Source organism: Eptesicus fuscus, chromosome 10 (assembly GCF_027574615.1).
Source record: "Eptesicus fuscus isolate TK198812 chromosome 10, DD_ASM_mEF_20220401, whole genome shotgun sequence".
NCBI classification, from domain to species: domain Eukaryota; kingdom Metazoa; phylum Chordata; class Mammalia; order Chiroptera; family Vespertilionidae; genus Eptesicus; species Eptesicus fuscus.
In genome coordinates, this window is record NC_072482.1 from 59,136,850 (window position 1) to 59,398,732 (window position 261,883).

The 261,883-nt window shown below is 39.9% G+C and overlaps 1 protein-coding gene and 2 pseudogenes across 2 annotated transcripts; all 3 read right to left on the bottom strand.

Annotated features, from left to right (window-relative positions):
- Positions 1–34,171: 34,171 nt before the first annotated feature.
- Positions 34,172–232,087, bottom strand: PDSS2 (decaprenyl diphosphate synthase subunit 2). 2 transcript variants are annotated; one of them, XM_008156109.3, is made up of 8 exons: positions 231,531–232,087; positions 164,595–164,729; positions 119,047–119,245; positions 97,698–97,772; positions 77,628–77,801; positions 75,621–75,752; positions 57,006–57,038; positions 34,172–34,957 (listed from the first exon to the last, which is right to left on the bottom strand). In XM_008156109.3, exons 1-8 carry the CDS (start codon positions 231,821–231,823, stop codon positions 34,799–34,801), a joined length of 1,200 nt encoding a protein of 399 aa, XP_008154331.2. In that variant the 5' UTR covers positions 231,824–232,087; the 3' UTR covers positions 34,172–34,798. The 2 variants fall into 2 exon arrangements, with proteins under 2 accessions (XP_008154331.2, XP_054578140.1); XM_054722165.1 differs by lacking the exons at positions 34,172–34,957; positions 57,006–57,038; positions 75,621–75,752; ... (2 more) ...; positions 119,047–119,245; positions 164,595–164,729 and adding an exon at positions 179,275–180,715.
- LOC129150489 (ATP synthase subunit g, mitochondrial-like) lies at positions 68,188–68,476 on the bottom strand (annotated as a pseudogene).
- Positions 74,044–74,677, bottom strand: LOC103283812 (ubiquitin-40S ribosomal protein S27a-like; annotated as a pseudogene).
- Positions 232,088–261,883: the final 29,796 nt, after the last annotated feature.

Sequence of the window (261,883 nt, forward strand, 5' to 3'; positions counted from 1 at the left end):
ATTCCAGTCAAGGGCACATGCCCGGGTTGCACGCTCAATCCCCAGTAGGGGGCGTGCAGGAGGCAGCCCAATCAATGATTCTCATTATTGGTGTTTCTCTCTCTCTCTCTCTCTCTCTCTCTCTCTCTCTCTCTCTCTCTCTCTCTCTCTTCCTCTCCCTTCCTCTATGAAATCAATAAAAATATATTTTTTAAAAAAGAAGAAAAAGACACACATACTGCTCTAGTAATTGTCTGATTAAAATCATTTCATGCTGTGAATGAAAAGACTGTAAATGAAATAGTCTTATTTGACTTGCCTAAAATCTTTTCTGTAAAATGAAACACTTCATAGACATAAACTTGAGATCCAGTAATTCCACTTCTAGGGCTCTACCCCTAAGTAATACTCAACCAAGTCTACATCTACAGAGATGCTCTCTGCAGGATCGTTCATGATAGCAAAAAAATTGAGAGATCTTGGGAAATATGGTATACGATGTAGGCTTTAGAAAAGAAAAAAAAAGGTACTCTTTTTTTTTTTTTTTAGGATTCAGAAAAATGGCTATGATGCATTGAGTAAAAGAATATTACAGCCAGCCCGTGGCTCAGTGGTTGAGCATTGATCTATGAACCAAGAGGTCACGGTTCAATTCCAGGTCAGGGCACATGCCCGGGTTGCGGGCTCGGTCCCCAGTGTGGGGTGTGCAGTAGGCAGCCAATTGCTGATTCTCTCTCATCATTGATGTTGAGAGAATCTCTCCCTCCCTTCTTCTCTAAAATCAATAAAAATAAAAAGAAAGAAAGAAAAAGGGATATTACAGATCTATACATAGTGCAATCCCATTTTGGGGAAAAAAATGTATGTACATATATCTGGGTGTGAATAGATAAGGTATGGGAAACATCATGGTAACAGTGGACAATTCTGAGGTATAGGATGGGAGAGAGGAAAGGGACTTTTATTTTTTCAGGTTATACTTTTGTGTAGTGTTTTATTTATGTTTCCCCTCCACAGTGAGCATCTATTGCTTGTAGCCTTTCCTGCTCCCACAGACTAAAACCAGAGTGGTCACCATGGCCTACGGAGCAGAGGTCATGCCCAGCTGGTGGGAGAGCCTACATGTACTCCCCTCACCAGTCTCTCCTTTATCTACATATTCTATGGCTTTAACAGAAAAGAAAGGAAGGAAAGAAGAGACTCAACGTTAGTAATAATGTTCCAAAAGTAAACATGGCATTTGGCTACAGAACCATGGCTCCCTTTTCCAAAGCTTCTGAAATGTCAGCACAATATTTTAGAGCCATCCCTGTGAGTAATTCTGAGGATTTCCCTAGAATCATGACACATTAGGGCCTGGGAGGTAATAGATGCCAACTGCCCGATTCTACCAATAAGGAAACCGAGGCAGAAAGGAAAGGTGGCTTGCCCAAGGCACACTGGCCTCTGGAACAGTGACTTTGGGTCCTTCTTTCTATGTTATTTCTACCAAAGGCCAAACCTTACAAAACCAAAGGACCAGATTCCACCGAAGAATAAAACATACACGGTCTATGCCTCGGAGAGTTGTATTCATTTAAATGATCAGCTCCTGACTCCAGCCTTGCCTTTTAGCCCTAAGCAACTTTGACCTCTTTCTAATGAGGCCTCCTATGTGCCACGCCTGCGTCAGAGGCCCCAGCTCTGCATGCCCACGGCACCTCGTTCTTTCTCTGTCGCGGAGGCTGTTGTGGACTGAATTGCAGCCCCCCAAAGATTCGTGTGTTGAAGTTCTGTCCCCCAGGACACGGCGGAAGGTGACAGTATTTGGAGACAGGACCTTTAAAGAGGTAGTTCAGGTTACATGAAGTCGTAGGGTGGGCTTCCATCCAATACGACTGGTGTCCTTATCAGAAAAGGGAGAGACGCGAGGGGTGTGCAAGCACAGAGAAAAGGACACGTGGAGAAGGCAGTGGTCTGCCAGCCGAGGAGAGAGGCCGCAGAGAAGTCCACCCTGCTGGCACCTTGATCGTGGACTTACAGCCTCCAGATCTGTGAGGAAAGAAAGTGAAGGTGTGTGTTGTTTAAGCCTCCCGGTCTGAAGTCTTTTGTTATGGCATCGGAGTTGGCTAAGACAGAAAGAAACCCTGCTCACACAGACCTGTCATTGCCTTTTTATTTGTCTGTCTCCCCAACTAAAATGTCTCATGGAGGGCAAGACCAGTTTTGACCACTCTATCTCCAAAGACCTGAGACATAGCCGATTCTCAACAAATACTTGGTGAGAGAATGAAGGAATCATGGTTAGATACCTATGTTCCATTCCCCTTCCATTGTACAGATGAAGAAACAAAGGGTTGGGCACAAGACTGCCCCTAATCTACATGAAAGGCCCCTCCTGTGCTGGTCCCGGGCCACACCTATGCTATCATGAGGGAATATCCCAAAGACAGCTAACTCGTGGCAGAATCTGAGCCACAGGCCAGAACCCCTCTCCCCACCCCTTCCAATCTAGGGCACCATCCACCATTGCACACCAACTCTGAAATAATATCACCCAGCTATCAAGTTCTTTCCATAGTTGTCTAGGTCTGCTCAGGCCATAACAAGACACCATAGATTGGGTGGCATAAATAACAAAGTTATTTTCTCACGTTTTTGGAGGCTGGAAGTCCAAGATCAGGGTGCCAATAGTTGGGTTCTGGTGACAGCCGTGTTTCTGGTTTGCCACCTTCTTGCTGTGTCCTCACATGGTGGATAGAGAGCGTCTCTCTTCTTATAAGATCACTCATCCACCATGAGGGTCCCACCCTCAGGACCTCCCAAAGGTCCCACCTCCAAATGCCATCACATCGTGGGTGATGGCTTCAACACAGGAATTGGGCAGGACATAAACATTTAGTCTATAACAATAGTGTTATCCTTGATCACAGGTCTGAGAGAGGTGGAGCAGGTATAGCACCTCCCCACCCCAATCCAACCCATTTTTAAACTGGTGAGAAAAAGTGTCCAGAAACATTACATGGTTTGTAATTCATCCCTTCATTTAGCAAATAATTACTGCAGGGCTAACATGTGCCAGGCTCTAGATACTCCATGGCTGGCAATTGCCATGACCTACATTATATATCCAACTATGAATTCTTCCGCTGTTTTCCAGTGAAGTCTAGTTATTTCCCAGTTTAATTGTTCAAAACATCAGTAGTGCTGACCCGAATGAAGTGTAATGGTTTCCTTTCAGAAAATTCAACTCTACTCCAAAACACAAAGGCCTGCTTACACACTGCTTCCTGCTCAGGCTCAGCATTTCTACCCTCTCTGCCTTTGCTCGTGATGCTGCTACAGTCCTCTTGTCAACTCCTATTCATCCTTCAAAACCCAGTCTCCATGGAGAGCTTTTCACCATTCCCCTTCCCCACCAGAGGTCATAGCACCCTGGCCTATGTTCCCACAGTGCTCTACTTATGTCTTGATTACAGAGAGACCTTATCTCAGCCTAACTGGTATTACTTGGTTGTACTGTTTATTTGTATCTTCCCAGATGCTCTTTATTATTATTACTTTTTAAGTGATTTTTAAAATCCTCACCCAAAGATATGTTTTTCATTGATTTTATAGAGAGGAAAGGAGAGGGAGAGAGAGAGAGAGAGAGGAGAGAGAGAGAGAGAGAAACATTGATGTGAGAGAGAAACATCAATTGGTTGTTTCCTGCAACCTGGTATATGCTCTGACTGGGAATCAAATGACACTCCAACCAACTAGGCCACACCTGCCAGGGCCCAAGATGCTCTTGTACTAGATTCCACACAGCCTCCGAACACATCATCCCTTCTCGCTGTGCCTGAGACACATGCCCTGGACACTGCAGCTGACTAAACTGGGCTGTGGAAATGTGGATAGTCAATCACATCTGCATGTGGATGATGCCAGCCCTTCCGGGGTGCCTTGGTGCCAGCCCTGCTCAGTGGAGGACTCTGAAGTGGGTGCTGACAAACGCATACAACCAAATCTTTAAAAAGTATACGTGTTGGGTGGTGTTTTCCTAGGGTTTCCCTGACAAACTGTCACAAGCTGGGTGGCTTAGAACATCAGAGATTTATTGCCTCACAATTCTGGAGATCAAGGTATTGGTGGGGGTGGTTCCTTCAGGGGGCTGTGGGGGAGGATCTGCCCCAGGCTGTTTTCCTACCTTCTGGTGGCCTCGGGTGTTCATTGGCTCATAGATGGCATTCCCATCGTCTTCCTGTGACTTCCCATCGTCTTCCCTCTATGCATGTCTGTCTCTGAGTCATGTTCTTCATTTTATAAGGACACCAGTCATGTTGGATTAGGGTCCACTCTGATGACTTCATCTTAATGTTATCATCCTCAAAGAATCTATTTCCATATGATGTCACATGCACAGGGGCTGGGGTGAAGGCTTCAATATGTTTTGGGGGACACAATTCAAGTCATAATAGTTGGGGGAAGAGTAGCATGCTCCCTAGGTCTCAGCCCTAATATCCCAGGAACACTGGGTCCCAGAGTGATGTTTAACTGACAGGGTGGCTTCTTGTGCTACAGAATAGCTCCAAGGATTCTTGCAAAAACCTCTCTCGCTGCAGGAATCTGCCTTACCTTTTTATCTAATGCAGGGGTGGGGAACCTTTTGTCTGCCAAGGGCCATTTGGACATTTACAACATCACTAGAGGCCTGGTGCACGAAATTCGTGCACGGAGGGGAGGCTCCCTCAGCCCAACCTGCGCCCTCTCACAGTCTGGGAGCCCTTGGGGGATTGGGCCTAAGCCGTCAGTCGGACATCATAAGCGCTGCCACGGAGGCAGGAGAGGCTCTCGCCACCACCACTGCACTCGCCAGCCGTGAGCCCAGCTTCTGACTGAGCGGCACTCCCCCTGTGGGAGCACACTGATCACCAGGGGGAAGCTCCTGTGTTGAGTGTCTGCCCCCCTGGTGGTCAGTGCATGTCATAGCGACCAGTGGTTCTGCTGTTCAGTCCATTTGCAGATTAGCCTTTTATTATATAGGATTTGCAGCCATACAAAATTATCAACTTAAAAATTAGCCTGCTATATTTGGTCAAACATTTAATTAACTCACCCCTAGTGCTTCGGCAGGGCCAGACCAAATGATTTCTCAGGCCTTACATGGCCCGTAGGCCAGATGTTCCACCCCGATCTACAGAATGTGCCTAGTCCTGGCCAGTTGGCTCAGTTGGTTGGGGCATCATTCTGATGCACCAAGGTTGCAGGTTCGATCCCCGGTCGGGGTCAGGGCACATGTAGGAGTCAACCAGTGAGTGAGTGACTGGGTGAAACAGCAGGTTGATTTCTCTCTCTCTCTCCCTGCCTCTCTCTAAAATCAATAAAAATACAAAAATAATTCTTAAAAAAAAAAGAAAAAGTGAATAAAAAATAAAGAATGTGCCTAATGGAATTTTGCTGCTCTTTGAGCACTGGACCATTTGTACTCTGATTTCCCTCCCTCCTGCCTGTCGATATCCTGCAGATGGCAGGCGGTGCTCAATGCAGCTGCCCTTGCTAACTGCAGAGTGCAGGCCTTATGGAGTCCGACAGGCCTGGATTTGAATCCAGTCTCAGGCATGTACTAAGTTGAGACCTTAGGAAGCTGTTTAAGCTTTTAGCTTCCATTTCCTTATTCACAGCATGGGGCAACCACACCCTACACGGTGGTTATAAATGAGGCAGTTATGCATAGCACTGGTACAGTGGCTGGCATAAGATTAGTTCATTAAAGGGTAGCTGTTACTTTTTGTTGGTTATACATGAGGTGAGAAAACTGTTGAAATAACTAGCCCAGGCACATAACAGGGTTTTGAAAACCACATTTCTAGTTTAGCAGCGAAAGCACAAGGTGCAGCTGACCAGCCTGCACGCTGTCTGGAAGACACCATCGGACGCCGCTTTAAATTCAGACTCCAACCGGAAAGGAGAAAGAGACCGCCATACAATTTCGAAGCAGGTGATGGTCCCTGAACCACAATTCCAGTGCTGATCCTTCTCCCCTCACCCATAAGGAAGGAAGGACGCGTCTGCCTTCCTCCAGGGCAGGGCCACTGGCGCCCTGAACGAAATACCCAGCCCATGAGAAGGCCTAGACCTGCGTGCAATCTCAGTTCAGACATCTGTGAGGAACGAAATGGCTGTTTTTATCACTTACTTTCTATTTTCAGCCCCATTCTCACGGAGTTCTCCCCACCCCAGGGGGCTTCCAGGGGCCTCTGCCCCCAGGCACCCGCCCACGTGGGTTCACCCCGCCCACCATTCCCTGCAGGCAGCCGCTCTGTCATGCCCAACCAGGGACAGGGTCATCTCTCTGCAAGGCTGCCTAGAACAGGGATGCGTGAGGCAAATGCCTACAGGGAGCAGGCCAGGAGAGTCCGAGTGAAGCAGGAGGTGTGCCTATTAAAACACACAAGAACGCTCTTTGCTTCTACAAAGAAACGTACTAGCTCCCCTGTTTCATTCAACGTGAGCCTTCTCCAGTCTATCTTTTGTTTCCCACTAATGGGAAAAAAATGTGGGGTAAAGAGAAACATCCTCGCCCTAGCTGGTTTGGCTCCGTGGATAGAGCATCGGCCTGTGGACTGAAGGGTCTCACATTCAATTTTGGTCAAGGGCACATGCCCGGGTTGCTGGCTCAATCCCCAGTAGGGGGCGTGCAAGAGGCAGCCAATCAATGATTATCTCTTATCATTGATGTTTCTATCTGTACCTCTCCCTTCCTCTCTGAAATTGAGGGGGGAGGGAGAGAGAGAGAGAGAGAGAGAGAGAGAGAGAGAGAGAGAGAGAGAGAGAGAGAAACATCCTCTGCTGTCTGGAGCACAGCAGGGCGAGTGTCATGATGAGTGGCAACTATCAGGGGAGGGACAGCAGGGACTGGTGGGGACCTGGGCAGATGAGAATGTTCATTCCTTATGCACTGGAGGCTGTGACAGACAGAACCCACTATGGCCAAATCTGCCAGTTATTCAAGAAAAGCCCAAACCTGGATTTTGTGTGACGTGGCCTGGATTTGTAATGCTGAATGACTGGAATTTATATGGTCACAGAAAGTCAGATCTAGCCCACAGGCCTCTAGTTTGTGGTCACAGCCTCAGTTACATCTCCGGGAGCCCATCCAGCAAGCCTCCTGGTCCCACTGCCCTGGCCAGGGTCCTCCCGCTTCTGCCCACGACTTTCTTCCTAGGGCTCACACCTCCTCCCTGCAGGCGCACAAGCTCTCAGAAACAAAAGCTGGAGGGCGGTATCAGCTTTCCGGTCCCTCTCATCCCTTTCACCAAGACAGTGAACCCCGAAGGGAATATGCTTGGAGGCAGAGAAGGGAAAGGGGGAAATACCAGGAGAAAAGAATATAGATGAATACCTCAAAAATTTTATCTTGCCACACATACAAACTAAACATATTTGATCTGAAGTTACTTATAAAACCTTTTCAGAATGTCTTTATGCTGTGGATTCTAAGGAAGCACTAGGAACTTAATTTCCTATGAAGAAGGAATTTCCAATTCAGCCAATTAATCAGATTTCATTTTTTTCTCAGTAAAATATGCATAATAATATATTATTATGTAACATTTACTTTTCTTAGGATAGTACCTGTTTTCTTGATTCTTCCATGGGCAATTTCTGAATTCAATAATAAGGTTTTTGAAAAGATGTATAAGACCTTGAAGGTTTATCCACTGAGTTAGTTAGTAAACACATACTCGTTGCCACCATTGGTTCGAAGGAACCACATTATTACTGAGCCATTACTGGTTTAAAGGACTAAAGCAATACAACCCTTGTGCTCTGGGAAGATGATAAATTTGGGAGTAGAAAGTTCAGACTCAAATTACCTTTGTTTCATAATTTTCTTCTGTGATCGGGAGAGATGCTGGTTTTACGGATACGGACTTGGGTGGTCAGGAGTGGGGCAAGAATATTAGAACTATGCCAGGTGAAAATCCTTCAAATAAACAACCTTATTACCCTTCGGACCTATATACACGGCATGGAGTGAAGAGGACTAATTGACCCAGGAACCTGTGCGTGTGAGTGTGAGGGAAAGGGGCCTGAGGAACACAATTCACTTTACCTGCTTCTTCCCTCTGAAGAGTTTACATTAGACATTAGAGCCCTAACCGGTTTGGCTCACTGGATAGAGCATAGCCCTCGGACTGAAGGGTCCCAGGTTCCATTCTGGTCAAGGGCATGTACCTTGGTTACGGGTGTGAATCCCCAGTAGGGGGCGTGCAGGAAGCAGGTGATCGGTGTTTCTCATGGATGTTTCTAACTCTATCCCTCTCCCTCTCCCTTCCTCTCTGTAAAAAAAATCAATACAACTGTGTGTGTGTGTGTGTGTGTGTATTTCATATATATATGAAATTAGAGAAGATTGGGTGACTTTCCTCCAGTAACATTAGAAACATTTTTTAAAAAGGAAAGTATTAACATGAGCAGAAATAAGTGGCACATATCCAGTGGCAGGGAGACGCTCACAAGTTTGGGGACAGACATGCTGTGATTCTGTAAGACTCCTGGATTTGGTGTTTCCTGAATTCTCTTTCTGGAGATATTGATTTTTTCAAATGATATACATAATAAAATATATTACATCCAAGCTGATATCCATTGATTTAATAGCATTTAAATATTTTAAAAATTAAGACGCATACAAGGTACCGCTTCTGTAGCCGCGCAGATGCTTTCTGAGATGCTGGCTGCAATCCTAGCTCAGTAAGTAAACTCTGTGCTTGTGGAAATGGCATCTATTCAGCCTTGACATTAGGAAGTAAGTTATTTCAGTGCCAAAGGGATCTCTAGGCTGGAGTAACGAATGCGTTTCCCAAGGCCTGCATTTCCAGGGAACTTTTGCAGTGACAGAATCTGGCTCGTACCAATTGCAGAGAGAGGTGGGGGAGACCATTTGGTACCTAAATCGAGGGCTGAGCACCCATGCAGCTGGCAGGAGAAGGAAGGAGAGGCCACTTTGGAAGACGGTCTGACCAGCGTTAATGTGACAAAAGCTTTCAAAATTAACCAAATATTTATTGAACACCTATGACTGCAAAGTGTTGATTCTTTGGGGAATTAAGGAGTGGATAAGGAAGGTCCCTGTCCTCACAGAGCTTTTAGTCTACCCTAAGAGTCAATTGTGAACCCTGGAAACCATGATGTAAAGCAGAAGGCTGCACCAGTGTCAGGGTGAGTGAGGGGCCGGTGGAGATCAGGAAGGTTCCATAGAGTGAGCTGTCCTGGGAGCCTGCAGGAGGCTGAGCGGGATTCTGACCCACGGAGGCTGGTGTGGGGCAATAGGTTAATATTCTCAGTAGCAAAAAACTCTAGGCAGAAGCTAAGGCAGAAAAAATTTCAGGCCAGTATTGGAAAACTATAAATAACCCCTCTGAGCAGAAAACAGAGAGCTTTGAAGTTAGAGGGCAGGCAGGAGGAGCGGGTACGGTCAGAGCGATGGGTGGTGGGCAGATTAAGGCCTTCTTCTGGTCTGTGCCACAGATCTTCCAAAACACCCAGCTTGGTGCTTGACAATTTCATTTTTTTTTTTTTTTTAATATATTTTATTGATTTTTTACAGAGAGGAAGAGAGAGGGATAGAGAGTTAGAAACATCGATGAGAAAGAAACATCGATCAGCTGCCTCTTGCACACCCCCTACTGGGGATGTGCCCGCAACCAAGGTACATGCCCTTGACCGGAATCGAACCTGGGACCCTTGAGTCCGCAGGCCGACGCTCTATCCACTGAGCCAAACCGGTTTCGGCTTGACAATTTCATCGAAGACAAATGTGACCTGCGGCAGCCACAAGCCAAGAAGACCTTGATCCCAAATTGCCAGCTCTACTGCTCTCAGCAGTGCTGGTCTCTCAGACTGCCTACCTCCTACCTCTGACTCTGTTAGTGACTCCGCTGTCACTCAGAATGGGAAGGAAGCCAGCAAGAAGGGTGGGGACAGAAGAACATAGCCAATAAATGAGCACTGCCCCTCTACAGCCTTGCACCTTCAGGCAGCTTCCAAGGGACCCTGTGTGTTTGGGGACATACATTAGGGTCGCCTATTTATACAAGGAAGGAAAAGTTGCCCCAACACATCAAGAAATTTAACAAAGAAATAACCAAATGAAGAATTTCTGAGCCTGCTGGGTAACAAGAGGTCATCCACAAAGGCAACTGTAAATTTAAAATTTCATGGCCTTCATGCAATAGGGTTAATATTCCCTGAATTTTCCACCTTCGCATGTCTTCCATTTTTTTCCTGCTTGAATTTCAATTAGCCGCAACCTAATAAAGGCTTTTTATAGCCAACCAGAAACACTTACAGTAATAGAAGGCTTTAAAATAAAAAAAATATAGTGCTACTATGCTGTAAGCATTCACGGGATCCATGATAAGCACAGTAAAACCTCATGATAATGCAATCATCAAAAATATAATTTTAGAGCCCTGACATATGTCGCCAGTTTGGTTCAAATAAACTCATATACATATAACTAGAGGCCCGGTGCATGGATTTGTGCACTGGTGGGGTCCCTCGGCCTGGCCTGAGGGGGTCAGGCTGAAACCGGCTCTCCGACATCCCCCAAGGTGTCCCGGATTGTGAGAGTGCAGTTCTTGGGTGACGCACCCTGGAATCGGGCTCCCTCCTGTCTGGTTCCAGGTGCATCACCCGAGAACCACAGCTGCTAAGTCACCGCAGCTCCGCAGCTCCTGCGTTGAGCATCTGCCCCCTGGTGGTCAGTGCGTGTCATAGCTACTGGTCAGCCAGTTGCTTAGGCTTTTATATATATAGATTTTAGATATAATGCAGCATTGGCAACTCGCTCCCATTCCTTGTCTAGTCCCTATTTGAGAACAGGAAAGGGACAGGAATTGGGGTGGGGATTAAAGTTCTATACTAGGGGTGCGGATAGAGGTCTTGTAGTGGAGGCCAAAGCCGTGAAGAGAAAGGCATGCAAACCTGTTTTAGAAAGAGAAAAGGTGAAGGGTGAGTTTCTGATTCTTGGTATTCTCTGAGCTGAATTGTTGAATCTGGCCAACTAACTGGGATGTTTCTGGAATCACGTGATGCTATCCTGCTGCCTCTGGACTGAGAATTGTTCCCACTATCTAAATCGGAGCCAACACCCCACCACCAGGTGGCACCAAGTCACAGCTGAGTCCAGCATGAATTTAGATAGGGCAGCTGGATTCCCAGAATTCCTCAGAAGCTGGATCCACAGACCCACACTGGTCTTTTCGTTGTTAATCTTACAAAAAATTGGGACCTTACATTTCACATGACTGAATTCTTATCCAAGTACAGTAGGGTTTTACTGTATTACTTTATGAAAACCAATAGGACAAGTGCTCCTTTAGTAAAGACCAAAAGAGATTAAATTAGACACTGTGCTATTGGTTTATATAAAAAGCTAATTTAATCCCTTCAACAACCTATGACGTATAGGTTGAATAATATGAAACTACCATTTTTATAGGTCAAAAATGGTCAGCTATTGACATTTTCACATAGTTCAAGCTAATAGTTATTACTAACTATTCCTTGGGTGCTAAATTCTATATATGTCACAGCTTGAGCTCATTAATTGTATTATTCAAAATTTCAACATGTGCACCTATGTCTGCTTCATCTATCAATTTTTGAAAGATGCGGTCAAAATCTTTAAACTATAACTTGATTTATTTCTCCCTGCATTTTTTTTCAGTTGTTCCTTTGTATATTTTGAGTTCCTATTATTAGGCACATACATATTTTTGATGGCTATATCTTCTTGCTCTGTTGTTTCTTTTATCAGAATATAACACCTTTCTTTGCCCCCCGCTGCCCTTTTTTGCCTTATACTAGTATTCTATATTGTCAGATATTAAGATACTTCCCATTTTTATTTTGGTTCATATTTTTTTCATCTTTTATTTTCAACATTTCTGTGTCTTTTTTATTTAAGTTCTTCTTTTAGACAAGTTATTATTGGATCTTGCTTTTTTTTTTTTTTTTTTAAATCTTCACCCGAGGATATTTTTTTCATTGATTTTTAGAGAGAGTGGAAGGGAGAGGGAGAGACAGAGAGAAACACTGATGTGAGAGAGACACATCAATTGGTTGCCTCCCGCATGCCCCAGACCAGGGCCAGGAGCCTGCAACCGAGGTATGTGCCCTTGACCAGAATTGAACCTGGGACCCTTCAGTCTGCAGGGCGACGCTCTATCCACTGAGCCGAACCAGCTAGGGATGGATCTTGCTTTTTAACTCAACCTGAGATTCTGTTTTTTAATTGGTGAATTTAATTAATTTATATTTATTATCATTCATTATGTACTTATTTCTGCCATTTTACTCTCTATATATTTTTTTACTATACATTCTTCTTTTCCTTTTTCAGCTTTCAATTGGATTGATTTTTTTGCCCTGGTATAAATGTTAAGTATTTCAATCTGCCTGGAATCTGTTAGTTCAGAGCTCACGTTCTGTCTGTTGCACATCACCAAGATTAGATGATAATGAAACCCTAGAAAATTTTCATTTACCCCAGTGGATCTAAAACTGGAGTGTACGTGAGAATTTCTTGGAAGCTTATGTGAAATGTTTATTCCTGGACCTCACTTTCAGAGATGCTGGCGTAGTAGGTCTGGATAAATCCTGATTATAATGCAAGCCCCTAATTTGGATGCAGGTGGTTTACCAACCGCACTATGCAAATACTGTTCCCATCCAGCCCCACACTTTCCAGATGGTAAGCTTTACACTTGTTCTTTGCCCTTTCAATATGCATAGGGTGGGCTCCAATCATCTCCTTTCTGGACCTTTCTCTCCTTATACTGTCTTATATGTTAAAGAAGTCTCCAGAGCTACTTTCACAACCTATACTGTCCTGATTAGAGTTTGTAACCCATTGTTCCTTTACTACCACTCTATTTTACTTGTTTTACTTCATCCATTATAAAAACGCATTTCCTTCACGGACTGTCAACCTCTGTAACAGGTGCAATGATAGGTGCTTTCAGGCACTCAGTAGCCACTTCCCCGGGTAAGCATGGCTGTCTCCATTTCTACAAGAAAGCAAGCAGAAACTTGGGGGACTTGCCTTATACCTCACTCAGTGGAGAAATTAGGATTTGAACCCAGATTTGTCTACTCGATTTGTTATATCCCCTACTTTCAGAAAGAATGGGATCCTAAGAAGCCCACACATAATAGTGGGGAAGACACAGATCATCTCAGTCTACAGACATCTTTGTATCCAAGAGTGCTTTGCAAATAGTAACCCAATAACTGTCAGTAAAAAGAAAGCATGAATTTATCCTGTTTTTGTTTGTTTTTACTTCTTTCTCTATTGGTGACTTTCAAGTCAGGGGAGTCACAATCTGGTAAACTAAGAAGATGCTAAGAGGACTGCTTGGGAAACACAAATTGAAGACAAACTAGAAAGATCCTGAGTCACACAGTGAGCTTCCTTCTCAGAACAGCCACCATTAAAAGGTCACAAAAGTCCCATTATGTGGACATGTCCATTATAAGCTAGGGCTACTTTCATCTTGCACTCTTGAAATGCACACCTTTTACTGTCTCTAGTTGGCATTGTTAACCAGGTTATAAATAGTACCGCAGAAAGCACTTTTTGATGGGCATGTGCTCTGAATGGAAGAAGTGTTCAAACACAATGTTTAAGTTGGAAAAACTTTCATTAGAACTAGCCATGGGGGCAGGTGGTTTATTTCCTAATCATAGCCTTGCTTAAGAATCCAATCACATAGAAAACTTTCTAAAAACAGCTACTTATGCTACTATTTAGGTAAGCAAGTGATACACCCAGTCTACAAACATATCTGATAGTGCTGAGCTGTTCCCTTTGGATTAAATATCCTCTTACTGTACATATGTGGACATGCAAAGGAAGTAACAGGACTAAGGTATGAAATTGGAAAGTGTGGTTTATATTTATACCACCCCTGAAGACAAAGCTCACTGCACTAGGTCATTTTGCTGAAATCCTCGCTTAGAATTTGAAAATGTAAAAACCGTTTGAAAAAATTTAACTTTTGAGACAAAACAAAATATGCTATTCATTTTGATTGTTTGACCATAAAAATTATAGTTATTAGGGCAGTATTTTTGCTGGTGTTTTATATTGCTAGGTGGCAAACATTCAATAAATGTTACTATGCAATCTGTTTTTGTCATTACAGGGTGTAGGTATAAAGACTAGGGAAGACTTTTGTAAATGACAAATATAACATTTGTAAACATCATATTTTTATCGGCTGTAATAATTTGGTTTTCAAAAGTTTGGCTTTTGTTGTTGTTGTTATGGCTGAATAACAACTACATAACTGAATAGAAACTACAATACATAGTTTTAATGCTGAACTACTCATCCAGATGACACTAGAGGTGAGGGGGTTAGGGACAAAGTTTTCTTCCTACGCACTTGTTTTTAGGCATCTATATTTGCCTGAGTGCCTTGATACCATGGAGATAGCTTAGCAACAGTTAGCTGCCAATTAAGGTAATCTGTCGTACCAGCCATTGATCATACCAAGTTGATAGGTTGGACACTGCAAAGAAAAACATACATGTGTAGATGCTTAATCAAAAAGAGACTTACTCTTTCTTCTTGTCCATCATGTATATGTGTCTTTATAAAGAGATGAGAATGTTTTTTTTTTTTTTTTTTTTTTTTTTTTTTTTTAAATTTCTTTATTGATTAAGGTGTCACATATTTGTCCTCATCCCCCCATTCCCATCCCACCCCTCTCCCCACGCATGCCCCAATCCCCTGTTGAACTTAACCGTTGGATAGGCTTATATGCATGCATACAGGTCCTTTGGTTGAACTCTCCCCCTCCCCCCCACCCTCCCCCTCCCCTCCCCTATCCTCCCTCTGAGGCCCGATAGTCCGATCGATGCCTCCTTGCTTCTGGTTCTGTTCTTGTTCCTCAGTCTATGTTGTTCATCATTTCCTCTAGATGAACGAGATCATATGTCACTAGATATATACTAATAAGAACTGAATGTGAGACGAGTAACAATATTTATGCTGACAGGCAAATGAATCAATCTGTAGCGAGCTTCCCCCTGGACCAACAGTTCTTTTGAGACCCAATTTCGATGTCCAGTAGTTCCTTATGTGTACATGTCAGCACTGACCCCTCAGCTCTGGATGGTGGACAAATGGTGGTAACGGAGGTCTGACTCCCTCTGGTTTGGTCTCGGCCGAACCCAGGGGCACGGCGTCACCCAGACTAAGGGGAACGTGGCCTCACCCATACCCAAGGGGCGCGTGGTCTCACCTGGGCCTGGGACCCAGCCTCACCCGGATGGATCCAGGGGCGCATGGCCTCACCCGGACCCAGGATCTGGCTTCACCCGTACCCAGGGACGCTTGGCCTCTCCCAGACCCAGGGGCACATGGCCTCACCCGGGCTTAGTTGCACAAGGCCTCACCTGGATCCAGGGACACATGGTCTCTCCCGGACCCAGGGACGCTTGGCCACTCCCAGACCCAGGGCCACTTGGGCTCACCCGGGCCTAGGTGCACGAGGCCTCATCCGGATCCAGGGACGCATGGTCTCACCCGGACCCAGGGACGCTTCGCCTCTCCCAGACCCAGGGGCACGTGGCCTCACCCGGGCCTAGGTTCACGAGGCCTCACCCGGATCCAGGGACACATGGTCTCACCCAGACCCAGGAACGCTTGGCCACTCCCAGACCCAGGGCCACTTGGGTTCACCCGGGCCTAGGTGCACGAGGCCTCACCCAGATCCAGGGACACATGGTCTCACCCGGACCCCGGGACGCTTAGCCTCTCCCAGACCCAGGGGCACATGGCCTCACCTGGGCCTAGGTGCACGAGGCCTCATCCGGATCCAGGGACACATGGTCTCACCCGGACCCAGGGACGCTTGGCCTCTCCCAGACCCAGGGCCACTTGGGCTCACCCGGGCCTAGGTGCACGAGGCCTCATCCGGATCCAGGGACGCATGGTCTCACCCGGACCCAGGGACGCTTGGCCTCTCCCAGACCCAGGGCCACTTGGGCTCACCCGGGCCTAGGTGCACGAGGCCTCACCCGGATCCTGGGACACATGGTCTCACCCGGACCCAGGGATGCTTGGCCTCTCCCAGACCCAGGGCCACTTGGGCTCACCTGGGCCTAGGTGCACGAGGCCTCACCCGGATCCAGGGACACATGGTCCCACCCGGACCCAGGGACGCTTGGCCTCTCCCCGACCCAGGGCCACTTGGGCTCACCCGGGCCTAGGTGCACGAGGCCTCACCCGGATCCAGGGACACATGGTCTCACCCAGACCCAGGAACGTTTGGCCACTCCCAGACCCAGGGCCACTTGGGCTCACCCGGGCCTAGGTGCACGAGGCCTCACCCAGATCCAGGGACACATGGTCTCACCCGGACCCAAGGACGCTTAGCCTCTCCCAGACCCAGGGGCACGTGGCCTCACCCGGGCCTAGGTGCACGAGGCCTCATCCGGATCCAGGGACACATGGTCTCACCCGGACCCAGGGACGTTTGGCCTCTCCCAGACCCAGGGCCACTTGGGCTCACCCGCGCCTAGGTGCACGAGGCCTCATCCGGATCCAGGGACGCATGGTCTCACCTGGACCCAGGGACACTTGGCCTCTCCCAGACCCAGGGCCACTTGGGCTCACCCGGGCCTAGGTGCACGAGGCCTCACCCGGATCCTGGGACACATGGTCTCACCCGGACCCAGGGACGCTTGGCCTCGCCCAGACCCAGGGCCACTTGGGCTCACCCGGGCCTAGGTGCACGAGGCCTCACCCGGATCCAGGGACATATGGTCTCTCCCGGACCCAGGGATGCTTGGCCTCTCCCAGACCCAGGGCCACTTGGGCTCACCCGGGCCTAGGTGCACGAGGCCTCACCCGGATCCAGGGACATATGGTCTCACCCGGACCCAGGGATGCTTGGCCTCTCCCAGACCCAGGGCCACTTAGGCTCACCCGGGCCTAGGTGCACGAGGCCTCACCCGGATCCTGGGACACATGGTCTCACCCGGACCCAGGGATGCTTGGCCTCTCCCAGACCCAGGGCCACTTGGGCTCACCCGGGCCTAGGTGCACGAGGCCTCACCCGGATCCAGGGACACATGGTCTCACCCGGACCCAGGGACGCTTGGCCTCTCCCAGACCCAGGGCCACTTGGGCTCACCCGGGCCTAGGTGCACGAGGCCTCACCCAGATCCTGGAACACATGGTCTCACCCGGACCCAGGGACGCTTGGCCTCTCCCAGACCCAGGGCCACTTGGGCTCACCCGGGCCTAGGTGCATGAGGCCTCATCCGGATCCAGGGACGCATGGTCTCACCCGGACCCAGGGACGCTTGGCCTCTCCCAGACCCAGGGCCACTTGGGCTCACCCGGGCCTAGGTGCACGAGGCCTCACCCGGATCCAGGGACGCATGGTCTCACCCGGACCCAGGGACGCTTGGCCTCTCCCAGACCCAGGGCCACTTGGGCTCATCCGGGCCTAGGTGCACAAGGCCTCACCCGGATCCAGGGACACATGGTCTCGCCCGGACCCAGGGACGCTTGGCCTCTCCCAGACCCAGGGCCACTTGGGCTCACCCGGGCCTAGGTGCACGAGGCCTCATCCGGATCCAGGGACACATGGTCTCGCCCGGACCCAGGGACGCTTGGCCTCTCCCAGACCCAGGGCCACTTGGGCTCACCCGGGCCTAGATGCACGCGGCCTCACCCAGATCCAGGGACACCTGGTCTCGCCTGGACCCAGGGGTGTGTGGGCTCTCCCAGACTCAGGGGCGCTTGGCCTCGCCCGGGCACGGGATCCAGCGTCATCCGGGTCCAGGGGCACTTGGCCTCACCCGGACCCGGAGTCCGGCCTCACCTGGACCCAGGGGCATGTGGCCTCACCTAGACCCAGGGACTTGAGACCTCACTTATACCCAGGGGCGTGTGACCACACCCGAGCCCAGAGGCGCGCAACCCCGCCCGCACCCGGGTCTCAGCGGGGCCCCATCTTCCCGATCCCAATTCCTGCCGGTCAATCCCCCCTCAGCAATTCCCCTGGCCATCCTTCCAGAGCTCCAGTATGGCTGCTGCAGAACTCGTCGGGCGGCGGCTCGGCGAAGCTCCGGTGCACCCGGTGCATGGCGGTGGGCCAGTCTGGCGTCGCTGCGTCGGCCCTTGGGTCTGCATCGGTGGCCGGTCGCCGAGCATGTGCACCTGGCCGCTTCTGGGGCGTTGAGATTCTTGACGGACTCAGAGGTCAGCAAGCGCGGAGTCTCCCACCCCATGTCTCATAGGGGCTCGTCTGTCCGTGCTTGGCTGCCAGTGGAGCCGTCCCCTCAGCCGGAGACCGCCGGGGGAACTGCGCCGAGCACGTTCCAGGCCGCTGTTGTATCGCCTGAGCCATAGTTCTTTTGTGTCGCCTGAGCCGTAGTTCTTAAAGTGTGGTCTTTGGGTCACCGGCATCAGCATCATCCCACATACCCCTTTTATTCTAGTTGTAGAGCATCTACTCAGCCAGCCCTATGGTGGTCTTGGATGGTGTCTGCTCTGCTCTCTTGTCGTAGTCTCAAAGTTGTTGTGGTAGGCAACAATCAGGCTTCCGCCCTATGCCTCCATCTTGGTCCTCCTTTGTATAGTTAAGTCTTGATTGTTGTTGGTGTCACTGGGGGGGGCTCTCTTTGTCTATAAAGGAAGAGTTGCTGTGCAGGAGACACGTTTATGGGCTGGGTCTTGGTGCAGCAAAGCTTTGGCGCTCACTGAATATTCCCGTTGAATGTGTCCCTTATGCACGTGGTTGAAATCTGGTGTCATCTCCCACAGACCACTAGATGCCCTCGTTTCTGGGTCTCCAATGGGGTGTAGATCAGCTACTGCCTTAGGCACTCAGCAAGGATTACAGCAAAAACTGTAGTTTCTTCCTCCTGTCTGAGTGGCCCTGGAGCAGTCCGACTAGAACAGCAGATCATCTGGTCCGCTGCCAGAGGGCAGGCCACCCACATGCATAAGCCGTCGCTTGGGGCGCAGGTGTGCCTGCAAGACTTGCAGGGCGGGTCTTCAAAACGTGCGGGGCGGGTCCCAGGGCGGGGCGGGGTCTCAGGGCGCCAACAGGCCATGGTGCGGCGAGCCGCAATGCCTGTGAGTCTGGTCCTTCTGCCTTCCACGTATCTAAGTCCCCTCGTTCCGCACTCCAGCGCAGCAAACACTGATTGCTGGGCGCACCTCCGCAAAAGTCCCGCCTCTCCCCGCAGGCATCTGGGTCTCCCGGGGTTCGCCAGAAGATGGGTTTCAGGGTGATGGAGAGCTAATCTCCCTTAGGTTTGGAACAAAAGCCCCTTTCCCCCGCCACCAGCCAGACCCACGCACCTCCACACCTCATCCCCTCCGATTTCGCTGGGTGCGAGGCAACAGAACAGCCTTTAACCTCCGCCGCCATCTTTTTCAAACTTCTCAATTTGTGCTTCTTAATCCCTTCATTTCAGTCAACTCTACTGAAGTCTAGCGCCGCCGGGAGGTGCACGGAAAGGGCGCCCGGGCCTCCGTCCGGTGCGCGGTGCGTGCGTCCCGCGGAACCAGGCGCGCGAGGGCCGCGCGGCTGGGACGGGCGCTGGGCGGCCGCCGAGCTCCAGGCACCGCCATCGCCGCGTTCCGGACGTCGCCGCCGCGGCGTCCCCCCAATTTATACTTCTTAATCCCTTGAATTCAGTCAACTCTACTGAAGTCTAGCGCCGCCGGGAGGTGCACGGAGAGGGCGCCAGGCGCGCGGGGGCTGCGCGGCGGGGACGGGTGCTGGGAGGCCGCCGGGCTCCGGGCGCCGCCGCTGCGGCGGCGTCCCCAGCGTCCCGGGCCGGGAGGCCTGCGGGGGCGGCGGAGTTGCGAAAGTGAGTGAGTTTCCCAGGGTTTCGCCCGGAATGGGGTTCAGTGCAATCGGAGCCGGCGCTCAGCGCACTCCGGAGCCTTTATCTCCTTCCTGCCAGTGAACTCCGGCCAGGTCATCAGCCGCCCCCTCCTCTCCGGTTCCATCCTCCCCGCAGGCGCGTGTGCTCGTGTCTCCGCCCGTTTCTCCATACCTCAGGCTTTTACGGCTTCCCCGACTGTCCCCGTGGCCTTCTCCTTCCCCCCAGCTGTGGGCATTTCAGTCCACCAACTTTCCTGTGGTTCTGGACGATGTCCGTTCTGACCTCTAGTTGTATTTTTGAAATTGTTGTGCCCGGCTGCAGGTTAGGTGTTTAACCTATGCCGCCATCTTGGTTTCTCCCCGAGAATGTTTTTTAAAAAATCCCAAATAAACCCCAGTATTAGGTGATGTGATAAAATTTAAACCTTTCTTAAATAAGACCTAGATCTCAATGATGCATGGAAAGATACTTCTAAAGGATTTTTTTCATACTAACGGGCATTTGATTTCTGTTGACAGCTGTTAGGAGGACAAAGTCACATGAAATATAAATACCTTTGGCCTGGCAGATTTGGATGACATGATGGGTACTGCCATTTCTAGTCAATATACCATAGTATGCCTTGCATTACCTTATTGTGATAATTTATATGTAAAGCAGATAAAGTAACATAATCTGAGAGGAAGAGCATAACATTTGGAAAGCCAGGAATAAATAAAATCACCTTGATTTTCAGGACCATTGATTTTATTTTAAATACTCCAACATGGTAAAATAAAGGGTAAAGCAAATAATTAGATAGTTGAACAGAGTTAGCAAATAGACTTCGGCTTGTGTGATAGCTCTGATATATTCGTGGCTGTCAGCAGTGCTGTGTTGAGGAGGATTCTGAAGTTTTATAGAAAAAGGGCTGTGAATGATGAGCAAATGCCTGTTAGGGCTGGGAGGGAGACTAGAGGGTAAAAGACTTGTTAAGTGGGATGGGGACAGGGTATGGAAGGGAAGGACAGCTAGCCCAAAGCACCCAACTACAAACTCTAAATTTATTTCAAGTCTTACATTCTATATACAATCTATATTATGGAATTAAATGCATGTCTTACACTTAACTCCATAATATATATCCTTGGAATGGATATATTTTACTTTATTTTAAAAATCATTTGTAGTTATATTATTTTAAAAATCATTTGTAGTTATATTACCTAACTTTAACTCTGTGGGGGGGAAATTGTTAACGGTCAATGTGTATGTTCGTTCTGTGGATTCCCACAGCACCTGGCAGCTGCCAGGGGGTCTCTGGACCCCATTTAGTCTCTGAAGCCCACACCTAGAAGATTGACAGAAATAAAAATGTTTACATTTGTGCACAATTATGTAAGATTTAGAGAAGTTAAGTAACTTGCTTTTCAATAGCAGAGCTGCTATTGGAAGATCCTAAAGCCTATTTTCTTTCTTTTTTAAAAAAATATATTTTATTGATTTTTTACAGAGAGGAAGGGAGAGGAATAGAGAGAAAGATGGATGAGAGAGAAACATGGATCAGCTGTCTCCTGCACACTTCCTACTGGGGATGTGCCTGCAACTAAGGTACATGCCCTTGACCAGAATCAAACCTGGGACCCTTCAGTCCACAGGCTGACGCTCTATCCACTGAGCCAAACAGGTCAGGGCAAGCCTATTTTCTTTAAAAAGCCTGTCTACAGTGGTCTCCCCTCATCTGTAGTTTTGCATTCAGCGATTTCAATTACCTACAGTTAGAAATATAGAACGGAAAATTTCAAAAACAACAATTCATGGTTTTACTTGTGTGCCATTCTGAGTCATGTGATGAAACCTCACACTGTCCCCCTCCATCTCGCCCAGGGTGTGAATCATGCCTTTGTCCAGTGCTGGCTGTACACATTATCCTCCCCTCAGTCACTTAGTGGCCGTCTAGGTTATCAGATTAATTGTCATGATATAACAGTGTTTGTGATCCAGTAACCATTATTTTACTTAATAATGGCCCCAAAGTGTAAGAATAGTGATGCTGGTAATTCAGATATGCCAAAAAGAAGATGTAAATGTCTTACTTTAAGTGAAAAGGTATGTATGTATAGGAAAAAATATATATATATAGTGTTTGATACTATCCTCAGTTTCAAGCATCCACTGGGAGTCATGGAACGTATTTCCCATGGATAAGGGCGGGCAACTACTGTATATTACCCCAAAGACAAGTACCAGGATTCTCTGGGTTTCAGAGGTTAGTACTAAATTACTGATCTGAGAAAAGACTTTGGAGGCCACAAAAGACCATAGTAATAAGTTGGCAATTTCAGTATTGCTGTTAAAAAAAAAAGCGTGGTTTCTCTTTGGGGTGATATAAAAATTGTGGAGATAGTGGTGATGGTTACACAACAATGTGAAAGTAATTAATGTCATTGAGTTGTAAATTACTAAAATGGCATGTGTTATGCTATATATATATATAGAGATATATTTATATAGCCACAATAAATAAAAAGAAAATCACGAGCCGAAACCGGTTTGGCTCAGTGGATAGAGCGTCGGCCTGCGGACTCAAAGGTCCCGGGTTCGATTCCGGTCAAGGGCATGTACCTTGGTTGCGGGCACATCCCCAGTAGGGGGTGTGCAAGAGGCAGCTGATCGATGTTTCTAACTCTCTATCCCTCTCTCTTCCTCTCTGTAAAAAATCAATAAAATATATTAAAAAAAAAAATAAATAAAAAGAAAATCACGATTCATAGATTGGAAGATTAAGATGGCAATTATCCAAAACTTGATTTATATATTCAATGCAATCACAATCAAAATCCTAGCAGACTCTTTTGTAGAAACTGACAAACTGATTAAAAAATTTACATGGAAATTCAAAGGACCTAGAGTGGCCAAAGCAATTTTTTTTTTTTTAAGTTATAGGGGTACAGGAAGGGCCCTTGGAGCTTGGGAGTGAGGCAGGTAATGGTAATGTGCCTGGGGCAGGGGGCGGGGGTACGAGGGGGCGGGTGGAGAAGGGGGAAGGCATGGGGTATGCTTCCTGGGAGGAAGAGCTGGCCAGAGCAAATTTGAGTGGCTCCTTCCATGGAGCATGCCCAACGGTGCGTTTCCCCACCCCCTTGCCTGTGTTTTCCTTGCCTCTCTCTTTCTCCTAAGCTCCGAGGGCCCTTCTTTTGCCTCTGTAACTTGTTTCCTGGGTCCACGCAGTTCAGCTGGCTCACTTCTTCTACCACTTCTTCTACCTCTGTGACTTTCTAAACTTTTACTTGTGAAAATAAAAAATAAAACAATTTTGAAAAAGAACTAGTATAGATGGGGAAATCTGAATCAGTTTGATGGATTATATCAATGTCAATATCCTGGTTGTGATATTGTATTATAGTTTGACTAGAGGCCCGGTGCACAAATTCATGCATGGGTGGGTCCCTGGGCCTGGCTGGTGATCGGGGTCATCTCACCCAATCCTAATAGGGGATGGGAAGAGACCAGGGGAGGTTGGCTGGCCTTCGGGGAGGGGCTTCGGGAGGGCTCTAGGGCGTGTCCGGCCCTCTCATCCAGTCCCGATCAGCAGCAAGCTAACCTACCGGTCGGAGCATCTGCCCCCTGGTGGTCAGTGCACATCAGAGCAACAGGTCGAGCAGTGGACCAAACAGTTGACACTTAGCATATTATGCCTTTATTATATGGGATAAGATGTTACTATTGAGGAAAATTTTTTAAAAAATAAGATGTTACTAAGTGGGGGGACTGTAAAGGCACATGGAATCTCTCTGTATTATTTCTATTTATTTATTTATTATTTTAAAAATTAGTTATTGATTTTAGAGAGAGAGAGAAGAATAGATTTGATGTTCCACTTATTTATGCATTCATTGGTTCATTCTTGTAGATGCCCTGACCAGGAATTGAACCCACAACTTTGGTGTATAGGGATGATGCTCTAACCAACTGAGCTACCCAGTCAGGGCCCTCTCTGTATTATTTTTTACAACTAATTATGAATCTACAATGATCTCAAAATAAAAAGTTTAATGAAAGAAAAAGGATTAAGTTGGAGAACGTACACTTTCTGAATTTAAAACTTAACATAAAGCTATATCAGTCAAGACAGTGTGGTTTCCATTTGCCTGGAAAGTTTTTTTCCATCCCATCACTTTCATTCTTTGTGAGTCTTTTGTTCTGAGGTGAGTTTTTTATAGACAGCATGCGTCAAGTTTTCTTATCCATTCAGTTACTCTATGTCTTTTGATTGGAGCATTTAAGCCATTTACATTTAAGTTTGTTAATGATAGGTATTTATTTGTTGCCATTCTTATTCTTTATGTCTGTGTTCTCTTTCTCTCTATTTCTTCTTCTTACAACAGTCCCTTTAGCATTTCTTGCAGTGCTGGTTTGATGATAATAAATTCTTCTAATACAATGGGGTGAAGATAGTCTCTTCAATAAATGGTGTTGGGAAAATTGGACAGGTACATGCAACTAACATCATACACAAGAATAAACTCAAAATGGATTAAAAAAAGAAAAGACAAAATGGATAAAAGACTTAAATGTAAATCATGAAACCATAAAAATATAGAAGAAACCATAGGCAGCAAAATGTCAAACATCTCTCATAGCAATATGTTTACGGATACATCTCCTAGGGCAGAGGGAACTAAGGAGAAAATGAACAAATAGAAATATATCAAAATAAAAAGCTAATGCACAGCAAAAGAAACCATCAACAAAATGAAAAGGGAGCCCACTGCATGGGAGAACATATTTGCCAATGATACATGTTATAAGGGGTTAATTTCAAAAATATATAAGGAACTCATTCAACTCAACAAAAGGAAGACAATACAATTTAAAAATGGGCAAAGGACCTAAATAGACACTTCTCCAAAGTGGACATACAGAAGGCCAAGAGACATACGTAAAAATGCTCAAAGTCACTAATCACCTGAGAGGTGCAAATTAAAATGACGATGGTATCAACTCATACCTGCCAGAATGGCTATCATCAACAAACCAACCAACTGACCAGTGTTGTGGAGCAGTGGTCGCCAACCTTTCGGACCTCACGGACCACCAGTGGTCCGCAGGCCACTGGTTGGTGACTGCTGTTGTGGAGGATGTGGAGAGAAGGGAACCCTAGTAACTGCTGGTGGGAATGCAGACTGGTGCAGCCACTGTGGAGAACAGCATGGAGTTTCCTCAAAAAACTAAAAATGGAACTCCCATTTGACCCAGTGATCCCACTTAAAGAAATATATACTAAGAAACTAGAAACAGAATATATGCACTCCTATGTTCATAGCAGCGCAATTTACAATAGCCCAGTGCTTATCAGCAGATGAGTGGGTAAAAATGATGTGAAACATTTACACAATGGAATACTATGCTGCTGTAAAAAAAAAGAAAGAACTACTGCCATTTGCAACAGCATGGATAGACCCGGAGAGTATTATGCTAAGTGAAATAAGCCAGACAGTCAGAGAAAGATAAATATCACATGATTTCATTCATATGTGGAATCTAATGAACAAAATAAACTGATGAACAAAATAAATCCAGAGACACAGAAGCATGGAACAGACTCTGGAATTTCAGAGGGAAGGAGGGGATGGGAGTAAGGGTGGGGAGAGATTAACCAGGGAATTTATATGCATATATGCATAGCCCACGGACATAGACAATAGTGTGATGAATGCCTGGGAGGGGCGGGTGGAGGGGTCAATGGGGAAAAAAACACACCCAAAGGGGACATTTGTAATATTTTCAACAATAAAGATTAAAAAAAAAAAAGACAGTGTGGTGCTGGCATAAGGACAGTGATACAGATTGATGGAAAAGAATGGAGAGTCCATTCTCAAATCTTTATTTTTATGGTCAATTTGTTGTAGGGGCAGGAACGGCACCAGGTGCCTGACCAGTGGGATCAGACAGGACCTGGGTTCAGAAACCTCGGTACTTGAGCTCTGGCTAGGAAGGAATTCAGAGCCAAGACCCATACAGTAAGAGAACATTTATTTAGAAAATCAGAGAGGTGGAAGAAGTAATTCCTAGAAGAAATGGGCTTAGGAAACAAGTTAAAGGTGTTAACGTAAGAAACCATTGAAACCTGTAAAGAATTTTTGTGAATTTATTTGAGCCAAACTGTCGACCTATGCCGGGAAGCAGAACCTCAACGAATTGAGATAATGCTCCGAGAATGGCGGGTTACATCTGTATTTATACACTGCAATCAAAGGAAAGGGACGTAGGTGGGTTACTTGAAATCCATTGGTGATAGACTAGAGAGGCAGAGAAAGCAAAGGGGATTGGGGGGAGGGGGAAACCCCTGGGATTGGATAAAAGTAAAATGATGGACACTTACTTAGGTGGGTGCCGGAACAATTAACATAACAATGAAGGACTCTGTGGTATCACAAAGGTTGTGCCCCCAGGGGGTCCAGAAAAAGGGAAGTTACAAGTTACCCAGACGCTTCAAGGGTGTGTTATCATAGATGCAAAAAGACAGACAGGCTCAGTTAAGGTGAAGGTTGACTTTGTCAGTGAAGATACCAGCCTAGGATGTAACTACCCACCAGGACAGCTTTTAGTTCAAGTTTAATTTCAGCCCATCCTTTGTGGTTACTTTAGGTCTCTGAGTTTGCAAGACCGCCATGCAGGCCTCCCCTGAGCGTGTCAGGTCAGCACGTGGCCCCTTTCGTCCACGAAGGTAAAGGACAGGCCCTGGCAGCTTGGGAGTGAGTAGCTAATGGTCCTGTGGCTGGGCGGGGCGGGGGTGGGGGAGAGAGGGAAAGGCACAGGCGTGGGGAGCAGAGCCCCCTGGGTCCTCTTCCTAAGGGTTTTAAGGGTGGAGATTTTAGGGGAGGTCCCAGGGAAAGGTCTTCATAGACTATTCAGCAGTGTTCCAGGTGTGTCCTGTCAGGGTTGTGGTCTCCACTGACTGATTGGTTGGTGCCAGGACAGGGGGTCATTATCCAAGGCAGCTGGTTCTGAGGTCAGCCATGGGGTCACTGGTCTGGTTTTGCTGCTTTTCTGGGCCTGGAGCTGAAATACAGCTGAGGCCTAAATGTTATCTTTAGGGAGGAAAGGTCAGGGGGTCCAAACCTTATGACTAGAGATATGTTAGGGGAGGAAAGGTCACCCTGGGGGTGAGGTCCCACCCTACATTGTGTCCTTTGCTAGGCACCCGGGGCTTTCCACCCTGGTGACCTGTGCCTGGCCCAAGGTCCCTGCTCTGCTCACGTCTGTCTAAATGCCTACCACAGACTGATTTTCTACGAAGTTGCCAAGGCAATTCAAAGAGGGAAAGAATAGTTTTTCAACAAATGAGTCTGGAACAATTGGACGTTCACATATAAAATATTACTTTAGTCCAGTGGTTTTCTCTGGTGGTGATTTTGGCCTCCCAGGGAACATTTGTCTGGAGACAGGTTTGGTTATTGCAACTGAGGACTGGGGTGCTACTGGCACTGAGGAGGCTGAGCTAGGTATGCTGCTGAACATCTAAGGATGCATAAGCAGGACCCCCCAGCACAGCATGATCAAGCCCAGTGTGTCAATAGGGTTGAGGATAAGAAACGCTGATTTAAAACACCATACACAAAAAGTAACTCAAAATAGATTACAGACTTAAATGCCAGAGCTGAAACTAGCAAACTTTGAGAAAAGAACATTGGAAAAATTTTGTGACTTTGGGTTAGGCAAAGATTCCTTAGATAGAACACTAAAAGCATGATCTATGAGGAAAAAAATTGATTAAATAGGACCTCATCAAAATTAAAGACTTTTATATTTCAAAACACCATTATGAAAATGAAGTTAAACAACAGGTTGGGAGCAAATGTTTGCATACCAAACATCTTTAAAAATTTTTTTTAAACATTTATTTTTTATTGATTTTATACAGAGAGGAAGGGAGATAGAAACATTGATGAGAGCGAAACATCGATCAGCTGCCTCCTGCACACCTCCTACTGGGGATGGGCCCGAAACCAACGTACATGCCCTTGACTGGAATTGAATCTGAGACCTTTCAGTCCGCAGGCCGATGCTCTATCCACTGAGCCAAACCGGTCAGGGCTGCATACCATACATCTTATAAGATATAAAGGACTTGTGTCCAGAACACATAAAGAATGATTACGATGCAATAAGAAAAACCCAGACAGGTTAGTAAGCCAGGACAGGTGGAATAGGGAAACTGAGACAGATAGTTAAATGGTCAAGCAGTTTACAGTCATCTAGTAAATCCCCAAGTCCTATCTTCCCTAACCAAGGACACTTAAGAGTAAATGGTTTAGCCCGGCCGGTGTGGCTCAGTGGTTGAATGTCGACCTATGAACCTGGAGGTCACAGTCTGATTCCCGAGTTGCAGGCTTGATCCCCAGTAGGGGGTGTGCAGGAGGTAGCCTATCCATGATTCTCATCGATGTTTCTCTCTCTCTTTTTCTCCCTCTCCCTTCCTCTCTCTAAAATAAATAAAAACATATTTTATTTACTATAATAAAATATAATACATATTTTATTATATTTTGTTAATATAAAAAATAAACCAAAAAAAGGTTTATTTTTTATATTAAAAAAAAAAGAGTAAATGGTTTACACTTCTCCTCAACCAGAGGGTAAATAGCTTAAACCATCCTACTTAAGGAGACAGATAGCAGAAATCCAATTAGTGCCATTTGCCAACCACACCCAAGGACAGATGAAGTTAAGGGAATAAGACTCATGTTTTCTCATCAGCATAAAGCTGATGAATATTCTACTGGATCCATCTCTAATGCCCCGCCTTAAAAAAAAAAACACCCCTCAAATCAAAGGACCCAGCACACACCCTCCCTCTTGGGAGCATGTCTGTGCCTTTCCCTTCTCCCTCCTCTTCTCCCACAGGCATGCATCTCCTAAACTGTAAGGGACCTCACAAGATTTGCAACTAGGGGAGCAATGGGCAGACGGAGCTTGTCCTGGGCTAACTCCCTGGACCTGTCTCCAAGACCCCCTTCTCTCTGACTCTCCAGTGAGCTGACAGCAGCCCTGCCTTAGCTCACTTTCCTACAATGTTTCTAGAGAAGGGCTTCTACTTTAGCCCTTCCTTGTTTCACTGCCCCAGCTTTAAAGTGTACTCTCAAAATCACCTGGACATGTATTGTGAAATCCTTCCTGCACATATGACAGGCCGGCCTGAGCCAGCTCCCTGTCCAGTAACAAAACAGCCCAATTAAGAAACAGGCAAAAGATTTCAACAGACACTTTACCAAAGAGGATATATAACTGGTTAATATGCTCATGAGAAGATGCTTAACATCATTACTCATCAGGGAAATGCAATGAGATACTATCTCATTCCTATTAGAATAGCTATAATAAGGGAATACAAGGGGTTGGCAAGGATGTGAAGAAATTGGAACCCACACGTGTTGCTGGTGGAAATGTAAAATGATACAGCTACTTTGGGCAATAGTTTGGCAATTTCTAAAAAGTTAATCATAAATTTACCATATGACTAAGCAATTTCACTTCTGGGGATCTCCTCAAGAGCAATGAAAACACACACCCACACAAAGATTTGTACTTCAATATTCAATAGCAGCATTTTTCATAATAGTAGAAACAACCCAAATGCCAATCAACTGGTAAATGGATAAACAAATGTGGTGTATCCCTACAATGGAATACTACCAGTATTTAGCAATAAAAAGGAATGACATAATGATTAATAGTACAACATGGATAAACCTCAAAAACATTATGCTGATAGAAACCAGATGCAAAAGTCTAAATATTGTAAAATTCAACTGATATAAAATGTCCAGAGAAGGCAAATTTAGAGGCTGAGAGTGGATCAGTGGCTGCCTAGGAGCGAGGGTGGGAATAAGGGTTGACTCAATGGGCCCAAGGGATGTTTAAAACTGAATTGTGGTGATGCTTGCAGTTTTGTAATTTTACTAAAAACCATTGAACTTTACACTTAAACTAGGTGAATTTAATGGTATGTAAATTATACTTTGATAAAGCTGCTTTTAAAAAAGAAGGCAATTTAAGCAATTCTAATCTTCAAAAAAAAAAAAAAAGAAGGAAGAAAAAAAGGATTAAAGGAAAGAGAAGCAAGGTATAGAACTGCATAACTAGGCAGCAATTAGGAAGCTCAAAATAAATTGATCATGTTCCAGGTAAAGAAGAAAGCTTAAGTTACTGTGCAATTCATAACACACAGGCAGGGCAGGCAAGGGGACATCATTAAAAGGCCTAGAAAGGAAGAGGTAATGCAAATAGGAGAGTTCCAATGATTAAATTAAGGCAGGAAAGGCTGCAAGCGTAGCTTAGTTCTTTTGAGCATGGTGTTGTTTTCTAGTTCATTTGAGAGCTTAAAAAAGGCCCCCAATAAATCAAGACAATATCAAAACACAATAAAGCTCATATTATTACAGCATGAAAGATTTTATTAGACAAAAATTATTTTGTTCACCTTCTCCCAAGTTTTTAAAGAAGCAAAGATAACTTCTCTTCTCTTAAGATGGTGCCCCCGGGTCTTGGCCGAAAGCAGCAGGTCTGACAATGACTAGGCCCCTTTCCTGTCCTAGGAGACTGAACTTCAGTGGCAAAAAAGAAGTCATCAAACTGAAGTGTGGCTGGCTGACAGCTTACACTGAAGCGAAGGGAAAATATGTAGGGTGTGAGTCCATCCTGAGCTCATCTTGCAGGAATGGGAGCCACCAGCTGAAAGATGAATCATGCAAACGGAAGGATTTTAAGGGAATTATTCCTGTTGTAATCGGCTGCTGTGGAGAACCTGCAGGGGCGCTATCTTCCCAAGTCAAACACTTTCTCCGTAGCAGGTTGGGAAGTTGATTTATGAAGTATTTACCACAGACCCATTTACAACAGAGAAACTAACCGGGAATAAAAATTCAGATGCTTGCTTAGAATTTAAGCTGCTTAGTAATCATGGTTATGAAGACTATAGCACCATGGAAAAATGTTCATGATGTGTTACGTGAAAACAGCAGGACCCAAAGTTGAATTTATACTATAATTACAACCTGTGAAAAACGATATGCAAAGCATATTGTTTTGAGTCCTCTAGCCACTCCCCTGGTGACACCTCTTTTTCAATCCCCTTTGGAAGTCTGTTATCTCCTTAATGGAGAGGCAGGACCCATTCTGAAAGAATAAAACAGTTAATTTGAGAAGGGATCCGGACTGAAGTTCGGGAAAAGAGAAAGAGATAAATGATTAGCTTGTTAGATTGCTTTGTGTTTTTAAAGGAAGTGCAAATGATTTGATTATTACTAAAGCATGATTAACAATAATGGAAACTATTAATAATAGTGGAATGACAATCATGTCCTCACAGTTAAATGGATTAGAATACCAAGCCCATCCATCTTTGCCTTTCTGCGCTTTGGGTGCCTTCTCTAGACTGAGCCGAAGTCATTAGAGAGTCTACAGATAAATCTGTCGTCCAGAAAGGTGATCTTAACAATAGGATTTTAGTGGGAAGACAGACGAAGAGGCTGAAAAGGATCTTCTTGAGACTAAGATCTCTAGGAAGGAGATTGATAAGTGTTTTCTGAAAAGCAAGATTTTCCTTATCAGTGATGGACTTGCTGATTAGCTAGTCTTAAAAAAAAAAAAAAAGTACCCTTTAGTGGCAACTTTGTTGAGTAAACACAATTTCCCCAAAACCCACTTACCCAAAGAGATCTATGTTGTAGCAACCTGTTAGGTTTTGAAAGGTGATCATATAATCACGGGTTGTTCAGATTACTTTCTGGTCACCTGAGTTCAATGGGTTGCATACGTCTTTTACCCAAGTGTGTAGGTGTCACCCACATCCTGAGCCATAGCAATAACACAGTCGTAGATAAGATAAAGTCTCAAACATTGGGGAGTGAGACCTGGCCCAGGCAAACAAGTCACTGGCAATTATATGACTAGATAGTCACCTTATATGAGCAAGAAAACATGAAGAGGACTCAGTGTCATCATCCAGTGAAACAAAGTTTAATAAGCATAATCCTTATCTTCTTTCAAAGTAACTAATCCTGAATGGCAAATAGCTCACTATCTAATCAATATCTAATTGATAAGGCCACCCTCTATGCATCAAGACACCTGATTTGTTCAACAAGTATTCTTTGAGTATCTGCAGCGTTGCCACTGGTCTAGATGATGGAGACTGGAGAAGAAGAGTAAGGAGCTAGGAAAATTCCAAGGGCGAGTAGAATGGGGAAACAGACAGTTAAATAGCAATTTGTGTCCAATTAGTAAATCCTATCTTCCCTAAACCAAGGACACCAGAGTAAATGGTTTGCACTTCTCCCCAGCTAGAGGGTAAATGGTTTAAATCTTCCTACTCAGGGAGACAGATAACAGAAATCCAATTAAGTGGTATCTGCTAACCACACCCAAGGACAGATAGGTTAAGTATAAATCTCATTTTGGTGCATCAGCATAAAGCTGATGAATATTCTATTGATCTGTTCCTAAGACCTCCCCTAAACTCCCAGCCTTTAAAACTCCTGAAAATGAAGGTCCCAGTGCACTTTCTCCAAGAAGCATGCCCATGCCATTCCCTTTCCCTTCTCCTCGCCCCCCACTCCCCCCCAGGTGTCACCTAACTTCTAAGGGACTCCATGAGACTTGTAACCAGGGGAGCAATGGGCAGCAGCAGCTTGTCCTGGGCTAACCCCTGAACCTGGCTGCCGGCAGCGCCTTCGCTCTGGCCAGAGCCACCTTTCCACTCTGGCCTGGAGCCGCCTTTCTGCCCTCCCACGCTGCCCAAAGGCCCGGAGTGGCTGGGGTGGTGCGGAACGCCTGTGTCGTTGCCATGGCGACAATGCAAGCGTCCCGCCCCACCCGCCATCTTTGTTGGGTTAATTTGCGTACTCACTCCTGATTGACTGGTGGGTGTCGTGAAGGTACAGTCAATTAGCATATTAGTCTTTTACTAGGTATTTACTTATTGATTGATTTCAGAGAGGAAGCGAGAGGGAGAGATAAGAGACATAAATGCTGAGAGAGAATCATCAGTCAGCTGCCTCCTGCACGCCCCCTACTGGGGATTAAGCTCGAAACCTGGGAATATGCCCTGACCAGGAATCGAACAGTGACCTTCTGGTTCATAGGTCGATTGATGCTCAAACACCGCGCCACTCTTTGGGTTTCACCTTGTCCTTGAGCCTCACAGTATCTTTGTCATCTAGACAGTCAGAAATGTCAAACTTTTAGGAAATAAGACACTGCTGGAAGGGAGCTCATACATTCTGTTGTTTAACCTTATTTTACAGATGAGGAAATTGAGGATCAGAGGAAAGTGACTTGCAAACCAGCAGCTAAACCAGAATCAGAAGAGCCCTAGAATCTTGCCTTGTGTCCTTCGGCACCCGGCCATCTGCTCAATAAAACCTACAGCTCGCTTAACTTCCTGCACACCCACACAACACCAAGCACAGCTCCTCTGTGGAAGTTAATGATTAAAATCTGGTCTGCTCTAAAGCATCTAACCAGTTACTAATTAAGCAAATTTCTGTAAGAAAAGACATTTCAAACAGAAAAGTGTTCTCTTAATCTAAATCCATACGCCTTCAAATTGTAGTAGCATAAACTGTACATTATATTTCAAGGATACCTAAAAATATTTCATAATACAATGCATCAACCTCTAGCTTTAGATTTTCTCCTCATTGCAGGCCTCATGCTAGGCCCTGATAAAATGGTTTTGTAACTTTTTTGCGGGGAGGATTTAACTAAAACAACTTCCCTTAGTGTTGGAGTGAACAAGGTAATAAAATCTGTTTGCTGTGCCCCCTGTCTCCAGATAGGGCTGTAATTACACCACATAAGGAAGAAAGGTAGCTGAATCCCACTCCAGATCATTTCTGTGAACTCAGCCTCCTTGTCAACGGTGTTCTCACATTGCATGCAAACCGCAGAGATATCTCCTATGAGCCGCAGAGACAGGGTCTGGTTGCAGGACCGTGAGCTGGCTTATATTCCTTGTGAAACTGATGTCTGTGGTTCAAAAACAAAAATTGACATTCTGAGGTTTAAAAAAAGTATTGCCAATGAATTCCCCCGGGCAACACACACACACACACACACACACACACACACACACACACACACGAAACTTGTAAAAATTAAAGGTATTCTTTATGACAAAGTATTACAAATAAATGCCTTTTACTCAAAAAAGTATCGTGTTCAGCTTTTATAAAAAGTTTTGTTCTTTGAAATGTGTTTAAAAAGAAAACTGATCTTGAAGAAAGAAAAACAGGCAATTCCTACTACAACCAAGTTAACTTTTGATAACGTTTTAATCTCTTAATTCAACTATTTGGCATTTTCCCCCAACAATTTTCCCCAAATCTTACAAAAACCACGAAGTGCAAAGTATATTCACACTGTGTCTGTAAATACAGAGACATAAGCATAGTTTTTCTTAATCGCTGAACTGCCCTCTGGTCACTGGTCTTTGAAGCGACAGTCCCCCCGGGGCTGGCACCGTCAGCGTGTCCCTCGACACCCGAAGCGCCCAGCTTGCTCTGTCCTCTTTAGAAGGAAAACCACAGGCCACCGCCCTGGCGCCATCCCTGGCTCGGTCCAATCAATAAGGACTTATTTCCTGTCCATTTGCTGAGGTCACAGGAGCGAATCTCATTAATTATTTCTGCTACTGCAGCCTCAAGTGTGCTTCTGGCGTGACAAAGGAAAACGGCTTGACCTTTTTTTCTTCTAATTTTGTTTGTAGCAGTTCCAAAAAGATGGCAGTATTCATTTAGCAATGTGATAAAAGGAAGAAAAAACAATGTGTATGTTTTTAAAGTCATTAACAAATTGAGATATTTCATTATGAAAGCTCTCTGGATCACCTCATTCCTCAGTTTTTTCAGCTAACGAACAATCGTGTCTTTTTAATTTGGTGTCACGAAAATCTGGTCACAGCAAACACAATGTTTTCTAAAGCAGATCTGGCCTCGGAGGGAGGAAAGCTCTCCAGGGCCGCCAGGGCCTTGTTTCCATGGTAACGACACAGGTCAATAGCTGAAGTCACACCTTTGCCAGCTTTGATTGTTTCTCGCAACTGTTAAGAAACAAACGCACAGTGAAAGTCAGTTTTTAAGGTACCACAATTAAATTGGGGCGGGGAGGTGAAAAACAAAGAGGGGGACAACCATATAGATTCCTTGTGCCAGCTCCTTCTTTTGAGGTAAAGAGGACATCATCCCCCAATGATCTCAAGGCACCAACGTTCAGAACCTAAGGCTGCTCGGTGTCTGCCTCCAGGGGAGCACACTGGGCTCCAAGGAGCCTAATTACACCTCCCAGACTCCCACCCACTGGGATCTTGCAATGTGCCCTGCTGGGGGCGGGAGTGGCGTGGAGGACATTTGCGTTTCCAGCATTTTGCATCAGCAGCCTAGTATTCTTATGTGAGGAAGGCTTCATTAACATCCTAGTTAAACATTACATTTTCCCCACAGTATGTGGACACAGTAGTCCATATGAAAATTCAAGGAAGATGCTACATTTAAAAAAATGAACACTACATTTTAAAAACTAAAATACTTTATTTGGGAAGAATGAATTGAAAATAGCCTTTGTAAAGAATAAAGTAACTCTCACCAACAAATAGAACTGCTTTCCAATAAAATGGTTACACTTTAGGGCTGAAAAAGATTTGGTCTGTCCACCTTCCCCTTGCCCTATTTCAACTTTTCTTTCTCAGTGACAACCTCCCTAACCAGAAACCGGGGGTCCTCCCTCATCCCTCACATCCAGCCAGGCACCATGGCAGCACCGGCGATGTTTACCCTTGACGGCACTTTCTGGCCCCCAGAGATTGGGTGGGGCCAAGTGACAGGTTCTAGTCCCTGTGAATGATGCATGTCCCTTTGGGCTGCAGCCTTTACTTGTCCATGGGAGTCCCTGCAGAGCTTTCCCTCTGGCACACCCACGGCCACACTGAGAGGCTCCTCAGCCTGGATCCCAGAGGGACCCAGTGAGCCACCACAGTGCCTCTCAGACCTGAAAGGGACATGTCATACCAGCGAGAAACATGTCTTTGTTGTTTGAAGCCACAGAGATTATGAGGGTGTTGGGAGCCATCTTGACTGATAGCACCACTAAGTCCTAGCTATTCTATCTCCTGTAAAGCTCTCAACTTGATCCTCTGCTCTTTATTCCCATTGCCACTACGATAGTTCAGGCTCCCACCATCCCTCATCTCCTACAGAGTCTACCCACCACCAATTCTGCCCCCGGGGAATCCATCCGTTTCCCCCTTTCACCATGTATTTAGGGAGACTACTTGTAGCTTCATCTCTGCCATCAAGCTCCCCAAATTGCACTTGGGTGGAATGTACTCAGCTAGGATGACACCCTAAGGGACTAGGTGCCACTCTGCATATTGCAGTACAGCATTATTATACAGTGTCGTATTTTAATTCTTCATTCACCCATCTATCTCTTCATTACACCTTAAGCTAATGCCTAATCCAGGAAATATAAAAGAATAAAAGAAATAAGCTGTTTTATTCCTCTAATTATAAGACGAACAGAGGTCCAGAGAAGCTTAGGGGTTCACCAATTATAGATGGGATAGTGGCAAAGCTAAGATGAAAAGCCAGATTTTTCTTCTTATTAATTTGAGAGAGAGAGGAAGGGGGGAGGGTATGGAGGGGGAGGAGAGGAGAGGAGAGAGAGAGGAGAGAGAGAGAGAGAGAGAGAGAGAGAGAGAGAGAGAGAGAGAGAAGGAAACATCAATTTGTTGTTCCACCTATTTATGCATTCATTGGCTGATTCTTGTATGTGTTTTAACTGGGGATGGAACCCACAACCTTGACATATCAGGATGCCACTCCAACCAACTGAGGTACCTGGCCAGGGCCCAGAAGCCAGGTTTTTCTAACACCCAGTCCAACAGCACTTGATACTATGCTCCACCAGACTCTCAGCACTCCATGGACATTTCAACCCTGCATGTGAACTTGGGGACTCTTGCAGCCGAGGGTTCCCTGGTCTCTTGCCAATCACCAAATGCATGAAGACACTAAAATGGTGCTGGGTATCAGAGGCAGCCAGAATCAAACTCCATTCTAGCATAGTAATCTTAGGGAAACCATTTATTTATTTACTTTTTAAAAATATATTTTTATTGATTTCAGAGAGCAAGGGATTGGGAGAGAGAGATAGAAACATCAATGATGAGAGAGAATCATTATTTGGTTGCCTCCTGCATGTCTCACACTGGGGACTGAGCCCACAACCCTGGTATGTGTCCCGAACGGGAATCGAACCGTGGCCTCCTGGTTCATAGGTGGATGCTCAACCACTGAGCCATGCCAGCCGGGCTTAGGGAAGTCATTTAACTCCCTGAGTTCTAAATGGAGATAATATCAGTCCCACGAAGGACTGTTGGGAGGACTACATGAGCCAGCAGAGTGCTTGACAGTGCTGAAACACCACAGATCTTCACAAGGACTTTCTTCTTCTTCCTCCTCAGCGTTTAGCCACTGCCCCCTGTTTCCATCAAGTTCGTAGGAACGTAACCATGCCCATTCATTTCAGGGCCGTCTGCTGCTTTGGTGCTACAATGGCAGAGTGCAGAGTCGAGGAGCTGCCACAGAGACTGTATGGCCTGCAAATCCTCAAATATTTACACTTTGGCTTTGATAGAAAAAGTCTGCTGGCTCCTAGGTTAAAACAATGACTATCTTCTACTTAGATTCAACAATAGTTAATATTTTGCCATTTTTATTCTGTCTACGTGTGTGTGTGTGTGTGTGTGTGTGTGTGTGTGTGTGTGTTTTGGAACCATTTTAAAATAAGCTGGAGGCAGTGATAAATTAGCTCTCCAGGGGAGGACAAAGCTTTATTTGTAGCATTTGCAGAATTTTGTGGTATGAATACTCCCATCATTGAGTTTCAAGCTACCGAGGGTTGTGGGATCACAAAATTCTTGAATATTTAACAATAGGCTCTGAGCGGTAGGACCTGCCCTGGACACACCACAGAATGCAGGATGCTTAGCCTTTGTTTGGACATGTATCTCCTAAATTAAGAACACGCCCTGATATAAACCAGAATACCATTATCACAGCTAGGAAAGTTCACAACAGTTCTCTCATACTATCTAATACCTAGTCCATGTGCAAATTTCCCCATCTGACTCTAAAATGTCTTTTTTAGCTTTTTAAATTTCAACCTCATCAATCCTGGTTTATACATTTCATTTGTTGGCTATGACACTTTAATCTTTTTTCCCCTATGACATTGCTATTTTGAAAGGACTAGGCTGTGTTGTACCATGTTCTACATTCTGTATTTCTCTGATCGTTTCATTTAATTTGGTACTCTATGTAGTATTCAGTTAGGCTCAACTGAATATTCAAAGGTGGCTCATATGGTATGTAACTCTACAATGAAGGGTAATTCAGATTAGGACAAGACGGCACCCAGGAGGACATCACTGAAAGTTACTCACATCCTAAAAGAGTGAATTTCTCTCACCCGATGACGATTTTACCTCCAGTTAACAGCTGAATCTGTTCTGTCCACAGAGGTGGGCTCACAGGGCTTTGTAGACCAAGGGACCTGATAGAGTCCAGGTGTGAAACGCCCACATAACGACTCACCAATAATCTAATCCTTCAGGGAAGGTATTGTTCCTCACAGTCCATCTGTAAACACTTCTACCACCTACACAAACTATTGGCTCAAAGGAAATCCTTTAGATGTAATTCATAGACTATAAATGAGATTCATTTTATATTATAAATTTGCATAGGCAATGGGTCTATCCTGAGAAGACAGTCTTGTCCTATGTATATAAATGTGACAAAAAAACACATAAGCCATAAGCTGGGGTTCAAACTTGATTGACCATAAGATTCACCCGGGGGATTTTAAAATGCAGATGCCTAGGCCCTGTTCCTGGAGACAGGAGTCAATAAGGTCTTTAAAAAATGCTTCCTAGGCCATTCCGATGATTAGCCAGATTTGTGAGTATCTCACTAGTGAGGGCATATATTTTGAGTTACTCTTATTTTAAAACTCTATTTTAGTTGTATTGGGTTTATATTGTTTCAGCTATACTTCCAGCTGGTTGTCTTTGCAATGATCAAATTCAATTCAACAAGCATTTTTTGGGCACCTATGTAGCCTAGGTATACTGTAGGGGCTGGAGATACAGAGAGAAACCCTGCTTCCTAGGACTGCCTGTAAGAAGGGCTGTTACAGAGTTACAGGACCAGAAAGGGTTAAATAGAACACAGAGGGTCTGGACCTATGACCTTGATTCTAATAGCTACAATAGAAAACACCACAAGTAAAAAAAGATCCTTCCACTTTTGCTTTCATGTACATTTTGACTGGGCAAAGCCCAAATCAATGCAGAGACAGAACTTTCCATATTAGGATGCGGCTAGAAGAGCTAGTGTGCCCACACTGGCCCTTGTGACACACACACACACACACACACACACACACACACACTCTGAAGGTAAATTATTAGTCTGTGTTTTATTTCCTTGATATAGCACTTTAGGGTACTACTATAATTAAATCTCTAATTAATTCCACTGAGTAATTATATAATTGTGGCATCACCTGAAATAAATTAAGTCCAATCCCCTGCTAGAGGATCCAATTAAAGGTATTAATACAGACAAGAGGATGCAAAGTACTTAAAGTTAAGTGCACTATTACTTAACATTTGTTAAAAGGTGTTACTAAACACCTTTTTAGCAATAAATGTTGCTTTATGAGGCCCATTTGAGAAAATCATTGTTTGTCTCTAAAAACCATTTGGTTCGAAAGTACAAGCCTCTGCCATGGGACCTACTGTATTTTTTCTGTGTATAAGATGCTATTTTTTTCTAAAATCATTAGACTGAAAATCGAGGGGCGTCTTATACACGGAAGTCAGCAGAGGAGGGAGCCGGAAGTCAGCAGAGGAGGGAGCCAAGTGGATGCCTAGCTACCCATATCTTGTCAAACAGGCTTCCTCCAATCATGAGCCTTGTTGTTACTGACGTTAGCTGATGCCATAATTGGAGGTGGAGGTGGAGAGTGCACAGATGCAACAGGGACCTGAGTGTTCTGAGCCCATGAAGATGTCAAAAAATAAAAAGATAAATACTGGTAAGTGATTGTCTTACTCTGCAAAATTCAAACTGAATGTAATCAGCTATGCAAAAGAGCATGGAAATAGAGCTGCAGAGAGACAATCTGGACCTCCTCCCACTGAGTGTATGATCAGACAGTGGAGGAAACAGGAAGAACAACTCCTTAAGATGCCTAAAAAGAAGAAGGCCTTAAGAAGAAAACCAGCAAAAAGTTTAAAATATTGATTTCTTAATTTTAGGTTGGAAAAGTGGGGGGCTTCTTATATATGGGGACATCTTATACATGGGAAAATACGGTAAGTAGCTTTAGAGAAGTGGAGGCTGAAGTCACTTCTCTCCAATGAAACCAGAGAAAGACTTGAAGACCTAGAAGAAACCCCACGCACAATCCTATCTTACTTCATTTTGCTGAAGATACTGGGATGAGAGAGACTGCACAGGGAACTTGTGAAATAGCCTGGGTTTCATGTCTCACAGCCAGAGCTCTTCCACTCTACAGCACTGGAAAAGATTTGAAGATAATCCCAAGTTTTCTTTCACCCAACTGAACAGAATGCTTGGAGAAAACTGGGATGCTAAAACTCGTCTGGAACACAAAATAGACCTTGTTCTGAAGAAACTAGATAATAGAGAGTAAGGGAATATAAAAAAATACATTGAAGTTTTTAAAAAATTTATTGATTGATGAGAGAGAGAGAGGAGGGAGAGAGAGAGAGAGAGAGAGAGAGAGAGAGAGAGAGAGAGAAACTGTGATTTGTTGTTCCACTTACTTATGCATTCATTGGTTGATTCTCGTATGTGCCCTGACTGAGGATTGAACCTGCAACCTTAGCATATTGGGACAATGCTCTAACCAATTAAGCTGCCCCACAGGGCACATTAAAATTTTTTTTAAATGGTTGCAAATACCTGGATAAGAGTAAGAGAAAACCAATGGAAACCATGTTGAAATGGGAAGAGAGACCATATACTTCTTAATCAAGGGGTAGAAGTGGACCATGCTTCTCTAGTGGAGATTATGAAGTTGGCAAAAAGATAAGATGCAGAAATGATGAGGGACTTCAATCTTCAAATATCTGCTAAAACTCACATTCCATAGTTGACAAATTCTTGGTGTGCCTGACTGATATAATTTTATGTATAAGAAGACAGAAGAAGCACTTCTTGCTTAACTATGTCAACATACTAGTAATTGGATGTAAAGGTGATAGGAATCTGGCAAAAAAAAAAAAAAAAGAATGCCATCTTGGTATCAGAATCAGGTTAAGAAAGGACCATCAGGCATGGTTTTTAGACACCCAGACTATACATTAGAAAAGTGCATTGTGCCCTAACTGGTTTGGCTCATTGGTCTCGGGTTTGATTCTGGTCAAGGGCACATACTTTGGTTGCAGACTCCTCCCTGGCCCGAGCCCTGGTCGGGGTTTGTGCAGGAGGTAACCAATCGATGTGTTTTTCTCACATCGATGTTTCTCTCTGTCTTTCCCTCTCTCTTCCACTCGCCCTAAAATCAATGGAAAAATATCCTTGGTTGAGGATTAACAACAACAACAATAACAACAAAGAAAAGTGCATTGCAAAAGCTAGTGAAAAGATTATCATGATTCTAAGAGATCATAACTAGAAATACAAGGTGGACAAAGGTAGGTTTACAGTTATTTGTATAAAAAATAATACAATAATAATAAGTAATAATATAAGAATAAACTGTGCTTTGCATACTTACAACTGTAAACCTACTTTTGCCCCATCCCAATTAGTTGAAGGGTGACAAACTAAATTCCAACAATGGTCATAATTAATTATGAACAAAACCAAAATAAATGGCTGCAGACTAAGCTCTCTCAGGGCTCAGACTTGAAAAGGCCCAGGTGTGAGAGGAGGAGCTTCTCATCCCTCTGCAGCTGGCCTGCTGAGCACCCTCTCTGCACAAGGTAGTCCTGTGGACACAGGACGCTTAGCCCTGATTTGAAGGAGCTGACAAAGGACAGGAACAAAGTTGTAAAATCTTGTGGGAATCCACCCGTAAGTCTGTACTGTCACCAGGACACTTGTCACAGATGGTTTTAAAGTTCCATTACTCATAGAAAAATGTTCAGAAACAACCAACCTTGTTAGAATCTATCAGAAAAGACTGATAGATTCACGGGGAAAGAATAATGAGCTTTGAAATGTAAAGGCAGTGGTTTAATAAAAACAAGCTCAAATATTTGTGAAAGATGTATTATTAAGAGAAGACAAAGAAGAAATAGAGCAACTAAATAATGAGTTAAAATTGTAATGACTGTCAGGCCACGGTGGCTCAGTGGTTGAGCATTGACCTATGAACCAGTAGGTCACAATTCAATTCCTGGTCAAGGGCACATGCCTGGGTTGCGGGCTCGATCCCCAGTAGGGGGCGTGCAGGAGGTAGCCAATCAATGATTTTCATCATTGATTTATCTCTCACTCCCCTCCCTCCCTCCCTCTCTCTTGCTTCCTCTCCCTTCCTCTCCCCACCAGCAAATCTCTCACTCATTCTGTCTGATGTCCCTGTTGGGCTTTCATCTTCTGGCACTTCCCCCCTCTGTCCTCCTCCTCCTCACTCTGGAGACCTGATTTCTAGGCTGGCACACCTTCTCGGTGGCTTCCAGCCATCTCTGTCCGCTCTTGAATACTTAGCCTGAGTAAGTGTCCTTCCCAGCTAACTGAAAGAACGAGAAACTTCACAGAGGAGGGGAGATGCAAATGTCTTTCAACATAGGACAAAAGAGAAAGATGAAGACAGGTGCATTCTGGAACACAGACCAATGAATTATGAACGATGATGGCAAGATCACAGAAGAGGTATTAAAGAGATGGTTTGTGGGTTCCAGAAAAAAGGCAGTGGTGACCACAATTCCAGACAGGTCACAATGGACAAGTTAGTCATGACAAAACACTCTCATTTTCCTTTGGATATGACCACTTGGCTATTAGCTTGAGAAACAGCGGAGATCAAGTATATTCAGATTTTGGAACTTTAATCCTTGGTGGATAAGACAGAGAAATGGGGTCTGGCATTATGGATTTGAATATGTAAAACAACTATTCCTAGAAAGTGATTAGTAGTGAGCAGAAAAGTGGTTCTCCTCAGCTGGCTTTGAACATGGAGGAGGCCCCAAAATGGAAACCAGGACATCAGTCCTACACCCAAAAGAACTGAATTCTGCTACCCCAAGTTCTAGAAGAGAAATGCTGCTCACAGCCCACACAATGACAGCACCTGAGCTCTGAGCTCATGAGGATCCAGATAAGCCACGCCAGATCCCTCCCCAGACACCGTGAGATAAATGTTATTGTTTTAAACCCCTAAAAAGAAAAGTGATCTCTAGTGTTGTGCTATAGGACTCAATATTTGGTTTCTTTCCCTTATCAATTCTATGCATTGCTTGGATGAAGATGGAGAAGAAATGCATATTACATTATAATTTTCAGATGTCATACAGTCAAGCGAGAGAGCTAACACGTGGAGAGCATCAAAATGTTAATGGTTTTGACATGTTGAACAATAGACTTATACTAGCCAGATGAAATATAACAGGAATAACTGTATAATTGTGCACTTAGGTTTTAAAAATTAATTGAAGTGTAAGCTCAGTTTGGCAGTGACTCATTAAAAAATGCTGAAATCTGTGATAATCACATACCTTACATAATTTAAGACTATAATGTAGATTTCTTAAAAGAATAGTTTATTGATTTTTAGAAAGAGAGGAAGATAGAGAGAGAGAAACATCAATGAGAGAGTGCAATATCGATGGGCTGCCTCCTGCACACCCCCACTGACCACTGAGCCTGCAACCCAGGCATGTACCCTTGACCTCCAAGAATCCAACACCCAACTGAGTCACACTAGCCAGAGCTATAATGTAGATTCAACAAAAGCAAATGCAAACTTTGGCAGCATCAATGGGTGTACATCTCCAAAACACAGGCAGGAACGGTCACAGCACACTCTGATGGTCAACTCGTTTAGAAAACTGTATTCAGTTCTGGGTGCCGCTGCCACGTGTGAGAGGGGCATTCAAGATAGACTGGGACCAGTATGAGGATGAAGAAGCATTTCGCAACATGTCATCTAAGAAAATGTTTAACCTGGAGGAAAGGATTAAAGGAAATTACGAACGCTATCCTCAAATACCTAAAGCAATTAATTACATGGAAGAAGAAGCAGTCCTGTTCTACTAGTCTATGCTTCAGGGGACAGGCCAAAGCAATGAGGTGAAGTTCTGGGAAGCAGATTTCAACGACAAATAAGAAACAGCTTTCAAATGACTAGAGCTGTCTAACAACAGAATAATTATTTCTGACAAGTTGTGAACTCCTCCCTACTAATGGAAGCCCTCAGTGACTGGATGACCAAGTCAGAGAAAGTATGAATGAAACTCAGCAGGTGTGGGAGGTGGGACAATGCTGCTTCCAAAGTCCCATCCCAACTCCAAGATTTCAGATGCCAGCACTTCAGCGGAATGGCAGGATGGTGCAACAGGAAAAGCAACAACAAAACCTTCCTCTAATATGATAAAATGTGAAATGTATTGCAAACAACATAATAAAGCACTCCTTTTGACTTAGAGTAACAAATTATTTGCAAGAATCTATAGGAAAAAAATTCTACCAATCTTAACTAAATATCTTACTTTGGCAAAGACAGGAGATAGAAAAGAGAGAATTCTTAGTTATTTTCTCAATCACATGAATTCACATGCAAAATAATAAGAATTATATTAAACTGAAGCTTGAGAAGCAATCAGTGCTTCATGTTTTCCAAAGAAAAACTTAATGATTTATAAATAATCACAGCTTTATCCATATTCTGACTCCAAGCTAATTTTTAATTTTGGTATCACATGCCAATGAGAAACTTAATTATACACATTGAAATTCAAATAGCAAAACTAGGATCAGTTTGGCCAGTGTGGCTCAGTTGGTTGGAGCATCGTCTCGTACACCAAAAGGTTGCGGGTTCGATTCCTGGTAGGGCATGTGTGGGAGGCAACAAATGGATGTTTCACTCTTACATCTCTCTCTTTCTCTCCTTCACTCTCTCTTTCTCTCCCTCCCTTCTTCTCTAAAATCAATAAAAAAGATGTCCTCAGGTGAGGATTAAAAATATAAATAAATAAAAATAAAATAAAATGTTAACAAACAAACCAGGAACCATGAAACTTTTTAGTAAACTCTGTAATAGAAATTCAAAAGCGAAACAGAGCATAGGTTGTGGAGTGCAGCATGGAGCCAATCTTGCCTGTAGCTTTTTTTAGGAGTGAATCAATAAAGAGTAAGCTCTGTTATCTCATGACAAACACTATGCTGGTTATTTCATGAAAGAGAACACTGTGGGAGGACAGCATCACATCATGTGGGCATCAAGTAGTCCTGGGGCTATCTGAGGAACACATAAACTATGTAAGAGCGAACTTGGTTCCTATTATTGTACTTTAGCCTGTATCTGACTTAGACATTTACTTAGGTAAATGACTTAGACATTTCTTAAATCCTTCTCATGCCTCAATTTTCATCTGCTTTAATATTTGGATGCTGATACTTGGGAATCACTTCCCTCAAAGCTACTTCCACTACCACCACCATTCACAGGACCCTACATTCCTAACATCCTAACATGGATCCTGATACACATTTGCAGGATTAACACGTCTTCCAGACATAGGGGATTTCTACGTTATGGTGTTATAGAGGGTATATTTATAAACACAGATCCTTGTCTCCTTCAAAAAAATGATGATAAGAACTATATCTATAAAACTTTCTTAAAAGAGTGAAGAATGTTTATCAGTTTAAACGCGCCCCCGGGTCCGGGTGAGGCCATGTGTCCCTGGATCCGGGTGAGGTCTCGCGCACCTAGGTCCGGGTGAGGCCACGCGCCCCTGGGTCTGGGAGAGGCCACGCGCCCCTGGGTCCGGGTGAGGCCACGCGCCCCTGGGTCCGGGTGAGGCCACGCGCCCCTGGGTCTGGGTGAGGCCACGTGCCCCTGAATCTGGGTGAAGCCGTGCCCCTGAGTCCGGCCGAGACCAAACCAGAGGGAGTCGGACCTCCGTTACCACCATTTGTCCACCATCCAGAGCTGAGGGGTCAGTGCTGACATGTACACATAAGGAACTGGTGGACATTGAAATTGGGTCTCAAAAGAACTGTTGGTCCAGAAAGAAACTCACTACAGACTGATTCATTTGCCTGTCAGCATAACTATTATTGCTCGTCTCACATTCAGTTCTTATAAGTATATCTCTAGTGACACATGATCTTGCTCATCTAGGGGAAATGATGAACAACATAGACTGATGAACAAGAACAGAACCAGAAACAAGGAGGCATCGATCGGACTATCGGGCCTCAGAGGGAGGATAGGGGAGGTTGGGGGGAGGGGGGAGAGATCAACCAAAGGACTTGTGTGCATGCATATGAGCCTAACCAATGGTTAAGTTCAACAGGGGGTTGGGGCATCCGTGGGGAGGGGTGTGGGATGGGAATGGGGGGATGAGGACAAATATGTGACACCTTAATCAATAAAGAAATTAAAAAAAAATTTTAAAAGGAAAAAAAAAATCATAATTATCCTGGCTGGTGTGGCTCAGTGGTTGAGTGTTGACCTATGAACTAGGAGGTCATGGTTCAATTCCCAGTTAGGGCACATGCCCAGGTTGTGGGCTCAATTTCCAGTGTGGGGCGCGCAGCCGACCAATGATTCTCTTTCATCATTGATGTTTTTAACTCTCTCTCCCTCTCCCTTCCTCTCTGAAATCAATACAAATATATTTTAAGATATAATTATTGCACTGGTTCAGCAAACATAAATCCTAAGAGTCTTTTACTAGACAGTCACTATTTCTGAGACCAGGACTGTGTTAGATTATAGATTAATGCATAACACTTTTTGGGTGTTAGCAAGACAAGAACCTGCACATCCTCCCTTACTTTTTTCTGTAGTGTGTATGAAGCATCTTTTTTTTTGGTTTGTTTTTAATGTATATATTTTCTATTGATTTCAGAGAGGAAGGGAGAAGAGAGAGAGAGAGAGAGAGAGAGAGAGAGAGAGAGAGAGAGGAGGAGAGAGAGAGAGAAACATCAATGATTGAGAGAGACTCTTTGATTAGCTGCCTTCTGCACCTCCCCTCCCCAAACTGGGGATCAAGCCCGAAACCCAGGCATATGCCCTTGACTGGAATTGAACCTGGTACCCTTCAGTCCACAGGCTGACGCTCAATCCACTGAGCCCAACGGGCTATGGCTGAAGCATCTTGAGAAGCAGCATGGTGGCAACACACTGTAGAGTCAGTGGACCTGGGCAGAATCATGACTGTGAGATAGTAACTGTATGAACACTCTTAGGTAATGTGATCTGTTCTCCATGAAATGAAGGACTTCAGAGATAGAATTTGATAGGAACATCTGATCAGGTGTGTCTTGAACAGCATACACACTGAAAAACATGCGTGTGGTGGCCTGATGGCAGGCACCGTAGAGATCAGAGTGCGTACAAAGGCTTACAACCTTTCCTAACTGGTGCCCACAAATCTTGTCAGAGTGGATGGCAGATAAAGGTTGGAAGTTCCTGAGATCTAGAACAGGGAGACCTTCCACAAGGGGCACTCTTGTGCTATGCAGGAATCAATCTTCAGAGATTTATCTTGGGCTTTACTACGTCCTGGTGAATAGGTAAGACCTTTCATCAAGCCAGGAAGTCAAGCACTTGGGGGAAAGCGACAGAATCTACTCACCACAGTGTGTGTGTGTGTGTGTGTTGTGGGGGGGTGGGGGGTGAGTAGTGCTTGGGGATATGGCTTCATATGCACCAACTAAACAAATTACAGGTTTGTGATAGATCAAACATCTTGACATCACGAAATCCTCCCTGCTGTACAAAATCAGGCTGTAGGGGTAGTGGCCAAGTTTGGAAATATCAATCCAGGTCATGACAAAGACTTCTAACTTACTCAAAGCACATTCAGCATCTACAAACAAGTGCTTCTCCTTTCTCTCAAAAAATATAATTTTGGAAAACCCAAGTTTCTCCTTTGTATTTTTTTAATTTTTTTTTTTTATGATAAGGAGACAGACAATATTCCCTTCAGCTCTACTAAGAACTGTTTCAGGGGACTACACAGGCTCCTCTGTGGAGACAGAAGGCTCTCTCCCTACATAAAGGCACATAGGCGCTCCCTGTGCACAGGTGGCTCCTGATACCACTAACTAGGAGCACTAATTGAATCCAGCTATCCCACAGTGCAGAGCATTCACACACAGAACCAGCCTGGAGGGCATTTTTAGTTAGCTTTCTAGACTAAGATTCAAAAGGTTACTCCAATTGCATTTTTATTTCAAACCAGGGAGTGCAAGGCATTGAGGATATAATAATTTGATTAAAAGTGTACTTGGGGGGAAATAACAGGAGCAAAGGTGCAGTCAAATATATCTTATGAATTAAAAGTACAGAATATAGGCACAAACATTTGCCATACCGTGGGTCATTCATTCATTCATTCATTCATTCAACAGTAATTCAACAAATATTTATTGGTTATCTAGTATGTGTCAGGCACTGTGTTAGGCCCTCAGGGAACATATAATGGTGAGCAAAACCAGACGTGATTCCAGGCTTACAAATAAGACTGGTCATCAAAAATCTAAGTCTGCCGAAGCTTGCTGATAAATATTAGTTATTATATAAATATGTAATTTTTAGGGGCCAGTAATTCAAAATGGTTAATTTAAGAATGAAAGAGATTGCCCCACTAAATATTATTGTTATGAACTAAGTAATTTCACATTTTATATATAAAATTAGAAACCAAAGATCACAAAGTAGGAATATGTGATCTGAAGAAAAAGAAAAAAGACAATTGCTTAGAGGATTGAATTAAATTAGTATTAACAGTATTAGGCTAACAACTGAAAGGGTGGCACATTTTATGATGTCATCCAGAGGGTTACTGCTATCATTTAATAATTTTATTCATGATGCACTAGGGAACAGAGATTATGGTCATTAAATCTGTTGATGCCATTGAGGTGTGTGGGATTGCTAACACCTCAGAGAACAAGAATCCAATTTTAAAATAACATTAAGAAATTAGAAGAATAGATCATCAAAGCAAGATGATAGTCACTGAGGACCAATGCAAAATAATATACTAGAAGCCTTTAGGAGGAAAAACACTAGCTTGATGATGGGCAAGGAATAAATGTCCAGAGGGCAACTGTTTTGCAAAATGACTTGAAGGCTTACGATAAGGCACACCCTGGTTAAAGGCATTAATGACTGCATGTGTGATTAGAATTTATTTTGATTAAAATTTTCACATGATCCACAAAGCTTCTAAGCTTTATTGTGAACAAAAACTGATCAATGATTATTTTTCCATCATTAATAATTATATATTGGAGGAGATTTGGAATCAGAGCAGTAGTTGCAAAAACTGATTTTAGTAGATCAATTGTTCTGAAAAACAGATTAAGCAAAATCCATTCATTATTGCTGTAAGGCAAAGCACTTGTCTAAAATGTGATTGCCAAAAAAGAATAATAACTGGTTTTATCTGCTTTTTAAGGAAACAAGGAGTGGGGATTTAGACCAACACTTGCAATGCCTGCCTAGGGCTAGGTTCCCTCCTCCTCAGCTGTCCTCCTGCACCTCAGCCCCTCTGAGGCCCAGCACAAAACCTCACAGTGGAAAAACATTTACATTCTTCACTTGTGCTTCTCTGCCTATCGCCATAGAAGCAAGCAATTCTTTAGGAGCCTAAAATTAAATTCTGATTATATCAGTAAAAACACATTTTTCAATTCTCAGTAGCCCCAGTTATAATCTGAAAAATTCCAATTCAAATTAGAGTACACTTTGAAAGCAGAAATCCTTAAAAAATACAATGTACTTCTTATTTTAAACATGCTTAAATGTGGTCAACTTAATGCCCTTATTTACATTTTTATGTGTTATATTCCAGTCTTTATCAAGCATATAACATTTTACATAGTTGCATTTATATGATTAATGGCATTTGAATTTGGATAATTTTTCTTTTTCTTTTTTTTTTGTTTTTCTTTCGTCTTTTTTCTTTTGGATAATTTTCCTTGAAATTCTACAGGGTGGGGCAAATGTAGGTTTAGAGTTGTTTGCATGGAAAATAATACAATAATGAATAAATAATAATATAAGAATAAGCTGTGTTTCCTGTACTCACGACTGTAAACCTACTTTTGCCCCTGTTTTATAAACATCTGATCTAATTGGACCACAAGTCCTTTATGGAAAAAGATGGGGGAGGGGAATATCAATGCTTCTACATAATCTCCATAATTATCACTAAAACAGGAATCCTAAATGTTCAGACAACTTTACGAGGTTAGAGGAAGTGAGAGATTGCATGCATAAGTGATGCTGTATGGGATATTCTACCAAGGAGCTAATGTAAAGCCCCAGGGTAGGAGATGCAGCATCTGCCCAAGAAAGGGGTACAGGGAGGAGAAAACACAGCAACATCTGGTCTCTACATGTGCCAATGTGAAAAATTCTCAGAGCCAGTTAGCTAGGGCTTGGGATAGAACGAGCAGGCAAAAATTGCCAAAAAAAGAAAAAAAAAGAAAGAAAGAAAGAAAAAAAAGAGACTGGCTTTGTCAGTAAAGAAAGGGCAATAATATTATAGCAAATTTTATATTCAAGATTGAAAAAAAGAATTTTGGACTCAATATGCAGCAAAGTGTTTGACATGATCTATGTAGAATAAAAGAGAAAAACCAGCTAAAAGGGCTACCTTGGAAGGAGAATCAGGACATGTGAGGCAAGGCTCTTTTTTCTTCGTAAAGGGAAGTGATGACATGTGATCATGCAAATACAAATGCAAATGTCTGTGGACAGCACTGTTAGATGGTTGGAAGAGAATTTTAATGTGCACCCTATGCAAATGCGTTTTATAACAAAACAAAATGTGTAAGGCCTTCTGAGGGCGGGAGGGAGGAGGGAGCAGCCCTTCTGCACACTGCCTGAGAGGCACGGGAGGACGAGGACCGAGCCAGGAGAATGTGCCGCACTGGGATCCTGAACAAACTCTAGGAGAGAGCGCAAGTCAAAAAGCTCAGCTGGTTGAGCCTCTTCCCATGCACCAAGAGGTCACCTGTTTGATTCCCGGTCAGGGCACAAGCCCGATTGCAGGCTTGATCCCCAGTGCAGGGCATGCAGGAGGCAGTCGATGGATGTTTTTCTTTCTCCCTCTCCCTTTCTCTCTCTAAAATCAATTAAAAATTTTTTTTAAAAAAAATCTCTCTAATGAATTAACACCTGCAAGATCTTTCTTTATCAAGTGCTTAATCTTGAGCAATTCTCTAAGCTTAGAGTGAACTTATCGAGTAAGAAGACATTAGAAAGAACAACTCTCTCTTCTGTACTGAGTCATGGGGAAAATTATATGAACTGCACAGCAAAGACTGGAGATGAATATAAAGAAAGCTTCTGTAAATTTAGACTCTTTGTGTCAAAATTAGCATGAATTGTCAAGCCCATTTACGGCTCCATCCTAGGCACTCGTGAAAGACGAGCAGAGGCCGCTTCAGTGCTGACCGGCTGTGGTTCTGACCAAGTGACATGTACACATATCTGCATATTTGCAGCAATTATAAAAAGGAAATTAGGAAAAAGCCTGCATCTCTGTGATGGAGATATTTAAGCAAGCCATTCTGAATGTGTTAAAAAATTAAAATTGTAGAAAGCCAAACCATAGGTGCCATGTTTTGCCTGAAGTGGTAAAAATACCATCTGCCCAGTCTTTTAGCAGCATGCTTGTGTCACGTAGCAGTAGGCTAAACTACAGGCATACGCTCGGCTCCAGCTGGGGGAAATACACAGACGCTTGTAGATGTTTTTCTAAGCAAGAGTAGGCAACATATTCCCTTTCCTTCAGACATGTATGTTAGTTACCATAGCAAACTGCGTGCAACTGCGGTCCGAGGAGCTTCGCCAGCAGTCCCAGCACACGGCCACAGATTCCTGCAGTTCCGTAGGTGGCACTCTTCCCTCTAGCACTGAACTGAATCACAGAGCTTAACCTTGGGGCCAGAAGCCTCCACAACCAGACTGCAGACCAATCACTGTAATTAAGGTCCCCAGGACATTGTGCATATCAGCAAAACTGGTAGCACCAGCTTCTCCGTCACAATTCACTCCTGGTAATTACATTCTGTCTAATAAAACTCCTCCTGCAGTTTTAACTAGGTAAGTAAGATATTTCTTGTTTTTCCATTTTAGAAGCTACTGGGTAGAATCGCCTTACAGTTAAGCAGCTGCCTTCCCTGCCCAGCCCCCAGGGGGACGAGTTTCCGTCGTGGGTAGAGGACGCCTGTGCTTGTGTTAACCACCTTACCGAGGCGGGAGAGACTTAATGAATTAATAGTTGTCGAGGGCTTTCATATCTTAAGATGAAAGGCACTGCAGCCGTGCAAAGCATTTATATCCAGACTCTACTACAACAGGAACTCAATTAAAAAGTAATTCAATTTCTTATTTGAGTGTTTGCATACAGACCACTGTTTTGCTGAATGTGACAGACATCCTACAGATCCAGCTGAGGCTAATTTTGAATCTATGGCCTCTTCTACCCTTTCTCCTTCTGCCTTGCCATTCTGAGGCTGACTAAATCTGAGGTGGCATCTACAGCCACAGAGCACTCAGACAAAATAATTTCCTTTGGCTCTTGAAATCTTATTTTTCAGATAAAATTTGGCTTTTGAGTAAATACTCACAACTTGGCAATACAGAAATTTCCAGCAACAGACAAATTTCATGACGGTCTCCAGAAATAGCCACTGAGTTTCCAATGTAGTTTTACAGATAAACCCACCAGGGAAGCCCTAAGTCACTAGGCACGGTGCCTGCAAGTCAGCATGAGCACTGTGACCACACAAAATGAGATGAGCAGAACTGAGGTCATGATGTGTATACGGCACAAGAGAATACGCAAGCTGCACCCTGCCGACATCTCCTCCATACTTAGTAGCGATGGATATAATCTATCTTCTTGTGGTACTTGGGTTTAGGTCAGTGTAAGGATGAGAGGTCTGGATTAATTACCTAGATACAGTCATGCCCTTAACTATCGGAATACCGCCACATACTAGTATTCCAGGTGGTGGGTTTCTGTTTACTGCAGGAGATACATGGTCACTGGGCACTTGGGAAGGTAAACTTAGGGCTCCTGAACATTGGAACGGACTGTGTTGTATAGTCAATATGCTGTTAAAAAGGCTAATTTGAGTCTACAATTCTTGATTCCAGACCTCTTGCAGTGTCCTGCACTTCTAGCATAACTCTGACGCAACACTCATCCAACGCATTTATCAGGAACTCCTATGTGAAAGCCAGTGTTGGACACGGGTGACACAACCATGGACAAAGAGCCACCCCGTGCCTTGCCTGCAGGGCTCTGTAGTCTAGTAGAAGAAGGAAACAAGCACCTAAATAAAAATGAAAAATGTTAAGAAGAAAAATAAAATAGAGCAAATGGGGAGTGGCTACTTAAGATAGGGAGGTCTGAGTCCAGGAAGTGTGTGATGGAGAGGCCTGTGGCAGTCTTGTTCACGGTGGGAGTCAGTACCCACACAGTGCGGCAACATATTAAATGTCAAATACATAGCGATTGGGTGGGTGAAGTGGATAAAGGAATGAATCTGCACCGCAGAAATATACAAGATAAGAATGTCTCCTCTCAAATTTGGAATGGGCCTAAAGAATAAAACAGCACTACTCTAAATTGCTTGTTTTATACTAAAGAAACTGAGGAAAGACTGAAGAGGTCAAGTGATTGATACCGGATTTTTGTTGTTAATTTTCACCTGAGGATATTTTTTTCCATTTTTTTAACTTTATTTTTATTTCTTTTTAGAGAGAGTGGAAGGGAGGAGGAGAGAGAGAGGGAGAGAAACTTTTTTTTTTTTATATATATATTTTATTGATTTTTCACAGAGAGGAAGGGAGAGGGATAGAGAGTTAGAAACATCGATGAGAGAGAAACACCGACCAGCTGCCTCCTGCACAGCCCCCACCGGGGATGTGCCCGCAACCAAGGTACATGCCCTTGACCGGAATCGAACCTGGGACCTTTCAGTCCGCAGGCCGACGCTCTATCCACTGAGCCAAACCGGTTTCAGCAGGAGAGAAACATTGATGTGAGAGAGACACATCGATCAGTTGACTCCTGCACATGCCCTGACCAGGGCCGTGGAGGAGCCTGCAACTGAGGTATGTGCCCTTGACTGGAATGGAACCCGGGACCCTTCAGTCTGCAGGCCAACACTATCCACTGAGCCAAACCGGTTAGGGCTGATATCAGAGCTCGGTCCCGGGGTGTTTGATCTATTTTTTTCTTTTTTTCAAACTTCTTCCATTGTATGTGCTTCTGCAATAAGAAACCCTAAAGGAGTTCTTTGAGTCATAAATAAGCAGAATGATGAATAGTTACTCAATTGCTTTACTTTTGGGTTCATAAGTTAGCTGTCTTTTACTATCACAGTAAAATCCTGGCCTTTATCTCCCAACTAATTTATTACAACCTTTCTCTGCAACCTTCTCAATCTAGTTAATACCTGCAACAGGTGTCAAAAGCTTTCCTTTCTTCTCTGATTACGATAAAAAACCCTATACCAGATTTTCTCCTGAACTAACTTCATGTGCCTTCTATTTTCTCACTCATTCACTCACTCACTCACTCACTCACTCACTCACCAAGTGCCAAGCACTGTGTTAGGCACCACGTGTACAAAGACAAATAAGACACTGTCCCTGCCCTCAGAGAGCTCACAGGCCATGATCTGGCTCTTAAGTGGATCACGATAACAGTAAGTGCAGTGACTGAGACCCCCAATGTACAGAAGAACGGAGGAAAGCATCTACTCCAGCCCGGGGAACCAGGGAGGACTTGCTACAGCACATGATCCTAAATTAAGCCATACAGGAGAGCAGGAGGGGCCAGATAAAGGGGGAAGGGCATTCCGAGCAGAGGGGTCAGTATGAAGAACAGAAACTGCATGCTTTATGTAATTTGGTGCCGCTGGAGCGCAGGGTAGAAGGAGAAGAAGCCGGAGAGTCCCTCTCGGGGGTGTGATCACACAGAGCTTTATATGCCAATCTAGCAAGCTTTGAAATTGCTTTACAGACAACATGGAGCTAACGAAGGGTTTTAAGCTGGAATGCGAAATTGTCTGATTTGTGGTTCTGACATTCTGAGTACTAATGGATTTGTGGGGACAAGGGAGAGGCAGGGAGACCAGTTAGGCTTTCCAGTGGTTCAGATGAAGGGACTTACATTGAGCAATGGCTGAAAAGATCAAGAGGGGTTGGATTCAAGATAATTTAGGACATAAAATAGGCATGACTTGGTCATGGAATATAGGGTGAGGAAGTAGGAGCACTCAGGGTGACTTCTAAGTTTCTCATATGGCTGACTGGTGGGATGATAAGTGCCAACAACAGGAGAGAGAAAAGTAACAAGGACCAGAGCTATAACACTAACAGTGGACCCTAATGGACACTATGGACTTTGGGTGATAATGATGTGTCAATGTAAGTTCATTGTAACACATGTACTAGTACCGCTCTGGAGCAGAATATTGATGGTGCGGGAGGCTGTGCCTGTGTGTGGATGAGTGGGAACTCTAAACTTTTTGCTCAATTTTGCTGTGAACCTAAAGCTGCTCTAAAAAATAGTCTATTAAAAAAAAAAAAAAAGACCAGAGATGTCAGGGAAGGTGCTGAGTTCCACTTAAGATGCATTGAGCTCCTTTGCCTGTGGGAGACCCAAGAGGATATGTCCACAACCCACATGTGGGTATCTGATAAGACTCAAGCACACATCTAAGACAAAGTGACAGATATGGAAGTTCTCAGGTTAGAGGTGCTCCTATTATCTAATTTTCTTGAGAAACAGAGAAAAGGAGGGACTGCATTCCAGGCAGGGAAAGGAGTCAGAGTAAAGGCGTGGAGCCAGGGTGGAAACCTGGGCGGCCAGGAGAGCACAGGGTTCCGGTCAGCCCTGAGAGAGCGCTGTGGGTTTCAGTTGTTTCCCCTGCAAGCAGGGCCCTTACAGGTCATATTTCTCCCTCCCTGTCTTTGGAGTGCAGGTGTGCTCACACCCTGGATATTCCTGCTGCTGTATAAGCCAGATGGTTAACATGTTCCTTTAGCCAAGCAGCTATATGCATCCCACACACCTGCTAAAATGTTCCATTTGTCCCTGAAGGGAAAACAGAATGCGACCCAAGTGTGTTCCTAGACCTCACTGGTAAACTGAAATCTGAACTCCCCAAAGCAATTTTCAACCAACGATGTGTGTCAAATTATCTGCAGCACCTTCTCTCAAACCCTTCCTCCTGCCCCTGCCCCTGCCCCGCTCTTCCCACCAGGGGATTTTGATCTCGGTGAAAGAGGGGGTGATGCAATGGTAACCTAGGCATGTGTGTTTTCAAGAGCTCCAGAGGTGATGTGAGAAATACTGCCTTCAGGAGCCGGAGTCTGCCCTGTTTGGTGCTTCCTAGGTATGATCTGATGGCATAAAAGCTCTTTCCATCCACTGGCCAAAGATCTATCCTTCCAGCAATGCTTCCTGATCTTACTTACCTTGTTTATTTTTTTCTTCATAGCACTTACACCCACCTGGCATTATATTATGTATCCATTTAGTTTTTTTATTAGTTATCTGTCTCCCCCACTAGAGTGTAAATGTCTGGAAAGGAAAGACTGGATCTGATTCACTGCTGTATTCCTAACACCTACCCTGGTGTCTGAATGAAGCAGGCGCTCAATAAATAAACTTATTGTTGAATGAATCTTACATTACCTGCTAATGCCTGTTACTTAACAGGGAATGTTCCTCAGCTTTGAATGTGATTATTCTTTTCACCTTTCAAATATAAGCAAAAAACAAACAAACACCAAACTGAAATGTACACAACTGTGTGCTATAAATAAAATTTACCTACCTTAGCATAGTCTAATCTTCCTTTCTCTTGAGCCTAAAATAGAAAAGGGAAATATTAATTCATCAGTTCTTTAAAAATTTAGTATTTGTGTATATACTTCAGTAGGTAGTCTACATATAAGACATTCAAACATAGTGACAACTTGAGAGAACAGCACAATGAGCACACACGTACGCTCTATCTAGATTTGACAGTAGTAGACAAACTCTTCACCCCTTCCTGCTTTAGCACACATCTTGTAAGCATAAAACATCTCATACATAACCACATGTCCATTCTCAAAGTAAAAAAAGTAACAATAATGACATACCATCTAAGATACAACTCCATATTCTCCAATTGACCCTAGAATACTTTTCATAGCTTTGTTTATTTTACCCAAACCAGAATTAGTCAAGGTTCACACATTGCATTTGTTTTTTTAAAACTTTATTTTTATTGTTGACACTATTACAGGTAAACCTAGCGCTCCCTCCGCCCCCCACTTTGCCCATTTCCACCCAGCTCCCTTCCCTCTGTCCATCACTCTGTTGCCTGTGTCTATGGGTTATGCATATATGCTCTTTGGCTAATCTCTTCACCTTCTTTACTCCAGTCCTCCTACCCCCTTTTCCCCTCTAACTTCTGTCAGTCTGTTCTATGTATCCATACCTCTGGTCTTATTTTGTTCATCAGTTTATTTTGTTTATTAGATTCCATATACAATTGAGATCATATGGTATTTGTCTTTCTTTGACTGGCTTATTTCACTTAGCATAATAATCTCCATCCATGCTGTCACAAAAGGTAAAAGTTCCCTTTTTAAAATTATTATTATTATTTTTGTATTTTTATTGATTTCAGAGAGGAAGGGAAAGGGAGAGAGAGATAGAAACATCAATGATGAGAATCATTGATTGGCTGCCTTCTGCACGTCCCCCACTGGGGATCAAGCCCATAACTCAGGGCTTGACTGGAATTGAACCCAGGACCCTTCAGTCCGCAGGCCAATGCTCATTCCACTGAGCCAAACCAGCTAGGGTGAAAAGTTCCCTTTTTATGGTTGTGAAGTATTCCAGGTGTAAATGTACCATAGCTTTTCCTATCCACTCTACTGATGGGCACATGTGCTGCTTCCAGATCGTGGCTATTGTAAATAACACTGCTATGAACACAAGGTGCATATTCTTGTGTGCCCTTTCTGATTAGTGTTTTGGATTCTTGGAATACATTCCCAGGGGTCACTGGTCAAAAGGCAGTTTCATTTTTACTTATTTGAGAAGCTCTGTATTGTTTTCCACTGTGGCTGCACCAGTCTACATTCCCACCAACAGTGCACGAGTATTCCCTTTTCTCCACATCCTCACCAGCACTTGTTGACTTATTGATGATAGCCATTCTGGCAGCTGTGAGGTGATATCTCACTGTGGTTTTAATTTGCATCTCTCTTATGATTTATGACATTGAGCATTTTTGTTTTTTTCATATGTTTATTAGCCATCTGTATGTCCATTTTGGAGAAGTATCTATTCAGGTCCTTTGCCCATTCTTTAATGAGATTGTTTGTCTTCCTGGTGTTGAGCTGTATGAGTTCTCTGTATATTTCGGAAATTTACCCCTTATCAGATGTATCGTTGGCAAATATTTTCTCCCATCCAGTGGATTCCCTTTTCATTTTGTTGATGGTTTCTTTTGTTGTTCAGCTTTTTAGTTTAGAAGTAATCCCATTTGTTTATTTTTTTCTTTGTTTCTCTTGCTCTAGGAGATATATAAGCAAAAATATTGCTACAAGGGATATCTGGACTTTACTGCCTATGTTTTCTTCTAGGATTTTTATGGTTTTGTAATTACATTTAAGTCTTTAATCCATTTTGAGTTTATTCTTGTGTATAGTGTAAGTTGGTGGTCTAGTTTCATTTTTTTTGCATGTATCTGTCCAATTTTTCCAACACCATTTATTGGAGAAACTGTCTTTATTCTGTTGCATGCTCTTGCCTCCTTTGTCAAATATTAATTGACTATAAATATGTGGGCTGATTTTTGGGCTCTCTGTTCTGTTCCATTGATCTATATGCCTATTCTTATACTAGAGGCTCAATGCACGAAATTCATGCAAGAGTAGGCCTTTCTTCCCTTGGCTGCCTGCACCGGCTTCCCTCTGGCACCCGGGACCTGGGCTTCCCTCGAAGCCCTGGCTTTGTCCGGAAGGTTGTCTGGTTTAATTAGCATATTATACTTTTATTATTATAGGTGCCAGAATCAGGCTGTTTTAATTTCGATGGCCTTGTAATATAATTTGATATTAAATTGTGACACCTCCAACGTTGTTCTTCTTTCTCAGGATTGCTGAAGCTATTCAGGATCTTTCTTGGTTCCATATACATTTTTGGAATATTTGTTCTAGGTCTGTGAAATATGCCAGTGGTATTTTAATAGGAATTGCGTTGAATCTTTGCTTTGGGTAGCATGGACATTTTAATGATGTTAATTCTTCCAATTCATGATCACGGTATATGCTTCCATTTATTTGTATCTTCCTCTATTTCCTTTTTAAATGTCCTATAGTTTTTCTGAATACAGGCCTCTTACCTCCTTGGTTTTTTGTTGTTGCATGCATTTGGTTTTAATGTCTAGGTTAAGTCTACACTAGTCCCTCTCCATTTTTCATGACATGAAAATAAAAACTATTAACTTTTTTCATAAAAATCATTGACTTTTTGAAGAGACCAGAGCAGCTGTCTTATAAAAATGTCTTTTGGGATTTGTCATATTACTTCTACATTGTGTCGTTTAACTTGTCCCAATTTGCTTGAAAACTGGAAGCTGGGTCTGAGGAAGCTTGCTTAGGTTTAGGTTAAGCATTTTTGGCAAGAACACTTTATGCGGACTTTTATGTACTTCACATTGCATCAATTCAGGAGGCACACAGTGTCAGAGAGAAAACGAGGTTTATAAACTTGGTCCTGATTCTTCTTGCTTCTTTACAATCTTTTAAAAATTTATCCAATATGCCTGAATTTTGTTTTTCTAATTTTCATAGTGTCATAATAAGACACTGGTCATGTATTAAATGTTAACACCATCACAAACCACTTTAAGTTAAAATTGTGACTTGAACATTTTCTTTAAAAACATTTTAAAAAATTGATTTCAGAAAGAAAGGGAGAGGGAGAGATAGAAACAGCAATGATGAGAGGGATTCACTGATTGGCTGCCACTGGGGATCGAGCCCGAAACCTGGGCATGTGCCCTGACCAGGAATTGAACCATGACCTTCTGGTTCATAGGTTCATGCTCAACCACTGAGCCACACCAGCTGGGCCTTCTCCTTGTCTCTTGCTGATTAGTATGGATTGCTCAGGCACAGCACTTTTTTGTTGTTGTTAATCCTCACCTGAGGATATTTTCCCATTGATTTTTAGAGAGAGTGGAAGAGAGAGGGAAAGACAGAAATATGGATGTGAGAGAAACACATCGGTTGGTTGCCTCCTGCACAGCTCAGCCAGGGCCTGGGCCAGGGAGGAGCCTGCAACCGAGGTACATGCCCTTCACCAGGATTGAACCCAGGACCCTTTGGTCCCCAGGCTGATGCTCTACCCACTGAGCCAAACCAGGTAGGGATTAAATAATGCAGAATCGTTCCTGTTCTCAAACTCCTTCCTGCAAACATCTGTCATCTCATGACTTTTAATTTTGTTTCTGTTCTAACAGCTCCTCTTCATTCTAGGTGTTTCAACATTCTCATCTTTCAGTATTTAACACAAAAGACATGTTAAAAGTGTTGAAAATAGTATTTGTTGAAAGTTAAGAAGTTGGGGAACTTTTTTGTGTCTTGAGATTGCAGGCAAAGTGTGGAGAAACTATATAATTTACGATGACTTAGGGTGGACTTGTCCTTCTGGGAGCACTGAGCCATTTCCCAGTTTGTCTCATGAAAACGAAAATCAACAGTGTTTCTTCAGGTGGTGAGAGTGAACCTAATGCTGTTTACAAATCAGGACTTCTAGAGTAGTCCTATTATAAATTCTTATAAAACCATTTTTCTCATCACATACTTTGCTCATAAACTAATCATCTTAGAGAATTCTATTATTTGGAAGTATTGGTGCTTAATTAATCCCAAGCTATTTTCAAACTCTCATTTTATTTTGTATTCTTAGTGTGGCCACCACCCTTTCACCCAGAGATACACTTTGCTGGGGAGGATGACCGAGAAACCCCATGTCTGTAATCCACATGTGTGCAGTAACAGCCCTTAAATGTTTTGAAGGCTGAGAGATTAGAAGGCTACATAGAAATGGCAGCATGATCACCACCGCCATTACAACCTGAGCAGACTGTAACTACTGATAGGTAGCTCACCCGAATGACCTTTTTAAAATAACAAAACAAAACATTTTAATTGATTTTAGAGAGGAAAATAGAGGGAGCTAGAAACATCGATGAGAGAGAATCATTGATCGGCTGCCTCCTGCACGCCCCACACTGGGGATCGAGCCCACAACCCAGGTATGTGCCCTGACCGGGAATCGAACCGTGACCTCCTGGTTCATAGGTTGATGCTCAATCACTGAGCCACGCTGGCTGAGCCCGAATGACCTCTTATGTTATCACAACAAACATTCTAATTCTGTGAAACCATTTCATCCTGGGCTGCTTTAGCTTGCACATAAAAGTACCATTTACCATTTACTTTATAGAGCAAAATTATAAATATTTAAGTTTTTGTAGGTACTATATATATATATATTTCCAGCTGCTCTGTGGGTTAATATCTACTTATGTCATATACACTTCTGAAGTACACATTCTGATAGAAAACATTTCTTTTCACAAAAAGCTTTTAGAATAAAAATGTAGCAAATTAGAAACGGATGCAAAGGATGATTTAATCCCTTATATAGATAGTATTTCTCAGTAAGCACTGTCTATTCCATTTCTTTTTGTAAAACAGTTAATTTGGGAGAGGCTATAGTTTCTATTTCACCTGATGGGTGAAACAGAATACGGTAATTCCACTCACTAAATAATCACCCGTTGTGCAGTTATTAGGCGTAGGCACCAGCGGCACAGCCATGAACAGAACAGACGGAGACCTCTGCCTTTAGACAGGCTTCGCATCCAGTCTCCCTCAGAACCAAGGCTCCATGCGCCGGGGAGTTTCTCCCCTGCTCACTCTGCAGTCCGTGTCTGGATCAGTGCTAACATACAGTAGATGGTCAACGATACCTGGTGAATGAATGAACAGATGGATGGATGCTTTTTCTTTATAGGTGTTGGTTATGTACTATCTATTCAGGAAACTTACAAAGCAAAGTTCACTTTACTCACTCTTAGTTCTAGGAAAGCTGGGTGTTCAGGTTCAGAGTCAGTATGTAGCAAATGTGGAGCCACTGGATGTGTCTTACAAATATTTTTTTATCCAAATTGAACATTATCACATTTTCACTTCAGTACCCAGCTTCTAAGTGGACTAAGGAAGGGAACCTATAGAAAATAAAGAATTCATGAAAATCAAGTGTAGAACAGAGAGGAATGAGCTAGTAGTCTTCTCAGAGGCAGTGGTTTAGTGTAATTAAGTGCCTCAACCTGAAGGCAGTATGTTAAAATGAAGAGAGCCTAGAATGGAAGTCAGGCGCCCTCGGAAGATTTCAACATGACATCACAAAGCCACTGGTGTTAAGTAGGTCTTGTCTACAGAGGAAAGCAAGTGGCCTAAGACCTTATCTGTGACCATTCCAGGAGGCACTGTGACCTGGGAGGATGGATATGCTGGGAGACAGGAAATATGTTCATATGGTCCATAATATGTTAATACCTTGGATAATTTTAAAAATTTTATGTGGGCCTTTATTTTTTTATCTGTAAATAGGAGTTCTGGACTGGACCAGACCAGGTGTTCGCAAACGCTGGGCTCTCACAAACACTGGGCTGGCGGTAGCAGAATCACTTGGGCAGCTTGTTAAAAATACAGATCCTCTGAATCCTGGCCCTGAGATTCCGATCCATTTGAGGATCACTGGTCCAACCTACATCTAATGTCCTTTTCGACTTGGGCTTCTGGATGCACCAGTGTTTACTTATAAAAGTTAAAAGAGAACAACTTTATAAACTCCTTAAAGTCTCAAGGAAAATGGAGTGCTGTAACTTCCCTTTTTCTGACACCTGCCACTTGTGTATATTTCTAGCAGAGCAAGATTTTATTAAAATAACTTTCTCACTGGGGACCAAAATAGGCCGGTATAAAATACATGCAGACGGTATTTCAACAGCAAGCAGTGCTGAACCTCTCCCTGCCACACTGTTCATTTCCAGGAGCCCAGTAAATTCTACCATACATGGCAATTCCCCAAGGGCTTCATTACTAGGGTCTGTAAAGACGGATTCACTCATCTTTTTGCCTCCTGTAGGTGTGCTTCTTGTCAATCCAGGCCATGAGAAAAGAAAGTAATTTTTCCTAATCTTTAGTAGTTCACAGAACATGTATGGTTTGAACCTTGTTTTATCTTAAAAACATGTGAAATGGGGGTCGGGGGGGAGAATCTGAAATGGCAGCAGAGTAGGCGGAAGCTGTACTCACCTCCTCCCAGAACCAAACTGGAATTACAACTAAAATATAGAGCAACCAACCCGAATAACCAACTGAAGACTAGCTGAACAGAAGTCTTATAACCAAGGATTTACAGAAGAAGCCACATGGCAAAAGGGGCTGGCCCTGCTCCCACAGGCGGTGGTTGAGATTCCAGAGGGATATGTCAGCTGCAAAGGTTTCCCCCTGAGAAGAGTGGGGTCTCAAACCCAAAGCGGACTCCCCCACCCACAGCACCACAGCTGTGAAGAGGTGTCCACATTATATCTGTCTGCAAAAATCAGCAGGGACAGATTACAATTAATGAAATTGAAGCAGTAATAAAAACACTTCCAATAAACAGAAGTCCTGGACTGGATGGCTTCACAGGTAAATTTTACCAAACATTCAAAGAAGAACTAACACCTATTCTTCTCAAAGTATTACAAAAAATTTAAGAGGAGGGAAGGCTCCGAAGCTCATTTTACGAGGACAGCATTATCTTAATTCCAAAACCAGATAAAGACACCACAAAGAAAATTATAGGCTGATATCTCTGATGAACACACATGCTAAAATCCTCAACAAAATATTAGCAAACCAGGTTCGATTCCCGGTCAGGGCGCAGGCCCCGGGTTGCGGGCTCGATCCCCAGTGTGGGATGTGCAGGAGGCAGCTGATCAATGATTCTCTTTCATCATTGATGTTTCTATCTCTCTCTCCCTCTCCCTTCCTCTCTGAAATCAATAAAAATATGCATAAAAAAACCTCAGCAAAGTGGGAATAGAGGGAGCATACCTCAACATAATAAAAGCCATGTATGACAAACCCACAGCCAACATCATAATGAATGGGCAAAAACTAAAAGTGTTTCCCTTAAGATCAGGAACAAGAGAGGGATGTTGGCTTTCACCCCTCTCTTTTTTTGTTTTGTTAATTCTCATCCAAGAATATTTTTTCCATTGATTTTTAGAGAGATGGAAGGAGGGAGGGGGAGCGAGATATTGATATGAGAGACATTAATTGGTTGCCTCCCACATGCACCTCACTGGGGCCTGGGATTGAACCTGCAACCCAAGTATGTGCCCTTGATTGGGAATCGAACCCATGGCCCTTTTGTGCGTGGGCTGATGCTCTAACCACTGAGCAAACAGGCCAGGGCCACCTCTCTCTTTTCTAAAAAATATGTTTTATTAATTTTTTAGAGAGAGAGGAAAAGAGAGGGAGAGAGAAACATCAGTGTGCGAGAGAAATATCGATCAGCTGCCTCCTGTTCACATCCTAACCAGGGACTGAACCTGCAACCTGGGCATGTGCCCTTACTGAGAATTGAACTGGAGACCTTTTGGTTCACAGGATGACATTAAACCAACTGAGCCACACTGGCCAGGCTTGCTTTCACTACTCTTATTCAACATTGTACTGGAAGTCCTAGCCATAGCAGTCAGACAAGAAGAAATAAAAGGCAGCCAAATTGGAAAGGAAGAAGTAAAACTGTCATTATTTGAAGATGACATGATACTGTATAGAGAGAACCTAAAGATTCCACCAAGAAACTACTAGAACTGATAAATGAATTCAGTAAAGTAGCAGGATACAAAATAAACATCCAGTAATCAGTTGCATTTTTATGCACTAATAATAAAATATAAGAAGGGGAAACTAAGAAAACAACCCCATTCACAATTGCTTCCAAATAATAAAATACGTTGTAATAAATTTAACCAAGGACGTAAAAGACACATACTTGAAAAATTTTAAGACACTGAAGAAAGAAACTGAAGAAGATACAAATAAGTGGAAGCATACATCGTGTTCACGGATAAGAAGGCTTAACATTATTAAAAGGTCCATACTACCCAAAGCAATCTATAGATTCAACACCATTCCTATCAAGATACCAATGGCATATTTCACAGAACTTGAACAAATATTCAAAAAATTTATATGGAACCACAAAAGACCCCAAATAGCCTCACCTAGCCTGAAAAAGAAGAAAGGAGAAAGTTGGAGGAAGCAAACTGTTATATCAAACTGCTATCAAACTACTGTACTACAAGGCCATAATAATCAAAATAGTATGGTACTGGCATAAAAACAGATATATAGATTAATGGAATGAAATAGAGAGCCAGAAATAAACCCATGCCTCTATAGTCAGTTAATATTTGACACAGGAGGCAAGAACATATAATGGGTTAAAAACAGTCTATTCAATAAATGGTGTTGGCAAAACTGGACAGATATGTGCAAGAAAATGAAACTAGACCACCTTCTTACATTGTGCACAAGAATATACTAAAAATGGGTTAAAGACTTAAATGTTAGATTTGAAACCATAAAAATCCTGGAAGAAAATATAGGCAGTAAATCTCGGACATTTCTCATGGCAATATTTTTTCTGATATATCTCCTTGGGCAAGGGAAACAAAAATAAAATAAAATGGACTACATCAAAGTAAAAGGTTTTTGCATAGCAAAGAAAATCATCAACAAAATGAAAAGATAACCCACTGAGTGGGAGGACATATTGGTCAATAATACATCTGGTAAGAGATTAATATCCAGAATTTATAAAATGCAACACCAAAAAACCCCCTAAAAACACACACAAAAACCAAACAATCCAATTAAAAGCGGGCAAAGGACCTGAATGTACACTTCTCCAAAGAGGACATACTGAAGGCCAATAGACACATGAAAAGATGCTCACCATCACTAAGCATCAGAGACATGCAAATTCAAACCACAATGAGATATCACCTCCCATGTGTCAGAATGGCTATCATTAATAAATCAACAAACAACAAGTGCTGGTGAGGATGTGGAGAAAAGGGAACTTTTGTGCCTTGTTGGTGGGAATGCAGATTGGTGCAGTCACTGTGGAAAGTAGTATAAAGCTATCCCCCCAAAATGAAAAATGGAACTGCCATTTGACCCAGTGATTCCACTTCTGGGAATATATCCTAAGAATCCTGAAACCCCAATCAGAAAGAATATACGCACCCCTATGTTCACTGCATCCTTATTTACAATAGCCAAGATTTGGAAGCAGCCCAAGTGTCCATTGGTTGGTGAGTGGATAAAAACGATGTGGTACTTTTACACAATAGAATACTACTTGTCCGTAAAAAAAGAAGAAAATCTTACCTTTTGTGATAGCATTGACGGACCTGGAAAGTATTATGCTAAGTGAAATAAGCCAGTCAGAGAAAGACAAGTACCATATGATTTCACTTATATGTGGAATTTAATGAACACAATGAAGTAACAATCAAAATAGAAACAGACTCATAGATACAGAGAATAGACTGACAGCTGTCACTGGGGAGGGAGGTTGGGTGGAAAAAGTGATGGGATTAAGCAAAAACCAAAACCAAAACCAAAACCAAAACCCATAGACACAGACAACAGTATGGTGATTACCAGAGGGAAAGTGGGGTGGGGAGAGGTAGAAGAGGGTAAAGGGGGGGATAAATCACTTGGGGTGGTGAACACACAATACAATATACAGATGATATATTACAGAATTATACACCTGGACTTATGTAAGTTTTATTAACCAATGTCACCCCAATAAATTAAAACACACACAAGACTATATGAAATAGACAAGATTGTGTGCCAGTGCTCATGACTTTGGAGGCCTGCTCAGACAGCTATAGTGATACTGTAAAACAATATTCTATACAAAAGCAAAAAAAGTCAGCACTCTGAGAGGATGCACAGAGGGATTGATTCCAAAGGTTTATATACCAGTCTCTGCAGACCGAGCCAGATAAATTCCCTGTTGGTAAGTAATGGATGTACAATGTGGTCTTTTATTTTAAGAAGCAAATGCTTTTTTATGTCAGGTAACAAAGAAGGATCGGATGACATAAATGAACTGTTTCCAGTTTCCACCTACTGTTATCTGGACTTGAAAGCTGGATATGGGGAAACCTTTTTCTAAAAGCAGAAAACTAATATTCCACAGCAAGGAGTCGAGAAATCCTCGAGACTGATCATCCCTATTATCATGTTATTCTTCCCCCATGCTATCAGCTACAGTCTTCTTTAAAATTTATTTTAAAGATTCTCTTCTTTAGCTTTCAATGAAAACTACTTTTCTCTCAAACTTTTTAATTGAAAGAATATAATAAACACCCGTTTGCCCTCCACCTAGATTAACCAATTGGTAGTATTTTGCCATATTTGCTTTCTCTCTATATGATCATTTGCCGAGTATATGAGAGTAAATTGTAGACATCATGAAGCTTCATCCTTCAGCATTTATCTCCAAAGAACAAAATGATGTTCTATATAACCCAACATATGATCACACCTGACAAGTGTAACAATTACTATAATATTTAAGATATAATCTATATTCAAAATTTCCAAGTCAACCAACAGTGTCCTTCAGAGCTGTTTTTATCCCAATTGAAGATCAAATTAAAAATCATATATTCCTAATGGATGTCATGGCTTTTTAATATCTTCTAATCTACAACAGTCCACACACCACTACATTTTCTTTCATAATATTGACATTTTTGACAGATCTTTTTAAAATTCAAATACCATTCTGATCACTCATATTCCAAGAACTTTCAAATAATAAACCAAAAATAAACAGATGTTAAAGATTGATCTTCAAACGTTATAGCCAAGGATGCCACACTTGCCTATGATCTTGCCGACATAAAATCAGATCCACACCTCAGTGGTCACCAAACCATTCAGCAAAGCTTCCTTAATTGTGAGCTGTCAGAAACTACCAGTTTGAGCACTAGTGACTATATTTTTCCAGCTCTGAATAGCTGTAGGGATCTCAAGGAGGGGTTGGCATAGTGCCAAAATGTGGTCAATCAAGGCTTCCATAAGTCACAGTAGCGCTTACTAGTGGGGCCTCCTCTGCAAAGTTACGGACAAATTGGGCCATGGTCCTAGGGTGGAAATTCTGTGGCCCTGAACGGCCAGCTTTATGTCCAATATTGGCATTTAGTCCAGGTCAGTTGCTCTGCAGAATGTCCCTTATCTGGGATTTGTCTGATTGTTTTCTTATGATTCAAGTTTAAACATTCTGGCAAGGTAACTATACAGATGATGCTGTATACTTCTCTGTTACATCAGGAATTACACAATAGCAGTTTATCTCATTATTGGAGAAACTAAGTTTGCTTGATGTATTTAATTTGTAATCGATAGAGTGCTTTCAGTCCATGTGAATACTTGGTTTCTTGTTTGATTAAAAGATTACATTGGTGGCTGCAAAAAGAAAGACATTTTAAAGGTATTTTGCCTTGGCATAGGCAGAAATATAATTGGTTCCTTTAGAGAAAACAGGTCTTACTAGAAATAGACTCTCTGTACATTTGCATTGGTATTAAGAAGTAGAGTTTATACATAAAAAGGAGGGTTGTTAGAGGATAGAAGAATGGTTTGGGTATAGTGTGTGAGGATTAAAAAGGTCACAAATCAGAAATCTACTATATCTGCTAGTCCAGCAGTTAAAGTAGTGAGTTTTTTTTTTGGTTTAGCAGAAGAATCCGGCTCTCCAGTTACAGAGCTGGAAAGGTATTAGATTATAAATATGCATGCGATATGTTCATACACACCAGCTTTGCCTAACCATCTTTGTCTCAACTTTTTGAATAAGAATAGTAGGATATCTAGGGACAGCCTAACATTGGTAATATGCAGTTCACGTAAGGTATTTTATGGCTGGTTATGACAGTGTCAGAATGCCACAAGCCTAAGTGACATTTTGGTACTTTCAGAAATAACCAAGAAAGTATCATAATTCTTATTTCTTTAGGTGACTTGTAATGGCAGCAGAAAACTAGAAGGATCATTAAAAATAAAGCTGCTGACCTGCAATAGCCCCTGGACTCCCTGAGAGAGTTAGAGCTCTGTGATTCCCAGGAAGATTCCACCTTCTTTTATTAGGGATCAAATGATAACTGAGTAATGACTTCACCTCCCTAGGGCGAATCACCCATTCACTATCAGTATTTTTACCTGATCATTATTTTTCAGCAGCTACAAATTTAAATTTAAAATTAGGGTAGGGAGAAATCTGTAGAATTTAGTATGGAGACATTGACCAACAAATATTTTTCAGCTGTTTCAGGTCTGGTTAGTGCCCTAAATTGCCTCTTGTGAAAGGGTATGGTGTGTGTGTGTGTGTGTGTGTGTGTGTGTGTGCGTGCGCGCGTGCGCGCGCGCACAAATGGGCACGATAGAAGAGGGCTAGGTAATCTTAAGATTTTTTCAGGGAAAGAGAGAGTTGGAGAGGAGGTAACAGCGAGTGATATGAAAAATTCCAGAGATGCTCTTCCTCCTGACTTCACAATGATGTTGAATGGGCACTAAGGGTATGTCATCTCCTCCCTTCTTGTCTAGTCATTAATTCTCACTTTCCCCAAGCAGGAAATCAAGAGTAGATAGGACACACACCTGTCTGAGAAGAGCAGGGAAGTTATTTCATATGTGAAAATAAGAAATCATAGGTGACTTCTACCTTCAGGAGCAAGACTTTTCTATTTCTCAATCTCAAAACAAGTATTAAGCTTCTAATAGAGATAAATATTTTTCTTATGATGCATTTCTTGCCTAAGAGACCTATTTCTTAGATTTATTTAAGTGCTGAAAGGGACCTTAGAAATGATCTAGTTCAAATGCCATCATTTTGCAGAAAATAATAAAAAAGACGTGAAAGGATGTGATTAAGGTTTTACAGATGCTGGCAAAGCCCAACTAGAAGCCAGGTCTTCCACATCCTGGTCCTCTATGGGCCAGTTCCACTACACCAACTTGACTCTATTTAACAAAACGGCTGCCATCAAATATAGCTTACCCTGCGAAGACCACACTATACATACTTTTTGATAAATATTAACTGAATGACTACTCCAAGTAAGTCACTAAGCCAGGTACTATGAATAATTCAAAGGTGAATTCACTGTTATCCTTAAGGATGTTGCAATAAAATTCAAAACTTGGGGGAGGAGAGGACCACAAAAATGCAGAGGAGGCAAATTTCATGAAAGAATTGGAAAAAGAGCATTAGAAAGGACCAGTTTTAGAATTAATAAGAAACCTCCTTGAGATTTAGGATAGAATGTCTCTCTCAAGTGTTATGCAAATTGTGTTCCCTAACTCATTCACAGTGCCAGATCATTCTCTCATAGAGTTTTATATAAATACGAATATTATAATTTAGAAGATTAAAATAAACTTGTTAGGTATCTTCAATCTGAAGAATGCTGCCACTAACGTTTATTTGCTTCAGATGAATGCATCCTCTCTCATCAGTGACCCTGTTCATGACTCAGATGTGCAGATATAAGGAGAAGAGCCTGGAGTCAGTGCCTACACACCGATGATTTGGAAAGGATATCCCTTTGAATTTAAATCAAATTGGGGATACTGATTTGGGAATATTCCACCAGCTGTTTAGGAAATTCTGGACTCTCGTGTTGTCTACATTGACAACTTAGTGTGCTTACAAGGAAACTAAGAGTTAAATATGTTCCTTTTCTGTGAAGTTCCTTTAAAATTCATATCTATGCTACTCTTACATGTATATGTATATATGTGAATAGTTGGTAGCTTTCACTGAACATATTTAGCTGTATTTTTTCAACCAAAATGTAAATCTGTATTCTACTGTAACTCAATTAGAGCTACTAACACCATCTGTATATATATTTTCAGTTCAGCTGTCAAAAAATACACAAATATACCCTAGTGATACAATATTCAATAGTCATGTGATATCTCAATTGTATGATACTTCATTTAACATTTTTCTATATTGAAATGCATCAACTTTCATTCTTCCTTTTAGAATTAGTATTTTACTATATTTTAATACAAAAGTCTTTGCCCAATCTCTGATTTTTTTTTTCCTGGTATAGATGACTAGAAGTAAAATCACTGTAATAAAGTATATAAGATTTTAAAATAAAAGTTTTAAAATAAAACTTAATATATATATATTATTTAAAAAGTCAAATAATATAAGATTTCTAATAAAACTCCTAGCACTCTCTAGACCCTGTCTGTCCTGTGTCCCTCTCTTTAACTGTTTCTTTTGCTGTTAATCTTCAAATATTGTTCCTCCTTGATTAAATTTTAGACATTATCTATTAATCCTACCATGAAAAAAATAATCACATTTCTTTTTTTTCTTTGAGAAATCCACCTTTTATTTAAACAATTCCCAGCCAAGCTCAAAGCAATCCCACTTTGTAAGTAATTTACATGAACAATTTAGGCAGAGGTAGGGGGTACCTGAATTGTAAGGAAAATGATCTTCTCTCTCTCTCTTTTTACTTTTTTTTTTATTGTTTAAAGTATTACATAAGTCTCCATTTTCACCCATTGACCTCTCCCCAGCTGCCCCTACCTCCCACATTTCTTACATGACCAAAATACATTTTTCCCTTAGCTTCCTGGCATTGATGACATTTTTGCTTTAAATTAATATTTGTATTTTATGCTATATACATATTTTTTAGGCCATGTAGAGAACTGATTACATTTCCTTTCTTACACATTAAAATTTTTTTATTATCGCTAATTCAATTTATCCCATATGTTGAGTGTGGCTCTTTTAAAATGTGGGCCCCAAATTCTTGGAAACTCTTCCCATTTGATAGGTGAGATCTACAACCCTCCCCGTGAATTGACAGGAGACCGTGGAAATGACTGTGTGACTTGGGAGGCTGATCCTAAGGCATGGTGCAGCTGGAACACTTGCGTTTGGAGTTCCAATCAGGCAGGTAAACTGACTACTCTGCTGCTGCCGTGCTGTGAGAAAGCCAAACTAAATGGAGGGGCCATGTGTGAGCACTCCGGCTGGTCAGCAGCCTGGTTTTCGTGACAGCCCAGCCCAGGTGCCGGGGGAGAGTGGAGCCTCCAAACGATCCCAGGCCCCAGCATTACTGAGTCACTTCCAGCCACTGGGTCTTTCCAGCGGAGGCCCCAGGAATCACAGAGCAGTCACCCCCTCAGTGCACTGTCCAAATTCCTGACCCAGAGAATCAATAAAATGGTTATTTGAAGTAGCTAAATTTTGGGGCAAATTTTGTTTTTGCAGTAATAGTAACAGGAACCCTTACTTTTCTGTGCCTATGATTAATTTGTCCCTAAATTCTCTATATGGTCAAGTACATTCGGCAATCTCAGCCCCATTTTTCCCTTAGAGATAGTTCTCCTGGAGGTCTCTGTCCTCTTGTCCCAATCCAGACGGGATGCATAGCCATCAGCCTAGAACTTGCTTGGGTTGGAAACAGTGCAGCATGTTACTCTAAGGACATGGGCCCTGGAGCTAGGCTACATGGGCCTGAATCCTGGCTCCCATGTGCTACCTGTGTGACTGTGCACAAGGTAGTGAATCCCTCGGTGCCTCGGGTTTCTCATTAGAACAGTTCTTGGCACATGGTAAGTGCTCTTATTATTGGCAACACTGTTAGCTTATTATTCTTCCCTTCATATTGTCCTAGGATTTCCCACAGCCTCACACCTATGTCATGTCTCATCCCCTACTTCCTAAATTCCATGACTTTCTTTTTCTTGGTTACTCTCTTGCCTTGATAGAAATACCTCACCTGCTCCCTGAAAAAAGATGCTTGGAAGGTAAGTTTTTTGAGACCTTGCTTATCTGTTTTAAATTGTCTTTATTTAATGTCTCACTTGATAACATGACTGGCATAAAATTATAAGTTGGAAATAATTTTCTCTTTGAATACTGAAGCAAACTCCATTGTCTTAAAGCTTTCAATGTCTCCACGGTCTTTCTGACTACTATTATTACTTTTTAAAAAGTGCCCTGAGTGGGGATCAGACCCATAACCTTGGTGTACTGGGACAATGCTCTAACCAACTGATTCTTGATCCTTTGCAGATAGGATTTTCTTTTTCTTTCTATAAGTATTAGGATATCTTCTTTATCTCCATTGTGTCAAAATCTGATAATGATGTGATTTGGCACGCATCTTTTAAAATTCATTATTTAGGGCACCAGTTCAATTTGGAGACTGAGGTCCTTCAATTTTTAGAAAATTTCTTTTCTTTTAAAAAATTCATTGTTAATTTTTTGTCTGCATTTTCAATATTTTCTTTTTGGGATTCATAATAGATATAGAATTTTTTAAATTGGTCCTCTAATTTTCTTAACTTTTCTATTTTCTATTATCTTTTCATTCAAATTTCTGGGAGATTTTTCTCATTTATATGTTCTATTTAAAAAAATTCTGCTTTATATTTTTTATTTCATAATTTCTCATTCTTGGATTGTCATTTTTTAAATATATAACCTGCTCTTATTTTATGGATTTAATATCTCCTGAGTATACTGATTACAGTACTTTTGAAAATGTTGTGTTTTTTTTTACACACTTTCTCTGTTTCTTCTAAGTTCCCTCTTTTTATCAGTTTATTTTTGAATCATTCTTTTCTTTTATTAATGTTAGTTCATGTCTTTTATTAACCCATATACAATTACTTGTCTTCTGGTTTGTTGAAGTAATAGATCAGATAACATTTGCCACAATACCATCTGTCAAAGTGACTAGCCATAAAAAACTCCAGCACCACATTCATTGAAGGCCATTCCTGATGAGGGCAACTGATTTTGCCATTCTCATCCACTTTGCAGTACTTCAGGACAGCCAGCTTAACCTTCTTTCTCTTATGCTTATTCTTCTTGGGAGTGGTGTAAGCCTTCTCCCTTTTCTTAGCACCACCACAAAGTCTCAACACAAGATGAAGAGTGGACTCCTTTTGAATGTCATAGTCAGACAAAGTATGTCCATCTGCCAGTTGCTTGCCAGCAAAGATTAGTCTTTGCTGATCAGGAAGAAATCCTTCCTTATCCTGGATCTAGGCCTTTACATTTTTTTTATTGTATCCAAGTGTTCAACTTTGAGAGAGATGGTCTTCCCTGTAAGGACGTTCATGAAAATCTGCCATTGCACCTCAGATGACGGATCGGAAGGAAGAGCCTTGCCTCATTCTTTTATGGCAGAGGTTTTACTCAAATGCCCAGGGGTCCTCTAGTACCTGTGGTGCTGCACTTGGATACTTTGGGGCTTGTCAACTGGTGGGCCTCACTGTTGAAGGGCTGCAAGGACATGGCGAGTTTACTGGGGGGCCTCAATCATTCCCATCTGCAGGTCTTATTGCCTGGGCTTGACAGTTTCCCCAGAAAGGAATCCTATTGTTTCCTACCTGGTGAATAAGAGGGATTTTAAGATGGCTGATAGCATTTTGAGAGCCAATAAGGGGAGGAGGGGTAGGGGAGCAAAAATCTTATCTTTCTGAATGCAGATGTCATTTAGGAACTCTCTGCTTTAAGCATGGTGGCTACCCCCTCAGCTGTGCCTGGTTCCTTCCCTGTGTCAGCCTCAGGTTAACCCAATCAATCAGAACCATGAAGTTACATAAATTCCGTGAAGCTTTAGGTAAAAGGGCAAGAACTTTTGAACTAGGGTTTCTGGATTAAACAAAAACCAAAAAAGTTTCCTTTCATCACCCACAACTTCCCCGTCCCAAAAGTTGGGAAATTTAGCCAACTTAAGCCCCTTTACCCTTCCCACTTAACCATGCTTTCCCCCATGATAATGCCTGAGAACTTGAATATTCAGGGTCCAAGTTTGTTTTAAAATAACCCAATGAGCTGACAGACGGACCTCCTGGAATTCTGCAGCTTGTGCTAGAGTTTGCAGATGGAAAATTGCTGTCAGTTAAAGGGTAGTGCTATTACCATAGCCCAATTTTTGAAAGCCTTTAGAAAAAAAATCATCTGAGTTAATTAGTATTCACCATACACACTAGTTTTGTGTAGCAGTATTCTAAGAACTCAGATAATAACAAACATAGTATTGCAGTTTCTATCTTGTAAGTAACACTTTACCTCTTAAAATGTAGTTACAAAGTAAGACTTTTACCTGTTATATGAATAAGTTCTTATATGGCTGATCTATATGGCTGATGTCTTAGATCGTCATAAAATATGAATTATGTTCTAAAAATCAGTTAATTCTACTGGAACCTAATATAGGAATACTTTCATTTACCTCGCCAATCTGTTTAATCCACAAATCTCTTCCAAGAATCTCCTGATGTAAGACTACAGGAGCTGAGTTCAGGTTAAATGTCGTGGAGTCACTGGTCTTTTCTTTAATAAAAGGCTGGAGATCAGAATTTATCTAGAAGTAGTGAAAAGAGTTAAGTAAGTGAAATGCATATACACTAGTATGTCTTAGTCATATACAGAATGTACTAGGTAATACAGTGAAAAATAAAGTTTAAGAAATGCAGGTTTTAGGTGTACTTTAATAAGCCAGTTTATATGATTAACAATAATCTTTAAAATAATTTTTCCTTAACATATCCCTTTTTTTATTTAGCAGAAACCATAAAGGTTCTAAATTTACTTTAAGTTCAAGGTCAGGATTTACAAAAACATCTAATAAATATACTTGCTTAATAAACTAACCTAAGATTTAATAAAATATGTAAAAATTATCTGGACATACTACATTTATACTAATATTAGTGGCCCAGTGCAAAGGAAATTAATTAGAAGAAATATTTTAATATCGCTATTTGCCCTTTCTCTATAATAGAAGTGTCAACCAAATTCACGATCGACAATGACAGATCAAAACACATGCATGCAATTGGCGCCAGTGAGAGCTTTATATGTATTGCACATGCGCGAGTCAACTTAGTCTTTTATAGATATAGAATAAACTTGCTTAATTAGACCTGCTTTCTGATGTAGCTAAACTTTTTCCAGCCCAATGAAGCACCCCAACTTCTCTTTCTGGTAATTGTTAGCAACACAGCAGTAAATATCAACACTAAGCAGATTATTATTGTAGATCACGCAGGGAGAACAAAGGGTAAAATATTTAACTGCAGCAGTGCTTGACTATATTCTGTGTAGTGACAAAACCTGAAGTCACTTTCAGGGTCCACCATTTCTTACTTTTCAGTTGGGTCATGTTTCTAAACTTTCTAAATCTCCGTTTTTCTGGCTAATGAAAGAAAATAGGATTCCACCGAGTCTCCTATCTACCTACTCCAGGACTTCTGAGAGGATCAAATGAGATGAGGCATGGGAAAATGCTTCACAGACATTTGGCTAAAGTGTGAAATGTTTGCACCTGGCTATAAAGCAAGTCATGTTCCTGGGCTAAAGAAACTTCAAGGAAGCTAGTCGTGGCTAGGGACTAGCAGGGCATTGCTACGTGACGTAGCTAGGCTGTGGGCCACATTTTGCACCAGGGGATCTTGGCAGCATTGGCTGCGATTAGGTGGGCTGTCGCTCTGGGGTGGTGGCGGGGCCTGTGTCCCACTTGGGGGAAGCCGAGTGATGCTTTGTGGGCACCAGGTCCAAGGCGCCAGTGCGCATCAGGGCAGCTCCTGTGTTGAGCGTCTGCTCCCTGGTGGTCAGTGCACATCAAGGGACCAGTCGGAGGGTCGGACACTTAGCATATTAGCCTTTTATAGATACAGATATTTCCCCCTTCTCATAAGCTATTTAAGTAACACTTAAGGTATAAATATATTAAATACAATTTTACAATTATATATCCATAGAGGAAACAATACAACAGCTAATCTTAGGACATTTTATATTTTACTATGCCCATTCAAAAGAATCAATTATTAGAAGTAAAGCTTTCAATTTTATTCAGTATATTTCCAAATTTCATTAACTTTCCATAATTTTTTTTACATAAGAAACTAGAAGGGAACTGTAACAAAAATGAAAATATTCTATAAATAGCAACATTACATGTAATTTAATAATTGCAAGAGTTCTTTCAAGAACCCTTTCAGGTGGTAAGAAAAGACAAATATCACAAATATGGTTAAAGTAAGCTGCAGCTTTCTGTCAAAATTACACAGTATTCACCAATCACACTGTTTATATAACAATCTCTGTCTATGACTGATAGGTTTTAAACACACAATAAACATTTTTTGAGAAAAAGCTTACCAAATGGCCAACGGTTTCTGATGTATCATTTTAGCTCTTTAAGCACTGAGAAGGAGAAAGGGTGTGCAAATACCTTATGACTCATGGCCATGTGCTTCCCATACTGAAATGCCATATCCTGAACCTCAGCATCATGCTTTGCTAATTCCATTGCAGCTTGGCAGCTCTTTGCTAATAAGGCACCATGGGAGAGAAAAGTCTGCTCCTTCCAAGTCGATATTCCAATGTCATTTGTGATATAATCTTCCTAAAAAATGCAACAAAAACCAAGACAAAAAGGTGTTGGGAGTAACTGAATTGTTTCAGTTTTTAAATAATAAAAGTTAAGATATAAACTATTCAAAATACTCATGCTATTGCCACAAGACAGAACTAAGAGATGCTGAACCTACCTAAAGAGAGCTAAGGGGGCGAGAACTGCCTTTTTAAAAAAAATAAAGGGCCCATATTCTTTATTTTTATTTTTTAATTGATTTCAGAGAGGAAGGGAGAGGGAGAGAGGGATAGAAACAGTAATGGTGAGAGAGAATCCCTGATTGGCTGCCTCTTGCACCCCCCCCGACTGGGGATTGAGCCTGCAGCCCAGGACCCTTCAGTCCTCAGGCCAACGCTATATCCACGGTTTGGCTAGGATGAGAACTGCCCTTTTAAGGGTAAGGGGGGAGGGGGGAAATGAAAAAAAAAATGCTGAAGCAAATTTTATCTTTAGATAGGGGACTTCTGTTAAAATATACTTATAGACTAAAGCAAAATTAGATAATTGGACCTCTAACTCCCTTCTATATTCACATCAGTTCTTAAGTGCTAATATTCTAAAATACAAGAATCCTACTTCCTTTAACTTATATGAAAATGTCAAAGGCATAATGAAGGAACTACAATCTTTTGTAAACAGTTAAACAGAGAAATCAGAGAGGAGGCAACCCATCATAATGGAGTACTAGTATAATTAGATTATTCATCAAACTTTATTCCCATAAGAAGAAACAACATGATAAAGGAGGATATAACTGTAGTTTATTTAATTTCTTCATTTTTAAATTATGAAAATCATTATAGTACCTGTGAGTATACACACACTTACTGACTCTAGACCAGTGATATCCAATAAAAATATAATGTAAGCCACATGTGCAATTTAAAATTTGCTAGGAGCTACATTAGAAAAGTGAAAAAAGACGTGAAATTAATCTTAATACCATATTTTATTTTATCCCAATATATCGAAAATATTATTTCTATATATACTCAATATAAAATTATAAATGAAATAATTATATTTTTATACTGTTTCCAAAACTAGGGTGTATTTTATACTTACAGCACATCACTAGCCACATTTCAAGTGCTTAACAGGTAGAGGAGCTAGTGGCTAGCCTACTGGACTGCTCTGATCTGTGCAGTGAGCTCTCTGAGGACAAGAATGGTGAAGAAAATATATAAAACTATGTTTATTGTATGGTGTTTCTTTGAAACATTTAACTGGAATTAATGGATAAGGATTAATTAACTGAAACATTTTACTTCTGGCCACCCATACCATAATCCTCCTTTCACCATTATTTGAGGACAAAAAAAAAAATAATAATGAGTAAACTTTAAAAAGGAACCATTAACGCCCAGCCAGCGTGGTGCAGTGATTGAGCCTCAACCCATGAACCAAGAGGTCCTTGGTTTGATTCCTGGTCAGGGCACATGCCCGGGTTGTGGGCTCAATCCCCAGTAGTGGTTGTGCAAGAGGCAGCCAATCGATGGTTCTTTCTCATCATTGATGTTTCTATCTCTTTCTCCCTCTCCCTTCCTCTCTGAAATAAAATATAAATATATATATATATAAAATATTTTTATAAAAAATTTAAGCTAAGTGAAAGGAGCCAGCTACAGGAGACCACATACTGTACATTCCATTTATTTGAATTGTAGATTAGTGGTTGCCTAGGCTGGGGTGGGAACTAAAAATGGCCATGAAGGACCTTAAGGGGGCATGTTTGACAATGTCCTAAAACTGATTTATGGTGATAATTTTACAACTCAATAAAGTAACTAAAAATCATTAAATTTTATGGTTAAAATCGGTTAATTTTATGATGTCAAATATATCTCAATAAAGTTGTTCAAAAAGAAAAAAAAGGTAATGAGTATAATTTTACATATTTTGGCCTCAAGTGCTTAAATTAACATTTAAAAAATTTATGCAGCTCTTAATGAACTTTTTGTGGTTTGTATACTACCCTTCTTTAATCATACAACGAACATTTATTTAGGTTCTATTATAGGTCAGGTTCTCTGTGAAGCAATATAGATACGAAGATTTTAAATAGATTGTCCTCAAGAAACTCACAGTTCAGGAATGGCTTGTATATATCCCAATATCCTTGTCTATATGTGGATATAAATATATTGATAAGTCAATATAGTTCCATGGTAGGCAGACAGGCATGAGCAGAGCAAGGACAATGGGCCAGGTACAGAAGGTCACCAGGGCAGAAAGCCTCGGGTGCCTAGCAACAGGCAAAACTGGGAAAACAAGGACCACGCCTCCAGGGTCACCTTTTGTTTCCTAACATATCTCTGGTCATTTGGTTCACACCTAGACCCCCTGACCTTTCATATCGTGGGTCATGCAGTTTGGACCCTCCCCTGACCTTTCCTCCCCTGGCATGTCACTAGTCTTGTGGCAGACCCCCTTTGAGGAGGAACAAGGGGCTGAAGAGTGGCCTCATGCCACTCTCATGTGGGCCCTAGCACAACCACTCTCTTAAGCATGAACCCCTAGGGATAACATCTAGGTCTCAGTTGTATTTTAGCTCTAGGCCCAGAAAAGCAGCAAAACCAGGCAAGCGATGCCATGTCTGACATGAGGACCAGATGAGATGACTAATGACCTGCCCTCGTGCCAACCATGTCCTGGAAAGCTGATGAATTGTCCATTGAGTTCTTCCCCTGAAACACCCGCCTTTTGAGTAGATAAAAGCCTTTAAGAGGAAGAACCCTATGTGGCTAGTATGGAACACACATGCCTTTCATCACCATTTCCCCTAAGAACGTTTTCCTTGCCTCTCTCTTTTTCCTAAGCTCCAAGGGCCCTTCTTTTGCCTCTGTAACTTGTTTTCTGAGCCCATTTCCCCCCTATGGCTCACTTCTACCTCTGTAACTTTCTAAATAAACTTTTTTTTATAGTTTGAATCTTGGCTCTGAATTCTTTCTTAGCCAGAACTCAAACGAGGTTGCTGAACCAAGTTCCAATCTCCAGTAACATTCTGGTGCCATTTTGCTGCCAACAGTTCTATTTCAGAATTATTCTTACAGGACATCCAACGATCAAAGATTAGTTTTGTTCATTACATTTTTCATATTATGATGAAGACATTTTATTATTCATCATTTCTACATTTTCAATTATGCAATACACGGATCACTAAAAAAAACTTAGAAAATCCAGATAACAAAGAAACAATTAGTTTATAGTCTCTTGAAATCTGCTACCATAAGTTAATCAGACCATAAATCAATAATTCTGTTCTTAAGTTAATCAGAAATTTTATTCCCGGAACATGAAATTATTAATTATGAACTTGGTTAAAAATGAAACAGTCGCTCCATTCATTTTCAATTGTAAAATACCAAGAAACTGGTTTGATAACCACATCCAAATCAGTTTTTCAGACAGCAGATATATAGAATTGGTATGAAATGAATGAATGCAGTCAGGGTAAATGAGATTTAGATATATTCACAGCATCAACTTACATATGTGCACTTTTTACTGAAGACTTATTATTTATTAAAGGAAGATACATTCAGTGGATATTTATTTTTGATGGATTTTTTTTTTCCAGAAAGGTAAATGTATGCCAACATACCTATCGAATGACTATTAGATAGAAGTACATTAATTTAAAAAATATAGGTCTCTTATTCACTGTCACATGATCTTTTTGCTCAAATAACGCTGATTCAAAAACACACAGGAAAAAAAGCTGAAGCTTGCAAGACAATGTTTGCCGGAGACAGTGGCACCGGTGGTTTTGCTCACATATAAAATGCTGTTCTGCTACTGAGATGTCTGGGGGATGTGTACTTTGAGTTGCTTTTTAAACAGTAGTAATACATTTGTACATACCTATTCACATGACAACAAAGTGTGTTTATAAAAGTGGCTGCTTGGGATTAAAGGTCTGGTTCATGGTCACAGAAAAAAAGGCAAACTAGCCCTAGCTGGTTTGGCTCAGTGGATAGAGAGTCGGCCTGTGGACTGAAGAGTCCCAGGTTCGACTCTGGTCAAGGGCACATGCCTGGGTTGCGGGCTCGATCCCCAGTAGGGGGCATGCAGGAGGCAGCTGATCAATGATTCTTATCATTGATGTTTCTATCTCTCTCCCCTCTCCCTTCCTCTCTGAAATCAATCTATCTATATATATAAAAGGCTAAGTGACTGACCATCCATCCATCCGACCAACCGCCCGGCCGGTACATATGATGCTCACTGGCAATTTAAAAATAAATGTTGACTTGCGCATGCAAGATACATATAAAGCTCTTGCTGGCACCAATTGCATGCATGTTTTAATTTTATAATACTATATTATATATACTATTTAGACATGTAATTTTTTGCAGTAATGTAATTACCACACGAATCTGTCTTCTAATTAATTTTCTTTCAATGTGCACGAGTCCGTGCACTGGGCCACTAGTAAAAATATATTAAAAAAAAACACAGGAAAATGTCAAAGTCCCAATTAGAATCTGCCAAGCCAACTTCTACCTTTCACATTATCAGAAAAAAAGAGTTCAGAAAACTAAGGAACTAACTACCTGTTGAATTAAAAGTACTTTAAAGAAAGTATGCAAATATTCCTTGTTCTCATGCTTTCTACATCAGATTCATACTTTGAACCACTATATTTATAAATACAGCATAAATTTGAATTTGATAAGAGACCAGATCTCTTTAATGCCACATTAAACCATTTTTTAAAATGTTTTAAAGTTTATTTCAGAGAGAGGGAGAGAGAAAAATAGAAACATCCATGATGAGAGAGAATCATTGATCAGCTGCCTCCTGCACGGCCACTACTGGGGATTGAGCCTGTAACTGGACATGTGCCCTGGCCAGGAATAGAATTGTGACCTCCTTCTGAGATCACAGCTGAGATGACTAATGACCTGCCCCAGCGCCAACCAATCAGTGGAAACCATGTCCTGGAAAGCTGATGAATATTCCATTGAGATCCTCCCCTGAAATACCCACCTTTTGAGAGTAGATAAAAGCCTTCAAAAGGAAGAACCCTACGTGGCTAGTTCATGGGTTGATGCTCAACCACTGAGTCACACCGGCTGGACACATTAAACTATTTTAAATGTTTGATTTGAATTTCCCCTTTCAGCTATTTTGAGAAGCTAAACAAATGCCATAGAAGTTTATTAGCCTTATTAAAAAAAAAAGTAAAGTTCAAGAAATTTTTAATAAAGACCTTGTAAATTTAGGGATAAGAAGAAAGCAATGGGGAGAATAGAGTCTAATATTTCCTGGGAACTATGTAATGGTACTTTCATACTCATTATTATATTAGCTCTCAAAAAATTCAATTATCATTATTCCCATTTCATAAGTAAGGAGATTTATAGACTGTAGTTTGACCAAGATTGGACATTAGTAAGTGGCAGAGATGGGTCTCAGATATATAGCAACTGGATTCTGCTTTGCTTAACCCATAATAGAAATACATGCAAAATATCTTTTATAGTTTGAAAAGAAGATTGTATTTAGGAGTAAGTGACATGTTTCATCTATGTATCAAAAAGCATTTTAGCCTGGCTGGTGTGGCTCAGTGTTTGAGCGTCAACCCATGAACCAAAAGACTGCAGGTTCATTTCCTGATCAGGGCACATGACCGAGTTTCAGGCTCAATTTCCAGTAGGGGGAGTGCAGGAGGCAGCCAATCGATTTTTCTCACGGATGCTTCTCTCTCTCCCTCTTCTTTCCTCTCACTCTGAAATACTTTGTTTAAAAAAAGTATTTTAGCCCTAGCTGGTTTGGCTCTGTGGATAGAGCATCAGCCTGCAGACTGAAGGGTCCCAGGTTTGATTCTGGTCAAGGGCACATGCCTGGGTTTTGGGCTTGATCCTCAGTAGGGGACGTGCAGGAGGCAGCCAATCAATGATTCTCTCTCATCATTGATGTTTCTCTCTCTCTTTCCCTCTCCCTTCCTCTCTGAAATCAATAAAGATATATTTGAAAAAAAAAAAAGTATTTTAAACCTGTAAACCCAGTCTTTAATAATATCCATTAGAGAAATTCAAAAGTCTAGAGTATATAAGTAACAAGGTTACATAGCAGATATCATAAGTATTTTATTATTTTTATTTTTTTAGGAATCCTAAGGAAGGAAAAAAAGAATGAAGTGATTTGCTCTGGTTTATAAGTCAATCACATTGGAGATAGTAAAGTAGGTATCTGGAAACTTCACATCCAGGTAAATCAGGGGAAAGAAACTGATAAGATCTGATAAATCTGCATAACTAAGTTCTGTTTTTAAAAGTGTTTCTATACAATAAATAAAGCTATTAAAATTTTACTCACAAATTAAAGAGAAGGGTTTACAGGGAATTTAAAAATCAGGAATTCTTTGGTCTAGTGCCAGCCAGCCCCTTCCTGCCCTACCCACTCAGCGGTTCTTGCTGAGATGTACGGCAATAACCATGCTGGAGAGTGGTCATGATGAAGGGAAGACTGTTTTACAGCATAAATCCTTCAGCAGCGGTATCCTTGGGATGGGGGAAGCTTCTAACAGCTAGAGGGCAGCAGACAGTCTTCAGATGGGTTGCACAGTAGAAGCAGTAGGGAACACTAATTCTTTGAGATGTACAAACGGAACAGCACCAAGAAGGAACTTGGCTTGCTTTGAAATGCTGTGTATGCTGGTGCTTGACATACTGTGTAAAAGTAGATGCAGTTCAGTTGATTTTGTGTGTGTGTGCATGTGCGTGCGTGCGTGTGTGTGCGTGTGTGTGTGTGTGTGTGTGTGTATGCTTACTACATGACAGGCACTGTGGATATGTCTAGGAGTAATGTCTAATTACATCTTATAATTAGGCATTAATTAGTATTACTCCATGACCTTTAGTAGAAGTTCAGCAGCAGAGAAACAATAAAGTTAGAAAGTAGTTTGTTATATGAAAGAAGAGCTATGCTTACAGCACAGAGAAGGGAGTGAATAGTTCTACCAAGGAAAGGTTTAAGAAGGCTGGAGATGGGGTGGGTAGCTGAATAATAAACTGAAATTAGCCAGAAATATAAGGTAGGGGATGACTTTGGGGCTGCTCACATGACATGATAGCTGGCAAGTGATCCAATGGAGAGTGAAAGCATACCCCAAAAGGAAGCGTCACAATCTTTTATAAACTGATCTTGGAAATGACACACCACCATTTCTGCTGTATGCTGTTGATCACACAGACCGGCCCTGCACAATGTGGGAAGGGACCACACAAGGAATACTAGGCAGTGGGGCTCATGGAGGGCCATTTTGGATGCTGGCTACTACACATGGTGGAGTCCGTGATTAGAGCACCGAGTCATAATAGATCCGAACAGTTTAGTCTCTTAAAACATTCTGCAAGTAGTTTTATAGAAAGGTTCTTCTGATATACACAAGGACCAGCTAAGTTTGAGACTGTCTTGCCACTAAATAGAATTATTTAAAAAAATATATATTTTATTGATTTTTTACAGAGAGGAAGGGAGAGTTAGAAACATTGATGAGAGAGAAACATCAATCAGCTGCCTCCTGCACACCTCCTACTGGGGATGTGCCCGCAACCAAGGTACATGCCCTTGACCAGAATCGAACCTGGGACCCTTCAGTCCGCAGGCCGACGCTCTCTCCACTGAGCCAAACCGGTCAGGGCTAGAACTATTGTTTTACTTGTGATTTTAACAGGTAAAAAGTGGCATTTCACTTAAATATGGGAAGTAATTTCATTTACTAGCCATTTGTATTTCCTCTATTTATTCATTTGTTAAAGATTACTGAGTATCTTCTATGTACAAGGCATTGTTCTAGGTGTGCATGCCGGTGAGCAAAACTAGTGTCCTCGCACTCATAGTTCTTACAGTCTAGGTAGGGAAAATAGACAATCAGATACCCTCACAAACAGACACACACCTACAAACTGATACTTCTAATGGGGAATGAACCTGAGTGAGGCTAGGGTTTTTGTGGATGGTTTCCCTGAGGAAGGGACACTCGAGCTAAATAAGAGATCTGTCATAAAGATGGAGAAGTATGTTCTAGGCTTTAAGGATTGCACATACAATGGAGAAAGGCATATCTCAGGAATCGGAGAAGGCTATTGGGGCTGATATGCAGACAGTGAGGATGAGAATGATACAAGACAAGTCTGGAGGGACAGACTGGCATCAGACTATGGAGGGTTTTTTGGGTCACTTCCAGGATTTCGGTCTTTATTCCAAGAGGTATGGGATGCCCCTGGGGGTTGAAGTGGTAGCACAACAGCGTCAGATTAGCATTCTGAGATCCCTGGTAGTGTGAAGAAAAGACTAAAATATGGGAGGATTGTATACAGGGAGGTGAAGAAGGAAGTTATTGGAGTAGCTCAGCCAAGGGATGACAGAATCTTGACCCATGCAAAAGGGTAGGCATGGGTAAAACCAGGCTGCAGTTTATGCCCCTGACGGTGGGGGAGTGATGGCATAAACAAGGTACTGCTCTTGATTACTTCTATACATTGAAAGCATATGTCCCTGCAAAGTTCATATGTTGAAGCCCGAACTGCCAGCGTGTTTATATATTTAGAGTAAGGGAGTAATTAAGGTTAAATGAAGCGATAAGGGTGGGGTTCTGATCCAATGGGATTAGTGTCCTTATAAGAAGAAACACCAGAGAGTTGGCTCTGCGCTCTCTCCACCATGTGAGCACATAGTGAGAAGGTGGCCATCTGCAAGCTAGGAAGAGCACTCTCACCAGAAACTAAATTAACCAGAAGCTTCATCTTGGACTTCCAGCCTCCAGAACTGTGACAAATCAATTTCTGTTGTTTAAGCCACACAGACTATGGTATTTTGTTATGGCAGCCTGAGCTGGCTAATATAACTACCTTCTTATAAATCTTAGGATTCAATGAGTGATGTTGTGCAAGTATATTTATACTTTCTTTGTAACATCTTTTTGCCATGGTCTTAACAACCATCATATTAACATATTGCCTTAAAATTTGTTCTGGTTATCTATCTCTGGGTAACAAGCCACCTCAAAACTTAGTGGCATAATTACATTTTATTCTGCTCACAGATTCTGTGGGTCAGGAATTCAGAAAGGGAACAGAAAAAAATGGCTGCCTCCGTTTCGTGGTTACCTGCTCACAGATTCTGTGGGTCAGGAATTCAGAAAGGGAACAGAAAAAAATGGCTGCCTCCGTTTCGTGGAGACCTGAAAAGTTGGTGATGATTCAGAGGGCTGGAGCTGGCTCAACTGAGTTACCAGAGATCCACTTTCAATAAGATGGCTTATTCACACACACATCAATCAGGTCCACCTGGGACTGGTGATTGACGCACCTTCCCATGGCCTCCCCACTTGGCTTCTCATAGCGTGGTGGTTAAGTTCTGAGAGGAAGCAGATAGAGGGAGTGTTTAATGACAGTGAGTGCTCCAAGACACCCTTTTACAGTCCAGCCTGGGAAGTCAGGTAGTATCACTTCTACCACACTTTGTTGGTTGAGGCATGTACAATATCACACTGAGATTCAAGGGAAAGGGACACAGATCCTCACTTGATGGGAGGTGATGAGAGGAACGTTAAAAAATTAGTGATTTATTTTTAAATCACCACACTCTACTTTTGAAGAGAATACTCAGGAGACAACTTTCTCTGCTCCTTCCCAGTTATGCTCTGGCTAAGGTGGCGACACAGGAGGTGGATGGAATAAGGCAACTACAGGGGTAAGGCTGGAGAGGGGCAGTTATTAAGGATGACCCCTAGGTTTCCTATATGAGAACCTGGATGAATGATGGTACTCATTGTGAAGATAGAGAACAATGGAATGGGTTTGAAGAGAAAGAGCATATATCTGGTCTGAATATGTACTGAGTCTCAGATGCTTGTGATACCCTTGAGTGGAAATACTGAGTAAGCAGCAAAATATCTGGCTCTACATCTCAGTAATCTGGGATGGAGATATAAATTGGGATTCACTGGCATACACAGACAGTAATTGAAGGCTTGGGCTTCATTTTCTGAATGGTCTATTCTTGTTCTGGGACCAGAATGGCATTCTATTAAACAATTTACATGCTTAATAGTGATGTTTCATCTCGCTGGCAAATAAAGTCCTTTTAAGATGTTTTACTGTGATAGCAGTCAATGAGTGACCTCGAGTACCTCTAAATGGTATATAAATTCAATTTAACATTTAACAAATAAAAACATTCACCAACCAGACCCACTCTAAACTTGAGGGTCTACTTAATCAAAAGGGCCATTATATGTACTAAGCTTATTCACCAATAGTTTTTCTGCCTTCTCATATTTATATTTATCTTCACTTTACCACCTTTGCATATCTACTAGTAACTTAATACTCCTGTATTTGATTTCTAATATGTTCCCTTCACAATACATTTGCTGCTTTTCCTTTAAATAAAAACATTTTTTGGATTAAAAAATGTATACAGTATTATTTTTTAAATGTAGTGGGCACTAAATGTTTTATTTTATTATTAAGCTATATTTATGTATATATATTTATTTATGCTTGATACATTTTAAAACAAATCACATTCAATTGCCTTTAAATCTGAATAAATTCAATATTTTTATTTGCAATGAATGACTTAAGACTGTGCCAACTTTATGAAAAAAATAGTTGTTAGTAAAATTATAGGTATTTATTATCAAAGTCTTGAATATGTGAGTGATATAAGTTTGAATAGATGCCCAGCAAACAATAAACATGACATGGCATGTTTTACTTGCTTTTGAATACATGCCTTGGGTACAGTGTGAGGGACAGGTTATGAGTAAAAGTATCAGCAAAAGACCTACATTAGTACCTATTTTTGCTAACTGACAGAAATCCGAAGAGAATTTTTGCTTTTGCAGAAGAAGGCACAAAGTGTAGAGTGTTTAGTGTTTGTTTTGCAGTGAGCCATTACAGAGGTAGTGCGTACCCTGAGCAGCAAGTGTGGCATCACCAAGCTATTACCCTGGGAACTACACTCAGAATCTCAGCATCAAGTCGTCATAGCCTTGAACTGTGTCTGTGAGCATCTGAGCCTCATCTCAACTGATTTTATTTGTCCATTACCAAGATGTGTGCTCTGAAGTATCAGAAAGCCCAAGAGAGCTTGTAAGGGTGTACATTTTGTGCAAAACTGGGTGTAATTAAGCACTTCAATTATGGTAGATGCGATAAAGACACTGTGCATGAGTTGAACGTGCCTGTGTCTTCCATTTGCTCTATTTACATGCAGAGAGAAAGATTCTTGAATGCAACCAAAGTTACTACTGGTTATGGTAGCAGCAAAGGGGCTCTTTTAGTCAGTATCCAGTAATAGATAAAATAGAAAGTCTATTGCCTGAGTGAACTGATGGGTGCACAAAGTACTGTGTTATGGTAAGTTCTTTATACTTAAGGAGAAATTGGTCAGTCTTTTTTATAAGCTGAAACAGAAAGCACTGGATGATGATGATGAAAGTGTTGCAAAAGTGGAATTTACAGGTAGTTCTGGGTGGTTTGATTGTTTTTTGAAATGAGGGCAGTTTCATAGCTTAAGGTTACTGGAAAGAGTGCTTCAGCTGTTACTGAAGTTGTGGAGAAGTTCCCAGAAGAACTTAAGAAAATAATTACAGAAGACGGTTATTTGTATAAGCAAGTTTTTAACTGTGACAAAACTAAAATTTATTGGAAAAAACTGCTGAGCAAGACATTTATTTTGATAGAAGAAAATCAGGCTAAGAGACACAAGGCACTGAAGGACAAGTTTACCCTAATGCCTATTATTAATGCTACTGGTGATGCTTTCCTTAAGTCTCTACTAATGTACCATTCAGAAAATCTGAGGGCACTTACAGGTATTGATAAGAAGAAATAAATAACCTAAATAGCCCGATAGTTTTTAAAGCAATTGAATTGGTAGTAAAAAAAAAAAAAAAAAAAAGTCCCCACAAAGAAAGGTTCAGATGGCTTCACTAGTGAACTATATTAAACGTTTAAAGAAGAAATAGTACTAATTCTACACAAACTCTTCTAAAAAATTAAAAAGAGGAAAATACTTCCCAATTCATTTTGAGGCTGGCATTATCATGGTACTCACACCAAAGACATTATAAAGAATTAAAAAATGACAGGCCAATATTCCTCATGAATATAGATGCAGAAATACTAGTAAGCACATTTTTTTTAATAAACATAATTTTAGCATATCAAATCCTACAATATATATAAAAATTGCATCATGATCAAGTGAGGTTTATTTCAGAAATGCAAGGTTGGTTTAACATTTGAAAATCAACCTATTAATTCACCATATTAAGACATTAGAAAAGAATCTAAAAAAGAAAAACACTAAAAAAATAAAATGATAAGTAAATACAGAAAAAAAACTGTCAGAATCCAACATTAGTTCCTGATAAAAACTCTAAGGAAATTAGAAATATAACAGAACTTCTTTACTACTCAAGAGCCTCTACAAAAACAAAAACCTGTATCTCACTTAATGATAAAATACTGAATGTTTTCCTTCTAGAGTTAGGAACAAGGCAAGGATGTTCATTCTCACCACTTCAACATCGTACTGGAGGGTATAGTTGTTGGGTCTGAGATTTGATTTTACCCTGTCATATAAAATAATGAGTTAGCCTGTTACTGTTTTGCAGATGCCAACAGAAGACACAAATCTCCTGGGTCAGACACAAGGACTATTATTCGTGGCACAGCAAGAAGCATGTACATCAGCATATTTGTGTTGGTTACTCTTGGCCCCAAGTCCTACAGGGGCAATGAAATGGGCTCAGATGGATATATGCCTTCAGTGGATTTGTGCTATAGCTAAACAATACTGGGTTTTGGGAAACCACTGCTTTTCTAGCAAGCTAGTAAGCAAGCCTGCTCTTTGGGAGTGATAGATATGTTTATTATCTTGATTGTGATGATAGTTGCATTGGTGCACATATATATCAAACCACACCAGACTGTGCACTTTAAATATTTGCAGATTGTTGTACATCAATAAAGGTGTCAAAAAAAAAAAATGAGAAAAATCTTCCATTCCAAGCATTCTAGACCTTTCTATACCATTAATTTAACCAATATTTTTGGGCTACTACTAATGTGCTAGACACTGGTTGGGAATACAATGGTAAATAAAACCCCTCTTCCTATACAGTTTATATTCTTATAGGAGGAGACTGAAAAGAATAAATAAAACACTAAATGATGACAACTGTGATTAAGAAAGAGAATTAAGTAGGGTGGCTACTTCAGATTGCGTGGGGTGTTCTCTGGGAGGATAATACTGAAGTAGAGATAGAATATCAAGAAGGGGCCACCATGTTGAAGAGGGAGAACACCTCTGGCAATCGTTATTTTGACTGCCTGACAGTTCTCATTTCCCTTCAATCTCTTGTAAATGACTGCTGAATTAACTTGCCCAAAGGTTAATCTGATCATGTAATTCCTGTGTCTAAAAGTCTTCAATCCCTCTCTTATTTCAATTACTATATGGTGTTAGCTCTACATTCTGGCATTACAGTCTTCATGCATGTGATAGAACCTACCTTTCCATTCTTCTCACTATTTCTTTACTTTTATATTGGACTTGAAAGCTGCCTGAGAGCCAAAGGATGATAAGCATAAAGATAAAACAAATAAATGGACAAATTATTTTGTCCCACAAAAACATAATAATATTCCGCATAAGAGCATAGTTGACTGAAAATATAATCTGTGCTTGAAAAAAAAAAATAGAATGGATGTTTACAATTTTAGTGATTCTGTTAAAACCAGTTCTTTTCCAAGAGAACTGGATTTTCTTTAAAACCTCATTTTCTCAAGACTGGGGCCAACCTAACATGAGCAGAACTTCTGAAGACAGGGAAGAGGTGTGCTGTTCCCCATCTCAACACCAAAATGAGTTGAAGACACTTCCCTTGCAGAGGACCTTGATTAGATTCCTAGAAAGGAAACAGGAGTGGGTGGGAAATAAATATAAAAGAGTGTGTTGAGGTCCCCAAGACCACCCGCACTTTGATGATTTATTAGGAGGATTCACAGGACTCAGAATATAGTTAGACTCACAGCTATGGCTTATCACAGCAAAAGGATACAAAGCAGAACCAGGAAAGGAAAAAGGATGAAGTCTGGAGGAAACCAGGTGCAAGTTTCCAAGAGTCTTTCTTCTACCAGTGGAGTCACACAGGATGTGTTTAATTTCTCCCAGAATTAACACATGTGAATGAACACATGTGATAACACATATGAAATGTATTAGCTGCCAGGGAAATTCATCGGAGACTCAGTGCTCAGGATTTTTTGTTGGGGTTGGTCATGCAGGTATCCTCTGCCTAACAGGTGCCAAAATCTCAGTCTCCCAGAAGTAAAGTAGGTGTTCAGCATAAACCACACTGTCTGTAGAAACACTGATGAGAATGGTGAAAACACTCCTAAAATTTAGGTTCCCAGATGCCAGTCAAGGGTCAACCTTACAAACAGGCTTTTCTAAGGATAGTAAAATCCTTTTCTGCACAAGGATGTGCAATATGAATATGTTGCAAATTTTCATATGCAATATGAAAAAATTCTTACTTTTTGATTAAAAAATCTCACTTTCAGAATTTTTTATATACAGGATGTTCATCACAGTATTGTTTCTACTAGTTAAAAAAAAGGTAAACAAATATCCAAAAATTGTGCAATGGCTTAGTAAATTATAGTATAATAATATAAAGCAATATTAAGTAGCCATTAAAATTATATTTCTTTTAAAAAATATTTTTATTGCCGAAACCGGTTTGGCTCAGTGGATAGAGCGTCGGTCTGCGGACTGAAAGGTCCCAGATTCGATTCCGGTCAAGGGCATGTACATTGGTTGCGGGCACGTCCGCAGTGGGGGATGTGCAGGAGGCAGCTGGTCGATGTATCTCTCTCATCGATGTTTCTAACTCTCTATCCCTCTCCCTTTCTCTCTGTAAAAAATCAATAAAATATATTTTAAAAATATTTTTATTGATTTCAGAGAGGAAGGGATTGGGAGAAAGAGATAGAACCATCAATGATGGGAGAGAATCATTGACTGATTGCCTCCTGCATGCCCTACACCTGGGATTAGCCCTCAATCCAGGCATATGACCTGACCAGGAATTGAACTGTGAACTCCTGGTTCATAGGGCAACACTCAACCACTGAGCCACACTGGCCAGGCAAAATTATATTTTTGAGGAACAAAAATGATTATTCTAGGGAGTAAATCAGCATAAATTAGTACACACACACACACACACACACACACACACACGTATATCTATATAATAAAAGCCTAAGCAACCTTTACAGCGGAACCACCAGAACGACTGGTTGCTATGATGCGCACTGACCACCAGCGGGCAGACACTCAATGCAGGAGCTGACCCCTGGTGGTCAGTGCACTCCCACAGGGGGAGCGCCGCTCAGCCAGAAGCTGGGCTCATGGCTGGTGAGCGCAGTGGCAGTGGTGGCAGCCTCTTCTGTCTCCACAGCAGGGCTAAGGAGCAGCGAGCCGAGCGGTAGGGAGCAGTGAGCAGGCAGGCGTTAAGGAGCAAGGGGTCCCGGACTGCGAGAGGGTGCAGGCCGGGCTGAGAGACCCACTCCCCAGTGCACGAATTTTGTACACTGGGCCTCTAATATATATAATGACTCCAAAATGGGATAAATGCAGAATGAATCTAGAAGGAAATACATTAGAATATAATCATGACTCATTTCTGGAGGATAGTCTATATAAAATAATTTTTATTTCCCTCTTAACCTTTTTCTATGCTTTCAATTTTTATTTAATGAACATGTATTCTTTTCTAACTAGAAAATAAGTTATAATAATAAGATAATTATGTTTTAAAAGATTTTATATATAAAGGTCTGTGGATTCGAAGCAAAGATTTTTGCTAAAGTGTTAAATTCTTAGTGTGTACAGTGAGTAACATGAGTACAATGTATAAGGCAGCTTGATTCTCAGAATGGCAAACGACCATTTAAAATGCACTCTTTCTATTTAATATGCTTCCTTCTTCAATGAGCTAACATTGAAAAAACAGTAGAGAGGGGAGATTTTATAAACATTAAAGAAAGTACATTAACTAATTTTTATTGTAAGGAAGAAATGGTTCACAAACTAGCAAATCTAAAAACAAAAATGCTTCTTTTTGATAGCTAGAACAAAGGATGAATTTCCTAAATTACTTTGAATGTTTACATAATCACAATTTAGCTACAATCTGTATTACTAAAATAAGTCACATACATTTTCGAAGTTTTAAGGAGGGTTAGATAATTACACTACAAACTTCTGGAGTAGGTGATTTCAAACGTATTCAGTTCCAATTCCCCTCCATGTGCTTTAACACATCTCCCTCATTACACAGACACTGCTCCACAGAAAGCTATTTTTGTATTGCCAGATAGATTCTCCAGCGAGGCATCAAGTAGCAGCTGTATAGAAACAGACCACTATTTATCCTCTTATCCCTAGACAGATGAAGTGGCTTGCAGCTTATTTTAAATCACAAAGCAATTCTTTTGTGACTGAATTGGCCCAAGGCTAGGGAGGTTGTGCAACTCACTTCCCACATGACCTCCACTTGTGGCGGCTTCCAGGTCCTGCCAGAACAGGGAAACCTTGAAGCACTCCACGTGGGGCAGTGTGCTCTTTGTCTCTGAATTGGTTCCTGGGCCAAGTCAGAAAAACCAAATTCTGAAAAGCCATTTCAATGGCAAGTACACTTAGAGAGGGGGTGGGTGCGGGGACCAGAACTTTTCTGGTTAGGTAGAGAACGTGGTTAACTTAAATTGAACATGGGGCACAAATGGAGGCATCAAAAAACACGCTCAACAGTGGTTGAGCGTTCGTTCACCTGGGATCCAGGAGGTCTGGTTCAATTCCAAGTCAGGGCACATGCCCAGGTTGCAGGCTTGATCCCCAGTGTGGGGCAAGTGTGCAGAAGGCAGCCAATCAATGATTCTCTCTCATCATTGATGTTTCTCTTTATCCCTCTCCCTTCCTCTCTGAAATCAATAAAAAATATATTAAAAAAACCACACACACACACAAAAACAAAAACAAAAACCCACACCTACTGCCTCAGTTTAGCTATGCAATTTTTTTGCTTCCATTATATATATACTAGTAGCCCGTTTGCACGAAGATTCGTACAATAGACCTTCATTCACCTGGCTGCCTGCACCAGTTTTCTGCCGGCACCGGGGACCCAGGCCTTGGCTGTGGCCACCGCCTTCTACCTTCTTTCAGGGTCCCGGCTTGGCCCTGGGCGGTGGCCTTGGGCTCGGCTGCACCCAGCGTCCCTGCTACCCCAAGCAGGCACCCGGCTGGCGCCCAAGGCCCGGAAAGCCCCGGGTGGCTTTCCGGGCCTTGGGCTCCGCCGCACCCCAGCCGGGTCCCTGCGACCTGATCGCAGGAGCGAGCCGAACCCCCAGGTCGGCTCGCTCCTGCGATCGGAGCAGGCACCCGGCTGGCGCCCAAGGCCTGGAAAGCCCCGGGCGGCTTTCCGGGCTTTGGGCTCCGCTGCACCCCAGCATCCCTGCAACAGTTTCCTGGTGGGCGTGGTTGGTGGGCGTGGCTTGGGCGTAGCGAAGGTGCGGTCAATTTGCATATTTGTCTATTATAAGGTAAGATTTTTAAAGGCACTTTAAATAGTTTGGCTATATCCAGAAATGTAACTGCTTTAAAAAGGTCTCTAGTGCATTAAAGCAATGTGTTTGAGGAGGTGGTGGGGAAAAGAGGGCAGATGAACCAAGTATTACTATAGTTTCTTCTGAGTAAAACCTACTCACTAATCAAAGTCAGCAACTGCTGCTTGCTACGTGGTGGTTCATATATGATCAACAGTCCTTCAAAGACTTTTTTCTGCTTCATCTTTTCTTCTTCCCAGGAAGAAACAGATTATATGTGACTTGGAGTAAAAAAAACCTGGGTTCAGATCATGTCCCTGTCAAAATATGCATTAACAATTTCCAAAAAAACCCCAAAAAAAAACAATTTCCAGGCATTATACTTTCCTGCCATTTGTCACTTCTGAATTTTAGGCTTTACCTCTGTGAAGTGGGTACACCAACAAATGTCCCCTTTTCATAGGTGATTGTGTAGAAAAAAATATAAGCAAACTGTAAAGTGCTATCTAAGCATTTATTATTGTTGTTGCTATCAGGTCTTCCTGACATATAGAAAGTACTCAACAAATGTTCACAAACTTATTAATGAACTGGGCTAATTATAGTGGGCAAATGGCAATAGTGGCTAAATCATGAACCTTTAAACCAATAACACTTTCACTTCAAATTTAATGGCTATTTAACTGTAAAATATTAATATTTTACATAAAACTAAGTTGAGCACCTTGAAAATATCCCAGGGGAAAACAAAGCCTTGACTGCCAAGAGAGGTCGCTGTATTCATCATATATAGGTGAATCTCAGGTATGGCAGATAGATACTAGCAAAGCAGGTTTCATTAAGATATAGAGGCAGTAGAATGAGAGGTTAAGAGCCTGACTCAGGAGTTTAAATCTCAACTAACAAGTTGTGTGACCGTAGACAAATTACTTAATCTTTTCTAAATCTCAGTTTTCACATACATTAAAAGAGAAATGCAGTAGCATAGACTAGTACGATTTCTGTGAAGATTAAGTGTAAAAACATAGGTGAATACTTACCATAGTGATGCCTGGTTAGCTATCGATCTTCATCAGACTCTCTACAGGATGACTTTCTATGAGTGGAACTAAACCAGGAGTCCTCCATTTTCCAATCTGCTATTAACCTTTAGCCATGGTGAATCATGCTATGTTTTTGACAAACACAGCAAAAGGGGATCACTGTGGTCATATATCCTGCCAGGTCTTCACATGACACTATGCTGCTTGGGTGACCTTATATATGCTTACTGGGAACTGTAGTTCCCTGAACTGAATATTAGCAGACGTCCAAGGTATAATTCTTCACATTTCACTAACCACTCTCTGAACCATACAGACTCCCTGAGTTATACTTTTAAATTTCTTATCTAAGTTGCTCATGCTCTATGTTTCACTTCCAATAAAATTTATCTTTCTTTTTTCAAATGGAAATGTCAAAAAGCTTAAGATGTGCATACATGCATACTTTTTCTCATTTGTAGTGAGTGAAATCTTGCTAATACAGAAGCTAAAGAAGCTAGAATAGTGAAACACTATGATAGAAACTCCTTATAATAGTATATACCATGTTAAATGATGATGGTGGTCAATGAAGCAATTGCTTCACATTCAATATCCTACTGAAATGTATTAACTGCATTAAAAAGAGAGAACCTACCCCTTCTTGAGATGTCCTGCCAAATGAATCAAAAACCTTAATTCTAGATCTATAGAATTTATCAAAATAACCCAACTGTGCAACCACTGAAATTCTTATCATAGACAATTTAATAGTGCAGTAAATTCTGGATCTTGGATACAAAAGCCATTCCTCCTTCACGCCCTCAACAGTCATCTTCTTGAAATCACGCCTACTCCTCTGGGACTGGGAAGGCCCCTCCTCTGGGGCAAGGCTGGGCCCAGTCACCTCAGCACGAGCTGTCCCTTCAGTCTGCTTGTCTGTGACAGTGCTACCTGCCAGCAGCATCCTGGTGTCTACTGGGCTGCTGCAGATTGAACAGACTGTGAATCCAGCTAGAGGATAAGAGGTTGTTTTAATTGGCTAAATCTGTGATGTACTAAGCGTATGGCCATGAATTTGTAGCCAAAACACTAATCTAAAAAAAATGTCATGTGCAATTAAAACAGAAAACAAAAATGACATTTTCACTCATCAATTCTAGTTTTGCCACAAGGGTTTTTAAACTAACATTTTACAATGACTACCAAATCCTTACCTTTGCTGAAGTAGAATTTTCATGGTATACTCCTTGTACCAAGTCCCTAAGGGCACTTGCTAAAAGTTCCACAACCTAAAAAACAAGATAAAAAATAAAAGAAACAATTTTAAAAATTTATCTGCATTTTTACCTCAGAAGACCTCAGAAGGCTTTAGAAGCAAGGCAGTATTTGTGTTTGATAGAGAAAAAAACAGGGTTATGTGCAAAGATTCTGGCAAGTGGCATTGCCCACCTGGATAGTAAGAGCTGTGATCCAATTTTTTCAGTCCTAAGTTAAGCAAAAAATCTTGTAAGCACAGCATTTAACTAATATACATGAAAATCCAGTAATTGCCATTTTGAACATAAAATTAAATTTCATGTAACTAATGAAATCTAAACCCAATTTATTTTCTGTATGTTTATTTCTGTCAGGTGGATACTTTTTCAATATCCCCATTCTGGGAGCCATTACAATGCTAATATTCATACTTAATATAGAAAGAAAAGCAAATGCAAAAGAATAGTTAACCTTTCCAATGTGTTCATTTTGTTGTATTTAAAATGCACTATGGATATATTCAGTGTAGGGACTCTGGGTCAAACATACCTTATTTTCAAACCTGAAAATTTTTACAGAAACATTATATTGAAATCGTATTCATTAAAACTTATTACTTTCAAGGTTCAGGCTATTTTAAAAAACCACACACACAAACAAGCAAAATCAAAAGCTTTGAACTTGTTCCAGAATGTAACACAAGCAGAAAACAGTAAATTGTCTCTTTGGAACTACTGTACAATTTAGAGTTGTTTGCATAAACGATCTTAATTCAAAAGGATAAAATAGTGCTATCTATTATAATGATCACAGCAGCCATTTCAAACAAAAATTCCTCAAGGGAACTCTATCCCCTTCTTATGAAGTCTTACTATCTTGTATATTTAGCTTCCAATATTATGCAGTTGTGTATCTGATTCTCACTCTTTGTTTCCTAAAATTTAGCTCAGTTTTGATTGAATTAAAGGATTTTGTTTCAGCTTTTATCATTCTTGTAATTGAAGACGTTTTTAAGCCAAAGGATACAGACCCAAACATCAAGATATTTCAATTTCAGGTACCCTGGATTTAATAAACATTTTCTTTGAGGCAAATTATATTAATTTGTAGAAAGATTTGCTTTACATTTTTAACACGTGAGCACTTATCTCCAAATTTATATTTACATATATACTGTATAACACACACAAGGCTGCTGATATGGAAATTTTGCTGATTAAAGGCATGTCTTTTTCTAGCTCTGCAAATAGGTTAATTTGTAAGACCTATACAAAATCTTTTTTTTTTTTTTAAATCACATTGCCCTTTAAGTAACCAAATACTTAAGAAATATTGTAGCAATATGAGCTGCAGAGGAACTGGAAGGACAATGATCCTACAGTGTTACCAGATGTGTTGAGTTATTTAAGTGGGGAAAAGAGAAAAATGAATGGATTTTTTCCCCCCTGAAGGTATCAGATAAGCCCTATTCCCAAATCCAGGAGGATTGAGTATCACCAATAGGTTCTATGAAAGACTGTAACTAAATGCACAGCATCAGATTGGATTACAGTTTATACAAGCAACATCCCAAGATCCTCCTGATGGCTGGACACATAATACAGATCACTCACTCACTAAGAAATGTTATGGTTTTGAAACAGTTTGAGCTCTGAGACCAGCACTGGTAAAGCGAAGAGGGATTTACAAAGAGAAAGTCTGACACTAAATGTCAAAATGACGGTATGAACTTTTAACAAAGAATCTGGATCCGTATTTCTTTACTTTCCTAAAATTCCAGACCAGGCAGACCTGTACTTACAAATTCATAATCTGTAAATGACCTATACTTCCAAATGGCCATACTTACTTGGACAGAATACACCTTCATAGCCAATGACATTCATCAAGGTACAAACTTTGAACTATTGTGGGTTAACAAGTCCAGGAAGATAAGAGGTTACGAATAGCCTACGGGAATTGAATGTGTCCCAGGCAAGGGTGATGTACTCAGTGCACACATAAATCTCTTTCCATTGCCTAAAATGTTTACTTTTTAAAAAAATATATTTTTATTGATTTCAGAGAGGAAGTGAGAGGGAGATAGAAACATCAATGATGAGAGAGACTCATTGATCGGCTACCTCCTGCACAATCCCCCGGGGATCGAGCCCGCAATCTGGGCATGTGCCCTTGACTGAAACTGAACCCAGGACTCTTTAGTCTGCAGGCCAAGGCTCTATTCACTGAGCCAAATCAGCTGGGGCTGAAATGTTTACTTTTAAAGTTACTAGTATACCAAAGAGAGATGTGTTTAAGTATCATCCTCCTCTAAAATTGCAAATATTTACAGGAAGACTGCAGGGCTACCAGCTATACTACTTTAACAAAACTAATCTTTTCTTTATTATACAAGGGGCCCGGTGCACAAAATTAATGCACTGGGTGTGTGTGTGTGTGTGTGTGTGTGTGTGTGTGTGTGTGTGTCCCTCAGCCCGGCTTTAGATAAGAGCAACCATGAGAAACATTGAAGGACTTTTGTTTCTCAAGTCCAAGGGGCCAAGCAAACACTTTCTAAAGAAGATAGTCTGAAAGAGCCTGGATGTTAGCCACCCTCAGAAGCCCACCAGATTATACTGGAATGACACAGAGCAGGTGAGGAGCCAGAGGCTCTAAATTCTACTTCAAGGCCTTACTACTTATTTCGTTGTGAGATCTGGGGCAAATCAATGAATTGCTCTAAGCTCTGGTTTTCTTCAACTATAAGACAAGGAACGTTGCAGAACATAATTCCTTAAAGTCCCTTCCAGTTCTAAGGTTCTGAGCTTCTAGAAATGTATTTATAATTAGGCATGTAAATGTAAAAACTACTTTTATGGTAATCTTTTCTTTTCTCACGGACCTTTTCTTCTGTCTGAATTCTACTAATCATTTGTAAAACTTTTTGTAGCCAATCCCTCTTGGTTCCAATACCTAGAATTAAAAGGAAACAATTTCCATTTTTAAAAAACCATTCTGACTGGTAGTCCACACTATCAGCAGTAAAAAAGTCCTACTTAGGTCAATTGCGGAGATCTGGGTCTTGGCAGGCTCTAAGACTTGGGAGTAATTCACACTTATCAGATTCAGATGACATCAGGTTTGAGTAAAACTGCATCAAACAAATAATGGCACTAGTTGTCCACTTCATTTCCTTTCTAGTGAGTAAATATGTAGAGCACTTAGAAAAGCATCTGGAACATAGTAAATCTCATCGAGTGTTAACTTATTAATCTTCTATACTTCTATATTATTACTCTATATTCAATATAAATCTTGGATAGATGAAAGGCATAGTATAGAAACCAAGATTATAGTGTCTTTTACGTTGTGTGCCCAAACATTTTAGAAATAGGTTTTAATTCAACAACAGAACACACAAAGATACTATTTTAACCAAAACCAGAGATCTCTGTAATATTGATTTGTTGCATCCTGTATTAATAATTTCATATCATATGACTGTCACTATCAATGTTATACAATTACTTTAGCAGTATAGAGAGTAAACAAAAAGGAGATTATTTTCTTCATTTGTGCATTTCTGAAGGTTGTAAAAATAGTAGAATTGCTTACCTGTACATTCAAATGCAAAAATGCTTTTCTCTCCAATTTGTGTCATATGTTTAAAATTGACTCTATAGCAATGCTGCACATTATCTCCCAATCTTCTAACACCTTAGATTTCAGTGAGCCAGAAGTGGTAACCATTCACAGTGGCATTGTTATGAGCTGGCTTCTCCTGCCACCTCATTTTTTTGGCTTCCAGGAAGGTCATGCAGAAAAGTAAGGGGACAGTGTTCTTCCTTCCAACTGGTATTCTTAAGCAACTGTTGATCTTTCTCATTTCACTCCCTACCCTCTCACCAAAGAAAAGGAATAGGTAATAGTCATATGCACCTACGGTAAAACTTAGAACACATATCTGATACAACTGACCTTTGAAATAAATTTCATAAACAGTTATTTTGCAGGACAAATTTCACCAATTTCAGGGGAATATATATATAATTGCTTCATTATCTTTTGGCAAAAGGGTAACTACAATTCAATGATTTTTTTTAACCAAAAAACTAAAGTGATGTCTACCCTTACAAAAGGTGTTGTGATGATTATGCCCTGAACTATAATAAAATTCTCCTTATAAAAAATAGAAATTGAGAGAAGTAGTAAGAACACAACAATGACCAAAAAAATCCTCACTTACATTGCCATACAAAGTTGTCTGTAACATATTCTTACAGGGGGTAAAAAGCTGGTTACACAAAAGAATAGCATGATATGTATTTTTAAAACAAAAATGAGGTCAATTTATGTGTTTATATATGTAGAGAAAAAAGTATAAAAGGAAAGATAATAATATTAATAATGGCAATGTGTAAGTGGTAAGATTCTGGATGATTTAAAAAAAATATGTTTATACTGACTTTACAGAGAGAGGAAGGGAGAGGGAAAAAGAGAGAAGCATTGATTGGTTGCCTCCTGCACTCCCCCTACTGGGGACTGAGCCTGCAACCTGGGCATGTACCTTGATTGGAATTGAACCGGTGACCTTTTGGTGCATGGGGCAATCAATGCTCAACCAACTGGGCCACAACAGCCAGGGCTATTCAGGATGACTTTTAATTAAAATTTTTTTCTTCAACTTTTCTGAATTGCTTAAATTTACAACATATTACATTTCCTCCCTCTTTATTATACTGCTTTAATAATCAGGTAAAACAATAAACCTACTTCCATGGAGGGGGAGAACATGGGGAAGAATACCCTGCTTTTGGTCTCAGAGAGGCTTCATGCCGTGCTGTGTTCAAATTCATTTATGGAATATATCAATCAACAGTCCCTGGATTAGCAAAAACAGGATCCGCAAGGCTGGTAAGCATTCTGTGTAGACAAGTTATTCCTTTCCCAATAAATGGGAATGATGTCAATTAGTATTTGACAGATGGAATAAACTCACCAGAGTTGTAGATGTTTAACTAGGAAACTGGAACACTTTGGTTTGAGCAGAACACCTATCCTAAGTTAAAAGTAAAATGCAGCTAAATTTTTAGAAAAGATGTTAACTATAAACTAATGTGGCCCAATTAAAGCTAGCTAGCATAAGCTAACTGAGCTGATGTAATAAGGCAGTAGAGTTGTATTTTACTTTGCGTAAAAAAGGTTGCTACATATGCAATATGCTTGGCAGGTGTATAAAAACTGTGGAGGCTATTACAGATTTATAATCTTCTTTCAAAAACTTGCGCTGGAAAGGTTATTTTAAATGATGGTTTTTACTCCAGTGTGGAATGACAAGACAACATGTGATCCATCACTCTATTTAGGTGGCAAATGAACACATGGCCCTCAGCCTTTACTACTCTTTACAGCTGCTAGCAAAGGAAACAGTCGTGTGTGCACGCATCTGCAGTGCTGATGGCATTAATTACACGCAAATTTATTGCACTCCCCCACCACCCCCGGAACAAATAGTGCATAAAGCAGTAGCAAAGGCAAGTGCCCTTGGGGAAGAATTATTTCCCATATACATCCTGGGAGGAACAAAAGAGGAATTTAATGTAAACATGTCTTTTTCAAAGAGCTTTGGCACTTGAAGGAATATTGCTAAGGTTTTTTTTTTTTTTTTTTTAAATACACAAAACCTATATTGTCACTGAAGAAGTCTCACAGAAAAATACATTTATAGATAAAGGATGCTCAATAGCCTGCTAATGATAACCAGAGCAGTTAGCAACACTCTTTAGTTCCTCTTCATACAAATGAGGCACAAAGTATTTGAGGGATGCATTTAAAGAGGGAAAGACAACACTACCAAGGCAAGGTAGAGAGGGAATGGTTAAGGAGTAGTGCGCACCCATAAAGAGACCAATAATAACCTCTAACATTTGTAAAGCACTTTATCATTTATAAACTGGGTTTAAGCAAACTACCTCCATCCACATGGATTCAGTCCTCAGTGCGCAGCCAGAGCTACCAGGCTGGCAAGCTCAATGGAGAAGCAACCTCGAAAGAACACGGGGAGCAGGAGCAGTGGCCAAATAAGGGGTGAATCTACTCTCCCACCACCTGGGCACACACTACCCAGATGAGCCCTAATCTGCAGTGCTGATTAATATAAATGAGGGGCTTTAATACAGCCACTGATGAAGTCTATGAAAGAATGGCTTCTCCACTTCCCATCAGACAAAGACTAGATTTAATGAAGACAATGATGAAAGGTCTGTTGCAATAAACATACCACTAACTCACAGGAGTTCTGGAGGAAGCTTCTAACTTGGCTTTTCGAAGGGAGCCTTTTCAATGCTGCCAAATGTGTAAGGCCGGGCTTATTTGTGGGAGGGATGGCAATCTGTTCTAGAGAGCTGGAAGTTCTTTCTGGCTAAGGGGGAAGAGCAGAGAGGGAAATGGCACTACCAGTGGGACAGGTGCAGCAAAAACTAAGCAAATTGATAATCTTAATTTTTAATTTAGAACAGCTGATACACTGGTTTATAAACTCTAACTACCAGTAACATTTGTCAAAAAGGATTCAGGAAAATTTAGTGAACTAAAGAAAAGTATAAAATCATAAGTGATAAAACTTATAAGAAATGAGCCACAAGTTCAGAAAAACAGCTTGAATCTGAAGTGTTAAAATGTAATACTCTTAGTGTACTCACTTCATAAACATTTGCTGATAGCCTACTATGTGCCTGGTACCATAGTAATGAAAGCAGTTATAGCCTTATATAGCCCATTAATTTGTGTTTGATCACTTAGAAGATTAATACATAGGTAAGCTGCATGTCCTCCGGCCAAGTCAAATGAATTCTATGGGTCTCAGTTTGCTTGTCTAGGTAAGAGGTGCCTGCTTTATCAACAGTAAGACTCATAATCAGAAATAATTAAATGTGCAGGTGTATGCATTTTTTATTCATAATGATTGTAAGGAATAGTTAATTAGCCAAAAATGTGGATGTTAGTCCAACAATTTGTTCACCTTTTGAGCGAAGGTACATGGTTTCTGGCCTTCTGTTTGTACTGAGCAATAACAAATAATCATTTATTTACTTAAACAATGATTAGTTTCCTGAAAAGGTAGCAGATAATTTAAAATGCTTAAACCAAGATTAACTTCTCATAAAAAATAAAGGAGAAGATGATTTCTAGTAGGTTAAAAGCTGGTTGGGCTAAGTATGTAGCCTAGCATTACTACAAAAAGTGTAAATACCTGAGAAATGAATGCTTAGTCACGAAACAAAGTAATTCTGACATTATCATACAACATGTTAAGTAACTAAATGTAAATAGAGGCAGGATGAAACAGAATAATCCTGGGTACTATGGGGTTTATTCTGCTAGGTGCATATCAATCTTGTTGGTTTATATCATTGATGTACACTTTTAGCTTTGATCCAAGATTTATAAAACAATTGGCTTAGACCACATTTGGACAAAGAGTTAAAAATTTCAGGATTTTTATGGGATTCACACATATGTCTTGAAAATTCCAAGGATATAAAATGTTTAGGGTAACACAAGTCTCTTTTCAGCATGACCAGTTCCCTTTAAACTGGCCATACTAAAAGGCAGATGTTTATATTTAGAGACATCCCAAGGTTTGCTTCAAAGGCAGCTACAGAAATAAAAACGTGAATCATATGCATTAAAACTCATGCAACTTGTCTAAGATTGTAATTGTATTTCTTCCAAATACCTCCACAGCTCTCTAAAATGTGTGATTCAATGGAATTCTAAAAATAACTTGGCCCTACTGGTACTACATTCTAAAAATTCAGGTAATCTTTTTCCCTCCTACAAAAATTCAGGTAGTAGAAACTTGAGACTGGTTGAACTGTACCCTTGAATCAAATATTGGATACCCTTGGGTTAGAAATTCTCCAGTTTATAAAGATACACAATTAGCTTTTTAAACTGGTATCTCCAATGCTTACTTAGCACAATGCACACAAAAATTTTTGTTGAATTACCAATACTGTTCTAATATGTAAATTAGTTATATCAATCAGAACTATTTAAAAACAAATTTGCAGTTATCACTTCGTTTTATCACTATTTTCAGAAATTTATATTTGCATATCACCTTATAGCTATTAAAGTCTTGAACAAATGAAGCTGTATAAGTTCCTCAACACAAATCTGCCATCAGGGAGAGTTTGTTAATTTAGGGTATTGCTTTAGATTGCTGAATTATGCATCTAAATATGCAGACCTCTGGCATTTATAGAAGACTTTGGGTTCTCTATTATATCTCTGATTTTATAAACAATTTTTCTTGATTCTCTTTTATTCCTTTATATTTCATGCTGTTTTCCGGATCTGGTAATATGTTGTAAGTTTAGACCCTTTCCTACAACACTCAGAATTACAGAATATTGGAGCAAGAACATAGGGGATGAAGATAATGCTGCCTTATTTTACAGATGAGAAAAATAAGAAAATAAGTTGCCTTTGCTTAATAGTTTTTTCTCTAAAATGTTTCCAAAGCCCCTACTGATGCTTGTATTGAAATATTCCAATATCTAAAAGCTACTATTTGTTTAAAATATAAATTCCAGGATCAGTAACTGCAACATTGCTGACAAAAAGCTGTCGGCTTGTTAGTTTTCTACTTTGGTTAAGCATGAGGGTTTTGGAGCCAAATGGCCTGGATTGAGACAGCATTGCTACCATTTAGTAGCAGCGGACATTGCGAAGAAATGACTTAACCCTTTCCTGTACTTCAGAAGGGATCAAATGTATTTATACGTATAAAGCAATTACAACACTGCCTACTGTATAAGAACTCAAAAATATGTTAATATTATGTTTAAATGTTTGGTAGTAATTCTAATAAATACTAAATATTCTACTTGATGAGGTTCCTAATTTCATTTGTAAAGTGGAGTAATTAAGACATTAAACAGACTGTTTAATGAAAAAAAGATCTGAACCTGGAATTCTGAGAAGTAAAATGAGTACCCAATGTTAAATGGCTAAAAAAACCCCAAAAAAACCAGAGATAGGGATTAAGTCCACAGACTTCTACCTCAGGGATCTTTCCACTTCTCTTAGTAGCTTTATATGGCATCTCTGAGGAGTATAAAATAGGTAAGTGCCTATATAGCTCAACACATTAGAAAACGTCAGTGATCCACAAGGGTGGATCTGTAGCTGAAGCTGCTTAGTAAGGAAATAGGTAATCTGATATTCTAAAGAGGAAAACTGTCCTTTAAAAAACTAAAGACTGGACATACAGTATATATAGGTTTGGTGTTTACTGATGTCTGACTGACTGACTATGCACAGTGAAAATGGTCCCAAAGACAATTAAGCCACATGAATAATAACAATTTAATGCATTTTCCAAACGGCTTAAAATGAAACTTCTTTGGCAGAGCTATACTTTCCAACAAACTCACTTTAATGTTTTCACAGTTTACAATATCAGAAATGACCTCAGGGTCAGGCATTTGTCGGCTAATGACCTGTTGGGCTAATGGCCTTCAGCTTTGCCTTGGGCACATAAGTCCTCCAGTAGGTCATTAGCTGCCAGAAAAGGGCTCTCCCCCAGTCACTATTGCTAAATAAATAAAATTTGCTCCTGGGTTAAGGCCTCATAAGCCAACTTTAGCTTAGAGTGATTTTTTTTTTTTTTTTGGTTGAGAATTTACAACTCTGAGGATTTGAGAAAATGATGGAAATGCTAAAATCAAGATTATATCAATACAACTCAGCTATACTAGTATGTGGCTAATAATGAAAAGCTGTCACATGGATCCTTTTGGATGCCCTTAAATTTTATTTTGCTTACAGTGTTTGGTGCTCATACCACATTTACCCAATATACAAGGTTATAAATGGTGGTTAGGTTCCCAGGACAGCCCACAAAAGCTTGGTTAGTCTGTACATCAGGAATACTATATACTTGTAATTAAAAATAGAATAGAAAACCATAATTATCTACTACCTGCAGTTAAACAAAATAGAAAAACCAAACCAAACAGGAACTGTTGTAAAAATGATCTTTAAATATTGATAGTTACAGGTAAATTTGGTTTAATAAGAGGATCAGGGCAGAGAAACTGGTTCTATCTTATGCCTATTGCATTTCTAATTGTATAGTTTTCCTTTTTCTGAACACAAGAGTATAACAAGCTTTACTCTGATGTTTTAAAACTCCACATGAAGTTTCTTGGCTTATTTTTCCTCTTGAAAGGAGAAGGCAAAAGATGGATGGTGATTTTTCTGAAAAATAGGTAACAGAAGGAATGAAAAACTGGAGGAAAAGAACTGAAATCAACTGAGTTATGAACTGTAAGAGACAAAGAAAGGGCACTGTGCATAAATCTACTGGGTGAAGAAAGGATGGGTGAAGAAGATATGAATGAGGTAAGGTTGCTGAGGATGCAGAGGAAGGAATGAGCTATTTATCTGCCCCGTACTTTTGTAAACTTCTAACTCAGGAAATTCCTTGAGTAAAATCATTAGAAAGGCAAAAGAAGAGTACTGAATAACTCAAGCTAGAAAACAGAATTTTGGCTGTGGATAAATAGAATTTATGTCAGGAAAGTGAAGGAGGGGAAAATGGTTTAATTAATTTTGTTTCTGGAAAGTAGAAAAAGGAATTTAGAAAAAATTGAGGTTGCTAAATGTACTATAAAATTGCTATAATCAATATATTTCTATCTCTCATGGCCAACTATGGGGTGGGGTTCAACTCCACCAATATCTTCAGAGGACTTATTTTTGTTGAACACAGACTTTAAAAAAAAAAAAAAAGAGCTTCTATGAATGTTAGGCATATGGAAGAAATGCTTTTCTTGCTCTTCTTCCTTGTTATCTATCGTTGACACAGACACTCAAAGAAATATCCATATCCATTTATGTGATGGCATTTGACCTGCCTATGCCAAAAAGGTACTTTGTTTCATTGTTTTATGGCACCAAAAGGGCAAAGTTTAAGGTTTTAATGAGATAAATCTTAAAAGATAATATTTTGTCTTCTTATACTTCTCAAACACTAATCGCTTATCACTTTTACTTTAAAGATCAAGGAAGCAAGCTCAGAACACAGTGTCAGTTTAATATGTGGTTACATAAGCAATTGATAAGAAAAAACTGTGGGAAATTAATTTGGGGATTTTGAAATTGTAACTTTATGACAGCATTCTGACTTTCCTATTTAATTTATATGGAGATGGTTTCCTTTATTGTTACAATATGATACCCACTTAACCTCTGTACCACATTTACGTTCGTCATGAAAACCTACATTTGAGTGGGTGATATGTAGAAAAGAACATTAATCATGGCTGTCAAACTAGGATAGCTAAAATATATTAATTCAATAATTTCCACAAGTAAAATAGTGCCAACAAGACTATAAACACACAAGATCACAATAATGCCTATTTTAAATGACTATGATAGAGAAAAACTTAAATTTCATATGACATAGCATGTTTTTAAGTTTCACTTTTCAATATGAATTTGAAAATAAGATTAATATAACAGATAAGACAAACATCAAATAACCAATAGCAGGCTATTTATTAAAATATATAGATGGTATAAAATGAGATGATTTATATGTATAAATTGAGCATATTTATACAAACAAAATTCTTCCTTGTAAACAACATATTTATGCCTTTAGGAAAATAAAGTTAACATATGGAAATACATCAGCTATATATGAAGTACATCTGTGCCACTGGTTACTTTGAAATATAAATCACTAATGCTTAGTAGAATAGCCCTCAGGAGTGACATGATAATGTTCTAGGTCAGTGGTCGGCAAACTCATTAGTCAACAGAGCCAAATATCAACAGTACAACGATTGAAATTTCTTTTGAGAGCCAAATTTTTAAAACTTAAACTTCTTCTAACGCCACTTCTTCAAAACAGACTCGCCCAGACCGTGGTATTTTGTGGAAGAGCCACACTCAAGGGGCCAAAGAGCCGCATGTGGCTCGTGAGCCGCAGTTTGCCGACCACGGTTCTAGGTGTTTAGACAAGATTCAAGCTAACTCACAGTCCCTCATCTAGATGTATAATGATAGGTCCATTAAATGAAGATGACTACAAATATAAGAAAAATAACATTGTGAATTCAATTATTTAAATACTAGAGTTATCACTATATACATAAAATGAAACACTGTGTTTAAAATAAAAAGCTGACAAGTAGTAATCCACAATCATATTTGCACTGTGACTTAATCCTAAAATACAAATCTAGTCTACGAATAAACACAGGAACCAGGGAAAACCAGTAATGGTCAGCCAGATTTCTAAATTATAGTGCTTTTCCATTTCATGATTTCCCACCAATTATTCAGCATGTCTCACTGATAGTTTGACGCTCAAACAATTAAATTTTAGATTCTGGCATGCCCCATCACTTCAGCATTCAGTGATATTCTACAGGAACATAATACAGAGCAACTTATTTCAATGATCAGAGAATTTATGGCTTTAAAAAAGGCCTTCTGAGGTCTCTCAGTCCAGGGTCTTTATATAATGAAGTACTAAAATAGAAAGTTGCCCTTAGGTTCCATAATTGAAAATGAATGAAAAAGCAAGCATTAATTTTTAAACTCACTCTTGAATCCCAAATCTTGTTAATTCACACTTATGTGACTACAGTTATAACAGTAAGAAGACAATTATGAGAGGATTAATATACCAATTTCTATACTTAGAGATGTTTAAAAATCTAAGTGTTACCTAAGGCAATTATCTTGAAGACCCCTAATATCTTCAGGGAATATCCATAGGGAGAATAATTGACTTTGCTAATTTTACCCTTGGCAATTATAAAAAAGCTCTGAATTTCTTATGATTGTAGAACCCTTCATCTAATGGTCTGTCCCAGAAGTACAGAGATAAACATGTAATATAGGCATTCAGACAAAAATCCAATGGAAAATTGGTAGAAGTCATAAAAAATTAAAGTTGCTATAACTGTGCTAACTTTAATTACTAAGTTAAATATACATCCTTAAAAAAAAAAAGCAGGCTGTCACTGTGAAAGAAACAGTGACATTCTATAAATACAGAAATTTTATATTAAGTTCTGTCTGCTCACTCACTGCTGTGGTCTCTATTCACATTGCTATTGCTGAGATTATTCTTCCTTGTAAAAGAAAATTAAAACATTAAACAGAAATCTAACTTTACCAAGACATTAACCATATGTAGAGAACTTAAGAAAACTTCATACTGCTCCAAAGAAATATTTATAGCTACCTACGCCCTTCCCTTCCAAAACCCCTATTAGTGGTTAGTATTATAATCAATCAACGAAGCTTCTGGGAACTCATTTAATAAAATCAGTCCTTGTTTGAGATATAACTTCACTTTTCTTAAAAAAAATATTCTGATGGGAATACTGCCAAGTATTTAAATGAAAGGAACTGGTTTTGAATATGGGAGATTTGCTTTATCAAAGAAAAATCTTGACTTCTAAGCATTTTAGTTACTCCTTACAATATCCTCAATTTAAAATACTGATCAAATGATTTGGAAATCATCTATTATGATGAAAAGAAAGCTACTAAAAGCCTAGAGTTGTAGAAGATCAATTACAGACCTCTGTACTTCTCCTGGGACGTGGTATGCAAGGTCTTTCACAAGAAGTGAGCCAGGGAAGCCTCTTTTGACATTGACCTTACAGAGCCTTCAATGTACTTTTGGAGAAAAAGGTGCAAAAGATCCATGGTTTAGATGAACAGGAGAGTTGCACAGAATAAAAACTTCAAGTCAGCACACAACTATCAAATTTAAAAAATACCATGGCCTAAATAGGAAAAAAATTCCTCACCAGACAAAGGTTGATAAAATGTAAATCTAAAAGTGTAAACCTGTGCAGAGACCATGAAGATATAGAGCTCACTGAAGGGGAAGGAAATGCCTGGTCATTTTTATTTCAACGAGAAGCTTCAGGCTGAACTGTTACTTGCATATGTAAGTTTTTGTTTTTTGTAAATCAAGTAGTGCTACTGAAATCCAGTGCCTAATAGAGCAGATGGTGGAGGTCTTAGATTCTGGAACATTTTATAGCAATGCATCTGAATGCAAAACACCAAGAGTAGATTTCACAGGCTGTGAATCTGATTTGATTTTGATGGGAGTAGTCTCCATTTTATCTGAACTTGAACCATGCTGAAAGAAGGATGTGTGAATGATACAAGCCAGCTAAGGAAAGAGAATACATTAAATGTTATTCCCATAAAGTGAAGTGGTTAAAGCAAGTGAATACTTGTTTGTGTCACTATAGCATGACTCAGGGGTCCTCAAACATTTTAAACAGGTGGCCAGTTCACTGTCCCTCAGACCACTGGAGGGCTGGACTATAGTTTAAAAAAAACTATGAACAAATTCCTATGCACACTGCACATATCTTATTTTGAAGTAAAAAAACAAAACGGCAAAAACACCTGCATGTGGCCCGCGGGCCGTAGTTTGAGGATGCCTGGCATGACTATATTTATACTTAACTAGAGGCCCAGTGCACAAAATTCATGCACGGAGAGGGGGGGTTCCCTCAGCTCAGACTGCACCCTCTCCAATCTGGGACCCCTCGGGGGATGTCCGACTGCTGGTTTAGGCCTGATCTTGGGGATCGGACCTACAACTGGCAGTCGGACATCCCTCTCACAATCCGGGACTGCTGGCTCCTAATTGCTCACCTGCCTGCCTGCCTGGTTGCCCCGAACTGCCCCCAGCTGCTGGCCTGATGGCCTCTCAATGCTCTGCATGCTGGCCTGATCGCCCTTAATGGCCCCCCACTGCCGACCAGGTCGCCCCCAACTGTCCCCTCCCTGCCGGCCTGGTTGCTCCTAACTGCCCCTCCCACTGGCCTGGTCACCCCTTACTGCTCCCCCTGCCGGCCTGGTTGCCCCCAACTGCCCCCTCTGCCAGCCTGGTTGCCCCTAACTGCCTCCCCTGCCGGCCTGGTTGCCCCCAACTGCCCCCCCCATTGGCCTAGTCACCCCTCACTGCCCCCCTGCCAGCCTAATCACCCCCAACTGCCCCCCCTGCTGGCCTGGTCGCCCCCCAACTGCCCCCCTGCCAGCTTGGTTGCCCCTCACGGCCCCCTGGCCGGCCTAGTCACCCCATGCAGCCTGCTTGTTCAGTCATTTGGTCGTTCCTCACTAACACCCCTGCCGGCCTGGTCACCCCATGCAGCCTGCTGTTCATTCGTTTGGTTGTCCCTCACTAACCCCACTACCGGCCTGGTCACCCTACGCAGCCTGCTTGTTCAGTCATTTGGTCATCCCTCACTAACCCCCCACCGGCCTGGTCGCCCCACACAGCCTACTTGTTCAGTTGTTTGGTCGTCCCTCACTAACCCCCCTGCTGGCCTGGTCATAGGTAGCCATTTTGCAAGGGTGTGATGGTCAATTTGCATATTACCTCTTTATTATATAGGATACCACCATCTTAACCTTATATAGTATTTTGTCAGCATAGCTTAAAGTAAGTTTTGATTTCTTTAAGGCAGGGGCCAGGCTGAAGACTAATTACTAAAATGTGAACCTACTTACTCTGTTCAGTACATCTCTTCCTCTCAGGTATGTGGGCCTAATCTATGAGTGGCGTTTGTGGCTTGAGCTAGTCAAGTGCAGTTCAAGGCACCCAGAAAGTATTCCAGACATGCACTTTCTGGGACCTCCTCCTTTTCCAAGACTCAAAGTTCACCACAGGCCACAGCAGGTATGGTAAGGAGGGAAGATGGACGATGCAGTCCAGGGACAACAATTCACTCAACCTTCTGCTAACAGGTAAATTTCAGTAAAGGAGAGAATATAGTGAGACCCATTAAGGTAGACTAAACACATAGAAAATAGAGCAATTTGAGAGTGAATAAAAAGAAAAGGAATGCCAAAATGGTAGTAAACCTCTGGAGGGAGATTTGAGATGACCTATTATTCCATTTATATGATGATTAATTTCTTACTTTAATTGCCTTTTCATGTAAATATAAACTATGTATTACAGGTACTGTTCTATTTTCTCCCTAAAACCCAGCAGGTCTGTCTGGTGAAAAATATGTGCTAACCAAAAGTGTGATGGGAAGGTAGGACAGAAAGCTACTTGTCTCCCATTATCTATTTTCTCTATATCTTCCAGATTTTTGCTTGGAGAAATGGCTACTCACAATGAAGTTTACATTTCCTAGCCTCCCACAGAAATAGGTGTGGCCATATAATTAAATTCTGGCCAATAAGATGTAAGCAAAAGGATCTTGAATATCTTTCCAGAAATGTCTTTAAAGTAGTGACATTATATAATTTAGCATTCAAACTAGGACATTTTTGCCACAATAGCTTCTATTTCAAGAGTGTGGTAAATAATTAAAATTTTATACTTTTTGAAATGTATATGTATTAACTAATAATTAATTTTATTATATTGATAAACCTTTTAACTAGTTTCGTTCAAACACTATTTGCAAAAATAAAATTTCAAAAGAAGTAAACATAACATATTCATATACATAAAAACAAAATAAAAAAGAACTTGGTATTGATGATCTGAATATAAAAAATAGCCAGTAAAATAATTATTCTTGGTACACATTCACATACTTTATTCATTTCTTAGTCATATCTTTCTCTATTATTGTGTCACTGGCATTTTTCTGAAAAATGTATTTTTTTAAATGTGATATTTTAAAAGAAAACTTCCAGCAATATTATTCATAGTTGCATTTTATGATTAATTTGAAATTGATACCTTCAATTGATTCTGATTGATAGACCATAATATTTTTAATTGAGAAAATGCTCTTCAACAGGTTCTGAGTTACCTGGTAAGCTCAGAGCTAATTTGTAAATGAAGGAGATACTCAATTCTAATTTTTTTTCATATTGAAAAGTGTATTCCAGCTCAAATATTTTCAAGCTACTATCTTTTTGCTTCTTTAACAGTACATTTCTTTGACAAATATTTTTATAAGACAAAACCTGTCAAATAGTCTCTCACGGTTTGTTTAAATGTTTTGCCAAAATTAGATGCTGCAAACTCTGGGCCGTATCAATTTAATTTCATTCCTGGGTAAGGTATAATTTATTCAAAATAGAAGCCCCACCAAAAGATTTTTCCTGCAATGTAAGATACTCCAAATCACAATTCTAGAACTGGCTATTTTAATCCTGTGTCGCATTTGAGTTCTTACTATTTATTTTGTTCTGTTCCTTTCTTGCTTTTGTAGGGAAAAATCCCAATGGAAGCTTTTTCATTAATTATAGTTCTCTAATTTGGTGTTCCATTTCTTGAACTTGATAGAATATTTCCAATTTATTTTGAACAAAATGTCACCAAAATCTTAACAACTCATCTGTATATATAAAAGCCAAGCGACTGGAATGACTGAACGACCGGTCGCTATGTCATGCACTGAGATGGCCAACTGGCCCAATCGGGACCCCCATCGGCCCCCCACAATCTCCCGTAGCCCCTCTCCTCGGCCGGCCTGGCCCCCGATCAGCCCCCCAACCCTGATGGGGGCAGGGCCAGCCGACCTCTGGTGCCCCCCCACTCCCGGCCGGCCTAGTCCGATTGGCTCCACCAGGGTGGGCTGGCCGGATCCCACCCATGCACGAATTCATGCACTGGGCCTCTAGTAAAGTTCAATGCCATTGTTGGATATAAAGATTTCTAAAATCTGACTGATGATGACCAACAAAGAGAGAAGACACATGCTGCTGTGGGGAGCATATTTTTGTACTCAACATCAGTGACATCCCACGAATCTTGTAGTCCAGAGACTCTGACTATAAGGATATTTGCAAATTTGTATAACAATAGCTTTTATTTCAATTTGGAGAATGCTGACACTTGTTTGGGTGCCATTATAAATTATGGGTATTCCACAACCAGTTTCAAGTACTGCATAGGTTTCTCAATGTAGTAAGAACATGGTTTTTACCACAACACTGTGTGCACTTCAACAAAATTTGTACTTTTATTATTATAAACTAATACATTCATCTTCCATGTTGAAGTTTTAAACTGAATTTCCAATTTTACTCATAATGGCCTTACTTCTGATAGAATATACTTCCAAAAGCTTATCTTGATTTCATGAATGGATGAAAAAACCCCAAATATTTTTAGAATGAATTAAAATAATTTAATTACTTGAAGTACCTGATGACACTCAATTAAAACAAGAATTATTTAACTATTTGCAAAGTTCTTCTACCAATGAAGCTTAAAAAAAAACAAAAACGAAGCTATTGCATACCTTTACCTATGTGTATAAAAAATACCTTAGAGTTGAAAGTGAGTGAAATTAATTTAGAAGAACAGACAGTTATCAAAGTTAGGCTTCACAGAGTGGTATGCATAAACATCTTCTACAGCTGCATGTATTAAATCATCATTTTCAGAATTCTCCTTAAAGTAACCACTAATTTTGGAAGTAGATCCTGACACTTTTTCAGAAGATTTGACTCTTGTTTTCATATGTTCAGTGGTACCGCTATGGCCACCACAGTGGATAGTAAATGTCAACATTCTGTGCAAGTTACACACTCCTTACCAACTTTCTCGAGAAACAAAAATCCAGTGGTTTAAAAAAACAACATACTTTTATTTTTTAGCTTATTGCTGCCAAAGGTTTACTGCAAAAACTAAGTGTTGCCAAACAATAAAACAGTTATAGCTTTATATTATACAAGCAAGCATGCTCAATCTATTCTCTACTCACTCTATACAGCCTTGATTTCCTATACATATTTCATAGGTAGCAAACCGCTATCTTACTTTGTTTCCTATTGAGTTTTTGGACTGGTACTTGATGGCTTTGTGACTCCTGAAGACCATGCATGGGCCACAGTAAATTGGATGATACACCAAGTGCCTAGTGGGGCAGCAGTGTCAAATATTTCTACTGCCTGAGACAAAGGAGTTAAGTGTCCCTATATATTTACTATCAATAATTGCCTTGCATTCTGTCCTTGACTGGAGGTGTCTGAAAGGATTGGAAAAGAGATGAGTTATTGCTGTTACCTTTCAGATTTAATATTATACCTTAACATACTATCTGGGGGTACATGGGTTTCACATATTGAGAGAAGTTAGCTTGAAACACAGGCAGACAGGGCAGGGGTCCAGTGGGAAACAAAGGCAGGGGGAACATAGGCAGGGGCAGACATGGCCGTTTGAGCAGTCTAATCACAGAAAGCAACCAAGCAGAAATAATAAAATGTTTCTGGACTCAAAGCGGGAGGCATGGGAAAACAAGGGAGGGCCTGTATCAACAAGGTGTACTAATGCATAGAAACAGAGGAAGTTCAGCATAGGAACAGAGAAAGAACATAGAAACAGGGAAAGTTCAAGTCCATTGCTGGGCAAAAATAAGTGAGGGAATCAATCAGGTGGTGACACAGGTAGATACAGAGCAGGCTTGTACAAGGCTTCACTGGGCAGCCCATTATTGGGCCCCTCTCCCCATTCAGGGAGTCTGAATCTGCTTGGAATAAGTTTTTCACACTTTTGCTTAAATCTTCTGGTCCGAGGAGCTCATTTTTCAGTGTTGGAAGACCCTGGGAAAAAACCTCTGCTCACTGTTCTGGTTATCAATACTGTTTAGCCTACACTAGACAAAAACTGAGGCAGAGGCTGGAAGTGTAAGGCAGAGATCTATAAAATCCATGCTGGCTTATTCTAATGTAACTATAAGCAACCACTCTCTGTTAAAAATGAAAAATCCAGGACAAATGCTAAGTCAGATGGGACTCTAGGACAGCAGACTTACACTGAGACTGACCTTAGTAAAACCAGGGTGTATACTTACTTGACCTTCAAGGGAAGGAGATTTACCCTTCCTTCTCCTCCTTCCTACTAACTGGAGTGAGGACACAATGGCAACTATCTTGGGACATTAAGGAGTAGGTAAGGATGGCAGAGCAGTAAGAAGAAGCCTCGGTTCCTGACTTTGTAGAGCATGATGCCAACCCTGGACTACCTACTCATGGATGCTTCTACATGAGAACAAATAATCTACCTTGTTTTAGCCACTGTTATTTTATAGTCACATCTAGTCCTAACTGATATAGAAGAAATACCTGTACATTTTTCTAGAAAGCAGCTTGGTAATGTGTATCAAGAATACTAAGCCATAGCTGGTTTGGCTCAGTGGATAGAGCATCGGTCTGAGGACTGAAGAGTCCCAGGTTCGATTCCGGTCAAGGGCACATGCCTTGGTTGCAGGCTCAATCCGAAGCCCTGGTCGGGGCTCATGTAGGAGGCAACCAATCGATGTTTCTCTCTCTCAGTCTCTCCCACTCCCTTCCACTCTCTCTGAAAATCTACAGAAAAATATCCTTGGGTGAGGATTAACAACAAAATGAAAAACAAAAACAGAATATTAAAAATGTTTAAACCCTTTGAACCACTTCTAGCTATTTATCTTAAAGAAATAATCTGGAATGAGAAAAGTTGATGTGGAAAGATGTTTACTGAAGATCTATTTATGATAGTAAAAATTTAGAAGCAACTTAAATATCCAAAAACGAGGAATCTGATAAATATTACATCTAAATAACTGAAACCATTAAAAAGTTTATGAAAAAGTTAATAATGTGAAAATGCCTACATCATATTATGAAGCGGGGGAAAAATAGGCAGGATTAAAAAAACCCTAATACATGCACATTTTCATCTATTACTAAAAAGCCCACATATATAAAAGCATGAATAAATAAACAAAAATGACAGAGAGAAAATACACCAAAATATTAACTAACAATGATTATCTCTGTATAGTGAGATTATAGGTAATTTATATCTTCTTTAAATTGAAAAAATTTTTAAAATACATTTTTATTGATTTCAGAGAGGAAGGGAGAGGGAGAGAGAGACAGAAACATCAATGATGAGAGGGAATCATTGATTGGCTGCCTCCTGCACGCCCCCTTTTGGGGATCGAGCCAGCAACCCAGGCATGTGCCCTTGACCGGAACTGAACCTGGGACCCTTCAGTCTGTAGGCTGACACTCTATCCACTGAGCCAAACCAGCTAGGGCTAAATTGAAATTTTTAACACTATCATATAATTAACAAATAATTTTACCTATAATCAGAAAAACATAGAAATTAATTTCCTAGCATTTACCAGTTTTATCTGGTGTTGACACTGCCACCACCACCATCATTATCACAGCTTTACTGAGCATCTACCTGTGATGAGCTGGGGCAGCAGGGTGCACAGACCTCTGTGGCTTCTGCAGTCAACCAAGAGCCACCTAAAGGCCATTCAGACACAAGCAAACCCTGCCCAGTTTTACCTTGGTGTTCTGTAGCAGAGCTAGTCCATTGCAGGCATTTGCTAGAAGAAAGTCTCCACTCAAGATAGCAATTTTATTTCCAAAATGCATGTCTTTCAGTGGCCCATCAGAAGACTGCAATTCACTTAAATTTACTATTCCACGATGTACAAGGAGTGCAGTATGGATAAGTTCTGTGATCTCTGCCAAACTTCTTTGACTAAAACATAAAGGTAAGACTTGTCTGAGTGTCAAGAACACTCTGATCACTAATGCCAGACTTCAGTTTTCAACAATAAAATATTTACAGATTAGTTTTTTTTAGGTTGTTTCTTTTTAATGAAGTTTTAAATTGAGATATAAATGACATATAACATATTAGTTTCAGGTGAACAGCATAGTGATTCAACATTTATATATACTGTAAAATGATCACCCCCATAAGTCTAGTTAACATCCATCACCACACATACTTACATTTTTCTTGTAATGACAACTTTTGAAATCTACTCTCTTAGCAACTTTTAGATATATAATGCAGCATTATTAATGGAAGTCACCATGATATATAGTACATTATCTATTCCCATTTATTTATTTTATAACCGGGAGTTTGTACCCTTTGACCACCTACACCCATTTTACCTACCTCTTCTTCTGCTTTTGATAACCACAAATCTGTTCTCTGTATCTATGAGTTCAGGTTTTTTGTTTCATTAATTAATTAATTATTTAAATATATTTTTATTGATTTCAGAGAGGAAGGGAGAGGGAGAGATAGAAACATCAATGATGAGAGAGAATCATTGATTGGCTGCCTCCTGCACACCTCCTACTGGGGATTGAGACCACACCCTGATCATGTGCCCTGACTAGGAATAGAGCCGGGATCTCTTGGCTCATAGGTCGACACTCAACCACTGAGCAACACCAGCCGGGCTGTTGTTTTGATTTTAGATTCCACATATAAGTGAGAACATACAGTATTTATCTTCCTCAGTATGACTTATTTCACTTAACATTTTGAAGTTTGTTGCTTTTTTGTTTTGAAGGTTTCAAATGCACTTTATTTCTTCAATCATGCCATATTTTAATGGGTACACAGTGCTTTTACTTGACATCAATTATGAAGTGGTTTTGAAACAATTCACTATTATACCAGCTGGGATCTCTTAATTCCTTTGGGGTAACTCTGCCAACAGGGGACTGGTTCCATTGTATTCCCATCTGTATTGCTGTATATGTCCATATAGTGGCTCCACTAGCTAATACAGCATTGAGAGAAGTTAGAGAAATATGTACCTGATTTCCCTATATACCATGGAAATCAGGTACATATTTCTGGTGGCTGTGCTTTGCTGTTGTTTGCTGAATGCTCTGAACTCAGAGCCGACTTGGTTCGTTTTTGGCTGAGGGAGACACTGTAAAGCTAAAGACAGAATTGTGGCACCTACAACTGCTGATTTGGTGCGACTCTGAGTCAAGTACCCTTGCAAAAGACTTTCATGAAGTTTTTTCCACTGAGTAGTGTGGGATCTATATATAAGCAGATCTTGATACCTACCTTCTCTGTAACGTTCCCTGCTCTCTACCCCACTAGTCCCCAAGCAGTCCCCAAGATCCCACGAGTCACAGGGTTCCCAGAGAAGCTGGCCAGTGGAGGGTGACCCTTCACAGTTTTGTTTACTTTGTTCTCAGTCTAACTTTCCCATATCTTCAATTTTAGGATTTCTGAGAATGCTTACCAGTATCTAACAGAACGCCAATATAAGTGGGAATGTAATCTGTGCCAGACATTAGGCTAAGCACTTTTATGTGTTATCTTATTTAATCCTAAATACAAAAGAAGAATAAATTAATGGTTTAGGTTTAAATCTCATTACATGCTTTCCAAAATCACCAAGATGGAGATTTATAAAACTGCTGAGAAGTTAACAAAAAAATATATATTTTAAATATATTTTATTAATTTTTTACAGAGAGAAAGGGAAAGGGATAGAGAGTTAGAAACATCGATGAGAGAGAAACATCGATCAGTTGCCTCCTGCATACTCCCTACTGGGTATGTGCCCGCAACCAAGGTACATGACCTTGACCAGAATCGAACCTGGGACCCTTGAGTCCGCAGGCCAATGCTCTATCCACTGAGCCAAACCAGTTAGGGCAACAAAAATATTTTTTAAAAAGGAGCTAACATTTAAAATTATCCTTTAAAAAAAACAACTAAAAGAAAGGAATAAAATTTATTTTATTAGTACCCTACAAATGTTTTCTAGTTTGCAAACCCATTCACAATAAAAATCCATTTAACTACATTTCACAAAAATTGAACGAGATTATGGGCAAGTATAAAACTCAAGAAAGGTTAAGCAGTGGATAAATCTTTCACACAGTTCAGCTTATAAAATAACCAGGCAAGCAAGAAATTGCAGTTGTTCTGAATTACCCTAAGCATGGAAATGAATTATTGTGAGCTTTTAATAAAGACATCTGTAATCACAAAACAGCATTCATTAAATAAATAGCAATCTTTAAATGCCACATGGTCAAAAACAACAAGAACAGTGGTGGTAATGAAAGTGAAAACCCATTATTTGTACAGTATCCATCATTGCAAATAACTTTCATTTATATTATCTACTTGTGATTCTAATGACAGCAGTTCTGGAGAGGTTAAATAATTTATCGAGAACATTCTGTTTATAAAGGACAAGGCTGGAACTCAGAGTCACCATGTCATAGTGACCAATGGTAATTTAAAATATGTATTTACCTGAGAAATAGTAAATGGGGAGGGGGGCGCAAAGTTACCATGTTACCAGCACTAGTATATGCCCACCACAAATATGTCCAAGTTTTATCCTTAAGTTCCAAGCACCACAGAAGACAATTTTGCTAGGAGAAAGTACAGTGTGAGCAGACTTGACTCTTTTGTTCATAATAACTGGGCAAAGTAATCAAATTGTTTCCAAATCATTTGGTCAGAACCAAATGAAGGGATTTAGGTCAATCAGGAATATGGATAACAGTTCTAACTCTGCCTACAACACTAGACTTTGGGGAAATTCCTTAAATTCTCAGATCCATAGTTTCACCACGGAAAGGAGGGGAACTGAAGAAACAGTCCTTTCCAGTTCTAAGATTCAGGGATTTCAGGTCTAAAATGTAATATTTAGTTCTAAAATTAGAAGATTTGAGGGATTAAAAATATTACCTGGGCTGGCAGTTAATAGTTTAAAAAAAGACCAAATTATTGCTATTATTGGTCTATAGGAAATAGAAATAAAATGATTGGTTATCTTGAAATCTGTCCTGTAATTACTATCTAGTACTGTGCTCTTAACTTCTAGGATTTTGGCATCTAATAAACAACTCCAGATGACATTGTGCAAGAGTCTAATTTTGTGTGCAGCAGAGAAGCAGTATGAAAGCTGGAGTATTTTCTTCTCATTATCTTATTCCTATTTTAGCCACCAAAGCAATCTAATAAACTTGCAATGTACTAGATTTTAAAAATTATCTTACATAAAGGGCTTCATGCCATCTTATGCACGTGTATTTTATCACTCTTGGGTATTTTTATGCTAAATCTTGATTGGAAAAGAGTCACCAATGAATATCACTTATGCTAAGTAATTAGAGTAAGTAAGGAAGTAATTACCACATTGTACGTAACCCAGAGGATTAATTGATGTTTTCACAAGAATTTTCACCAAATTACTTTCTTTCAATTGTATGTTAAACAACTTCATCTGTTTTGATCCATTTTCTTCCAACATTTCTCCAAAGATTTTTAGTATTCTAAGCTTTAGAAAGAATGATGGCAGACCCTGCTAGTTACCCACTCACTCTTTCCCTCCTCACTACTAACACACCTTTTACTATATTTGGAGTGGCAATGTACTCACTTAAAAACATTCGTGTCCCCAAGATCCCCAGAGGCTAGAAGTGATCATGTAGCACAGTCTGGCCAGTGAATGTAGGTAGAAGTTCACTAGGTAAAGTTTCTGAGAAATCTACTGAGTTCCTGGTATCAGGATTCAGTTGATGTGCACCTCTGGCATTTGGGGCTTACCCCCTCCTTTCGGGAAAAGGGCCCAACTGCCTGGAGGCACAGTAGAGACCTAAGGATCCTAAAGAGGGCTCCCAATGAAGAATAGCGAGCAAGAGGAAAGGAGAAGCCTGGGCCCCTGATGACTTCTTCAAGTCAGCTTGGATGTGCCCATCTCTAGACATTTTGTTTTCTGAGTTACATAAGCATTGCATTCCTTTAAATTCTTGATAGTCAATAAATATACCACAAAAATAGTGATGACGTTTTATGTTTGTATTTCTGTACTCTGGTTTTATTCACCCAATATAATCTCTTGGAGATAGTTCCACGTATTATTTACAAATAAAGAAGTTCCACATTTTTTTACAAATAGAGAAACTTCTTGTTCTATTTAACATCCATCTCTAGAGAGGTTCATTGTGTGGATGTGTTGTGCAACTTTTGCTGCTATCGGGTGAATGATAAACTTGTATTTGTTTAGAGTATTTTTAAGAATCAGCCCATGTGTCACTTCTGTGAAGTCTCCCCACTTCCCCAGATTAACTCCTTCTGTGCTTGAAAGCCTTTGAACATAGCTCATTTATTGTACTATATTGTAATTACTTCTTTAGCCATCTATCTTCCTGCCACTTCTCTCCCTTACTACACTCTAAATTACACTATCCTACTTCTTGGCTGCCTATAATATTATTAAATGAATAACTCTTAGCTTAACATTGTGTAAAGAAGCAATTTTCAACTGATGTGCCACAGCACACGAGTGTGCCACAAGAATTTTAAAACATGCAAAACCTGACTATTTAGTCAGGGGCACTGACCTCTTTTCCCTTAGATTGTCAAATAAAAAAATGACAACAGCCAACACAATAGTAGCCATCTGCTGTGAATGATGGCTACTATTGTAGCTATTTTTTTGGTCAGATGGGCAAAAATATATTATTTTGGTGTGCCACAGAACTTTAGTAATTAGTTTATGTGTGCCATGAGATAAAAAAGGTTGAAAATCACTAGTATAAAGGCATAAGGGATTGTTGTCATTCTTAGTTTCACAAAGAAAAGAGTGAGATAAACTAAAAAGTCAGATTTATAGAATCAGAGGTAAGTGACCCCAGAAGTCAGTTAACCTCAATTAACTCCTCCCAGGGTGAGTGATAAACTACATAGGAACCAGGTCTTCGGACGAATAGTTTTAATTATTAGAAATTGTTCCCTATATTAACTTGAAATCTCTTTAAATGTCGCATGTTTTTAAGTTGGTGTTAAACTAGTAGAAGTGTCAACTGTGTTTGAATACACAGGCAAGGAAGATTAAATACAATGGAGTTGTCTTTCTCTTTCTTTTTTATTCTTTTTATTCGGCTTTTTTTCTTTTCTTCCTCCATTCCTCCTGTTTTCCTTCTTTTTAGAGGTTTAACAAATTACAAAAAAGTACAGAGAATAACATAATAAAAACATAATATTCCACTTACAAATAAATGTTTACACTTCATCATTTTAAACAGTTTTTAAAGATGCATTCTTTAAAAAAACCCTTTATAATTTGGGTATTTTAAAGCATTCAAAAGTGAAAATATAGCATAAAATACCTCTGTGGATCATAATTTTGTTTCAGCTACACCTTTCGCTGTCCTTCCAGATTATTTTGAAGCAAATGCCAGATATCATGCTATTTCATCAGCAAATACTTCAGATATCCAATCTTTTAAAATGCCTAACTGCTTTATGGCTTTCATTATCTAAATTAATTACTTTGAGCCAATGAATTACTGTATTCTGAACATTTTATACAAAATAATTTTGCAAGCATAACAACTCAATCAACAGATTAATAAAAAAATAATGTAAAACTCACAACAGCTGTCTGAGGTAAGCATTATTATCTCTCCTGCACAGAAGGGAGCTGGACTGGCCAACTAACTTGCTCAAGTTCATATAGCCAGTAAGCTGCAGAGCTGGATTCAAGCCCAGAGCTCTCCATTTTTAAAAAGCCCAGGCTCTTTGCATATCAACAGAAAACTAATAAGAATCCCAAACACAAAATGTACAAAATTCAGGGTGTCTCTAAAAGCATTAAAATGGTAGATAAGAGTCATTAAAATTTTTTAAATGATTTATTTTTTTAGAAAGAGAGAGAGAGAGAGGGAGAGAGAGAGAGAGAGAGGGAGAGAAACACCAATGTGAGAGTGAAACTTTGATCAGCTGCCTCCTGCACACCCCCTTCCAGGGATCAAGCTGCAACGTGGGCATGTGCACTGGGAATTGAACCCACAACACTTTGGTTCATGGGATGACACTCAACAACTGAATCACACGGGCCAGGGTCATAAGAGTCATTTAAAAAAATATTTTTTTTATTGATTACAGAGAGGGAGAGGGAGAGAGAGACAGAAACATCAATGATGAGAGAGAATCATTATCAGCTGCCTCCTGCAGGACCCACACTGGAGATTGAGCCTGCAACCCAGGCATGTGTCCTGACAGGGAATCGAACCATGATCTCCTGGTTCATAGGTTAATGTTCAACCACTGACTGAGCCATGCCAGCCAGCTAGGCAAGAGTAATTTTTTAAAAACAATTTTATTTGAATCTTAAAAGATTTTTTAAATTGTGAAACTGATTTTTTATGTTCACGTAGAAAGGATAAATTTGAAAATTACAAGGAAAATTCTGGAAAATAAAAGGACATTCTAGATTTTAAAACTTATTATGAAGCTCTGCAATTTTTAAAACTACTGTACTATCACAAGAACAAACTAATAGATTAGTGGAATAAAATCCAGAAAGAGATCCAAATATATAAGGAAAATAAATTATTTACAGTAAAGGTAATATTTCAAATTGTTAGGAAAAAGACAAAATATTCTTACAAAAGATGTTGGGGCAACTGGCTATCAATTAAGGACAAAAAATAAAATTAGACCCGTACCTTACTACATAGGAAAAACAAATTTTTTTTGGAATAAAGATGAAAATGTGAAAAAACAAAAGTTCAAATTTAAGTCAAAAGGTAAAAAAGAAAACAAAGCAATACAACACTAAAACCCTATTTGAAACCACAGCTCTGTGGTTCATCTTGATGAATATAAAATACCATTATTTAAAAAAAATTTAGGAAAACACTCTTATGACCTTGGGGTGAGAAAGCCTTGCAAAATAAAATAGAAAGTCAGGAAGTCATATAAAAAGAATAAATTTGAGTAGTTACAATATACAAAAATGTTTATATAAACTATAAAAAGACCAAGGCAAACATAGACTTGAAAAGTATTTGAAACACATACAATAAGCAGAAGATTATATTAAAAATGTGTGGAGCTTGTCCAAATTGGACAAGAAATTGATAAGAAAAAGATAAACAGCCCAAGAGCAAAATGGGAAAATATATGAAGAGGTAATTCTAGAAATAAGTGGCCAAAACCCACATAAAATGATGCTCAACCTCACAAATAATTTGGAAAAGTAGTATTATAATAATAATGAGATAATATTTTTAGTCCATTAGCTTTGCAAAAATGGAAAAGATCAGAAATGAGGCAAGCAGGAAGATGAAGAAACCATTAAGCCCATCACTTAGCTCCCTGCTCAAAACCCTCCAGTGGCTCCTCATCTCACTCAGGGTAAAAGCCAAAGTCTCTACAATGGACTCCAAGGTCAAGTGCAATCTGACTCAGCTCCTCTACTCCCTTACCTCTCTGACTTCATTTGCTACTCTCTTCCCTCTCAGATCACTCTTCTCTAGCTACATTAGCTTCCGTGGTAGCTAAGGAACATGCCAAGCCTGTTCTGGCCTCAGAGCCCGTGCCCTTTCCCCTATCTGGCCTCATCTTCCCTTACATACCTGCAAGGCTTAGTCCTTGCTTCCTTCAGATCCCTTCAAAGTTCACTTGATCAGTGAGCCCTTCTCTGACTACTCCATTTACAACTGCAACCCTCCCATCCTTGCCAGCACTCCCAGACCCCGCTTCCTGCTTTTCCCCCTCCATAGTACTTATTGCCATCTGACACACTAGCTGTTTTGTGTTTTATTTTTCTCTCCACAATCCCATAGAAGAAAGATCCACAAGGACAAAGAATGAGGGGGAGGGGAAGAAGTAGATAAGAGCAAAAGAGTTTTTAACATATACTTCAAAAATACCAACATTAAAAAATATCAAGGCATATGAATAAGAATAAAAAGGAAAAGAATATGCTCTTAATGCCAGGTAAAAGAATCTTTCATGGTGATAAACTTTAACTAATTATGTGTTTAAATGTTAATTTTTTATAAGTAGGCCAGACGCAGCATTCTAAGAAATTCATTCAGTTCATTACAATAATTACAGAAACATAACAATTTTCCTGTTTTGCCATTTATTCATGCTGACAACCAAAGTGAAAATGGAACTTTGAATATGGGGTTTGCCATGATCACAGCATTCAAAACTAATCTTGTTTCATTCCTGTATTTGGAAATGAGAATTCTGATTTTAAAAACAGGTGACTGAAACCAAAAATCTCAACCATTAAAAGCAACATGCCAAAGCTGTAGGCTGTAGTAATGGTGACCTCCAAATAGAGATGGAGTCACAGGTCCAGGGGCTGAAAAGAATGACCAGGCCTTACTCCCAGCTCTGACCACACCCACTAGGCAATCACCGAAAGTGCTGAGGGCTCTGCGTCTTTTTTTAGGAAAGCTGACCTGAAATTCTAAGTTCAAAGAGATCAGATACTTGACTCTATGTTAGAGTTCTGCCATGCTATGAAAACACAAGATCCGAAAGTGAAGGGAAAAAAAAAGACAAAAATCTGTAAGAAGTGCTTCAGTAAAAAACTAAAAAAAAATAATAATAAAAAAATTCTCCCATAGTTAGTACTGTAATCTGGAACTATTGGTAGTTTTGCAGAAATAGAACTTTAAAATAACTTAATACAAAGACTTACCTCTCTTGATTTATTTCCAAAAATTAAAGCTCAGTATTTTTTTGATATTTTAAAAATAAAATTGTATATATTTAAGGTATATAAAATGCAGTTTTGATGAATGCATACATAGTGAAATGATTACTATAGTCAAGATAATTAACATATCCATCTCCTCGCATAGTTACTATTGTTGTTTTTAAAGAAAGCTCAGTATTGATGTGTTCTGTAATTAGTTTCCTCCACACCTGCTGACCAATCTACAAAGAGGTGAGCTACCTTCATGGTGGTAGTCATCCTTGAGAAAGCAGAGGGTGTTGGGACTCAGCAAGAAGCCACCATAGATATTATCAGAAATTAGCCAACCAAATAAAATTTATAATTCATGTTCTTTTTACACATGAACATAAAGTTCTGCTTAGTGATCAACTAATACACCTATGAAACTAATAAAGCATTACCAAGCCAGATAACTTACTATAGTAAGAATATTTTCAGAAACATTATTTTGAATAACTAGACACAAACTTGATGATGTCAACACGTAATTATCCTGCAGGTTAACTAGATCCTGGTTATGATGAGGGAGAGGGATAACTAACTAGTAGCATCTGGTTTCTGGAAACAGTTTAAGCTGGCCTGTTTTCTGCCAGAGAAGCAAAGAGAAAGCCCAGCTGGCATTGTTATCTAGGTCTCTAAAATTACTTTTTGGTTTGGGTATCACAAAAGGGGTTAAAAATACTTGAGACTACCCAAAAAGCCTAACAAGACATCTGGGTGCTGCGGCTGTCACTGTCAGGGCAGCCCTTGGAGGGAATGCCCGTATCAATTCAGTTTATCAGATGGACAGCTGATCAACATTAAACAGACTTGCTCTGGGCAGACTGAGCTGAGCTTCCTGACATGAATTCCAATGAGAGCCCTCTGCACTCCACCACGGAGCTCTGCCATTTTTTACTGTTGCTGCTCCCTGGACATATGGGAAACCCTAGCGATGAGCACATAAAGCTGCCTCTAACTCAAGTGACGGCTCATTTCCCCCGGCTGAAGGCAGACATTAATATCCTGAGGAGATCAGACCCTCCTCTCTGACCCCCATCTACTGAAGCAAAACGACTGTCCTATTTCTTTATTTAATAAGCTTTTAATGAAGAAAACCAAAACCCCCTCTCTGACTGCGACACAGTTCTACATGAAAAGGTTATACAAATACATCCGATTCCGTGTCAAAGTTTCCCAAAATATCTGTCCCCCTCCCCACTGGAGAGCAGTCTGTCACTCGCCCTCCCATAGTGCTCATTCTTTCTGCTGCAGTACAGGAGTTCAGCTCTTCCCTCCGATAATTAGGAGCTGTCTCCACGTTATGGCAGGTGGAGAATTAAAGAAATGGCTACAAAGAGCGTGCTGGTGTTTCCATTTTCAGTACGTACCTTTTTCTTCGAAGGTTCATCATTTAGCTATGAAAACTGCTTCAGGCACAACCAGACTGGGAGAAATGACAGTCCAGTGACAACCCAGAGAGTCCACTAGAAAATGCTTCTGAGCTACATTAGGATATGAAAAAGCTAAAAATGTTTGGTGAATTGGAGTTGGCATACATACTTTGGTTTTAGGAGGGATAAAAGGAAGGATGCATGATGGCAAATGAAGAAGACAAGCAGATTTGTACCTGTGAATCTTGAAGATGGCTTAAAATGAGAGCAATCTGAAACGTTCCTGAAGCTGAGTGCTGGGCCTATGCCTACTGCCAGGCTCTGTAAGTTCTGAATTGCTTCATAAGATCTGAGTTTTCTCTCCTTGAGAAAGCAAATAGGGTTAGGAGAAAACTGAAGGCTGTATGTTAAATAGGGCACAGGAAGCACAGCAGGAGAGAAATGTAATTCTGCAAAGACCTCTCCAACTAATCCCAGGAGGCATGGATGAACTGAAAAGGGAAACTTGGCAGGCTTCATTTAGACCATGAAACATATTTAAAGCTGGGAAGGGAAGGTGAGCATAACAGGGAAAAGATGTCTCTTAAGAAAAAAAGTGCCAGGGCATAAGCTATACAGTGATATGCTTTATATGAGACTAGAGGCCCCTCAGCCCGGCCTGCGCCCTCTTGCAGCCCGGGAGCCCTCAGGGGATGTCCAAAGGGCAGGGAGCGGGCCTAAGCTGCAGTCTGGCCTTCCTCTGCAGGAGGCGACCGGGTGGGCCGATCAGGGGACAGCGCTGGCCGTCCAGCGGCCAGCCCTGTCTCCCCCCCACCAACGCCGTCCCATCCCTCTGCCTCCTGGCACGCACCTTGGCTGACCTGGTGCTGCCTGTTCGCCGGCCTCACCGACCAGTTGTTCTGCCATTCGGTCGATTTGCATATTATGCTTTTATTATATAGGACTGCTTATAGTGCTATCTAGTAAACCTACATATCTAGAAACATGAGAACAAATCCTACCATATTTACCGGCGTATAAGACGACTGGGCGTATAGAAGATTTTCCTGGGTTAAAAAGTCGTCTTATATGCCGGAAAATACGGTAAATGTTCCTCCAAGTATTTCACCAGGTCTTTTTATGTGTAAAAGTAGACTGGTTCTCCACCATGTTTAAATCATCCTAATATATAAAAAGCCAGGGGCCGTCAAGACTGAAACAACTGGATGGACAACCGAACAGCAGGCTGCCTGGGGCGACAAGGCCGGCAGGGGGGTTAGTGAGGGATGACCAAATAACTGAACAGCAGGCTGCGTGGGGCGACCAGATCAGCAGGGGGGTTAGTGAGGGACGATCAAACGACTGAACAAGCAGGCTGCATGGGGCAACCAGGCCGGCAGGGGGGTTAGTGAGGGACGACCAAACAACTGAACAGCAGGCTGCGTGGGGCGACCAGGCTGCCAGGGGGGGCAGTTGGGGACGACAAGGCCAGCGGGGGGGTGGGGAGGCGGAGTTAGGGGTGAACAGAGGGGGGCAGTTGGGGGTGACCGGGGGGGGCAGTTGGGGGTGACCAGGCCAGCAGGGGGGGTGCAGTTGGGGGTGACCAGGATGGCAGGGGGGACGATTAGGTTGGCAGGGGGGGCAGTAAGGGGTGACTAGGCTGGCGGAGGGGGGGGGCAGTTGGGGGAGACCAGGCCAGCGGGGCGGGGCAGCTAGGGGCAACCAAGCCAGCAGAGGGGGGCAGTTGGGGGCAAGCAGGCAGGCAGGGTGGGCAGTAAGGTGTGACCAGGCCGGCGGGGTTTGGTTAGGAGTGACCAGGCTGGCAGGGGGGCAGTTGGGGGAAATTAGGCTGGCAGGGGAGGCAGTGAGGGGTGACAAGGCTGGCAGGAGGGCAGTTGGGGGTGACCAGGCTGGCGGGGGGGGGGGGGAGACAGTTAGGGGCGGTCAGGCCAGCAGGCAGGTGAGCAGTTAGGAGCCAGCAATCCTGGATTGTGAGAGGGGTCCCAGATTGGAGAGGGTGCAGGCTGGGCTGAGGGGACTCCCCCCGCCCCCCGTGCACGAAATTCGTGCACGGGGCCTCTAGTAGGCTATAAAAGCCATGAGCAGGTACTCAGTGTACAGGTTAATGTATAATTAAGGTGCTATATCCAGATATTATAATTTTTAAAAAATACAGCATCTCATTTAATCTTTATCACATTTAGTTATTAACCCTGTTTTATAGGTGAGGAATTGGATTTCCACAGGGGATAATGTTAGGGAGCCTTTTCAGGAAATATTATCCAGGAGAAGGCAAGACAACAATCTGAACATTAAATGGAAGGAAGATCTAAAATCAAGTGACATTTCCAAATACCTCTTTAAACAATCAGATTCTACAAAATACATTTGTTACTATGCATGAAATTATTTCAAACTACAGATATGGTTATAAAAATTCTTAATAGCACCCCTAAAAGCTAATTTTTAAAAATATATATATTTTATTGATTTTTTACAGAGAGGAAGGGAGAGGGATAGAGAGCTAGAAACATCGACGAGAGAGAAACATCGACCAGCTGCCTCCTGCACACCCCCCACTGGGGATGTGCCCGCAACCAACGCACATGCCCCTGACCGGAATCGAACCTGGGACCTTTCAGTCCGCAGACCGACGCTCTATCCACTGAGCCAAACCGGTTTCAGCGCCTAAAAGCTAATTTTTGAGAAAAAAAGCTTTATTGAGATATAATTTACATATCATAAAATTCAGTCATTTTAAGTGTACAACTCAATGATTTTTAATATTTATAGAGTTGTGCAACTATCAGTGCAATCTAATTTTAGTACATCTCCCTAAAAAGTAAACCTTATGTTCATTTAGAGTCCTTCCTTATTTAGGCTGTCTTGATTTTCATTTTAATCTTCAAGTATTTGGAATTTCTAATAAAATTATTATAAACAGTAACAATATAAAATGGAAATGTTAACATACTTTTACTGAAAAAAATTACAATCTGTGGCAAACAGTAAAATGTCCACATAATATATATGTTCTTGAAAGCCAAATATAAATGACAGGTTAGGTGTTTGGAAGTAATGCTTGTGTTTTTTTAAAAAAAAACTGACTGTCAAGTATCTCAAAGGACAGATGCAGATCTATATATAACATTCAAAGCACTCTGAAAGGCAAATCACTCTGAAAGGCAAATATATAATTTATTTATTCACCAAAAAAATAAATCTTGTTACTTTATAATTACACCTTATACCCCAGGCAATCGTTAAGTTTAACATGTCTTTAGTGTGTTTTTTGTTTACAGGTACAGAAACAACAGAAATGTTCGAAAGGCTGGCACAGCCTTGGGAGAAAAGGAGTAATACATACATCAAAGTAATGAAAAAGTCTGTGAATCACAATTTAAATTCTATTAAAAGCTATCTCCATTCATTCTTTCAAATTGCATCATTTTATTTAATTCCAATATGGACTTAATGTGTGTTCACTGAGATGAAAATCCATGACTACTGATTTCAAGTGAAACGAGTGTGCCATCCAACTCCCTTTTTCATAGCAAAGTGGCATAGGAAGATGAAAAGGTGAGATTAAAAGTCACCTTTAAGAAAGCATCACAACTATTAAAAGGTCTACTTACAAAAACAAGTCATGTGAGTCAAATGAGAGCATACACTTACTGTAAAAAAATCAAAACAATATATAAGTACTAGAGGCCCGGTGCATGAAAATTCATGCACTAGAGGGGGGGTCCCTTAGCCCAGCCTGCCCCCTCTCACAGTCCGGGAGCCCTCAGGGGCGGGAGGCGACCCGGCGATGAGGGGAAGGCAACGTCCCATCACATCTCTGCTGCTGCCACTGCCACTGGCAAGACTTGGCCAGCCCTGGTTACCTGAGCCTCGGGTGGCCCTGGGCGGCTGGGGGACTGAGGGGACTGGGGGACTCCAGAGGCAGGCACATGGCAAGGCCGGGCTGAGGGGACTGGGTGCTGCCATCTTGTGGCTGTGGGAGCCACCATCTTTGAGGGCGTGACAGTCAATTAGCATATTCCCTCCTTATTGGCTGTGGGCGCCGCCATCTTTGCAACAGTGTGAGAGTCAATTAGCATATTTTCCTCTTTATTAGATAGGATATATAGCTAAGCCACTCAGATGGTGGACATTAACCACATGTAGCTATTAAACACTTGAACTGTTGCTGGTCTGAAACCACTATATAGCAAAGAGTTAAGAGTATGGATTCTGGAGCCAGATTGCCTAGATTCACATTCCAGCTCTGCCACTTATTAGCTGTGTGGTCTTGAACAATTTGCTCAACCACTCTCAGTGCCCAGTGTTTTCATCTGTGAAATGGAGATAAACAACAGCACATACATCATTGTTGTGGGGGTTAAATGCCTTTATATATAGTTCATAAAACATAGTTCATGGAGTATATATAACTCCACACAGTAAGTGCTCAATAAATGTTAACTATTACTGCTTTTAAATTAATTCACCTTTCTATTTAAATAAAACTTTACATCCCAACTATCTGGTTAGGACAGGTCAGAAGTGAGTCACCCACAGAGCAGCAAGACCTGAACCTGTGGAAACGGAGTTATCCATTACACTACCACAGGCATCCCTGGGCTTGGTGTAGACCAGAGTCCTGTGGGCGTCCAGATGCCTCACTTAGTGATGGGCAATCCTTTTCTGCCCCTCTAGTCCCATCCTCACCCCCTATCCCTGAGCAGCCCTTGAAGTTCTTATATGAATCTGTGAAAAATCAACTAATCTAGACAAATACATCTATGGTACAGATGAGGAAGCAGCAGATCCAAAAATGTCTACGGAATTACTTCAGAGCCCATGGGTTGTAGATACCAGTATTAGAAATGAAATCCAGGTGCCCTAACTCCTACCCAGTGCTTTTTCTTCTACAGTCAGTAAAGGTGTTTTAGGAGCTAAGAAAAACAATGTTTTTTGTATTGATACCTTACCTTATTGAAAAGATATCTGCTAAATGTTTCAAGTAATCTCAATGGTTCAACCAAGTATAATTCTAGAAAGGCGGTAAACTTAATTTCTGAATCCCTATCTCCTTACAGCACCTGATCATCCACCTTAGGTATCTTGCCTTCCCACATCAGAACCTTTGGGGATAATCATGAGTCACTTAGCTTTAGGGAAAGCTCAGTTTATCTAAACAGTGAGTTTTGTTATGAGAAAGCTCTGGTTTTAATTCCTAGCTTCACTTCCTAAGATCTGCAGAACCTTAAAAGCTACTCGAGCCCCCGCCCCCCCCCATTGTTTTGGTTTCCTCTTTACTGAAAATGGGGTAATTAACAGGTATTTCACAGAATTTTTGCAAGGAGGAAATAAATGTTATTGAGCAAGCAATGAAGATTTATGGAATACTAACTATTTGCTAGGGAGCAGACAAGGCCTTTCCCCAATTACACCAATTGCTTAGAGGGGCGGATAGATAACAAATGTCTTCTTTGCTGCTTTTTTACAAAGCAGATCTAGTTTTGTTTATTCATTCAAGAATCCTCTATTAAGTACCTGTTACTTGGCAGGTACTACTCAGGGCACTGGGAATGCAGAGTAGACAAAAACATGGTCCCAGCAACTTGGAGTGTGGAAGAGGTTTGACATTATTCTTAGATCTTCCTAAGCTAGACACCAAATTTAGGACTCTTTTTTTCAGAGCAGAAAAATAACGAGGCCGCCGGAACCGGTTTGGCTCAGTGGATAGAGCGTCGGTCTGCGGACTGAAAGGTCCCAGGTTCGATTCCGGTCAAGGGCATGTACATCCTACCGGGGATGTGCAAGAGGCAGCTGGTCGATGTTTCTCTCTCATCGATGTTTCTAGCTCTCTGTCTCTCTCCTTTCCTCTCTGTAAAAAATCAATAAAATATATTTTAAAAAAAATAACGAGGCCCTTGGATGCCCATCATGCAATCCTGCTCTTCCAGTTACAGATGTAGAAATCAAAGTTCAGAGATTTTAAGTACTTTATTCAAGGCCATACAGGTAGTTATCTATATAGATAGCTGCAAGTATGATTGTAACTGGACAATCAATGGGTCTGTGCTGCAATCACTACTTGAGCCAATTTAGCAGAGACAGGGTTGAATTATATATGAGTGTTTATTCCAATAGTTCGGCAGTATAGGAGAGCAGCAGGTCATCCACAATAATCTGCACTACAGCCCACCATAAGCCAGCTGCTTTTATTGGGTAGAGGGACAAAGATGACATGGGAAGTAGGCAAAAGGGTATGCCAACAGACAGTTTACAGGTAATGCAGGCTGGAGATATGCAAAGGCCTGTGGGTATGCAAAGGCTGGGGGTCTTCAAAGGGCTGGCAATATGCAGAGGGCTACTGGCTATGGTTTCTGCGACAAGGTTGTTCATCTTTCCATGATAATAGGCAGCTCCCAGATGGGGAGGACGGGCCACATTTCCAGGTGAGCTCTCAGGTCCTCTGCGTAACTCCCAGGTTAGACTGTGCCTTCTTTAATCATGGTTAACAGAGCATGATTAATATTTCTTACAATTATAGTTGGTCCCCAATATTCTATTTCTGCCCCATCATAATCTTCATCTCATAATCTTTTCTATATATTATGCTGCCCCAAGAAGCAGACAAAACAGTTTAGTGTAAGTTTTCTAAATGGAAGCTTCTCAAAAAATGATAAAATAAAACCAGGGACTTGTATGCATGCATATGAGTATAACCAATGGACACAGACAGTAGGGGGGTAAGGGCATGTGATGGAGGGTGGGAGTGGCCGGAGAGAGGTCAATGGGGGAAAAAGGAGACATACGTAATACTTTAAACAATGAAGAATTAAAAAAAACACACACAAAAACCAGGGAGAGAGAATAGTCATTCTTTTTTCTTTTTTTTGTATGCTGGAATGCATATCTTTCAGAAATTATAACTTATTAGAGGTCCTTCAGATAGGCATATGACATGCAGATATTTTATTACACAGAACTTTTTTTTAAAAAAGTTATCTTTATTATTGAAAGTATTACAGATATCCTTCTTTCTCCCCCCATTGACCTCCTCCATCCTATTCCTGCCTCCTCTTCCCAGGCCTTCACCACACTATTGTCTGTGTCCATGGGTTATGCATATATACACATAAATTCTTTGGTTAATCTCTTCCTACCTCCTTCCCCTCTTGAGATTTGTCAGTCTCATTATACAGAACTTTTAAAAAAATTGAACTAGTATTTGACAAGCAATCTTACAAATCAATTCACATTGATTACAAGGTACTAAAATAATCAAAGATAATCAGAGATGAATTTTGTAATTCAATTTGTGAAATCTGTCTCTTTCTACATAACAAACATAGAGATATCTGAAAATGGCCTATGTTCACCTCAGAAAATGTGTTAATTTATAAAAAATATGCTAAGTTTGCATATTTTGGTTGCAAGCCCCAAATAGTTATAAGCATAAAGATCTTATTTATTTACAGAGACCTCCAAGACCACGTTATTTTTGTATATTTTGTAAAATTGATTTTTAGAGATAGAGAAAAGGAGAGGGATAGAGAGATAGGAATATCAATGAGAAAGGAACCTCACTGATTGGCTGCCCCTGCATGCTCCCTACTGGGGACTGAGCCTGAAACCCAGTCATGTGCTCTGACTGGGAATTGAACCAGCCATCTCCTGGTTTCTGAGTCAAAGTTCAACCACGGAGTCACACCACCCAGCCGACACATTACTTTTGGTTGCACCTTCTCCTGCTCCCAGTTATCTTTCTCTTTTTCTGTATCTAACCATGACTTCCATCCCTACCTTCTGGATCCACAGTGCCCATCTCTCTTTCTCGTAATATGGCTTATTAAAATACTAGAGGCCCGATGCACGAAGATTCGTGCAAGAATAGGCCTTCCTTCCCCTGGCTGCTGGCACTGGCTTCCCTCCGGCACCCGGGACCCAGGGCTTCACTCCGGCCCTGCCACCCTCCTGTAGCTCCCTCCACCCCCCAAACCGCTCCCATAGCAGGCGTCCTGCCCCGCCCCAGCTGCTCTGCGCCTGTGCACTGTCAAAGGCCCGGAGCAGCCAGGGTGGGGTGGAATGCCTGCGTCCCGGCCCAGCCGCTGCCATCTTTGTCGCATCAATTTGCATATTTCCTCCTTATTGGCTGTGGGTGCTGCCATCTTTGTTGCGGAGTGACGGTCTATTTGCATAATCTGTATTTATTAGATAGTATGTACACATATTAAGAACATACATTTTTAACAAATAACTAATAAAATGTACTTAAAATGATGGCCAAATGTACACATGGTTCTGTCATATCCTGTACTTCATGAGCTCCTGCCGGGCACTAGGCTTTGCTGCCGCTTTTACACATAAGCAAATCAGAGTCCTGCTCTCAAGGAGCTTAAAGCCTCACAGGACAAAAAAACAAACAAACAAAACACACAAAAAACAATGCACAGAAAACAGATATCTGAAAATGCCCCCGTTCACCTCAGAAAATACTTCTACTTTGCAAAGGAATAAAACTACACATTCCAGTCAGTAAACATTTCACTCATGCTTTCAGCTGAAATACCAGGAAGCATCTTAAAAAGTCTGGATTTAAAGAATTAAAAGAAGAACTTGAAGCTCACTGAATATACTTTCAACTTATAGAAAGACACTTGTACTCCATAAGACTTTTTTTTTTTTTTTTTTTGTAAACAGGCATTAGAGAGTGTGGCTGCCTTACTTCTGACCAAACTGAACAATGTCTTTCCACATCCGATCATTTTGGCACTTTGCTACCATTACTGTCTTCCCTATGCACCAACCTAGTTAATTCTATGTTCACATTATGACTTCCTTTCACCACTCTGCATTCTTAGACATTCTTCTAATCAAGTCCAATCACTTAAAGCTATAGTAATTATTTTTAAAATATTGATAGCTCTTCTCTTTACAAATAAATGTATTTGCAAATAAGCTTTAAAAGTAAGAAGTCTGGTAAGAAATAAGATAAAGCTGAAATATCTGAGTATAAGCCACCAACTCCCTCTATTAAAAAATCTTTCTGAAGAAGAGATTAACCATAAATCATATATGCATACATGCATAGCCCATGGACACATACAATAGGGTGGGGAAGGCCTGGGCTGGGTAGGGGTTGGATGGAGGGGGGCAAAAAGAGGGAAAATTGGGGACATCTTAATACTGACAATAAAAACACACACAAACCTTTCTGATAGTTGATGATACCAAATGGTTTATAAGCCATTTTGGAAGTCAAAGATCAGCAGAAATTTAATAAGAAAAGAGTCATTTAATAAACACTCTCTAGGTATGGATTACAAATAGTCCCATCACAACAAAGAAAAATATGTTCACCTTAATATATATTTCACAACCACATGAAATAGCCCACTCCTAAGTTAAATTATGGGGGGGGAGGAGACACTTTAAAAATTACATATTTTGATTTTTTGTAACTCAGAACAGGTGAAAATCGAAACAGCTGGATTATCTAATTATCATTATCAGCAATAAAATTATTAACAGAATAACTACTATGTGTCAGATCCTAAAAATATAAAGTATAAAAGAAGTGTTTTTGCTCTCTTGATGAGTATGTGTCAAAGTGTGAGTGTTTATGTATTCTTTCCGTTGAAGTAGTTTAAGATGGTCTGTGCCCTGAGGGCTTATAGTTCAGTTGAGGATACAGTACAATGATATAAAAAGATTTAACAACTAAAGCAGACATATGTAATACTTTCAACAAGAAAGAATTAAAGAAAAAAAAAAGATTTAACAAGAAAACCATACAGCAGATATTAGGTGTAAAACGAAGCCACAATTGTAACTGCTGTTATGAACATGAGGATTTGGCGGAAATAATGAGAAGAGGAAACAGGCTGCTGTGTTTTCCTCGGGAGGAGCACTGACACCAATGAGAGCAAGTGCTGCTGGCCCCCACCGGCCCCTGTGTGGCTGCCACAGCACTGCTGAGGGGTGGGAATGGGAGAGGCTCTCCAGTCAGCTTGCTGCTGCTGGTCCCAACAGGAATCACTGCCCTGCCAGACAGTGAACAGTCGACAGCTGCCCTGGAATGGTTGAGAATGGCTGCAGCCAGCAGACAGAAACAGGATTATGGGTGGAGCACAGGTTTAGGACAAAGGCTTGGGTGTCTCCTCTCAGACAGGGCCTGAAAAGAAAAGAAAGGAGAACAATACAAGAAAGGAGGAGAAAAGTCCAGAGGCATCCTTCATCTTCTGGCCAGAGCCCCAAATGACTTGGATAAATTAAGGAGAGTAAAATGACTAAATTGCTACTATTTGCCAAAAAGTCATTTTCTTTCTTTCAAAAATACATCTTTATTGATTTCAGAGAGGAAGGGAGAGAGGAAAGAGAGATAGAAACAACAATGATGAGAGAGAATCATTGATTGGCTGCCTCCTGCACGTTCCCTGTGGGGATCAAGCCCGCAATCCAGGTACATGCCCTTGACAGGAATCGAACCTGGGACCTCCAGTCCGAAAGCTGATGCTCTATCCACTGAGCCAAACCAGCTAGGGCACCAAAGTGTCATTTTCACACAAAGACAAACAATATTAAATAACATGCTTCTTATTTACATTTTAAGTAAGGTTACCTAAACCAAAGAAATGTGGATCTTAGATACTACTGTAAAATATTCATTGCCAGTTAATTATCAGACTGTCAAGTCATTATACTACCTAATTTTACCAGCATCCTTTCATCTGGACACAAGTGCCCAGCTTGGGATCTGAAAAGGCCTACATATTAATCAGAGTGGTGCGAGGCAGTTAGCTCAGTCTGAAAAAGAGCAGGAAAATGAATAAGCTAATTTAGCCCTTTGTCTTCATTTGAATTCTAAAGAAAAGAATGCAGTGAAGACTTCTTATCAGGGGAGGTGACACAGAGAACATCCTGGCTTGCTCTTTTAGCAAACCCTCCTAAAAGATAAAAAGGTACCCACAGTTCAGCCTCCTTGGGCCTTAAGTTTAGGTAATAATTTAAATAGTTCCTCAGTGAACTGCCTACCACTGTAAAGAAATAAGACCTCCTCCATAGAAAAACCGAGCCAGAGTCGCGAGAGGAGGGATTGCTGGTGAAACCTTGGTGCCTGCACTGGGGAAAGGGAGGGATGCTGGGTTGTTCCTCTGGGAGCAGCGAAAGGCAGTGGCTGTCATTCTGAAAGCCTAACACCAGCGGTTTGACTTCTCTGTATGTCTACAAGAACATTCTAGTTATTCTAATATTATTAATGGCATACCTCGAGTTACCATATGGATATTTGTTGATATTTATCATGTTAGATTATCAGTTACAAACATTTCTTCACATAATATTTGATTTAAATCCTAAAGCACAAAGATCTAGAATAACCGACCCAGCAGTACCTGTATATGGTTTTTATAGTTTTATAATATATTAAGTAAAAAAAAAAAAATTACATTAAACCCTGCTCATTACAAAACACATTTAACATTCAAGTACATTTAACAAAAATAAGCATGTTTTTAACAGTTTGCTTCTTTCTTCTCTAAAGCACAATTTTGATGGGATCTGGAGGAAGAAAACAAGACAGTGCAGTTCTTGAGGGTTTGTAATTTGATTAGGAGAAAGACAAAAGCAGATTAACGTCAACAATGCATGGTAAATCTACCTCAGCTATTAAGAATTTGAATTTGGAGTAAGAGAGACCTGGTTTAAATCTCAGACCTGCCACTTCCTGGCTGTGTGATCTTGGCTCAATTATATAACACCTTTAAGCTTTACTGTCCTCATCTACATAAAGGATATATCACTACTGATTCTTTCAGATTGTTGTGAGCCATGAATGAGATAATTTGTGCAAAGTGTTTTCAGTATGACACCCGGCACATGGTCTGTGCTCAATACATGGTAGCTATTACTGCTACCACCACTAATGTTTGCATATACTTATGTACAGTGAGCTGTGGGAGCCTAGAAAAGGGGTAATGGGCTCAGCCTGAGGGTCTGGGAAGGTCTTCTAGAGCTGAGAGCTGAGCGGTGCCTTAAGAAATGGGTAAGGATTAGGGAGAGGAAGAAAGATAGGCATGGTGTCCCGAGCTGAGGAAACAGCAGTGCGTGCAGGGCACAGCATCTGCAGTGCAGTATTTGTAGCAGGTCTAGTGCAAAAACAGTTATAGCTCCGTTCCCTCTTTCCCTGGGATTCAACAGCGTAGCTGCTTCTCCCTCCACAAGGTTTACCATCCATTCTCCCCAAAAATACCTGCCCCATGCCTGACAGCTGAGTTGCTTGTCCTTTAAGGATAATTCAGGCCTACAAAGGAAGGTAGACCAGGCCTCTCTAGACCCCTCCCAGAACCTGCTATTTTCCTTTGTCTTAGCAACATGAGGGGTCAACTGCAGAGGCAGTGGAGCGCAGTGGTGAAGAGTTTGGGCTCTCTAGTAGCTCCCTGCATCCAGATCATGGCTCTGTCACTGTGGAACTTTGTTTCACCTCTGTATGCTTCAGTTTTTCCAGCTGTTAAATGGGGATGATGATAAATCTCTTAGGGTTGTGAGGATTCAGTGAGTTGATACATGTAAGAAAATTAGAACAGGGTCTGGCTGCTAATAAGTATTAGCAATTATAATCTAACAAAATTAAAATTTCTGTGTTTTATGGACATGACATCCTTGAGGAGGTAGAGGATGCACTTGATTAAAAACATGGTCATCTCTGGAGGGCAGAAGGCAGAATGGAAAGAGAAAATAAAAAGGCATATTATTTACTGAGTACCTACCAGGTGCCAAAAGTACTGCTTAACTATTTCGTACATTTTTTCAAATGATCCTTATAACAGCTGTGCTAGGTAAGTGGTGTTGGCTCTATTTTTACTCATGAGTACATTGGGGCTCTAAAAGGTCAGGAAATTTGCCTAGCCAAGTGGACAGAACCACAATTCAAAACCAGGGTGATGAATACAGAGCCATGCTCCCCCAACAGCTACTGCTCCTCACCATAATGTGAAAGTGGGCCTCCATTTTTCTTAGTTTAAAAGTTATGATAACAAACTTTACATTGCTAGAAAAAAACAGAGCTGCCTAATTTTTCACATGAGAGCCTAGGCTTACTTCAGGAAATATACACAATTGTTCAAGTTCAGATTTCATATGCTAGATGAGGATTCCATTTCATAAAAATCATGGAGTGTATAAAGCAAGAGTACAGCCCAGAAATTCAGAGCATATTACAATTAAACCAAGGGGAACAAAAATATTATTCTTTTAGAACTTCAATTCTGTGTTTTCAGACATAAATGGACTATGCTTACATTTGTTTTATAACACAAGACAGGCCCAGTTCTAATCTCTAATTTACATTTTTTCAAGCCTATATACTGTGTAAGATATTCCATGGATCTTTAATATCCATAAGATTCATATTTCATAGCAATCTGGCTTCTTAGATATCCTTTTATCCTACTAAAACATTAATTTTTAAAAATTTTGTTTGTTAGTTTATTTTGTTCAACCCGGGCATGTACTTGTCTTTCTCTGACTGGCTTATTTCACTTAGTATAATATTCTGCAGGTCCATCACGCTGTCACAAAAGGAAAGATTTCCTTCTTTTTTACAACCCAGTAGTATTCTATTGTGTAAATGTACCATAGCTTTTTTATTCAATCATCTGCTGATGGACACTTGGGCTGTTTCCAGATCCTGGCTATTGTAAACACTGCAATGAAAACAGGATTGCATATATTCTTTTGAATCAGTGTCTCAGGTTTCTTTGGATATATTCCAAAAGTAGAATCACTGGGTCATAAGGCAGTTACATTTTTAATATTCTGAGGAAACTCCATACTGCTTTCCACATTGACTGTACCAGTCTGCATTCCCACCAACAGTGCAAGAGGGTTCCCTTTCTCCACATCCTCACCAGCATCTGTTTGTTGATTTTACTGATGACAGCAATTCTGATAGGTGTGAAGTGACATCTCATTGTGGTTTTAATTTGCATTTCTCTGATAATTAGTGACACTGAGCATCTTTTCATATGTCTATTGGCTATCTGTATATCCTCTTTGGAGAACTGTCTATTCAGGTCCTTTGCCCATTTTTATTTTAAAATATATTTTTATTGATTTCAGAGAGAAAAGGAGAGGGAAAGAGAGAGAAACATCAATGATAAGAGAGAATAATTCATCGGTTGCTTCCTGCATGTCCCACAATGGGGATCAAGCCTACAACCCAGGCATGTGCCCTGACTGGGAATCAAACCGTGACTTCCTGGTTCATAGGTCAACACTCAACCACTGAGCCATGCTGTCCATGTATTTAGTTCCAATTGGTCTGAAACCAGAAATATAAACTACAGTCTTATGGATCTTTTTTATTTTTTTAAGATAGCTGTATTTTTTAAAAGTATATTTTTTATTGATTTCAGAGAGGAAGGGAGAGGTAGAGACAGAAACATCAATGATGAGAATCATTGATTGGCTGCCTCCTGCACACACCCCAGTGGGGATTGAGCCTGCAACCTGGGCATGTGCCCTTGATAACAATTGAACTCGGGACCCTTGAGTCTGCAGGCTGTCGCTCTATCCACTGAGCCAAACCAACTAGGATAAGTTTTATGATCTTATACATACAAAGAAGGAGTTTTTCATGTTGTCACTTCATTGCCAACAGAGATGGTCTTTTACAGTGTGGAGGAAAATACCTCTGTCTCTGTATCTCTGTCTGTCTCTTTTTCTCTCTCACATACATATACACACAGGTCTTATCATATGTTGGCCCTATACTGATAAAAGAACACCAATCCTCAGGGGAAGTTTCAAATACTCTAAGAAGCTGAAAAGGGGAGCAGGGAGAGCAGGCAATCCTCTATAGAGACATTTTATATACATACATATTATTTTTTAAACCTAAAAAATACATTTTTTCTTTAATTAGAGTTTCTCATATAACCATTTTTTATTCCAGTGCTGCAAGTCATATTTATTAGAGGCAGCATGTCAAATAGAAGTTGACATTACAGTCTCTATCAATACATATTATGCCAGACAGTAATGAGCCATCCACAAAGGGCTAGCCATCCAAAATAATCATGCCGCTTTCCAGAGAAATGTCGAAGAGGTTATGGTTTATTACACAGTGCTCATTAGATATACAGTGGCAGCATTAGCAATTTTTCCTTCATTTGCGTCTCATTTAAGGATCTGCCCCCACAAGCACAGTCAGATTAGTACACAAGGTTAAAACCATTATGTCCAGAAAAAAATTAAGTTGCATTTTATTTTACAGTAATGGTGGATCAAAGGTCCTTGGAATCTATTATTTGCAAAACCATTACCTAACACAGAATATTAACAAAAGGGAAAAGAAAAGCAATGCCCTGCCAGCATGGTTTTGACAGGAACAAAGACAGACTGAAATAAGCAAACACCACATTATTTAATTAAATACCCCTAAAAAACTACTTTAAAATAATACTAAGGTTGTGACATCAACTGACAAAAGTCAAAAAATTAAAGATGATGAAGTGTCAGCTTATACTTTGAAATGCCTGGTTTACATCAACTTATTTTTGACCAATATGATTATAAATTTACTTATTGCTATAAATACTTATTTTCGTAAAAAGAGATAATCTAGTTTCTCATCTTTATGGCAAGCCCACATTTACTGATATTTAATAAATCGAAATTTTGGATATAACTATCATAACTAGAAAGATCTGGTCAGGAAGGCAGACTTTACAGTAAGAAACAAAAATTAAATAGATACTGCTAAATAACAGCTGCTTAATGGATTCTGTCAAAGCATCAGATAACTGATTAATAGCATCTGAATTACTGACAGGGTAAACAGTTGTAGCAAAGAGATCTTTTGAAGAGATTTGTAAAGTCCTGATCGGTTGTTAATAAAATGTTAAAATTCATAGAAGATAATATTTCAAATATGCTTTCCCCATATTTTATTAGTAACAGACTGCAATTGTGAATATTCAAAGAACCCTTGCTTTCAATGAATGGACATTTATTGAGAGGCTGCCACATGTCTGAACCCTGTGGTAGCTTCTGAGAATGCATCAGAAAAAGGGAAGAAAAGCATGGCTCTGCCCTCGAGAAGCTCATGGTCAGATCAGTGAGGGATCTAGGCAGGAAACCAAACCTTTTCAGTTTTGGTAATAACTGCTATCATAGAAGTAAACACAGGGTGCCAAGGGATCCCAGAGGAAAGGGACCTAACCCAAATCTTGATGGAATAGGACAGTGGTCGGCAAACTGCGGCTCGCTAGCCACATGCGGCTCTTTGGCCCCTTGAGTGTGGCTCTTCCACAAAATATCTGTGCGATTGAAACGTACAGTGCGATTGAAACTTCGTGGCCCATGCGCAGAAGTCGGTTTTCGGCTCTCAAAAGAAATTTCAATCGTTGTACTGTTGATATTTGGCTCTGTTGACTAATGAGTTTGCTGACCACTGAAATAGGAGGATTCCCAAAGGAAGTAACACTTAAAGGGGGACCGAGAGGATAATTCTACCTAATAGAGGACGGTGGGAAGAAATACACCGAGAATGTGGAGATGTGAGGAGCCAGTGGGCTGAAGTGGAACCATTTACCTCAGATAATCAGAATATACAATTTTAAGACATATCTTTTAAAATATGTTTTTATTGATTTTAGAGAGAGAGAGGAAGGGAGAGGGAGAGATAGAAACATCAATTGGCTGCCTCCTGCATGTCCACAATCTGACTGGGAATTGAACCAGTAACCTCATGGTGCATGGGATGATGCTCAACAAACTGAGCCACACCAACCGGGCAAGGGCATATCTTTTAATATCTGATCCCAAGCTAGAAGAAAATATCCTGAAGTTGGAATGATGGACTTTATGATCAAATTCCATTTAATATTTTCTGTAATTCTGACTGAAAAACATGTCATGGTCAAATTTTGAATTTCATTGGCTATTCTACTTGATCTTTATCCTTGCAAATATGATAATTATCCTGTCTCTTTCCCCTTAAACATGATGAAAGTGTGAGATAGTTATATATCTAACATATGTGTCTACTCTCAAAACAGATGTAATAGATAAACTTTGAAAGGATTGAAAATAGATCAATTTAATTTTACCTACACAAAACCTTTTTTTTAAAAACAATGAAATGTTATTATGGCCCTGGCTGGTGTGGTTCAGTTGGCTGGGCATCATCCTGTGCACCAAAGAGTTGCTGGTTCGATTTCCCAGTCAGGGCACATGCCCAGATTGTGGGTTCATGTCCCCCATCAGGTGCATATGGGAGGCAACCAATTGAAGTTTCTCTCTCACATCAATGTTTCTCTCTTTCTCTCCCCTTCCCCCCTTCCTCTCTCTAAAATAAAAACATTTTCTAAAAATGTCATAATGTCCTAGTACAGAACTATATCCTATATAATAAAAGCCTAATATGCTAAGTGCCTGGTTGTCCATTCAACCAATCAAAGCATAATATGCTAATGATATGCTAAGGCAGCTCAACCACTAGCTATAATGTGCACTGACTACCAGGGGGCAGACGCTCCGACCAGTAGGTTAGCTTGCTGCTGGGGTCTGGCTGATCTGGACTGAGTGAGACAGGCTGGACATACCCTGGTGCCCTCCCGCGGTCCTTCCCTGGCTGGCCAACCTCCCGCATCCATCTCTGGCCCCAATCATGCACTGGGGGGGTCCCTCGGCCTGACCTGTGCCCTCTCGCAATACGGGACCACTTGGGGGATGTTGGAGAGCTGGTTTCAGCCCAATCCCACAGGCCAGGCTGAGGGACCCCACTGGTGCATGAATTCATGCACTGGGCCTCTAGTATAGCTATAATTTATGATAGAATAGATTCTTGAGTGGACTGTGGCATTATGATAGTAAAACTGCATTTCTTCCAGAGTATAACAGATTTCCTCTCTTTGTGAATATTGTGATATTTCTAAACTAGGTCCTATATATCTACACTGATTTAGTTTTTTATATGACCACCATTTCCCTTTCCTCAACAGTGTTTTAATTCAGCAGTATTTGATCTTCTATGATTTTCATTTATTAAATAAGTAACTATAGATTCCAAAGATTTAAAAAACTCTACCTACAACTATGTACATATTATGCGCATACTAGTAAAGCTTTGTGTAAATGGTTGCAGCATCATTCCTGACGTGGAATTTTGCTGGGTTCAATTTTTTTTCTTCCAGGAAAAGTGCCAGCTAAAGAACATCAGAAGTCACTAAAGGTGCAGAGCATCATGAGACAATAATCATAACACAACAAGAAGTCCTACAGTTAAACTGCAGAAAATAAAAAAGCAATGGGGCTTCATACTGGTCATTTATTGCTGTAAATTCATTTCATTACTGTAAGTAATTATAAATTTCAAGGACCAGAACAAGAATGACCATGGGGAAGAGTGTGGGTGGCCCACCTCAGAGGGGCACCCAGAGGCCCTGGCAGGGTGGCTGTTTTGTCTGGGTGTCTTTTCTTCTCACCACTCTAAGGATGGATTTACTCATCTTCTCTCACCTTTGCCTTATTCTAGAGAATTTAAGATGGCGTAGGTATTCCTAGATGGTGTTCGATTAAAGACAACAAGCACAACCAGCAGATGTGGGGAAAACATGAGACAAGAGATAAAGTATAATAAATTGAGAAAGAAAGGCACAAAACGGAAGGGGGTGGGGGGTGGGGGACACAAAGACCCATTAGCTAATAGTCTGAATTACAGACTTTAATGGAGCACCTGGAAATACAGCCCTTTTCTCTGTGTGATGAAACTACTATTTAATCCTAAAATGTAAAACTGAGTTTTAGGTTTGATGATTATGAATTTTCTGAAGTTATAAACCTTGCCTGACCTTCAAGTTTTAGGAAAGAAGGGAATTCTGTCTTGGAAACCATCAGAGCTTTAGGTTACATCTCCAAATCCTATTCCATGGGTAAAAGTAAAAGCTGCTGATATAATACTCATCATTTATAACAATAACAGAGGGGGTAGTTTTTTACTGTTTGAAAATGGCCTGCTTTAATAATGGTTGCCATTTCTATAGCAAAAATATGTAATTACTTATTGCTTGATGATACTGCTTAAATTGGTGATTCCCTGTCTGGATTCTTCACAGTAAATAAAGAATTCTTCACAGAAGTGAGTTATTTCCTCCTTTCCAAATTGTCTAAGGAAAGCCATTCATTCATCTCTGGATAAAGGTACATCTGTTAATAAAAATGTCAATTTTCTTTAGTTTGGTACTCATGAATAAGATGTGACAGTAGCAGTTATCTCCGGGTCATCAGATGCTGAGACTGTCAGTTACAAGTATCTCTCTATATATAAAAGCCTAAGCGACCAAATGCCCGAATGACCGGTTTCTATGATGTGCACTGACCACCAGGGGGCAGATGCTCAATGCAGGAGCTGCCCCTGGTGGTCAGTGCACTCCCACAGAGGGAGCCTTGTTCAGCTGACCGACGGGTGCCAGATGCAGGGCTCATGGCTGGCGAGCACCGCTGTGGCGGCACGAGCCTCTCCCGATCGGGACTGACTGGGTGCGAGCCCACAGCAGGCGCAGCAGGGCCAGGATGAGCGGGAGTGGAAGGCAGGAGCAGCAGGTGGCATTGGACTGCCGGTTTTGGCCCAATCCCTGCAGGTCACGCTGAGGACCCCACCAGTGTACGAATCCTGAAATTTGTGCACTGGGCCTCTAGTATCTAATAAAAAAATAGAAGATCAAATGATCACTATTTCACATGTAAAGTGTGTTTGGTAAACAGACTCTTTTTTACAGGAGGGTAAGAGATTAGCAAGAGGAGTCCTAGGTGGTAAAGAGGCTGGGAGGTTATCATCACAAAGCCTGCACTGGCTAATTTCCCTCCACTTTCCCCCTTTCTTTCAGAGGCATTCCACAAGAGCAGTCATCCCCTTCAACAACACATCTAACAGGAGGCCAGAAGAGGTCAGTAGAGAGCAGTTCCAGGCACCCTGTCCTACCCAGAGGGGCTGGGATCCTGCACATCTCAGGCCTCTACCCAAAAGGAAGAAGCCAAGAAAACAGAGTAAATCTTTATACTCATTTTTTAAAACTTTAAAACAATCAGAGATGGCTTTAAGGCTGTTGTAATGTTTACCTTAAAAAAGAAAAGGTTTATAGTGGAAAACAAAGAAATTCTCCAGTGTATTTATAAAATACAAGTTTTTACAACAAAAGTTCCCTGAAGAGGACAGTGAGAATAAGAATAATAATGCCTTGATATTGATATACAATCCTATTTTCTCTAATAATCCATTAAGTCTCAGAAAACATGAATTACAGGAATATAATACTTCCCATTTAAGCATACTCAATATCTGATCATTTCTATTTATGGAAAAAACACAGTATGTGATAAATAAAAACTGATTGAGTATGAAAAAGCCCCCGATCTTTTAAATTAATTATAAAACAAATAGTAAAATAGAAAAATTAAACATGTTGTTTTAAATATTTAAACACAAAAAATTTCCCCTTTCAGCTTCAGGGAAGTATAAACTCAATAGAAAGCAACACTTACTCTCACTCCCCTATCCCCAATCTCCAATATTACCAGCTCCCATTTAGAGCTGAAAAATTAGAAGGAAAAAGGCTGTAGACTTTTAAATACCAGTTCCTGTGTTTTTACTTATTTCTCTTAGGAAGTTCCCTCACTGAAGGCCCACCTATAACGTGCAGCACCTAAAAGTCAGACTTAGCTAGTCCTTCACAGAGGAGCTACTTTCCCACCAAAACGAGGCCATGGCCTGGGGCATATTAATTGAGTATAAACTTGCAGTAGTGTATCAGGCACAGAGAGAATGTAACCCCCAAAATATTATGTGGTACCTGACTTTAGGGGCTTTATGAATCTAAGAGGGGAACCCATAAAATTAGAAAATGCTAAGGAAAGACCTAATATGGGTGGATATATTCAACAGATTACAGAGAGGTACAAATAACCTTGCCTACACCTCTAATTGATCCTGAGGAAGATTAACTTGCAGCCAAAGTGCTAAAACAAAATTTGCATTAGGTACATTTGAAAATAATGAGTTGCCTGTTAAGCACTGGAGATGTATCAAAAAGAAAAACAGGTTTTGCAAAATTGAAGCCATAAATGGAATTAAACCCTAATAATTCAGTACTAGTCCATTTAAATTCCTTGACAATTCTGGTTTTCAACTTGTTTTTGTTAAATTAAAATTGCTCTAGCCTATCTACAAAGAGAGATAAAAAATAAATTCCTCCTTTTTAAAGTTCTGAATTGAATGATATAAAATTAAACACAAAAATGCATTGTAAGTGCTAAGTATCCTTCCACTGTTGCCAGAAAACAACTAACAAAGGGGAGGTAAGTAATTTCACCGCCATATTTTCTCACTCTCCTTTACTGAGAACACAGTCATTGGCATGGCATAATAAGCTGTAAAGTATAAACATTTTTACATAGCCTGCTGCAAAGGAGAGTCTGCCAGCTTTCTACTATATTGGACAGTGTTTAAGTGATTAAACTACAGCTTTGGAAGTAAGGGGTGGAAACTTGTTTTGTGTCTCAGTTTGTTGTTTCTCTTTTGCACAGTCTCTAGAAATTCATTACATCAATATTTGCAATGAATATATAAGTAATTATAATAGAGTGATAGAAGTTCCATATTACTGCAGGCTGTAAATTACCCATGGACAGCAGCAAATCTTATAGGTGCATAATTACCCAGGTATTTCCTTGAAACAGTGTCTCCAATGAGTTTGAATTCCAACTCTGCCATTTACCTACACATAAACTTAATCAAGTTATTAAATTCCTCTAAGCCTGTTTCCCAAGAAAAGTGATTTTTTTGTTCATCAATGTTGTAAGGACTAAAGGAGCTAATATATAAAGAGCACATGGAATAGTGTAACCGGACAATGAAGGGGTCTGGGCTGCCTGTCACTACTTCAGCCTATTAAGCAGAGACAGGGTTGAATCATAATATGAGCATTTATTCCAATAACACTGGCAGTATGGGAGAGCAGCAGGTCATCCATAAATCTACTCTCCCTCTCCCCATAAGCCAGCTGCTTATACTGGGTAGAAGGACAAAGATTTTGTGGGAAAGAAGGAATTACAGGCATGGGAAAGTAGGCACAGTATAACCATTACAGGTTACAAGTCATGCGGGCTTCGGGGGAGGGTGCACCTCCGGGCACCCCAGGACCAGATTACAGGCAATAGGGTTGGGAATTTTAAAGAGCAGGTGCCTCCAGGACTAGAATGTTTCAGCCACGAGGTTGTAAATCTTTCCATAATGACAGGCAGTTCTCAGGAGAGGAGGATAGACTGCATTCCAATGTTAGCTCCCATGTCCTAGGGCGTACAACTCCCAGCCAGGTTAGAATGTGCTTTCTCTAATCAGAACAGAACCATCATGGTTAAATGAGTATGATTAATATTTCTTATAAATTGTAGCTGGTCCTCAATATTCTATTTCTGCCCCTAACAGTCCCCACTGCTTTTTCTATCATCTCATATCTATGAGGTTAGTTTTACACGAAAAATCTCATCCTGCTGGACTGCATTTGCTTCTGCCTTGAAAGCAGTTTCCAGGGATAGAACACAGTGAATGCAGGATCTTAGGAGATGGTTTTCCTAATTTGTTGAATATTGTTTTCTACCAATTGAGAATTGTCAGAAAGATTAAAACAGTACATTCCTTTAAATTGATCACAACCATGGCTAGGCCATATCAACAAATAATCTATTGCTGCCCGATTCTCTAGAACTGCCTCCTTGACCTGACTCAGCTCTTGATTTATCCCCTGTATAGCCCTGGAAGTGGCATTCAGGGCTTTTACCATGCCACAAGCCAGCTGGGTCACTTCTACATTAAGGGAGCCTACCATTACCAGCATAAAAAAAATGAATAAAGTAGTATGTTCTGTAGGGCTCCACAGGTGGAGATCATCATTGCAGTTGGTGCCACGGCCGTGAGAAGGTTTCTTTTGGTTCGGACCCTGCGATGTTTCTGGAGCATAAAAATGGTCAATCGTTCTAAGGAACAAGGCCCCCTGGTGCTGTTGGCAGCGATAGACCAGTGTGAATAAACAGCTACCCCACATATCAGAAACCACCCAGCCAGAAGCTTAGGATGTCCATTATTATAAGGGAGGGTGAAATTATCAGAACAATTTATACTGAAAGACAATAGTGCACCTAGTAAAAGTCCGACATTCACCACAGGTAACCACTGCAGCAACCTTTAGAGAAAACATACTGGATCCTTTTCCCAAACAGTGGGTCCCAACATATAAGGTCCCAATATGTGACTTACTTTCCAAAATGAATGGAATAATTCTATATATTAGCAATAGGTGTCCCAACTCCTACCAGGCAGATGTAAAGGTTCACTCTACATGGGTTCCTCAATTGCCAGTTTCAGAGCAGGTGGAGTGGTAAGAAGCAAGTCTCAGGGTCCTGTCCATTTCTCCTCTGGTTGGCCCATCATCCTTGCTCTGCTCATGTCTGTCTAACTGCCTACCACATTTGCCCCTCAAGGATCTTGGCTCTGAATTCTTTCAGAGAAAAGGGATTCAGGTTCTGTCTTCTTCTGTAACTGCTTCATGCTGAGGAGGGACAAAGTATTTTCAGGGCCAAGAGATCCTTGCTCTCTGTCAGAGGGATGATGAGGCCTGGGCATGGAAGGAGGTGGCAATGGTGTCTAGAAGTGGTATTCCCTGAGTACAAGTATGGCTTGTAACCTGGTGGAGACAAATTGTGTTATAAAATTTTGTATTACTGGGGTAAAAGCTAGAGATATCCAGGTTAGAATCCAGTTCAATTCATAGGTGAAAAATAAAGCTTTGAGTCTAATATTCACGACTCTGTGTTACAGAGTCTACTGAAACACAATCCCTCCCCACCCCCTAAAATTACCCTCATTTTTATTAAGGAGTCCATTTAAGACCAATTTATTTACTGTATTAAGTCTAGTTTCAATTTGGCCTGATCGTTTACATGAACACAAGAATAGCAATTGATCATATAGTGTTGTTGTTTTTCTTTTTTAAATCTGCTTTGCTGGAATTTCATGTTTGAGCTTTATTTAGCCCCCCAGGGCAAAGAACCTGAGCCATTTAGTTGCCATCAGGTTTTTCTGCAATACTTGTAGACTTGGGTGAATTCCTCACATTCTTGAGGTTCCCAAAATGTCGTGGGGTTCTTTCCTTGCCATCTCTCAGGAAAGCAACCTTCATTCCTCACTTGGAAAGACTGCCATGAACCAAGTGACCAAACAAGGTACCAAGCTATTTCTCCAAGGCACTCGCATTGGCTTCAAAGTCAGTTTTCATTCCTTAAAGCTTTCTGGTGGCATCCAGAGTCCAGGCATGTCTCTCTCATACATGACATTCCAATCAAAGTCTTGGTTAATATAACCAAATTGGAAACTGGTCTTACTGAACTAATGCAAAGAAATGTATTGCCATGACTCACTTATTAAGAATTGCCAAATTTTGGAGGGATAAGGTAGGGAGAAAAATAGACAATTTACCAAATTGCTTTAATAGAAACAAGTTTCCTTATGTCTGAAAAACAAAAATTAAAAATCAGCAATACTGCTCGCTCCGTGGCTGCAGCCATCTTGGTTGGGTTAATTTGCATACTCTCTCCTGATTGGCTGGTGGGCGTGGCTAGTGGGTGTAGCAGAATGATGGTTAATTTGCATATTACTCTTTTATTCGATAGGATACTATATATCCATTTCAATAATTTATAGAACTTTTGCTTCCTGGGCAAAAACAGAAAAGACTTTTTTCCCTTTTAACAGACTAGAAAAGACTAAACAAATTCTGCATTAGCTTACTTTAAATTCATTTATCTAATTAAATTTATTATTCAGATTACCTATAATTTCCTTTTAAGATTTCTCTTCACAATCCTTCCATGACTTCCACAAATCTTTCTACAACTTTCACAAACCTTCTTACCCATTCAGAAATAACCAGCTTTATAACTCACTTTCTTTTTTCCTTCAAAACGCATCTCCATGCCTCATGCCTTCTATTACCAAAACTTTCCAATTGGTTAGAATTCTTAACTTTTAGAAACCTTAATTTTTAGGTGATCACTAAAAAGTAAGCAGTTAGCATTCTTTAGATTGGCAAACACATTTACACATGTGAGAGACATAATTCTAATATAAACATCCACTAACAGTTTCAGGTGTGTTTTCTAGCTTTTCTGTAATAAAAGGTCAAAAGTAGGCAAACTCAGATTTATTAATATTTCAGTATTCATTATTTCAAAATACCTAGATATTGAATAATTTCTACTATATAAAACAGCAGGACTCCAAAGTTTTAAGTTACCAAGGACTTCATTTTTTCCTTTTCTTTACAAAGTGGGAGTGGCCCCTGCCCAAGGGCACTTCTGTAGCTCAGGCCCTTCTAAGAGAAAAACTTGGGGGGGAAGGGGTTTAGGAGGTTTATTTTCCATAATTGTCTTTCTGAATAGACTGTAACAACATGAAATCTTGCATATAAGAAGAGATCTTATCCTATTTCAAAACAGAAACAAAAACAATCCCTAAAGTAAATAAATGAGTACCCCCAAAAGGAGGGACTGGGACATTAGCCTTAGAATTGTATTTTACACTAACCCAGAACAGCAAATGACCTTTGGTTCTAAGTGGTACAAAGTCCAAACAGCAGAGACAGAGGAGAGAATCTTAGTAAGAGAAAATGGTGACTCAAGATGCCAGTAATGAGAGAGGAAGGATGCCATGGTTAGGGTAACCAACCTGAGAATCTGCTCTCTTTGCCTCTGTTATCACCACCACCCAGTTACACAGTCCAAGAGCGAGAAGAAAAGTTCAAGGACATAGTGAGGAATGAGTTCCTTAGGCAGTAAGCCACCTGTAGATGCCAGTTCTCTCCTAGCATCTTAAGTGAGTGGTATTAAGGACTATTGTCTTTAGTTAAACAAAAGGCTGCCAGTGAACATGGGTGGATTAATAGCCCGATAGTGAATATGATTATAGTTCCAGAAGTTAAGTTCCAGAAACAGAGTTCTAGAAACAAAACTGCATCAATAGTGTCAGAAAGTTGCTAGATGCATGAATTGTTTTCTTACCTTATCACTTGAGATTAAAGACTACTTCTTATTAATATTTGTATTTCACTCAATTCTCAACCCTGTGCCTTGCAGACAGGAGCTGGTTAGAATGTGCTATACTGGACCACACGTTACTCAAACCTAGCTGGATATGTGCTCTGATTTGAAATCCATTATCCGTGATTTGAAATCCATTATTATCCCTGTTTTATACATGAGTAATCACACAGAGTGATTAAACAGCTTGTGTAAAGTCAAATAACTAATCAGTTACAGATATGAGACAAGAACCCAGGTCTTTGGCCTTTAACCCATATCTCTATTCACCACCCTGTTTACCACTGGGGGTGCCTTGAGTTTGGGTTCAAAGGATCAGCATTAAGTCATGAAACTATGAAGCAAACTTTGCCATTAATCATTTTAAGTAACTACAAGTCTTCTACATAGAACTAACATTGTACTAAGATGAATGTCAAGGATTAAACTGTTTAAAATGCAGAATTAGACACTGGGCTTTGTTTTGCCTTTGATTGTGGTTTCTTTCTGGTCAACATACAGGCCTTCTTTAAGAAAAATATTTTTACTTCTTCACCATTAACAAAACAATTAAGACAGCTTTTCTTTTCCTATGATGTAGTCAGGTAGGGTAATCTATAGCAAGATATTTTACATACAATAAACTCTCAACTGGGTGAATTAGTAGCCAAGCCCACCTACTTTTTGTGGTTAATTACACTTGTTTTGTGAGAGGCTGTTCTTATTTAATGTTTTTCCAACAGCTCTGGGAAGTAATGACTTCTGATGTACAGTATGTTGAACATAAAGAACCTTCCCCTTTCTTGTTCAACATATAATTGCTGCATTTGTGCATGCTGTGTAAGCTGAAAGTAACAATAAAAAGTTAATGAAGAAAATAAGTACTAGTTGTAATGAACTAGTAATATTGTTAGATTTGTATGTGGAGTCTATTTTTATTGTTGTAAGTGGAATACAATCAATAAGAATATGTAATCAAACTGCACATGCTTAAATCTCTTGAGATCTCTCTGCAAAGGAGCTAAGCTATCTTTACCTTCAAAAGCATACTCTAAATCCAATCTTCAGCATAATCGTTTTAAATAAGCACTCCCCATGTTCCAGGTTCTTGTAGTACAAAAAGATACATTTTTAAAACAGACTTTCATTGCTTTCTAAGCATGAAACATAACTTTCTTTTAATTTTGAAGTTAATTTTAATTATACAAAATAATGTGAATAGGTTCTCTTCATTTAAAAACCTGAAATATTACAAATAAAGTTCTCTTTGACTATTCCCCTATACCTACCTGTCCCCAAACCTCCCTCTTCCCCGTGTCCTCCAACCACTGTTATTATCAGGTAGATGAGATTTCTTCTACTCTTTTCTCACATTTACACATCATCATCATAAAAAAACAAACAACACCCCAAAAAACAGTTTCCTTTAATGCTATATATTTTAATGTTAATTATTTTACATTAATATAATTGAATACTAAATAAATAATATGATCAACATGTTCCTACCTAAGCCTCATATTTTAAGGTGTTTTTTTGCTTTGGTAGATCCCCGGGGGAAATGCAATTTGTTAATTGTTTGGCACTTTTAAGTGCCAGAAAAATCCTAAGGTGTGAAGGTGAGAACTGATAGTCACAGCCTATTGTTAGTATAATTAGAAGTCATCAGAAGCTAATTAGTACCACATTAAAGTGATAAATTATGAACTACAATATCTGCAGCTGAGACCAGGACCAATTCCCTAAATTTAAAGACTTATTTTAAGACCCCCAAAGTTGCTTCATTCACAGCTTTTTATATTCTCCACTTCTATTCTTAAATTAAGATTTCATATAGGTCTCCAAATTCTACCACTTTTCTATAACAGCATACCAAGCTTGACCAATTTTCCCTTAAAGGAGAAATTAATGCTAAGATCAGTAAATTTAAGTTGTTTTCTAGATTTAACTTACAGTTATGTTTATAATGCTTTTTCTGTGATTAGTTCTTAAAGTTCAACACTTATCTTAGCATATATATCATTAATTTAACCTTAATCAATTGAATAACTACAGAGTTGCAAAAGAATTAGCATAGTTACCAAGAAACTGATGGTATCAATTTTAACAAGGATGGTAAACTTAAGAGAGCTAATCTGAAGACATCATTTTGCTTCACTCGTGCTTTCTTTATTTTAAAAAAAAATCTATAATTTACCCATGTTCATAAGACATTTGATCTTGTCAAAGAGGCAAAAGATAAAAAGTTCAGATCAGCTCAGAGACTGTGAAGCCTTCATTTTGATGACAGGACTAGGCTATCTCAGTTCAGCAAAAAAATTTTTTACCAGTTTTTAAGGAGTGTAAATTAGTAAAACATGTATATGGTTAAAAAGAATTCCGAGTACTAAAGAAGACATAAAATGAACAGTTCCCTCCCACCAGCTGCCTCTCCCCAGAGGTGACCACTATAAACAGCTCTTTGTTTCTCATTTGAGACATTTTTCATGCATGTAAAATCCACTGCCCACCCCAAGGGGGTCAAACTATAATACGTTTCTGTATCTTGCTTTTTTCACATGATTCTTTGAAATCTTTCTAGATCTGCACATACAGATCTCCTTAGTGATTTTAGACAAACACTTGATATTCCTTTGCATCAAAGTAACATGTGTCCTATTGGTAGATACCCAGTTATTTCCTTTCTGGGGGGCAGGGAGGGCAAAGAGCACTCTTGTATACATTCATACATACATCAGCATACAATTTTGCTAAATCAAAGGGTAGTTAGATTGAAATAAAATATATAGCCATTACTAAATTGCTCTCTAAGTAACTATACCAATTAATGTCCCTACTAACAAAGCATTCAAATGCCTACTTCCTCACATACTCAAAAACACTGGGTCTCAAACTTTTTAATATTTGCCAATGACAGGGAGAAGCTGTGATTTTGTTTTAATTTGCTCCTTGAGATGAAGTCCAGCCTTTTTCCCCCTTCTGCTTACTTGCCATCTATACTTCTTCACCGAACAGCCTATTCCTATCTTTTGTCCATGTTGTGTTGTATTATCTTCTCCTTGATTTATAAGATCCTCAACTTACTTGTTTATTAAAATTGGTCCTTTGGTAGGTATGCCGCAAATATTTTTATAAATTTGGCAATTATCTTTTGATTTTGTGGGAATTTCATTCCATTGAAGAATTACCTTTTTTAAAAAATATGTTTGTATTGATTTCAGAGAGGAAAGGAGAGGGAGAGAGAGAGAAACATCAATGATGAGAGAGCATCATTGATCAGCTGCCTCCTGCACGCCCCACACTGGGGATCAAGCCCGCAACCCAGGCATGTTCCTGACCAGGAATCAAACCATGACTTCTTCGTTTATAGGTTGATACTCAACCACCAAGTCATGCCAGTTGGGCTGAAGAATTATCCTTGATGCAGTCAAATGTGTTAATCTTTCTCTTTATAGGATCAGTTTTGGGACCTTTTAGCAAAGTCTTCTTTGCTTTAAGATTAAATAATAATAACTAACTAACTAACTAACTAAATAAATAAAAACAACTCTTTTTTTCAGCCATGATCAAGGAGTCACTGGCTGCCATCTATGTGTTAGGAACATGATGAATGCTGAGGTGATATGGAGAAAACAGATCATCCGAACTTTAACAGCACATAGAGCATACAGTCTTCTCGTATCAGCATTAGAAATAAATACGGAAATGATCAGTCCATGGTTTTAATCTTTTGTCAGCTGACCTGCCACCTAGAAGGAACAATGTCACTGCACTTGTCTCCCAGCAGCAGCTCATTTTCCTCCTTCTGGAAATGGAGAAAAGGGCAACCCAAACTCAGAAAAGTATAAAACCTGCCAGTAAAACTTCAAGCCACAGAATGGAAGCTGCAGATAATAGAGGTACATAAATAAAATCCTATATCATAAAACCCTAATATGCAAATCGACCGAATGGCGGAACAACTGGTCACTATAATGTGCACTGACCACCAGGGGGCGGACGCTCAACAGTAAGGAGAGAGGGATCCCAGACTGCAAGAGGGATGTCTGACTGCCAGCAGGCAGACATCCCCTAAGGGGTCCTGGACTGCGAGAGGGCGCAGGCTGGGCTGAGGGACCCCCTCTCCCCAGTGCATGAATTTTGTGCACTGGGCCTCTAGTGTATTATAAGAAGGAATGGTCCCTAGCTGGTTTGGCTCAGGATGTCAGCCTATGGACTGAAGGGTCCCAGGTTTGATTCCGGTCAAGGGCACATGCCCGGGTTTCAGGCTCGATCCCCAGTAGGGGGCGTGCAGGAGGCGGCTAATCAATGATTCTCTCTCATCATTGATATTTCCACCTCTCTCTCCCTCTCCCTTCCTCTCTGCAATCAATAAAAATATATTAACACACACACACACACACACACACACACACACCTCTTAAAAAAAAAAAAAAGAAGGAATGGGTCAAAATATAAAGAAAAAAACTTGGGATTTAAAAACCATACTAATGATTCTGCAATGTTTTTTGTTTTTTTTTTTTTTAAATATATTTTATTGATTTTTTACAGAGAGGAAAGTAGAGGGATAGAAAGCTAGAAACATCGATGAGAGAGAAACATCGACCAGCCGCCTCCTGCACACCCCCCACCGGGGATGTGCCCGCAACCAAGGCACATGCCCTTGACCGGAATCGAACCCGGGACCCTTCAGTCCGCAGACCGACGCTCTATCCACCGAGCCAAACCGGTTTCGGCTGCAATGTTTTTTGTTATGTTGGGTTATTTATTATGTGTTTTTTTGTGTGTGACATTCCACTAATACTTTTCTTTCTTTAAATGTCACAATGATATTGCTTTACATAATAACGAAGTTAAAAAATTAAGACTGTCCCATGAAGAGTGCCTTACAGTCTGATTACAGCTCACACCCTTCAGTCTGTGGGCCAACGCTCTATCCACTGAGCCAAATCAGCCAGGGCTAAAGCTTACATCCTGAATTAGAGGTTGCAAAGGACATAATAAGGTAGAGCCAGTCACAGGAAGACATAGTCCAGTTACACTACTTTAAAAGGCACGTACTATACATGTGCGATTCAAATGTTTATTTTGGTCTATAACACCACAGTAACAGAAGGGCCAATCATCTCAAGATTTAAACGAATACTATGTCCAAGGCACTGGCGAGATACACAGTGGTACAAAGCTGGCAGATACAGCCCCGCTGGATACTGAGAAGGAAAAGAAAACGTGCTTGGCAAACATGTTTCAATCTCTTCTACCACAGTTAACAAGAGGTTTTGGGAAATTTCAGGCAATGAAGGTAAGGTGAAAATATGTGGTCTATTAATAACTGCTAGTTAGATGAGAAAAAAACTGAGTAAATTATTGCTAAAACAACTGAGAAAGGTGAACCATTAGTTAAAAAACTCAAAAAAAATTTTTTAAAATATATTTTTATTGATTTTCCACAGAGAGGAAGGGAGAGGGATAGAGAGCTAGAAACATCGATGAGAGAGAAACATCAACCAGCTGCCTCCTGCACACCCCCCACCGGGGATGTGCCCACAACCAATGTACATGCCCTTGACCTGGAATCGAACCTGGGACCTTTCAGTCCGCAGACCGACGCTCTATCCACTGAGCCAAACCGGTTTCGGCAAAAAAACTAAAAAATTTTTAAACATAATAATCATGTTGTATTAGAGAAGTCTATACTTTGAAATGTTATGTTTTATATAATGTAATGATATATTTTTTTGTATACAAGAGTATCCTATTATTAATAGAACAGGAAGTTATACACTTATTTTCTCAGGAGTGGCTAGAGATACTTTTACATTAAATTTAGTAGTTTTTTCGACTGATTACCTTTGTAACCAATATGTATGTATGTATGTATGTATTTATACTGCTGACACTATTACAAATTTCCCCCATTTCCACCCCCACCCAAGTCCCCTCACCCGCACCTTCTCCAACTGTCGTCTGTGTCCATGGGCTATGCATATGTGTTCTTTGGCTAATCTCTTCACCTTCTTCCATCCAGTGCCCCCCACACTCCCTCCGCCATGTAAACTCAGGATTGGTAGAATAAATGTAAACCCCACAGTCTTCTTGGCAAAAGGCTATGGTAGATGCTTATAGTGCATTTTTATAAATGTGGTTCTCTTACCTGTTTTTCAAAATGTAGTTATTACATTTTAACCTACATTCTGCCTCTCTTGGCCATATGATAAATTCACTAAATAGATCCATAAGTTATATCCATCAGTTATGTCCTTAGGCTAAAAAAAAAAAAAGGTCACCTAACTTACTTTGGTCCCTTAGGTAATTTACTCAGGTCCCACTATCTGACATCAAAGTCAAGTTTATGAGAGAAAAACACCAACAATGCAAACCCCAGTAGTTGGGAGGTGAATTTAAAAAGCTCCCAAGTCAGTACTTTCCTCAAATGTTAAATAATTCACTGTGGCATTATAGATACAAGCCTCCAGCAAAAGTTACACTTGAACAATTAAGAAAAGCAGGAGCAAAACAAATGAATTCAGGGATGGAGAAACAAATTAATGGTTTCGCATAGTACTATGCCAAATTACATTTTCACATTAACAAGTGTATAAACCACCCAAGCATCACCAATGACATGCTGGATCAAGCTTAATTACAGAAAATAGCCCAGAACCAGGATTATTCCCTAAATGTAATTATGGATTCTATATACTTGGGTATGAAATTCATTTATATTATTTGGAAAATTTTTATATTCATAATGCACCACTACTCTTCTGCAAAGTTCTTGTACAACTGCTTGTGTTACAGTGACCATCTACCAAATACATATGTTCCTGCGAAGGCTCAGAAGGTGATGTAGGTGTTTCTTAGAGACTAGGTAAGAAATTTGAAACACATGTTCACATTACAGTGCACTGTGTGCATATAGATAAGAGCAACTGCATAGTAGAAAAGGTAACATACTTTAGAGTAAAACCAGGATTTAATTCCCAACTCTATCACTTACTACTTAAAGGATTTTAGACAAGTCTTAATCTCAGTATTAGCTTCTTTCTCTGTAAAACGGGGATGATTCACTTATGCAACAAATATATACTAAACACCTATTATGTGTCAAATAGTACTTTACATTGGTTATTTTAAAATCAGAGATAACAAAACTTGGCTGGTGTTCATTAGAGGTATGTATAGTTACCCAATTGCAAGCGCAGACTATTAGTAATAAAATAGGGTCAAAATCAGCAGACTAAAACCCAAAGGAATTCCCAACAGGAGCTAGACATACATGGGATATACAAGGTGATGTGAAGTCTGTTTGTTTTCCAGGGATTATCAGGTTATTGGTATTCATTATGGATCCTTATGTGTTTTCTCCAGTTATTTCAAGTAAACTCAGTCAAGAGCTTTCTACACAATTTGTAAGGTAAAGTATTGACCTCTAATTCAAAAGTTTGGGGGAGGGATGTAGATGTATTAAAGATTTGCCAAGTTGCTTTCAATTCAGGAGTTTTTCAAAGAAATATTTATAAGAAGACCTTTTTAGTATAATAATTTAATGGCTAGTCTAATCTACAAGTGAAATAAATTATTTGAATCAGACTAGAAAATCAGAATGGAATCAAGAAAAACACACATGAGGTTTAAAAGGAAAGTATAGTTAGAGACTCAACTTTCCTCAATTGAAGTTGCACCACCCTAAAAAAGTAACATGACAACTCTTACCTACAGAATTATTGTAAGGACAAATGGGATAACTGTCGCCCTGGCTGGTTTTGCTCAGTGGTTAGAGTGTCGGCCCTTAGGCTGAAAGGTCGTGGGTTTGATTTCCAGTCAAGGGCACGTACCTTGGTTGCAGGCTCAATCTCCCCTCCACCTCCCACCCCTCCACTCTAAGAAGAATAAGTGGAAAAAATATCCTCAGATGAGGATTAAAAAAAAAAGGATAACTGTCATAAAAATGATTAGTAACCTACAAAGCACTAAAAATATAAATTATTTCAGAGTGAGTAGAAACTAAAAATGATCCCAAGGTATCTCTTTTAGTGAAGATACTTATATGCATAAATGGTAAAAGATCTGCAAAAATTATCCTGGCTGAGGAGGGGCCATTTGTAGCCACAACAGTAATAAATTTTGCTTGCTTGTTAATGATGAAGGATCACTGTACTTCATAGCTTGCAAACAACAGTCATTTCTAAATATTATAGAAGAATAAAACATTTATGGATAAGACCACTAGAAATAAAAAAAAAAATCTAAGATGTGGATTGATTTTCAAATTAAGTCAATAAGATATATCAGCCATAAGTCAAAGTTTCTAGAAATGCTACTTTTTGGGAGAAAAGTTTCCTTGTTCCCCATGTTTTTAGGGTAGTTTTAATCTCACATGCCAAAGTCCACCTGCAGATTGTTACTTCTATAGAGAGAGGCTTTTAACACAGTGACAAGCACTCCATTAAAATTAAATAAAGTTATTGCTAATATCTTACTAAAAATATGCAATATTTTTTAAAACAAAAAATTTAAAGTTTATATTATATGCAACAAATGTGACTAATACCTGCTAATAATTATTTTTTAATCCAAATGTATGAGATATAAAAATATAATTTCAGTAACAATCTCTTCACCATAAAAATAAGCAAAATAAAATAAATGATATAGCACTGAAGTAGACTACTTCTGCTAAAACGGTACTTGCATCAATACTTTACAACTACATGTCAGTTTGAGTAGGTTGAAAAAATAAAAAATCCTAGACTAAGGGACAAAGAGGTCTCTACAGAGACATAATGATACCATGATGGGGGAGGATGGGTCGTCATGAACAGAAAATTTTAAATGCTCAGAGTAGTAATGCAAGTATTTGACACATATGGATGGGTAAATTTACCAGAGTTATGCATGAAGCAGCCAAGACTATCAGATCTGTTAACAATAAAAATACATATTTTAAATGTTACAAATATTTTAATTCATCTTTGAATCAGAATGACAAAGAACTAAACAGCCATTTCTACTACCACTGTTCAGTAAAAGAAAACATAATTTAGAGAGCAATGTCAAAAGACTAATTTCTTACCATGAATAGATCCCACTGACCATGTCATAGTTCTGACATGAAGCATTCATGCTGCTGGGCCCAGCTGCTTTAGAAATAAGTAGCACCACCAAGCCTCTCAACTGGAGGTTATTCCGGCTATCTTGTACAAGTCCCCTGCAACAAATAAATAAAAGAATAAGATTAATATCCTATCTAATAAAGAGGGAATATGCTAATTGACCCTCACACCATTGCAAAAATGGTGGCGCCCACAACCAATAAGGAGGGAATATGCTAATTGACTGTCCCCACCCTCAAAGATGGCAGCACCCACAGCCAATAAGGAGGGAATATGCTAATTGACTGCCATGCCCTCGGATGCCAGCCGCCCAGGACCCCTGAGGCTCAGGTAACCAGGGCCAGCTGAGGCTTGCGGTGCCGGCAGTGGCAGCAGCAGAGATGTGATGTGGCGTCGCCTTCCCCTGATTGCTGGGTCACCTCCCGCCCTGAGGGCTCCCAGACTGTGAGAGGGGGCAGGCCGGGCTGAGGGACGCCCCCTCCAGTGCATGAATTTTCATGCACCAGGCCTTCAGTATTTTCATAAGATCAGTCAGATCATGTTAGCAAATTGCTGCAAATATGCTCATAATTCCAAAATTAGACAATGGAACGTGTTGAAAATAAGTAAGATTGGGCCTAGCCGGTGTTGCTCAGTGGTTGAGCATCGACCTATGAACCAGGAGGTCATGGTTCAATTCCTGGTCAGGGCAGATGCCTGGGTTGCAGGCTTGGTCTCCAGTAGGGGGCATACAGGAGGCAGCCAATCAATGATTCATTCTCATCACTGATGCTTCTATCTCTTTCTCCCTCTCCCTTCTGCTCTGAAATCAATAAAAATATATTTATAAAAATAAAAAGGATTGGGGAAGAAAGAGTGATTAGGAGGAAACCATGAATTCAGCAAACCACTGGAAAAACCCATGGCTGGTTTTAAAAGTGACAATCTGACACAGTGAGGCTTGATGATCTGGCTTTCTCCTCTTTCTGGGTTTTCCCACTGTCTATATCCAACCTTGCAATAGTAACCATTTGCTCTGATAACAACAGGAACCCACAGTTTTAAACTGTTTGCGGTAGTCGATAGCATCTGAAATAATGTAATATACATGTAATATATTTGAAATAATTACAAACTTTATGGCTTAGATAAAGAGATCTTATTTGTTGATGGTGGTTGACGCAAACACTTATTTCAGAAGTAAAATGGAAAAGAATGCCATGAGCAAGTATCTTGCCATTTCCTATTATTTATGAAAAGTATTATCATTCTAGACAACAATGAAGCTTTGACTTAGAATGTCTTTTTTTTGCTATGAGAATTGAACTTTTATAGTTTCTACTATAACTAAGGCTAGGAATACTTTCCTGAATACACTTTGTCGTTTGTTTTTAAATATTGCAATTGGTGGTCATACAAGAACTAAATGGCATCATTAAGAAAAAGAAAACTATGGGTAATATATTGTAATAAATTAATATTTAGAATAATGCTCATGACAATAATCAAATAGATTATAGTATAAATAAATAATACACAAATATAATTCTTGATTGTGGTAAAACATTAAATATTTTTATTATAATACTTCATTGAATTATTAAGACTTCCATGGTGAATTCTGAACAAAGAATCAATTGAAATTAATTAACTAAGCCAAAATTAATGAGTTAGTCTATTACTTAAAAAACAAACAAACATACTTTGCTCCTCATGCCTCTACACAAGGGCCCCTTCTTGCCCTTTCATTACTTTCAAAATAACAGAGATCTTCAGGCTCTTTGCAAAGTAAAAGCTGTAGCTGCTTTTCTACTTATGCCTTCTCCTCAATCTAGTAAGTGATCTTCAGCAAGTTAGAAGGATTAATCATTTTAAAAAGTAAGTTCTAGTCTGGCCAGTGTGGCTCAGTGGTTGAGCGTCTACCCATGAAACAAGAAGTCACGGTTCAATTCCCTGTTCCATTCCCGGTCAGGGCACATGCCAGGATTGTGGGCTTGATCCCCAGAAGGGGGTGTGCAGGAGGCAGCCAATCAATGATTCTCTCTCATCATTGATGTTGCTATCTCTCTCTCTCTCTCTCTCTCTCTCTCTCTCTCTCTCTCTCTCTCTTAAATGAATAAAAACATTTTTAAAAAATAAAAGTAAGTTCTAATTTCCTAGGAAAGAAAGTTAATTAAGTGATTAAGCTGTAACACAATAGAAACAATCATCAGAAATGTCCAAAGCTCTTTATTTTCCTTTTACAATTTGCTTAAATCCTATAGACCTGAACCACAGGGAGGCTAGGAGACATCCTATTTTAGAAAAAGAAAAGTGAATGGGAGCCCTTTCAAACTACAAATTTTTTTGCTTTAAACTACAAATTTTAACTTATATTACTTATCCTTACTTATTACTGAAGGTTAATCTTTATTCTTCCATTTCTGTGTAATATTAAAGAGAAGGGAAAAGAGGAAGGTGGGGCTGTGTGTGTGTGTGTGTGTGTGTGTGTGTGTGTGTGTGTGTGTGTGTGTATTTTGGGGATTAAGCCTGGTTAGGGATGAAGGATATGATGACACAGTAAGAGTTCTATATATGCCAGAACTGTTCTAAGCATTTTACTGTATATTAACTAAAACTAATTTACAACAACCCTAAGTGAAGGTACCCTGTTTATCATGATTTTACAGATGAGGAAAATGAGGGAGACAGGTGGTAGAGCCTAGATGGAGCCAGGATTTGAACCCATGCCAACTGGCTCTTGGCTCTATAGTGATTCTCCATCTGCTTCATCTCACGAACAAAACTTGTTGCTAAGTCAAATGAGAACAGTGCTACTTTAGAATCAGGTTTAAAAAATCCTGCTACCAGTATTCAATAGTTGTGTGACTCAGATAGTGACCCTTTCTATAAAATGAGGTTAATTATGTATACTTTCCATAGTCATGTATGGAAGAGACAACATGAGTAATGTATATAACACTATGGGAGAACATGGTAGGTGATTGAGTGATCACAAAATTACATTCTCTTTCCTTATTACTGTTTGCAATCTATTTTTTCTCAACTCCTATTTTTCTCTTTCTTCTACTGTTTCTCCTTCTATCTCTCAAAGCCCTCCCCACTGTACTAGCATATATAACTCCTATAAATACTGTTTCATTTTCTACCTCCCAAAACAATAAAAGTTAAGCAATTCTTCCTATCCTCATTCCAAACATCATATATCATTAAAACAGCGCCACTTTCAGATGCATTACTGAAAAGGCCAGGAAAAGAAAGCGGAGAACTGGTTAACAGAAATCAAGAGAGCAGTCAGAAAAGCATGCCTTCTAACCATTGATTTTCATGTAAGACAGTAGGTAACAAGCTGGAGAACAGATTAACAGTGTGAGTAAATTAATAATTGTTTCCCAAACACCTCTTCTTTAATTTCACTTCATTAACACCCTTAAACACACACACACACACACACACACACACACACACACACACACACACAGAAACAAAAGATTAAGAAACTGCTCCTGAGCATATCCTGCTTCCCAACCCCTACCACAAGGCTCTAAATCTACAGAGGTACGATGTTTCATGCAGTCCAGGTCACACTTCACCTGGAACACTATGATTTATTCTCAGTGCCTCTTTAAGGAGGGACAGTGACAAGCCAGAGCATATCCAGAAGATGATAAAATCATGCATGGCTGAAAAAAACAAACAATGGATGCTAGCTAGATTGGTAAAGTTGGTGTTCTTGCTAGAGGTGCCTCTCTCGGTATATGCAGAATTCAGACCGAGCCTTAAAAGATGGCCAGATTTCCCAGAGCAGAGAATGAAAGTATGTAGGAGAGAGATGGGGTTATTGGAATGGAAAGAAAGGTATCTCAGGAGAAATAAATTGGTTATGCAGTGATAAGAAGGTGGAAAAATAGGAAGCAGGTTCAGGAGCTGTAGGGCTACCCATCTGGGCAATGTGTGTGGGTGAACAAGCCCAGAAAAAGACAGTGTAAAGAGTGAAGGACCGTAAAAGGCAGGTTTAGAGTTGGGTCTTCATTCTCCGGGCAATCGGAAGGCATGGATGGTTTGTCAGCAGAGGAGTAGCGTGATGAGAGCTAACGAATAAAACAGTTACTCTGACTGTGGTGTGTTGAGTGCAGTGAAAAGGAGAGAAAAGATTAGTTAGGAGTAGCTTCTTCCAACAGTCCTGGTGAGAGATAATGAGGGCCTCAATTAGGGTAGTGGCAGCAGGGAGGGAAAAGAAAAACTGAATAATGGCAACAGAATGGAGGAGGAATAGGATAGTCTGGTCAATTGATTATATGTGGGAGACACTGGGAAGGGATCAAGAAGCAAAGGAAAGGTAAGGGCTGAATTTAAGATTCAGACAGGTATCTTGGAGGTGAAGATGCTAGCATAAGCAGAGAGTGGAAAAAAAGGAAAGTTAATGGGGAATTAATGAGTTCAGTTTTGGACATGCTACATTTGAATGCAAGAAGGGCTTCCAGATGGAGATGCCCAGCAGGCAGCTGGAAACGCTGTGGGTATAGATTTGGGAAGCATCTTCACAGAGGCGATGGCTGAAGCGGCAGGAATTGATAGATGAGTTTCTGAGGAGAGAAAAAAAAGAGAAAAGAAGGGAAGAGAATCCCTGTACTTAGGGGACTGAGGAAGGATGAGTAACCAAGATGAAGGAACATAGTATGCCCACAAGCAAATGAACAGGGTTTCCACAGACACCCAGAAAGAAGTGTGACCATACACGCACAATGGCGGCGGAGAACTGTAACAGTGCAGTGAACAGACATGAGCAGCAGTAGTCAGTTGCCCCTTCCATGGGCTTTTCTTGTTTGTTTGTGTTACTCCTCACCCAAGGATATTTTCAGAGAGAGTGGAAGAGAGGAGGAGGAGGAGAGAGAAACATCTATGCGAGAAAGACACGACGACTGGTTGCCTCCCACACTCGGTGATTAAGCCTGCAATCAAGGTACGTGCTCTTGACCAGAATAGAACCTGGGACCCTTCAGTCCTCGGGCCGATGCTCTATCTACTGAATCAAATCAGCTAGGGCCTTCCATGGGCTTTTATGGTCCGCATTATAAACTTCTAATTTGGCACTTAAAACAATGAATAATAAAAATGATAACAACAATGATATAGACAACAACTACAACATACTATAAAGCCAAGCAGGTACGTGCTATTTTACATGCATATGTCAGAAACCATACAAGGTAACTGGTAAATCTCTTTACAGATGAAGAAAATTAGCTAGAAGGCTTAGAAGAGTTACACAGTTACTAGTCACACTAGTCAACTAGTAATGGAAATGTCAAGATTTAGACATAATCTGGACTCCAAAGCCCAGACTCACTATATGTTCAGCTGTGCTATTTAATTATTTGTTCACAGGTACTCCCTCCCAAGTCTGTGAGAATCTTGAGGGCCCTCAGGCTTAGTCATCTCTGGGTGTCCTGCACCCAGCAGAGTAACTGACCCAGAATAGTCTCCAAAAAAATGCAAATAAGAGAATAAGTAGAAGTAGAGCAGCAGACTCTCCATGTTGTATATCTCACACAAACAGACCTGCTATGAACCAGTCCTACTTTCCTCACCTCTCCTGTTATCCATATGCCATAGCGGATTCTTTAAAAGGGACAGCCAGACAGGAGAAAAGCCCCAATACATTCTAAAAAGCACACTGAGATTTATTTTAATGCTACATCAAAAGGTTACTGTATGTAAGAATTATGCTAGATTAAAGGACCTATTCCTTAAGCTTTAAATAGAGAGAACACTATTTAAAACTGGAGTGTTTATGTGTTTTGTTCCTTCGTTTAGGAGAACCGACTGAATTTGCGGCTGTGAGAGAGGGCTGCCCTCATTTTGAACAGAAAATAGGGGTAGTTCTAGATGGAGTTGAGGTAGGATGGCAGAAATGGGGCATGAGAGAACACTTTTGAGATTTATGCTCAAGAGTTCTAATTTGTGCTGGTGATCCAAACCACCATCTTTTGGTAAATTCTAATAAAATATTAAGGAGACAATTTACCGCCTTCAAGGGACCATCGCCTTTGAGTCAGCTCAAAGCACCTCTAAGTGAAGTGAATGGGAAAGAATCAGCACTGGCCAGAGCCCCATGAGGGGAAGAACTCCCTTCATTGCTAACACTTGTAGAGGTATGGAGTTTTGTTTTACTATTTTATTACCCCACTTTTATATACCCAATTCCAATAAGTCAATCCAGAAAATGTAAGCATAAAAAATGGATGTCAAGTCTAACATACATGAAGTGGGCTGATTGATAAGATTCTAATAACGCATGTGACTATAATCTCCAGTTAAAAAGTTTTTAACATTTAAATTCAGATAACTGGAACCAAAGAATTGATTATAGTGTGAAATTTTTGCCAAAGAACAACAGGAATATTCTGATCTTTTTTAAAACACTGACTGCAACCTGCTGGTTTTTGAAAAATGGTATTCTAAAGTCATGTGATAAATTAAGTCAAATTAATTATGTAGGAATAGAATTATCACTACTTAAAAACAGGAAATCTGTCCATACACTAGGACAAATTTAGTATTGCAACAAAGCATTCAAGTTCTTTAATAACATGAGAAAATATTTAAAATGTTAACTGAAACAAGACAAAAGACTATAAACTGTATATATAATATGATCTCAATTATGTTTTGATATATGCATACATATATGAATATAAACAAGGCCAAGAACAAAAACTAGAAAAAATATGGCAAAAAATTAACATTTTAAATCTGATATCATTATATAGGTGTTCAACATATAAGATGTCTTTGTATTTCTCCATGTGTTTAAAATATTTTGTTTAAAAAATGAAAAGAAACAAGATATGAAGAAAATACTCTCACGTGTAACAAGTGTTACTCAATGGGTCTTTATATTAAGAGTGATTTATTTTATAAATTGTATAAAAGCACAGATTTCTTTGTAAGTCTGGAGAAAAAAATATCATATTTTAAAAATAACAGAATTTTAAGAAGGCAAATGACTTAACTACATTATACTTGAGTTTCTATTAAAGAAAAAATTCAACCCCAGAATACTATGTTGAGTGCTTCTTGAGTTCTTATATTTTACCTTTAATTCTCTAAGATTTAGACACAAGGTCAAAGTTTATAAACTTCTAGTTTGATAGAAAATTAAAATGGTATCAAAAACAGTGATATTACTCAGTTGTAATAGAAAAAAATTAACATTCAGGGAAGTTGTTTTTTAAAGCACTGTAATTTTAGGGAGACTAAAAATAGTCAGCATGTCACAGATTTTTATATAAAATTAGCAGAAGAACTGTAGGTTAATTTCCATTGACAAAATAACCCAAATTGTATTATTCCTGCCATATCTATCCTGAGACTAAACTGCCCTAGACTTGAAACAACTTTAGGGCCTGAGGTGACCAGCCTCTAGAATCAGGGAGCTGTGGCAGCACTGACATGGCTTGAGGGCCACATGTACAGCCCACCCGAATTAAATCCCTGAGGGACAGCTGGGCCAAGGAGCTGTCTCACCAAAGCCCTCCCAAAGCTGCAATTAGGTTTGATGGGCATGTGGCCGAAGACAGCAGGCGCTGGGGAAAAAGGAAGTAACAGAAGAGAAAGTAGAATGGGGGTAGGGCAGAGGGATTGTTGAGCAGGGGGAAATCAATTGTTGAGCAGGAGCTTTTCAGAAAAGGCTACCAAACACCAGTAGTTTAGTGAAATATGATTGAAATTTTAAAAAAATATAAAGTAATGCCATAATTGAGCAAATTTGTAGCAAGATGTAGGTTGGCCACCTTAGAATTAAACATACCATCAGAAAAACAAAAACAAAAAAATCCACAAAGATTTCCCTGCTCAAATGGTATCTGAAGATTTATTTTAAAATATTAACGTAGTAAAATAGGGCCATTTGAAAAATAATATTTTGGTCACACTGAAAAGTCTGTTAAAATGATCTCATATAATAATTTTTACATACAGACCCCTTTTGTTCACATTAAAAAAATTAATTTAGTGTTGAAGCAAAGGAGCAGAAAAATGGAGTGCTGGAATACAGGCATCATTATACTGCACAGACACACGAGGCTCACACCACCACTCAAGAAGGGACACTGGCTAAGAGCTAAAGAACTGTAAACTACACCTCCCACTACCACAGTCTGTCTGCGCAGGAATAAATCATCCAAAAGTGAACGAGTGCTCCCTTAATGCTCAGTGCTTTTCTCAACTGGCAGTTCTGATTTCAGTAGACAGCCACTAAGACACAAGAGAACGGCTCTCAGATTAATCTGCTATAATTTTCTATGGTTTCATTCATCTAGCATAAAGCATGTTTTTATCAAAAAGAATGTCTCAATGTAAGTAATAAGTATTTATTTAGTTCTTCATGCATCAGCCCTGTTATCTAATGAAGGTGGTTCGATTATGCAAAAATTAGAGTATTTGCATTAGAAAAAGTTGGAGAGGAAAATCTGGCTTTTACATAACACATTAACAAGAGGCTAAAGCCAAATAAATGTAAAAGATATAATAGCAGATGGGAGAAGCCAGTAAAAACAAGCAAATTGGAAACACTTTGTAGAGAAACAATAGTACTTCAAGGTCAAATTGGAGTGGGGTTTGGGGAGAAGCAAAGTTAAATACATCATGAATTTAAGGAGAAATGAGTTTTTGAAAAATGAATGGAAAAACAATTAAACCCTGAAGCTATATTATTGCAACATGATGAAATCAAGTGTAAAATTTTTAGGGAAATCTCATTTATTTTTCCAAAATCAACACTGAAATCAAGGTACAGGAGACCAAAGCATAGGAGAATTAGAAGTGACAGGTGGCAGGACACAAACTACTTATGTTCATCTTCCACAGAAAACATTTCCACCAGAGAAAAGACCCCATGATTGGCTGCCTAAGTTCAAACCTACTTGCTTTTATAATCACAAATATTGCCTCCCATACAACATTAAGACCTTATAGTTATTTAAAGTAGCCACCAACAGAAGTAGTAAAGGGAAAATATTTCTATAATAGTGGCATCTCTCAAATTATGTGTGCACAGAAAAACATTTGATTTTTTTGAAGTTTCATTTATCTAGTATTAATAGAATGGCATCAACTGAATGAAGAGAGAGACACTTGCAATAAATTACATACAGGTTATTCTAGTCAATTTAATCCTCAGAAAACAATAACACTTCTCCACTCTAACAGGTCAAAAGGGTCTGGGAAAAAAATCCCTCATTTACCAATTGCCAGCAAGCCACCTGGAGGCAAACTGTCTCATCCACCCTAGTATACCCCCAAGCTTTCACGGTGCCAGCTCATCTATCCTGACAATCATTCTGAGTGGTAGTACATATTTCCATTCATTTATTTCGGTTATTATATTTCTCTTCCTGGACTAGAATGTACGCATGTTATCCCATATTTACTTGTCCACAGTTGTTATCTCCAGTGCTTAGAATAGTGCCTGGCACATATAGGTATTAAATAAATATTTGTTGAATGAATTAACCAGGTAACCTGCCCAAAATTATATAGCCAATAAATGAGAGACCTGGGGTTTAATTCGGATGTCTGCCTCCGAAGCCTGTATTCACCCAACCTACAGAGACAACCTACAGAGAGAATGATCACATCAGCACTGAAACACAGAGCGTAGAAAGGAATGATGGCTTAGAATTGGGGCTTACAAAGTACCTTTCAGATAACAAGTGTGAAAGATTTTAAAGTTCATTTCTCCTAAGCACCTTGAAACTTCTCTTGATTATAGGTCTAGTATATTGAGAGCTGGACAAGCAGTTGGGTGCAGCCTTCTCCTAATGGGCAAGTTCAACAGCCTCACAGGCAGCAAAGAGCCGGAGGATTTGTGGTCCATTAAACACAGGGCCTTGGGAAGTCCTGAATAGCCCATTCACACGGAGGCTGAGAAAAGTCTGCAGTGCAGTGAAAGTGTCCAGGTTAAAAACCACAACTAAAAATCAACAACAAAAACCTTCAGACTGCAGGAGTAGCCAGCGTCTACAGGACAGCCAAGGAGTCGTACAGTGAAATGAGGATCTCCTAAGGCCCAGCTTGTGGCATATGGCCCTGTGCCCTTACGGTGGTCTGTGACAGCCGATCCTCTAGTCCACAAAATTATAACTTTTATGGAAGGAGGAGATCACATTTTTCATCATTCTTTACTGAAAACCTTGGGCCCTTTCCTTGAAATTGGACAGAATGTGAATTTCTCCATGTAAACAGCTGATTAAAGGGCTACTTAGTTAAAAGAAATAATTTATATACATTCTCTATTTTTATTTCTAGGAATATAGTAAAATAAGACAGAACATTTATGTTTGGAGACTTTGTTCCCATGCTAATAGCTGTATTTTGTCCTAATTCATGCTAAAATAATTCATTTTTAAAAGGTAAAAGAGAGTCAAGGAAGGCACTATAGCTATAAAGTGCTGGGAAATGTCAAAAATGTTGTGGTTGTCTGGATGGCACGGCTCAGTGGTTAAGCATCGACCTATATGCGGGCTCGATCCCCAGTAGAGAACGTGCAGGAGGCAGCCAATTGATCATTCTCTCTCATCATGGATGTTTCTATCTCTCTCTCCCTCTCCGTTCCTCTTTGAAATCAATAAAAAAGTATTTTAAAAAATGTTGTGGTTATCATTAGGCTTTGCTTCATTAGGATGCCATCCCTGCCCCCCCCCCCCCCCCCACACACACACAGTTTTCCTTCCCAAAACATTGTGGATCCTGGGCTGCAAATGGTATCCTTCATTTCACTAGAAATAAGAAAAAAGTAATGATATAAGTCATAGATTCTCCCCTCTCATCAAATAAAGCAATGGAACTGTTGGACATCTATCTACCTGTCCTTTTGACTGACATTTTGGGGGCAAGGGAATGGGCAATGAGAGTGAGAGGGCAGGGAGTAAGCTACTCCTGTTAAAACACATACCATGGGCTATGCATTTCACACGCACTCGATAACTATGAAGTAGGTACTACAGTTATTTCCATTTTACAGGTGAGAAAACTGAGGCTTAGAGATAGGTTAGTTTCTTGTCCAAGGTCAAAGGTAAGCAGGCGAGTCAGGATTCCAAAACTGCTACCTGAATTACTGTTTTTTCATTGAAGTTCTTTGGTTCCCAGATTCCAATAATGTTGAGGAAGGATATGACTCTAATATAAAAAGGTGGATAGATTTTTAGGAGTAAAACAAACAAGCCAGGTTTTGTTTCTTGTTGGTACAAGGCAGAAGAGCCTTTAAACAATCACTGGAATATCAAGCTAAAATAAAATAGCCATTATTAGTAGTTTTTAAACTCTATGCAAATAAAAAATTAATATCTACATTTATTTCAGTGTGCTGACATGTAGTGCAATGTTTACTCATATTTCTAAAGTGAAATGTTTCCACCAGTACTAAGGTCACTTTATCACAACAAACAAACAATAGTCCAAGATACTAAACACTGCTCATTAATAGACTACAGACCCAGTCTTAACCACTTTATCCTAGAAAGGTAAAAGTAATAAACCCAAATGATAACTAATATTTATTATATGCACTACTCTTAGCACTTTATGTTTCTACTCACTTAAACCTCATACAAGATTATAAGGTACCACTTTTTATCCTAATTTTACAGATAGGGAAACTAAGTAAAAAAGAAGTAATAAGTAAGAGACAGGGTCGTAAATTAGGGCCATGATTAGGATTCAAGAGCATACTACTCAAGAGCTAAAAAGTTCTCCATAATATACAAGCACTGACAATCCTTACTGTATGCTCTGGTCCCCATTCAATCTGGTCTCAAACAGTGATATAGCCCTAACCGGCTTGGCTCAGTGGATAGAGCGTCGGCCTGTGGACTCAAGGGTCCCAGGTTCGATTCCGGTCAAGGGCATGTACCTTGGTTGCGGGCACATCCCCAGTAGGGGGTGTGCAGGAGGCAGCTGATTGATGTTTCTCTCTCATCGATGTTTCTAACTCTCTCTCCCTCTCCCTTCCTCTCTGTAAAAAAATCAATAAAATATATTTAAAAAAGAGTGATATAAATACTGTGTAAGCTATTGCTTACATAAAAAAATATTTAAAATTACAATTAAAATGCACAATTATTGAAGTATGTATAAAAGGTCTAATAGTCTCATTCTTTCCAAAAAAAAAGCTAATATTCTTTATGTCTGATTTCTTCCAAAATGTCCTTTAGTTAACCATAATGAGATCCATCAATTTCCTATCAAACAGCATTAACAGAGCCATCTACATACTTTTGGAAAATTTTTTCTATCATTTTTCCAGATGATAGAAAAATATTTTCATGAGATTTTAAAGGAAAGGGCTAGTAACCTAAGATTTTTTGGTAAAGAAATCCATGAATCACAGAAACCTGGTCGACTTTATCACTTCTGAGGCTTGCTGAGTCCCATTTAACAGTATCACAATTTTAAAAGGTTGCTAAGAAGTGTACTTTGTATTAAAGCAAACTTTCATGAGAAAATGCAGCAAAAAGTCATCCTAATTTCGTGCACTGGGCCTCTAGTATAGGATAACTGAACAAAACTGGAGAATAGCTGGTACTGGAAATGACATGGGAAAGAGGGATAGCATGGGAATGGCAAGGAATGGTCTACAAACTATTTCTACCAGAAAAAATTAAACTGCGGATTCATCTATTTGGGGTGATTGTAATCCCCCGGCAAACTTTGGCAATGTCTAGAGATATTAGTTGTCACAACTTGGGACGATGATATTGGCATTTAGATAGAGGCCAGGGTGGCTGTTGAACATCCTACTATATGTATCTGATAGTCTCCCACAACAAAGAACTATCAGCCCAACATGTCAGTAGTAGCAAGGTTGAGAAACCCTAATTTAGAGACTGTACTGTGTACTTATAACACTTACCTCATAGGATTATTATGAAACCTAAATATAAACATTTAGCATGGAAAGCTATGTACACACTACCCTGACACATACTATGTGCTCAATATGCAATAGTTATTACTATTATCAGTATTACTACTGTTATCTACAGTCAATGATTTTGGCTTTAGGAAAGCTGGAACAGATGCAATCCTATTTTACTTGCCCCAGTGTAAAAATATTAATAAGTTTTAAGACATTGAAAGAAAGATTGTTTTTGAAGAATATAGCAAAAAAGTTTGAGTGTCTATGTAGACATCAGGTTTGTATAAACAAAATGTGGATGTACACTATCATTTGGGATTAAGGAAAATTAGTTCTAGATTTTTATTTACAGTAAGAACAATAGTAAAATATACACAGGATGGGACAAAGGTAGGTTTACAGTTGTCTGTATTGAAAGTAATTAATAATACAAGATTAAACTCTGTTTCACGTACTCACAACTATAAACCTACTTTTGCCCCACCCTGTATTTTTATTCTTTCTTCCCTAAGCAGGATTCCCAGGAATATCAACTGAATAATTTTTTATAGTTATTACAACAAAATATTTTTTTAGTACCCACAATTTTTAAAGTCAGAACCATTCTATTTACAGCCAAGTACTACCTTGCTATAATTTTTCTGACATTAGCTAATATGACAGCAATAACTAAACATGGTTAGACACTGTAATCTATATATATAAAAGCCTAATATGCAAAGTGTCCCCTCGGGAGTTCAACCAACTGGGAGTTTGACCGCAAGCTATGACATACACTGACCACCAGGGGGTGGCGCGGAACGAAGAAAGGCCCCGGCCAGCAGCTGGTAGCCAGGGAAGGGAGGCCCTGGCTGGCAGCCGGCAGCCGCTAGGGACCCTACCTGTGCACAAATTTTGTGCACTGGGCCTCTAGTTAAAACTGTCTTTCCTCCCCAGATACCATATTATTATATTTGTTATCTTTTCAGATTCCTTTTCATTCTTATACCAATAAGAAGTGTTTCTAAAGAAATAAAACCTTTACTTATAAAGAGATAAGGTGGCACCATTCAATAGGATAGTGTTAACAGTTTCCTCCCCAGTTCTTAAAAATGCCAAAATTCTCAAATTAAGAGTCCCTCAACTGAATTCATAAAATCTGGAGGCAAAATATCAAACTAGATATAATAAATGAATTTTACAGAAAAATGACTTTTGGAAAATTTTAAATGTATTTTTTATTCTTTTACTCAGGAAAGAAAGCTTATGACTTTAAAAGGTTGGAGAATTTAAGCAAACATTCAGTGGTTTTGGAAATGTAGTTTCCATGGCAACCAACATGGTCTTCTTTATATAGCATTATAAACAGATGGTAAAGAGTGGTCATGTTTGTTTCTTTGCCAGTATATCAATAAAACTGCTATAACACTGTATTGAGTACACTAGAACTATTTAATAAATTTATATGCTAACCACAAAATTTGGTAATTTACACAGACAAATATAATTAACTAGTATCTGGGTGGTTTTTCTTTTTTTTCTTTTTAATAAACACATGAAGGTCTTGAACAGCAAAGTCACTATACTCCACAGAGTCAACAGTCTTCCTTGGCAAGACTTTGTACAAATGTTTTCTCAGCACTTGCCATGCAGGGCATATCACCACAAATATGATTCTGACAAGGAGAATATAATGGATTAAAATAATCAAAAGGGAACCATATCTGTGTGTATGTGTGTATATATATATATTTTTTCCCCCATGGCCACTTTTTTTTTTCTTTTTTCTAGCTGAACAGCAGCTTTATTAGTGAGGCTGGAGTCCTGACAGACCGCACTGCACTGCGTGGAATGCTCCCCAGCGCTCAGGGAATGTCGGGCTGGGACAATGCTGTGAGCAAGGACAACAGGATATATGAATAAAGCTTTGGTGTATATTCAGGAAGGCAGGTAACACTGCGAGACAAACACTGCACACCACACCAGCTCTCAATGGGAAGTGGGTTTTTGGCCTAGGGGGTAACTTCTAAGTGATGGAGTGCTGGGGCTGCTCCGAGCCCAGCAGAGGGAAGAGGCGTCTAGGGCTGAGGCTCCACCTGGCCCTGCCGCTTCGCCTTCATCTGCAGGTACCGCCCTTGGCCTTCCTCAAAGCGCTTCTTCTCGTCCTCGGTCTCGGGCACGAGCTGGGGCACCGGCAGCGACCTGCCGTCCTGGCTCAGGGACACGTAGGTGAAGAAGGCACTGGCGGCCCGGTAGTACCGCTGCGTGTTGTCCACCACGGGGTCGGCGTCCACCAGGACCTCGATCTCCATGGACTTATTGCTCGTGAAGGTCATGCGCCCCGAGATGGTGATGACACAGCCTTTTCTGATCTTGTCGTGGAAGTTAATGGCGTCCACAGAAGCGGTGACGATGTTGGTCTTGCAGTGCCGCGCGGCCACGATTCCGGCCACCTCGTCCATGAGCTTCATGGTGACACCTCCGTGCATGAAGCCATGCAGCGTGCAGTCCGAAGGCCCCACCAGGTGGATCAAGCTGGACTGGCTGTAGCTGACTGTGCTCGGCTCTGGGTTAGGGCCGGGCTGGACGATGTCCCCGTTCCTCCACTTGGTCTCCATGCGCTCCAGCTTCTGGGCCTCGTAGCGCCTGCGGCCCTCCTCCTCCTGCTCCTGCCGGGAGTACACAACCGGAGGCACCTCCAGGACCTTGTACACACTCTTCAGCGACAGGGGCACGTACCACAGGGTGGCCTTATTGGTCAGCTTTTTGGTACCTGTGAGGATGTTCTCAGACATCACGTGGACCTGCACCTCCACCGAGTGCTTGGAGGTGTAGGTGATCTCCGCACTGACGTGCGCCACCTCGCCGATGCACATGGGCGACAGGAAGTCGGTGCGCTCGACCCGGGCCAGGACGGCCACACAGCGTTCCCCGTTCTGGCTGTTGCAGTGCCGGGTGCTGATGATGACCCCCGCCTCCTCGATCATCTTCAGGATGGTCCCTCCGTGCACGTTGCCGGCCACGTTGGCGTCGTCGGGCCGCATGATCCGGCAGATCTGGATGGCGGACGGGGTCTCTCCGGTGGGGCCCGACATGCTGGCGGCGGCGGGCGGCTTCATGAGAGCGCAGGTGTCTGGCAGGCCCCGCGGTGAATGAATGAGCCGGGATTGCGCCATGGAGAGGGAGGGAGGGGCCCATGGCCACCTTTTCTTAAAGAACAAAGAAGAAATTAAGAAGCACAAGAGTTTCTTTACAATAAATAATAGGTTATACGCAAATGGCCAAATTGTTGTTTAAAAGTCAGATTGCATCCCTTGTGCATAGTGGCTTTCAGAAATGCAGGTACTCTGAATTCCACTGGTTTAACTGTGGTAACTTGCTAGGTACTATTTGCTAAAAACTAAATTAAGCCAACAAACTATAAATGCAATTAGTTTGGCAGTAAAACTTGAACAGCCAATTCCTGCAGGTATGATCAACACATCTGAGGCAGGACCCTGTATCTGGAGGCAGTCAGTCAGAAGGCGCTGTCTATGAGCCTGTGACTGCAGGGGCATTGGTGATCCTTCTTAATAGGCCCACCGTAGAGGCCTTGACATATTTCCCAAGCTGGATGAGGAATGTTTACCTTAAAAAAAACCTTGAGACAGTATTTACTATTTTTAATTACATAAATGCCATTTTGATTACATTTATAAAGCCACATTTGGTAAATGTTACCTGTCCTACATTCTCCCTCTCATGCATCTATCCCTAAATTTGCTGATTTTTATCTTTTATAAATCCTTTCTATGCTTCCCATATCAAAGTAAGTTCACTGGAAGCGAGATATTTCATTGTGCAAAACAATCCATATTGGGATATATAGAAAAAGGGTATGCATATTTATGAAAGAAGTGAATTTGGATGATATAAAGTATATCATGGTTTAATTTAAAAAATTTCAGTTAAAACATTTTTAAACTGGTAGAGTGTCCTAGATTTATATTTGACTCAAAACTGGGGGAAAATTTTAAATTACAGTATGTTTCTTGGATGAGCTACAGTGAACTCCACAATCTACCAAAAACTCTTGCCATAATACAGTTTTTGGGAATTATTTAAACCGGGAGAACCTAGGAAAGAGCCTCCTGACTCATAGGGGGCTGGAGAGTCTGCTATAAAATACCAAGGGATCCCTCAGAAGCCCTTTTCAGAAGGTTTCAGTATGCCTTCTACAGTACTTGTAGTGTAGGAAAGTAACAATGAGAGGCTCTAATTTAGCTTAACTTCTAAGAGCGGTTCTCAACTCTGGTGACAAAACAGAATCATACAAAAGACTTTAAATACAACAATACCCACATCCTAGCATATGCCAACTTAGGTAGAAACACAAGAGTTGGGGTCCAGGCACAAGTATTTTAAAAATACTCCTCAGGTGTAATTCTAATGTATAGCCAGTGTTAAAAAAAAAAAAAAAAAGAAAAAAAAACCCACCAAAAAGACTGTGATTCATGTTTTCTTTATCCCTGGTGAGAAAGAAGCCTCAAATCACCATCATCTTTTCAGGATACACTATTCAGTGTTAGGTTTCCTTTTCATTACAGAGAGGCACAAGACTGAAGAAAAGGCCTTGTTTTATTTTTATACTAGGGGCCCAGTGCACAAATCTGTGCACTTTGAAAGGAACTGTAGGCCGCAAGGCTGCGGTGGGCACAGGGACGGATCTCAGCCCGTCCTACATGCCCCTGCGGCCCCTCCCATCGTGGTCCCCGGTCCCCTCTCTGCTGGCAGCCCCGCTCACACCCACTGATGGCGCAGAGCAACTGGGGCTGGCACCAGCAGCGGGTGCGAGCGGGGCCAGTGCCGTCAGCGTGTGGAGTGGCGGCTGCTGCCCCGATCGCCCCTCAGGAGCAGGGGGAGGTGGAGAAGCCCTCAGGGGTGATTGGGGCTGGGAGCCGCTGCTCGCACCCACTGACGGCGCCAAGTGATCGGGACTGGCGCTGGGTGCTGGCAGCGGGTGCGAGCGGCGGCTCCGGCACCGGCTGCGGGTGCGAGCGGGGCCAGTGCCGGCAGCAGGTGCGAGAGCCGGGTGGAACCACGGTGCCCAGGAACAAAGAATTTTCAGTAACCACCAGAGGCTTGTCTGATGACAGCGAGTGGCGCCCCGCCTGGGTCTGGGGCTCCCGCTCACCTGCTCCACCATCCCGCTAGGGCTGACACCCACCATGTTTGGTGCTCTGCTACCTGCTACCAATACCTACTATGTTCTGCATGTGTACCCCTGGTGGTCAGTGCACATCACAGCAACCGGCTGTTTGGTCTATTTGCATGTTAGGGTTTTATATAGAGAGATTTTCAAATTTTAAAAAATGATGGAATTTACTGGGGTGACATTGGTTAATAAAATTATTGTAGAGTAGTTCAACAAAATAAAAGACTGAGGTGTGAAATAGCTTTCCTAGTGAACTATTCCAGATAGTAATGTTCATCTCTTATAAAGATTATCGCTACCAGGAAGATTTGTGGATAGTGAACTTATTTTCACTCCTTTTCGTATGTACTTAGTGTTTGAACTGGTTACCAAAATAAATGCTTTCTGGGTTTCCATGCACTTAACAGGTATTCTGAAAAACTGACTTAAATGATCAGCAGTATAATTCTCACTTATTACTTCCCAGATATCATATTCTCGTTTTTAAGAATGCCCTTTAAACTGTCACCAACAGTAGTGAAAAGTTGGGCATTTAAAGAAGGAAAAGCTGCAGGATAAAAAGGACACAATCCATCCTCTTTAGCACATATGTAAAAACAATTTTTAAAAACCTGCCAATATACTGTCTCCTAAAGAGAGTAGAAATGAATGCCATAGATCACAATGTTATCTCGAGCCACATATCTATCCATAGCAAAATTATACCATGTAGAAAAATGCAAATATCTGGTAGATTGTGATAATAGTTCTTATGGCTTTCTCCTTTCAAATTATTTACATGAAGACCAAGGACTTTTTGCTTGATATTAAATAGCTAATAGAAATAAATAATTATAAACTCTCCAAATTGTCAGCAACAGAGATTAGGGAAAAGAGGGTACAATTAAATAATTTCAAAGGATAAACCATGAGAACACAAGGGCCTTAGAATTGATTTCTATATTTTTGTTTGTTTGTTTTCTTACATTTCCACAGACTACTAAAATTTCCACAAGTCATTTATTCTTTCCCTGTGAAACTTTATTTGACTATTTGTGTATCTGGTGCTATTAACTCATCATAATTTTAGATCAAATCCTCATAATATAACTTAATTGACGTTTAATTCTAAAAAATTTCAAAACACACAAAAAACAGGAAAAAAAATCACCCTAATGCATTTGGGAAGAAACAACCTATTAAAGAGACTAAGTGTGTCTGGCAGAATTCTAGAGATGACAGAAAACAAGATGAAACATTTCTTAATGTTATTTAAATAAGCACACAGGAGACAGGGAGATGTGCTAGGACAGAGACTCAACAGGAACTCTGGTCTTCCTGCACATAAAATAGGGCTTCATTAACAATAAAGGAACAGGTGTCTTGGGATCCATTTATACAGGCTATTAACTATTATGAGCTGCTGGTACCCAAATTTATTTTAGTACTAGGCAACTGATTAAAAATAAATACAAATTGAAATTTCATCTATTAGCATGTGAAAGCAATGCCTAGCTTTCCAAAGTCTAATGTAATACAAAGGTGTTTTTCTATGGACCACGGAGGATACTGGAGTTCATATACAATATTTCCTAAGTCCAAAAATAAAGACCTTCATATTAAATCTCATTTGGATGTAAAAAAAAAAATGACAAATGGCCTTTTGTCTTCACCTAACAAGACCAAACCAGTTTTGTTTCCTAAGGACTAAATTTTTACTCAACTTAAACACAATGCAACAAATATGCACATCCATCTTCTAAAGAGTGGGGGAGGAAATCACACACACCAACTTCCTGCCCTAAACCCAGTGCATTTCACCACATTTTATACTACTTATTTTAAAAAACGAGTGTATGATTAGCCTCTGATAATTTTTACTGTCTCATCTATAATTACTGAATAATAAATTAAATATTTTGCACATTTATGAAAAGTCATCTGTATATCTTACTAAAATATTTAGAATGTTAGTTGGAACTGCAGCAGGGATATTCTATTTCAAAACCCTTTTTTTACAGAATAAGAACAAAAGGTAGAGTGAGGCTAAGTAATTTGCCTAAGGAAACATAATAGCAATATTTTACCACATAAATTTTCAAAATACTATTATACTGGTTTTACATATCATCCAAAGATGTGAAAATCCAATGTGCTAATTGTTGTTTTGATGTTATTTCAAACAGCTACATTTACTTGCATCTAATTTTTAAAAAAAATCATTTGGTTTATTCACTTATGTATATTCTGATATTGGTATTATTTTCACTTATTCCAGAAGTATTAAGTTTTTTGTGACACACACTATAGAGAATAAAGATGGTATAGCACGATCCACATTCACATGTATCTATAAAAAGCCACTGCAGAAATGAAATGGTGAAAAATCTGAGAGATTGATGAGCAAGCCAAGGATAGAATCATGATTCTTAAAAATATGATGATAATTTAAATGGAAATACTTTAATAATTCCCAACGTCAGCAAAACTGACATTTCTGAAATGGATAATTCTTTGCTGTAAGGGTTTGTGCATTGCAGGCTCTTTAGTAGCATTCCTAACCTCTACACTAGATGCCAGTAGCATCCCCCAGCTGTTATAACCAAAATGTTTTAAACATTGCCAAATGTCCCTAAGAGCAAAGTCATCCCTACTTGAGAAACACTGGATAATACAAATGCATACCTTACAGTTCCTTTTCAAGCTAATGATACATACTAAGTATCACCTAGAGACAAAGCAAATCTAGAGCTTCAGTATTTTTGTTGTTGTTGTTAATCTTCATCTGAGGATATTTTAATCCCCATTGATTTTTAGAGACAGTGGAAGGGGGAAGGGAGAGGGAAAGAAACATCCACGTGAGAGACACATTCGATAAAGTGCCTCCTGCACAACCCCCAACCCAGGCCAGGATCAGGCCTGCACTCTAGGTACATGCCCTTGACCAGGAATCAAATCCAGACCCTTCGATTTGTGGACTGATGCTGTAACCACTGAGCAAAACCATCCAGGGCATAGTATTCTTTTAAAGATAGCTTCGGCTCTGAGGTATAAAGCATTAGGGTACTGAGTAGAGGAATAAAATCACAAATTCAATATCAGGGTGTGGCTTGGGCTTTGACTTAATTGGTTTTTTATACTAACTGCCCAAAAAGTCCAAAGAAATATGAATAGTTACATGTTTCCAATGAAGGAGAGGTTATCATTCATTATATTAAGGTCTCTCAAATTATAAATAGCTCCACCATCCCCCACCAAGAAATCCTTAGCACTTCGTTTCCTACTCTTCCAAAATATAATAACCTGCCATTCTGCTAAGGCACAAATTTCAATCAAGTACAATTCCAGGCTGGTGTTCAGGGGCAAGCCATTCAGTTCATGTATAACCTATCTAATGACCTACGAGCATTAAAACAATGTGGTTTTGTTCTCTGTATATTAATTTTTCAAGGAAAAAATCATCATAAAACTATTCTCAAATTTCACATTTTCCAAAGATCTCAAAAATTCTGAAGGTTTATTATACTGCAGATTTCTAAAAAATCAGATCAAGAATCAAATAACATCACTGATGTTTCTATTTCCCTCTCCCTTCCTCTCTGAAATCAATAAAAATATGTTAAAGAAAACATAAAAGAATCAAATAATTGAGGCGGTAGGCAAACGTATGGTCTTTGTAATACATGAAAGTAATGAACTGATCTCTACCTCATGCATCTTCTTCTTGCTCTCTGCTCTAGCCTTCACACCTGCTCAAGTGTAAAACTCTGAACAACTGCTTGCTAATGGTGGCACTTTGTTAAAAATCCAGGGCATAAGGCATATGAAAGTATTCTACAAGAAGACCACTAAGAGAGAAAGATGGAAAGGAACAGCCCAATTGGTGTGGCTCAGTGGTTGAGCATTGACCTATGAACCAGGAGGCCATGGTTCGTTTCATTCCTGGTCAGGGCACATGCCTGGGATGCAGGCTTGAGGCAGCCAATCAATGATTCTCTTTCAGCATTGATGTTTCTTTCTCCCTTCCTCTCTGAAATCAATAATTATACACACACACACACACATACACACACACATGTATACATACATACATACATATATGTATATATATATGTGTGTGTGTATGTGTGTGTATGTATGTGTGTATATATATGTGTGTGTGTGTGTGTGTATGTGTGTGTGTGTGTGTGTATATATGTGTGTGTATATGTGTGTGTATGTGTGTGTGTGTATAAAAATATGGAAAGGAATGTTTCAGAATCAGCAACCAAACAGGAGTTGGCTCAGGATCAGATTTTAAAAGTATTAGGCCCAATTAAGGCATGGGCCTATTAGTATTCCCTCTGCTTCTAAGAACCTACAGGCTATACATTTTTTAAAAAGTATGAACAATAAATGAATTTGAGAATCGTAATCATCAAGGACAGTGTTGCTCATTTTGGTTTTGCCTTCACTTGAAAAGTTACCAAGTGGTCTCCCTTTCTCATACTCAACAAACTTGTTTCTTCAACATTGTGAAAGAAGAGAGCGGTCTGTGTTTCATGCCTACAGGCTGAAAAGTTCTGTTAATACTGTTTTGTTTTGATTCTATGTATATAGTGATATCTTCAACATTAGAAATTTGGATATAATTTGCTAAATCTGAATTTACATACTGGGCAGTATTTCCGTTAACAAATCTAATTGGAAAGCAGCAGTTTATAGTACATGATAATTTAATTTCCAATGTTAGAGATACAGAGAAATCTGAGTTAGATAAAAGACAACTTATTTTTAGTTGCAAAAAAAAATGCAATGCCAAACTATTCTGCATTTAATGCTATAATTTACATATATTACAACATTCATGATACATGATAAATACCCAAATCCTATTTGGAAAACCTTACTTGTGAAAAAAATTAGAATTTTAACAAAATGGTGCTTCAAATTTTAAAGAATGTTTTCATTGAAAAATTAAACATACCAATTTGACAAATGATATGAATCCTATTACTAATAACTTCAGATTCCTTTGCTATTTCTTGAATAATTCTAAATATTAAAGGTAAACACCAAAAATAGTATGCTAATAAACTTCTAAATTGATAAAATAAATAAATGAGCACCTGAATATACATATTATGGACATTCCACACAGGTACAGGATTAATTTAACAAAGGATTCTTTAGTTATAACAGGCAACATGCTGCCACAAATTAAGTAGAAAGCGCTCTGAAATAATTAATGCTCTCTGACCCATTTCACTTAAAAATTTGTGTTTCAAGAAAAAATTTTAGGGTTCACATTTTCTACTTGATCCTACAAATGTCTTTTCTCCAAAGTATTATTTCACTTGGGTAACAAATCACCTAATTATCTAATTCAGAATAAAGGAAGAGACCTCACCACTGACTACAGAAATGAAAAGGACCATCAAAAAATATTATGAACAACTTTATACCAACAAATTACACAACTTAGAACAAATGGACAAATTCTTAGAAACACATTTCCAAAACTGACTCAAGAAGGAGAAAATATAAATAGGCCTATAACAAGTAAAGAAACTTTAAAAACCTTCCCACAAAGAGAATCCCAGGCCAAGATGGCTTTGTTGGCAAAATCTATCAAATATTTAAAAAACAAATATCAACCCTACACAACGTCCTTCAAAAAAAAGAGGAGAGAAACTTCCTAACTCATTCTATAGGGCTAGGACCACTCTAACAACAAAGCCATACAAAGACATCACAAGTTTTTGGTAAACTTGTGTTCAGTAAACTACAGATCAATATCCCTCATGAATACAAATACAAAATTCCTCAACAAAATATTAAAAAATGAATCCAGCAATACATAAAAAGGCTCATAACGATGACCAAGTGGAATTCATTTCAGGAATGCAAAGTTTACCATCCAAAAATCAAGTAATGCAATATATTGTATTAATAGAATACAGAACTAAAACACATAACAATTTTGACCCATAATAAAGCTGACAATATTTTTTGTAGATATTTTTAGCTGCTAGAAAAAAGTAACCATTAGAAGAGGCAATATACATATTTCTACAAAATTTATTACTTAAATCTTATTAAGTGATTTAAGGAACTCAGTGTCATCAATAAGCAATTTTAAAGTACAGAAAGAATCCCCAAAGACCTTCAACAATGAGAAATAATCTCTGAAAAATAAACCACAGCTTTGAACTACTGAGATGTGGAACCACTGAAAAGGTGGAGTGATAAAGGAGCAAGAGAGACCTTTGAGATCATTACCTCACATCCTGTGATTATAGTTAGCTCTGGATTATGCTAGAGTTGTGGTAAGTTTTGCTAAAACTTACAGAATTATCATCTTGAGGTCCAGATATTTTTAGTACAAATTACTGATAAGGTCTTGAGTCGCTGAAAGAATATTCACCAGTGATTAGAGGGATGTGTTTCAGTGAAAGCATTAGCAACTCTTCACTGGATCTTTGCACAAGATCACCTTTAAAAGTGACCTCAATTTTGATCAAAACAAGACCATGTAAAGATCTGAATACACTGCCACTGAGAATTTCATCAAAACAAAGCTTTCTGATCTGCACTTTCCATTGGGAACGTTGCACTCAATAACACCTGCAAAATTAACCAATCTCCAAAGACAGCATGGTGTGGTTTACAAGGTTGAATTTTAAGTCTGCTATCTAAGCATGGCTGGAGTGTATTTCAAAGATAAGGAAGTGCATATTTAAAAATAATGAAATTTTAATTTCTCCTTCTCCAGTCACAATGCAGGGTATTCAAGTATAAATTTTGTTCTTTCTCATTTAAGGAACATCAATTCTAGACTGACAGATAATGTATTTTATCGCTGTCTCTCAAGAGGCAGAGGCAAGATCTTTATGATGCTAAGAAAATCTGGGCACCTCTGAGTGTCCAGTTTCCAGTTCACAATCAAAGTAATCCTCCTTTTACCTCTTAAATATAGATGCAATGAATGTTTTAAGAAAATGTCAACTACCAGAAGCCACAGAAAAGCATACTGAATATGAGGTTTCCTTGTAAACATCATTAAGAAAGGTCTATTTATAAGTTAGCACAGTTATTCAATTTGGAATAAATGGATCAAATTATTTTTTACCAAAGGATTGAAATACCCAAAATTCAGGTACAATAGAAAATGCAATAGGATATTTTAGATTTTCTTTCTAATTCCCATATTAACAGGAACAAACAATCTAAGATTAAATCAAGTATGGCCAGATTCAAGGACAGTTGGAAGTGGCAAAGAAATTATCTACAGGTTTTATGTTCTCATATTCTCATTTAACTCAACTGACAGTTTCTCTTATAATCTACTAAAGAATTATTCTAGCGCTTTTCTCAAAGTAAATGTAAAATGCTTCCTGGCAAGCTGATTTAGGTTGTTTTGGAGTGAAAATACTCCTGTGGAACATAAATATGGTAACTATCTAGCTGGGTCTAAAGTGTCCTAGGGTCTATTAATACTACACATGCCAATTCCTTAAGGAATTATTTCTAAGTTAAACAGTTTGTCAGAGTCTAACAAGAAGGGAAGGGATCTGTTATCTGATGAGCTCCTAGTGTGATGCAGGCACATGCTAGAAATATGCATTACCTCATGTAACCGTCATAAGAACCCTTACAGACAGGCATTATTTTCTCCTGACTTACACAGAATGAACCAGATATTCAGATAAATTGAGTAACTTGCTTATAGTGGGACAAGGGCAAAATTATGAAAGATTCTATTCTTTTAAAAGATTTTCAGTTATAAAGGAAGTAATAACCATTAATATACCCTGCTGGTATAGACTTCCTACATTCTACTGGGCAGTGGGGAAGGTGGTCAAGGCAAGATGCTCAGGCAAAGCTTTCTTTTTTCATCCTGGCTCTTGGTTTCTCTCTCTGTTGTACACTAGTGTTTTAAAAGACCATGATTTCAATAAGAATGAGTAGAATCACAAAGCATGGTAGTATAACTATTCTAAGAATTTTAGGTAGACTGATTTTAGGGAAAATTCATGTCAATTGGATTTAGTTATGGGGGCAGGGTGTAAAGGGGGCAAAAATTATCTCCTTGATCAAAAGTATATGTCATCAATATCATATAATTCATGCTAAACCATAATCCTTCTATATTAGCAAGTGAAAAAATTTGAATTATTCAGTTCCAATCAAATGACTAATAAGTTTAAAGCAGAATTTAAGTGACTATCTTCAAATTCTAGGCCTTGCTTTTTCATGTTTTCCAGTATATACAGGCAACTGTAAAAGGGTTGCAAAACTAAACCTATGCACTTTACTTTTTTCACTTAATAAATCTAATAATCCATTTGATGAGTATATTGAGTAGTGTTGAGTAATTTCTTAGTCTATGAGGCAGAGTGAAAATAATAGGCCATTAAAAGTTTAAAGAACTAAAACTTAAGAAAATGAGTTTAACTTAAAGAAATAATTTTACCTCGTTTACTGTAGTATTTTAGATGATTAGATGATTAATATTACCTACTAGAAGCTCGATGCATGAAGATTTGTGCTAGAATGGGCCTTGCTTTCACTGGCTGCTGGCACTGCCTTTCCGCTCCGGCCCTGCCTTCCCACACTGCCCAGAGGCCCTGACCAGCTGGGGCTGTGCGGAACACCTGCGGCGTTGCCATGGCGACGACTCAAGTGTCCCGTCCTGCCCCTGTCACTCGGTGGCTGAGTATGCAAATTAACCCACCATCTTTGTTGGGTTAATTTGCATACTCACTCCTAATTGGCTGGTGAGTGTCACGAAGGTATGGTCAATTTGCATCTTTCTCTTTTATTAGTTTAGATAAGTAGGAAGCAATTCACATTTTAGGGTTTGTCCTGAATTTAGAGAGCCTGTAGTCTTAATCTGTTCTCCACTGTTCTTATATTCTCGCATGAATAACCAGGAATTCTCAAGCTGGGCCTAATCTATTTTTCCTTCAAAATACTATCAATAACTTTTATATAAAGCTGAAAGGAGAAAGAAGCAGCTCTGTATGCTTATCAGATGATAACCTAGGAGTGTTGCTTTTTATTTTAATGCTTGTCCTTCCCTTCTCCAACAAAGAAAAAGAGACATTTATAAAGTCATCCAGGGAGGACAGATATTAATAATTTCCCAAATGCTTAAGAGTAAAACTCCTCTTTTATTGAAAACTTTAACTTTTTATTTGCACATAATTTTGGGCTTACAGAAAAGCTATAGGACCAGTACAAGGAATCTCCATGTGCTCTTTACCCAGAGTCCCTAAATGCTAACAGCTTACAAATTTTTATTTTGTCAATATAAAACTCATTTTTGCTGACATGAATGCCCTTTTACCCTTAAATGATTTACTTCCTAAATAATGTATTTCCTAAAAACAAGGACAAGCTCTTACATAACTACAGTACAAATATAAATATCAGGAAATTAACAGTAATACAATATTATTATCTAATCAACAGACCTCATTTTGTCCCAATAATGTCTCTCACAACAAAAGAAAATCCCAGATCACACACTGCAGCCAGTTATCATGTCTCTTTAGTTTCCTTTAATGTAGAACAGTACTTCAGTCTTTTTTTTTTTTTTTTACTAGTAAAATTTTTGAAGAGTATAGCCTAGTTATTTTGTAGAAAGCCCTCCCTCCCCATTTTGATCTTTTCTTAATTTCCTCATGATTAGATTTCAGGTTAAGCATTTTTGGCAGGAATACCACGGTAGTGAAGTTATGTTCTTTTCAGTACATCATACCAGGAAGCCAAAACATTAACTTGTCTCAATATTGGTGATGCTGGGTTTGCAACTTTGCTAAAGTGGTGTCTGCTAGTTTTCTCCAGTTTCTATTTTCCCCTTTGTAATTAATAAGAATATTATGGGTTGATACTTGGAAACTATCAAAATATTCTATTACTGACCAAACTTGCACCCATCAATTTTAATATCTATTGGTGATTTTTTCCTAATACAGTTATTACTATGAGAGATACCAAATAGTGACTTTTTATTCCTATTATTCCTTCTACTTTATTTATTTTTTAAATATCTTTTTATTGATTTCAGAGAATAAGGGAGAAGGAGAGATAGAAACATCAATGATGAGAGAGAATCATTGATTGGCTGCTTCCTGCACACCCCACATGGGAGATGGAGCCCCAAACTGGGCATATGCCCCGACCGGGAATCGAACCATGACCTACTGGTTCCTAGGTCGACACTCAACCACTGAGCCATGATGGCTGGGCTATTCCTTCTACTTTTATAGTTGGCATTATATTTTCACACAGAAATTTACCTTCTCCCTTATCTGTTTTATTTGTATGAACTCATGCATTATTTTTGGTTCAACAAATTACAGAATTCATTATTTTCACTCCTTTATGGTCACATTGTTTGAAATTTGGTCTTTGGGAGTTCATTCAATCTGGCTCCTGTGTACTTTGGACATGTCCTCATCATTTTTTTTCAGCACTTCCTATTTTGAATAACAAAATGATGTTCCAGAGTCTCCCTGCCTCACAGGGAGCTCTGATTCTTTGCAGTGAAATATACACTTTACCACTGGGGTATCATCATTTCTAAGTCCTCTCTGAAAAAAGAGGAAGGAAATAGATATGTGCAAATATATTTATATGTCTATATCTATCTAGCTAAAAATAAGTTTCTTTGGCTACCTCCAATTCAAACTGCTGGAAATGTTAAATATGAAGGTAAGTTCACCTTTTTCTTATTTATAATTGTTCTAAGAGATAAATGAATCTAAAAAAAATGGTAACAATATTTGTAACATACATAAAGTAAAATGTGTAACAATAGTATTACAAACAATGGACCAAAGGATTGGAAGTATACAGTTGTGTATTTCTTACACTATATGCAAAGCAGTATAAACTTATTTGAAGATAGACTATGATTGATTAAATAAAAAACTACTAGCAAGATAGTAGATTTGAATTCAGCTATGCCAATAATTACTTTAAATATAAATTATCTAAAGATACCAACTAAAAGACTAAAGTTGTCAGAGCAAATATAAAAGCAAGACTCAATCAAATGCTGTCTATAAAAAATTCATCTTTGACTATATAGACAGATTAAAATTAAAGAATGGAAACATATAGACTAATCAAAAGAAAGGTAAAGTATCTATATGAATATCAAAGTAGACTTCAACTATGGATTATTATCAGTGAAAGGGGATGTTTTAAAATGTCTTTTAAATCATATAAGTCAAGTAATCAAAAAAATATAACAATCATAAATGTACTTTAAATCTTAATTTGCTTCAAATATATGAAGCAAGAATGACAGACGTGAAAGAAGAAATATTAAATCCAAAATTACAGTTAGGAATTTCAACACTCTTGTCTCAGTAATCAACAGAGGAAGTAGATAAAAAACGAGTAAGGATACTGAAGATGTGAATAACCATCAACCAACTTATCACACCATCAACCAACTCAATCTAAGGGACATTCACCTGACAACAGAACTTACATTCTTTTCAAGAGCACATGAACATTCTCCAAGATAGACCACATTCTAGGCTGTAGTCAAATCTCTGCAAATTGAAACAAGCTGAAATCATACAAAGAATGTTCTCTGACTACAAGAAAACTATAGAATTAAACTAGAGATCAGTAATAGAAAAATATCTGGAATATCACTGAATATTTTAAAATTAAAAATAAATCTCCATGTAATTTATAGGACAAGGAAGTTATCACAAGGGAAATTAGAAAATATTTTTAGTTAAATTAATATAAAAATATATAACATCAAAAATTCAGAAATGGCCCTAGTTGGTTTGGCTCAGTGGACAGAGCGTTGGCTTGCGGTCTGAAGGGTCCTGAGTTAGATTCCAGTCAAGAGCACATGCCCAGGTTGCCAGCTTTATCCCCAGTAGGGGGTGTGCTGGGGGCAGCCAATCAATGATTCTCTCTCATCATTGATGTTTCTATCTCTCTTTCACTCTCCCTTCCTCTCTGAAATCAATATAAATATATTAAAAAATTTCAGAATGTAGTTAGAAATTTATAGTGCTAAATACTTATTAGAAAAGAAGAAAGTTCTCAATCAATGCTCTCATTTTTCATGTTAAGAAATAAAAAAAAAAAAAAGAAGAGCAAAATAAACCCAAAACAACAAGCAAAGGAAATGATAAAAGTATAAACCAGGGTGGAGATTATTTTTTTCTGCCAAGGGTCATTTAGGTGTTTATAACATCATTTGCGAGCCATACAAAATTATCAACTTAAAAATTAGCCTACTATATTTGGGCAAACATTTAATTAACTTACCCCTAATGCCTTGGCAGGGCCAGACCAAATGATTTCTCCGGCCTTATAGGCCTATGGGCTGGACGTTTCCATCCCTTGCATAAATTAATGAAATAGATAATAGAAAAACAGTAAAATCAATAAAACAGAAACAAATTCCTTGAAAGCATAAATAAAATTGATAAACTTCTAGCCAAAATGACTAAAAACTAGAGAAGACACAAATTACAAATATCAGGAATGAAAGAGACCTCACATACTTCAGGAACATAAGGAAGTATTAAAAAAAATGTTATTCCCATAAATTCAACAAATTAGGTTAATTGAACAAATTCCTTTAAAAGCACAAACTATGAACTCATGAAAAAGAAACAAAAAACTGGAATAGTCTAGGCCCAAATGTTTCCCTACTAAACATTTAAGGAAAAACTAATACAGTTCTTTCAGAAAATAGAAGATGAGGGAACATTTCCCAACTCATTTTATGAGGTCAGCATTACCCTGATACTAAAATTAGACAAAGAGAACTCTGATATTAAAACCAAAGACATTACGCCCTGGCTGGTGAGCCTCAGTTGGTTGGAACGCTGTCTGGTACTCCAGGAGGTGGAGGGTTTGATTCCACTCAGAGTGCATACTCAGGTTATGGATTTGATCCCTGGTCAAGGAACGTACAGAAGGCAACCGATTGATGTTTCTCTCTCACATCAATGTTTCTCTTACTCTCCCTCTCCCTTCCTCTGACTCTAAAATAAATTAAAAAACAAAAAACAAAAACAAAAATACACACCAAACACTCCTAAGGACATTATAAGAAAATTATAAGACAAGATCCTTCATGAGATTAGATCCAATAACCCTCAAAAAATATTATCTAATCAAAACCAGCAATATGTAAAAAAGGAAACTTCCTCAGCCACATAAAGAATATCTACAAAAACCCCACAATCAACATATTTAGTAGTAAAAAAATTAAAATTTCCTCTAAAATTTGGAACAAGTATAAATGTCCACTCTCACCACCACTATTCAGTATCATACTAGATACTCTAGCAAATACTATAAGACAAGAAAAAGAGATAAGACATACAGACTGGGGGGGGGGGGGGAGGATATTTCTATTTTAAGACATGGTTATCCACGTAGAAATACCAAAGAATCTTTTATTAAAAAGCTAATAATGTAACCAATATAACAGCGATGCACTTTTCTGAGTTCCCATATACAGGAATCAAAACAATTTACAAAAGGATATTTGTATAATGAAGAATAATAGACTTAAAAATTGATATTAAGTAGACTTAAGACTTATTAATATTAAAAAGTAACTTCATGCACACTAGATACATGCAGAAAGGTTATAACTACATTGGAGATGTAGATTTTTTAAAAATTAAAATAAAAACTGACAAGCTGATCCTGTATTAAAATGTCATTTTGAACACGGTAAACACTCTTCTGTGTCCTACTAAGGCTCACAGCAGGACTAGACTTACATTTAAATCATCTACATTATTTAGCAATTATTCATTTTTGGTTAAACTCTAATATGGCCATTCATGTCATCAAACCACAGACTTGGAAGGTATCCAAGAGCTCACTCGTCCAAATCTGCTCATTTTACAAAAGAACCAACCAGGGTCAAAGGAAGTTAACAGACTTGCCCAAAATACCTCATGATCTCAAGATTAGTGCACGGTATAGTGCTAGCTGTAATATTCTAACATCAAGGCTAACTGAATCAAATTAACCACAAAAATATATTTTTCAAAGGTTTAATCAATTTTATTCTTTCATCATAAAGTGAATTTTCTGAGTTTAAAAGAGAACATGAAACTTAACTAGCAATCTCTTTTAGTAATAAAGGAAATCTTTAAAATACTTCCCTAAGATGTAAAGCAATGAAAATTTAAAAAATAAACCAGGGAAGTCCAAAGTTAGGGTTTTCCCTGCTAGCCTTCTCCCGTAATAGTAGAGGTACAGAATAGTACATCTGAATTCGAGGTAAGGAAAAGAAAATCACTAGTAGAGCAACTTAATCCACAAGCTACCATCTCCTCAAATAAATCTGATGGGTTTGTCAATTTTCTGCCAACCACTGCACTCTACTTTAGTATTCTGACCATTGTGAACTTGATCTGACTTGACCTACTTAGACCTTGACATCTGGAAACTGCGCTGTTCCTCAGCTTCTCCCCACCACCTGTGAAAAAGACCAGAAAGACTGCTTGGCTGTTCCTGAAGGTGAGATGACAGGCTTGCAAATGCACCTGTGGCCCCTGACCTGTGAGCAGAGTTCTTACTTGCATGACTGATTTCTAGAAATATCAGCAGTTTTCATGTAAATGAACTGTCTCTAGAGACCCTGGGTAGATAACATGAATGAGCTGCTCAAAAATTTTGTCAGCAAACCTTTAACTCTCGTTTTTGCTGACACCATTATTTTTGTATGAATAAGGAAAAGTCATTACAAAGATAGGAGGGAAGAAAATTTTTAAAGAAAGAAAACATTATTTGCTCTATCTGACTTCAAGATAAAGTAAGAAGGGCACTTGCCCAAGGCTAATGTGCAGTATGCCAAAGGTATAACAGAGAGCTAACCCCAGAATCCAAAGACTAACCAGGAAAGTTAAAGCAATATGGAGACATAAAGATCTGAAGCATAACAGGTACCCACAGTGATTTCGCAGGAGTCATCCCACAAAGATGGCTTTCTGCCCTACTGACCATCTCTAGAGGGGTCAGTTATGAGTCTGACAGAGAACTACATTAGAAGTTGCAATGATTTCATTTTCTCCATCTCTTGAGGTATTAAGAAACGTCCAAATTACAGTTGAGTACTAGACTAAATGTAAAAAAAATGTACAAAATTACTTGTGGTGCCACTGAGAAAGTGAATAGACAGCTAGAAGAGTGGTATACAAATGAGTAAGCTCACAAAGAATTTGGCACTCATTTCATGATATCAATCCAATTTAATCAATTTAATTCTTTTACTCTGCTTCCTTTTACCTATTTATTCCCTTAATCCACCATTATTAAAATTAGATAATCTAAATTTGTGCTTCTAATGGGGAAACTCTTACCTCTCAAAAAAATAAAATAAAAAAATCCTGGACTCAATTTCCTCATCAATAGAGTAAGACATAAGAGAAGATTTAGAATATGTCAATATATTTACTTAATACAGCATAGTTCTTCAGCCCAGCCAGGATACTCTTGAAAGTGAAAGGGGATATTTTTAAAAATTACATGAGGCAGGGATGCAGATCAACAGGGACTCTCATTGCTGATGGAAATGCAAAATGTTAACAGCCACTTCAGAGGACAGCTTGTCAGTTTCTTACAAAGTTAGACATAAATTCATCATACAACCTAACAGTCATGCTCCTGGGTATTTACCTAAGTGAACTGAAAACTTCTGTTCGTGCAAAAAACTATATAGACACTTGTCCTATCAACTACTAAGAAAGGAAAGTTGAACTTTCCATATAACTATGTATTTGTCTATTTCAGTTGTCAGTTTTCGCTCCATGTACCCTGAAGCTCTATTATTACATGTATTTACATTAAACATAGTTATACCTTCTTGATGAATTGACCCATTAGTCATTTTTAAATGTCCCTCTTTATCCCTCATAACATATTTTATTCTAGTCTACTTTGAGATTAATATAGCCAGCATAGTTTTCTTTTATTAGTGTTTGTTTTATACATTTTTCTCCCCTTTGGTCTTTATTTTTAAAATAAATTTCTTATAAAAAGCAGTTTCTTATTTTTATATAAAATCTGAAAATCTTTGCTTTTTTTAATTGGGGTTATTAAAGTTAATGTAATTATTGATGAGATTAGGTTTAAATATACCATCTTAATATTTGTTTTCTATTTGTCCCATTTATTCTTTGTTTTTTTCCTCCCCTCATTTTCTGCCATCCTCTAAATTAATTGAGTTGGTTTTTTCTTTCTTTCTTACTTTTTAAGTGTTCCATTTTATCTCCACTATTTGGCTCATTAGTTCTCTTTCTCTCTCTCTTTAAAGTGGTAGTTCTAGGATTTACAGTATACATCGTTTATTTACCACAGTCTAACTTTAAATAATACTATACTCTTTTGAGTATAAAAACTTTTCAACAATATACTTCCATTATCCCCCTTCCATCCTTTGTTCTATAGTTTTCATACTTTTTACTTCTTCATTTGTTATGGATCCCACAATATATTGCTATTATTTTTGTTTTAAATAGTTAATTATTTTTAAATTTATAAATGAGAAAAAAAAAAAGAGAACTGTTATATTTACCCACATATTTAGCATTTCCAGAGCTCTTCATTCTTTTGTGAAGCTCAAAATTTCCCTCAGGTATAATTTTCCTTCTGTTTGAAGAATCCTGCTTAATATTTCTTGTAATGGCCTGCTGGTGATGAATTCTCTAAGCTTTAACTTATCTGAAGAAGTACTTCCCCTCATTTCACAAAAGATGTTTTCAGTGGGTACAGTAAGCTAGGTTGACAGATTTTTCTCCTATCAGCATTTTAGAGATGTCATTCTGTTATCTTCTGGTTTTTATAGTTTCTAATAGAAGTCTACAATTATTATTATCTGTCCTCTATACTTAATGTGCCTATTTTTCCTATTTAAATTTAAGTTTTTTCTCTTTATTACTTTTTTCAGCAATTTGATTATGATGTATTCCAATGTGATTTCCTTTATGATTATTCTGCTTGGAGTTTGATGAATTTCTTGTATTTGGAAGTTATTCTTTCCATCAAATTTGGAAAATTTAAGACATTATTTCTTCAAATATTTTTCTTGTCCTCACATTCTGATGCTCAAATTATGTATATTTTAAACCACTTGGTATTGGTCTAAAAATTAATGAGGTCTGTGAATTTTTTCAGTCATCTTTCTAAGTTCATTCTGGATAGTAATTACTTTTTTTAAAGATCACTGATCTTTTCCTCTGCAGGATCTAACTTGTCTATCTGTAATTCAATCAAGAAAATTCACAGAATACTTTCTATTTCATCTCTTTTTTGTTCAAGTCCAATTTGATTCTTTATATCCTCCATTTCTTTAGTTGTAATGTTCGTAGTTTCCTTTAATTACTTAATGTTTGTAGTTTCCTTTAATAGCTTAAACATTTTGAGCATATTTATTACAGCTGTTCCAACATTCTTATCTGCTAGTTCCACCATTTCTACCATTCTGGGTCTGTTACTATTTTGGTTATGAGTTATATTTCCCACTTTTCAACATGTCCAGTAATTTTTATTATATGCCAAATATTGCTGATATTTTGTTCTTGAGTATTAGTTTTATTGTATTCGTTTAAAAAGGATTGGACTTTGTTCTAGCAGGCAATTTAATTACATGTGAACCAATTTGATCAACATGGGCTTATGTTTATGGGGGGTCTGGAAGAGCCTTTATTCTAAAGTAATTTTAGTTCAACTACAAAGGTACAACCCTTCGGAAGTCTCTCCTGAATAATCCATGGATTCAATGAGGTCTTTTTACTCTGGTGATCGAAACTCAAATGATTTTGCTTCTTTATGAGCTGTGGGAACTGTTAATCTCAATTACTTTTTTTCTAGTTCTGTGCAGTCTCATGGAGTTTCACCATACCCATTTGCATGACTCAAAGGAACTCCTATACAGACTCCTAGAGATCTTTCTTTATATAATTCCTTCCTTTCTGGTACATTGCCCTGTAAATTCTAGCCACCACGGCTATCCCAAACTCTGATCTGTGTCTGACACCACTCAGCAATACCACAGGGTTCTATTTGGGTTTCCTCTCCTTGTAACACCATCTGGAAATTGCCTCTTGGCAGAAAGCCAAATCAATCATAGAGTTCACCTCTTTTGTTTCCCTTCTTCTAGAATTAGTGCTGTGTTGCCCATTGTCCAAAATATGAACACAGTCGTTTCAAGTATCTTGTTCAATTTTCTAGTTGTATATAGAGGAAGGCAAATCCAGATCCTGTTATTCTCTCATGGTGAGAAGCAAAAGTCCTTTCTCATAATATTTGATTGTATGTCAAATATATATAAAATAACTGTTGAGACTGTAGATAATGCTATTTCCGACAGAGGACTGCCCTTTCCTTTGTTGGACAGAAAGAACTGAGCTGGGTTGGGTCTGGAATGTAGCTTTAGACAGACTCCATTCACCTCTATTTTCTAATGTCTCAAGCATAAAACTGTCAGGTGCTTGTTGCAGGTCCTTTCCTCTAAATTAGTGGTTCTCAAAGTATAGTCTGTAAACCTCCAGGGATGCTTGAGATTTTTTCAGGAGGGAATCCATGAAATAAGAACTATCTACATATATAAAACCCTGATATGCAAATAGACCAAACGGTGGAACAACTGAACAACTGAACAACCGGTTGCTATGATGTGCGCTGACCTCCAAGGGGCATACGCGGAACATGGCGGGCGTCGGCAGCAGGCAGCAGAGCGCGGAACATGGCGGCATTGGCCAGGGTGGGATGGTGGAGAAGGTGAGCGGGGGCATCAGACCAAGGCGGGGCGCCGGTCGCTGTAATTGGGGCGAGCCTCTGGTGGTTACTGAAAATTTTTGCTTCCACGCCAGCCCGATTTTCCCTCAGGGCTTCTCCACCTCCCCGTGCTCTCTTATAAGTTTTGAAATAAAATATTTGGAATTTATCCATTTTTTACACAGGAGCTATGGCCTGCCACTCCTCACTACATACTACTCAGAGGTATTAATCTACTACCAAATAACAATAACAATCACGTATATCATTTACTGTCTGCCAAGCAATATTCTAGGCACTTTAGATAATACTTAGAACTCATTTAATTCTCAAGGCAACATAACAGAGTCCTCACTAAAGTCACACAGCTCATAACTGGTGAAGCCAGCATTCAAATCCAGGCAGTTTGGTTTCAGGGTCCATGACTTTAACCTCTAACAAGCGACTCTCTGCCTTGTCTACCACATGTTTTCCCTCAAAAAACTCAGCCCATTTTCATGGTTGCTACAATCACCTCAAGGTTAAAGATGTCTGACTCTGTATCTCCGGGACGAACCTCTTTACCTGCTTGCGGAACTTCAGCCTGGATATTCAGCATATCTAACACCAACGCATCCTCTGCACGCCCTGGAAACGTCCCTTCCCAACAGAGCCCTTTCACTGGCACCAGTTCTCCCAGCCTTCCCACCTTGGGTCAATCAAAGCAATTATAATTTTCCCTTCCTCTAAATTCCATAAACATTTATATCTGTATCAGTAATTCCCATGCTGATTCACAACCAAGTCTATAATGGTGCACAGAAAATCAGTAATACAATGAACTGTTCTTTAAAATAAAACACCTGTCCTTAATCCTGAGATAATTCTTACATGTTATTGTTAGAATGTTTTCCCTTTCATGAAATAGTGATAATAGACAATACAGTTTTTAAAATAAATTTTTTTGGTAGATTAAAAAGTTGACAACACTATAATGATTCCCAAAGTTATTTGGTTGATTTGTTTTGAAAATTACCTGAACCCGGAAATTTAAAAATCTGCAAACTACTGGTTTATACCAGCTTTATAAATTTATCAAGATCTCCCTTTGGCTCTCCCACCTCTTCTCTCATACAGTCAAGTATATCAAGTCAGGGGTACTGCCCAAACAGGCCCAAACAAAAATAATGAAAGTTAACTTTTGTGGCTTATCGAAGAGTTATAATATGTATTGAAATTGTTTCCAAGTATTATCAGTTGGGTTTTTTCAAGATGCTTAAAAAAAGGTACTACATTCCTACTGATTTTAGACTCAGTTAACCCATACCTAATCTTATTCCCTTCTTACTCTTCAGCCCCACTTACCTATGCAGTAAGGAATTAAGTTACTATATTTTCAACAGCTTTGCACAGAAATCTTTTTGTAGTCTTAATCATGGAAAACCACCGTTACCAAACACTTTCTATATATAATACTTTATTCACAAACTCCTAAATGAACTTCCATCCATTTTTGCTTTTACCACCATGCTGGTAGCAAGTAGCATGTTTTGAATGATAGAATATGAAAGTAAGAAGAAATTGAAAATACCATCTATACCAAACCCTTCACTGTAGCTTAAAGTCACCTAGCTAGTTAGTGAATGACACAGCTGAGACCAGAAAGCTAAGCCTTCTAGAAATCTAAGGAGGGGCAGGAAGATGGCCTAATTTATAGAAGAACCACAAGTTAGAACCAAATCAGGAATCCTAGAGCTAAGCAAGTGAGTGGGGTAGGGTAAGATGGAACGGCTTCACTAATGACCAAATACAGCAGAATGCTTTCGGTTCACAATGACCAAAAGTCATGCTGACTTTTATTACATGGCTGTTTAACAATCCTAAACTTATTTCTACAAGACATCTATTGCCATTTAAGAAATCTTTATCAGGCTAGGGACCAAGAACTCCCTTGATCAGGATGCCATAGGAGTGGAAGACCTCTGAGACTGTACACCTGAATCACCTCAGGAGACCTCTAATTTTAGCTTCCCTTGCTCTTAACCTATTGGTGTCCTACTCGGCTACACCAGGGGTCACAATCTCAAATGCCTAAAGAAGCCAGGAGCCAGGCCAGAAATGTAAATTAATGAAACAAAGGGGATGAATTTAGGGGTAAAGGGGAAGACGGAGAAAATCATGACAGCCTGGAGAGCTTCTGCCATACTACAGAGCGCTGCCAACTGTTGCCACATGGCAATGCTCTGCCTTCTGAATTGCCAAAGGAAGCTGGAAATTCAGATTTTTTCAACTTACAGGCTGAGTAAAACTAATCTGAGAACCTTCAGCAGCCTCTAGGACTGCAGTCTGTGCTTTGCTCTATGCATAGCCTTCCCCAAGCTATGAAGGAAAATGACAGAAAACAATACTTGCTAGTTATAGATATTTTAGTTTGGGTCTCAGGACTCTAATTTCCCGAGAGCAGGGCAGCTGGCAATATTCAAGGAATGTAAAATAAAGAAATCAAGGAATAAACCAAAAAGGCAATTTTCTTAATATCTATTTAATATATGAAAAGTAAAAACCTGGCACTTAAGATAATCTACCAACTTTCAAAATGTTAGAAACGAACTGAGATAGGGCTGTGGTAATTGGAGAACACTGGAAGGAAATATAAGCAGCCAGAACATAATTTTTAAAACTCTTCAAGGCCACCCTACAAATCACACTAAGGGGAATATGACCCCAGTGATCCACAACAAACCTGTTCCCTGTGTCATAACAAGAAATGTCTATAGTATTATTTTGGGTCCCATTGTCCTGAATTCTACTTCATTTTTACCACTTTAGTTGTGATGACAAATATAGCTCTGCAATGGTATGTATTAAATCCCAGATTCCAAATGAAAAATTTTGTTTTGTGGTGTTTTTTTTTTTTTTTTTTTTTTTAACAGCCTGCTATTGAACTAAAAAAAAGAAAAGAAAGTGCATCTGGAAAAGGGAAAAAACATTTTTGTCAAAAAAAGCTTTCTTGTTGTTTGACTTAGACACAGGAGCCAAGAATATTGGAGGATTAAAAGTTATTTTCTCTTTCTATAAAAGGACTAGCTACTCCTCTCCAAAGGTACTCCTTTCTCTGGCCAAGGAGAGTCAGAATTCTTCTTTAAACCTAGTTAATTTATTCATAAACAACATCATTTCCTTCAAGTAAAAACAAAACAAGATACAGCAGGATCTAATTGGCATTGCATGTTTATATGCTAGGCACCCTGCTATGTATATAACATGGATCATCTCATTTAATCTTTACTATCTTCTGAAATAGATACTTTTATCTCTAAATAAAACAGATGTGGACCCTGCATTCATGAGGCTTACTTTCTAGTGAGAGTGACAGGTATTAAACAATCCCAACGAGGAACGTACAACTGCATATATATAACGTACAACTGCATATATGACCTAAGTTAGAAAGGAGATGAAGAAGGGATTACCAATGGAAAAGGAAAATCGGATCTTATAAGAGTCTTCTCTGTGGAAGTAACATGCTATTAAGATAAAAAATTAGCATATTTTAACTAAGCAAAGTTTCCAGGTGGGGGAACAGCATGAATAAAGGCCCTATGATGGAAGTAAACACAATGAGGAGAGAAAAAAGGTCAGTGGGGCCACAGCAGAGAGAACGGGAGGCATGCTGTGCAGTAAGGCTGACGAAACAGGCTATCCAGGGCCTTGTTAGTCACATTAGAAGTCTCCAACTTCAGAGCAACAGAACCTGCTAAAGTTTGGAGAAGGGGTAGAGAAGATTATTGGATGTGTGGGTATTTTTATGTATTTTTAAATCAAACAATCTATATAATAAAAGCCTAAGAGAATGTTATGGTAGAATGACCAGAACGACCGGTCGTTATGATGCGCACTGACCACCAGGAGGCAGATGCTCAACGCAAAAACTGCCCCCTGGTGGTCAGTGCGCTCCTACAGGGGGAGCGCCACGCAGCCATAAGCTGGGCTCACAGCTAGTGAGCGCAGATGCCAAGGAGGGAGCCTCTCCCAACTCTGCAGCAGCAATACTGAGAGGTGGTAGCAGGCGCAGCGGGCCAGGATGAGTGCGAGTGGCGTGGCACCCGGCCCCAATTTGGGCTCCTCCCTGGCTGCCTGCTGCTTGGCGCACTGCTACCTTCCCTGTGGGGATTGGGCCTAGGCTGGCAGTCGGACATCCCCATAGGGGTCCCATGTCTGACTGCCAGCTTAGACCCGATCCTGGTGCCTTTCTCTGTAGAAGGCAGTCAGTCTGAACAACTCAGTGACTCAGGGAAGTGCAGGCAACTCAGGGTGAGCCTGCCTCCGCGCCTGACTTACCCACTCGATGGTGTTTGCAGGACAGACCATGGTGGCCCAGCCTGTGCACATGCAGCAGCTGCTGAAGCTCAAGCAGCAGACTGCACAGCAGCAGAAGGCCATCCAGCCACAAGCCAGCAGACGGACATCCCCGAGGGGTCCTAGACTGCGAGAGGGCGCAGGCCAGGCTAAGGGACCTCCCTCCCCCAGAGTGCATGAATTTCGTGCTCCGGGCCTATAGTATAAAATAAAAAGGTATACTGTCACACTCAGAACCTGTCACTATTTACCTGATTTCCCCCACCCCTAAAAATCAATCAGTTTTAGTCTTTCTTATGTATGGTATTGAGTATATCCTGATATTAGTACACACACACAAACATAACCTTCCCTCTTTTCTTACACAAAAGATAATGCGCTAACATACTGTTCTATACCCTACGTTTTTTACTTCTCTTTTTTTTTCTTCTTTTTTTGCATCTCATAGCATTGCTTTGTTTGGCTGTACTGTGGTTTATTTAAACAGTCCCCTGTGGATGAGAAGAAAAAGGCCAGCAAATGCTATTGGATTTTGCTATTATAGTCAATCTTACAAGTAGGATTGCTTGATCACCCCTCGAGGGGTTCCAGATTGAAGAGGGTGCAGGCTGGGCTGAGGGACACCCCCCCTGCATGAATTCGTGCACCGGGCCTCTAGTTGTGAATAATGCTGCAGTGAACATGGGGGTGCAGGTATCTTTTCAGATAGTGATTTTGTTTCCTTTGTATAAATGCTCAGAAGTGGGATTGCTGAATCATATTACAGTTCTATTTCTAATTTTTTGAGTACTCTATACACTATTTTCCATAGTGGATGCACCAATTTACATTCCCACACAGCACACAAGGGTTCCCTTTTCTCCACATCCTGGTCAACACTTATTTCCTATAGGTGTGAAATAATATTTCATTGTAGTTTTTATTTCCTTTTCCCTGATGATTAGTGATGCCAAGCACCCTTTCATGTACCTGTTGGCCACTTGTATCGCTTCTTTGGGAAAATATCTATTAGATCCTCTGCCCAATTTTTAATTTGTTTTTCCCCCTATCGAGTTGTATGAGTTCTTTATATATTTTACATATTAACCTCTTATCAGATATATGATTTGCAAATATTTTCTCCCATTCAGTAAATGGTTGCCTTTTCATTTTGTTGATTTCCTTTGCTGTACAGCTTTTCAGTTTGATGTAGTCCTACTTGTTTATTTTTGCTTTGCTGCCTTTGCTTTTGATGTCAAATCCAAAAAAATCACTGCCAAGACCTATGCCAAGGAGCTTATCCTCTATATTTTCTTCTAGGAGTTTTAAGGTTTCAGGTTTTATGTGCAAATCTTTTATCCATTTAAGTTGATTTTTGTGTATGGTGTAAGATAATGGTCTAGTTTCATTCTTTTGCATGTCATTGTCCATTTTTTTACATCACTATTTATTTAAGAGACTATCCTTTACCCACTGTATATTCTTGGCTCCTTCTTATACATTAATTGACCATGTATGCATGGGTTTATTTTGAAGCTATCTATTCTGTACTAATAATGGATGTGTTTGTTTTTATGTCAATACCATATGATTTTGATACTGTCGTTTAGTAATCTAGTTTAAAATCAGAAAGTGTAATACTTCCAGCTTTGTCTTTCTTTCTCAAGATTACTTAGCTATTTGAGGTCTTGTGGTTCCATATACATTTTAAGATTTTTGTTCTATTTCTGTGAAAACTGCCACTGGAATTTTGAAAGGGTTTGTAATGAATCTTGTATTTCTCTTCTGACTTTGCTTACAGTGAGTTTTGGTCACAAATTTTTAAAACAAGGCAAATTAACCAATCTTTTTGAGTTCAGAATTTTGAATCATAATTTTAGAAAGGCTTTATAACTCTAGTTATAATTACAATATCCCATGGTTTCATGGTTTATATTTAAATCTCTGACCAATCTGGTGTTTATCCAAGTATACAATGTCCAGCATGTCCTAACATTCTCTTTCCAGATGGCTAGACAGTTATACCAATACCATTTATTAGATCCATCCTTACTCCTACTGATATGAGGTAATGCTTCTACCATATCCTAAGCTGCTGTATTTTCTATTCTATTTCAGAGTTTTCAATTCTGCTCTATCAACTCATATTAGTAACACTGTTTAATTGAAGCTTTATGGTATATTTTAATATCTAGAGGGCAATTCCTGCCCCCTATTGCTCTTCTTTTTCAAGGTTACTTGGGATTCAGTGTGCACTTTATAATTAAATTTTCTAGTATTTTAATTGGGATCACTTTAATTTGTATATTAAGTATGGGAGAATCAGCACTTTATGATGCTGAGACTTCTAGTCAAGATCATGGTATGTTTTTCAATATGTTCATATCTACTTCTCTGTTCCTTAAGAGTATAGAAAGTAGACTAAGAGGCCAGGTGGGTAAGGTTAGACTCAAGCAGATCGTTTCTGGTAACTGAGGATTTGAAAGGGATAAGTTGGAGAGAGAGAGTAGAGTGATAAGAGGGCATAGCAATAACCAAGCACCTGGATAAGCCTGCCACAGAGGCAAAGAGGAATGGCTATAAAGTCAGAAGAAAATCAAGTAAATAGTGTTTTTCAAGAAAAAAGAAACTGTCAGTAATACAATTAGAACAAAGACTAAAATAAATCCATTAGATTCAGTGATATAGAAGTCATTAGAAATCTTAGATCTATTTGGGGGGGAGGGGGAGAATTATAAGGCTGGAAACCAAGGTAGGATTGACATTCTAGTATCGCCAACTACAATTATTTTGCTCTAATTTGATCCTAAAAGACTCTTCCTGAAGGTAAAAATGCCACTAAATTCAGACTATAAATGTACAGTTATTATTCCTAAAATGGAATTTAAACAGTCCTAGAAGGGAGTTCTTGAATAATTCATGCAAAGAATGCACAGATCCAGAAAGTACTGCCAGTGGGAGGAAATATCAGGAAGCAGAGTAGGAAATAACACCTATAGAGCAAAGGGGATGGCAAACATGAAGCAGATTTTCTCCAAAGCAAACTAAGCTATAGCTTCACAGTAGGATTTGGCTTGGAGTTAGCTCCTGCTAACAACATTCTCAAGCACAGCCGGAGATCCAGATAAAATAGGTGGCTGACTAAATAGGATGCACAAGACAAGCCCTGGCTGCTCGGAAATACTTCCATCTGCATCTTGTCAAAGAAACCACTCTCTCCCTCCCTCAACCTGAACCCAAAATCCTAATTGTGGTTTCTCTTTTAAGTTAGTGCCAACAAAAGCATACAGATTTCCCTAGTTGGAAAGTAAGGCTTAGAATTATTCCTAATTCTTTCCTAACATTCGGACAGGATATCGTATAGGATCTAGCTTCAACGGGTCTGAAAATGGAGGAGTCAATCAAATGTAACAATGCCTTGAGCAGATCTAAACTGGGACTGAATTCTTCAGAACAGAAATTAGGTGAGTCTTTTAAATTCACCTAAGCTGATCTGCATGCCAAAACCAATTTCCAATGTAGGAAATATACACAGACCAATGTCTTTCTTCTATTTTAACACAAATTTAGACCAAGAAAAGAAATAAGAAGTCATACCGTTATTAGATAGGCACATTCATTGTGACAGCATTATATCAAAGCACTAGTGAGGTTTCTTCTAGTTGTAAGATTCTTGTTCATAAAGAATACTCTCAAATAAGGATTTTTATCCTCTTTGGTTGCAGGATAGGTAGATTCAAATAAAATTATTAAAGTAGAGAGAAAAAAAGGGTATCTGAAATAGAGAAGTCAATTATTACCACTTTATTATAACTATATCAAGTAGTATAAACTTCTTTAAGTTATGCTACACTGTTTGGTACCCCTCACACTTTAAATAGTGATATTCAGAAAGATTGGGGTCAACTGAGGAAATGTAATGCTAAATTATTCTGTGGAACTAGTGCCATAGGTTGTTCACTCTGCAATTGCCTTAAGCGGTAGAATTATAAGAAGGTATTGTATCAAAGAACTGCATTACTTGGCAAAATTTACTCCCTGAAAGCAATTCTCTGCACAAAGTTGTTAAAAAAAAAAAAAATAAAAAAAAAAAGGCAACAGGGGCTGACTGTTGTTTCAGTTTAATTCGCATGTCTCCTTTTTGGAACCAGTGGGAAGTAAAAGAGGACATTAAAGGATGTGGAGGATATTCTAGGGGGCAAAGTTGTATTTTTATAGAATTACTAAGCACAGGATCCCACCAACTTACAGCAGGCGGGTGGGGGCACAGGAGCCATGAAATGGGAAATAAACAGGAAAGAAGCCCGGCACAGGCATTTGAGGGTAATAAATATGAGAGCAATCTAGAAGATGAACGGTTCATGTTGTTTATGATTACAAACTGATTATTCCTCTAAGTGCAAAGGCTACCCAATAAGTCATATCCGGGTTGATTTGTTAGCACGGTACTTTCACCAGACAATAAATTAGAATGCAATTAAAGTGCATTCTGTCTGTTTATCATGGACTAAGATAGCTGACCATCATCCTCAATTATCTGGACGAACACACAGCATGACAGCACGCTGAAGAAACCTTCCAGCGAAGGGTAATAAACATCTTAGGAAGGCACTGAAATTGCTAGATTTCTTCTCTAGTCCTTTTTTAAATGTTTCCAATTTTGATAAAGTATGTAAACAGAACCAATTAATATAGTACTTGCTTCAGTACAGTAAGTCATACAGGAAGTCTGTACTCCTAAGTCCCCAAACTTCTCAGCTTGTCAGTAATTTGCTAAGGGCAGTGACTAAACCATAAAAGAAAACAGAACTGAATATTTACTGCATATCTCTGTAAAGTGGAAAAACTTAAGCATAGAGAAAATAGAAGAATCACACAGGAAAAAGATATAAACACTTTAAATTTTAAAACACATGTTGAAAAGAAAACATCTGTAGAATATAATTGAATTTCATTATATAAAGATCTCATAAGGATTAACAAAGAACTCATCATGAGAAATAAACAAATGCACAAAGAGAAACTAATAAATAAAAACATACAAATTTTTTCAAGTAAATTAAAATCAGAGTAACATTTTTTCACCTAATTAGTAAAAAAATACTTTTTTTAAAAATAAATGCAAAAAAATACTTTTTTAAAATGACAACAACCAATATTGGCAAAGACATAGTGATACTAGTACTGTCATACATACAATCTTATAATAAATTGATTAGAATGTTCCAAAAATACAGTATGGCAATTTGAATTAAACACTATAAAATGTTCAGTGTTTAGCTCAGTACTCTTACATCATGGGCTCCATCTAATAAACAAAAATATTAGTCACAGCTTGATCTATCAATAAGAATCTGAAATAATATAAAATCCAACAATAGGGTAAAAACAACATAAAATATGGTATGATAATGGGTGGAATATTATGTAGCTATTTAAAATGATGGTTATGAAGACTAAGTAGAAAAGGATAGAAAACTGTGTATGCAAGATGATCATATTAAAATAAAAATATACATATTATAGAAGATTAGCAAGGCAAATAGCAAAGTGATAATTATTTTAATCAGGTATGGTAGGCTGTCCAATTGTACCCCGTATCCCGCTGCCTCCCAAAGATGTCCAGATCTCCCTAGAACCTGTGGCTATTACTTTACTTGGCAAAAGGAACTCTGCAGATGTCAGTAAGTTCAGGATCTTGAGATGGAGAGATTACCCGGATGGGCCTAATATAATCACAAAGGCCCTTCAAAAAGGAAGTCAGAAGAATCAGGGTCAGAAAAGGAGATGTGACAACAGAAGCAGAGACTGGAGTGATGTGGCAGCCTCAGAAGCTGGAAAAGGCAAGGAATGGATTCCCCCTAGAGCTTCAAGAAGGAAGTCAGCTCTGCCAATACCTTAATTTTATCCCCATTTTAGACTTCTGACCTCAAGAAAAGCAAGATGATAAACCTGTGCTGTTTGAAGCCACTAAGTTTGAGTAATTTGTTACAATAGCAATAGGAAACTAATATAAATGGTAAGACTGCCCTTTCTAAACTTTCTGTAATGTTTGTATTAATTCTAATGATATATTCTAATATACAAATTTAGCTAAAATTTAATTTTCGAGATGAAAACATACTCGGCTGCAGTGGTTCTCAACCCTGGTTGTATATTAGTATCAAGTAATCAGCCTTAAGAAAAAGAAAGAATACGAATGCCATGCTTTCTCCCCATTCCCAGAGATTCTGGATTAATAGTGCTAGGCTCAAGCATCAGTGCTTTGTAAAGGCCCTACATGCCAATGTGCAGCCAAGGTTGAGAATCACTGCTCTAGTATGTCAGCTCCTAACTGACAAGACTCCCTAATCCAAAGCAGGAATATCTGTCAACCTAAAACTACATTTCTTTCAAGAATTCTGCAAATAAACATACTCAGCAATGGTTTGTCTTAGCTTAAATTTAGGACTGGGAGCTGTGTCCTAATTTAACTGACAGTGTCAAAGAAAGAGAAAAAATAAAATCTCTTCCTCTACTTCATCTGTATTCCTCATCTGTGGAGTTCAAAGGACTCCTCAGTACAGTACTCCAAGAAAAAGGTTCTTATTAGCTGCTACCCCAAGTCCCTGTATTTAAATTAGAATAATTCACAAGAAGAACCGCGTACGCTTCCTTCACTTTTCTGCTGACAACTGACTTTATTATAAGATTACTAAAACTATGTAAGATCTTTAGTCTTTGAATTGTTACGGGATGTTTTAGAAATGTGTAGCCTAGCCAAGAGAAGGACTCTGTCAAAGTCCTTTGGGAGAGACAAAATGGTGGCGGAATAGTCAGACGCGTCCTGAGCCTTGTCCCGGAGCAAATAGAATGAGCAGCTGAAATGAATACTATCCAACCCGAATTGGCAAAGTCCTCTGATACTCATTCTTTAAAGTCATATATTCCAGGTATCAAGCTCATACATTAAAACACACACAGACTTTAGTATGTTTGTGAGTAAATGTATAACGAAGTTTTCAAAAGTGAAATTCTCACTAGGGAAATTACTGACAAAGTCTTATGCATCTCTTGGTCAACTCATAGCATCACCTCACATTCTTTCAGCAGCAAAATCCACATATGAGAAAGACCATTATCAACCAAGTGTGTCCAAAGATTGATTTCCATAGCAACCATAACCCTGCCAGCCACATGTAGTATATAAGGCATAACAGTTAATACCACATGCACACAACGTGTTGGTATTATGCAGTCCAGACTGTGGTTGCTGTAGAAATCTAACCCCAAGTCCCTCACAACAGTGAATAAAATGAAAACAACAGAAGGGTCCTTGACTACTTAGCCATCTATTCCTTTGCTTTCAAGCAGGACAATGCCATTTTAAATACTGTGTAATAAATAGTTTTGCATTGATACCACTAAAGGAACATTTTCTACAAATATAATTTTAAATGATATCTTATCTCTGTTTAACATTAGGACCAACATCCTATTCCCTAAAAAATTCTCCCTTCCACTCTGTGCTCAGTTTGAGTTTCAAAAGCTCACCCAAAGAGAATACTGTCATCTTCTCCTGGGCTCAGTCAGAGCTAGTCCCACACACAGGTAAGCTGGAGAGGGGCCAGGTTTTGCTATTATCACTACCAGAAGTATGACAGATACAGACAAGGTTATTCTAAAACAATTCTGCAAAAGTAGAAGGAATCACTTTATGTGACGTTAGGTCTTACTATTTAGCCATCGTAATCAAGACAGTGTGGTACTGGCAGAACAGAAACATAGATCAATGGAACAAGAACCCAGAAATGGATCAATACAAATACACCAATTAAGTTTTGACAAAGGTACAAAATCAGTTCAATGGAGGAAAGAGAGTGTTTTTAACAGACTGCTGAAACATCTGGATATCCATAGGCCAAAAATAATGAACCTTGACTTAAAACTATGCTATAGCCTTAGGCAGTTGTTCAGTGTTTAGAGAGTCGGCTCACAGACCAAAGGGTACTGGGTTCAATTTCTAGGCAAGGGGACATACCTGGATTGCAGGTTTGGGCGAGTTCAGGAGGCAACCAATTGATGTCTCTCTCATATTGATGTTTCTCTCCCCCCCCCCCGCCCCCACCTCCTACTTTCTCTAAAAATCAATAAAAAAAATCCTCCAGTGAGGAATAACAAATAAAAATCAAATAACATATATTAAAGAAAGCTCTTTTCAATTAGAGATTTTTATAAATTATAATGATAGAAACCCTACTTGCTTTTTTAGTTTCCCAGGAAAAATAAAACTACCCTGCCTGATACAGCAACATTTGCTTTTTCTCTGTGATTCCTCCAGGTTCCTGAAAAGATGTCATTCATTTCTAGGCTGAAAACAAACAAAACTCGACCAGATTTGCTTTAAAACAATCCATGCAAGCCAAGGGCTGTGTGTGCCCATTCACCATGAAGCTTATAATCTCTACATCTCCATTTATATCTAACTAGTGAACTGGTGCACGAATTTGTGCACACTGAAAGGAAATTAATTAAAAGGTGGCCGGAGGGGCAGGACTGGGCAAGATGGGCCGGACATGCCCTGGAGCCAACCTCCCATCGTGGTCCCTCCCCATCATCTGTGGAGTGAGCGGGGTCCCTCAGGCAGGTGGGGTCCCTTGGCCTGGCCTGCAGGGATCGGGCCAACACCGGCTCTCCAACATCCCCGGAGTACGAGAGGGCACTCTGCAAAGTTGCTGTAGTACAGGGTGTGGAACGCAAACACAAGTGTGCAGTAAACCAGATTTGGGGCCGACAGTGCCCCAGCAACAACAAAACCCACGGCTGAAGGTGGAATCACAAGCCGCGAGGAATCGGGCTCCCTCCTCTCTCGTTTCAGGATGCGTCATCTGAGAACCGCCCCTACCAAGTCACTGCAACTCGGCAGCTCTTGTGTTGAGCATCTGCCCCCTGGTGGTCAGTGCGCACCATAGCGACCGGTCGGATAGGTGGAGGGACACTTTTATATATATAATAAATGGCAATGAGTATAGATTTAGATATTTTTTAAACAGAAAATTTATTAAAACATACTGACAAGTACACTCTACAATAAATATAGTAAGGGGAAAGACAAACAGGAAAAAAGGGTAAGACAGTACAATGCCAAGAATGATATCTTCCTTAACATAATCTTGAGAAAAACAGAATCACTTTAGTGGACCTCTGACTTAGGTATAAGTATTTCTAAGACTATAAACTTTTTGAAAGAGATGATTTTTGTCATTATATTCTTATTGCCGAGCATATACTTGACACACAGAAAGCCTTTAACAAGTACTCACAGAATTGAATTAGAGTAAAACCTTTCCTAACTAAAGGATCTTGCCCTTTTCTACTTTTGCCTTAGTCATTACTTAGATCATGTGGGAAAATAATAAAACTAAATTTTTACCTTTGGTACATATCTCTAGCCTCACAATCTATACTAATAAAAGGGTTATATGCTAATTAGACCAGACATCCTTCTGGACAAAGCCACTGTGGCGGGGGCCGAGGCAGAGGCGGTTAGGGACAATCAGGCTGGCAGGGGAGGGCAGTTAGGGACAATCAGGCCGGCAGGCAGGCGAGCGGTTAGGAGCCAGTGGTCCCAGATTGTGAGAGGGATGTCCCAGATTGGAGAAGGTGCAGGCCAGGCTAAGGGACCCCCTCTGTGCAAGAATTTCATGCATCGGGCCTCTAGTTCTGAAAATAAAACCAATTTGGTCTGTTAAAAAAAAATCATTGGAGCAAATGAAATAACCTTCCAAGAAGATTCTGAGAGAATGGTAATGTTTAGGGCTATCCTAACTAATAAAGAGGGAATATGCAAACTGACATCACACCATAACAAAGATGGCTGTGCCCACAGCGAAGGCAGGGATTCTGTAACACAAGATGGCTGCACCCACAGCAGAGGCGGGGATCCCATAACACTAGTTCCCGGAGGCCAAGTTCACGTAACGAGCCTTAACAAGCAATCAGCAGGGACCTGAGGCTGCGTGGCAGTGGGCCAGGGCAGTGGACCTGAGGCTGTGCCCCCTGTCTGGTGGGGCTTGACAGGGGACCTCAGGCCGCCCCAGCGCCAGGCTAGGGGACCTCAGGCTGCGCCCCCTGCCTGGCAGGCCTTGAAGGGGGACCTCAGGCCACACCCTCTGCCCTGGCACCAGGCTGGGAGACCTCAGGCTGCGCCCCCCGCCCTAGCGCCAGGCTGGGGGACCTCAGGCTATGTCTCCTGCCCGGTAGGGCTTGATGGGGGACTTCAGGCCATGCCTCCCACCCTGGCACTGGGCCAGGGGACCTGAGGCTGCGCCCCCCGCCCTGGCGCCAGACCGTGGGACCTGAGGCCACGCCCCCCGCCCGGCGGGGCTTGACAGGGGACCTCAGGCCGTGCCCCCTGCCCAGCGGTGCTTGACAGGGTTGGGGCCAGCCGGGTCTGGATCTAGCCCAATGGGGGTGGGGCCAGCTGGGTCTGGGTCTTGCATGATTTTGAGGCGCACATGGGTGGGTGGGGACTTGACTGTGGTTCCCGTGGTGCACCCCAGACTCTGACAGGAGAAAGATTTTTATATACATTTTACTAATTTTCTTTAATCTCTGACACTTCTATTATACAGAAGGGGCAAATAGCAATATTAAAATATTTCCTCTAATTAATTCCCTTTTAATGTGCACAAATTTCGTGCACTGGGTCACTAGTTTTTAAATATTTGTTAAAGTGAAGTTTCAGTACATAAAAATAGAAAAACTGGCCGAGACCGGTTTGGCTCAGTGGATAGAGCGTCGGCCTGCGGACTCAAGGGTACCAGGTTCGATTCCGGTCAAGGGCATGTACCTTGGTTGCGGGCACATCCCCAGTGGGGGGTGTGTAAGAGGCAGCTGATCGATGTTTCTCTCTCATCGATGTTTCTAGCTCTCTATCCCTCTCTCTTCCTCTCTGTAAAAAAATCAATAAAATATATTTAAAAACACACACACACACACACACACAAAAAAAAAATAACAGTTTAAAAAAAAAAAAATAGAAAAACTGAAAGGCTTTGAGAATCCTTTGGTGAGTCATAGGAAGAAAAGCAAATCCAGCTGCACTCTATAATCTGAAAAGTATATCTAGAATTTTGAATAAGTATTAAATCAGAAACAGCTATCTGAATGGTTAATATCTAGTACCCATTTTTAAAACCTATTCTAGGGTAACTATTTTTGAAAAAAACATTCATTAAGCTCTTTAAACCAGAAGCACATATGAATATTTTTTGTAAAATAAATGGCCTATAAGGTGTTTAACACACACACACACACACACACACACACACACACGCATGCGCGCAAGGAAATTCTAAATCCTATAGAAGAAATAAGGGGCAATTATAGAATACAGTATCAATGAAAAGCAGTTGGAAATACAATAGTAATGACCAATATGAGGAGAAGGGGATCCTAATTCGTTAGACTCTTTCACAAAGAATTAGTTCTTACAAATCTATGATCAATTTATCCTTATAACTGGGCCCAGAATTAAGATTAGTCAGTATTCCACAACCGTGAGTAATATATGGAACATTTTTAAAGGGTAAGAATTCAGTCATCCATTCTTGCCTTAAATGATTTTTATTAAAATTGTATTTAAATATGTTTGAATATAAAATTATAAACACATAACGGTTAGAGTTCTCATACAACTAAAATAAACAAAATCTGAATATAAAACTTACTCAAATTGGCATTAATTTCCTATGATAGATGATGGTACTTGACTGAAACTAAATTTCGATTCCCAAAATGAAAGTGGTTCTGGCAGTCTGGGTACGTTCTTTGGAATAAGGGAAGTCAATGGTGAAGATGCTATTCTCACTCCACTTTCCTCTACACAAACTATATAAAACTTTTATTCACATAACATACTGCTCTTAGCATGTCTTCTGACTGGTCCCAGAAGATTCTCCCTTCACTTTTGACACGAGAAATAGATCGGTAAGGGGCACGCCACAATTATTATTAATCATATTAGTTAGTGGCTCTTGTTTCCGGGACTAAGGATTCTGGTGGAAGGGACTACAAATGAAATGGATTCCCTGAACTCAGAAAGCGATGGGAGGAGCCTTGGGGAGGCTAGGTCCAGGTGGTAGCAGGTAACTGCCAGAGGCAAAGTGGCCATGGTGATTCTAACGGGCAGCAAGGTGGGTATGGTATGGGGATATTAGGTCATCTCAGACTTTGTTGTGATAGGCAGAAATCCATGTCTATATTTAATTAATCAGATTCAAGAATTCAAGTCAATAGGCATTTCACTAAGATATGTTTTGATTTAAATAACCAAAAACAAACAACTCCAGGTCTAGTGAACAGAGACCTATCTGAGAGACTATAGTAGATAGTTGTAGCCTCTCACCCAAATCTGGCACCCACAGTTCTCGAATGAAGGAGGCCAAATCCCTTGTGAAAGATTTTTTTCACAAATGGACATCTGGCCATTTACCCAGATAATTATGAGCTCATGAAAGGAAAATACCCCAGCCTCTTGAGGATTGGTCTGGAGAAGGGATATTTGGATAAATGTCTGGGAATGGGACCAGCACCTGAGAATATCTGCATTCCACATGACTTCACAACAAAACTACCACAGCTGAGAAGAGGCTCTTTTTTTTTTTTTTTTTTTTTAAATTTCTTTATTGATTAAGGTGTCACATATTTGTCCTCATCCCCCCATTCCCATCCCACCCCTCTCCCCACGCAGGCCCCAATCCCCTGTTGAACTTAACCGTTGGATAGGCTTATATGCATGCATGCAGGTCCTTTGGTTGAACTCTCCCCCTCCCCCCACCCTCCCCCTACCCTCCCCTATCCTCCCTCTGAGGCCCGATAGTCCGATTGATGCCTCCTTACTTCTGGTTCTGTTCTTGTTCCTCAGTCTATGTTGTTCATCATTTCCTCTAGATGAACAAGATCAAATGTCACTAGATATATACTAATAAGAACTGAATGTGAGACGAGCAATAATAGTTATGCTGACAGGCAAATGAATCAATCTGTGAGGCCACGTGCCCCTGGGTCTGGGAGAGGCCAAGCGTCCCTGGGTACGGGTGAAGCCAGATCCTGGGTCCGGGTGAGGCCTTGCGCCCCTGGATCCATCCGGGTGAGGCTGGGTCCCAGGCCCGGGTGAGACCACGCGCCCCTTGGGTATGGGTGAGGCCACGTGCCCCTTAGTCCAGGTGACGCCGTGCCCCTGGGTTCGGCCGAGACCAAACCAGAGGGAGTCGGACCTCCATTACCACCATTTGTCCACCATCCAGAGCTGAGGGGTCAGTGCTGACATGTACACATAAGGAACTACTGGTCATCGAAATTGGGTCTCAAAAGAACTGTTGGTCCAGGGGGAAGCTCGCTACAGAGAAGAGGCTCTTAATAAACAGATGCACAGGTTGACTGTCACTGACAAAGTGAGCCATTCTCCTTGTCTAATCAACTCAGCTCCTGGCAAAGCAGTAATGGTGGCAGGTAATGGTAGCTATGCTTGTACTCAACAGCAGGGATTCCCTTCCACCAAGGTTAACCTGATAGCTGTCACAAATAAATGATACTCGTCCCAAAAAGATAAACTCTTTCAGACAAACCATTTACCTCACAAGGGATAGACCCAGTGACCATTTTTACCCTGGAGAGGTGAGAAACTTAACCTCTTCAGAAGAAACATTTATTCTATATTTGGATATGATTTCATGTCATGCTTCTACCAACACTACCATCTGTGGACTTACCTGTGTGCTAACATGAGACTCAACAGTGTCTCTGATGAATAAAATCACTTCCCAGCAAAAATCATTCAACAGGCTGATGACTAAGATCTTATCTAATTCTTAACATGTACCCTTCCCACCTTGCAGAAGCAGCCAGGTCCACACAATGGTGAAATAGCCTATGACAAAACAGACAAGGGTCTATCTGAGAGTTACCATGTTGGGAGACTGGGCTATTGTTGTGAAATGCAGTTTATCAGCTGATCCAGCCCTCTTCCAATTAGAAACTGGATATGACACTGCTCAAAACTGTAACTAATGACCTCTCAACATTTTGTTTCCTCTGTCTAAGACTGGGAGCTGCTAAAAGTGTTTGTGCCCAAGGAAAGCATACTTCCAAGAGACATAATAATTATACCTCTAAAATAGAAGCCAAGATTGCAGAAATAATCCATACTCCTTATTTCATTGGTATATTAACTAGGATCAGGTATCACCTGATGACAAAAAACTCAAAACAACAGTTTAAGCAATAAGAAGTGTACTTCTTTCTTATGTAAAGGAAACCTGAAGATGGGGTTATCCAGAACTGTATGGAAACCCCACAATAATACTATGTTACTTCCTTCTCTCCGGTCTATCATCCATAGGTTGTAGCACTCAACTTCATGGTCAGAATGGCCTCTAGAACTCCAGACAGCACAACAGCATTCAAAGCAGCAGATTAAAAGAATGAACAAAAAATGGTAGGCCTCTTCCTTTAGGATACTTCCCAGAAATTCCACATACTTCCACTAACATCTTTTTGGCCAGAAATTAGTCAGTGTCACACTTCTTTTCCAAGATGGAAAAAGATCATGAAAGTTAAAAAAGGGAACCATCAGTCTCTACCCTGGTGTGCCAATAGTTTCCGGTGTTTCCTCTGCCTTGCTAATTACTGTGCCTATATAGGTATAATGGTAGTGGGAGATTTTACCACTTAGCCCACAGGTTGAAGAATATAAAAATTGGATCACAATAAAATTAAAAGTAGATCAAATATCATTCTCAAGTTCTAGACCTGATAATGAGTTATCTCTTTGAAGAAGTGGTATGTTTTTAGTATAAGTGATTAATTACATTATTTCAGATGGGGACATCTTTAAAAATGTCTGTACAGTAAGGAAGTGGGGAAGGAGGGCAGTAAATTCAAGGAAGGGCTGTCCTGCCCAGAATCTGTTCCCGATTCTATCTATCTCATAATATTTCATCACTTTTACTGTTTGTGGTCAATGACTCAGGCAGAACCAATCATACTACACCATTTGCCATGAAAGGAACTGATCTAAATTAGGTACAAGACAAAAGAAAGGCCAAATAGACTCTTTCTAGCAGGAATTTGAGCCTGGAGGAGCCATATAAGAATGAAAGGTGGTCCAAGCCAAAATTCCCTGACAATGGTGTTATATGGTAATGGAATTGTCTGTAAATTCCTGCTACTAATATCTGTTAGCTTCCCTAGTTCCCATTCTTCTTAAAGCCTGATTTTTTAATTCCCCCTTTAAAATTATGATCTACTGTGTCCTTCCAATAAATTTCCTATTTTTGCTTAAATAATCCAAAGTCAATTTCTGTATTTCCCACCAAATAAACCTGATATAATTCTATACCCCAACCCTAAGAGATCATCAGCACCTATGGCTTTAATTCTCATCTTCCAACCCTAGTTCTGGTGTCTACCTCCCTTAGAGCACTTGACCCATTCCTAACTGCTTTTTGGACATCTCCACATGCTACAAACACTTCAAGTTCAACAAATCTACAACATTTCCCCTTACTCTCAGGACCCAAACATGCTTCTCTTCCTCTATGCCCTCTATCAATTAACAGTATCTCATTATAGTACTCCATATATACTCAGTGTATTTTAAATGTTATCTTACCTTAGTCTCAAAATTACCAACTCCTGTCAACTCTTTGAAAGTGTACTTTGAATCCATTATTTCCACTTTATCTCCATCACCACTGCCTATCCCAAGAACATCTACTCAATGTTCAATATTCAAAAGAAGTCATCTCATTGAGACTTGCTGCTTGTATTTCAAGCTGTTTATACTCCAAGAATATAACTGATATTTTATTCAGTTTTCTATTTGCTTACCATGGAAGGAAAGTCTAGCATTAGATACTGTATTTTGGCATAAGTAGACATTTCCAACCTATCTTTTTTACCTCATCACACCCATGTCCAGTCCATACAAAATGACTACTTTCCTATAATGCACTAAGCAATTCCTTACATCTTACATTCTTTTCCTGCTGGGGCCATTTCCTTCTCATCCAACAAGGCACAACTCTTATGTCACCTCATCTCTGAAAGTCTTCAATTTTCTCTAAAGAGAGACTTTTCTCTCCCTTTCTGTCTCTACAGCATATTGTTCATGCATACTACAGCATGCATACTCAAGGTATTCTATTTATATGCCTCCCCACTAAAATGAATGTCTAATTATAATGATGTTTGATAACAGCTGGATACTTTCTACATGTCAGGTACTATCTAAACACCTTCCTTATATTTGCCCATTTAATCCTCACAAAATCCTAAGATATAGGTACTATCATTATCCTCATTTTATAAATGAGGAAACTAAGACACAGAGAGGTTAAGTAAATTGCCGGAGATCACAGAGCTTGGTAGTGGTACAACCTGGATATGAATACAAACAGTCTTATTCCAGAACTCATGCTCACTATACTGTCTTTCATGAATTCCTGAAGGGCAGCAACTATGTCTTATTCTTGTTTGTACACCCCGTGCCCAGAGCACCTCAAATATTTGTGGAATGAATTAAAATTTATAACTTTCTCTTAGTCATCCAAGAAAAAGTTCTTCATAAGCAACGTAGGTTTTCCATCAATAATTACAGAACTGAATCTAGAAAGGGTCTTTCATAAACATGGGAGGCTAAAATTAAATTTCTAATAAGAAATTCAAAGAGCTCTGAAGAATTTTACCATGCAGAAAAGAGTAGTAAGGTTTTGTAGGTAGTCAAGTTAAATGTAGTGAACTCAGTCAGGAAAAAAAAAAGTCTTTACCAAGGAATCAATACCTTCTAAGAGAGAGAGTAAAAGTCATAATCTGTCCCCAGTAAATGTATACTAAAGTAATCCCATCTATCTAAATCTGAAATAGAGATCAGTGTTTTGAAGGCAAAAGTAAAAGGACAGTATTTAAACAAAAATTTAATCCTAAGGACCAACTCTGTCAAGAGTAATCAATTAAAACAAAGCCATACTGCTCAATAAAATCAGCTGTTTAAGCAACAAATATTTAACCAATTCTATATAAAAAGTATTAGTCATCAACTTTAAAACAATTAAGTGTCCTTCATATAATTATTAAAAGCATTAAGTTCTTTTTTTTTAAATCCTCACCTGGGGATATTTTTTCCATTGATATTTAGAGAGAGTGTGGAAGGGAGGGGGAGGGGAGAGAAGAGAGAGAGAGAGAGAGAGACACATCGATTGGTTGCCTCTCTCACATGCCCTGACTGGAGCTGGGGATCTATCCTGCACCCAGGTATGTGCCCTTGACTGGGAATTGAACCAGAGACCCTTCAGTCCACAGGCCAACACTCTAACCACTGAACCACAACTGGGAAAGGCAAGCATTAAGTTCTTGACAGTAGGTAGTATATGAAGTGAATTTAGAAAAGCTAAAAGTACTTAAAACTAAATTTATACAGAAATTTAAATGATTAGAAATAAAAAAATATATATTTTTGCATAAGTACATTTAATTAGCAAGAGAGTAATGAACCACAGGGTGTAAGTTGTACTGGGAAGAAGCGGGGGTTGATGTACTGTCACTCTCTTCAGCTTCTCCCACACTACCAATTTACGTCACATAGCTAGGCTTCTACTGCATCCTACATATCACTGTCCCACCTGAACAGGCCAAAATCCCTCACCCAAAGTTCCTGAAACAAAACGTCTTTCCAAATTTTAAAAAATTTATTAAATATATATATTTTTTTATTTCAAAGAGAGGGAGACGGAGAAAGAGACAGAAACATCAGTGATGAAAGAGAATCATTGATAGGCTGCCTCCTATACACCCCCTGCTGGGGATCAAGCCTGCAACCCTGGCATGTGCCCTGACTGGGACTCAAACCGTGATCTCCTGGTTCATGGGTTGACGCTCAACCATTGACCCACACTGGCCAGGCTAAACATTTTTTATTTTAGGAAGGTGCATTTAAACCCAGTACTCTAGCAGGATATGGGGCAGTAACCTGTAATCAAATACATTAATATTTCTGCAGCAAAATGCAAGAATATTCACATTAAGTGGAATAAAGAAAGGCTATAAATAATCTTATCAGTTTGGATCAGGTTTATGAGTCTGAAAAAAACATTGTCTTCTGAGCTTTTAGGAGTTTTAAATAGTAGGAAAAGGACTATAGAGTTGTATAACCATATTGCATTCAATCTGCTCACTTCCTCCTTGAGAAGTGACAATGGCTTCCTTACTTGCCATATTCAGTTATGACACTAACTTCTACACTAGTCTAGAACTGGCAATCATTTAGTCAATCTCCTTACTTTATTGCTTAGAATAACTTCCTAGGGTCACAGTGTTCCCTATTGACAGAGATGAAATTAGAACACACAGGTTTCCTGTCTCCCAGGCTTACTTACTATTCATTCATTCATTCATTCATTTATTCATTCATTGTTTTCTTTCTCAATTCAAAGTGATTTTTTTAGCTTTCCAAAATAATAAAATAATTTCACAGAAAGTTGCAAAAATAGTATAAAAAAGTCCTATGTGTCCTTCATCCAGCTTCTACTAATATATACTGTAGTACAACATTAAAACCAAAAAATTAACATAGGTATATTCGTGTTAACTACAAAGCTTATTCCATTTTCATTATTTTATTAAACTGCATTTATTTGTATGTGAAGGTGTATACAAGTCTATGCAACTTTATACCATGTACAGATTTATATAACTGCCTTCTCAATCAAGGTACCAAACTGTAAATATCTCTCTCTTTTCCGAGTCCAGCATGGCTAGAGAGCGGTCCGGTTCCTGAGTAGGGGCTGCTGGGGATTGAGCAAATGAAAGAAAGAGACAGACACAGAGATGGAAGGAAAAAGCTGGGGCCAGGTGGGACCACTGTCCTCTGATGGAGAGACAGGGACCCAGAGCCAATACAGCGTGTTTATTTTATACAGCAAAAACCAGGAAGTTTTACTAAAGGTCAAGACAAAGAAGATTATGCACATTCTTGGGTGGGCCCAAGTCGTATTCATTCCTGGTGCTTGGCTGGATTTAGATAACAAAACCCACCCCCTGGCACCGGGGCTGAAGGTCAAGCTGACAACACTCCTGCCTCTGGCAAAGCATGTTTGAAGGACTGGCTTTGTCAATGCCACTGGATTCAGCTGACAATAATTAAAGAAATGCTCCTGTGCCTTCCCAGGTGCTCTCTACACCAAACTATTCCATCACCACAAAATACCTCTTTGTATTTACATTCCCTCCTGTTCACCCACACTGTCCCTGACTCTGGCAACTACTCATTGTTCTCCATCTCTATAGTTTTATCATTTTGAGAATGCTGTATAAATGGAATCATACAGTATACAAACTTTTGAGATTGACATTTTCTTTAATTGTGGTAAAATTAAATTTACCATCTTAACCATTTTTAAATGTACATTTTTAAGTATATTCACAATGTTGCACAGCCAATCTCCAGAACTTTTTCACCTTGTAAAAATGAAACTCTACACTTATTATACAACACTTCTCATTTCCCCTTCCTTCCAGCCCCTGGCAACCACCATTTTACTTTCTCTGAATGTGACTACTCTAAATAACTCATATAAGTAGAATGATACAGTATTTGTCTTTTCGTGACTGGCTTATTTCACATAGCATAATGTCCTCAAGATTCATACATATTGTAACACTAGAGGCCCGGTGCACGAAATTCGTGCACGGTGTGTGTGTGTGTGTGTGTGTGTGTGTGTGTGTGTGTGTCCCTCAGCCCAGCCTGCACCCTCTCCAATCTGGGACCCCTCGAGGGATATCCCACTGCCCATTTAGGGCAGTCAGACATCCCTCTCACAATCCAGGACTACTGGCTCCCAACTGCTCACCTGCCTGCCTTCCTGATTGCCCCTAACCACTTCTGCCTGCCAGCCTGATCACCCCCTAACCACTGCCCTGCCAGCCTGATTGATGTCTAACTGCTCCCCTGCCAGCCTGTTTGCCCCCAACTTCCCTCCTCTGCCGACCTGGTCACCCCTAACTGCCCTCCCCTGAAGGCTTGATTGTCCCCAACTGCCCTCCCTTGCAGGCCTGGTCCCTCCCAAATGCCCTCCCCTGGTGGCCATCTTGTGTCCACATGGGGGCAGGATCTTTGACCACATGGGGGCAGCTATCTTGATCTTGTGTGTTGGAGTGATGGTCAATCTGCATATTACTTTTTTATTAGATAGCATAGAGGCCTGGTGCATGGGTGGGGGCCAGGTGGTTTGCCCTGAAGGGTGTCCCGGATCAGGGTTCCCTTGGGGCGTGGGTTGGCTATGTGAATAATGCTGCTATGAATATGGGTGAACAAATATCTCTTCAAGACCCTGCTTTCAATTCTTTTGATGTATATCCAGAAGTGGAACGGTTGGATCATATGGTAATTCTATTTTTAATTTTTTGAGGGATGAAACTGACTTTTTTCAATCAAGAAAATTCTTTTGAGATTTATCCAAATTGTGAGAATAGTTCATTTCTTTTCATCGTTGAGTAGCATTTCATTGTATAAATTTGTTGAAAAGACTATTCTTCCTCCATTGAATTGCTTTTGCACCTTTGTCAAAAATCAATTGGGTATGTTTGTGTTGATCCATTTCTGGGTTCTCTATTCTATTCCATCAGTCTTTTTTATTCCTCTGCTAACACTACACTGTCTTGATCAAGGAAGTTCTATATAAGATTTAATATTAGGCAGAATGATTCTTCCCACTTTCTTCTTTTTTAACATTGTTTTAGCTATTCTAGCTCCATTCATTCTGCTCCTTTTACTTTATTCACTGCTTATCCTTGCTTTTTAGGGCCTCTCTATACCTTGTAGAGGTATGAAAGCCTGAGGAAGAAAGGAGAAAAAAATAAAAAATATGTAATATACTACCACCACCACCCTAAAATATTACCCATGTAATTTCTATTCATCCATCTCATGAAAGGTTCTTTACTATTCCAGGCCACGTTAGTATCTCTAAATGTAATTAATAGCTAATATAGCTCTACTACTCATTAGCCACAAGTCATTTACTTATATCTGTCAGATATTTGTAAATACAGGGTGGGGCAAAAGTAGGTTTACAGTTGTGAGTACATGAAACAGAGCTTATTCTTATATTATTATTAATTGTTGCATTATTTTCCATATGGACAACTGTAAACCTACTTTGCCTAACCCTATATATTGGGGTCCAACAAAATGTCTACTCATTAAAGGAAACTGTGTTTTATATTTCTTTGTATTCCTCCATAAGTTTCAATAAACATTTCATTAATTAATTGAGGATTATTTATCTAATTGGGGCTTACAAGAGAGATCCTAAAAAATTTAGACGAATAAGGGTAAAATATTAGGTAATTGCTACATTGTTTCAAGTGATAAAATCATTATCTTACCAAATCTCCATTTAAAATGTAATCTCACTTCTCAATTAAACTGTTAAAAGAGTATAGTTCTAGGCTCTATTCCCTTTTCTTGATGAGATGGCTTAGGTAAAGAAAGAGAAGGTAGTAAATAATGGATTATGGTGGTTTCCTTTTTTTCTCCTGCTGTTTGCCAAAAATGTCACCATTCATCTAAATTTTAGGGCTAACAGACCTGATTCATCCCAAACATACTATGCAGATTTATCCAAAAAGTAAAATGACCAGATAGGTTAGAATATTGATTTACTTAATGATAGAAACTCCAAATATAAAATGGGACTGTAAAAGAATTACCAAATCTGGTTTCCTATGCTCCTAACTATATCAACTACAAGGGGTCTTTGTGTCCTTTTGCTAATATGCTAAGAACATCTTTTTTTTTTTTTTTTTTTGAGAACATCTTCTTAATTATCAATGCTTTGCTGACAAAATCTCAACGAAGTAAGAGCATAACACTGGAAATAACATAGCTGCCTAGTCCATATTTTTAGCTACAATTTACAAAACCACAATCTGCCTAAACTATGGATCAAATAAATGCCTGCTCCTTCGCTAAAACAGATATACAGGATGGGGCAAAAGTAGGGTTACAGTTGTGAATACACAAAACACAATTTATTCCTGTATTACTACTTATTAATTACTCTATTGTTTTCCATAAGAACAACTGTAAACCTATTTTTGCCCCACCATGTATATGCACCTTCCGACAAGTTTTTTGCTCATCAGCTACCAGTGAGTGGACTTTAAATAATTTGCAACACACTGTCAAAGTAAATGTAATAAAACTACATGCAGATTAGCTTTATTTTCTTACAAAATAAAGCAATTCATAGATGTTACTCCAACAACTTCGCTGAAATTTATTTATTTTATCCCCTCCAATTCTTTCACTGTAGTATGTAACTAGGTATGCAGGGTAGGACACAATCTGGAAAGTTTCAAAGCCATCAATCTTACAGGCTTTCATCTAGTGTGTTTCTGGTGGTCTCAAAGGGATCGTCTCCAAGAACCCAAATGTAGTCTGGCAATTAACTAGATGAACTGGAACTCTCAGAATATACAAATTAATAAGGCTCTTTTTAGCTCTACTGTTTTCACTTCAATGCTTTATTACAGAGACTACAATATGCACAATGTAATATACAAGTACAACTTCCAACGCTAACACTACCTCGCATCACACACACACGCACACACACAGAAACCCACGACTTGATTAGCAAAAATTAAGAAACCTCATAGTTCTAGTGTTGTGAGAACATGGAGTAACCTGAGTTCAGACATTGCTCAAGAGAGTGTAAACTGGTACAACCACTCTAGGAAACAATTTGGTATTATCTACTATAGCTGAACATGTGCATATACTCCTGTATCTGTTCTCTTGACAAGTACACCAAGAGATATGTGCAAGAATATTCACAGCAGTACTTTCATAAGACCAAAAAAAGCAAACAACCCAAAAGCTCACTTAAAAAGAAAAGACTGTGGCATATTCACACAATAGGATTTTAGATACCAGTGAAAAACTAATGAAGTACAGTTAAACACAACATGGATGAATCTTAGAAACAATGATGCATTTAAAGAGCAAGTCATAACAGATTATATGCAATAAACTACCATGTTAATAAATTTCAAAAAGAAGAAAAATTAAACATGTTATTAGTTATGGAAACATTCATGCAATTTTAAAAAGGAAAAATAAACACAAAATCCAGTATACATAAAGTCAGGCAGATGGACAGGGGAGTAACTCATCATCAACAGGATTGGTAAAGTTATAGTTCTTAAATTGAGTAATAAACTCTTTAGTTCCATTATTAAGCTTTATAATATGTTTGTGTCTGTGTGTTGAGTGTCTATCATATAGAATCTCTGGAGAACTAACATTCCAGCTATAGGACAACTTTAGCCCACTCATAAGATGACATTCTTGGTAACTGGGAATGATGCCAAGAAATAAAATCACTCTACTATTGATATTCGGTAACTTTTGTGGCAACAAAGAAACTACAGGTGTCTCAAAAAATTAAAGCAAGGGGGTGGGCAAGGGAAGTGGGGGTAGCTATAAAAAGGCAAGTGAGGGATCCTTGTAGTGATGGAAATGTTCTGCATCTTGACTGCATCAACATCAGTATCATGCTTATGATATTGTACTGTAGTTGTGCAAGATGTTACCACTGGGAATATCTGGCTAAATGGTACATTGGATCTCTCTGTATTATTTCTTCCAACTGCAAGTGAATCTACAATTATCTCAAAGTAAAGATTAATTTAAAAAAAGAAAACATAAAAGAGATCATTTTCATCCAGGGTTTCTCCACCTTGGTACTACTGACATTGTGGGGCACATAATTCTTCATTGTTAGGGACTGGCCTGGGCACTGTTGGATGTTTAACAGCATCCCTGGCCTCCATCCATTAAATGCCAGTAGCATATCCTAGTTGTGACAAGATTTCCATACACTGCCAAAAGTTCCCCAGGGGGGCACAACTGTCCCATTAGAGAATCACTGCTCTAGTCATAAAAACAAGGAAGAGCTGTGGAAATGTTCCTCAAGATTGAAGGAGACTAAAGAGACATGGCAACTAAATGCAATATCTGATCTTACACTGGATCCTGTACTAGAGGAGGAAAGAATGCTTTTATAAAGGACATTATTAGGTCAATTAACAAAACTGGAATACCAATGATAAATTAAATAAAAGCATTGTTCAACATTAAATGTGCCTAAATTGATTACTGTGATGTAATTATGTCAATAATATTCCTATGCTTAGGAAATGCACAATGAAGTATTTAGGAGTAAAGGACCATCCTATATAATAAAAGCCTAATATGCAAATTGACCCCTCTCCCGGGAGTTCAAGGGGGGGCAGGGCTGGCCGGCCAACTGCCTACGACCCCTCCCTCTGGCTGGATCCCACCCGTGCATGAATTTGTGCACTGGGTCTCTAGTGATGTATATAATCTACCATCAAATGATTCAGAAAAAAATATATATGTGTATGTGTGTATATATATTTTATATATACACTAGAGGCCCGGTGCACGAAATTCGTGCACTGGGGAGGGTGTCCCTTAGCCCAGCTTGCACCCTCTCTAATATGGGACCCCTCGGGGGATGTTCAACTGCAGGTTTAGGCCCGATCCCTGTGGAATCGGGCCTAAACCTGCAGTTGGACATCCCTCTCACAATCTGGGACCGCTGGCTCCTAACCGCTCACCTACCTGCCTGATTGCCCCCTAACTGCTCCCTTAATGGCCTGATTGCCCCCTAACTGCTCCTCTGCAGGCCTGATTGCCCCCAAATACCCTCCCCTGCTGGCCTGATCACCCCCAAGGCTTTTATTAGTATAGATGTGATCGTAGGTGAATCTGATTAAAGGGTATACAAGTGTGCTCACTGTACTATTTTTATTCTTGCAACTTTTCAATATGTTTGAAATTATTTACAAGTAAAAAGGTGGTGTGTGCCGAAACCGGTTTGGCTCAGTGGATAGAGCATCGGCCTGCGGACTGAAGGGTCCCAGGTTCGATTCCGGTCAAGGGCATGTACCTTGGTTGTGGGCACATCCCCAGTAGGAGGTGTGCAGGAGGCAGCTGATCGATGTTTCTCTCTCATCGATGTTTCTAACTCTCTATCTCTCTCCCTTCCTCTCTGTAAAAAATCAATAAAATATATTTTAAAAAAAGGTGGTGTGTTGTTTTTTAAGTGGAAGCAAAAGTTGTGATCCTTAAAATCCTAATGGCAGCTTTCATGGAACTCCAGCATAAGTGATAAAAAAAAATCCCAAGACTGGATAATGACTACTGACTGGATAAATTCCTACTTCAAGCCTGGGGCATTCTTGGAAAGAACTGTCTACCTTCAGCCTATCTCCCCTTTCCATTCTTTCTAGAGGGGACCTCTTGAATAGTGCAGAATCGAAAACGAACCCATTCCATTTTTCAAAGACCATTTCTAGCAAGTGACTCAAACTCACATCCCTAACTCAGTTCCTCCACTAATCACTGAGTTCGTCTTCGCTCTCCATAATTAAGGGAAAACGCAAAAAGTGTACACGTATTCCTCAAAAGAAAACCACGTATCCGCTCAACTGAGCAAAGAGAGGAAGGACGCTGAAGTGAGTGGACTAGAGAAGAGACCACATCCAGTGTCTAGGAGGGCTGAGGGAAGGAAGAGGTAAAAAGAGACAAGCGGGGAGCCGGTCTTGGGGAAGCACGAACGGTGTGTCGGTCATGAACCAGGACTCGCGAGTGGGTGCGAGTGTGGCAGCGGGGAGAGAGGAGCTCACCTGGCGGTGGTAAGCAGAGGGTGCCGAGTCCCCACCAGCTTCCGCACCTGCATAGCGATGTTGCTGAGCTCGTCGCTCAGGAGGCAGCGGAGGCTCATGAAGGACGTGGGGTAGCCCACGATCTTCTCCGCCTCTGACACCACCTGATTCCAGTAGGCCGGGGACTTGGAGGACTGGCCACGCCGGGAGCCCACCGAGATGGTGCCGAGGGACGGGCACCACCACAGGCGACGCGGGGGTCCCGACGCCCGCAGCTGGCGGGGCCAGCGCAACAGCCGTGGCGGAAGGCTCATAGTTTTGCGTCTGGGAGTGTCTGGGGCGTCGGGGTGCCCGGAGGTAGCGCGGGGAAACGAACCAGGGGCAGAGGAGGAAGTTGCAGGGACTAGAAGGACTCGGCGACTCTCGGCCCTTAGCGGTGCGTGGGTTCCTGAAGCCGTAACCAGAAGCGGACTTGAACGGCAGCTTTCTGCAGCCCCGTCTAGACAGGCAATTGCCCTGGCTCAGCACTGCCCCCGGCCAGCTGGGGTAGAAACCACGGCGGGTACCTAAATGGGGGACGCCATATTTAGAGGCGGGGAATGCGGCCTGTCGTAAAGACGGAGGCGGGCTATTCTGGAGCGAAGGCTGCTCCCTACTTTACGGCAAGCCGTGAAAGCCCAGAGGGGGCGTGACTCCGGAGGGGGAAGCCTCAGCTCCTCCCACCTCCTGGTTCTGGCCTGTAGGGTCCGAGGGTGGTGGGAATGGCGGGGCCGATGCTTAGTGCGGCTCCAGTGCCTGGAGTCTAAGCCGAGCGTGATCATCGGAGCATTCCCAGCGCCCAGCACAGAGTGGGCACACGTAAATATTTGTGTCATGAACGAGGGTCTTTTTTTGCGGCCTCCAGCCCGCCCGGGAAGAAGGGCGTCGGCCACCTTCTCTGGAAAGCCGCCGGCTGGTAGCTCTCGTCGTCCGCCCTGCCGGTGGTCCTGGGCCCGCGTGGTGGCGACCTCTGCGGCTGCGGGCTCTCCGGAGCTGTGGCTCGGTGGTAGTGGGGATACCAAGTGCACGCGTGGTTCTGATCTCGTGCCCGCAGCTCCCAACCAGAAGGAAAGGGGCGGGGCCCGGCCCAAAGGGATCTTTTTCCCCGAGGAATGTCCTCTGCCTTGATCCAAGTCGCTGGCCTCGCTGAGGCTGGTGTAACGCCTGTGAGAGCTCCCCATCCAGGATTCAAAACTGGACCGCTGACTCCAGTACTTCATTATAGCTCGTGCATTATCGCATAATCCTCAAAGCCACCCCATTAGGTAGGTAGTATTCTCCACGTTTTCTATGAAGAAACAGGCACAGCCCTGTCCTGTAAATTGCCTGAGGCCACACTGAGCAGGGACGTGAACCCAAGCAATCTGGTTTCTAAATCCACGCTCTTAACTACGTTGGAGTTACCAACCATTCTTTTTTCCTTATTGCCATCAGTGTGGTTATCATTTCTATAGTGCTACCTATTCTTTATCCAGGTATGTCCAGCATCCTCTCTTGTCATCCCAAACAAGTGTTAAAACCCTTATTAATAAAAAATGATGTATTATGCAGTTTTACACTCTTAAAAATAGCTTGCAAAGCTCTCTTCAACTTTCAAAATCTTTTCAAATTCATGATTGATATATTTTAAATTAGCATCATGCATACTTACTGGACTAGACTTGGGCTCCGTTAAAAATCGGACTTAACAAGGGGCAAATTAAAGAATAATTATTCACTTTGCAAAGAGGTTTAGTTAGCCTCAGACTCCCTTTGAATGGCAAATTTCCCTCATGATTTAAAAATTTGATTTTATTGCCAAACATTCAGTTTAGGCATAACTCTTCAGGGATACATTTTAGATAAAGTGAGTTATGCTCAAAAGTATTCAACACAGTCTGTGCCCAAAAAATAAGTAAGGCAAACTACAGTTCAAAAAATAATTCATTTGAAAGAGATAAACTCCTGGCAATAAAATTCAGGTCTATTCTAGATGAAAGTAAATGTGAAGAGTGCGATACCTTACCATTCCAAAAAGTTCCAAGGCCTGAGCTGGGTTATCCAAGGTGAAAGAAGTCATGAAAAAAACAAGACAGATAAAGGCTGAATGTGATATATTATGCCCCTGAGGCTGTTTCTTCAGAATCACGGTACCTTAAGGCTAACTTTTCATGCAATTTGCTTAATACCAATTCACAACATGTACTTTAATTTCTCCACAGAAGCCAAGTGCATTATTCTCTGGTCATACTCTATTAACCAAGTTTTTTATTATTCATGGGACTCTTGGTCCCATTTATTTTAAATAATCAGCACTTTCCTTTGTACTTACAGTTAAAAGGTTGTGTTATACCTAATGATAATCAGTTTTTAAAGGTTAAAATGGTATTTGTTCTGTAATCTTCCAGATAAATATATAACTCCTTAGAGTCTCTTTGACTAAAGAGATTTCTGAATTGCTGGTGACTTTCGGAGGAGTGGGGAGAAGCAATATCTGTGATTGTGCCTTTCCTGAACTAACGCTGCCTACAGTCACTTCAAGGATGTCTGTGAATGTGTGCAGTAAGAAAGAATACAGCAGGGTTTCTCAACCTTGGCTTTATTGACATTTTGGACCCGATCATTCTTTGTTGTGGGGGGAGGGCTGTCCTGTGCATGGTAGAATGTTTAGCGACATCCTCGCCTCTTACTGCATGCGAGCAGCATCCCTGTCCAACTTAGGACAACTAGATTTGTTTCAAGACATTGCCAAAATATCCCTTGGGGGCAGACTCGCCCATGAGGATACAGGGAAATGGGAGAAGCTAAAGAAAAAAATAATTTCCACCCAGGACATTGACTTTTACAAAGCAGCAAAAGAAAAGGTCCTGGGTGTGGGCAGCCCTGCAGGTTAAAGAAACCCCCAGCCAGACACAGGGACATCTGCTTGGCACTGAGTTGTTGTGGAGACAGCAAGCTGACAACTTTCTCAGGACCCGGAAGCTGGTAAAGGACCAGTGGACTTTACTTAGTGTTCTCTCTACATTCTGCTGACCTTAGAAAGCAGTAAGGTCATACCTGGTGTCCCGTCCCCCCCCCCCCCTTTTTTTTTTTTTTGGCTGGAAACCTGAACCAGCCTTTGGAAATACAAAGTCTTAACAAGCATGGTGTATGCTTTGGGCTTTGGCATGTACATGATTAGGGGAGTGGAACTAGATAGGAACACGGCAGCTATCCTCTTCTAGCACTCTTAACACAGTCACCTATTGTTTATGCTAAGAGAGTTCTTCCAAAAGCAGATGAAAGCATCGTGGTATATCTTGAGGCCCAGTGATAAAAGGAGGCAAGTAATCAGATTAGCAAAAATCCAAAAGTTTGACCACCTACTGGGTTGGCAGACTGTAGAGAACAGGAAGAACACATATTGCCAATGAGAATGTAAAGTGGTGCACAGCACCTATGGAAAGGAATTTGATAATCCCGAGAAAAATTACATGTATATTTACCCTTGACCTAAAAATCCCCAAGTACGAAATGACTTATGCACAAGGTTATTCATCGCAGTGTTATTTGTAATAGCGAAAGGTTGGAAACAAACTAAACAACCACAAGTAGGGGCTGCTTGAATTAACTAGGGTAGAGCCATACGATGAAACACACTGTGCAACTCTGAAAAAGAATGAGGGCTGTCTCTTTAAAATGATGCAGAATAATCTCCAGAATACATGTTTTAAAAACACACACCAAGGTACAGACACTATAGTATGGTCTTTTTGTAAGGTAGGTGAACTATCCTATATAATAAAAGGATAATATGCAAATTGTCCCCTCGGCCCATCTGGGTGGGCTGGCCAGACCCTACCCATGCACAAATTCATGCACCAGGCCTCTAGTGAATATATATTTGCATATCTTTGGGATGGAAGGAAACAGGTGAAGGAGACAGGCAATGAAACAGACTATTCTGAATATACCTTGACTATATAGTTTGTGTGTGTGTGTTTTAATAATAGCTATTTGGAGTTTTTTGTTTGTTTTTAATATATTTTTATTGATTTCAGAGAAGAAAGAAGAAGGAGAGAGAGATAGAAACATCAATGATGAGAGAGAATCATTGATCTGCTGCCTCCTGGTGCCCCCTACTGGGAACTCAGCCTGCAACCCAGGCATGTGCCCCTGGCCAGAATTGAACCCGGGACCCTTTAGTCCGCAGGCCAATGCTCTATCCACTGAGCCAAACCAGTTAGGGCTTGACTATATAGTTTTGACTTTAGACTCATTTATATATTTTACATAGTCAAAGTAATTTTGAATTCAAAAGAAAGATGTAATTCCTGAAATTTGAAATTGACTGAAGCAAATGACCTAACTGTATATTAAGCTGGTGGCATAGCCACACCAAGTAAACAATGAACTGACTTTGGAAAATAGTGTTTTCATTGTATATAGTGGAATATACAAAGAGGAATATGTTCTCGGGATAAAATAGACTTACAAAGAAATCTTATACTCCATTCAGTAATCTTATTGCTAGTACTACTTTCAAACTATTCTTGTATATTACAGGAGTGATGATTTTCAGAGTATGTGGAATCCAGCTAATAGTAAAGGTAAATTGTAAATAATATGAACTTATGATTTTTCCTTTAAAAATGTTTCTAATATTCCAATAAGAAAATTATACATTTATTGAAAAAAAAAAAGAAACATACTTGCTTTGTCCCTTAAAAAGACCTAGCCAAAATAGTAATCTTGTTGCAATCTTTAGCATTCACATTGTACTTTCCATACATTATTCCTTAATAAAAGGAATGAGATTCCTTGGACAAATGGCAGCTATCAGGTCTGGGGCAAAAAGTGTGAATGATTGTCAGGAGCCAAGAGTCGGTCAAAGGATTAACTCTGACCTTCAGTAAGTTACTGAAACTAGGCCCACTTCCTCTTGCCTGAGGACAAAGCATTTCTTCTGTAGCCGCCCTTCAACCGCCACACCCTTTATCTATAGTTACGACTTTAGCCGATTATCTAGGTCAGCCCCTACCCCTCCTAGGCATCCACCCTTCTAGAAATCACATATAAAGAACGCTGTAAAAAATAAAATTTTGAGGCTTGATCAGAAACCCCTTTGTCTTGCCTCCATTCTTTGCGTCCCTTGTCTGTCTCATTCTCTTAGGTGCGCCGCCTCGGTACCCCCGTTAGAAGACCCCGCTGGCCGGGGCAAATGATGATCCTGAAATACCCTGTTATGCCGGAAATCAAGGAAGCTGTTAAAGTCTGAAGTCTAATGGGACAGGTCAAAGGGACAAAGAGATCAGCATAAAGAAGCTCCCACTGGCCTGGCTGTTGTGGCTCAGTGGTTGAGCATCAACCTATGAACCAAGGAGATCACAGTTTGATTCTCGGTCAGGGCACATGCCTAGGTTGTGGGCTCTTTCTCCAGTGTGGGGTGTGCAGGAGGCAGCCAAACAATGATTCTCTCTCATCATTAATGTTTCTATCTCTTTCCCACTCTCCCTTCCTCTCTGAAATCAATAAAAAGTTTTGTTTTTTTTTTTTTTAAAAAAAGGAAGTTCCTACTGGCTGAAAGGGGGACAATCTGAACATGAAAAAAGGGTAAGAACTACAACTGGTTGAAATTCACTGATGACATATAAATACTTCAGTTTAGTATTAGACATAACTAGAGCAAAACTCTGAATATTTGTAATATAATGAAAGAATTGAGCATTTATCCTGCCTTTCCTGTAGGAATAATATTTAGTGGTGTTTTAGCCTGGCTTACACCCTTGAAAGCTGAACCTGAGACAAGGGCTTACTTTTAGGTAGTTTATTTTGGACAGCCATTTCAGGAAACAGCAGTGAATGACAAGAGTGAAACAGGGTAAGTTAATACAAGGGTGTTCTCAAGTTAGCCATCACTGTGGGCAATAAAACCTGGAGTCTTCTGGGACTCTTTGACTTGCCATGTAGAATATACTTCAGAATTGTCAGCTTAATACAAGAGAGAAACAGTTATTTACCAGTTCCCAGCTCCCATTGGTCCAAATTTCCCACTTGGGGCCTTAGTCCCCTCACACTTCTAAGCTGTCATGTAAGTGCCAGGCAGATATCCCACTCTCATGGAGTCAGAGGAACTCAGGGGCAAAATGTGAGGTGTGTGCAGTGCATATGAGAAGAGGTGCTGTTAGGTTACACCTGCAGAAAGCAGGCTGCTTCAGCAATGACCATGTAAGAGGCAGCTGAGAGGATGTGAAATAGGAAACAAGTCTCTTCTGATGGAGTTACCAGACAGCCCAGGCTGATGAGGGGAAAGTTCTTTATAAAATAATGCCATTTAATAAAAGAGCGGAAAAAGATAAGATTAGGAAATCACCATATTGTAATTCCTTATCAAATAGTTGATTCAGGCAACAACGATCAATAGGTGAGGCTGATGGGGAACTTTGCAAGGGAGGCCTTTGGGCTGATACCATCTGCAGCCACTAACCAACCTCAGCATCACTAGGAGCGCGGTGCCCACACAGATGTGCCTCCTAATGTGCGTTATGAAGCACACAGCACCACCCATGACATGTTTTTTGCCAAAATAGCTGGATCTAAGTCTCATCAGGCCAATTTTAAAGAGACATAGGAGGGAACAGAACAAGTGAAATAGCTTTACTAGTACAAAGAAGCAAACAGACCAATTCAGCATATTATTCTACAGGCCAATGACTGGGTTTCTTCAACAAGAAAAGGGAATAAGATTGGAGTGAGTAGAAGAACTTCTCATGATTGAAAGATTTTGAGAGGCATAACAGACCAAGTGTAAAGTGTGGACCTTGTTGGTATCCTGATTCTAACAAACTTAACTGTAAAGAGTAAATTCTGAGACAAGTAAATAAATTTGAATTGTAGTTTTGATATATGAGATATTGCAAAGGAATCATTAATTTTGTGTGTAAGTCTATAAAATATTCATATTTTTAAGTACTACAGACTAAAGTATATAGCAGGCGTCCTCAAACTACGGCCCGCAGGCCACATGCGGGTGTTTTTGCCATTTTGTTTCTTTACTTCAAAATAAGATATGTGCAGTGTGCATAGGAATTTGTTCATAGTTTTTTTAAAACTATAGTCCGGCCCTCCAACGGTCTGAGGGACAGTGAACTGGCCCCCTCTTTAAAAAGTTTGAGGACCCCTGGTATATAGGAATAAAATAATACAATGTCAGGGAGTTGCTTTAAGACACCTCAGGAGGGAAAACTTAAATGAAGCGAGTGTGCTAAAATCTAGAAAGTTGTTGATTCTGGATTATGAGTATTTGGTATTTATTATACTATACTATTTTGTATATGTTTGAATATTTTCATAATAAAACATTTTAAAGAAGTAAATATCCTCATCCCCTCCCCATTTTTTTTTTTTTTTTTTAACAAATGGAAGCAAATGGCTTGCCCAAAGTCATACACCTGGAAAGTGGTGGAACTAGAATTAAAGCTCAGACTCATCTCAGTCCTTCCCCTGTATCTTATTGTCTTCAGAACTGCATGCACTTATTTTCCAACCTCAGGCATACATAATGGCTTCTGACACAGTTTAATAATTGGTCCATGCTTTGTTCTTTTTTTTGTCTTATTATGGTTGTAGGCAGCCTCCAAGATGGTACCCAATGACCCCTGCCTTCTGGGAGTCACACCCTGTGTGGTTCCACATTGTCTCAAGGTTGGTCTGTGCCGTCAATAGTGCAGACTAAAGTGTGTCACTTTCAGATATTAGTTTTATAAAAGTCACTGAAGTTTCAATTTTAGGCTCTCTCTCTCTCTCTCTCTCTCTCTCTCTCTCTCTCTCTCTCATTACTTCACCTGAGAGAAGCCATGCCATGAGCAGTCCTGTGGAGAGGCCCATGTGATGAGAACTGAGACTCATGCCAACAGCCATGTGAATGATCCACCTTGAAAGCACATCCTCCAGCTCCGTTAGAGACTGCAGCCCTGACTCTCAGCTTGACTGTAACTTCATGAAAGACTCTGAGCAAAAACCACCCAGCTAAGATGCACCCAGATTCCTGACCCTAATTTTAATCATATGAAACAATTAAAATTTTAAGTTGTTAAGTTATGGGATGATTTGTTATACTGCAATAAATAACTAATACAATTATCTATTAATCTTTGTTTAAAATAAAACGTACAGCAAACCTACCACCAACACAAGAACTAGAATATTGACAATAGCTTACTTCTGTGTGGCCTTCCTTCATCCCATTCTTCTTATTTTCTTAACCCAAAGTTATCTTTATCCCGATTCTTGTATTTATCATTGGCCATGATTTTTCAAAAACATAGTTTAATAATAATAGATGTATTTCTAAAAAGTATATCATTTCGTTTGTTATTTTTAACTTAAAAGGAGGATCCATGCTGGTTGTCATTTTCTTTACTTTTTTATTTGCTCAACATTATTTTGCTGAGATTCACCCATATTGATGTGTATAGTGGCAGCTTGTTTGTTTTGACTGCTATATCACATCCATTGGGTGACTACACCACACTTTATCCATTCTCCTGTCAATGAACATTTAGATTGCTTCTGGATTTTTTTTCCTATTGCAGCAATGTTTCCATGAACACACTTATAAATGCCTCTAAGTTCATCTCAAGAGTTTATATCTAGCACTGGGATTACTGGGTTATAAGGTATGTGAATATTCAACTTGAATGGATAATGCCAAACAGCTTTCCAATGTGGCTTTACACTTCCACCAGCCATTTACAAGAGATTTTACAAACCCTCTCAACATTTGATATTGTCAGACTCCTTAAAATTTCCAGCAAATGGGTATAAAGTGGAATTTCATTACAGTATAGATCTGCATTTCTCTCATCACTAGGAAGATTGCTAAATGTCTTTCCCATTTTGCAGATCAGTCCTCTAAGATGATGTGGGAAAGCATATATGACTAAAATCCTTCATTGTAATTTTCTTTTGGGTTTAATTTTTAGATCATCCCTTCTCATATCCTTACTCCCCATGTTCACAATACTACTTTCTTGCCATCTCCTTCTAATGTTCTCAGTGCTTGACCTAAAACAACTGTAGTTAGGGAGGAAATGGACCAAGACCGACACTCCTTTTTTCCTAGTTTCTCACCCTACAGGGCAGCAAAGTGGAATTGACTAGCAATGCTGCTGGTTAATTTCACACCAGGATTAGCTCAATTAAAAATTGGTCCTTTTCTTCTACAAAGGCTCTTTCCAGGAGACAATTTTCCTTCAGCAACTTGGAATGTGGGGAAAAAAAATCTGCTGGGAAGGTTTTTACTTGAACACAGACAGCATTATACAATGGTCAGCATGCTCTAACCAGTGATGGCGAACCTATGACACGCGTGTCAGCACTGACATGCGTAGCCATTTCTGATGACTTGCGGCCTCTGAGGTGGCCGCATGCCGAGGATGAAACATTTGCTGCTCCTGAAGATGAAACATTTGCGAAATAATGTTTTTTCCTCAAAGTGACACACTACCTGAGTTATGCTCTGTTTTTTGGCGAAGTTTGACACACCAAGCTCAAAAGGTTGCCCATCGCTGCCTTAACCGGTTTGGCTCAGTGGATAGAGTGTCAACCTGCAGACTGAAGGGTCCCAGGTTCGATTCCGGGCAAAGGCATGTATGTACCTTGGTTGCTGGCACATCCCCAATAGGGGGTGTGCAGGAGGTGGCTGATTGATGTTTCTCTCTCATCAATGTTTCTAACTCTCTATGCATTTCCCTTCCTGTCTGTAAAAAAAAAAAAATCAATAAAATATATATTTAAAAAAATAAAATGGTCAGCAATCTGGGTTATGCAGCTCTGTCCTGTGTGATCATAGGCTAGAAATTAATGTTTCTGGGTTTAAAATTACACATCTATAAAACAAAAGTAGATGATCTTTTGGGTCCAGTTAAATATCAAAATGTTTTTATTCCATGCGTGAAATTAACTAGTAGACTAACCTGGTCTTTGTGATCATTTTATTCTCTTGTCTCTTGTCTCTTATCCAAACAAACTAATTGATGTTGGTATTGACATAGGTTCAAACTTGAAGTCCACAAAGAGGATTTCAGACCAGATCCTATTATTTTTTTTATTGTTTTGTTTGCTGTTGCATCCCTACTCTTAATACGTGTCTACTGAAAAATAGATACTCCGTAAATATTTGTTTGTCAGTTGAATAATGAATGAATGAGCTAGGTATTTATTCTCCATTCTCATTTTCACTCCACTATCCCACTCAAATTCAAAGTCTTTTGAACTGTATTTTATTTATGATAGAGGTCCGGTGCATGAAAATTCATTCACTGGAGGAGGGGTCCCTAAGCCTGGCCTGCCCCCTCTCACAGTCTGGGAGCCCTCAGGGGTGGGAGGCGACCCGGCAATCAGGGGAAAGTGATGCCCCCATCACACCTCTGCTGCTGCCACTGCTGGCAGTGCAAGCCTCAGCTAGCTCTGGTTACCTGAGCCTCGGGCAGCCCTGGGTGGCTGGGGGGCTGAGGGCGGGTCTGGCCGCACCATGCACCTGCTACTCCCCCCCATCCCGGCTGGGCTGAAAGGACTGCGGGACTCCGGTGGGGCTGAGGGGACTGGGTGCCACCATCTTGTGTCTATGGGCACCGCCATCTTTGTGACGGTGTGACAGTCAATTTGCATACCTCCTCTTTATTAGCTAGGCTAAGATCAAAGCCCAAAGTAGAGAATTTTGTCCATCATTACAAGCTTACCTAGTTCTTCATTGCTATTTAAACATTTCTCACAATGACAAAAAAGTCAACACAATCATAGGAAGCCAGGGTTGAGAATCACTATGGTAGAAAAATTATAATCTAGTCTTTTTTTTGTTATTTCTAGCTGGTTCTCTCTCTCCCTTTATTCTTCCCTTCTTTCATTTATTTATTTGTTTCTTTTTTATATTAAAAAAATAAATATTTAGGTCAAACTCCATTCCCTAGGGTTCTAGAGTAATTCTGGTAGAATTCTATATAGAGAAAACTCTTCTTTTGTTGCATAGAAGGCATCTATAGTTAATATCAAGTATAAGGGAGTCAAGATATACTGTATTTCTTATATGTATAAAGATTGCTACTTGAAACTTCAAATTATAGAATGTCAGGCACCTTGTCAGTAACTGCTGCTCTATAGTAATAAATGTAACCCCTAAATTAAGTGAAAATACTTTTTTCTGTACTAAAGTGCAGTTTTCTTCTAAAATTAGAAAATGTTTCATTCAGGAATGGATGTATCTATGGTGAGCAATCAAATCAATATGGTTAGTTAATTCTAAAAAGTCACTTTTCATAAATTCACTGAAAAGAAAACCTTAGTCAAGCCATTCTTTTAATAAGTTTAAGGACCAATTCAGTTAAACTAGTCAATCTGAAGTCCCGTGTAGACTCACACTAGTTCATTTATGAAAATACCTATTAAAAGACTCCCAAATTAAAATCACCATATTAAAATGTTATTATGATGTGGCCCATAGATTAGGAGACCTTTACCAACATGTCCCCTCCCCAAATAAAGACAATGTATCTAAAATGAGAGAAAGAGATTTAATTATTAACTTTGGCAATATGGAAGCAGTGGTAGCTGCTGAAAAGAATTTGCAAAAGACCATCTGAGAACATCAGGTGGTAAGGAAAATCATGTAAGGTCATTTCCCAGAAGCAGACACACATAAGAGAGATGTCACTGTCAACTATAGTTCAGAGCTATTTCTCAAAATTATGCTGGTTTAAATCAATCAGTAGAGTTCACTGTGATGTTTCTGCTCTTTGAAATCATGTCATAAACAAACATCTGTAATAAATATGTTTGAACATTATAGGGCTCGTATGACTATGTCTGGAGAAATAATTGTGAAGTGCGTGACAAAACAAAAGAAATATTCTGATGTCAAAGAGTTGCTTTATTTTTCTAAGAATAAAAGAGACAGGATCCCCAAGGTCTAAACAAAGAACAACTCTACGAAACACTCTTTTCATGGTGATTAAGACATCAGACACAAGCCAGATGCCCTGCATTTGAATACAGCTTTACTATTAATGAACCCAGAGGGCAATATTGGGAAAATTATGTAATTTATTCTCAGCACTGTGATTTTTTTAGTTGTAATATGGGAAGGACAACAATATTTATATCAATGGGTAATTTTGAATATTAGCATGAGTTCGTAGACATAAAGTACTTCGATCAGTACCTGGCACATAGTAAACTTAAGATATGAACCCCCCTTCATTCTTCACTATTCAACCCTAGCTCTTCCTAATTTCAAATCAATAAAAAAATATAGATAGAAAGTGTGTTTGCTTCTTACATTTTTAGGAGATCAGCTGTTTTTTAAAATATATATTTTTATTGATTTCAGAGAGAAAGGAAGAGGGTGAGAGAGATAGAAACATCAATGATGAAAGAGAATCATTGATTGGCTGCCTCCTGAACGCCACCTAGTGGGGATCGAGCCCGCCACCCAGGCATGTGCCCTTGACTGGAATCAAACCCGGGACCCTTCAATCCGCAAGCCACTGAGCCAAACCAGCTAGGCAGAATAGCTGTTTTAATTCCTGGACAAATCATACAGTTTAGCCACATAATGCAAGCATATGTGTATATATATAAAAGGTAATTGAAATGCTGTGTTGCTTGTGAATATGATGGTGATGTTGTTTTAAGGATGTTGCAAGTTATATGGTTTAGGACTTATTTTATTTTAGATAGAAATCTATTCACTGGTCAAGACATCTTTAGATTTCTCTTACAGTGTTTTTTTTTTTTTTTTTTTAATGTTTTCCTTTTTATTGTAGTTTTTACAAAAGTAAAAAAAAAAAAAAAAGTAGGATAATGAACCATGATGTTCTTATTATCCAGTTTGGGCAATTATCAACATTTTGCACTCCCCTTCCCAACAATGCTAAAGTATTTTGAAGCAAATTCCACCTATCATAATACTTTGCATGTAAATATTTCAGGATTTATTTATAGGAAATAAATACTTTTTGGAAAAGTAGCCACAATACAATTGCACCTAACAAAATTACCAACATTCCTAATATTCAAATTGTTTCCAAATGTCTTTACTCAGCTGATTTGTTTAAATCAAGATCCAAACAAGGTGAAATGGGTAATTTAAATTGTAACTATTTGGTTTTATATTTTGGAAGGTGTTTCAGCTTTATACTTATTCTAAAGGGAAATGAATATTCACAGCTGTGATCTAAAATTGAATCTTCATAATAATAGAGGAGAGAAGGCTGGAGTGAGAAATGGGAGTCTCAGGGTAGGTTTGGGCTTTACTTGTAATACTGATCTAGGGGTCTATTTCATGACATTAGATTCTTTTGCTACAGTAGAAGGAAGATTCTTTTGCTACAGTAGAAAGAATTTTTCTGAAGTATGTAGGCTATAGGAAGTATATGGAGTTCAAATGGCCCTCTGTGGCCATTCCAGGACACTGAAGCAGCATGAGCTAAGTCTCTGTCTGAAGTCCCATGGGTGTAAAACTCCCTCCTGCTTCTTGTCTATCTCAGATCCTCTCTTCTCTTCCTTAAAAATATTTTCAAAGGATTTGTTTGTGACATTTAAAACTCGGTTCTCATATTTACAGCTGTGCTTCAGGGTTTTTTCTTTATTTTTTATTTTATTTTATTTTTGAATTGCACACTTCATTAAATTTATTGGGGTGACATTGGTTAATCCTATCTAATAAAAGAGTAATATGCAGATTGACCATCACTCCAACACACAATATGGATGCCCCCATGTGGTCAAAGATCCTGCCCCCATGTGGACACAAGATGGCCACCACAAGATGGCCAGCAGCAGAGGGCAGTTGGGAGGCACCCGGCCTGCAAGGGAGGGCAGTTGAGAGGGATCAGGCCCGCAAGGGAGAGCAGTTGGAGGTGATCAACCCTGCAGGGGAAAGCAGTTAGGGGTGACCAGGCCGGCAGAGGAGGAAAGTTGGGGGCAAACAGGCTGGCAGGGGAGCAGTTAGGCATCAATCAGGCTGGCAGCAGAGTGGTTAGGGGGTGATCAGGCTGGCAGGCAGAAGTGGTTAGGGGCAATCAGGAAGGGAGGCAGGCAAGCAGTTGGGAGCCAGCAGTCCTGGATTGTGAGGGGGTTCCCGGTGGGATTGGGCCTAAATGGGCAGTCGGACATCCCTCGAGGGGTCCCAGATTGGAGAGGGTTCAGGCTGGGCTGAGGGACACCCCCCTCTCCGTGCACAAATTTCATGCACCGGGCCTCTAGTATGATCATATAGGTTTCAGGTGTGGATTTCTATGTTACAATATCTGTATGTTGCACTGTGTGCCCACAACCCAAAGGTGTTTTGTTTTGTTTTTTTCCTTTTTCTACAGGACTATTTTCATGCCTCTTAAGGCTTGAATGTAATGTTTTTATTAGACTTCATTGTTCTTAATGTAGATTTAATATGACTACTACTGAAGTTCCCAAGTGTTTTTATAAGGAGATGCTTTATAGTGTTATTCATAATTTCCTTTATAGGCTACTCATAATTATCAGAATAAATGAGATTTCCCTTTTAAAGAAGGTGAGTAGGAAATGAGTAACAAAGGTAGCACTTAAGGATAAAATGTTAACTTATTTGTATGGTGTGGGGAGAATCTAAAAATAAATAAACCCACATCCTTCTATGGATTCTTGCAATATAGCCTCCTGCAACTATAAAAACTAATGAGAAATCCTCTTTATTGATTAGGATCTCAAAATAGTCAAAGTCTTTTACCTTCTTACTTCTTTTCCTTAGGTCCCATTTATTATTGTAAAATTACCATTGTTTCTGCATTTTTTTTTTTTTTTTTTTTGGTAATGCCATCTGGAGTCTGGTTTGTTAAAATCATATAGAGCATTAGTTAAGATCCTAGGCTCTGAAATCAGATAGGCTGGATTCAAATATTGGCTTCATCTTGTCTTAGCTGTATGCCTTTGGGCAAGTCACTTAACCTTCTGTGTTTTGTTCATCTTGGCTTATTCATCTGTAAAATGGGTGTAAAATACCTATATACCTACCTTAGTATATATTTTATTATAGTTAAGTCAATATTCAGTCCCATCTCTCTTGGGGTGAAATATTTTTCCTCCCTATCAATGTTGGTCTTGGTAATGGGAGGTGGGTAGAAGTAACTGACCCAGTTGCAAGCTTGGCATCATGTGTTTTCACTTGCCCTTTTGCACTCGAACCATCACCATGAGAAGAACATGTCCCAGGTAGCTATTCTTCCCAGAATAATGAGAGTCATATGGAGCAGATGGAACCCAACACACACACACACACACACACACACACACACACACACACACACACCCTGGAGCCAATCTCCCCTCCCACAGCCTGAAGCAAAGCCATGCTGCAGAGCTTAGTCTAAATCACTCAAATCACAGGCTTGCAGACTAATGAGAAGCATGCATTGCTGTAAGTTACTGGGCTTTTGGGTGGCTTGTTATAAAACACTAGAGGCTCAGTGCATGAAATTCATGCACGGGGTGTGTGTCCCTCAGCCCAGCCTGCACACTCTCCAATCTGGGACCCCTTGAGGGATGTCCGACTGCCCGTTTAGGCCCGATCCTGGATCGGGCCTAAACGGGCAGTCGGACATCCCTCTCACAATCCAGCACTGCTGGCTCCCAATTGCTCGCCTGCCTGCCTTCCTGATTGCCCCTAACCGCTTCTGCCTGCCAGCCTGATCACCCCCTAACCACTCCCCTGCCAGCCTGATTGATGCCTAACTGCTCCCCTGCCAGCCTTTTTGCCCCTAACTGCCCTCCCCTGCAGGCCTGATCACCCCTAACTGCCCTCCCCTACAGGCCTGGTCACCCTTAACTGCCCTCCCCTGCAGGCCTGGGTCTCTCCCAACTGCCCTTCCCTGCAGGCCCGGTCGCCCCCAACTTCCCTCCTTTGCCTGCCTGGTCACCCCTAACTGCCCTCCCTTGCAGGCTTGATCGCCCTCAACTGCCCTCCCTTGCAGGCCTGGTCCCTCCCAACTGCCCTCCTCTGCTGGCCTGATCGCCCACAACTGCCCTCCCTTGCAGGCCAGGTCCCTCTCAACTGCCCTCCCCTGCTGGCCATCTTGTGGTGGCCATTTGTGTCCACATGGGGGCAGCCATCTTGTGTGTTAGAGTGACAGTCAATTTGCCTATTATTCTTTTATTAGATAGGAGGATTAGATAGGATAGAGGCCTGGTGCATGGGTGGGGACCAGCTGGTTTGCCCTGAAGGGTGTCCTGGATGAGGGTGGGGGTTCCCTTGGGACATGGGGCAGCCTGGGCGAGGGGCCTATGGTGGTTTGCAGGCCAGCCATGCCCCCCAGCCACCCAAGCGGAGGCCCTGGTATCTTGGATTTATTTATCTTCTATAATTGAAACTTTGTAGCCTTAAGCGAAGGCCAAGGCAGACTAGGGCTTCGGAAAACTTGGCTTCCTCCATCGCCGGGGGCAACTCAAGCCTCCTGCTCTCTCCAGCGCTGTGGCTGCCGCCATTTTCTTTGGGATTTATTTATCTTCTATAATTGAAACTTTGTAGCCTTGAGTGGAGGCCAAGGCAGGCCAGGGCAGGCGGAAAGCTTGGCTTCCTCCATTGCCAGGGAAACCCAAGCCTCCTGCTCTCTCTGTGGCTGCAACCATCTTGGTTGGGTTAATTTGCATACTCGCTCCAGATTGGCTTGTGGGCGTGGCTTGTGGGTGTAGTGGAGGTATGGTCAATTTACATATTACTCTTTTATTAGATAGGATTATTGCAGAAATAGCTGACTAATACATAAGACTACTACAAGAAGCAAATGAGATAATTTGTGTAAATCATTTAGCCTAGTGCTAGGCATGTAGTCATTGTTCTGTTCAATTAATGTTTGCAATTGTATCACCATCATCATCATCGCTATTATTATTTCACTTTTTCTGGGTAAAAATACACAAGTTGTATATTGTGATTAACTTATAAGACAGTGTTAGACCATATCCTGTGAGCAATGCTCTGAGGTGGCTTCCACGCAGCTCCTGGTATTGACGATGGATTGTGCTTTATCTGGCACATGCTCATATATCTCTCTAACTGCTTAGGACTCATGTGCTTTCATCCCTTCCCTCTTTCAGCCTATTAGCCTTTTATTTAGTTTGAAGTGTGTGTGTGTGTGAAAAACTTGTTTCACAAGCATGCATTCAAATATTTTTGTCTTAAGTTTATGCCAGTAGTCACAGAACTCCATTTTTGCGTCATTTATTCTCCGGTGACTCTCCCAAACAATAGAAGATTAATATCTAGCTATATGGGCTATAAGAGGGGACAGATAGAGGAGGAAGTCTGTTGTGATATAAGTAAAAATTATATGAGGTAGCAGGGGAGTAGGGAAAGATGAGATGTAATGAAAAGTCACAGGTACCTTTTTATTCCGTTTGAACTTTGCTTGCTACATAAAGTTCAGTTTCCATTACAGTTAATATCCAAAGTTATACTGTTACATAAATATGCTAAAAAGAATATGTGTTTGTCAAGAAGTCTCTCACTAAAAATATGAACTCCACATCATCATGGACATAATATCAAGTCAACAAATATTTATTGGGCACCTGCTATATATCTTGTACTATTATATAATAACATATATAATATGTGCCATGTTTTATTGATTCTGACATACATTTGTTTATATTAAAATCTCTGAAATCAAGATGCAGTTTTCATTTGTTGGCATGTAATTTAATTGTCAGCTTTTGTTGCAATTGTCCATATCGCAGCGGCTTACAATGACACCTGTTTCTTGTTCACATTATGTAGGACTGTGTGTTGACTGTGGCTCCACTGGCCTTTATTGTGTTTGGTTTGACTGGACTCGGCTTAGCTCTACATACTACACATGCCATTCTAGAATCCAGGTGGAATAACTCTCCAATATCTGGGACTATTCTACCACTCTCTCATGGTTGAGAAAAGGAGCAAAAGCTGAATCTAACCTCACAAACATTTAAAGCTTCCTGGATATGGCCTTTGTCACATCTACTCGCATTCAATTGGCCAAAGCAAGTCATATGCCTAATCCTGACAATGAAGTGGGGAAGTGTACCCTACTCTCTGTGAGTCTGGGTAGGAGCAGTGGGGACAGAAATTGAGAATAATAACTATCTACCATAGCAGCGTTTTTTCTTTTTTCATGGTACATAAAACAATGGTATGTCTCACAATAGTTGGCATTTTAGAGTCAGTGTAATTCAACAATTTATATTAAGACTTAAGAAAATCTGTTCTTTAGGCATAATATTTTCATGAGTTTTTTTCCTAGTTAGGTTTTAAATGCCCAAAGCAGAGATTCACTTACTGTTTTCCTGTTTCTTTTTCCTCATTAAATCAGAACACTTGATAATGGAGTTAAAAGAGACTTGTTGCCAAAACCGGTTTGGCTCAGTGGATAGAGCGTCGGCCTGCGGACTGAAAGGTCCCAGGTTCGATTCCGGTCAAGGGCATGTACCTTGGTTGCAGGCACATCCCCAGTAGGGAGTGTGAAAGAGGCAGCTGGTCGATGTTTCTCTCTCATCAATGTTTCTAACTCTCTATCCCTCTCTCTTCCTCACTGTAATAAATCAATAAAATATATTTAAAAAAAAAAAAAAAAAGAGACTTGTTGGCATTCTTTTGTTAATCCTGACTTAAGTCATTATTGTTACCTAACTTATCCTAATTACAGTGAGTAAAAGAGAATGAACTATGAAAAGTGACCAAAGGACCAGGTTCTTGAAATCGCTTATTATTAATTCATTTGTTTATTTATTCACACAAGAGATATGTATAGAGTACCTACCATATACAAGCACTTTCTGGGTACTGGAGATTCAGCAGGAAATAAGGCAGACAAGGTTCTTGATCTGATGGAGATTGTATTTCAGTGGAAAATGACAGATAGTAAAACATAGATGAGAAAATTTCAGATGCTGATGAGTCCCATGAAGAACAGAACACATAATTATATAATGGAGAACTGAGGGAAGGGTATTTTAGATGGAACACACGATAGCAGGAGTTAGCCATGGAGAGACCTGAGGAGAAGCATTCCAAAGGGAGGAAATAGCAAGTGTGAAGACCTCAGGGTAGCAGAAGAGAAGAAAGAGTACCAATGTGGAAAGAATGTGGTGAACAAGTTGATGAGTATCAGTTAAGGTATTGGTTGGGCTGTTGTAATAAAGAGACCAAAAATATGACTTAAATACAAGATAAAGCATTATGTCTTGCTTATGTAAAAGATCAGACAAACAGTCCTGGTTTGATGGTATTGGGGACCTAGGCCCTTTTTATCTTGTTGTTTTGCCATGTTTACTCTCCGACTTCCATCCTGTGGTTTGAAATGGCTAGTACAGCTTTCACCCTTTTACCATCATACTGGTATTCCAGTCAGCAAGAATGAGGGAACGGGAAAGAGTCATATCTCTTTCATTTAAAGGACAACTTGGAGGTTGCACACATCACTCTGCTCACATCCCATTGGCCAGAATTTGCCACCTGACCATTTCTAGCTGCGAGGGAGGCTAGGAAATGTGGTCATTAGCTTGAATTCATGTAACTGGATAAACTTTGGTGGCTCTGTTTCTAAACAAAGAGGAGACAAATCATTATTAAGGGACAACTAATAGTCTTTTTACAAAGTGAGGGATAGATCAAGTTAGTATTATAGGCAGTACCCTATGTATGTAGGGCCTTGCTGGCCATGACAAGGAGTTTGGATGATATTGTAAGCATGTGTATTATTTATTTGCTGCTTTATAGATTTCCCCTGAAATGTAGATTCTTATAACTAACATTTATTACCTCATAGTTTCTGTGAGTCAGAATTTGGGAGCCACAAAGCTGGGTGGTTCTGGCTTACGGTCTCTCAGGTAACTGGAGTCGAGACATTGACTAGGGTTACAGTCATCTGAAGGCTTAACTGAAGCTGGAGGATCTGCTTACATGATGGCTCATTCACATGGCTATTGGCAAAAAGCCTCAGTTATTGGCAGGGGGCTTCAATTCCTTGCCATATATAGACCTCTCCATAGGGCTGCTTGAAAGTTGTCATGACATAGTAGTAGGCTTCCTCCAAACAAATTATATATTTATATATATATATATATCAAGAAGAAACCACAATACCTTTGATATTAAAAAATCTTGAATATCACACACCATCACTTCGGGCACATTCTATTTCTTAGATGCAAGTATATATAGAGCTCATAATCAAGTGAAGAGAAAACAGGCTTTATTTTTTCAAGGGAGAAGCAACAAAGAATTTATTGACATACTGTAAGACCATCAGAGTATGACAGGAAGTCACTGGAACATTTGAAGCAAGAGTGTGCAAGATCTGTCTTACATTTTTAAAGAATTGGTTTGGTTACTTTGTGGAGAATGGCTTGCACGAGGGCAAGAGTGGAATCAGGGAGCCTGAGGAGCTGGAAATTACTTAGTTTTGGCAATTGATAAATGGGCTTAAGATTAAGATAGGTGAGGTGGGATTACTAGTAGAGAGAAGTGGTGAGATTCAAGAAATCTTTCAGAGGTAGAGCAGACAGGACTTGATAAGATATTGCTAAATCCAATGTTACCGGGTGTCACTCCTTTTCACATTTCCAACTGTAGTGCTTTTCACATTGACTGGCTATCAGAATCTTCGGAGAGCTTAAAAAATATGAACTGCTGGTCTTCACTTACAGACAATCTGCTTTAATAGGTTAGGATAGGGAGTGAGCATTCAACACTGGACTCCACTGCTCTAATTGTTCAATGTGCTAATTAGAAGGTAATTGTTATTGTTGTTTCTTTAAAAAGAGATAGTTACTATGCAGTGGGCTGTATTATCCAAATAGTCATTTCTTCATGTAACCCCCACCACACCACATTCAATCGATACTAATTGCTATGGATTCGGTCTCTAAGGTAACTAACTCATAGAGAGAAAAACATTCCTCCCAATCAATACTGCACTAGTCTAAGCCTTCATTTATTACCTCTTAGACTATTGCAAACACCTTATGTAATTTGTTACCTCTGGTCTCTTCTTCTGCCTTTCACCTGCTGTCAAAGTAATATTCCTATCCCACGCTTATGATCTTATTACCTCCATAACAAAAAACAACCTCAGTGGCCTCCTAGACCTCTCAGAGAAAGTCCATACTCCTTTAAGGTGGTATTTGAGGTCATTGACAATCAGTCCCATGCTACCTTTAGAGTAATCGCATAGCCCCTTTAACACATTCATCCCAGGCACACTGACTCATTCACCCTTCCCTTAATTCTACTTGTACTTTCTGCTTCTAGTGTCCTTTCTGTCTAGGATGCTCCTTCCTCTTTCTTTCTCCCTCGCCTGACAATATCCTGCTCATCATCCTTAAGGCCCAATTCAGATGGTGGCCACCTCTATCCCTCACTCAGAATTAGTCATCCCTTTTCGTAATTCTGTCTCACTTTTAAAACACCTTTCTTATTTATGTTTATGTTCACAGTGCCGAGTTGTGTGCTTGCCCTTAGTGGGTTCCAAATAAAACATTCATACAGAATTTATATTCCCTTCTTTTTACCCAATTTTTATGCAATGGAGAAAACAAAAGGCAAACTCATGTCAGTAGTTTGGTTAATGAAATGTACAAGGAACATATACCTTAGAAATCTATACACATTTAACACAGTCTATACCCACTATATTTTAATTTAAAAAAATATGTATTTTATTGATTTTTTACAGAGAGGAAGCGAGAGGGATAGAGAGTTAGAAACATCGATGAGAGAGAAACATCGATCAACTGCCTCCCGCACACCTCCTACTGGGAATGTGCCCGCAACCAAGGTACAAGCCCTTGACAGGAATCGAACCTGGGGCCCTTCAGTCCGCAGGCCGACGCTCTATCCACTGAGCCAAACTGGTCAGGGCACCCACTATACTTTATAAGGACAAATGGTGGCATTAATAATTCAGAGGCATTGCAAAACCTTCACAACCCAAATATCTTATTAAGAATTCTAGTGACAAGATCTGAAATATAAAGGTTTGTGGTTCTTTTTAAAGTCTTAATCACATCTAGTTAAAAATTTAAGTTAACAAGAACATTCTATTCCCTAAACATTCTAATTAATTGGTGTTTAGCATATGGAGGTTACCAAATTTGTCTTTGCAAAGTTTACATTGAGAGATTGCAAATAACATCATTAGGGTGAATTTCTAGGTCAGTCAGGTTCTGATTTGCAATAATTTAATGTTTGCACAATTCCACCTTGCCTGAACTTTTGAAATTATTTTAACAAACCTACATTTACTTTCCTCATGAAATAATTTGCTACAAAGTGGCTATCATGGGTTGTCTGGGAGGACACTGTCAAGTTCCTTTGCCTATCAAGATCCTTGCATCTGTCCTTGTATGGGGGGGAATTCTTTATTGAGTGTGATCTTGGGATATAAGAGCTTGCCTTCCACTGTGGAAACCAAAGAGTTCGACTTTCATTCTCCCCACACCCTGGAAGATGGAGTAGGGGCCCCAACACCTGGCAGTGAACCCTCCCACCCAGATCTGTGCACCCTGAGGTGAAGGAAGAGCATCTGGGGCAATTCATGGGGCCAGTATGATGTCCAGTGGTAGTTTCTAGAAGGAGTGGCACAGCAGAAGTAGAGGTGGCAGCATTTTGGTTAGAAACTTGGTGTGGCCTGGCCTCCTGAGGCCCTGGGTTCCTGCCTGTGTCCCATGACTGTTCTCTCAGTCTTTTGGAATCTATGAGCCTCCCTTCCTCCAATATATATTTTTTCTTTAGCATTTGTTTTTGTTGCTTGCAAGCAAGAGCCATCGCCAATACATTGGTACTACAAGGTGGCAGAGAGAGAGTTTTAGACTCTGGAGTCAGACTGCTAGTCTCCTTACTGGGCAAACGCTTAATTTTTTTAACCTTCAATTTCCTCATCTGTAAAATGGGACCCAAACCAACAGTTACATAAACGGTGTGAGGCTTGAATAAAACAATCTCTGTAAAGTATTTAGCACGGTCCCGGGTGCATAAAGAAGCACTCAATAAATAGTGACTTTTTTATTACTAAATTCTATGTAATTGTCCATGTGTTCAGGCCACAAAACTCTACCACTCACCACATAAAAGACGACCTAGTATATACTCTGCGTTCAGTGTGGCACTTTGTTTTTCCTTTTTTTTAAAAATTATTTATTCATTTTAGAGAGAGAGGAGGAGAGAGAAAAACCTCAATTTGCTGTTTCTGCATTCATTGGTTGACTTTGGTATGTGCCCTGACTGGAGATTGAACCCACCACCTTGGTGTATCAGGATGATGATCTAACCAACTGAGCTACCTGGCCAGGGCATTTCATTTTCCCCCATGCTGGGTTTTTGTTTGGTTGCTTTGTTTTCTAGTTTAGGACTTCAGTGTCTTCCCACACTGTATATCCTGAGACTTTCGTGGGGAGTGCAGCTTCCTGTCACTTTACCTGGGTTTTCTCTCCTCCATCTGTTCATGACAGCTCTGTCTCAATATCAGGCCTTCAAAAGATGAGCTGTACTAAAACCACTGACTCCAGATGGAAAGGGTAAAACTGGGTTGAAGCATGAATCTTGCCTCAGCTTGGTATACAGATTTAGTAGTTTGAATGCAATTAAAAAACAAACAAATGCACAGCCTATATCCTAGACTTATTATGGAATCCTTAATTTATCTAGTTAGCTTTTGATGAATTTTTTTTCTTTTACTGACATGTATAATGTCCTCTCATAGTTAAACTGCAGAATCTTTTCCACTCAACTTCCTCCCTCTGGGATGTAATAAAGAGACAACTTATGGCCCAACAGCACATTGGAGACAAATTTTCTATAAAAGAAAAATGTTTCTTACTACATGTAATGTTTCTCAAAGGAGGTGGGTCAAAACATAGATATCAATCCTCTGTAACCATTTACTGAATACCATATTTGATTTGAGAATATGAAAATGTAGTATGTTATTTTTGAAAGGTTGAATATTTTGTTATGGCTGTTGTAATTTCTATTTTTTCTTTATATATATATATATATATATATATATATATATATATATATATATATTGAGTGGCCAGATTATTATGAGCTCTGAACGCATAATAATCTGGCCACTCAGTGTGTGTGTGTGTGTGTGTGTGTGTGTGTGTGTGTATTAGAGGCCCAGTGCATGAATTCGTGCATGGGTGGGGTATGGCCAGCCTGGCCAGGGGGAGGGGACATGGGTGGTTGGCCGGCCTGCCTGATGGTCGATCTCCTGGTCGAGGGGACAATTTGCATATTAGCCTTTTATTATATAGGATATACACTGAGTGGCCAGGTTATTATGCATTCAGAGAAGAATATATTGATTTCAGAGAAGAAGGGAGAGGGATAGGGAGATAGAAACATCAATAATGAGAGAGAATCATTGATTGGCTGGCTTCTGCATGCCCACACTGGGGATCAAGCCCACAACCCAGGCATGTACCCTGACCGGGAATTGAACTGTGACCCCCTGATTCATAGGTTGATGCTCAACCATGAGACATGCTGGCTGGGCATGGCTGTAGTAATTTCTATAACAGCCATGCGTGAATTAAAACAAAGAAAAGTTAACTTACCATGTCGGCATGCTATGAGAGGTGAAGCATACCTCACCTGTCTGAGAGTTGGCAGACTGAGGATTTTTATCCTGGATTGGCCACTTCCCAGTGTGACCCTGTGCTCAGCCTCACTATCCTGCGTTGTGAAGTGGGGACAATTGCACTCTCGAGGATGGTTATGAGCCATAAATGCAGTAATGTGTCCCAAATACTTGACTCATAGCAGATTTTCAATACATGATAGTTGATGATATCACTCAACAGAATTGTCAGAGGACTAATAATTTTAATGGCACTTGATGATTTAGCTGAAGGAAATATGCTATTATTGCAAGTTTACATTAGTATCTACATAAATCAAACCAAGAGTACTGATTTCAATAGACATAATCAAGAAAGGCAATGACAATTTAAGATAACTCAGATACTAAGCTAAATTTTATATTTACCAGAATTTTGACTAATTCCTGAAAATGTTCTGTGTATAAGTTGGTCTTATTAAGATATTAAGGCCATAAACACAAAGAAACTATTTTCATTTGAGAGCTACTACTTAAATATTAAATAAGTAGGCAGATAAGGCCTCAAATTTACTTCAAAAGTCAGAAAACTCATTTTTTTAATTGCTTAAAAGCAAATTTGAGTTATAGGGTGAGCTGTAAGTATCAATATAAAAAGCTCAGACATTTGGTCCATATTTCTTTATCATTGAACCCAATTTCTGTTACACAAGACTACTCTATTAGACGGTAGAAATGAAACCTCCAGGTAATCTCACGTGATTTGGTCTTCTTTCATTTTGGTCTTCTTTCACGCTCTTCTCCCGGGCTGGCATCTACATGGCAGATAGGTGGGTGGGTGGCATTTACTCCTCAGCCAGTCTCCTCTTCACCTGACATCCTTTGATATGAAAGTCTTTGTGGGGTCTCTAATTAAACATTGTGGGTAGAGGACTACTCCAATTGTCCAGTCTCTCAGAGCCACACTTGCTTCACTCTCAGCCACACGTGAAACACACACATTATGGTGAGTATATATGCCCCGATCCCCTGATCTGTGCCCAGGCTTCTTCACACTGCTGTGCTTACCCCTACTGGGCCTGCCTGTGAAGTGTTGGGCTATTCTGTTCTATAAGGCCCACTGCTCTTCTAGGCTCCATCTCGGAAGGGAGGCACAAGTCACCTCTGCTCTTTGCTTTCTGCCCACTGCGTTCAGATTCTTTCAAACCTAGTAAGTGACCCAATGAAGCTTCTTCCTTCAACTAAGCTCCTTTGCTCCTTCTTGCTCTCAACCACTGAAAATTATGATCTCTTTCTGGATTGGGAAAAAACTCCCTTTGGCTTACCATTTTTTGCCTAAATCTACTTTTCACAGTATATACTTTATAATATAAATCCTTCAGGTCATTGGGTCTTGATACTAAAAATCTAGACTTTTGAAACTCAAAGAAAGAAAAACGTTTTTTCTCAAACTATTTTCCCCTGCCCAAATTTCACAAGTTCATTTTTAAATCTCAAAAGTTGTAGACAACTCATATTTTTCTGTGAATTTCTTTTATAACATTCTTACCCTGAAGCAAGAGATGCCAAAGTCTAGTTTGAATGAAATGAGTGCATGGCATAGAAAGAAATTAGCAGATACAATAAAACAAAACACCTTTTAATACAGCAAAATATTATCTTACCACAAATGAAAACTTCCTTATACTTTGATCTAGTTTCTTGTTAGTTGTCTGACCTAAATTATTTTATAGTTAATGGCTCGAGAGACCAACTGTACAAATGGACAATGGCCAGACCGTATAAGACAATAGATCTCTGACCCATAACCTCTGCAGCAGCAAGCCAGAGAAGACAAACCACCTTTTCTGCCACAATTGCCCACATGGTTAGGACTGGTCAATGACGGCCAGCTTCCCAGTTCCTCACCACCACCACCTTCCAACTCAGGACCAACTAGAGAAAGCCAAATATGTGCCCCAAACTGGTCACATAGAATGCTCTGCTTCTAGGTAGCCCATCTTCTGGTTAGCCCTCCTCCAGCTTCTGCCTGTGGACAATCTCAAAGCCTTTTGTTTCCCCCAACTCTAAAGCTTTCCCACGTCCATGCCTACCTTTGAGTCTCTGCCAAATGCAAGTGATAGTGGCTGTCTTCCTTGCTCTAAACAAGCCTTGGTTTGTTCTCCTTTGGGTGGTCTTCATTTATTTCTGCAGGCTTACTATACTCAAAGCTGTTATATTCAGACATACATGTTGATAGTTGAGCTTAACTTTTTTTTTTTTTTTTTTTTAGCATAGAGATGCTTGGGGTAAATAAATACAGGGCTTTGATCTCTGCTTCAAGGGATAAGAATTAAAAAAATATAACTGAATTGACCTTTCCTTGAATTTATGGGTACTGGTATGCTTGTTTTAATGGGTACAGTTGAAATGTTTTTGAAAGTGCATATGAAAATCTCATTTTTATAAATTAAAATTATTACATTCTAGCAAATTACTATTAGAAAGAACCCCGAGCCTGGCCAGTGTGCTCAGTGGTCTGAGCATCAACCTATGAACCATGAGGTCACAATTTGATTCCCAGTTAGGGCACATTCCCAGGGTTGTGGCATGATCCCCAGTAGGGGGCATGCAGGAGGCAGCCGATCAGTGATTCTCTTTCATCATTGATGTTTCTCTCTCTCTCTCCCTCTTCCTTCCTCTCTGAAATCCATAAAAATATATTTAAAAAATAGCCCTAACCTGTTTTGCTCAGTGGATAGAGCGTCGGCCTGCGGACTGAAGGGTCCCAGGTTCGATTCCGGTCAAGGGCATGTACCTTGGTTGCAGGCACATCCCCAGTAGGGGGTGTGCAAGAGGCAGCTGATCGATGTTTCTCTCTCATCGATGTTTCTGACTCTCTATCCCTCTCTCTTCCTCTCTGTAAAAAATCAATAAAATATATTTTTTAAAAAATAAAAAATATATTAAAAAATAAAAGAAACCGTAAAGTACATTATTTTGAAAATAAAGAACATTTTTATTATGTAGGTGATTATTACTCATGTGCCAGATTTCCTTACATTGGCATACATCTGCATCAGTCTGTACCTACTGTGAAAATTAATAAAGGAGACCTCAACCAAGATTGGAGCCTGTAGGGGGAGCTCTCACGCCCTACCACTCATAGTCAATAGCCCTAAATAGGAAGAGACTGTGCCTTGCATCTCTAACAGGAAGATGTTTTCTACTCTACTACCCCAGTAAGAAGGAAGATTTTCTCCTCCCCCAACAAAGGCCTAGCCAATGAGAGACTGCCACAATCCAGCCAATGAAAACCTTCGAACTCCATTTCCCTCCGATGTACACTTTGTAAATAGCTCCTCCCAACTTCCCCTTTTCTCTATGAAAGAATGTTCTTCTCCTTGGTTCTCTGGATTTGTCCATGGTTTTTCCACAGCTTGCATGTTCTGAATTGCAATTCTCGGCTATTCCTGGATAAACCCATGTTTGCTGGTTATATAACTAACTTTAATTTTTTTTCCTGTTTTTATTTTATTTTTTTGTTTAAAGTATTACATATGTTTCCTTCCCCTCCCCCCCCCCCATTGACACCACCTCCCCAGGTCTCTCTCACCCCCAAGGGCAAGCCCCACCACCTTAGTGTCTGTGTCCATTGGTTATGCTAGTATGCATGCATACAAGTCCTTTGGTTGATCTCTAACTCCCCCGTTCCCCCCCTTCCCCTGCCATTTGTCTCTGGATCTATTTTTGTTCATTAGTTTATGTTGATCATTATATCCCACATATGAGTGAGATCATGTGATATTTATCTTTCTCCAACTGGCTTATTTCGCTTAGCATAATGCTCTCCAGTTCCATCCATGCTATTGCAAATGGTAAAAGTTCCTTCTTTTTTATAGCGGCGTAGTATTCCATTGTGTAGATGTACCACTGTTTTTTAATCCACTAACTTTAATTTTTAAGGTCGACAATATAAACCTTAGGCTATTGTGAAACAATAATGATCCTCAGAAGAGCAGATAATACTCTTTTGCATACAGTCATTTGCACAGTTTTATTTTCAGTTCACTTCAATGGGCATTCTATGGCCTTAACACAACAGTCCAAAATATAACTTACTATTCTCATTTCACAAATGAAGGCGAAAACAACTTGTGCAAGGCCTCATGAGAGGATGAAGCCTCTTACCCTCTTGGAAAGAAGCTTGAGCCTGTTTGAAGCTACAAGCTGGGGAGCTGCTTATACTCCTGTGACTGAAGGAAGGCCCCCATTCTTCTGGGAAGGTCATGGCCTTCTCCTTGACACCATGGCAATGGAGGCCAGGATGTTCTTTGAACAGCAAGGTGGAACGGAAATCCTCACTTAGGGATGTGCCCATCTGGGTGAACTTGGTAGGGCTAATGACACATACCAATAGTGGAGCCATAAAGAAACATAGGCTTTCCTATGAAAAGGAGGGTTTCTTTACATGATGCACTTGCCCATATTTCTCTTAAAATAAAGTCCTAATTCCTTACTATGAACCACAGGTCCCATATAATCTGGCCTCTGCATTCCTCTTTCACTACTTCCCCTACCACTCTCCTCCTCATTCTGTATACTCCAGATACCTTCAATTTCTCAAACCATGATAAGCGCATCCTTTCTTTAGCGCCCTTTTTATCAATATTTTTTATTGATTTCAGAGATAGGGAGAGGGAGAGAGATTTAGAAACACCAATGATGAGAGAGAATCACTGATGGGCTGCCTTCTGCATACCCATGGGGGATTGAGCCCTCAACCCGGGCATGTGCCCCAACTGGTAATAGAACTGTGATCTCCTGGTGCATAGGTTGACGCTCAACCACTGAGCCACACCAGCTGGGCTTTTCTTCAACTCCTTTAAAACTCTGACCAGAATACTTTTCTCCAGGTTTCCAAGATCTCTGCATGGGCAGTTCCTTCTCATCTATGTCAAAGTTCTTCATATAAGTCTTTCACTATCTTTTTAGGAGACCCCCGACCCCAATATTCACCCTACTCCAGTTTCTATCACACACTTCTTTTATGTCACCTATCTATATCTAAAACTATCTTCATTATTACTTGCTTATTTATTGTCCCCTCTCCAGACTGCAAGCTTTGTTATATTTGGGAACTTGTCTGTCATGTTTGCTGCTGGATCCCAAGTACCTAGAACAGTGCCTGGGATATAATGGGCCCTTAATGCGTGTTTGTTGAATAAAGGAATGAATAAATCATGAATCCCAATTGAGAATCTGATGACAGATCCAAACCCATTCCTTGGGGAAAAATGCTCTTAGTGTTTTATATATGATTTCAGGAGGTTTCAAAGCCCTGCAAGCTTATATAGGGGTTTAAACCCTGATTGTAGCTATCCTGTTTCATAATGTTCTTTCTGAAATTGATTTTGAATGTTGTTCTTTGAAATTAGACATGAGTATAAACTTTAAAAGCATGTTTTAGGTGCAATACAACAAACCACAAGCCAATCATTCCTCACTGGTTTTGAATAAAATAGATCCCCGATATTTACATTAATTGATCCTAATGATCATATTTCATTGAATCAGGATGACTTTGTGGTATAAATGTTAATTGCTTACCCATATCCAGCTCTCCTCTCCTTTGGGAAAATTGGAAGGATTAAGCTTCCCAGCCTCCCTATCCATTGGGCACAGCCATATGACTTACTCTAGGATTGGAGACAGAAGTGACGTCACAGACAGGATGGCGCATTTAGTTGCTGGTGTGAGATTCTCCAG

Excerpts from the sequence above, each read along its gene's own strand:
- PDSS2 (XM_054722165.1), bottom strand. The coding sequence starts at position 231,823 with ATGAGCCTTCCGCCACGGCTGTTGCGCTGGCCCCGCCAGCTGCGGGCG. Across the intron at positions 180,716-231,530 it reads CCTCTGCTTACCACCGCCAG|GTGGCCATGGGCCCCTCCCT; the intron begins GTGAGCTCCTCT and ends CTTTAAGAAAAG.